General features: G+C 39.9%; 2 protein-coding genes and 1 long non-coding RNA gene across 3 annotated transcripts; 1 reads left to right on the top strand and 2 right to left on the bottom strand.

Annotated features, from left to right (window-relative positions):
- Nucleotides 1-4,188: 4,188 nt before the first annotated feature.
- On the bottom strand, nucleotides 4,189-54,798 carry USP36 (ubiquitin specific peptidase 36). The gene is made up of 21 exons (XM_044005290.1): nucleotides 54,683-54,798; nucleotides 51,891-52,034; nucleotides 50,508-50,769; nucleotides 49,834-50,055; nucleotides 47,770-47,880; nucleotides 46,604-46,706; nucleotides 43,352-43,419; nucleotides 42,580-42,650; nucleotides 40,838-40,920; nucleotides 34,699-34,810; nucleotides 32,802-32,942; nucleotides 29,238-29,338; nucleotides 27,756-27,897; nucleotides 26,477-27,163; nucleotides 25,527-25,657; nucleotides 22,927-23,553; nucleotides 22,180-22,430; nucleotides 18,798-18,899; nucleotides 14,887-15,002; nucleotides 10,885-11,037; nucleotides 4,189-6,667 (listed from the first exon to the last, which is right to left on the bottom strand). The coding sequence occupies exons 3-20, from the start codon at nucleotides 50,758-50,760 to the stop codon at nucleotides 10,906-10,908; spliced, it is 3,453 nt and encodes a 1,150-aa protein (XP_043861225.1). The 5' UTR covers nucleotides 50,761-50,769; nucleotides 51,891-52,034; nucleotides 54,683-54,798; the 3' UTR covers nucleotides 4,189-6,667; nucleotides 10,885-10,905.
- Nucleotides 54,799-55,698: 900 nt separating this feature from the next.
- Nucleotides 55,699-63,357, top strand: LOC122725464. Its single transcript, XR_006352737.1, has 3 exons — nucleotides 55,699-55,750; nucleotides 57,928-58,255; nucleotides 63,214-63,357. It is a non-coding gene; the product is annotated as an uncharacterized LOC122725464 (long non-coding RNA).
- Nucleotides 63,358-63,971: 614 nt separating this feature from the next.
- On the bottom strand, nucleotides 63,972-158,378 carry TIMP2 (TIMP metallopeptidase inhibitor 2). The gene is made up of 5 exons (XM_043962583.1): nucleotides 157,513-158,378; nucleotides 96,924-97,024; nucleotides 86,427-86,535; nucleotides 70,105-70,229; nucleotides 63,972-66,809 (listed from the first exon to the last, which is right to left on the bottom strand). The coding sequence occupies exons 1-5, from the start codon at nucleotides 157,640-157,642 to the stop codon at nucleotides 66,612-66,614; spliced, it is 663 nt and encodes a 220-aa protein (XP_043818518.1). The 5' UTR covers nucleotides 157,643-158,378; the 3' UTR covers nucleotides 63,972-66,611.
- Nucleotides 158,379-246,678: the final 88,300 nt, after the last annotated feature.

Here is a 246,678-nt window from a genome sequence, read left to right as displayed (position 1 = left end):
GAAGTTTTATGTGACTCAGGGTCATATGGCTGAGCTGGAACTACAACACAGGTCCCTTAATTTCTGGTCTAATGCCTTTTCTAATCTCAGTTATGATGGGGAAAACACCACTACCTTCTAAATAAGACATCATGCAGAAGTATATCTTCAGACCAGCGATGTGTAATAAAGTTCTAGATTTGGAATCAAAGGACCTGGATTGATATTCCAGTTTTCTCGTCTGTGGAATAAAAAGGACTGGACTGGGTGAGCTCTGAGGTCCTTTCCAGCTCTTCATTTATGCTAACTCACTGGATACAAACAATAAGACTAAGTGATTGTTCAGTACTAGTATAGTTAGGGAGAAGAACCAGAAACTCCGGTTAGTATCCCCTTTAACAACCCAATAAAGAGAAGCTAGATAAGGCAGAACAGAATACAATCATGGATTTGAAAGGTAGAAGAAAATTTGGAAGTTGTTTATAGTCCAAAGTCATATATAGAAAAACAAATTCTCCTTAAAATATTCCTGGAAAATGGTCATCTACCCATTTCACCTTACCTTACGACCTGTCATTTTTGTTGTCTGTTAAAGCTGCTTTGCTATTTAATTCTCCACATAGTCGTGCTATCTCCCCAATCAAATTTTAAGCTCCTTGTAATATCTTATACTTCTTTGTATCTACCGTAGGGCCTGGGGGTCTATAGTGGGTGCTCAATAAGGAATTATAGATTGATGTTGACAGTTAATCAACATTTCTTCTAGGCTATGACACAAAGGAAATGCCATATGATCAGAGGAGCAAAAGCCAGCTCAAGTTTAGGCTATATGCTTACAAGGTAGGCCAGGATATTTAAACCTTGGTTAATAAAAGTATGATGATAAAAATGGAGAAGGAAAAGGTTAAGACTATCTGTTCCCATCTTTACCCGACTCTAATCAGGGGTATTGTTTACTAACAGTCCTCTGACCTCCCTCTGACTACAAAATGAACACCTGTGTGGGCCGAGAGCAACCTGTGCTATTAGAAAGTAGTGCTATGGGGCAGCTAGGTGGCGCAGTGGATGGAGCACCAGCCCTGGAGTCAGGAGTACTTGAGTTCAAATCCGGCCTCAGACACTTGACACTTACTAGCTATGTGACCCTGGGCAAGTCACTTAACCCCAATTGCCTCACCAAAAAAAAAAAAAAAAAAAGAAAGAAAGTAGTGCTATTCCTTTGACTCACTTGGATTCTGTACCATCTATCTCCTTGACTCACTGACTTCCTTGGACTAGACTTCTTGCCTATTGTAGGAAAGATTTAATAGATTAGATCTAGAGAATCTGCCTAATGTTTTTGTTTTTTCCACAATTGTGACTCTCCTGGATAACTAGATTCCCTGGTAGCCTAAATTTCATGATATCAACAATTCCTTCACGTGGGCCAGAAGTAACTTCAGCAAATGTTTAGGAGGGAATTTTTTTCACAACTTTCTAACTTCCAAAATGTTTGTGAGTGCAATATGATGTACACTCTTAATGTAGTTGGTAGTAAAAATACTGTTAATGCAACATGGCTTAAGTAGTCTTCAAAAAGGAGGATGTGACCTGACCCTGAAGTTTTTGTGACTGACTCTTCTCACAAAAACCAAACATGGGACTTGTCTTCAACACTACCAGTACCCATCCTTCTCTCCAAACGTTATTTCCCCATTCTGCTCCCATCTTCCACAATGCAAGCTTCTAACCACCCCTTCTGAGACCAATCTCCCAGAAGCAGCTTTCCAGGTACTACTGGGAAAATCTCCCTCCTCCTTTCCTCCAGTATAGCCAGCCCCTTCCTTCAAGGTCAGTCCATGGTTATAAGCAGGCACCCCTCAGGGGAGGGCTCTGGACTCCTGGGTAGTGACTAGAAAGAGCCCCACCTCCCCTTGTTTATTTTGAGTGGGACAAAGTAAATCAAACAAGTTGAATAGGCAAGAGTGGTTGTGAGAGATTGTCTACCTCATCTTTTCTGGAAAAACTCATTCCTTTTCTAAAGTTCCCCATTACTGCTCCAAGTCATTCAGGTTAACAATCTTGACTCCTCACTCTCCCCCAACTCACACATTCAATCATTGGCCAAATCTCGTTTCTGCCTAAACATCTCTCATATCTATTCCCTTCTTTCTCTACACTCACATAGCTAACTACCCCTCTATTTCAAAAGTTCATTACCTTTCACCTGGACTTCTGAATAGCCTAATTGGACATCCTGCTTCAGTTCTCTCTCTTCTTCAATACCTCCAACAAAAGTGACAAAGTGATTTCCTAACGCATAAGTCTGACCATAGCACTCTCCTACTCAATAAATCCTAGCAGTTTCCTATTGACTCTAGGATCAAGTATTTTTTATCTTTATCTCATCTTTTCAACATTTCTATTTTTATGTGTTTTTTTTAAAATAAATAATGGACTTAAGATTTTTTTTATTGATTGGGGTGTTTGGTCAAAAATGTTTGGAAACCATTTGCTCAGTGGACAGGGAGGCAACCTGATAAGGAAGGTCTAAGTTCTAGTCTGGCCTCTAAAACATATTGGTTGTATAACCAAGGAGAAGCACTTAAAATCTCATTGCCTTAGGTGGCTCCAATCTGCATTGGTAGAATAAAAGTTTCCTCTTCTAGAGAACCCTTAAAGTGATAAAATCACAGGCCTGGTAAGTAGGAAAAAACCAAGACCCTTTTCCTCTTTACCTTGATGAATTAATTTACTCTGACAGCTTCAATCTCCACCTCTACCAAATCTTTAATTGCCAGCCCCAATTCCTCTGGGAATTCTAGTTCTACATTTCTGACTACTTGATTTTAACCTGCAAGTGCTCAAAATCAACAAGTCTAAAATGGAATAAAATAATCCCTAAATCTGTGCTTCCCCTAACTTCTCTATTTCTGTCCATGGCACTACCATTTCAGGCCTCTGACTTTTTCCTCTCCACATCTAATCAGCTGTCTCTGTAATCAACTATAAGTGATTTGTTCTGCCTCAAATTTCTAGGACTTCGCTAAAAATCTTCTTTTTCTCTATACTTGTTTACAAATTATTTGGATTATAGTTATTTATGTATCTGTCTTCCCTCACTGAATTTCATCTTGGAATGGAGGTGACCCTATGTCAATTTAAGTTCTGATATGTCCTACACCAAGCTGGAAAAACTTTTGATTATATAACTTAAGAATAGACCTAAGGACCCTCCTATCTGAATTTGCAAAACCTCATAATCACATTGGACAACAAATGATAATAAGTGCTATTATTATTAATATTGCTACAAGATGGGGGGGCGGCTAGGTGGCGCAGTGGATAAAGCACTGGCTCTGGATTCAGGAGTACCTGAGTTCAAATCTGGCCTCAGACACTTGACACTTACTAGCTGTGTGACCCTGGGCAAGTCACTTAATCCCCATTGCCCCACAAGAAAAAAAATATATTGCTACAAGATACTATAACATGGAAGGATTCTAACCTGCTTTCATGGCAGTAGTACACACAAAGATGAAATCATGAATCTTTTCCAATTTTGTGTGTCGTATCTCCCCCATTATAGATTTATTGGGAGAAGATATTATGTTTTAATGTCTTATTCCTTTGTTTCACCAGAACATTGTAGACCCTTAATGTTTGCTGAACTGAATACTCTTGACATTTTAGTACATGCATATTAGTTTTGAAAAGTTTGAAAAATTATTGTAACTAATTCATTCTGTAGAGAAAAGTAATCATTTAGTATAACATACTATTTCTTACTCATCTGTCTCTATACTAATTCTATTTTTCCAATATTAGGTTTTAATAACTTTTATTTTCAAATTGTTTAATATAGTACTCATTTTAAAATCTAACATTATATAAAGTTTTTCTTCCCAAGATATCAAGTTTCTATTTACCTCTCTCTCTCTCTCTTTTTTTTTAGTGAGGCAATTGGGATTAAGTGACTTGCCCAGGGTCACACTGCTAGTAAGTGTTAAGTGTCTGAGGCCAGATTTGAACTCATTACCTCTCATTTTTAAAGAGGTATATCACCTTGAGCTCTGTTTTGAATTATTCTAGCCATAGATTTCTGAAATCATCAGTTAAAAAAAATTAACCATCCTATTGGCCAATGAATGAACTGCTACTGGAACTTTTTACCCTAATTGGTGAAAAAAGGCTAGTCTTCAAAATAATTCACCAAGACACTAAGAAAACTCACAAAAATTCATTTTTTATTGCACCATGATCTTGGCAATATCTGAGGCTACTGAGCACCCTTCAGCAGAAGGTGCAAAAATACATGGGGATGACATATCTATTCATACACACATACATTAGAGCAATTATACAACCATTAAACATGAGACTTTAAAAATTGTCAAAACAAAGTCCAGGTTAATAAAACAAGATAATCAATGGTAGTTCATTTGTGAGTGATATTATATCTTATCACTCAAAGGGGCAGAGTGTTTATAGTACAGATCATACTCTATCTACCCCAACTCACCTCCTAAATGAAAAGTTAAATAAAATTCATATTCTAAGTCAATTGAATGACTGCTATTATAAAAAGCTTTATATATATTTATCTATGTTTTTATGTATATTTATATGTATTTTTGTATATATATATATATATATATATATATATATATGTATATATCTACATGTCACCCTAGAGTGTGTATGAAATTATTACTATCCCATTCCTCTCCCAATTTGGTTAATCATCTTTTATAAAAGGAAATGGCTATTCTATGTTTGGACAATGATAAAATGCTTTGGAAAGTTATATATATATATTTTTTTTTTCAAAGACTGTATGGGGAAAGGATGTCATAATTGTAGTATGGAAGGGATATATATATATATATATATATGAGGGGTTTAGGAATTAGGGAATGGGTTGATTAGAGGAGGAAAAAAAAAGGATATGCGAGTAGAAGACTGAAATTTTCTTTTTCAACTATAGGGCATTACAGAGAAATGGCTTGGGAGATATTGTATAGAGGAGTAAATTTCAACATAAGGAAGAAGTGATTACTAAAAAAAAGCAGCTGCTTCTCCTCCATCTTGGCAATAGATAATTAAGCCACAGGAACACTGATGACTGCATCTTCTTTTCATAAGAATTGTATATTCTAGTAAATCAACATTCAGAAATCTGTACTCTGAGAGGAGAGCAAAAAAATCCCCTAATTAGCATTAGCAAACCCTACAATTCTGTTTTTGCAAGATTTGAAGTAACTAATGGGGACAGACCACATGTATTATTATTCTCAAAATAGTACTCTGCAAATAGTAGCTGCTTAATAAATGATTGTTGAATGAATGAGCCCATTTAAAAATAAAGGTCTAGACAATGCTGATATTTCTCCCAAAGCAGGCTGTCTACATTGTCAACATTAAAACCCCAACTAAGGTGATGGCAGATAATAAGGCAAAGTTAAATTACAAAGAAAGCAGCACAAACATAAGTAACAGTAGGTCCTGTGCAAAATAATCACTTGTTGGAATGAATCTAAGTCACATATAGATTCTCTATTGGATACCAAATGTGAAATTTCTATCACCATTTGTCTTCCTACCTATAGTGGAAGTGATATTTTCTTAAAATAACAAACTGAGTTTTCCATACTTCTCAAATTGCTAATGTTGAAGGCACAGTAAATAATATTGGGTATTATCTAAACCAAGGATTTCTATGAACAGTATCAAAATGGGTATGCGCTATAGAAGAAGGGCAAAGGGAACATATATTACCACTGGCCTGGTAATACATTTTCTTATACTGAATATCAAGGTAAAACAGAAGAGTTTCACCCTCCCAAACCACCACCTCCATGGGTCATTGCAGCTGTAAGGTAAACTACATCACAGTCACACTGGAGCAAGAAAAACAGCATACTTAGAAGCAAAAGACAGACAATTCCAGCTCATTGCAAGCTCAGACTGCAGAAAATCAGCTTTTTACTCTATTAAGATATCAATAGCAGCAATTTTTGAGGAAAAGGAGAAATATTAACTAAAGCCTCCATTCCAAAGGAGAAATGCTGTAGTATTCCTGATTAACAAAGCAAATACAGGCAGGAGAGGCACAGACAAATGACTCAGGTTCAGAGAAATGCCAGCTCCACACCCAAAAATAAAGATAGTGAACAGAAGCATAGAAAATGCCAGCAGCTGTAGTGCAGATGACTTTTCACCAGGAAGGTTACTAAATTTCAGATGTGTCTTCCTTTAAGTTCCTGACTCTAAGTTTCCTTTAGGATACAACAGAAGGAGGTACTAGTTTTCATCACATTACCTAATCTGTCCCTTCATCTTGCATTTTTTATACACACCAGCACCTAGATTTCCTTTGGCTGGATGTATCTGCTGTGGAAGAATCTGTCTTACATTCACTTAGTAAATTAGATTCATTCAGTCCACTCCCTGAGCCCACTAAACTGCCATCTCTGCAGTACTATCAGACTCTGCCTTAAAATCTTTCCTTTTTGTAAAATAATGGTCCATAAGACTCTATTTCAGGATGATCTGTAACAGTAGTGGAGGGAGACTTCTCCTGCCAAGGTAGATTCACAGTGTAAATACCCTTGAGTAGCAGGGTTATTTAAGGTCCACAACATCTGTTCTTTAGATCCAATAGACAGGCAGCTACAGCTCACAGAGTGATACTTTTTTTTCCTGGAAGCTGTGGAAGAAAGAATTAGTTGATGAATTGATAGGAATTTATTAAGATCCTACTATTAGGCATTATTCTAAGTACTAGGCATGCAAAGATAAAAATGAGGCAGTCAAGGAGTTTAAAATCTACTCAGTGCATACAACATGTTCATGGATAAGTGAATATACTTGCTATCAATACAAGATGTATACAAAACAAGTACATAGAGTAAGGAAAAGTACTGACATTAGACTTAGAAAAGGTTTCTTAAAAGGGTTCCAAAAAGGGAGAGGAGGTATGGTGGTCAATCTGTGAAAAGACATGGAAGTAGGGAATGGAATGTCATACAAAGGGAGTAGCAAGTGGGCCACTTAGGTTGAATGGTTGAATGCATGAGTAAGTGCCTTATCAACCTGGAAAGAGAATGGAGCTATATTGTGAAGAGCTTTAGGTAAGATGGACAATTTCGATTACACAAAATTAAGGTTTTTGTGCCAACAAAACCAATGCAGATAAAATTAGGAGAGAAGCAGGTAAATAGGAAAAATCTTTGCAACAACTTTCTATGCAGTCTTATTTCTAAGATATACAGGAAACTTTTAAATTTATAAAAGAGCTACTTCCCAATTGATAAATGGTCAAAAGAGACGAACAGGCAGTTTTCAGAGGAAAAGATCCAAAATGCTCTAAACCAGTTGTTAAACATGGAGCCCACTGGCTACAATGTAATTATGCAATTTTCTAAGTCAATATGCAGCCCGTAGGGGTCCTTAAATAGTTTTCTTCCTATTTCTCTTTGAGTTTGGCATCACTGCTCTAATTCATTAAAAATTAGAAAAATGCAGATTAAAACAACTCCAGGATTTCAATTTACATCCAGCAGATTGGCAAACTTGACAAAAAAGGAAAATGACAAATGCTGGAGGGGCTTTGGGAAAACAGGCATATTAATGTCTTGTTGATGGAGCTGTGAACTGGCCTAAGCCATTGTGGAAAGCAATTTGGAACTATATTTAAAAAGCTATTATAGTGTGCATACCCTTTGACTCTTTGACTGCTGCTGTAAGTTCTATACCCAAAGAAATTAAATAAAAAGGGAAAGGATGTATATGTAAAAAAAAAATTATAATAGTTTGGGATTTTTTAGGAGGTAGCAAAGAAATGGAAACTGACAGGGTGTCTGTCAACTTGAGAATAGCTGAACAAGTCATGGTACATGTATGTGATGGAATTCTACTCTCCTCTAAGAAATGATGACTGGGGATGGTATCAGAGAAACGGAAGACTTATATGAACTGATGCAGGGTGAAGTAAGTAGAAACAGGAGAACAATTTATACGATAACAGTAATATTGTAAAGACAAATAACTTTGAAAGACTTAGGGAATGAGCAACTTAATGACGAACCGCAATTTCAGAAGACTTAAGATGAAACATGCTACCTACCTCCTGACAGAGAGGTAATGGACTCATAGTACAGACTGAGACATAATTTTTGGACATGGCCAATGCGGGAATTTGTTTTGCTTCACTATACATGTATATAACAAGGGTTTTATTTTTCTTGGAGGAGGAGGAAGGCAGGATGGAGAGAATGTGGATCTGAAAATAAAGTAAAATTGAATTTTTTAAAAGCCAGAAAAAAGTTTGTATGTTATCTTCAAGGGGAGTCACTGAATGTTCAGACCTGAACTTCAGGCATACCAGTTTAATAGTTTGGAGAAAGGAGGGATTAGATGATGCAGGGAGACCAATTAAACGTTTACTCTAACAGTTCTGGTTTGAGGTGATGAGGGCCTATATCAAAGTGGCTGTATGTAGATTAGAAAAAAAGATGAAAGAGAGGACAAGAAATATGCAGAACTTGGCAACTGATTGGATATTAGAGGGGGGAAAGGGTAAATGTTGGTAAAGAGTCAAGTATGACTCCCTAGATGTGATTTGGCTCCTTCTTACACCAATCAGATGGACAAAGATGATAAAGGCAATTGTTAAAGGTGTTAAATTGTTATAGGAACACTAATGCTATGTTGGTGGAACTTTAAATTCCTCCAACTATTTTGAAGTGCAATGTGGACGTATAGCCCCCAAACCACTAAATCATGCATGCTTTTGACTCAACGATAACACTACTAGGCACATATTTAAAAGAAGCCGAAGATAGAGGAAAAGACCCATAAAGTATTAATAATAACAGCTAACATTTAGGCAGTGCTTTAAAGCTACAAAGTGTTTTATGAATATCAGGTACAAAAATATTTATGGAAACTTTTCTTACTGTAGCAAAGAGTACCCATCATTTTGTGATATATCCACAATTTAATAGACTATCATTGCAACATGAGAAATGATAAACTGAGTAGTTTTGAAAAACCTGGTAAAATATATATGAACTGATGCAGAGGGAAACATGTAGAATTAAAAGACCAGTTTGCACAATGGTCACATGAAATGCTACAGAACTCTGATGGATACAGGGACCAATTATGACTTCAGAAGACTGACTTCATCTCTAGTCAATAGTGAAACATTACACCAATCTCTTGACAGAGAAGTGATAGGCTAGAGGTTCAGAATGATACACATCTTCAGATATAGCCAATATGTTGATTTGTATTGCCTATGTTGCCAATATGTATTGCTCATTTGCTATAAGAAAGGACTTCTACATGGTATGAGTGAGTAGTGATAGAGGTGCAAAACACAAAGAGAAGAACATTAATAAAACATTTAAGAATATGCAGAACAAAAAACATTCAGAAAGTGACATAAAATAAGATCATTCTGGTACTACTGTTAAATTTAATATATACTTTTTTTTTGGGGGGGGTGAGGCAGTTGGGATTAAGTGACTTGCTCAGGGTCACACAGCTAGTAAGTGTTTAAGTGTTTGAGAGCAGACTTGAACTCAGGTCCTCCTGACTCCAGGGCCAGTGCTTTATCTACTGCACCACCTAGCTGCCCCTTAATATATACTTAAAAAAAAAAAAAAAGACCTAAACTGTACCTAACAGAAGTTTCATATGTAAATCTATTTTTTGTTCATTGATCAACTGAAATGTTATGTTTACAACTGTTAAGTTCATAGTAAGAAAAAAAAATCTTTAGGGTAGTGGAGTAGGTCCTACTTTGGGTCTACAGAGAGATGTCCAGCAGGTAGTTAAGGGAAATGGGACTGGAATTCAGTAGAGAAATGATGCCTAGATATGTAAATCTGTGAGTTATTGCATAGATATAACTGAACCTATGGGAAATTACAAGTTCACAGAGAAGGGGGACCAGGAGAGCACCCTTAGGTGGGATACATGAATGTGATGGGATATGAATAATGATCTTGCCATGACAGAGTAACATTATGAAAACCTGGGAAGGAGAAGCTACTCAAAAAGGGGGTAGTCAGTGTTTAATGTTGCAGAAAGAGAGGTTGAGAAAGATGAAAACTGATAAATGAACATAGGATTCAGAAATACAGAGATCATAAGTGACCTTGGAGAGTGAAGTTTCATCAAGTGATAAAGACAAAAGCTGTATTTCAAGGATTTGAGAAGTGAGTGAATGATGAGAAAGAGCAAGGAATGAGTATAGGTGGTTTTCTCTATGAGTTTGACTATGAAAGGTAGGAGAGATATAGACTGATACTTTGAGGGGATGTTCCAGGGAAGGTTTTATTTGGATGGGGAGATCTGGGCATGTTTGAAAGTAGCAGGGAAGGAGCCACTGGATTAGGAAAGGTTAAGAATTAGGGAGAGAGAAAGATCAACCAAGAGGCAAGGTGCTACAGACAAGGAGAAGGGAGGTAAGTCTCTCCTAAGACTAGAGGTGGGGAGGGATGTTACTGAAGTGATTTGACGTGTGGAACTGGGAAAGAGAAGGATGCCCTCAGTGTTTTCATTGAAGTATAAAGAGGTTCCACAGTTAGTAACAGCACACATTAAAGCTATTAAATTTCAACACTTCATCTTTCTTCTACTGTCCCTGCATCACATTCTACCAACAAACGGAATATGTGTTTCAACTGTGAAGAAGTGAGATACCATCCTTTCTTCAAGTTACTTGTAATAACTCAAAAACAAGCTCAATTTCTTTTTTTTCCAATTATATATGTCATTTTAATGCAATGAGTTGTATTGTTACATAAGAACAAAAGAACATACAACCCAAATCCAAACATTACATTTAATGGAATAAAAAAAACCAGTAAGTGATAAACAACAAGCTTAATTTCTAAGATATTTCAAATTCACCTTTCTTAGTAGCAGCAGGGTTCAGCGGCGGTAGCTAAGGCTTGTAACCTTAGCTGGATGGGTCACAGACCAAAAGTTCCGCCTACTTTGAAGTTTCTGGAAGGCATTGAAATTTCTCCTCTTCTCTCTCTTGAACTTCTTTGTTTTCTTTTCCTAAAAGAGAAAGACAAGACAAAAGTCAATCTCACAAAACAGTCACAAAATCCCATGACAGTTTTTCATTAAGTTCATTTCAAGTTTCCCTTATGTACCAGGTCTGAACCTAGCTTCATTGTACTCACCAAAAATCATTAAAGGTTTTCTAAGCACTTTGAATATATTTTAAAAAATGCGTCAGATTGGGACAGCTAGGTGGTGCAGTGGATAGAGCACTGGCCCTAGAGTCAGGAGGACCTGAGTTCAAATACAGCCTCAGACACTTGATAACTTATTAGCAATGTGACCCTGGGCAAGTCACTTCACCCCAATTGCCTCACCACATACAAATAAACTAACAATAAAGTAAATTTTTTAAAAAAGCATCAGATTATGTTTAGGGGGCAGAGCCAAGATGGTGGAGGAAAGGCAGTGAGCTCTCGAACTCACAAAAGGATCACTCCAAAAAACCTCCAAATAATGCCATGGGACAATTCCTGGAGCAGCAAAACCCACAGAAGAATGTGCTGAAATCATCTCTCAACCAAGGACGGCTTGGAAGGTTGGAAGGTTGGAAGGAGAGAACTGCTGTGCTGAGACAGGAGTGGAGCCCAACCCCCACAGTCATTCTGATATAGATCCAGTCCCAGGAAGGCCTTGACAGAGAAAGAAACCCCCAGAGCCTCTGAATCAGCTGCAGCGCCAGTGTCATTTGGAACCAAACTCACAATCTGGTGAGAGGGCTGAGCCCTTGGCAGAGGGGAGATCACAGGGGTCTCTGGGTTTTTCGCCCCTGCTGGGAACCAGGAGGTAGGCTTGAATAGCAGTGGCCCAGGTAGGGGAAGGCCACAAGCTCGTCAGAGCTGACAACCACAGCACACAAAGCTGGTTGATTAGCAAGTTGGCCTGGGGTCATCTACAGACCAGGGAACAGTCCAGGCAAGTGAAGAATGTGCCCCTCCTTAAATCATACCACCTGGGACCCCCTGAAACTTGGGACAGTGCAACCAGGAAAAGTAGTTTAAGGAGCTGAAAGTCAAGTAAAAGAAAGGCAAGATGAGCAGACAGAGAAAGGTGAGGACCATAGAAAGTTTCTTCAGGGACAAGGAAGATCGAGTGCACCCTCAGAGGAGGATGGCAACATCAGGGCCCCTTTATCTAAAGCTTCCAGGAAAAATATGAATTGGTCTCAGGCCACAGAGGTGCTCAAAAAGGACTTTGAAGATAATGTTAGAAATTTAGAAGAAAAAAGTGGAATGAGAAATGAGGGTGATGCGGGAAAGACATGAGAAAAAAGTCAACAGCTTGAAAAGCCAAATGGAAAAGAAGATACAAAAGCTCTCTGAAGAAAAGAATTGCCTAAGAATTAGGATTGAACAAATGGAAGCCAGTGACTTTATGAGAAACCAAGACACAATAAAGCAAATCCAAATGAATAAAAAGATAGAGGGCAATGTGAAATATCTTCTTAGAAAAACTGCTGACCTGGAAAATAGATCCAGGAGATATAATCTGAAAATTATTGGACTATCTGAAAACCATGATCAAGGAAAGAGCTTAGACTTCATCTTCCAAGAAATTGTCAAGAAAAATTGCCCTGATATTTTAGAAGCAGAAGGTAAAATAGAAATAGAAAGAATCCACAGATAACATCCTGAAAGAGATCCCAAAAGGAAAACTCCCAGGAATATTATAGCCAAATTCCAGAGCTCTCAGGTAAAGGAGAAAATATTGCAAGATGCCAAAAAGAAAGAATTCTAACTGTGGAGCCCCAGTTAGGATAGCACAAGATCTAGCAGTTTCTACATTAAAGGATCAGAGGATATGGAATATGATATTCCAGAGGACAAAGGAATTGGGATTACAACCAAGAATCACGTATCTAGCAAAATTGAGTATAATCTTTCAGAGGGAAAAAATGGGACTTCAATCAAAGAGAGGACTTTCAGGTATGGAAAATTTGACTTTCAAATACAAGACCCTAGAGAACCATAAAAAGTTGGAGTTAGGTGACATGTCTAGGGTTGTGAAGTGAAGTGGGTGGGTGTCTTGTGTCTGAGACCAGAATGGGGCTGGGTCCAGGGTGGATGAATTGAGGGGTGAGAGGAAGGCACTGGGGGAGGGGCAAGGAGAGAGGAAGCATGGGATGAAATCTCACGTGAAAGAAACAAAAAAGGGTTTATGGAGTGGGGGAAGAGATGGGGGAGGAGCAGGGCAGTAAATGAACTTTATACTCATCAGAATAGGCTCAAAGACCTTAATCTCATCAGAGTTGGCTCAAGGAAGGATTAACACACACCCAATTGGGTGGAGTAATCTATTTAAACTGGGCAGCAAATGAGCCTAACACTCATCAGAATTGGCTCAAAGACCTTAACCACATCAGAACTGGCTCAAGGAGGGAATAGCATACACACTCAACTGGGTAGAATAATCTCTTTAAGCCTGAAGGAAAATTAGAGGGGAAGGGGATAAAGAGGGAGAGGCAAAAGAAGGGAGGGCAGATTGGGGATGGGGACAGTCAGAAGCAAATCCCTTTTGAAGAGGGATAGGGTGAAAGAAGATAGATAATAGATTAAATATCATGGGGGAGGGGCAGCTAGGTGGCTCAGTAGATAGAGCACCGGCCCTGGAGTCAGGAGGACCTGAGTTCAAATCAGGCCTCAGACACTTAACACTTATTAGTTGTGTGACCCTGGGCAAGTCACTTAACCCCAATTGCCTCACTAAAAAAAAAAAAAATTAAATATCATAGGGGAAGGGAATAGGATGGAGGGAAACAGTTAACAATAGTAATTGTGAAAAAGAAAAGGGGGAAAAATTGTTCAAAAATATTTATAGCAACTCTTTGTAGTGGCTAAGAATTGGAAATCAAAGGAGTATCCATCAATTGGGGAATGACTGAAGAAGCTGTGGTATATGATTGTAATGGAGTGTTATTGTGCTATGAGAAGTGATGGGCAGAATGATTTCAGAGAAACCTGGAGAGACTCATATGAACTGATGTGAAGTGAGCAGAACTGGAAGGACACTCTGCACAGTGACAGCAGTATTGTTCTATGAGCAATTGTGAATGACTTAACTACTCTCAGCAATGCAACGATCCAAGACAATCCCAAGGGACTAATGATGAAGCATGTTTTCCACTCTGTAATGATTGGAGTGATGCTACCTACTGTAGGAAAGCTCCACCATGAGAAGGCGTCTGAGGGCAAGCCATATGGTCAGTTCCTTGGCGTCAGGAAGTAAAGTTTGCTTGTGGGCACTGTCTATCAAAGCTACCAGCCAATAAACTCAAGGAGCCTTCCATTTCTGGGAGGAGGACACAAAGTAGGAAGTGGACGCTGGTGGAGAGGTTCTTCCTCTTTTTGTTTCTGACCTCACCATGGTGGGTCGGATGATAGGGTCTCTTAGAAATAGTTAGATTTTTACCTTTCTCTCTGATCCTAATGCTCTTTAATAAACACTTAAACACTTAAATACTCTTGCTAAAGCTTATAATTTATTGGCGACCACTCATTAGATTTTAGATAGTATAGCTAGAATTTTAGCTCCTTACAACTCCCACAGAAAAAACTGATATTGACTGAACACTAACTCTAAAAAAAAAGTGGACTTGGTGGATTGTGTGTGTGTGTGTGTGTATATATATATATATATATATATATATATAAATAAAACCTATGTCAGCTTGGTTGCTGTCTTGTGGAGGGGGGAGGAAAGGGAGGGAGGGAGAAAAATTTGGAACTCTAAATCTTATTAAAATGAATTTTGAAAACTACCTTTCCATGTAATTGGAAAAAATAAAATAAATGGAAGATTAAAAAAAGATACATCATAAGATCCACATCCCCAGCCATGTCTTACCTTCCCAGAGTCAAATTCTTTGTCCCAGTCATCAATCACTGTTTCATTCTGGGCCAGTCTACTATAATGAATGGCATCCTGACTGATGGCTGACACTTCACCATCCCATGTCAAAACTACAAGAGAGACATAATTGTCAATACTGGTAGACTTAGGTAACTCAGAAACCCAAGTTTCTAATTCACAAAGTGGCATAATGCATTCTTTTCATCACCTACTACTATTAAAAGTGATTCTTTCAGGGCAGCTAGGTGGCGCAGTGGATAAAGCACTGGCCCTGGATTCAGGAAGACCTGAGTTCAAATCTAGCCTCAGACACTTGACACTTACTAGCTGTGTGACTCTGGGCAAGTCACTTAACCCTCATTGCCCAAACCGCCCCCCCCCCCCTTGCAAAAAGTGATATTTTCAACATTAATTGCCTCACTTAATTCTTTGGAGAAGTCCTTTTAGTTAGTAACAGCAACAGACCCTAGCAGAAGAGATGACAGAAGAAGCCAGATTCTGCCTCCACGGGGTAGGTAATACTGAATGGAGAAGCTCTTTTACAGATTCCTAAATAAGTTTTCAAACTGGGGAAAGAACTAAATGTTAACTTTAGAATGTTCTTTGAAACAGGTAAGATTAGCACAAAAGGGAACCAACCAATAGTTTTAAGGTTATCCAAGGGAGAAGAAATTAGGCTCCTGCAGTCTGGTGAAACAGAAAGATGATGACTTAGGCCCTCTGGTAAATTGTACATCTGATGCCCCAGCTGGCTAAATTGTCTAAGATAAATAATGCTGCTATGGAAGCCTCTGCTGTATCAAGGTCAAGTAGTCATTACTGTTCCCATTTTGTTTTTCCCTTCCTTTCTTGAAGGATAAGTGTCTGAGTACTGTTAATTAATACTGCTTTGATCTTGACCTCATATACTAATATGAACTAGCACTTACCTCCTCTTAAAAAAAAAAGAAAACTATAGGCAGGCTGTTTTTGTTGTTGTTTTTTTGGTGAGGCAATTTGGGTTAAGTGACTTGCCTAGGGTCACACAGCTAGTAAGTGTTAAGTGTCTGAGGCCGGATTTGAACTCAGGTCCTCCTGACTCCAGGGCCAGTGCTCTATCCACTGCACCACCTAGCTGCCCCTAGGCAGGCCATTTTAATGAGCATTCATGAATGACAGACCCATAGTTGAATACTGAACTGATCTTCAGGTAAAGTTAATCTCATTTAGCGTCTCAGTGCTCTAGGCAATGTTTTCTAAGATTCTAAATTACAGAAAAGGTGCTGTTCTCAATTGGCAGAGAAATTTTCCCTACCTGGGAGTTCCCTATATGAATAAACTCATACGTCCAGGCATTTCTAAAACTAAGTTGCAGAGAAGGTGTTAATTGAATTGGTAGAGGGAGTCTCCTCACCTGGGAGTTCCCTATAGCAATGAAATCATAGGTCCAGTCACTATCCTTGTGCACAGGTAAAATATACTGGAACAGTAGAACTAGATAAATAACTCAATAAAGGGAAGTAAAGTCCCTTTTATAGTACCATTCACTAATGCAGGGAAGTGATGGAAACTAGAAGTGGGAGAGATACAGAACTGTTACTCAGCCAATAAGCATTAAGCATCTACTGTATGTTAGACACTGTACTAAGTGCTAGGGATACAAAGAAAGGCAAAGACAAAAACAAAAACAAAAACCCAAACCAACCAGTCCCTCTTTTTAAGGAGCTAACAATGTAATGGGAGAGACAACATGCAAACAACTATACACACATATATATAGAGGGGGAAAAAAACAAACCGAGATATATGCAGGATAAATTGGAAATAATCAATAGAGGGAAGGGACTAGCATTAAGATGGACCAGGAAAAGTTTCTTTTAGAAGGAAGAATCTAAGTTGAAAGCTAGGGAAGTCAGGAGGGAGAAGAAGTTGTAGAGCATTCCAAGCATAAGGGATAGCCAGAGAAAAGGTACAGGAGATGGAGCACTGAATTCAAGGAATAGTAAAAAGGCCAGTGTTTTTGTATCATAGAGCATATGGAAGGGAATAAAAAGACTGGAAAAGTAAGAAGAGGCTAGGTTTTAAAAAGGTTTAAATGCCAAAGAAGACTTATCTGATCCTGGAGATTAACAAGGAGCTACTAGAATTTAAAGAAAAGGGGACTGACATAGTCAAACCTGAATCTTGTGGAGGAACGAAAACGAGACTGGAATCAGACACTGTGTCAATCACTCAGGACACAAACAGAAGCAAAAACACCAGTCCCTGCTCTCAAGAAGGTCACAATCCAATAGGGGAGACAACATGCAAACAAGTATCTATCTGTCTATCTATCTATCTGATTGATATATACAGAATATACTGGGGTTAGTCATAGAGAAAAGGAATTAGCATTAAGGGCACTGGGAAAGGCTTCTTGAAAAAGGTGGAACTTTAAGTCAGGAAAGCCAAGGGATGGAGATGGAGATGGAGATGAAGATGAAGAGGGAGAGAATTAAATGAATGGAATTTTCTCGTTTTAATTTTTTCTTCTACCTCGTCATTATGCCTCAGGCAACCAATGAAGGAAAATGGGTTATATACTCTTAGTCTCATTATCCCAGAAAAAAATGACTGAATGAAAAGAATGCTTTCTGAATATGGGATTTGCTTCTGTATTGTTAAGTTTAACCCTGCAGGGTCAGTATGCCTAGTTTTGTACCTTTTTCTTATCTTTGACATGTTGGTAAAGAGAGGCTGCATGTCGAATTGTTTCCCGTTATTTTTTATTTTTCCTCGTTGCCTTAGGGAAGTTAACCTACTGAAGGACAGATTGTGGGTAGTCAAGTTTTGGGCTTAGTTTTAATTTGTCTAATAGGCTGGCTATGGTCTACTTATGATCCACTCTTCCTGTCCCTTCTACAGAATCTCCCCCAAGCTAGAAACTGTCACGTTTCCTTTCTGGAAGTGAATTCAGAGGTTACACACCAATCTGATTCATTTGAGCATATTTCTATCCTTTGAGGTGTCCAGACCCTGCAACTGGCTTTATGCAAAAAGACCCAGCAGTCCTTGAAAAAGTCTGGCGCGTAAAGATGTGGTAAGTTGTGGGAACAGCCTCTCTCTCTCTCTTGCATGGGTACACTGGATAGAGTTCTGGGCCTGGAGTCAAAAAGCCCTGAGTTTAAATCCTTCCTAAAACAGTTCCTAGTTGTATAACCCTGGGCAAGTCATTTAACTACTACCTGCCTGTTATCCTCAAATGGGGATAACAGCACCTACTTCCCCGGAGTGTTGTGAGGATCAAAAGATCTATTTGTAAAGCACTTAACACAGTGTCTGTCACAAAGTTATGTACTGTTCCCTCATTTCTCCGAGATTACCTGGCAAAATACTAATTTGTATCCCACCCTTCTCCTTTCTTGTTCTACCCTGACCTGATGACCACCATCACCTTCATTTATTTCCCTCATTAGTAGACTCCCTAGTACCTTTTTCTTGTCATCCCTACTTAAGCTCTGCCAAGTCAAATAAAAGGCCTATTACTTTAAAAAAAAAAAAGTGAATCCTCCTCAATAAAAATTGCCATGAGAGGATAAAAGATCATTTGACTAAGTATCCCATATACCTAAATTAACCTTTTTTTATAAAAATCCAACAAGTTTGAATATTAAAAAATAAAATCAAATTTTAAATTATCTGTATCATTACACTTATACCCCAGTTTTTGTCTTCACTTATAAGCAGTACAGGAAATTTGCTGCTAAGAATCAATTTTGTAGACATACTTTTAATTTTTATAACTAAATTTAATCTAATGATTTATAGCCTTTCACAACATTCTAGGACACCCTCACCCCCTTACAGATCTGCATCTCAAGTACTTTTGAGAATTTGGGAAATCCTAGCCAAAGGAACAAAAATGGGCTTGGTCTCAAAGGCAGTACCTTTTTTCCCATAAGCTTTATCAGATGAATACTTGAGCAATTCCTGGACTACATCAGATTCTCTCTCTTTATTCCAAAGCTGAAGAGGAGCCTGTTTCTTCTCTGCAATCAGAATAAAAGAGTTATATTTATGGACATCTTATTGTTAAACCATTAAGGACACAGTCACTATTATGTTTAAAATATAGTTCATTGATACTTTTTTCTTTATCTCACAGTCATTCATGGAAAAATATCCCCCCTTCCCCAACAATGGAACTCTCCCTTGTAACAAATACAATTAAGCAAAAACATCCAATAAGGTGACCCAAACTGACAATGTATACAAAAGTCTATCCTAGTAGACCCTCCCTCTCCCCCTTTGCTGTGAGGAGTGAGGTATGTCTCATTATCTGTTATCCAGGACCACCAGTGGCTTTTCAGTTACCCAGAGTTTGGCTTCCCTTTAGTGATCTTTTTATTTATACTTGTATTAACTATATATTCTTCCTTTGGTTCTGCTTCTTTTTCATTGAATTAATTCATAAAAACCTTCCTATATTACTCCAAATTCTTCATCTGAGAGGCTGGCATTTCAAAATGAATAAAGCACTGGGTTTGGGAGTCAGGAAGATCCATGTTCAAATTCTACCTCTGATACTTACTAGCTATATAACCTGTTTCTTCATCTGTAAAATGGGGATAATAGGGTTGTTGTAAGATCAAATAAATATGTAAAGAACTTTTGAAATATTAAAGTGCTATATAAACATTAAACATTATCTTCTATTTTTTCTTACTGCACAATTCTATTGAACTATATTCATATATCAAAGCTTTTTCAGCTATTTCCTCAATTAATGAGCACTTTTCATCTTTTTACTTTTGAGAGAATTATTTTAAACCATAGATGATCCTGTTTCTTCCTGTCACAGACAAGAATAGCGAAGAAAATTAACTCACTTAAAGCAGAAATCAGGAGAACAATTTCATGATGACCACAACACTATAATGGAAAAACACACTGGAGGAGCTCAGAATTTTGGTCAATTTAGTGACCAAGAGTGACTTCAGAGAACAGCCAGTGAAGCAGACTCCAAGAAGTGTAGAATGAGGCATTGAACTGCAGGTACAGACCACGTAATGATTTGTTTCGTTTAACTGTACTTACTTGTTACAAGGGACAGTTCTATTGGCGGTGGTATGATTTGTCATTGGCAAGAAATAATAATTAAAAAAAGAAAAAAAGCATCACTAAAACAATTTAAAAGAAAAAAGATACCATTTATAGCTAACAGAAAAGGCAATTAGCTGAAACTCCATCTAAGACTGAAAGTGAAGTCATTAATGTGAACCATATACTTGATGTGAAAAGAAACAGAATAAACTTCAAATCCTAATATGCACCCTCAAAATAGTCAGAATAGAAAGGATATATTCCTCAAAAAGGAATTGTAGAATTTGGGGTCAAAGTTTAAAAAACAAACACGTTTTTACAAATGGTTAATAACCATAGGGGAAAATGAGCCAAATCACTAATGCACAAAATATAAATCAAAACAACCCTGAGGTTTGCCCTTGCACCTAGTAAGTTGGCAAAGATGGAATAGTCAAAATTAATGGAGTTATGGTTGGTGGAGCTCTGAATTGGTCCATCCATTCTGGAAAGCAATATGGAATTCTAAAAATAAAGTGAATACAATGTCCACACCCTTTGACCCAGAGATGGTATGCCTATAGCCCACAGAGGTCACTGATTAAAAAGAAAATCTCCATATATACCAACATTTATAGTAGCACTTTTTGTGGTTGCAAAGAATTAAAAACAAAGTAAACTCCCATTGACTGGGGAATGATTAAATAAATTGTACAAAATGTAATGGGATATTATTGTGCAATAAGAAAAACTGAGTATGATGAATACAGAGAAACATGGAAAGACTTACATAAATTAATGCAAAGTGAAGTAAGCAGAACCAGGAAAACAACATATACAATGACTATAAATGTAAATGAATAGATGAATAACCATAAAACAATCAAAACTGGATGTTGTGAAGTTATTTTTTTAAAAAATTGATTCTACAGAAGAGATCTGAGAATCTCTCCTCACCCCTTTGCAGTGGTTCTAATCCACTAGTGTATATATTGTCAGATTTTGGGGAAGGGATTGGTTCTCTGGGAGGAGGAAGGAAAAGGGTAAAGTGGGAGTAAACTATAGGTGATGTAAAAAATTTAAAATAAATAGCATTTTACTAAACAGATTTTAGTATCACCAAATCTCAAGGGTACTAAAATTTAAGATAAGCTATAAAGTTTAGTTAACTGCAACATATTTAAAGTAATGCTATCTTAAGGGTAGTAATCAGAGGTATCAGACATGTGGCCTGAACCAGATTAAAACGTGTATGTGTCTACATTTGACATCACTGATTTACATGAAATCTAGAAGGAATGTCAAAGAGTAATAAGAATCTGTCAATAAGTTTCCAACACTTTCAAGAGGAGAGGATACCCTTTCTAGCTAACATGAAGATTTCAGTTTGTTTAGCAAAGATATCTCAATGCAGAGATGAGGTCATTAAAATTTTGTAGATGTTGTCAGATTGGGTCTAATACCCTTAAAGTAACAACTTATAGAGTCAAACTCTTTTATTTACTGAGCAACCATGTGATATTGATTTCCCAAATAGACTTTGAAGAGATTTAACGGATTGGTTGACATGATTATTTTGGTTATCTTGGCAGTTAATATTTTCTGAGTATAAATGGTACAATGTTGGTGTCGTATTATGAATTAGGTTAGTATGAATCAATTCCCCAGATTCTAATCATCTATACCTTATACTTGAGGTGATTTCTCCAAAGGTATGGAAGGATAGGTCCTACTAGAGTATTAAGGCCCTACTTAAGGCCCTACTAGAGTATTAGATGGTATCTCTTTATCACCTTTTAACTCTTAACCTAAAATAATCTGAAAATGCTAAATCTATCATGTTTGGCATTCAACCTATTCTTTCAGTAGTGAAGCCCAGGTGGCAGGTAGTTGGAAATTACAATGAAGTGGGAATTTTCTGTGTTACTATTAATTACATGTATTATTTTGTACAACTCACTTCTCCCTGAGTCTATTTCTTCTTGAATAAAATAGGGAATTCTCTAAATACCTCATCTCCCCATTTCTTATCTCATTTCAAGTGTTATTGGATAAATTATGCTAGAAGGCCAAAAATCATTCCAAAACAGAAGTATTAGTTTTCAAATAACAGACTTTCAGAACATCTGAATGCCTGAAAACTAGAAAGCAGAACAAGAAACAGGCACCGCATATTTTCATCTACCATCGATCGTATAAGACAATATTCTCTCAAACGGCCCACCTCCTAATCACCCCTCATCTCACCCAAAAACAAATAGGGAGCAATATTTCCAGGATGCTGGCCATTCACAGCTTGAGACTGACTGCTGTCCTTGCAACCAGTGTTTTCCTTAGGGATGACCTTGTGGTCATTTTGGCAGTCCTTTCTCGGATGTTTTTGGTGCTCGTTCTCTTCTACTTCCTGTTCTGAATTTTGCTTTCTTTTCTTTTTTTTCTTTTTCCTTGGGGACTCTGTAATGGATTCTGGCTCATCCTTGTCACAAATAGAGCAGCTGCTGTAGAATTATGGGAAGTAGTTAAATCTCTTACTCAAAACAAAGAATGAAAAGAAATTCATTTTAAAGAAGCCTCATTTCAAATAAAAAGCCAAAATGCACTTTTCTTCTATCTACCTATAATTTGGCAAGAGGTAGTCCCCACAAACTAATACCCAAATTCTTGCACTCTAGTAGGGACTTCAAGGAAGGACTTTAAAAAAAAGTATGCTGCCTAAATAAGCTCAAACTAACACACATAGTTAAAATAAGTAATAAATATATGGAAGGCTGCCATCAATTACACTATCACTTAAAGGCTTTAGAACTACCAGACTGAGACACCCAGGAGACAATGTATTGTATCCAATTAACTCAACCACAGCTTGAAGATATGTCTGGTATATTCTACTCCCACTTTACATAAAGATTATGGTCAAACATATCATATCTAGAATGTAAGATTATATCTCATAAAAGTACATTATGTCTAATGTCCTTTTATCCCTATCCTCACCTGTCCAAAGATGATTTTTGATTGTGACAATGTTCCTCATTACATTCCTCCACTCTCTTTCTTTTTTTTTCCTTTTTCTTTTTGCTAAGGTAGTGGGCATCAGTCACATCTCCTATGTGACTGCCATTCATCTCTTGGTTTTTGCTTTCTTCCTCCAGCCCATCAACAGTCACATCTAACCCATGCTTCCCTCCTATCCTTCTATTCCAACTCGGGCTCTGTGTTTGTTCCTCTTGAGTAAGAGATGCAGCAACTTCTGTCCAGGATGTATGTCCTTCTTCTGTATGCTTCCTCTTCTTCTTTTTCTTTACATGAGAAAGGTCAGCTGCCTCTCCATTTTCCTGTGAGATTTCTTCTTCTGGACTTCTGTATGACCTGTCTTCTCCTTTATGCTTTTTTCTTCTTTTTTTGGAGAAGCTTTGAGGGGCATTGCTGGCCCCCTGCTGATGGTGAGAAGGGGATATGACGTCCCCATTTACCTGAGGCAGGGGATTGGAGGCAACAGAGCAGCTATGTGGTTCAGTCGTCCCTGAAGGCCTGAAGCTGGAGGGGAGTGGTGAAGCTTTGACTGAGTAGGAGTTGAAGGCAGACTTCAAAGGATTTGATGATTTGGGAGGTGAAACAGTCCTAAAAACAGAAAGGCAGGCATATGAAAAGTTAGCTCCAAAAGACCCGAATTGACCTTATCCTTCCTAAAATTCAATCTCGAACAACTTTAGCCATAAATCTTAAATATTATTTCCCAATAACTATCTTAATGCTTTGAGATGTATGAATAAATTTAAAGAAACATGCCAACGTAACAGCTGGAATTTAAGTGTTTTCATAAAATAAAATTTAATATAAACTATTTTGTTTTACTTAGTTTATTGCCTTCAAAAAGTTCAAAGTACTTCTGAAAATTCTGAAATGTTTTTCAATTTAAATGCTATCAGAATTTGAAAATGAATTGAGACCTCCCCCAATCAAGAGATCTTACAAATAGCTGAGGCTCCATTTCCCAGTCCTAAAACTATCAGGTTGTATAAATGAAATAAAGGAAGTATATAAGAAAGCTAAGTAAAAAATCCATATATCTCTTATTGTCTTATTTTACTTTAGCTTAGAATAGTCCTAATAAAAGACTTATGCAGGGTAGGTAGAATTACTAAAAGAAACCCAATCCAAAACAAAACCATGAAAGTTTCTAGTCATATTTCCAAAGTATTTTCTTTTTTGTGGAAAAAGAACTGGGAAGAAAAAGTAGAAAGTAAATGCCTACTCAACATTCCAAACCTCTGTCCTGAAGTGTAAGGCTTAGTGTTCCTACACATTTCAAGCACTGGAACTAAGACAGATAGAAGAAAAAGGAACCAACAACGTTTAACAGAAAATTTTGTTGAATTAGGTGTTCTAACCATATCCTTTTTTCCTACCTAAGTCAAATGTTTTGAGGTCTCTAGCTAGCCTTCAGGGACTTTTTCTTTACTTTTTTATCCTTTCATATTATATTATATATAATCCTATTATATTACAATTCTAATTTATTTTTTCTTTTCTTAGTGTACAAATCCTAAGTCCTACACTAAAAAAATATAAAAATAGAGAGAGAGCATGCAAACGAGCGCAAGCACCAGCCCTGGATTCAGAAGGACCTGAGTTCAAATACGACTTCAGACACTTGACACTTATTAGCTGTATCACCTTGGGCAAGTCATTTAACCTTCATTGCCCTGCAAAAAAAAAAAAAAAATGTTTGGGGCAGCTAGGTGGCACAGTAGATAAAGCACCAGCCTTGGATTCAGGAGCACTTGAGTTCAAACCAGCCTTAGATAACTGACACTTACTAGCTGTATGACCCTGGGCATGTCACTTAACCCTTAATGCCCCACAAAAAAAAGAAAGGAAGAAGGAAGCAAAGAAAGCAAGCAAAAAAGAAAGAAAAACTACAAAAGAAGCACAATGATTTCAGAATTCAAAGCATCAAATACCTTAAGACAAATGGAAAAAGCAAACTGCATAGAGATCATACTCCCAGGAAGTTTTCTGGTTTGGGCTCTGATATCCATTAAATCAACGTACCTTTCCAATTAGTGGTGAAGGGACACCAATTTCAATATTTTTCTTGAAATGTTCTGGAATTACATTGATTGGCTAGGAAGGGTGGAAACAGTTTTTGAAATGAGGCCCTCAATCTTACTGCTATCTTTTGTTTTTACATCACCTTTATTTCCGATCTTCTCTTCCTTTTTCAAGGTGTAACAAGATTACTCAGGGAAGTCTTAGTATATAGTTCATAGAACATATATTTATGTCTACTATCAAATATGCATATGGAACAGTCTCAGAAAAATAAGAACGATGAAAACAAGCTGTGGAAACTCAGCTTTTCTTTTACCAAGGAAGGATCCTCTCTCAAATTTCTAATAGGTAAAAAGAAGAAACAATGAGGAACATGTATTACTGTCACTTTTACCATCCCTTGTTTGGTCATCAATTATTTTCACTTCAATATCTAATAATACAATATCCTTCATAGGGCTAAGTTTAGCTCCTTCTGCTAGCCCCAAATTAGAATAGATGGGCCTCCCTATGACCAGAGTTCTATGTGTAAAACTCACCTGATTTTACTGACAGGCCAAGAAGAGGTGGAGACAGGGTGGGTGATTTTCGTGGGGTAGGTGTGGTCAACGAATGATGAATGGGGAGGTGAATGGAGGTCATTGCCGTTCGCCCTCTGTAGGGTGCTGGCCTGTAGTTATCGACATAAATAAAAACTTGGTGGTCTAAAAAAGGTTTCCGTGAGTGAAGAGGGAAAAAAAATTAAAATGAGGGGAAAGAAGAGCCCAGAAAGAGAGAAGGTTGGGATGGGCAGGAAGAGAAAACAAAAAACAAACAGAGAAGGTAAGGGGTGGGGAATGATAGAAGAAGAATCAGAAGTGTTTTTGGTTAGAAACAAAAAGGAAAAAAAGAAGGAAATTTCAACAGAAATCTCAGCACAACATTTCCTATCTTCTTGTCACTTCCTTATACTCCATGAAGGAGATGGCTGCCATTTTCCATGCTGATGGTTCCCTGCCAGACTCCACCATACCCAGTCCTCATGTGGATTCATTCAGAGGAAAGGAGACTGAACAAAAGACCCTAACCCATTTCTATTGATGTTTACCCTAAGTTTTAGGAGTAAGAAATTGGGGTTTAGCTTATGCATCCATCTATTATCCAATAAGGGGACAATTAGCTAGAGCTAAAAGACAACTTCCTAGAAGTGCCAAAGTAAATTTTACCTCCATTAACAATAACTATCTATGAACTAATACAAGAGCGAAGCCAAAGGCTTCCTTAAAACCTCTGATCCCTACCTTTCCTAATCCCTGCTACCACTATCATAACTCAAGAAGTTACTAAGGAGACCTAAAATAAATTTCATTTTTTCTGAATTGAGGCCCAAATCCTTACAGTTTCTCTTCTCATACTCAGTCATTCTATAATTCTAAGATCACAAAGCAAGTCAAACCTGCCTCTCTAGCCCCATGGATCACATGCAGGGAATGAGACCTCACATACCCACCTTCTTGGAAGAAAGGGCCAGTTTTTTGGCTGGTGGGGGGGACATGATGCTTGTAGGCTCAGTGGCAGTATTGGTCAGGACAGGGGACTTTAACTTCACCATCTTAGAATCCTCTCCACCAGGTGTCTCTTTGGTACGCTCACCAGCAGAATAGTCTGTTTCCTGAGAAGTATAGAAACAGCCAACTCCATTCTTCGGGGTCTCGGGCCCCCTGGCTGTCTCACTACTGGAAGAATACTCAGGGCTGGAACTGATGGAATCCTTCCTCTTGGGATCCGAACACTCACCATTACCCTTTGGCCCATGTCCATTGACAGTCACTTCAGGCAGGAGCTTAGGTGAGGTAGCTAGTGTAGGATTTTTGTTCTCCCATGAGCCTTGCCTACGGCTCTCAAGTTTAGTGCTACTTAAGCTGCTGATGCCATTTAATCCCTGAGATACTTTTAGTGATGGAGAAAGGTGTTGCAGGGAGAGGGGCTTCTTTACTTTTTTCCCCAGTTTATCCAGTATGACGGGGGGTCCATGAATAGGCTTTGCAGAAAGTTTTGGGGACAGGGAGCCCAGGGGCAGCTTTAGTTGGACACTTCCATTCTGTGATTTAGGGCCTACCACAAAGTTATTCCTGGAAACTGGGACACCATTTTCTTCTGCTGTCTGCTGTTTTTTCACTGATACCAAGTCCAGTTTCTAAAGGAAGTCCAAGAAGAAAGCAGAGTTTAAGGACGTTGAAGTAAACAAAAGGACAAATAAGCAAGGCACTATGTAAGTAAGGCAAAACTAATTCTCACAACTACAAAAAGAAATTTCACTCACTGTGGAAAATCTAAGGAAGAAACATTTCTATACACAACCAATAGTAAGGAAGATTCATTCCATTTCATTTTACTGTCTTTGTACCTCCTAAGGAGATGACCTAATACATTTTTCAAACTTGTGGACAGATCTTCTCTAGAGACAGAAGAAACAAAGCCTACTATTCAGTTTTTAATTAAGTCAGCTTACTCAACATTTACTCTTTATGATTTATCCCATCTGCTTCCCTTATTCAACTTATGTTGCCATTCTGTACAAGAACAGAGGTAAAAATCACACAAATTACTTGAAAGTTATTTCACTTTCCACTAACTTCCCTGGCACAGATATGGCCAGGTCAGAATCACATGTACTATATTTCTTTTTCCCAAATGATAACTACTTGACAGTTAACTGCATAAGCACTGATATAAGATTACACTTGTTCCCTGCAAAGAGGTACTGTGATGCTTTACAAGTTACTTACCTTTCCAATTAGTGGTGAGGGAACAACACCATTACTAATATTTTTCTTGATGTGTTCAGGAACTACATTGTTTGCTCGGTTAGGAAGGGCAGAGATAGTTTTTGCAATGGGGCCCTCAGGACTTTTCTTAGAGCCTGGAATTCTGAGAAGAGAAGGAAGTTAGTCAGTAATAAAGCTGAAAAGACAGTAAACAAAATAGGTGACAACTAAGCAAAAAAAAAAACCATGGCAAGAAATAGAACGACAACAGAGGGGACCTTGAGGTTGCTAAATGCCCTATATAGATAGAAGAATCACTAGATAACTCTTACCATGCCCTATAAACCAATGTGACTTCGTACATTCTCAGATATATAAATCTAATTGAATACAGAGCATACCAAACTGTAAAAACTCTTTTTCAAGTGATAACTTTCTGGGAGGTTAAGTTCTAAGGCAGTTAATATAATTCTAAAATGCCTCATTTTAACTCAATAGCAACTGATTGCTGATCTTGTGTTCCAGGGACATGGTAACAAGGTATGGGGAAGAAAACCCACATGATAGCTACCTCTGTTGCATTCTAAATTTAGATGCTAAGGATTTCAATTCACCGCCATTTTATCAACTATGTCCTTCTCTGGCAAAGTACATAAGAGTTGGCTAATATCATCTGTTTTAGAATAATGGTATGAATGGAAGCCACCAAAAACCTTAGACAGGAAGTATAAAGGAAGCTAGATTATTTCAGAATTCAAGGCCTTAAATGCAACAGAATAAACACTCTTACATTCCCTCAGTGATGTTTTGGTTTTAGTTCAGCAAAGTTACCTTATTTTTGAAAGGGTACATTCTGACACAGCCTTACTCTTCAGTGGATACTCCTAGGATTATAGGGAAGTTCTAAGATAAATCCATTTGGGAATCGCCAAACTAAAACTCTAGTGATCCACCACCCTTAGTCTACCCCAGTAGCAGGTGTTATGGGCATATGCAGCCATATCTAGCTAAAACAAAGGTGGTAAAGAAATATTATGGAGTTAGGTACACCTAAGCCAGAAACTCGGAAGAAGAGAATAGTTCCATAGAATCTACAAGTGAAACAAACAAAATAAAAATATTTGCCACAATCTATTAAAATTCTTGGAATAAAAAGTTTTTAAAAAGTAGAGTAGGGGCAGCTAGGTGGCGCAGTGGATAGAGCACTGGCCCTGGAGTCAGGAGGACCTGAGTTCAAATACGGCCTCAGACACTTGACACTTAACACTTACTAGCTGTGTGACCCTGGGCAAGTCACTTAATCCCAATTGCCTCACCAAAAACACAAAAAAACCCACAAAAAAAACCCTCCAAAGGTCAGTTTGAAATTGTATGTTTTTGAGATTACAAATGAATTTTTTTGTTAAAACATGCCCTACCTTGGGGAATTTCCAATTAATTTCCATTGAAAAGACCCAGACAGACCTAAAGGAAAGTTCTAAAGGGAGACATCAAAGGACTTACCTGAGATAGAACAGAACATAGGCCTGTTGGTTCAGGACCACTTTGATATTACTAGAATGGACCAAAGAATCATTCATCTGGTACCACTGCCCATTACTAGCCTAAAATGATAAATAAAAAAGGGAGAAAGATCACTCAAAGTGTTAGATTCCCTTCTCTCTTCTGAGTAATAAAAAACTACTATTTGTAATTTCTAATATGCTATATATAACCAGGTGCTCAGAAAATATTAACAAATGGTAGCCCCTAAATGGCTTGACAATAATTTCTAATTCACATCTTGCTCACCCCTCTAGTTCCTCATTCCATACCCTGAACCACAATCAAATACAATCCCTTAGCTAAGATTCTTCTGAATATTTATCAAGCAAAGACTTTAATAGCTCAAGCAATTGGAGCAACTACCTTCCCGATTCTTCTACATGTCTGATAATAATATAGATTCTAATAGATTTTTTAAAAAAAGTTACTTGCTGGGAGCAGCTAGGTGGCACAATGGATAAAGCACTGGCCCTGGACTCAGGAGGACCTGAGTTCAAATCCGGTATCATACACTTGACACTTACTAGCTGTGTGACCCTGGGCAAGTCACTTAACCCTCATTGTCCCAACCCCCCAAAAAATTACTTGCTTCTTCTATGTTCTAAGTGGAGCTATGTATTTGCTAGAAATACTTCCTATTCTTCCTAAAGGTATTACAAAGGTTAAAGCAGGACTTACATAATTCTAAGCACTGGTGCCCTTGCACCAAAAGTCAATGTTTATTTATCAATAATCTATTACCAACAATGGCTTGGAAGGTCAGAAGGAGGGAGCTGCTGTGCTGATACAGGAATGGAGCCCAACCCCACAGTCACCCTGACACAGATCCAGTCCTAGGAAGGGTTCACCAGAGAAGGAGACCCCCAGGGCCTCTGAATCAGCTGAAGCACTAGTGTTGTCTGGAACTAAGCTCACAGTCTGGTGAGAGGGCTGAGTCCTGGGCAGGGGGGAGACTACAGGGGTCTATGCTGGTGCTGAGGCAGAACTTGGATTTTACACCCCTGCTGAGAACCAGGAGGTAGGCTTGAGTAGCAGTGGCCCAGGTGGGGGAGGGGCACAGGCTTGTCCTTGTCGGAGCTGAAAACCACAACATACAAAGCTAGTTGATTAGCAAGTTGGTCTGGGGTCATCTAAAGACCAGGGAACAAGCAGGCGAGTGAAGAACCTGATTCTCCTTAAATCATACCACCTGGGACTTCTTAAGCTTGGGATACTGCAGCCTGGAAACAGTGCCCCACTTTAAGGAGCTAAAAGTCAAATAAAAGAAAGGCAAGATGAGCAGACAGAGAAAGGTGAGGACCATAGAAAGTTTTTTCAATAACAAGGAAGACCAAGGTGCACCCTCAGAGGAAGATGTCAACACCAGGGCCCCTATATCTAAAGCTTCCAAGAAAAATATGAATTGGTCTCAGGCCATAGAGGTGCTCAAAAAGGACTTTGAAGATAAAGTTAGAGAGGTAGAGGAATAAATGGGAAGAGAAATGAGGGGGATGCAGGAAAGACATGAGAAAAAAGTCAACAGCTTGAAAAGTCAAATTGGCCAAATGGAAAAGGAGGTACAAAAGCTCTCTGATGAAAATAATTGCCTAAGAATGAGGATTGAACAAATGGAAGCCAGTGACTTTATGAGAAACCAAGACACAATAAAGCAAACCCAAATGAATAAAAAAATAGAGGGCAATGTGAAATATCTTCTGGGAAAAACTGCTGACCTGGAAAAGAGGTCCAGGAGAGAGAATTTGAAAATTATTGGTCTACCTGAAAACCATGATCAAGGAAAGAGCTTAGACACCATCTTCCAAGATATTCTCAGAGAAAACTGTCTTGAAATTCTAGAAGAAGCAGCTAAAATAGAAACTGAAAGAATCCACTGATCACCTCCAGAAAGAGATCCCAAAAGGAAAACTCCTAGGAATATTATAGCCAAATTCCAGAGCTCTCAGGTCAAGGAGAAAGTATTGCAAGCTGCCTGCCAAAAAGAAAGAATTCAAGTACTGTGGAGCCCCAGTCAGGATAGCACAAGATCTAGCAGCTTCTACATTAAAGGACTGGAGGGCATGGAATATGATATTCCAGAGGGCAAAGGAAATGGGATTACAACCAAGAATCACCTACCCAGCAAAACTGAGCATAATCTTTCAGAGGAAAAAATGGGACTTTAATGAAAAAAGAAGACTTTCAGATATTTGTGATGAAAAGACCTGAAGTGAATGGCAAATTTGACTTTCAAATACAAGACCATAGAGAACCATAAAAAATTGGAGCTGTGGGACATACCTGGGGTCATACAGTGGGCGACTGTCTTGTGTCTGAGGCCAGGTTTTAGCTGGGATCCCCCTGGGTCCAGGGGTGATGCTTTGTCCACTGTGTCACATAGCTAGGTGATGACACCCTTAGGGTTATATTGAGGGGTGAAGGGAATTCACTGGGGGAAGGGCAGAAGTGAAATCCTACATGAAAGAGACAGGAAAAGGCTTATGGAGTGGGGAAAGAGATGGGAGAGGAGGACAGTAAATGAATTTTACACTCATCAGAAAAGGCTCAAAGACATTAAACTCATCAGAGCTGCCTCAAGGAGGGACTAACAAACACACCCAACTGGGTGGAGTAATCTGTTTAATCTGGGCAGTAAATGAGCCTAACACTCATCAGAATTGGCTCAAAGACCTCAATCTCATTAGAATTGGCTCAAGGAGGGAATAATGTACACACTCAATTGGGTGGAGTAATCTCTCTAACCCTGCAGGAAAATAGGGGGGGAAGGGGATAAGGATAAAGAGAGAGGGGCAAAAGAAGGAAAGGCAGAGTGGGAGAGGGGACAGACAGAAGCAAATCCCTTTTGAAGAGGGATAGGATGAAAGAAGATGGATAATAGAATAAATATCATGGGGAAGGGAGTAGGATGGAAGGAAAACAGCTAACAATAGTAATCATGAAAAAAAAAAAGGGGGAAAAATTGTACAAAAAATATTTATAGCAACTCTTGGTGGAGGCTAAGAATTGAGAATTAAGGGAATGTCCATCAATTGAGGAATGATGGAAAAGGCTGTGCTATATGATTGTAGTGAAATGGTCTTGTGCTACAGGAAATGACAAACAGGATGATCCCTGAAAAACCTGGAAAGACTAATGAACATCGATGTATAGTGAAGTGAGCAGAACTGAGAGGACATTGTGCATAGTGACAGCAGTATTGTTCAATGAGCAATTGTGAATGACTTAACTACTCTCAGCAATGCAATGATCCAAGATGATCCCAAGGAACTAATGAGGAAGCTTACTATGTACCCCCATAGAATGAACTGATAAAAAGAACACTTGTGGATTGTACATATATAACCTGGTTGCGATTTTGTAGAGGGGGGAGGAAGAAAAATTCAGAACTCTAAATCATGTGAAAATGAATGTTGAAAACTACCCTTACATATAACTGGAAAAAATAAAATAAATGTTTGTTGCTTAAAAAAAAAACAAAACAATCTATTACCAACTACACTGGCTGTACCTAAAAGACAGACTTACCTTCACATAACAGTAATAATGTCCAGCATGGCAGCTATAGCCTGAATGGACAAGTACAGCATATAATCCATACATGACAGGGTCACCATTACTTTGTGACATATATGGGCGTATATTAAGAAATTCTGGATATCCCACATCCTGTTATAAAAGAAAACATAAATTAGAATTCATATCAAGAGAAAAAGGTTGGGGCAGCTAGGTGGCGCAGTGGATAGAGCACCAGCCCTGGAGTCAGGGGGACCTGAGTTCAAATCCAAACTCAGACACTTCACACTTACTAGCTGTGTGAAATTGGGCAAGTCACTTAACCCCAACTGCCTCATGACTCCCCGCCTAACCCCCCAAAAAAGAGAAAAGGTCACTTTCTCTTTCATCCATATCATGACAAAGCAAAAGTATTACATGGATAACAATTCAATAGTTCAAATCCAATTGGGCATGCAGGAATTTATGGCAGAAGTTTAAAAGGAATTAATTTGTCCTTCATTTAAGATGTGATTATGTACCTATATCAGATTTCAGCTTTATGCCTGGTCCTGTTATAAAGCAACAGTTGTGACCACTTCTTTTTCAAAAGTAAAATGGTTATAAGCCTTGCTCTTCTCTACTATCCCACAGACAGATTGTGAAGACAAATCAGATAATACCTACCCTGAGCTATTCAAAATAAAATTTATGGTTTAATATACTTCCTTTTTCTAGTAAATGCTATAGAATGGATCAGAATTAAGGTCATTCCACAAAAAATGTTTTTTGCGGAATGAGGTGAAAAATGGAGACATCAATAAAAATTGGCAATTTAGCCAAGTAATAAAGTATTCTCTGGACAATGACTGGAAATAAAGCATACCAACATTTTCCCTAAATTTTACTCAATTTTGAAACACAAAAATAAAAAATAAGTACTTATGTAAAAGTCAAATAAAAATAACTAAAACTTCAGTCACTTTCATTTTGGAAACCAGGTACTTTGTTGTTGTTGATTCATGGCCAACTCTTCATAACCCCATCTGGAGTTTTCTTGGCAAAGATACTGGAATGATTTGCCATTTCCATCTCATTTTACAGATTTTTACTCATTACTCATTTTATATTTTATAGATGAGGAACTGACGCAGACAGGTTAAGTGACTTGCAACATGGCTAGCATCTAAGGCCAGATTTGAACTTGGGAAGATGAATCTTCCTGACTCCAGGTCCAGCACTCTCTCCATTGCACCAGCTAGCTACCCAGCCAAGTACTTAAGAGTTAGATAAAAGTAATTTTACTACATATTTGTCTAAAATTATATATGTCATTAATATCTGCTTTTCAAAAGGAGAGGCAGATGGTTGGTATATAGTAAAGCTTCTAAAATTCTAGTGTTTCAGTATCATCAACATTGAGTGTTGATCTACTGTGATGGACTATATTCTTCTCACCAATGCAATGGTACAGAAGAGTTCCAGGGAACTCATGACAGAAGAGGATCTCCAAATCCAGGGGGAAAAAAAAAAAAAAGAACTGTGGAGTATAGATGCTGAATGAACCATACTATTTCTTTTGTTTTTGGTGCTGTTGTTTTTTCTATTTTGAGGTTTTTCATCATTGCTATTTGTCTTATAACATGACTAATGCAGAAATAGGATTAATGTTATTATGTGTATGTGTGTGTGTGTATGTGTGTGTGTGTGTGTATATATTTTATATATATTTATATTTATATATAACCTGTATCAGATTACCTGCTGTCTAGGGGAGGGGGGAGGGAGGGAGAAAAATCTGAAATTGGAAAGCTTGTATAAACAAAAGTTGAGAACTATCTTTACATGTAACAGGAAAAAAAATAAAATACTTTATTAATTAAAAAAAAAATTCTAGTGTTTACTGAATAATTCTTGAAAGGAAACTCACCTTGGTGATCTTACCCCCACTGAAGTTTGCAAACCGCTTCAAGGAGAGAGTTAAGACATTGGATGTCCTATGAATTGTAAAGCGCTTACTGGCTGGCACTTTTTTTTTGCATCTATAGGGAAAATATTTAAAACTATATTAGCTTATAGTCTAGAAAGAACTATTCTCTCATCTATATGATTTGGTAGTGATGGACAAGTAGTGATGGACAAAGGGCAAATCACCACAAAGCCATCTCTTACTTTTGGACAGTTTATCATGACATAAGGAAATGGAGGTTATTTATTAAACATAGTGCAAACCATGGAGTTAAAATAAAATCCTTACCCACCACACTTAAAAGATTTTATTGACGCTACTTATATATCACTGTCATTTCCAGATATATAGCTCCTCCCCTAAGCCCTATTTTATTCTTTTTTTCCCCTCATTTTGTTCTTAGTAACAAAGAAAAAGTCAAGCAAAACCAATAAACATCTGACAGCATTTTTGCAACATTTTCCCTACCTTGCTACCAAAGAATTAAAGTGAGTTTGGCAAAAGTATGGGAAGGGAAGTAATATATATATAAAATGTGTAACAAGGCAGGAAAGATGGGTTCAGACCAGGTTGGGTTTTTTTGTTTGTTTGTTTTTGTTGTTGTTTTTTTAGTGAGGCAATTGGGGTTAAGCGACTTGCCCAGGGCCACAGCCAGTAAGTGTTAAGAGTCTGAGGCCGGATTTGAACTCAGGTACTCCTGACTCCAGGGCCTTGCTCTACCCACTGTGCCATCTAGCTGCCCCCAGACCAGGTTGTAAAGAGCTTTAAAAGCCAAATGGTGGGATTTATATTTTTGGCTAAGGGCAACAGGGAGTCAATTAAGTTTGTTCTTGTTCAGTCATTTTTTAGTCATGTCTGACTCTTTGTGACCTCATTTGAGGTTTTCTTGGCAGCGATACTAGAGTAGTTTGTGATTTCCTTCTTCTGCTCATTTTACAGATGAGGAAACCAAAGCAAACAGGATTAAGTGACTTGCCCAGGGTCACACAGCTAGTAAATGTCTGAGGCCAGATTTGAACTCGGGAAAAGTAGTGTTCCTGATTACAGGCCAGGCACTCTATCCACTGTACCACCTAGTTGCCCCTCTTCCATTTAAGTTTACTAAATAAGAAAGTGACAAGATCTGGTGTATGCTTAAGGAAAATTACTTCAGCAGCAGAATGAGGTAGACTAAAGTGAAGAAAAGACTTAAGGCAAGGAAACCAACTAAAATACCATTGCAAGTGCCTTGGCAAGAGATAATGCCTCAATTGAGGTGGTAGCCATTTGAGTAGAGTTGGATACAAAAGATGTAGCAGAGGTAGAAAAAGTGAGATTTGTTCATTGATGACTGAGGATGAAAAGCAGAGAGCAACTCCAAAGTTATGAATTTGGGAGACTGGAAGAATGATAGAGTAGGGAAGTTTTGAAGAGGGGTGAATTTGGGTGGATAAGGAACTTAGTTTTGGACATGTTAAGTTTGAGATGTAATATCCAGTTTGAAATGTCCAGTAAGCAGCTGGTGATGCATTACTGGAGCAGAGGGGAGAGAATGGGGCTCAATATATAAATCTGTGAGTTATCTACATATCGATGATAATTAAACCCATGGCAACTAATGAGGTTATCTTGAACAAGGCTTCTGAAACTTTTTCGACTCACAACCCCATTTCACCTGAGAAATTTTAATGAATGAATGAATATAAATAAAAACTTTTATTGTAGCCAAATTTTTTGCGACCCCCACATTCAGTTACTCAACCTCATATGGGGTCATGACCCACAGTTTAAGAAGCTTTGATCTAGAATAGAACATCCAGAACAGGATAGTGAATATCACCAAATACACAAACAAGCCAAGATAAAGACTAAATTAACAGACTCTGAAGGGTTCCCTGCAACCCCCTCTACTCCACTCCGATCCACCGCACCCCCATGGGGGGGGGGGTCACTTGAGTATGTTTGAAGGCAGTAGGGAAGGAAAGAGTAGACAGGGAGAAGTGATGATTGGGGAGGCAATCTGCTGGAGAAGACAGGATGGAATTTAAGCAAGGGCATAGACAGACTGGTCTTAGTAAGAAGACTAGAGATAAAGAGGAAGGATGGGTGATATTAAAGGAAGTGTAGATGAAGAGAACAAGAGAGCTTATGGATAATAGGGGTTAGGGCTTTACCTGAGAGGGTGAGGTGGGGGTTGGGAGGAGTATTATTCAGTGAGGGAGGCTTAAGAAGAGGTTTAGAGGGGCGGCTAGGTGGCGCAGTGGATAAAGAACCGGCCTTGGATTCAGGAGTACCTGAGTTCAAATCCGGCCTCAGACACTTGACTTACTAGCTGTGTGACCCTGGGCAAGTCACTTAACCCCCATTGCCCAGCCAAAAAAAAAAAAAAAAAAAAAAAGAAGAGGTTTAGAGTGGGCATGAGCTAGGGAATCAATTGCATAGGAATATAAAATTGCCCTGTTGCAGTAAAGGCTCAGTTAATATAAATGAAGTTAGTTAATATAAACATAGTAAGTATACTTTAGCACAGGTATATGACTTCTTTCAGCTTCAGACAGGAGTGCAGGAGTAGATTAATACAGGGCTGGGGTCCTGGCAAGGGGAAAAACTAGTGGACAAGTGATTTTAGTAGAGGATTGTTTGGAGTCCAACTGGTTAACTATAGAGTAGAGATTGGAAAGGGAAAGTGTACTAAGGAGTAGAGGGCTCTGAGTTTAGCAGGGGTAAGGTGCAGGGAAAGATGTAATGATAGATTATGATCAGATACCAGAAAAAGCTTTTAATCAAAAAAATTACCTACTAGACTAAGTTATGTAATGAGAAGTTTAAAGATGTAGTTCAGGAGGGATTTTAAGGGAACAACAACATAAATGTTGAAGTCTCTTCATATAAATGTAGGCGTTAAGGAGGAAAACAAGACAGTAAACCTGATAACTGAATTCCTTGAGAAAAGAGGAATAATGATCTAGAAGCTGGGATACCGTACCTACCATGATCTGTATAAGGTTAGTCAATTGACAAGTATTTATTACATATAAAAGTTGTTGCGGTAAGCACTGGGAACACAACGAAGGGCAAAAATACAGTCCTTGCTCTCAAGTGTAACGATTGGAATGACGCCACCTGCTGGAGACTTACTGTAGAAGAGTTCTGCCCATGAAGCGAAGGTCTTTGAGGGCAAGACCAGGAGTCTTTTCTTTGGCGTCAGGAAGTGACGTGGGCTAGTGGGAGGAGGAAGGAAGAGACTGGCGCTCGGGCTCACTCTCTTTCCTGGGGACTCTGGTGGAGAGCGGGGCTAGAAATGTGCTCTCCCTTTAATAGATGGGAATCTGGGCCTTTCTCTCTCTCTTTACCAAATTCTTATTCTCCTTAAGAAACGCTTAAAAGTCTAACTCTTGCTAAAGCTTATAATTTATTGGCGACCACTCATTGGATATTTTAGACAGACTAGATAGAATTTTCGCCCTTATCAGAAGGGACATACAATCTGCCTGATGGAGACAATATGTAAACAATTAGGCATATATGAGATAAATACAGAGCAGATGAATGTAACTTGAAATGGGAAGTTGCTATTTGTTGGTGGAGGAAGCCTCCTGAAAAAGGTGAGATTTGAGTGAGGGGCAACTAGATGGCGCAGTGAATAAAGCACTGGCCCTGGATTCAGGAGGACCTGAGTTCAAATCTGGCCGTAGACATTTGACACTTACTAGCTGTGTGACCCTGGACAGGTCACTTAACCCTCATTGCCCACAAAAAAAACCCCAAAACAGACTATTAAAAAAAATTTTTTTTAAATAAATGAATGAATAAATAAAAAGGTGAGATTTGAGTGAGGGGCGGCTAGGTGGCATAGTGGATAAAGCACCAGCCCTGGATTCAGGAGGACCTGAGTTCAACTCTGGCCTCAGACACTTTACACTACTAGCTGTGTGACTTTAGGCAAGTCACTTAGCACTCATTGCTCTGTAAAAAGAAAAAAAAAGTGGGATTTGAAAGAAACCAGGGAAGAACTATAGAGGGGCAAAGCCAAGATGGCAGAGCAAAGGCAGTAAATGCCCAGAGCTTCTGATACAGTTACTCCAAAAAACTCCAAACACAGCCATAAGACAACTCTTAGAGCAGCAGAACCCACAAAAAGATGGGCTGAGATTATTTTCCAGCCAAAGACAGCTTAGAAGTTCGGCAGGAGGGAGCTGCTATGTTGGGCTGGAAGTAGAATCCAACCCTGTGGTCACGCTGACACAGATCCAGCCTCAGGCAGGCTGCGCCAGAGAAATTTACCCCTGAGCCTCAGAATTAGCTTCAGTTCCAGGGTCTTCTGGAACTAAGCTCATGGTCTGGTGAGAGGGCTGAACTGGCCAGGGGGGAAGACTATAGGGATGCTGCAGGAGCTGAGGGGGAATTCGGTTGCCCTACCCCAGCAGGGAATCAGGAAGAAATCTTGAATGGCAGTGGCTCAGGTAGGGGAGGGGCACAGGCTCATCTAAGCTAACAAGTAAACAAAATTTTGTTATCTGTTTAATTAGCAAGTTGGCCTGGGGTTATTTATTTAAATCATACCACCTGGGACCCCCTGAAGCTTGGGACAGTACAGCCTGGAAACAGTGCCCCACTTTAAAAAGGAGTTAAAAGTCAAGTAAAAGAAGGAAAGATGAGCAGGCAGAGGAAGTTGTGAACCATAGAAAGCTTCTTTAGTGACAAGGAAGATCGAGGTACACCCACAGAAGAGCATAGCAATGTCAGGGGTCCTACATCCAAAGCTTCCAAAAAAATATGAATTGGTCTCAGGCCATAGAGGCACTCAAAAAGAACTTTGAAGATAAAGTAAGAGAGGTAGAGGAAAAAATGGAAAGAAAAATGAGAGTGATGCAGGAAAGTCATGAGAAAAAAGTCAACAGCTTGAAAAGCCAAATGGACAAGGAGATAACAAAAGCTCTGTGAAGAAAATAATTGCCTAAGATTTAGGATTGAACAAATGGAAGCTAGTGACTTTATGAGAAACCAAGACACAATAAAGCAATGAATTTTTTTTAAAAAGAGGGCAATGTGAAATATCTTCTTGGAAAAACTGTTGACCTGGAAAATAGATCTAGGAGAGATAATTTGAAAATTATTGGACTACCTGAAAACCATGATCAAAGTAAGAGCTAAGACATCATCTTTCAAAAGATTGTCAGGAAAACAAACAAACAAAAAAACAAAAAAACTCCAAAAGATTGTCAGGGAAAATTGCCCTGATATTCTAGAAGCATCAGGTAAAATAAAAGTCAGAAGTGAGGGGGCATAGCATGCCAGCAATGTAAGATAGATATGGGAGATGGGAGTGCTTAATGAACTACAAGCAGGCCATAGAATGTACAGGGGAGTAATATATAAGACTGGAAAATAGGAAGGGACCCAAGTAACAAACAGTTTGAAATACCCAACATTGGAGTTTATATATGTCTTAGGGTGCTCCCCACAAGGGGCTTAGCCTTCCATTGAGTGTGAATTCAGCCCAGAGGTAAGGAAGCCAAAAATTAAGCCCAGGGGATAGTAACCTCAATCAACTGCCTATATTTTTCCTCCACCTGTTTTTCAGACATCATGCCCAGTTGACCTGGCACCCTAAATCAACTGATTCTTCCCTCTCCTTCTACCTCCCCTAACAATCCAGAGCTAATGAACTCCCACTCTCCTGTTCCCCTTATCCTTTGGACTGAAAGGTAAAATTCTTATTCCCCTCTCCCTACCCCTTCCCTTTCCTGTAGCCTGACATAATGGAGAGAAAGTGCAAGTCACAAAGCTAGTAAGCTCTGAGCAAGTCACTTAACCTCTCAATCTTACTGGCTGTTTTTTCTTTTTCCTTTTTTGAGGTTTTTCCCTTGTGTTCTGATTCTTCTTTCACAATGATTAACGCAGAAATATGTCTAATGTGACTGTACATATATAACTTATATCAGATTGCTTTCTGTCTTGGGGAGAAAAATTTGGAACTAAAAATCTTATGAAAACAAATGTTGAAAACTGTCTTTACATATAACTGGAAAATATGTTTATGATTTTTTTAAAAAGGAAATATCCAGACGAGATGACAAACTCTAAAAATACCCAGAGAAAGAACCAAAAGCTTATTTACTTAGCACACATGTATGCATTCTCTCCACTCAAGACATCTGGTTTTACAAACAGCTCCAGGGCACGTACAATATTTGCAGCTTGCTGTAAGAGAGAAGTGCAAGATAAGAGAATAGAAGCTTTTATATATATATATTTTTATATATTTTATATATATATATATATACATATATACACAGTAGAATACTAAAATTAAACCTTTTAGTTTGAGTTAAGCAAACATTCATGTTATATTATGAGTTATATTATATGAGAATGAGTTTTGAAATTCCAGTCTAGGGGCAGCTAGGTGGCGCAGTGGATAGAGCACCGGCCCTGGAGTCAGGAAGACCTGAGTTTAAATCTGGCCTCAGACACTTAACACTTACTAGCTGTGTGACCCTGGGCAAGTCACTTAACCCCAATTGCCTCACCAAAAAAAAAAAGTTAAAAAAAAAAAAAAGAAATTCCAGTCTAACAAGGTCAAATGGCAAGCACTAGGAAAGACAGTAGATCCATAATGTTACCTTTTTTGTGAACTGAGGGAATTTCTGGGAATAGAGAGAATTATACTGATTTCATCTTGTTGCTCAATTCCGGATCTAGCTCAGTTCCCTTTCTATTCAAATATGGGTCTAGCTCTATTTCTGTCTTGTGAGAAAACTTTATTCAATTATGGGAATTGTGAGAAAACATTATTGCACTTTTTGAACCTAGTCCTGCGGGCTGGGAAGACGGACCATATCTACCAGTTGCTTAGAAATGCTTAACTAAAGACCTAGGTTATGTTGACCAGAAACCCAATCAGATCTGAAGACTGATGCAAGGAGTTGTGATGAAATAATGGGATTTAGCAGATACTCAGGGACCCACCTGGAGATTAATCTAGATTGACTGAATCAAGTGAGAGTGACTGACTGCTGATTAGAATACCAGTATGCTTTAATAAATGTTTAATGCCCAAAGACTGGTGCTGAAGTTTCTAATTTAAGGCGATCACACAATAAAAATTTTAAACATCACAGTTTTCTCACATCTCAAGCACCTATATGTCCCATCTGAAAACTGCCTCTGTACTGGTCAATTAGTTATTGTTTCCATGTTCCTTTCATTGAATAGTATTGCTTGAGGGGGAAGTGGGTCAGCTCTTTTTCTGATTTCAGGCAACTGTACCTGTTTGCTCTCTCTCTCTCTCCCAATCCTGTTGTTTTCTTTTAATTAATTGGTCTTTTTGATTGTTTTTAATATATTAAAAAATCTGTCTCCCCCTATATTTGTGGTCCAATGCCAAGCTGAGGAAGACCTGGTCCCAATTTGTTACGCAATTGGCATGCATTGCTTAATAAACTGGTATGCTCAGAAGCTTGAATCTTTGTTTCCTTGGTTATTTCAGATTCCACCTTCAAAGATCTCAAATAATGATTTTAAATACACATACACATATTCCTGAGTCAATTAACAGAATCGTCAAGAGTACTGTCAAGTATTTTTCCTCTTAAAGGTTTCAGATTTTTATTATAAAGGTTATAGATTATGACTGAAGAAATTAGACAACAGCTTCTCTATCACAACACAAAAGTTGTAATACAGCAAAAAATGTCCTTCTATAAAGGAAAACTTACATCTCCAAAATATTTGTGAAAAACTATCCAAAAACCTCACTGAAGCAACACATTTCTCACTTCTCATCTATCCCTTTTAAAAAAGTTAAAATTCCCACTTTCCTAACCCAGACATGTAAGTGACAATATTATAATTCTGTACCCTGATCTCCAATGCAACATCCAAATAGGGGTCGTAGGTATCAGAGACGCTCTTACATACTGAACACTTAACTGTAATAAAAGAGAGAGCAAGAGAGCAATTAGTCAAGCAGCAATGTAGCTAATTGTAACTGCTGCAGATTCTCATTTTCCCCAAAACTTACTATGCTTCAAGCTTTTATCTTTCAAAACTCTATGACAGGGGGCAGCTAGGTGGCGCAGTGGATAGAGCACCGGCCCTGGAATCAGGAGTACCTGAGTTCAAATCCAGCCTCAGACACTTAACACTTACTAGCTGTGTGACCTTGGGCAAGTCACTTAACCCCAATTGCCTCACTAAAAAAAAAAACTCTATGACATTAGCAAGAGATTATGATAAAACTAGCTTTGCAAATGTCATTATATTTGGTAAGGGGTCTCATTCGGAACTTATATCATTCAAGGACAGAAAGACAGGGAACCAACCAGAAGGAGCCCAGAGCAAGGCACTCAGGTGCCTTAGTAGTGTAATGGAATCTTTTTCTCCAATAACCAATAGATTTCTATACTGTACAAGATATCCTGGAGGTCCACTGTCCTTCACCTAAAGTTCCATGATTTATGTCCTTTTAAGAAACAGAAGGTGTGTGACCCTGGGCAAGTCACTTAACCCTCATTGCCATGCCAAAAAAAAAAAAAAAAAAAGGAAAGAAACAGTAGGGATTCTTTGGATTTCTTTTGTTACTACTGCAACTTCCAGCAAAGAAAGACAGGAATAAAAAGTCTCTACTCACCACGAGATCTGAGGTAACCTCCAAAAATCTGATGGACCAAAGTAGTTGCCTGTGTCTGGCGATCCAATCTGCAAAACAGATTTCAACAGCATGTGACATGATCCACAGATGGGAAACTTCAAGATCAGTATATAACTGAAAAACTCCTACAAAACAGCTAAGGGGGAGAGTGTATGACAAACCAGGTCATCTTACTCCACTAAGGCAAAACACTCTAACCCCCAAGACATTTCCTTTCATGCAGGAGGAAACAATGTCCAGATACCAGGATTTTCCCACACTTAAATGCATCATTGCTCAGATTACCTTCATAAATAGCAATTAGATTTTGTTGCCACAAATATTTAAGGTATTTAGGGGCTTTTTCAAAGAACTGGACTTATGATTTTTTTTTTTGATACAGAGAACTCCCAGAGAGGAAAACTATCAATGCAGATCAGGAACTACTCTGCAGCCTTAAAAATGAGAATTGCCCAGGGCACTGAGAGGTTACATGATGTGAAAGGTAGGACTTGACTCCATGTCTTTTTGACTCAAAGGTCAGCTCTCTATCTAATATGCCATACTGTCTCTTACATATGAACATAGGAGCTTTCCAGCTTCCTTTTGCTTGCTGTCTCCCCATTAGATTGTAATCTCCTTGAGGCAAAAACTATCTTTATTCACATTTTCATATTTATTCACAGGGCTCAGCATAGTGCCTGACACATATATATGCTTAATAAATGTCTAATGATTGACTTATTGAACACAATGTACATGGCTACTATTAGTCAGGGGATAAGATACTCTGAAGGTGGGGGGGCAGCTAGGTGGCGCAGTGGATAAAGCACCGGCCCTGGATTCAGGAGTACCTGAGTTCAAATCCAGTCTCAGACACTTGACACTTACTAGCTGTGTGACCCTGGGCAAGTCACTTAACCCCCATTGCCCTGCAAAAAAAAAAAAGATACTCTGAAGGTCTTTTCTTAACTTATCCCCTCTCTAAACTTACCCTAGAAAAGATGGCTAGTTTATTAAAAATACCTAAATATCCAAGAATATGCTTTTAAACAGCATTTTTTTCCTGCCTTGCACAGATGACCTATACGGCACAGAATTCATAATTATTCATTTTATGTTGCCAAATCTGAGAGTATTTAAACAAAAAAGGAATAGAGTCAAAGAACAAAATTATATCACTTGAATGTCAGACTTTTGACCCCAATTTTCTGTAGACAAGAAGTTCTTTCACATAAACCTCTTTATAGTTTTTCCCCTTACAAGAAGTATAGCAGGAACTCAAGAGTCTTATTAATCATAAAACATAATTAAAAGGGGCTCAAAACAATGAATCACTGGTGTCAAACAATGGAGGAAAAAAAATTGACAAACAGATCTAGATTTCAAAACAGTATATGTGTGCTAAAGCTTTCTCACTAAATCGGGCTACAGAGATAACTTTCCTTCACCTTGGAAACTCCATGAATAATATCCCTAATTCTTTGGCTCTACAAGGTGAGTACTGAACAATGGTTGCCCAAGCAGAGGCTATAGATGTGTCTTTCTTTGGAGTATATTACAGATCCTTTGGATTCAAGCTTCAAACAGTTTGAGAAATATAAAATGAAGTCTATATAATAATAAAGGTACTGACTACAAAAACATTTTTTTTGAATGCCACAAATTTATGTTCCCTTCAAAGTAAACAATCAACAAGCACCTACTTGTTAAATACCTACTACTCTGTGCTTGACACTGTGCTAGGCTCTGAGTATACAAATATGATAAGTGAAATTATCCCGATTCCCAAGGGAATTTACAATATGATGGAGAAAAAAAAAGATATGAGTATTTGAAGAATAAATATAAAGGCATGTACCTCAGGCACAGTAAAAAGGCACAGTCAGGAAGAAACTGGAGTGTTATATATAAGGAATAAAGAGAAGGGAAATATGACTGGATCACAGAGCACAAGAGAGGAAGTGAGGTATAATGAGCCTGGAAAGACAGAGTGGGGTCTGGCTGTTAACAGCTTTAAAAACCATAAATAGAAGAGCTTATATTTGATTCTGGAGGCAAAAGAAAGCCACCAGAGTTTACTAATAGGTAAGTGATGTAGTTAGATCTGGCATGTTACAGAAGGAGAATCAGAGAGCAGAGAAACTTCAGACAGGAAGTTATTATTATTATTGCAACTATTGCAATAATCCAGGGGGTGATCAAAGGTAGCTAAGTGAATAAAGAGAAAGTGTTGAGTTAAAAATAGTATAGAAATAGGGGGCAGCTAGGTGGCACAGTGGATAAAGCTCCAGGCCTGGATTCAGAAGGACCTGAGTTCAAATACGGTCTCAGACACTTGACACTTACTAGCTGTGTGACCCTGGGCAAGTCACATAACCCTCACTGCCCTGTCCAAAAAAAAAAAAAAAAAGAGTATATATAGAGGAGTTGACCTCAGTAATGAGAAGGGTCACCATACTGTCAAAAACTGAAAGAGAGAATAGAAAATGATGATATCAAGGGATTTTGAGTTGAAAAGAAAGGGAAAAAGAGGGAGCTCATGTTGAATGGCTTCAATTTTCTCAACAAATAAAAGGCTAGTTCCTCAACTGTGACTGCAGGGTTAGGGAGAAGTGTGGGAGGTTTGAAGAGAGGTTAGAAAAGCTTTTGTGGGGAGTAAGTTAGGGAATCAATTAAAGAAAAAATATGAAGGCCTTGCTGCAATGAGGACCCAGTTGAAACAGAACATGAATTTATAAATACTAGTCAGCACAATTGGGTAACTTCTTCCAGTTCCATGCAGCAACATATAAGTAGAAGCAAAGGAGTTCAGTGGTGGGTAGCCTAGAGCTAAGGTTCAGCAAGAGATAAGCAGCAATAGGATAAGGGACAAGGGATTGGAAAGCAGAAAACAGTGTGGAGTTGAAGTGGCTAACTACTGGGTTAAGACTGGAGAGAGGGAAGTGGAGTCAAACCAAAGGTAATGGCCCAAGAAAGAACTATGGGATAGAGGAAAGCAAAAGAGGACTAGAAGGGGGTGGGAACAGAGTGGGGGTAGAGAAGAACATTTTTAGGGAGGATGAGGCCTAGGGAGAAATAGAATGCTAGGCAGTTATGGTTGGAGAGAGGAATGTCAGAGACTTTAATTCAGGAAATGGAACATTTCTAGATGATGGTGAAATCCAGTGTGTAACCATCTATTTGTGGCTGAAGTAGAGTAAAATCAGCTTCCAAATTCTCAACCAGAAAGTAAAGAAAACAGGTCCATACTTTGTATAGCCATTCAAGCAGGCCTTCTGCATGGCATCAATAATGTACCGAAGAAATTCATGTGCATCCTCCTGGTTTCCAAAACGGAAGTGCCGAGCAATTTCTATGATGGGAGAGAGAAGGAAGGGAAAAAAAATTCAATCTAGTGAGTAAAAGTTTCAAATGTTACCTTTCAAACAGCTACTTTATTCCCTGTTTTCCTCAACATTCTTTAAAGACAAATTCTTAATATTTCAGAGAAAAGCAGAGATACCCCACAAAACTAAACAGGAACTAAGAACATTTAGTCCACTGACTTGCTTAATATTGTTCTTTTGTTTTGGGGGCAGGGCAATGAGGGTTAAGTGACTTGCCCAGGGTCACACAGCTAGTTAAGTGTCAAATGTCTGAGGTCACATTTGAACTCAGGTCTTCCTGAATTCAGGGCTGTTGCTTTATCCACTGTGCCATCTAGCTGCCCCAACTTACTTAATCTTTAAGAGTCAGTACAAAGCAAAAAAAATAACTTTTCTATGGCACTATTGTGCCATAGAAATTGCAGCTATTGTGCAATTTGTTCTAAAAACCAACCTGCCCATTGCTTATGACAGAGGTAGAGGATCACTTAGTATCCAGCAATGATAAATGGCCATAGCTCATGATTGGAAGTGGGTTTACATATATAGGCATGCCCCATGTCCCTCTTAAAAAAGAAGGCAGCATGGTATAATAGAAAGAACACTGGACTAGAGTGATGTCAGGAGATCTGAGTTCTAGATACAGCTCTGCTACTTATCTAGCTCTAGAACCTTGAGAAAATAATTTTGCCCCTCTGGGTCTCAGTTTCTTCATCTGTAAAATAAAGAAGCTAGACTAGTTCAAAAACTTTCTAGTTCAAATATTATATGACTCCTTAAGTCTTCCCTAATGACTCTAAACTCTAATAGCCTCTTCCATCTCTGTAACCTTTGCAATTTATTGTGTCACAAAATTTAGCCCTTTATATGTGGTTGTACATTTGTTTTCTAATTTTTTGATATGAACAAGTCTTGTTTCCCCAACAAGAACATGAGTTTCCTAAGGATAGTTCATATTTCTTATATATCTTGCATATTCCCCATAGTACCCAGAATAGTTCTAGACAATTAGATCTAAATAAATATTTGTTCATATTACTTGATTCTTACTTTTCAGGTCTCGGATAAAGGAGACTGGCTTGATAGCATTGCCACTATTGGCAAAGGCCTGAATCATGTGATTCTGCATAACACATAGCATACAAAAACCTCCTTGATGACCTGTAGATAAAGAGAAAAAGAAATTGCTAACTAGTCTCCACAGAATCTATGATAAACGACAAAAGACTGAGGTAGATAGCAACTGGAATCTCAAAGAGAATACTGAGAACTAAGACAATTATAATATGGTTAGAATCAATGATCAGTAGGGAAAGACTATTTTCTGCTTAGGGCTAATGAAAACCTTGATTCAGTACACTGTAGCATGTTTTTTGTTTGTTTAGCAAGTTTATTTGTTTGTTTAGCAAGATTATCATTTGTATCAGGTCCTTATTCTTTTAATCTAATGAGTTTCTAAAGTCATTTTCAAAATTAAGCTTAGAAAAATATTTGTTCTCTGCTGGAAGGCACGATTAGTGAAGTTGTGAACTGGTCCAACCATTATAGAGAACAATTTGGAACTACACCCAAAGGACTATAAAACTGTGCATACTCTTTGTTTGGTTGGTTTTTTATGGGTCAGTGGGGGTTAAGTGACTTGCCCAGGGTCACACAGCTAGCAAGTGTCAAGTGTCTGAGGTCGAATTTGAACTCAGGTACTCCTGAATCCAGGGCTGGTGCTCTATCCACTGTGCCACCTAGCTGCCTCCTGTGCATACTCCTTGATCCAGCAATACCATTACTAGTTCTGTATTCCAAAGAGAGGAAAGGAAAAGGAAAAAGACCTATATGTACAAAAACATTCATAGTAGCTCTTTTTGTGGTGGCAAAGAGTCGGAAACTGAGGGGATACTCATCAACTGGAGAATGGCTAAAAAGCTATTGTGCTATATGATCAGAATACTATTGTTATTTAAGAAATAACTGGGAGGATGGTTTAAAAAAAACCTGGGAAGACTTATATGAACTCACGCAAATAAAGTAAGCAGAACCAAGAAAACATTGTACACAAGAACAGCAATACTGTAAGGATGATCAACTATGAAAGACTTAGCTACTTTAATCAATACAATGATCCAAGACAATTCTAAAAAACACATGATGAAAAATGCTATCCACATTCAGAGAGAGAACTAATGAATTCAGAGTACAGATTGAAGCACAATGTTTTTCGTTTTATTTTTCTTGCCTTTAGTTGGCAATATGGCTAATATAGAAATATGTTCTGTATTATTTGACATGTATAATGGGTACCATATTACTTGCCTTCTCAATAGGCGGGGGAGGGGCTGGAGGGAGAGAATTTGGAACTCAAAATTTAAAAAAAGTTAAAATATTTGTTCTCCATCTCTTAATTTCACTTTATCTAATTAATGAGTTATAACACATCAGGACTTAATGATTACCATTCACACTGAGAGAACTTCATGTACGATCTTGCCTGATACTTTCAGTAAACTTCATTAATAGGGGGTAGCTACAGGTATACTGAGGTCTTAAAACTTCACATGGAACACAGCATTCTATTTATCCTTTCAACTAACTCTAGACCATAAAACATAGAACATGAGCTTTTCAACAAAGAATTCAAAGTTGGCCCTCAACACTTTTAACCTACTTAGATTAGTATCTCAAAACCCTATAAACAACACAAACCTAAACTAAAGAGGTCAACTTAAAAAAAAATTTTCTCAATTACTGAGCTCCAGGTAAAAAAAAAAAAAAGCAACACACCTCAATCTGCCACTGTATGAACTGTATGAGTTAATCCTCTAAGCATCTTCCTAATGCCACTGACTGATTTTCAGATGAAGTCTTTCTCATGTAGAACAAATAACAGTTTATGCAAAGAAAGTATAAACAAAAAGATAGAGTTTTAATTTGCTTTACTAAATATTTTCTGAATTTCACAAAATAAAAATACTCATGTTTAAGGATAAATTCTGTTAATCTACTGATTCTGAACAGATGGATCACTGCCACATTGCAAAAAAAATCAACACATAATTGCAGAGCGATGACTTCGATGTAGCTACATTATCAAATTCAAAAAAAGTTCAAAATTATACTCACAGTTCCGAGTGTGTTCCTTGGAGAGCAAGTAGTTGGCTAGAGGGGGTGTGTAGGTCAAACACTGTATGGTGGAGTTCAAGAAGCAAGTGTTGCCTAGATTATGGAGACCTGCTCCAACTCGGTAAATACGCTCCCACTTCAAAGACAGTCGATCCATAGGGAAGAGAACTTTCTGTGGGACTGGAATGCCATCACTAGAGCTTTCAAACCCATGATCACTGCCTGAAAAAGCAATGGTAAGAAGGGAAAATTATACATATGTATACAGTCACAAGAAAATTCTCTTAGGAAATGTTTTGCATAACTACACATGTATAATTTATATTGAATTGCTGGAATTCTTAAGGGGGGGTGGGGAGGGAGGGAGGAAGAGAATGTTAAAATTTGTTTTTACATGTAATTTGGGAAAATAAAATTCTAAATGAAAATTAAAAAAAAAAAAGAAAAGAAAATCCTCTCAAATGCAGCATCTTATCTGGACTACCAAAAAAAACCCCCCAAACCTGACAAAAACCACCTACCTACAAATGTAAGGGTTTTGAGAAACCTAAACTTCTATCTCTTCATTTTCTCTTGAGACAAATACTATATAATTATTTCTACTGAACAGGGGTAGAGACCTTATTCAAATCCAGCATTATCTGACCTATATTTGTTTCCAAATGACTACTTACCCTGTCTCCTGATCTGTGCCTCATCACAACTCTTGTGTCGACTAGCACCCTCCGTTTTAGGGTTCAGCAGCACATATTTGCTCTTTAAGGTCTCCAACTGGTAAGAGAAGCTCTTGCTCGCAGGCTCAAACTCTATCTTCTGTAGGAGGACCTTTTTGGCAGAAGAAGCCAGAAGCTTCCCCAGATCACCATCATCAGTTGAATCCTTTCGACCAGGTTTCAGAGCTTCCTTTAGTTTATCAACAATTGGCATGGTGCATCACTGAAAGTGAAAGGGTAGAGACAAAATAATAAATAAATAATTCCTAGATAATAAGAAGTCATTTCCCTTAAACTCTCCTCAATGCTCATTCCATAATGATTACTAAGGAACTAAGATCATCAATTACAATCCTCACAAAAGAAAGGTAAACCAGAGCAACAAATTAATCAGGAGTCTCAATTAAAGTAAGGAAGAAAAATAACCCAATGAGAATCGATTTCAAAATGGACATTATACAATCTTGCAATATTTTCAGAAATATAGAGAAACTAAACTGTAAGGAGTACAAGAAGATTAGCGATCTCTGGGCAGGAATCGGTCAATTTGAAATACAAAGTTACAAGTCTGTTTATAAAGTTATTTACCACTACCCCACCAAAAAAAAAAAGAGTGGGAATAAGGAAGGAGGTTCAATGGGATTGGCAAGTGGGGTATAAGAACAAAATGGCTACATTTAAACAAATCTATCAAAAAATCTCCTTGTCAAATAGTAATTTATAAAACAAATTTGGATACCCATGACTCTAAAGATGTTACACTCATGGCACTATTTTTCACTCCTCTTTCTCTTTTCTTTACCCTGGTCAGGAGAACAACTAATTTACCAACTATCAACTATGTTACTTATACTGGACCATACGAGTTGGGATTCAAGAATTCCTTGAATTACACTTAGAAAAAATTAATGAGGAAAATCTATACCAGGAAACTCCTTTGAGGTCAGGAATGTAGCTTGATATTATAAACACCAACTAAACACCATCCATTTCAAGGTCAAGCTAGAATATAGCAATATGGGATGATCTACTTTTTTATGGATTTCCTTTCCCACTTTGTGTTAAAAGAATGTGGCATAGTAGTTCACTTAAAACCACGCTATAACTTTTGAAACGCCCTGTATAGACATGATAATCTCTGTGTGTACAGATATATAGGTATGCATCCATAGGTCTGTATATAGGTATGCATCCATATATTTAAAACTTAAGTCTGATTTCTCTGAATTTGCTAAAAACAAGATACCTGCTCTAGGGGAAAATCTTCAAAAGCATTCCACAGTGCAGGTTCACAAAAAAAAGTTGAAGCAATAACAGAATATGCAGAAACTTTCGAAGGCTCACCTGGGATGTCAGAATTTAGACCAGCTGCTGCAGCAGCATCTGATCAGGTTATGAAGGAGGCAAACTATTCCAGCGAGTCCAATGCTGTTCTCTGCCCTTGAATTAGGAAATTCCTCTCTTCCTTTTCCTTTTAAGTCAGCAAAACTGTAAGGTGGACAGAATATTATCAACTCTCAGAATCAATAGTATAAGAACCAAGACACACTCAGAAAATTATTAATGGTATTTCCATTACTCTTATGGCCTTCTAGCAGTAACTTCCATCACCGACCACTAGAAGTGCCCATCATTCGCTATGTATATGAAAGCTAGAGAGCAATCCAGAGATTAATTGAGGGGGAAAATGAAATGTGCCATGGTTATCTCAACCTTTGTCCAAGAAGGCCGCCTCAAATGAAGAGGTACTAAAAGTAATGGCAAAGTCATTAGCTAGAATCTCTTATGTTCCATGAATTTTACTTGAAAAGACTGAGGGGTTAACAGATATATTAACAAATTTGTCCTTTCAATTAATGAATAACTGGAAAACACAAGGAATATCAGAGTATACTATCTGCTGACATTTACTGTGGTTGCTTTAAAATTTGTAAAGCATTTTACATTATCAAGCCACACAATTCAGGGAGTGAGTCAGACAAGTTCTAGACAAAAAGTAGTAAATAAACCAACATAACCCATTAACATGAGGATGAAGAGCTAGGTTTTTCCTTTACAAACAGGATTCAGAGTATTAACTGAGATGATTATCCAACTTCAAAATTTATTTCACAAACCATAGCAAAAGTTTTAGGAACTGACCAACAAATGACCACCCTCTGAAGACTGCAAAGCTAAATCAGGACAGCTTTTTAAAAAAAATTACACTTTAATTTTATGTTTAATAACTTATGAAAATGTCCTACACAATTAAGAGTTCTGTTTTAAATAAAGTTATATTATTATCCTTTACTGGATGTCACTTTATAGCTTAAGCACAAAATTTTAAAGAGGAAAAAAACTCAGTGATCCTGAGTAACCATTGGTAAATTGCTTAGCTCAGCATACTCAAAATGTCCACCATGTTAACACACAATTCTCTTTTCAAGCCCATATTACTCTCCAGGATATGCAGAGATGTGCACTATATCCTCAAAGATAACACTTCTTGGTCCTTCCCAAATGCCATGTGTCAAATACTCCCACCTGCTACATGCAGTCAAGGGGAGGATTAACAATATGGAAAAAGTACAAACCCTATCCAGGGCTAGCTTTAAGACATGAAACTGCTGCTTTCCAAGAGAGGACCAATCACTGTACAGGGAGAAAGGCAAGTCAAGACGCCCCTTTCTTGAAGACCTTCCCATATCGTTGCTTGGATTTTAATTTTATATTGGTCTGTTACCTGGCACTGTCCAGGAAGCTCCTCTGGCAAGCAGAAGAAATCTACCTCATCCTAAAAATAGCTGAGTACTGCCCCTTATAAGCAATCCCACTATGTACTAGGGGAAAAAAATCAGAAATAAATGTTTACTATGAGTTATTTTCGGGAAAATAACTCTCGTAAATCAAATGAGATATTTGTAACAGGACTTAGCAGGCACTTAACACTTATTCCCTCCCTCCCTCAAAATACCTCAGTTTTTAAAAGAAAGGAACTATTTCCTCTTCCATATGCAGAGTGCTGTGTCGCGTCCCCTCCCTCCCCCAAGCACATTTAAACTGACACCTTTATTCCCTTTAACGGCTCAAAGTCACTTTCCAGAAACAAACCAAATCAAATAACCCCTGGACGTTGCTCCCATAAATGTTGTTCATGTAGGCATGCATCTTGCTAAGCACCAAAAACAGGCTTTCTCCCTGCTGTCTCTCTCAGACTTAAAGGAAAGTGAGATCTCTACTATTTCAGATCCCTAGAATCGATTTTAGCATTTGTATCGATTCGAGGATGGAGGGAATGTGGGCAGCAAGAGAAGTTTCAGGGCCGAGTCCCTAGATAACAGTACTAAAAGCAACCCTTGCAGCAAAACCCTGTCTTCTAGAAAGCGGACCTGCAGAACGAGGAGGGAGGTGGGCATTAAGAACCTAGGCATCCCACCTGCCAGAAATATGGGCGCTCCAGAAGGCTTCCTGATGGGCAGGAATGGCACCCCACCAGGGTATCTAGCAGAGCCTTGTACTGAACCCCAAGTACTGAACGAAGAAAAACTCCCCTCCCCCATCACGGAAGCACGCGGGCAATTTGGCCCATCCAGGCATCCTCTCCGCACGGATAGGGCCGGAGGGGGGAAAGGGGGAGGGGAACAGACACGGGACGCAGCCCATAGTCATGTCCCCGGTCCCCTGGCGTAGACTCTAGCCGAGACCCGTACGCACCCCAGCACACGCTGTGGAGCCCCCGTGGATGAGTGTGCGCCACGTACCCCAGAACCTGCGAGGGCGGCCTGTTCCCCCTCCCTCCTCCACCCCCGGTCAGCCTTCACGGGGACGGAGCGCAGCATCCTCGCCGCCCACCTCAGCCTCGGCCCTGGCCCCGGCCCTGGCGCCGGTTCCCCCAGCCTGGGAAAAAAGCGAGGGCCCAGGCGCTCGTAGCCGAAGTCACCCTCTCTCTCTCTCTCCGCTGCCACTCGCCCGCAGACCAGTGACTGACCCGACCCCCAGCCCCAACCTCTGGAGGCAAGAGACCACAGCCACGGCCCCACACCACAGTACTGCCAGTGACCTCTCCAGCCGCTGCGGACCCCCAACTGTCCTCCGTTGCCGCCGCCAACCGTTGTCCTCGTTCCAACCCCCAACTGCCCGCGCCCCCAACTTACCCAGGGGGCTTTAGGGCAAAGAAGTCTGTCAGTCTGTCAGAAGCCGCGCGGCGCGTTCCACTAGCTCGCGGACCCTCACACGCACCATCCGGGGCTCCGCCGGCGCTTCAAACACGTGTCAGCGGCGGGCCTTAAAGGCGCCGTGCTTTCCAAGCGCTTCTCGTACAACATCGAGGGCACATTTTCCTTTAAGAGGCGGAGCCTTCCACTTTCCGGTCGGCGGCTCGAGTCAGCACACGCTTCCGTTCTCCGAGTTTGTCACAGGAGTCCTCGTCCTCCTCCTCCTCCTTCTTCCCCTCAGCTCCCCCCCACCCCCCGCCCCTTCCTGCTTCTTGCCGCAGAGCACGTGATTTTTACGCCAGTGTCCTCCCTGGTCGTCTACCCTTCCTAGGAACTACCTTTCCAGTCTTCTTTAACCTTACTCCTCGCTACATATTCTACGGTATAGGGGCACTGGCCTCCTTGATATTCCTCAAACAAGTCACTCCAGCTCCAACTTTGGACAGTTTCACTGGCTATCCATCATGCCTAAACTGTTTGCCTTCCCCGTCTTTACTTCATGGCTTCTATCAAGTCTTATCCCACCTTCTACAAGAAGCCTTTCCTTTTTTTTTAATTAACATTTTTTAAAAAAAATTATTTATTTTAATTATGTTTCCAATTACATGTAAAGTTTTTTTTGAGTTCCAGATGTTTCTCCCATCCTCCCTTTCCACCCCCGCTCCCGCGGCCAGGAAGCAATTTGATCTAGGTTATACGTTACAATCATGTTAAAAATATTTTCACAGTAATCATTTTGTAAGAGAAGAATCAGAACAAAAGGGGAAAATGCAAGAAAGAAGAAACAATAACAGTAACAACAAAGGTGAAAATAGTATGTTTCAATCTGCATTCAGACTCCATAGTTCTTTTTCTGAATGTGGAGAGCATTTTCTTTTGGTATTGTCTTGGATTATTGCATTGCTGAGAAAAGTTGTCTTTCACAGTTGCTCATCACACAGTATTGTTGATGCTGTGTACAATGTTTTCTTGGTTCTGCTCATTTCAGTTCATGTAAGTTCAATTCAGGTAAGTCCAGATTTTTCTGAAATCCATGTGCTTATCATTTCTTACAGCACAATAGTATTCCATTATATTCATATATCACGACTTGTTTAGCCATTCCCCATTTGATGGGCATCCCCTCCATTTCCAATGCTTTGCCACCACAGAAAGACCAGCTACAAATATTTTTGTACATATGGGTCCTTTCCCCTTTTTATATGATCTCTTTGGGATATAGACCTAGTAATGGTATTGCTGGGTCAAAGGGTATGCACAGTTTTATAGCCCTTTGGGCATGGTTTCAAATTGCTTCCCAGGGGGCAGCTAGGTGGTGAAGTGGATAAAGCACCAGCCCTGGATTCAGGAGGACCTGAGTTCAAATCTGGCCTCAGACACTTGACACTTATTAGCTGTGTGACCCTGGGCAAGTCACTTAACGTTCATTGCCCCACCAAAAAAAAATTACCCTCAAATTGCTTCCTTCCTTCACAGCTCCACCAGCAGTGCATTAGTGTTCTAATTTTCCCACATCTCCAACATTTATCATTTCCTTTTTTTTTTGTCATATTAACCAACTGGATAAGTGCAAAGTGGTACCTCAGAGTAGTTTTAATTTACATTTCTCTAATTAGTAGTGATTGAAAACATTTTTTCACATGGCTATAGATAACTCATTTCTTCATCTGAAAACTGCCTGTTCATATCCTTCCACCATTTCTCAACTGGGGAATGACTTGTTTTCTATTATATATTTGATTCAGTTCTCATATACTTTAGATATGAGGTCTTTATCATAACATGGCTGTAAAAATTGTTTCCCATATTTCTGCTTTCCTTCTAATCTTGTTTGCATTGGTTTTGTTTGTGCATTTTGTAATGTTCTCTATCTCATCTTTGAGATAAATTCTTTCTCTCTCCAAGGATCTGACAAGTAACTATTCCTTCCTTTTCTAATTTGCCTGTGGTATCAACCTTTATGTCTAGATCTTGTACCCATTTTGACTTTACTTTGGTGTATGGTGAAGAAGCCTTTCCCAACCCTGTTCAATGCTAGTGCCACCCCTCTGCTAATTATCTCCACTGGATCTTGTATATATCCTTTTACATATTTCCATGTTGTTTCCCAAATTAGACTGTGAGCAAGTACTGTCTTTTGTCCTTCTTTGTATCCCCAGCATTTAGCACATTGCTTGGCACATAGTAGATGCTTAATATTAACTGACTGACTTTGTGGATCAGTCTCCACAACTAGATTATGAACTCTTTGAAAGCAAGGGCCTTATTTTCAAATTGTTCAGTATCTTTCCCACTGCAGTCGGCCAAACAATCATGACTTAATCATGATAGTCAATCTGCAATGGGTAGAAGTTACAGAGAGGCAGATTTTGGTTTGATGTCAGGAAAATACATGGTTCCATGTCAGTAATTATAGCTATCCAAAAGTGGAATTTACTGCCATGGTAACTAATAGGTTTGCCTTTCCTAATGGTCTTCAAGAAAAGGGTGAATGAAGAGGATAGTCTTCTTTTTGTATGAGTTGGACAAGATGTCTCTAGCGTTTCCTTTAACTATAAATTTCTCTATGTCAGAGCTGACATGTCCCACTCTCTCTTCTCAAATGTCAGTCCCCAAACCCATCCAACCCATGGCATCTTTTCACTTAAGACAAGTGGAAAAAAAAAATTGGGAACCTTAGTAGTATATCATTTACTTCTGAGATTAGCATATGAGTATGCCAGAAATACACTATTGTGTATTGTACATCTGGACTCAACTCCTTACTAGATCTCTGATCCTCAGCAAGTTATCTGTACCTTTCTGAGCCTCAGTTTCCTCATTGGTAAGTGGTAATAATAATGCTAATGTTAATCATCACCTACTTCACAGTGTTGTTGTGAAGTTAAATCAGATAATATATGTAAGGCACTTTGCAAAACTTAGAGTAAATTATCTTTTTTTTTAACAAGGTTTGTGAGTTAGCTGTGTGAACCTGGGCAAGTCACTTACCCCCCATTGCCTGCAAAAAAAAACAAAAAACAAAACAAAAAACCCCAAGGCTTGTGATTTCATCAATATTAAAAGTTCCTCATGAGAAACATCTTCTGCCTATAGTCTCAGAGATTAATGATTACTAATTATTATTATTGCTATGCAGTGAGGCAAATTGTATATATCACTATTTACATTTTTGTATTATTTAGGTGCATCCTGTGGACTTTGGCAAGCTACCAGCACAACCTGCTTATTTTGGCCAAGTCAGTGTCACCAGATCCTGTTGAAATGCTTGCTGTAGCAACATCTCAGCTTTAACCAGGAAGGAAATTGGAAGAAAAATCATTGACTTGACCTTCTTCCACTGTGGTTTAATTTCATAGATGCTAGGCTGGTGACTATGTCACATGGTCCATTCCAAATAAAGCATTTAAGCCATTAGAAGAATGTGCTTCTTCTACAGTCACTTGGTATCAGGCTGACAGGCTGTAAGGATGCTTAGCAGATTAAGGCTCACCTAGCACCCCTGGATACAAGGTCAGTGTTTCATGTGGTGTGACTGGGCCTTGTAAGGAAAACTACAGCAGCAGTTTAGGGAGAAATTCACAGATGTTTTAGAAGGAAGGAATGACAGTGCATATTTCAATTCCAATTCCTGATCATTCAGATTCTGGGCAGGTCTTAAAGGAGACAGGAGGGCAGCACTGCCTCTTCCAGTGTAGCGATGAGCAATTAAGCCTTGGTTAAGATTTTTAAAAATAATGTTTTAAAAGTGCACTTAGAAAAATACAGCTTATTACATCACAATTATTTCATATATTATTAATAAGTCAAACCCAGAAAGAGCTTTAGAGAACAACACTGTCCTTTCCCAATATACGCTCACACTTTGTGTTTTACAGATGAAGTCAGGAATCCAGCTTCTCACACTCCTGAGCCATGTGGCACAGGACAAGTCAGTTAACCTGTCTCTCATTTTCATTATCGGTAGAATGGTCACAATAATATTTGTAGTACCCACTTTGTTGAGTTGTTGTAAGGTTTGAATGAGATAAATATTTTAAATAAGGCACTCATATACATCATCCTTTATAAGGTACTTAGAAGTACCATATCATTTTTATTATTCAATAACTTTCCAAAGACCAAACAATTAGTGCAGGAGTCCATCCTAGAGCCCAGGTGCTTTCCACAGCACCATACTGTTTTTCTAAGAATGAAATGAGGACTCTAAATCATCCATCACTGTTCTCAGAGGTTCCTTTAGAGTCAGATAAGACCTTAAGTCCATCATTTTGCAGACTGGAGCCAAGAAGGGCGAATTCACTGACTGAAGTTCACATGATTCTTCTAATTTCAAGCTCCCTGCTATCTTTCCAGTACTTTGTTTCTTATGATTTGCTTTTTATCCCAGAAGGTGGGTTTGAGGAACACCACCTTATCTTTTTTTTTTCTTTTTCTGGGCAATGAGGGTTAAGTGACTTGCCCAGGGTCACACAATTAGTGTCAAGTGTCTGAGGCTGGATTTGAACTCAGGTCCTCCTGAATCTAGGACTGGTGCTTTATCCACTGTGATATCTAGCTGCTCCCAACATTGCCTTATCTTAAAGTGCCTTATCTTATCTCTTGGGGCAGCTAGGTGGTGAAATGGATAAAGCACTTGCCCTGGATTCAGGAGGACCTGAGTTCAAATCTGGCCTCAGACACTTGACACATACTAGCTGTGTGATCCTGGACAAGTCACTTAACCCTCATTGCCCCACAAAATAAACAAAGTGTATCTCTTCAATCTATTTAATAAATCAAGAACAGGTATGTATATATTTCATTGAAGAACTATAATAACGAAGAGACTCATTCTGATGGGCTTCCAATGTGGCCTAAATTGTGTGGCAAAAGCCCACACTCCATGATGAAGTTTATGATTTGTGTGGGTAATGTTTTCTGACATCAGAGAATGCTTGAATTGGTTGACAAAGAGGTTTTGCGGTCCTCTTTGGGGAGAAAGTGGGAGGAACAGGGGCAACTTTAGAAATAAGAGTTTCTGGGCAGTGGCTAAAGCACTGGACCTGGATTCAGGAGGACCTGAGTTCAAATCCAGCCTCAGACACTTGTGTGACCCTGGGCAAGTCACTTAACCCTCATCGGCCTACCAAAATAAAAATAAGGCAGTTTCTCAACCATCCAATTCAGTTAATGTGTGATACTAAGTTGGTTAAAGTGAAGACTAGCAGATATATCTATATAACATTCTCCATCCCTTCAATTAAGTATCATAGAGAGGAAAGAAGTTGAGAGCCTGTGGTAGGAGGAGGGAAGGAAGCCACAATAGAGCAAGAATGCTCCTGGGAAAATACTCAAGATTATGGCTATCTCTGCTTAGAATAGCAATGAGGAAACAACCCAACCCTCAATTCTTGAAAAATCTTTTCTTTCTGTATTTTCCATATGTTCTCATAAAAGAAATGCTTTCTCTAAGATAGTGCCCTCTAGGTAGATGTTCTGATGCTGGGATTCTTCCCTAACTGGGGGTTCCAGTTGAATGAAAGAAATAGATAGAAATGATGAATAATATTTTAGCTTCCCCAAAGCAGAGGAGATCAAGGGATAGGGATCATAACTAGACACAAAAATAAGCCTAATAGTGTTCTGTTTTTTTTGTTTTTGTTTTTGTTTTTTTTAGTGAGGCAATTGGGGTTAAGTGACTTGCCCAGGGTCACACAGCTAGTAAGTGTTAAGTGTCTGAGGCCAGATTTGAACTCAGGTACTCCTGACTCCAGGGTCAGTGCTCTATCCACTGCGCCATCTAGCTGCCCCTAATAGTGTTCTGGTGGGAGAAGGTTTGGTATATAGAAATAAGTGAAGGCAGTGACCTCAGTGAAGTTTCTATAATTTAGTCTTCTAACAGGTTAAATGAACCTCTCCCTGCCTCCCCTGGGGTAGTTTAGAGAAGTGACTAAAGGAAAAGTCAGGCTTTATTAGATGTCCAGAGTGGGGTCTCAGAAAGAGTGGCTCTGACCACCAGGGGAAGGAGGCCAAAGAGATGCTAGTGCTTTTCCTCAGCCAAACATCTCTCCTGCCCCCACCACATGTAGATCTACCATACAAGAGAAGTTAGTTCTCTTAGTACTTAACCTAGCAAGACAACGAGCAGAGAAAAAGAAAAAGGTAGGGTAATATCTCTTTAATCAGGAATCATATTCCGCACAATTGAATTTTTAGGATAATTGACTCTTACTCCTTTAGCCATTGCAAAATTTTATTTCAACCTTCTTAGATATAAAAATATACTTGTTTTTTTAAAAAAGAGGTTCATGAATGCTATTTAACTTCTTCCTTAATGACTCAGTTTCATTTTTTTTAGTTTTATTGATGTTTTGTTTTTATGTTACATTTACATATTACCCCAACTTTGTAAGAGGTCCCTTGTAATAAAGTAAAATTAAAAAGTAACATTAATAAAGTCAAATCATCAGAAAGATTATACAACATTTTCCATCTATAGTACTACCTACCTCTATTTTTTTAATTAACAGAAATCTATTTCTCTTTTTTTTGCATGGCAAAGAGGATTGTGACTTGCCCAAGGTCACACAGCTAGTGAGTGTCAAGTGTCTGAGGCTGGATTTGAACTCAGGTCTTCCTGAATCCAGGGTTGGTACTTTATCCACTGCACCACCTAGCTGCTCCCTGAAATCTATTTCTCTTTTACCCTACCCACGTCACTGAAAAGAAAAAAAGAAAATTTCTTATAACAGATATGCATAGTCAAGCAAAACAAATTCCCTCAATGGCCGTACACAAAAATATGTCTCATTTGGAACCCTAAATCCATTACTTCTGCTACTGTAGCTAGTTGCTGTAATATAGTAATACCTTAAGGAACACTTGGGGCATATGAGGAACTGCTAAGATTCTTGAATTCTCATGTGTGCTTTGTATAGTTTTTTCTTGTCCCTTGCTATCAGCTGACACTTTTTGCTGCTTATAATAAGTGGCTTGTTTTAAGCCTAGGGGCAATATAATGGCTTCCTAATGTTCACAATGGTTTCCTCCTCTTTGGCTCTGGGGAATTTATTTTGGATTAAAAGTTATGAGGAACAGCTAGGTGGCACAGTGGACAGAGCACTGGCCTTGAAGTAAGGAGGATCCACATTAAAATGCAGCTTCAGATACTTACTAGCTGTGTGACCCTGGGCAAGTCACTTAACCTTGATTGCCTTTAAAAAAAACCCAACAAAATAAAAGTTAGGAGTTCAGTAATAGCCTCTGTTTCTCTGAACTCCCAGTTTAATAAGTTTCCAACATTAAGGCAGAGTTTGAAAGTTCCTTTAGTTAACACCATACCTTCCCTCAATCACAAAATTCAGCTTACTGGAATCATCTGGATAACAAAACAGCAGAGTATATTGTTATAGTGTCTGTGGATAGATAGGCTGTAGGAAGGGAAAAAGAAAAAAGCAGACCTTTTTTTTTAAATTTCCCTTAATTCGTTTTTGTTTTTTTGTTTTTTTGCGGGGCAGTGGGGGTTAAGTGACTTGCCCAGGGTCACACAGCTAGTAAGTGTCAAGTGTCTGAGGCCGGATTTGAACTCAGGTACTCCTTAATCCAGGGCCGGTGCTTTATCCACTGCGCCACCTAGCTGCCCCAATTTCCCTTAATTCTTGAGAAGGTAGGCATTCTAGTGGGGTAGACCAAATCTTCAGCTGATGGCTTTCCTCAGTATCTCTGCCAGTTCAGTCTTACCTTTCTTTTCTGGTTGTCCCTTGGCTGCTGGTTCTTTTCCAATCAATTTTTCTTGACCCCACTCCTACTCCACTTCTAGACCTTATGAATATATATAGTTTGCTGATAGCTCCTCCCTTTTATTCAAGTTCCTTAGGGTATGACTGAGTTTCTCAGACAATAGTTTTGATTGATTCAAAGGAGGTATACAGGCCTTGTTCACACTTATTTCTGATTGATTCAACCAATACATGTTATTACCTAACAAATGTAATCATTCTTAAGCAATGTAGGATAATCAATGGAACCTTACCCTTACACTCCATCTCTCTTAACTTCCCTTCTAATTTGCTACTTCTTGTTTTGTTTTGTTTTTTTGTTTGTTTTTGCAGGGCAATGAGGGTTAAGTGACTTGCCCAGGGTCACACAGCTAGTAAGTGTCAAGTGTCTGAGACTGGATTTGAACTCAGGTATTCCTGAATCCAGGGCTGGTGCTTTATCCACTACACCACCTACCTAGCTGCCCCCTAATTTGCTACTTCGAATCTGCTGTGGATTGGAAAGCCAGCTTTGTTGTAATTGTGTCTAAAGTAGAGGTTCTCAAACTTTTTTTTTTGCTCATGGCAGAAAGGGAATCACTGCATCCTAAATGTTCATGTTGGTAAGAAAGAAAAGTTCCCAGGTGGTGTGGTCTCCAGACCCCATTACCTGAGCCTTGGGATTCCTTCACCTTTCCCATCCTTCTTTCTTTTCTTTCTTTACTTCTCTAGGGCTTGGAGCCATGAATAGAGTTGTTAATGTGACCTTTTTAAGGTAGCCAACTACAACTAGGGTTGGAGATGAAGAAATCTCTGAGTGTGGTGAGGAGTTTCAGAGTACATCATCTAAACTACAGCCTACCCTTGTTCACCAGTGATCTAAAGTGAGTAAATAAGTGCTAAGTAAGGGCCTGAATGAAAGACCTGTTGATTTTGCAAAGCACATGACTTAATACTTTGCCTCTGTGGCACCTGATTTGGCTATTCAGGGGCTCTTTTCACTTATTTTTATGGCCTTGGCTACATTTCAAAAAATTAAGTTCGCCAAATAAAAGAACTCTAGATAAGTGGGGCATTACTGTGGTTTGGTCTACCATATACATATTATGTTTTTGGTGCAGATCATTGTGATTGCTATTGATTTGTTTCTTGTTTAGTAAAACCTTATTAATTCTACTACATATGTTCCCATTACTGGTACAACACCAAGTAAATTTAGTGCAAGTGTTCCTTTAGTGAAGCTTCCATTGAGACAGAAAAATTTTCTAACATTTAGAGCTATCCAAAAGGGAAATGGGTTTCCTTGGAAAAGAGTGTATTAATCATAAGTTGAGGTATTTGATCAAAGCCTGGAAGACCATTTGTCAGGTGTATTTTACAGCATTCTTTTTGGGATATGGGTTAGACATAAGGTCTATTCTGAGATTCTGTGATTATCTTAAAGATCAAATGGCTGTGTGACAGGTACCTTGAATACAATGGAGACAAAATTTTATTTGATAATACTGTTTATTGTCCAATGACTGAATGTTCACTTAAGAATGATACAAAGCGTCAGAGACATGCACAGACTGCTTGTCATTTTTCAACAACTTTCATGTGTTCCCAGCACAAGAAGGTTTCAGACTTCATATTCCAGCAAAAACATATTGCCCCAAAAAGATCCAAACAAAACAAAACAAAAACCCCCAAAGCTTTAAATTATGGCAGCCATTTAGATATTTCTTAATACTTATAAGCAAAGATTTGAAAATAACTATAATGTAAACTTTCTTTAAAAATATTTTGAGTTGCTTGCACAAAGAAGAGCATGGAGGAAGGGCAGAAAGAACAGTGCTTAGATTGTGTAACATATAAATTAAAGCGATGCCAAATGAAAATCCTTCATAAACAATATATACATACATATGTATGTATGTATGTATATATGTGGTAATTATTTATTGTAAAGCTACTGGAAGGGCTCCTTATCTCACCTGCAACTGGAGTTTTTTCTTTCCTATTAAGAAAGGAAAGAAGACTAACTAGCAAGGAATAAAAAATATATATATTTATTTATATATAGCCTGTCCCCCCAAGACAACTTTCTCAAAGACCTGTTGACTTTGCAGGCATTTGAACAAGAAGGTATAAAAAGAGGGGAAAGGAAAGAAGCAAAGGCAATTAAACAGCTAAAGAAAAGGTCCAGAGGAATCTATCTTCATAGGCTAACTTGACACTCTTTCCACTCTGTGTCAAATGCTTCCATTATAGAAATCTTTTAAAAGAAAGTGCAATTCTAACACCTAACAACGGGGTTGGAGGTGGTTAGGAGGTGGAAACACAGCACAGTAATGATATCACCGATGCCCAAAACAATCAGAAACATTAAAAGAAAAAAAAAAAGGGAAATCAGAGAAAGAAGTAAATGTCACATGTCTTGATTTAACCACAAAGTAAGCAAATGGGAAATGTTCTATTGGTTTGACTAGAGTGAAATCACTTCCATTGGTCCAATATGACATTTTTAAAACCTTCTACTGACATAGAGCATGAAAAATTCCCCAAAGCAGGTCTGCAAGGGATTATTTCTGGATGTTCTCTTAATTATCAAGGCCTGTGCTGACTGGATCCCAGGCAAAAGAGGCTCCATGTACTCAGGGGTCATAAATTGTTTTGGGGTCACTGCAACATAGGCTCAAATGATGACAGTTTAGTGAAGCAGTTTCACAGAAGAAAGATCACTCATAGGCTGCCAGATTTTAGTTTAATTACTTTGTGTGTATGTGTGCATGTGTGTGTGTGTGTTTGAATGTCTGTCTTCTGGAAGTGGGTTACTTTTACAACAGAGGCAAAAGGGAGGGGACTGACTTCCTTTTGCCATCAGTAAAGGTATTTGCCTGTCTTAATTCTAATTACTAGGGACAATGAACTATCTTTAGGAAACAGCAAGTAGTATTCTACCCTGGGGACATCTGAATTTTTTCACTATGTTGTGTTTCTGACATGGAAAATATAAGCAGATGGTGGCATACCTGGCATTTGGATTGATGAATTAAATCTTGAGATGAGATGCCTCTAAAGCAGGCCACAATGTCCTAGAGGAGCCCAGGTAGAAATAAGAGCTTCACTTAACTGTCTTACCTCCAAAATCCCTTTCCTCCCTATATAAGAATCCATAGTACTATATTGCTAGCCAATTAGCATTTGCAGAAACCTGAGAGCAAAATGGCAACTGTCAATCTCTTTGGGAGTCTAAAGGAAGTCAAGGAACTTTAATATTAATACTAGATATATCCATGTCATCTGCACAACTGCAGATGCCTTTTTCAAAGGCTTGCCATGGAACTCTCAGGATACAAAGCTGAGCATCATTCATTATGCTTCTCTCCTAAGTCTCTGATGTTCAGAGTGGAATCCAACAGATTCCCACTGTGGGAGACAGACTAAAGCTGAAAACTGTATTCAGCTGGAAATTTTGTTGCCTCTGCATATTTCCAGGGTCCCTGGGGCTCCATCTGGTATTCTGTTGAGTGATAAGCTTTAGGTGCCTTCAAAACTAAGAAGTCTGGGTGCTGGTTGTACAAATGGCATTCCATGGACACTCACTAAGACATGAGATTCTGAGAACCTTGTGAAAGGCACAAGACATAGGGAAATAGGGATTGGGAGGAAGAATAGGAAGGGTTTTGGGGAAAGGTAGGGACTGACAGTGAGAACAGAGGGGAAGGAAGCTTTATGAAATGAGGGACATGCCACTCAAGATGAGAGATACCTGGTAGGCCTGCTACACAGAATCTTGCAATGAACCTCATTGGTTTCTGCTAAATGCAACATTCCAAAATAAGGGTGCTGGTGGGGTAGATTTCCAGGGAATTTCCTGGTGGTTATCATTCTGAGGAATGAAAACTGAAAAATACAGCACTTAGCCTGAGTCTAGATAGGATGGGAACTTTGTGCCCTCCTTCTCCCTTTCCCTAGAGATGTAGTATCATATTTGGGGGAAAAAAAAGGAAAATAAAAATCACACCTAATTTTGACACAATTGGATGATTATATTTTCATGCTGTTTCTTGGAAGTAATGTCAGAGTTGGACCTGTCTAAACTCTTGGAGGCTTTTCTGTTGGCTGTTAGGATTCTGCCAGTCCAGTTATGGGTCCTCAATATCAAGAAACTCCTGCTTGGGTGGTGCTGCCCCACGGTACCATGCACAGGAGCCATCACTCCTCTTGATACAGGCAAAATACTTTGCCTGATGCCCATAAATGATCTTCTCTGTGACCCAGTCCATCCACAGGCACTCATCTGGTGAAGACACATAACATGGGATCATAGGGCATCGAGAAATCTAGGGAGAAAATAAAAACAGGGTCATAAGACAGACTTTGGGGCAAAGACCAAATTAAGTGAAGAGTATTCTAGGATTTAAAGCTGTACAAAACTATCAAAAATTAAATTAAATTTAAAAAAAAAAAAACTGAGAAGAGGGGCAGCTAGGTGGCGCAGTAGATAGAGCACCGGCCCTGGAGTCAGGAGTACCTGAGTTCAAATCCGGCCTCAGACACTTAACACTTACTAGCTGTGTGACTCTGGGCAAGTCACTTAACCCCAACTGCCTCACTAAAAAACAAAACAAAACAAAACAAAAAACTGAGAAGAGTAAGTGATGCCTACTGTCACACAGGGAGTAGGTCCCAGAACTGGGATTTTAACCTATGTACTAGGACTAGATACATTTGCTATTCTTATCACACTGTTTTAGATGGGCTAATTCTTTTCAATCCATTTTGCAACCTAAAAGGAGACAGTCTAGCCCAGTGGAGAAAGCCTGGAGCTAAGTGTCCATTATACCATTGCCTTGAAGTATGACAAATACCTTGGCTTTCTAAGCTTCATTCCCCTATTAGTGTGCTTGGAGCACTTGAATATGGCCTGTCTCCCTTTACAAATTCTCTGTTCCAGGTTGGTCATACTGGAAGAGTGAAAAAGGAAAAAAAAATGTATTGAGCTTTGTGGAGACTGGCATTATACAAATGAAAAGATTGTTATTATGATCTAGTTTTGAGCCTAGGTGCTTGAAATTAGATGATAGTCATCCTATTTATAGAGCAACTTGAGGCTATGCAAGTAGTGAATACTCTCACCACATCCAAAATCCAATAAATCATGAAAGACTGAATTTTAATTGTATACCAGGTCATAAATAATATTCTTAACTGTTGTTAAGAGTTAAAGGCTTAAATTAGGGACATTAGTACTTTGCCTTTTTAAATTTGGTATGTGGGGAGATAGGAAAAGACCTTAAGATCTCCTGAGCAAGAAAAAAAAATGGCTTGGGAAGGTACATCTCATAAGTTTCGTGCTAGCTCCCACTGTATTTGACTTACTGTGTGGCTATGGTAGTTACCATTACTTTTTGTGACTTGTTTTTGCCCTCAGTGGCATAGTGCCACTATGCCACGTACAGAAAAGGAAACCACAGGTCCAAGGCTGTGAGAGGCTCTTAGGACTCAAAGGATTCCTTTTAGGGACCCTCCATCCCTGCTAAATAGCTGGGCAGCTAATACATTTACAGGAGGATGCTGCAAAAGTCCAGTCTGGTGTTCTCAAGTGGAAAAAACTTTGGATTTAGAGACCATAAGTCTGGGTTTGGATGTCTCCCTCCCTCCCTCCCTCCCTCCCTCCCTCCCCCCTTCCCTCCTTTCTTCCTTCCTTCCTTCCTTCCTTCCTTCCTTCCTTCCTTCCTTCCTTTCTTTCTGGTCAGAACTATACCAAATGATTAGCTATCAAGGTAAAAACATCTCTTGGATGATTTCAAGGAAGTCTTTTCCTCATGACACTGTTTCAAACAGGCAGAGACACCCTAGAGCTACACATGTCTACACGTGGAGGGGTTTGAATGTTGGCAAGGGTCTAAAACATATGGCTCTGTTAGAAAAGCTGTATGTGCTTATCTTTATCCAAGGTGCAAAAACATCCACAGGATTCCCATTCTTCCTACCGAATTTTCTTCCAGGTTTCTTCCTTATCAGCTGCAGATCATATGGCCAAATCTGTCCACATTTGCCTATCCAAAGTTACCCCAATCCCTTAAAAGATGAAGCCTTGGAACCCTGCAGCCATGTTGTATTCCTTATGGCCATCATTTTTCACTACCCCACCATTTCTACCCCATGAAGTCCATTCCTTCCATAAAACCCTGGCCTTAAGAGCAGATTTGCTGCATCTTGATGAGGGATGACGCTATATAGCATAGGTGTACACAGCACATTTCAAAAGGGTATACACCCAGGGTATTATTTTTTTAAAAGGTGAACATTTACTGAGTAATCATTGGGGGCAGAGCCAAGATGGTGGAGGAAAGCCATTAAATGCACAGAGCTCCTGATACAATTACTCCAAAAACAGCAATAAAAGAACCTGTGGTGCAGAAAACCCCACAAAAATACGGGCTGTGATTATTTTCCAGCCATAGACAGATTAAAGGGGGCCATGCTGGGCTGCAAGTAAAGAGTAATCATAAAAAAAAGTATATTACTTTTATTCATCAAGCTAAAAAAAAAAGCTTAAACAATTTAAAAAATTAACATCTAAACTTTACTTAAGATATACAAATATCACAAATTGCTGTTTTTTAAATAAAATTCTTATTTTTGGAGACTGGTTCTCCCTATCTCATCCAGGTAAGAAATGTAATGGCCACTCATGGGCCTAATCCTACCTATGATTGGCACAGAAACTTACTTTGTTTACCTGACCTGGGCTGAATTAACCCTTTTAGCCCCTGGGTTAGCCAGGTTTCTTTCCTCCTCCCCCTCCGAGGCGCCTCACCAACTTTAGTTCAGATTAGTGCCCAACTTTAGTTCAGACATCTAATTGGCCTACTGAAGCTCAGAACTCCTAATTGAGTGATCTACCAGCCTCAGTCTTCCTGATAGCAGGGACTACAGGTGTGTCCTACAATGACCAGCAAGTGGTTCCTTTTAATCAAGCCCTTTCCCCTGTCCTAAAATACAGAATGACCTTGTCAGCTTTATCTTCTTGGCTAAAAATGCATCTTTCCAACTGCATCTTGGACCCCAGCCTAACACTGCCATCAAAAGGTAGTGGTGGAATTTAAGGACTAGTTACCAGAAGTTCAACCTTTAAAATTTAAAATCTAACTTTTATGCCCTTCTTGCAATACCAATCAGATCCCTAGGGTCACATATGATGGGCAGAGCCGTGGAAAATTAGGAAGGCAAAAAGCCTGCCTGAAATTAGAATGGAACTGGTTGCCATCAAGAAGAATCGGCTCTAGAGCAAATAAGGCAATGCCATAGAACAGGTCTGGGCATAGAAGGGCCCTAGATTTCAAAGTAATAAAATCACCATCTTTGAATCCTTCCCTGCATCAGAGCCTCATGGAAGCTATGTAGGGGAATCAAGTGGGAACTAGAGGAAGGAAGTCGGCAGCTTCACCAAACTGATGGAGCCTTGGCACATTAGGATGTACAAGTGCACATTTGGCATACCTTTACCATCCAGTAAGCCTGAGTTCCTCAGAACCATGGTAAACTGAAGGTTACCATGGAACCTCTGCTCTAATACTAAGAACTGGCTAGTCAGCAGCCCCTGAACGACAGCAGAAATTATGTGCTCACCTTGCATTCGCAACCCATTTGGTAGCGCTGATTTAGACTCTTCTTCTGCGTGGTACTCAAGGTATCCCACGGCTCGATGAAGTCACAGAGAGTAACATGCATTTTTCCGTTTCCTTCTGACTTTCCTGAAAAGACCCAAGAAAAAAGTGAACTTGTCTTCTCTCCCCCCCCCCACCCCCCATCATTCATTTGGCCTTTTGGCTCATTTAAGAGAGTTTAGTTTCACAGCTAGGTTCTCTAGGGCAAACAACAACACTTGATTGCAAACTTTAATTTAATCCAACAAATATTTAATGCACCTCTACTCTGGGCAAGGCTCCTAGTAAGCACCAATCAATGTTGGTCTACCTAAATTGAAATGTAAAGGTGAATAAAAATGATCCCTGCCCTCATGGAATGTATAATAAATCTAGGAGGAAAGACAAGTGATTTACACAAATATCCAGAAAGCAAAGTAGAAAAGAAAAGCAACAATCTCTTATTAAGCTTCTAGTATCAGATAAGACAAGATGAGACGTATTGATGATACAAAACCAGAGTCCCCATCTTCAAGACATTTACCTTCTACTTGGGGGGAGAGAATGCAGTAAGAGCGAAGAGGAGGGAGAGGTCACAAAGACATTTAAGTTAATAGATAGTAGATTATTGGATAAAAAAATCTACTGTGATTTCCCTCTCTAACCAGACATAGGTGAGTCCTGATAGTTTGTTGCAGTGGCTTCCTGACTCAGCTCCCTTCTCTCTACTAAAGACATCAAAGATGTGACATCCGTTTTGGACAAGCAGGAGACAAAACAACTATATTCAGTGAACAACAGAATCTGACTTAAGGCAGGGTGGTCATTTTAAAAACTACTGTATTCCCTCTTGTTAAAATGATATCCTGTCAAAATGTTCAAATGCCGAGCAGCCAGAGTCTCTGACGGGCAGAAGCTTTTCTAGGAATGGAGGGACGGAAGTTTTCATGGTTGCATTTCCCCCTTAGATTGTTATCCAAGTACAGCTTGCTTGATGGAATTTTAACAGACCAAACTTCAATTATCTTAGGAGCAAATTTCATCTGGCAAAGGCATGAATTGAAATATAGTATAGCAAAGCAGTACTGTGGCTGGTCGAGAGTATGCTGACATCACAAACATATGAGAGAAACCTTGGGTGTCTAAATTAAATCAAACCCTTTATGAGTGAAAAATCACTGTTTCAAGCAGTGTTTTCCTGGCATTTGGACTTCTACTTTGGTTTCTATTTTAATTGCTTGGCTTTCCAGGAACATTTTTATTTCTTCTGGTTCCCCACAGTAGTGTTGGGCCCTAAGTGAAGACGTTATTATCACTATGCGTTTTTTCTTGCATGTGTGAATATTTGCTGGAGTGGGATGAAAGGAAAAAACCTTTAGTGCTTTAAAACACACACATATGTGCATGAGCACACACACACACACACACACACACACACACACACACACACGGCACAGTGAATAAGAGCCCTGGATTTGGAGTTAGGAAGACATGAGTTCAAATATCACCTCCAGCATTCCTTACTAGATATGTGACCTTAGGAAAGCCACTTAACCTCTCTAAACCTTAGCCTCATACTCTATAAAATAGGATTAGTAATAGCACATAGTAGGGTTATTGTGAGGATCAAATAAGCTAACAGGTATACAGTGTTTTGCAAATTTTAAAGGGCTATTTAAAAAGTAGCTATTCTATGTTAAAGGATAAAAGATATTTTGAGCCCTCTACCTGACTCAGTGAGTTCTTAAAAAGAGGATCAAAAAAGGCAAATTTTGTCATTTCTGCCAGTCCATCTCTCACATCTTTCCTCTTCTATCTATTCACAAAGCTACTATCCCAGTTTTGGCCCCCATACAATAGGCTCTTAGTGGGCTTTTCTTCATTGTCTTTTCCCTCCCCAAACCATTCTCCACACCGCTGCCAAAGCAGTTTTCCTAAAGCCTAAGTCTGAATCTCTCTCGCACGCGCTCTCTCTCTCTCTCTCTCTCTCTCTCTCTCTCTCTCTCTCTCTCTCTCTCTCTCTCTCTCTCTCTCTCACACACACACACACACACACAACACCACTGAAGTTTCAGTGGCTTTCTATTGACCCTAGGGCCAACTATTATTTAATATTTATCAGCACAATAAAGTAAATATAATTAAAAATATGTGTGTGAACTCTCTTTCTCTCCATATATAGAGATAGAGATACATACATTTTAGGGGTATATGCTGAATATTTTTTTTCCTGATAGAGTAGTGTGACCAAGAACACCTGAGGCAAATGGCAACTAGGCAGCAAGGTACTGAAGAAAGGGGGGGAGTGGAAGGAATTTCTTTTAGCTGTCCATGATCTCAGTAAAGTAGGAAGCTAAGGCATATGCTGAAAGTATGGGAGACAGGAATGGAAATGGAGGCTTGAAGAGAGAAAAGATTTGGAATCGGGCCTACAGAGGGATTCTCTTTCCTTCAGCTTTCTTTTTGGATACTTCCCTGCTAAGCAGTAAATCCTTACTCCCTTCACCCTCACCCTACATATCAAAGCAGAGGCCAAGTTTTTCTGTTTCTATCTTTACAATATCTGTAGCATCTGACCCCTTTCCTCCACCTTAGTTTAGGGCCCCATTGTCTCTCACCTAGATTATTGCAGTGGCCTCCTTTCCTCAAGTCTCTCTTTACTCCCAGTTCATCTTACTGCTATGAAACTAATTTTTCTTAAAAGTAGATCTGACTGTGTTATTTCTTACTCAACTTCAGTGGTTCCCCAGTGCCTCCAAGATTAAATATTAATGCATCTGTTTGGTTTTCATAGCCCTATATGACTGGCCCCATACAACAGCTTGGTTGTATATTGGTCTTACTCATACACTCTCCAATTCAGCCAAACTGGCCTTCTCTGTTTTCCTTACACAAAATACCCTTACCTCCAGTTGATAGCAGCTGTCCCTCATGCCTGGAATGCACTCCCCTTCTTACCTCTGCCTCAGAGAATCCTCTTCCTTCAAGATTCAGGTCAAGTACCACCTTCTACATGAAGCTTCTTTGTGATCTTTCTTGATATCCACAATTACTAAGGCCTTCTCTCCCAAACTACCTTGGATTCCTTGTATTTATTCTGTATATACTTTTATATGTACTTGATGCTCTAGTTAGAAGGTTTGTTTTCTTATAAAGTTTTTTCATCTATTCTATTTGTATCCTACCTATCTAGCACACAGAAGCTATTTAATAAATGCTTTTTGGCTGACCGATGCCAGAAATTCTTTTTCCTTATTTTCCCATTCATAAATGAATGGGATAAGGAGTGGAATACAGAAATGATAATACTATAGAGACATTGAATCTGAATATCTTCTACAGTGCCCAAACCAAACATGTGAAGCTGAGTCACTCAAACCAAGAGGAGATACCCTCTACAGAGTAATAGTCATCCACGGAGGTACAGCTAGTTCTGGCCAAGTGGTTTAGTTGTTCCCTATGATTTCTGGTTAATCTTTGGCTAAGGGGGTGTCCCAATGCCACCAGCACAGAGACTGTGTCTCCCAAGACTTACTTAGGAAGTAAACAACAAATTCTATTTGGAGTCATCTGACTGAACCTGGGAAGGAAGGTTAGATCAGTTATTGTGGATGGGGGGGAATAGAATTTGCAACAGAATAAGTAAGACTTGTCTTTTCTATGATGTTTACTAACTCAACTACAAATGATATAATGCTTCCTGATTGGTAGAAATGCTGGCTTGATGGTTCTCTGGCCAATTGGCAGGCAGAAATATAGCTAGAAGCTGCTGTATCAGGAATTGTTCATCTTTTTTGGCAGTCTAGTGAAGCCTATGGACCCCCTCCCAGAATAATGTTTTTAAATAAATAAAATACATAGGATTAATAAGGAAACCAATTATATTGAAATGTTGCTCAAACGTTTCAGACTCTTCTTGACCCCATTTGGGATTTTCTTGACAGAGATACTAGTTTGCCATTTCTTTTTCCAGTTTATTTTACAGATGAGCAACTGAGACAACAGGGTTAAATGACTTGTCCAGGGTCACACAGCTATTAAGTGGCTGAGGCCAAATTTGAATTCAGGAAGATGGACAAGCACTCTAGCCTGTATGCTACCTAGCTGCCCTTTGTTGAAGTAGAGATGCATTTTTTTTTCCTTTATCCAACTTCATGGATCCTCTAAAATCTACCCAGACATCTGTGCATCCCAGTTGAAAATCCCTGATATGGGTAAGACACTAGAAGATGATGACAGGGTACTGGCTTCTCCCATGGGTTTTTTGTTTGTTTGTTTACAAAAAATCAAATCAAATCACAGAATGTTGGAGATAAAAGGAAACTTACAGATTATTAAGTGCAATTCATTTTTAGAAATCCAGTCCATAAGTGCTTATTTATTAAGGGTCTACAAGGTGAAAGTCACTGTGGTACAATACAATGTGGGAATACAATGACAAAACAAAATACAGGCCCTGATCTCAAAGAGATCACATTCTACTGGAGGAAAAAACATATAAACAGAGAAGTATATGCATGAGAATTTGAGGATGAAGGAGAGAACATTAATAAATAAGGGGATCGGGAAAGGGTTCCCACAGGATGTCACAAGAGCTAAATCTTGAAGAAAGCCAGGGATTCTTAGAGATGGAGGGGAGGAGGGAATACAGGGTATTTCAGACCCATTCAAGGGTGGCCTATTCAAGTAGGCTCATTTGGCCAGATGGCCTTCTAGCTAAAGGTTTCTTCAAGACCAACTCAAGCAGTGCCTTCTACACGGTGGCTTTGCTGGTCCTCACAATTTCAAATCCCCTTCCTCTTAGCCTACCATGTATATGACTCCTTTCTATTTCTTCTCTTTGTTTTTGTGTGGTACAGAGAGGCATGTGGTCTAGATAGAATGTAAGCTTCTTGTGAGTAGGGATCATTTTATTCATTGTATTTGTATTCATGGCTCCTCACATAATATCTGGAACATAGCAGATGCTTGATAAATACTCATCAAGTGACTGAGTGAAAGTAAGTAATGTGCAATAAGCTTGGAAAGGCAGACAGCAGCCAGACTATGAAAGGGCTTTAAATGTCAAGTTGAGGAATTTTAATTTTATTTTAGTCGCATTAGGACTCTCAATTAGGGGAATGATGGGTTAGAAGTATGTTTTAGGGACAGCTAGGTGGTGCAGATGAACATGTGGAGTGGAAATGGCTCTAAATTTGAACGTGTCATGTTTCTTTTGAGCCACAGTAATTTTGCTTTGCTCACAGAGCTCAGTGCCTTCTTTGATGCAGGCAAGCCAAGCTGATCAATTGAACTAAGGTGGTGGCTGAAGAAAACAAGACCCAGGGGCAGCGAGATGGCACAGTAGATAAATCACTGGCCCCGATTCAGGAGGACCTGAGTTCAAATCTGACCTCAGACACTTGAGGCCTACTAGCTGTGTGACCCTGGGCAAGTCACTTAACCCTCATTGCCCCACCCCAAAAATAAATGAATGAATGAATGAATAAATAAATAAATAAATAAAAGATTTACAAAGAAAAGAAGACCCAAAGAGGTAAAACCAAGTTGTCTAGAATCACATAGCAAGTAAAGAACACAGGTGAGACTCAAACCCACATTTTCTGACACTAAGCTCAAGCTCTTTAGAACTACAGGGAATCTCAGAGTTATATTAAAGTAAAAGCCAGTGAGGAAAATAGGATACCTTGTGAACTCTGGGAATGATCAGGTTGAATTAATCTTTTAACTGAGTAACAAGACAAAAATTACAGCAAACATTACATCTTTTGAATTATTTACCTTTCTGCTTCTTGAACATGGGGTGTTACAGTAGTATATAATCTTTTTGGGAAGTGATTAATTAGGAAATAATGGATGGAATGCTAAAAGTCTGTTGCTTCCTGATTTTGGGGAGGAAGGATGATCTCAGTCCAAGGATTCCAAGAAGCTAAATCCAAATTCAACACGAGGGTGTTCTGGTATGTAAGAGGATGCCATTTTGGAGTAGACCAAAATGGCAATAGCATGCTATACATGGATTTCATTTATGTGACTACTCTTTCCAATCTATCCAAAACTTCCCATCCTATGTGAATCTTGTCCATGTCTTCTCACAGAGTACTCAATGTGCTAAAGACATTCCTCAAACAATTGATCAGCTAGTATTTATTAAGACAGGTGCCAGGCACCATGCTAGGTGCTAGGGAGACCCATACAAAGAATGAAACAATCCCAACCTAAAATGAGCTTACATTCTAATGACAGGGATGTGTCATATGAAAATGTATACAGTACCCCCCCCCCGCCATTCCTTGTTTTATCTAGTAGTTTGCAGCATATGAATAACCATAGGCATTTCCCTAAGAATTAGATAGGAAATAGTTTGTGACTTTCACTGAGTGTTAATCTGTCCCAGCTCTAGTTAGTTGTACATTATTGTTGTCATCCCCAGGTCTTCCTCTATTTCTCAAATCAGACTTCTAAATTATGTTTTCCTTCAGTCCTTTGAAGTGGCCACTTTTTCCATGAGAGAAGTATATAGGAAACTTGTATATTTTTCATATAACTGTGGGTCCAAAGGGTTGCTTTGGAAATAGCTACTGTTATTCATCAGTTACTCTTTGAAAATACATTAAGATTCTTTCTGTCAGGTCATGTGATCTAAAGAGGGGATTATATGTATAGACAAAATAGTTACACTGGAGAGTTTGGGACAAAGCTGAGATCTCAGCACCATGTTACTCATTGCTCTTAGATGATCTCATTGCTGGTCTATTTGTTGCATATAACATAACCAAACTCATCACATAAAGGGCAAATGAGATGTGCTGGAGTAGAATCCAGTTTTCTTAATATCTATTCCTCTATGTTTTTTATGGAAGAAACAGCTTGTCCTTTGTATGTATTGCTATAGCAGGGAGATCAGCTGTCAGTGTATCAAGTATCATCAATACTTTTGCTGAGACTTCCCTGGTTATAACTCAGGAATTCTGGGGTTCCTTCTTTCTACTTTAGCATCGAACCCCTATATAACCCACAAGCTTCTGCCTTAAGCCAGGAATGCCTTGCTTGTCTATTTGTTTAAACTGGGATTCTCCCTTGCTGTGATATGTTGACTAAAATGTTGATGGTTGTTAAATACAAGGCTTCATGCAGAAAATGATACCCGAGTTTCACTGTAAAGGAAGAGAGACTCTACAGAGTAGAGGTAAGGAAGGAATCACATCCCAGGCATGGGGACAGCCAATGCAAAGGCATGGAGATGGAACATGGAAGGTCATGGGTAAGGAACAGAAAGAAGGCTAGTTTGGCTGGATCATGGATTATGATCTCTTGATGTTTCATGGCCCATAGCAGGCACTTAATAAATATCTGTTTCCTTATTTCTTTTCTACTCAAGTACACCATCCATCTCTACATTGCTCTTTGCATGACCTATAACTTTAATTCTTTGGAGATTGTGGTATTCCAAGCTTTACAGTTAAAGAGCATTACTAGAAGAATGTTGATCTTAAAAATATGGGTCTTTATTTAAATGTGTAGTTTGGGTCTTTTTTCAGAGAATGTTAGCAAGAGAATAATGATAGCTAACATTTCTGTAGCTCAAGGCTGATTAATCATTTTACATATGCAGGGGGTCCCAAAAGGTTTATTATCTTAAAACTGCACTAAAACATTTGGGACCCCCTGTATTATGCCATTTGATGCTTATAACAATATTATGGAGTAGAGACTTCAAGTACCCTTATCCCTATACTACAGGAAATGGAAGCTCATAGAGATTAAATACCTTGGCCACAGTCACATAAGCTAATAAGTATCAAGGGTGACACCAGAACCCAGATCTTTCCAGATGCCAAATGCCGGCTCCTTCCACTATCTTAAATTATCACTCTTAGGAATTTCAGATACTGTTTAGACTATACTGCATTAAGATAATTTATATGAACTCTGAATCATCTATAACACAATTCTTGATGTTACAGAATATTGTTCCTTGCCCTGTGAATAAATCATAGAAAACACACACACACACACACACACACACACACACACATGTCTGGATTATATGGCTACAGAAGGAGATAAAAGGAAGCATGTGCTATATATAAAACTACTGACAGTTTACTGAAGGCAGGAGCAAAAGGGACAAGAGGGCAAGAGGAGATCAAATCTCTGAATCATCCAAAGAGCCAAGTAGGTTCAAGGACCAAGGGTCATGGGGAAAGTTCAGGGCTTTAAGAGTTAGGGGATTAGCAAAGTTTAGAAACATTAGAATAAAATAAAAAGGAAAGCTACTAGGCTGAAGGCAAAGGTCCCCAGGAACAGTTCTAAGAAAGAGCATGATCCATATCTTAAAGACATTCTACAGAGGTGAATGAGCTTAATCTGAGGCCAGTTCTCACTAGCAACCTGTAACAACACAAGGAAAAGATACATCTCACTTGTACCAGTGTCTAGGCTCTGACCCATGAGGAGGTGTACAAATTCAAACACAGGGCCAGCTGATAAAGAAAAAACCATTTCCCAAACACTGTAGGGAAAGCATTTCTGGAAGAACATTATGACTACTTTACATTATCTTAGCATTCAAAAGGATAGCGGTTTGAGAGATTTAGATTTGAGAATCATGGTAGACTGTGCTGGAAGGGGCCTCAGAGGCAGCTAGTCCAATCCCCTCATTTTACAGATGAGGAGAATGAGGTGGGAGTAGGGGAAAGGGTAAGTCCAAGTCCAAGTACATACAGGTACTACTGAATTGAAGGCAGCTTGTCTCTGACTTCAGAGTGCTCTCTGCACTGTTCCACGTAGATAAGAAATGAGATTACTCAGGAAGAAAGCACAGACAGTGAAGAGAACAGGGTTAAATGAGAAAAATGTATGTGAAATACTTCAAAAATCGTAAAGGCCACTCTATAAGATATAGTTATAATTATTTTCAAAGAAGGATGAGGGGAAAAAAGAGCCACTTCTCCCACCTCCAAATCCTCAATGACTAACACTTATGCCACATGCAGCTTTTTTCCTAATTAGTCTCATTTTCTGAGCTGTTAACACTAGCAGTTTCTGCTGCTTAAGATTTTTTTTTTTTTAATCTTCACAGGGGCAGCTAGATGGCGCAGTGGATAGAGCACCGGCCCTGGAGCTGATTTCAAATCCGGCCTCAGACACTTAACACTTACTAGCTGTGTGACCCTGGGCAAGTCACTTAACCCCAATTGCCTCACTAAAAAAAAAAAAAAATCTTCACAGACTTCAGAAGCCTAAACGTTTGCCCATATTTAATGTGTTTCTCCTCTTTTATGTTAACTTACTTTTTTAATTTGGTTGTGTTTTCAGACAGACTAATTTCTTTCACATATCTTTGTTAATCATGGAACAATGAGTGTAGGGGTAGGAGAATCCAGCTGGGCACTGAATCCTGGAAATAAATTCTTAGAGCTCCCACCTGGGCTTATATAATATGGAGACTAGGCACAGATTGTGTTGAGAAGCTGTGTTGAGCCTATAAGATTTGGGTATCTTCAGAGATAAAATAGCTTAATCCTAAAAAATTAGTGGGTCAAAGAACAAATAGAAACAATAGATAATTTCATCAAAGAAAATGACAATGATAAGACAACATGCCAACCCTTTTCAGAAACAAAGAAAACCTCCCACAACCTTGCACCAGCATAACCCTGATATTCCCACCAGACTATATAATGATCAAGAAACACAAAGAGAAAATACAGCAAGTGATGTTTTCTTCCCCAGAACCACACAAATTATCCAGAAGCCCCAGGAGCAATAGGAAAGGGGACTTCAGCAAAGCCAGTACCAGCACAACCACTGATGAACTATGTATATGTAATCTGAAATCCATTAAGAGCAGAGGGCTCCAAAGAAAGAACTGATGGCATCTGAATATAGATGGAAGTATATATTTTTTGGTTGTTGCTGTTGTTAGTTCCTTTTTCTCATTTTTTTGTCTGATATGTTTTGCACAACTGCACATGTATGATTTATATTGAATTGCTTGAGTTCTTAAGGGAGGGGGTAGGGAAGAGGAAGAGAATTTGGAACACAAAGTTTTAAAAATTGATGTTACAATGTGTTTTTACATGTAAGGTGGGGGAAAGTCTAAATAAGTAAATAAATAAGAGCAGAGGGCTCCCATGAGAAAGTGCCAGGGTAGGTAACTTGGAAGCTGCAGGGAGGGGCAGAAAAGGGCTGGCCCACTTGGTGTCATAGTACCAAGACCAGTATAGCCTAGGTTCAGAGGCTTAACATCCTGTCCTGAGACACCAGAGATCCGGCACTGTGAAACTGAGGGTGGGGAGAGCCAAACTCCACAAGGTAGAGATAAGTACAAGAATCCAGGGGTACAGGGTGAGGAAAAACAGGGCTGACCACCCCATTTAAAAGTGCAGAAGGTGTAGAACCTGAACTTGTGGCACAAGGTCTCACTGTAGGAACTGTCAAGATGAATGAATCAAAGAAAACACTAAACAAGATTAAAAAATTTTTTCTTTTGTGTATATAGAAATATCTTTCTTTGGTGTTTAAATTTAGAAATTAAAAATTTTTTTTACAAAAAAATAGGGAAAACTTTAGTGGAAACAGCTTTGGCAGAAAGACAAAAATTCAATGTGATGTGTTCAATATGCCTGTTAAATGTTCAATAAATACTTCTGAAATTAAAAAAAAAACCCTAAAATTAAACAGTTAATAATTTCTGGAAATAGTATAAAATAAGTTCATAAAATCATTAGCCTTTCCATATATTAACAACAAAAATCAGCAAGAAGAGATATAAAAAGCAATTCCTTGCAAATAACTATAATGTATAAAATATTTTCAAGTTCAACTAAAATATATATATATATATATATATATATATATATATATATATATATATATATATATATACACACACAGAAATCACAAGATTATAAATACACTTTGCAAAAATAGAGACCTAAATAATTGCTTATGGTTGGGCATGCCAATATAATAAAAATGAAAATACTACCTAAATTAATTTGCAAATTAAGTTCCATTCCAATAACTACCAAATAGCTATTTTATAGGACTAGAAAAAATACTAATGAAATTCATTTGGAAGAACATTTGGATTATGAAGAGGTGGTTCTCCAAAGAAGGAAGGCAAGTTATCAATAACCTTGTGAAAAGATTCTCTGTAGAACTAAGGATAACTAAGAATAATAAGATAAATGTAGATTTAAAAAGCTCTGAGATTCTACCTCACATATATCAGATTGGCAAAGATGACCAAAAAACCCCCAGACTTTTGAAGGGTAGGGGTTGTGGTGGTGGTGGGCTTAATGTGGTACAGGTACCACAAATGCGCTGATATGGCTGTGCAGTGGCCCCACCATTCCAGAAAGCAATAGGAAACTATGTCCCCAAAGTTACTTGTCTGTGCATACCCTTTGACCCAGCATTATCAATCCTAGGTTCACAGCACAAAAAAGATCAAAAAGAGAGAGAAAGGATCCATATATACAAAAATATTTCTATTTTCAATACTTTGTGATATATCAAATAGCTATTTGTTTCTATCTTTTGACCACTTATGTGTTCAGGAATGGCTTTTGGCCAAAAATAGTGACATAGAGATATATAGGCCATTAGTCAGCCATAAACACTATTTCACTTGCTTTTTATTTCTTTAACTGTGCAAATACAGGTATTGAGTGTATTTTGTAAGATTGACCCTAAGGCATTTTGTGCATTTCTAGTTATTTTAAATGAGACTTCCCTTACTTTTATTGCCTTCTGAATTTTGCTTTATTATATAGAAATCCTGTTGATTTTTATGGGTTTATTTTGCGGCTTACAATTTTGCTCAAGCTGTGAAGTGTCTCAATTTGTTTCTTTGCCAATTCCTTCAGATTTTCTAAGTAAAGACCAGTAAATAGGGATGATTTTTTTCTCTTTTGCTAGCTTAAAATTTTTAATTTCTTTCTTATTTTATAGCTATGGCTAGCATTTCTAGAACTACATCAAATAATAGCAAGGAAGGGGAACATTCCTGCTTCGTTCTTGCATTTACTGGGAAAGATCCTAATGTATCCCCCTTGCATAGAATGCTTGCCTTTGTTCTTGGATGGATACTTTTTGTCACACAATATGGTCTCACTATCCAGGGGTTAACTTTTTTTTTTAAATCATGGATCCCTTTAGCAGTTTGTTAAAATACACAGATTCCTTCTCAAAATAATGTTTGTAAATAAAATACATGATAAACCAAAATATTACAAAGGAAATCAATTATATTGAAATATAGTTATCAAATTATTTTTTAAAAAAGTTCTTGGACTCAAGTTAGAGACCCTTTTTCCATGCTTATACTTTGTAGGAATTTTAGCATAATTGAGCCTTATGCTTTGTCAACAGTCTTTTCTGTATCTATTGAGATAATTAATAGTTGAGAGTAGTCATGGTAATATTAAAAATTGAAAGAAAATGGCATCAATGATCATTAAAAATCATTGAAATCATAAAAAATTAAAATTAAAATTAAAATCATTTTTTAAAAAGTAAACAGGGGAGAACAGTAGAAATTTCAGTAGGAGTATATGGGGGCAGCTAGGTGACGCAGTGGATAGAGTACCGGCCCTGGATTCAGGAGGACCTGAGTTCAAATCCGACCTCAGACACTTAACACTTACTAGCTGTGTGACCCTGGGCAAGTCACTTAACCCCAATTGCCTCACCCAAAAAAAAAAAAAAAAAGGAGTATATGGAAATGTTAATGTTTGTTGATAACTGCAAGGTTCATAATAAAATAAAAAGGAAAAAATTTTAAAAGAAAAGAAGAAACTGAGCGACACAGGTGTTTAGTGACTTCATACACGGTAAGTTAGTGAAGTCAACCAGTTTTCCTGATTGTCCTTTTAAAGCTGTATCTAACTTAAGAAACTCAACACATTTGCAAAAAAAAAAAAGAAAAGAAAAGAAAAGAAAGAAAAAAAGGGGGCAGCCGGGTGGCGCAGTGGATAAAGCATCAGCCTTGGATTCAGGAGTACCTGAGTTCAAATCCAGCCTCAGACACTTGACACTTACTAGCTGTGTGACCCTGGGCAAGTCACTTAACCCCTATTGCCCCGCAAAAAAAAAAAAAAAAGAAAGAAAGAAACTCAACACATTTCCTGAATCAACTGTCTTTAGTTATTTTATATATATTTGTATATAATATTTATATAATTTATATATATATATATTTAAATATATAATAACTAAAGAAATTTGGCAATAACAAGGAAGATTAGATAGATAGGTATCTATCTCTCTATCTTATCTTCTTTGTTATTACTTTTTCAGACTCCTTCCTCCAGGGAAGCAAACACAGAGATATTCAGATGCCCTGAAAGGTAGGAAGACCCTGGGATGTATTTCTGAGAAAAATCATATCATCTGAGTTGGAATGGTCCTCCAGTGGCCATCTATTCCATCTTACATCTGAAAATAAATTCCCTTTATGTTATATCCTACTAGTAGTCATCCATGTTCATTCAACCTGGCCATCTGATCTGCTGCTGTTGCTGAATCCTCCTCCTCAGATTCTAGAAACCAAAGAGCTAGAGGAGCTTGGGAACTTTCACCCCAAGGTTAGACTGCTGGGATTGGTGAGGCCTCACTAAATCTGGCCTGCTCAACCTGATCAAGTTCTTTCACAAAGGACATTTTTCTAACCTGCTGCCACCATTTCCCCACCTCTTTGAAATTGTAATCAAGTCAACACTGCACCATTGCTTCTGAGAAGGGTGTATCACTGACAGTCCTATTGTTCCTGGGTGTTTAAATCTGTGCTAGGGCTCTGTTCACACATGGGAATGAATAACTGGTAGGTGAATACTGTGGCAGAGGCTTTTGGGGACTATTTCAATTAAATTCAGTAAATGAATGATATTTGCTGTGCTTCTGCTCAATGCCAGGGGAAACACAAAGATAAATAAACACTTTCTTTCCAGCAACTCTAAAAGAGGTGAAGTGCCTTGCTCAAGGTTAAGAGGCAGAGCAGGGAACTATCCCAGGACTCCAGGCCCTTTCTCTTCTGCCCTATTATCTCTGGATGGGTTCTCCCTGCCCATAAAGGAATTAACAAGATAGTGGGGGAGGTAAGGCTTGCATGCAAACAACCATTACGTAAAAGGAACCATGATAAGCATGTGAGAGGTACAAAGTTCTAAGCATGAGGTTTATAGACCTGGCAGCTGTTTAAAAAATCACTCTTGGGAGTTTGTGTTTTTGAAATGAATTGTGACTGATAAAGGTCTCCCATTAAAAATGGAATGGGCCCTTAAAAAGTGAGATGGACTTTCTACTTATAGGGGATCTGACCAAATGTCACCAATAATATCCTTTTAGGCTCTGGGATTCCAACTTAAGAGTCAGTAAGGAATCAGAAAGACAAAGTTCTGCCACTTACTAGCTATACATTCCTTGAAGCAAGGAACTTTCTCTGTTTGTCCTGGCAACCCCACCACCTCTCATGTTGCCTTGCACATCACAGACTCCTATTGTTTGTTGCACTGTAGTGAAATTCATCTGTCAGCATGTTTCATCATATATCAAATAGAAACATCACACTGGGTTGTTGTGAAGACGAAATGAGAAAACCAAAGTGAAAGTTATTAAGCTATAAAATGCTGTATAAACATAACGATTATGCAATATAAACTAAACTACATTTATTATTGCCAATGACTAGATTTATTTTGATTCCCACATCGTTCTGCCCAATTTTTACTGCAAAGCATTATCTTCCAGCAAGCAGTAGAGGGCAGTACAACAAGATGTAAAAATGACAAAAGTTCTCAAGTTTTATTCTGGTGCAGTCCTTTCCCAGAGCTCTCTCTGGATTTTCCCAGAATGGGACAGTAAGCGAAAGAGATCCTCGAGCCAACTTACTAGAAACATGGAAGGATGTGATAGAAAACCTTAGGGAAGCAAAGGTAAAATGACTCCAAGGGCAGAGAAATTAGAAGAAAGACTTCTTCTCATACTTATTCTACATTTACATTTTGATACATGCAATTTCCTTCATCTGGAAGTGCCTGCCTCCCTCTTCCATGAGAGACAGTTTTTGCTTTTTTTGGTATCCCCAGAGCTTAGCATAGTGTTTGACACATGGTAAATCTTATTGACTTGACTTCCCAAATTACATGTAAATACAAATTTTGACATCAAATATTTTTAAAAATCTTTGTGTTCCAAATTCTCTTCCTCTCTCCTTCTATTCCCCCCCCCCAAGAACTAATGAGTAGTTGCTATTATTACCCCTACACTTTGTAGTTTGAAGAAAATGCCTTGCCCAAGGTCACACAAGTATCTGAGGCAAGATTTGAACTCAGGTCCTTCCTGATTCCAGACCCAGTACTTTATGTACTGTGTAATTTAAAATTCTAAAACTGACTAAAATCACTGATGAACAAATTTAGGTTTTTTTAAGCATTTATTAAAAGATAGTAAAAGAAAGAGAAAGATTGAGAACAGGTTTCTTATAGCCTGGAAATCTTCGCCTTCCTAATCTTCCCACTTCTGAAGTCCCCTGCCACTCTCTCTCCAGCTTCCAATTCCTCCTTCATGTTCCCCTCCCAGAAATGGGAGGTTCTTCAAGCTGATTGGCTAGTGTCATTCAAATTCATTGGTTCAATGGACCCGAAGGTGGTCTCAATGAAAAGTTCAAAGTTTTTAGCTTCTGAGAACAATACCTTAAGTACCCTCTTAAGTACCAGCCAGATGTGTTTACAATCTAGTTAACCGGAAGTAAGCCATTCGCTCTCACCCAATTCAATCAGTTTTGATCAATCTCCAGGTGGGCCTCAGAGTATCTGCTAAATCTCCTCATCTACCACATTCTATTATCTTGACAGTACTGAACCACCTAGCTGAAGGCTCCAAATATTTAAGTAAATTAAGCCTTTTTAAAGCACCATATAAATAATAATAAAATAAATAACAACAATAATAAATTATTAAAAACCTTATTATTTTGATATTTGACAACTCATTGCTTTGTATTTTTCTCTATTTATTTCAAATATGGGCAAAGAACATTGGCTCTGAGGACCTGGGTTTAAATGCCATCCCTGTTGCTTCCTCCTGTGTGACCTTGGGCAAGTCACTAAACCTTCTATAGCCTATAACCTCTACTGTGAAATGAGGTTACAATTCTGAGGTGGCCTCAGAATTGAGCTAGATAACCTTCTAGTTCTAGATCTGTTATCCTTTGAAGTATAAAGCCTTAGAGCTGAGTTATCCCAAAGTCTCTTCTGTGCTCTGTACCAGTCTCCAACTAATGGCCCCACATACCTGCAATTAGATATTCCTTTTTTCCTCCAGTGTCCAATGAAACTCCACATACTGCAGAGGATGGAGCAGTATAAATAAACTCAATATCCTTATCAGGTCCTTTAAACATCTGAAGGAAACAAACAAGAATGAGAAAAAGTGAAGCTTTGAGAGGAATTGCCCAGTCCTCTTAAACTAATCAGAGACTCCTTTATCATCATTTGGGGGGGGGGGGGGGGAGAGGAGCATTCCTTCCAATTTTCCCTTTCATCACAATTGTTATTTTACCTTAAGAAAATTAAATTTAAAAGAATTACAATTTACAAAATAGGGTTACAAAATTAAGGGATGAACATTACCAAGAGATACAATGGGTTTATTCACAGGTTTTAAGATTTTTCTAGTAGGTTTGAAGTATAAACTTATGCACTACTAATTAGCTGGTAATTGGGAACTTAACAAGGGGTAGGACAGATAAACCTAAAAAAGAGAGAGAGAATGTATAGATGACTGAATAAAGTTAGAAACAAAAATATCTCTGAAATGATTATTTAACCAAAGTGAAAAGAATGATAACAGCTAGCATTTACACAGTGTTTTACGATTTGCAAAGAACTTTACATATGTATCTCATTTAATTCTCACAACAACCATGTGAGTTAAGTGGTATTATTATTTCCATTTTAAAGATGAGGAAACAAATTAAGAGAAGTCAAAGAAATTCACATGATAATTTTGCTATATGTTTCAAAAGAATAGCAAGTTGTGCATAGTAGATTTGTGATTTCATGTACAATCTTTTTTATTGTAATATGTAATGGAAATGTTTGTTTTGTTCCATAAATATGTATTAATGTAATTTTAAAAAGTCAAAGATGAGGAAACTGAGATTAATCCTGCTCAGGGTCACAAAGCTAATAAATGATCCTGTCTGATGTGGGATTCAAACTCAGGTGTTGTTTCTGACCACAAATCCATACAGATGCTTCAAATAGGATTTGATGTATACAACTTTTAAGCAGAGGAATAACCAGGAATGTTGGGTCTGGGCAAGGGCCCTTACCTGAGGGATGTGGCCACCAGGGGGAGAAAGAGTACCTCACAAGGTTCTTGTGCTTCGTAAGAACTGGGTGGGTAACACTGAGAAGATAGCAGGGAGAGAGAGGGAAGGCCTAGGAGGAGCTGGTGAGGAGGAAGCACACTCAGAGGCAATGTCCTCAGCGCCCTCTGAATTTAGGTGTCCCTGAGAAATGGTCACACGATCCTAGTTACAGCTTTGATTTATGCCACATTTCCAGGATACAGCTACAGTGGAAGGTGCACAAAGATCTTTCCATTGAATTCATGGTCCAAAGTTACGGATTCTTCTGCAAAGACACACATGTTGCCCCAAACTGAGACATAACAAAAGGAAAGGATGTAAATTCTGCTCAAGCAGTGCCATGGCACAGGGATGTTGGAGGCAGAAAGAATCAGAGAGACTGTACTGGAGTTGTCCAAGAGATGAACTCTATGTGAAGCATCTAAAACCTTCATGGACTATTAGAGCTGTTTTGTACAGGTACCCCATTGTGGCGATCCATGTCATGGAAACCTTCTATCAGCTAAAACTGCTATGATTTCTTTCTCATATGATTAGGCAGATGAGAGCTCAGCCTGGAGTCAGGAAGACATGAGTTTAAATCTAGCCTCAAACACTGGCTATGTGATGCTTTGCCTCTGTTTGCCTCAGTTTCCTCATCTGTAAAATGGGGATAATAGCACCCACATCCCAGGATTATTGTGGGGATCAAATGAAACAACAATTGTAAAGCACTTAGCACAGTGTCTGACACACAGTTAAGCCTTATAGCTTCTTTGTTGTTCAGTTGTTTTCAGTCATATTTGATTCTTTGTGACCCCATATGTGGTTTTCTTAGCAAAGATACTGGACTGGTTTGCCATTTCCTTTTCCAGCTCATTTTACAGATGAGGAAACTGAGGTCCAAGGCCACACAGCTAGTAAGGTCTGAGGCCAGATTTGAACTCAGGAAGATGTATCTTCCTGACTCCAGACCTGGCACTCTATCCACTGCATCACAAGGTTCTAACCATGTCAGCACTAATTCTAAATTCACAATCGATTGCAATTATAGAATTAGAATCACAGTATCTCAGAGGCCACTCAGTTTCATCCACATCTGAACAATATGCCTGAAAAGTAACCAGTCTTTGCTTGAAGGCCTCCAGTGAGTGGAGACTCTACTGCCTCTCAAGGAAGCACATAGCACTTGACAGCTCAGAGTTGCAGGTGATAGAATGTTGGACTTAGAGCCAGGAGGATCTTACTAGCAGTGTGGCCCCAAGTAAGTTAGTCAACCTAAACCTTACCTAGCCTCAGTTTCCTTATCTTTAAAAGGGGAATAATAATAATAGACTCCACCTCAGGATTGTTGTAAGGATCAAATGAGATAACACATTTAAACGGCTTTATAAACTTTAAAGTGATATATAATACTGGCTGTTAGCTATTTTAGACTTAATTGTTAGGAAGTTTCCCTGAAATTAAACCTAAATCTGCTTGTTTGCAGTTTCATTCTTAGTTCTACCCTTTGGGGCTGAGCAGAGGAAGTTGATATAGCAAATCTTTAAATATAATGCTAATATCATGTTGTTGATGACAACAATATATTTACATAATGTCTCTCTCAAGAGCCAAAGGTGTTTTACAAACATTATTACCTTCATTAGAAGAATACCTCAGTGGGGGCGGCTAGGTGGCGCAGTGGATAAATCACCGGCCCTGGATTCAGGAGTTCCTGAATTCAAATCTGGCCTCAGACACTTGACACTTACTGGCTGTGTGACCCTGGGCAATTCACTTAACCCCCATTGCCCCACCAAAAAAAAAAAAAAAAAAAGAATACCTCAGCGAGGTCAGGAAGAAGAGATTCTCCTTACTTTATGAATGAAAGGACCATATTGTTTTAATGTTATATAAGCTTATGTTAATGTTATTTAATTTATTGTGATTATCAATTTCTCTTCCATTTTCTGTAGGCTCTTAATGTTATATCTCCCTCCCTTCTTTAATTTTTTTTTTTGGGGGGGGGGGAGGGAAGCAATTGGGGTTAAGTGACTTGCCCAGGGTCACAAAGCTGGCAAATGTCTGAGGCCAGATTAGAACTCAGGTCCTCCCGACTCCAGGGCCCATGCTCTATCCACTGTACCACCTGGGTGACCCTCTCCTCCCCTTTAAAAAAAATAAATGCAATGTCACAACCATCTCATAATTTTGTCTTTTCACCAACAGCACCGGTCTTTCATCTCTAATTGCCAACTGGGCATTCCCACTTTGATATCTTGCAAGACTTCAAACAGAATATGTCCAAAACGAAAGTCACCTGCCTTCCCCACCTCCACAAAATAATCCTCCCAAATTTCCTATTAGCATGATCATCTTTCTGTCATCCAGTTAACCTCTGTCGGCCTCAGTTTTCAAAAACATCCTATGGGGATTAAAATAACACCTGCCTCACAGTGTAGAGGATCAAAGGAGATAATGGTAAACTGTTTAGCACTGTGCCTTACACAGAGCAGGCATTATATAAATGCTAGCTATCATCATCACCACCACCACCACCACCATCATCATCACCCTAGTCCAGTCTCTTATCACATTATTCCTGGATTTCAACAACCGCCTAGCTGGCTTCTCTGATTCTAGACTATTCTTGCATAAAACCATCCTGTGTAGCTCTACCCGACTTCCTTCAATATTACTGACAGTACCATGTCACTTCCTTGCTCCAAAACTGTCAGTGACTCCCTATATCTCTTAGAACAAGTCCCAATTCATCTGATTAGCTTTCAAGGCTCTCCATCATCCGACCCAACTTTTTTCTTAGCTAACCTTACTTCCATCTGTTTCTCTTAACACACGTTCTTCTCTAAATAGGTCAGTCTCTTGCTAGTTCTTACCTCCCTGCCTTCCTCATGTCATTATCCCCACTTGGAATACCTGCCCCCTGCCCTCCTATATCCTACTCCTCTGAGTTTCAGCTTGGATTTCTTGGAGTTCTTCCACAAAGCCTTCCTGGACTCAATACTCCAGCACTCAATGACAAAAGTCAATTCATTAAGCATTTACTATTTTGTACCAGTGTTTCATTGAGCAAACTCATTCGTTTTTCAAATGAAACAAAGGGGAAAATGTGGTAAAAATTTATTTGTGGTAAAGATTAATATCGGAAGTTTTAGCTGAATCATTTGAGAGATTGCGCATGCTACTGAAGCAGCTTTTGAAGGACTGCCCCTTTTGGGAGGAAAACTCAAACTTGAGGAACTTTTGGGACAGGAACTTAAAAGTAAGGGCGGGATGGAAGTTGGCATTCTCTGACTGCTAAACTTAGCCATGGTGGTGCGCACAGGTGAGAGGAATTGAGAAACATGTGGTTGGTGTTCAGCTGTGGGTGTGCTGGTTCTCGGCCTGGCGGGCATTTTGGGATTCATTGAGGTTTTTTTTTTGGGGGGGGGGGTTTGTAATTCTTTTTTTTTTTTAATTTTGGTGAGGCAATTGGGGTTAAGTGACTTGCCCAGGGTCACAAGTGTTAAGTGTCTGAGGCCGGATTTGAACTCAGATCCTCCTGACTCCAGGGCCAATGCTCTATCCATTGCACCATCTAGCTGCCCCCTCATTGAGTTTTATAAAGGAAAACAGACTAAGTTTAGATCTAAGGTCATTCATCTGTATTTCTACTTCCCTATTTCCCTAATTGGTATCACCTTTTGTTGTCTAATTAATTCCCAAGCAATAAAAACTAATCCCTCACAGATTAAAGCTCAGAGGCTTCTTTTTCTTAGTGGTCTGGGAGATATATATATAAAAGGGAAAAGTTTTAAAAGGGGGATTTTAATGCTCCGTATATTATCCAATTTTGAATCTCACACCAGGAATAGGCAAATAAACAAAACCAGTGCTTGTTTTGCCCTGCTAAGGAGCTGGGATAGAGGTGGGGAGATAGTGTGTACTCAGTAAATTGATGCAAAATAGATACAAAGTAATTTTAGGGATGGGGAAACAGTAACTCCTGGGGAAAGCTAAGGATGGTACTGCAGCTGAGTCTTAAAGGGACCTCGGGATTCCAAGAGGCAGAGTGAAGTGCAGGTATGTACAGCCATGGAGGGGACCAGCTGGTAGGGCAGTTTGTGTGACATATGTAGGTATAGGCATAGGAGATTCATGGACTGCTATATCTGGAAGAAACTTGGAGATCATCTAATTTAGGGATTTGGCAAATTATGGCCAAGGGTCAAATTTTCTGTGCCAAGGCACCCATGCAAAGTGCTAGGGTGTCACTACACAAATGAAACAGCCAGTCCTCAAGGGGCATATGTTCTCCAGGGTAAGGACCACAACGTACACCGATGAATAACACAAAGGATGTACAAAAATCGAAATTTGTTATATTTATATTTAACATGTTATTATATAGGGATTCCAAGAGGTGGAATTGAGGAGAGAAGATATTCCAGACATGGAGCACATCCTGTACCAAGGCAGAGAAGTGGGAAATGGAGTGTCATGCAAATAGCAAATATGTTAGTTGACAGAAACATAGAGTAAGGGGGAATTATGTGAAATAACTCCAGAAAGAGAGGTGGGGGTCTGAACTGTGAAGGCATTTAAATGGCCAGAAGAGGGTATGTGTTTTATTATACAGGAAATGTTCAGTCTTTCAGTTGTGTCTGACTCCATTTGGAGTTCATTTTGCAGATGAGGAAACTGAGGCAAACAGGCTTAAGTGACTTTCCCAGGGTCACACAGCCAGTAAGTGTCTGAGGCCACATTTGAACTTAGGAACATAAATCTCCCTGACTCCAGGCCTGGCACTGTATCCAGTGTGCCACCTAGCTGCCCTTATAGAGGAATTATGGAACTACTTAAGGTTCTTAACCAGGATGATGAAATAGTCAGACCTGTGCTTTAGGAATATCTTTTAATCTGTTTCTCAAAAGTTGCTACTGATATGCAAAGTTGCCATCACTAGCAATATTAGAGCCCATGTACAGAATCCACCTGTGACTCTGCTGTAATCAATGCTTTTGAATTCCCCTTGACTGAGCTCCCAAAACCAATCTGCAGATTCCTTCTAGATTAGCCTCTTTATTCTGGATTTCTTTTGTACCAGTTCCTGATATATACTCCCCAGTTACTCTTTTATCAGATTTAGGCCTACCATTCTTCCCATTTTGGCTTCCCTGAATAATGGAAGCTAGGATGACATGGCCCCCTATTTTGAACTTTCCTATTTTCAAAGTCTGCATCAATACAATTTATCACTGCCATACTAAGTGTGGCTCCAGATGTGCTAAATCACCATTTCTCAATGAGACTTCCATATAAAAGTGAAGAGATGCTCCTTTTTAAGAAAAAAAAAACAACTGGGGCAGCTAGGTGGCGCAGTGGATAGAGCACCAGCCCTGGAGTCAGGAGGACCTGAGTTCAAATCCAGCCTCAAACACTTAACATTTACTAGCTGTGTGACCCTGGGCAAGTCACTTAACCCCAACTGCCTCACACACAAAAAGAAAGAAAGAAAAAAAAAACCCTGAAAAGTGGATTTAATTGAGAAGAGTCTTCCTTAAACAAAAGGATTCATAGTGGAAAATTCCTTGAATAGATACTCTCCTGAGTACTTCCCAATTTCTAGGGGCACCATCAACCTTGTAGTTGCTCAGGTCACAACTTCAGTATCATCCTTGATTCCTCCCTCTCACCCCACAGTAAATCAGTGGCCAGGTCTTTTTGCCCCCCTACCCACACTGCACCTTTTGTGTCTGTACCTTTCTTCCCACTTACACAGCCTCTTACACCTTTTTTGCAAAGAAAATCAACAGCACCCTAATCGATCTTCTTGCCTCAACTGTCTTCTCATTCCAAGTCATCCTCTACCCGGCTGCCAAAATGATTTCCCTAAAAGTTCAGGTGTAATCTACTCAATAAACTATCATCTCTAGAATCAAATATCAACTTCTCTATTCACAACCTAGTCTACATTTGCCTTTCCAGTGTTCTCACACATAACTTCCCTTCATGAGTAATATAATCCAGCCAAATTAGTCTTTTTATTGTATCTCATGCATGACATGTACAATATATTCCAATCCCATGTCTTTGCATTGTCTGTCCCCAGTATCCTCAAGGAAATCCCTCTTCATCTTTCACCCCTTAGAATCCATATTTTTCCCCCCATGGTTAATCCCAAGTGGAACCTTCTACCACTAATCTTCTTCCAATATTACTTTGTGGGGGCAGCTAGGTGGCACAGTGGATAAAGCACTGGCCCTGGAGTCAAGAAGAGCTGAGTTCAAATCTGGCCTCAGACACTTGACACTTATTAGCTGTGTGACCCTGGGCGAGTCACTTAACCCTCATTGCCACACAAAAAACAAACCAAAACCAAAAAACAATATTACTTTGTATGTATTTTTATATTTGCCTATATATCTTTTAAATATAGCTAATATTTATACAGCACTCCAAAGTTTTCAAAATGCTTTATAAATATCTCATTTTACAAATGTATTATCTCATTATAGATATATACTCTATCTGCCCCCAGCTGGTGATGATAACAGATCACCTGACAGAGACGAAAAAGAGCTTCAGTGTCCCTTCATATCAAACATCATTTCTGTTTCTGGGGTGGAAGTTTGTATTTTATCCTACAGATAAGTTTTTTGAGAGCAGGAACAAATTCACTTTTGTTTTTATGTCCTTAGCACCAGTCCAGGAACCCTGTTGTTGTTTAGTCATGTCTGACTCTTTGTGACTCTGGGGACCATAACACCCAAAGCTGTCCATATAATTTTCTTGGCAAAGATACTGGAGTGGATTAAAGCAAACAGAGCTAAGTAACTTGCCCAGGGTCATACAGCTACTAAGTAGCTGAGGCTGGATTTGAATTCAGGTCTTACTGACTCTAGGCCCAGCACTCTATCCACTGCACACAAATGGCACTTTACTGATTGGTTGCATTGATTTATAATGATGAAGATAATGATGATAGCTGGAATTGATACAACACTCTGATACCTGCAAAGTACATTATATATGTATTTGATCCTTATAACAACCCTGTGAGGTTATCATCTCCATTTACAGATGAGGAAACTGAGGCTGAGAATGGTTTAATGTCTTGCTCAAGGTTTCTTAATTAGTAAGTGTCTGGGGAAAGATTTGAATTCAGGTGTTCCTGACATCTCTGCTCTGGATCTTACCCTTTCCCAGCTTCTCACTGAGAGACTGTGCTCCTTCACATTTATCCCTTGCCTTTAATCTCTCTTGCTAATAGTTTCTTCCTTCCTGAATTCAAATATGCCTGTTTTCTCAATGTGATTAAAAAAATAAACAGTTATTCAATCCTGCTAATAACCATATGAACTACTATCCTATTTTCTCCCACTTCTCATAGTCAATATCTATTCTTGTGATCTCTCCATTTCTTTGCCATTCATAGTTAATCCACCTTTTAGAAATTTCCCCTGACCACTTTGAACCCCAATAATCTTTTTCTTCTAGATACTTCTAAGGCTCTTAGCAGCAATGCCACAAACGTCAAGCAGCATTGATATAACTCTACAGTATTCTTCGTTTGTCCCATGCACGCTCTGTCTTCTGAAAGAATGGTAAATACCCCAAGGGTAGGAGATTATCCCATAATTCCATAATTATTCCATTATTCCATATTGTACTTTCCTATCGTAGAATTAGGGTGCTAGACTTAAAATTGAAGAAGACCAGAATTTGAATTTGATCTTGATATTTATTGATTGTGTAATTGTAGGCAAGTCATTTAACTTCTCTGAAGCTCAGCTTTTTCATGTAGAAAATGAGAGTATCTGTAGTATTTACTCCCATGAGATTGTTGGGAGGCTTGAATGAGATGATGTGTATGTAAAACACTTTGCTAAACTTAAAACACTGTATGTACAACAGCTCTGATGATTATTATTTTAATGACACTTCTCAGAGTAACAGGTCTAGTGCTTGGCACACTCTAAGTATTTAGATAACCATTCTCAATTTGGGGACTTAAAGCTAAAAGAAGATACAGGCCAACTGACAAGCTTTCAAAAATGAGGGGAAAAGCATCCATGAAAATATGCATATAAGTCATGGAAGAATAACATTTGCTATACGAAAACTTGTTTATATACAACTTTTTGAGAATTCATCTACATGCAGTTAGGTGTGTCCACATTTTACATAACCTACTCCCTCCACTAAATTCTTTCTCTGATTCCTCGTTGTAGAATGAGAGGTTCTTAAAGTGTTTGACTCAGGCTTCTTAAAGGCTATCTAAAGAAAAAAATTAGTTCTGTGGGTATCGTGATATTTTGTTGTTGTTGTTGGGTTTTTTTTGTTTTGTTTTGTTTTTGGTGGTGCAATGAGGGTTGCCCAGGGTCACACAGCTAGTAAATGTCAAGTGTCTGATGTCAGATTTGAAACTCAGGTCCTCCTGAATCCAGGGCTGGTGCTTTATCCATGGCACCACCTAGCTGCCCCCAAAAGTTCATCATAAACTATCAGAGCGACTGTGGAAAGTACTATGGAAAAATTATGTTCAATCATTTAATCCTCTCCTAGGCTCAGAAAGATTTAGCATGGTCCTTTTTTTGGGGGGGGGGGGGGGTGGGGAAGGGCAATGAGGGTTAAGTGACTTGCCCAGGGTCACACAGCTAGTAAGGGTCAAGTGTCTGAGGTGGGATTTGAACTCAGGTCCTCCTGAATCCAGAACCGGTGCTTTATCCCCTGCATTACCTAGCTACCCTTTGTTGTTGTTGTTGAGGACAAACCTAGCTCAGGGCAAAAAGATTCACCATAATGATGACAACAACAATGACAATAGCAGCTGATATTTATATAGCATTTCAAGGTTTTCAAAGCACTTTATGTTTTTTATATTTTCCCCAGTTCCATGTGAAAACAATTTTTTAACATTTGGGGTTGTTTTTGAGTTCCAAATTCTATCCCTCTCCCCCTTCTCCCCCCTTTACATACATTACATAAATGAAGACCCACAACTGCCTATGAGGCTAAGAACCAACTGATAAATTTTGTTCATGCTAATTGTGAAAAGAGACATTAACATGATCTGCATTGGTAGTAGCTGGGTAAATAAAACAATAACAACAACATTTCTACAGCATTTTAATGTTTTTTAAATCTCCCAACTTCAACTACAAGGCCCTACCCACTATGCAAGAAAGCACAGGTCTTTCAAAATATCAAAATAACATATTCCCTACAATCCAATTGCATACCTACCTGTGGAGGCTTGAGTTTCATCACATGAGAAGTGTTCTGGACTTCATAAAAAGCTAAATAGCACTATATTGAGCCACCTTGTTTCTGGAGAGCCCTCTAATTCCATTTCACAAGACCTAAGAATAACCTTCTTTTAGCAACTACCCTAGAAACAAGACTAGAAGCACAGTCTGAAGAAAATAATATAATGTGAAGTCATTGGTTACCTTTATTTGTTTGATCTCATATTGAATCCTTTTGATAGGATTTCCATAAATATCATTTCCAGAGTCTACTTCTTTCCCACTGACAGCTTTGGCTCTGATCACTGCAAGAAAAAGACAAAAGAGATAGTTAGGAAATCTGAAAATATGAGCAAGGTGGATGGCTGTACAAGCAATGCAGGCCTTATTTTGGCAGTCAAATAGCGGATGGAGGGGGGAATAAGGAGCAGTGTATTTAGTTTACCTCTCCTTTCCCCCATCAGAGACACACACACAAAAAAGCCTTAATGTCAAACAACATCTATGTTTCTGTGGTGGAAGTTTGTATTTTATCTTAGAAATAACAGCAAAACACCAAAGCTGGACTGAAACAAGGTCAGACCTGTGCTTTGGGAAAACTATGGTAGCACCTTTGTTAGGCAGAGGTGTCAATCAAATGAGCCTGCCACACTGGGTTCCAAAATACTCCAGCAGCAACACTATTACTGCTTCTAGAACCAGGTTAAAAGTAACTGAGGAGGGGCAGCTAGGTGGCGCAGGGGATAAAGCACCAGCCTTGGATTCAGGAGGACCTGAGTTCAAATCCGGCCTCAGACACTTGACACTTACTAGCTCTGTGATCTTGGGCAAGTCACTTAAACCCAATTGCCTCACTTTAAAAAAAAAAAAAGTAACTGAGGAGGGGGCAGCTAGGTAGTGCAGTGGATAAAGCACCAGCCCTAGATTCAGGAGGACCTGAGTTCAGATCCTACCTCAGACAATCAACACTTACTGGCTGTGTGACCCTGGGCAAGTCACTTAACCCCAATTGCCTCTCAGACACACACACACACACACACACACACACGTAACTAAGGAAAAAAAAGAGAAAAAAAGGTAACAGACATATTTAACAAAATAAATAAAAACACAATAGGACATGGATAATGTTAACATGTGGTTTTCTAAGTCAATATACAGCCAGCAGGGATCCTTATATCTGGTTTGGTGACCCTATTTCTATTTGAGTTTGACATCACTGGTATAGAGCCTAGCTTTTTAAACTGTGAGCCATGAGCCCATATGGGGTCACATAACTGAATTTGGGGGTTATGAAAAATTTGACAACAGTAAAAGGTTATATATATATACCTATTTTATATGCCTACATACCTGCAGTTGAGTAAAAATTTCTTGGGTAAAAAGGGGTTGTGAGTGGAAAAAGTTTAAGCCCTCGTATAGAGAATAGATTGAAGAGAAATGAACTAGAACATAGGAATCCAATTAGGAAGCTGTTGCCAAGGCACAGGCAAGATATCCGACTCTGAACCAGGTTTGTGGCTTTGTGAGTGGGAAGGAAACATACATGAGATATGGAAGTAGAATCACCAATCACCAGATTTGGCAATCAATGGGGGTGAAGAAAAGGGACTAATCAAGGATGTCCCGAAAGTTGGGACCTTGCCTATCCAAAAGGATTGCAGTGCTCTCCAAAGAAGTTGAGTTTAAAGGAGAGGAAGGTTTGGGAGAAGATAATGATAATGTTGCATACAAAACCTCGGCCATATCTGCAGTCACTTATTACTAAAGGCTTTCGTTCATTCAACCTATTAACAAATACTTCATGGTATACTTGGTGGTAAAAGAAAAAACACTAATTTCCAAATATGTAAAATAATAACAATTTGTTGTTGTGTGGGTAATGTCATTTTTAAAAGCCCAGAGTATGAAGTATAATTATAAGGTGATAAAAATGATTGCACTAAGGTACTTTCCGACTTGAGCATTACATGAGTAACAGGCAAAAATCACCCTCGTTAAATTTAAAGTCATGTGTCATGCCATCTGATACCCGGTAGCTGACAATGAAACCCAGGTCTTTCCTGATTCCTAGTTTAGCAGTCTTTATAAGATACCACACAAATCTTCAAGCAGCTTTGGAGCAGGATTTAAGGATTTAAGTCTAAGAAAATCAGAGAGTTTTATCATCATTAGTTCAGGAGGCTGAAAGATTAGCAGTAACAGAGGTAAAAAGGTAAGAAACTATAGCTTAAGTTGAATTTCTGGAACCAACTTAGCTGCTCTAAGAACTCCTTCCTCATGTTGCTTGACTGAGCTCTGAGGACTCATCAGATCTGAGTCTGAGTCCCTGCTCTGTCACTAACAACCTTAGTCCCTTCCCCGTTCTGGGCTTCAAATATATCCTCTGAGAAGTAGGACTAATTTTGAGGGCATTTCAAGTTCTAATCATCTGTGACTCTTCAGTCCCAGCCCTAGACCCCACAAAGCCAGAAGATTTATACCTCAAAAGCTAGAGTGGGAACACTTTAGCTGGCCTGTCAGCAGGACAGTTTCGGAGTCACCAAATAATGTTCTGGAGTCACTAAAATCCAGCAGGACTGGCCATCTATAAAAGTGAAGTTTATCTGTGGGCCCTTCCCTTTCCTTTACCATCTATGCCTAATCTGTGTGCTACATGGTAATTAAGTAAAGTGTCAGACTCTTGACATTTTATTTAATTTCAATACTAAACTGTCTAATCAATCAGTCTTCATGATGTGTTATTCATGTAGCATGGTCATTGGTTCCTGTACCATTGCTTATCAGATAATTAGCATGGAATTACAAGCATAATGCGGGCTGTAGAGCAACACCTTGCCTCTCAGGAACTCAGCTTTTGCCAATCCCAGCTGATTTAGCAAGAATCAAGAAGAAAGCTGAAAAGCTTCTGGGCAGCCAAAAGAGATGACACATCCATGCACTAAGAAGGTTCAGTCACTTTGCTCAAGGAAGAAGCTTACAGGTCGTCTTCACTCAGTGCCGGTTTATTCCAACGTTACACACAATGCAAGTAAGTTTACTTCTGAGGTTTCCATGCCCATAGTTTATTAGAAGTAGTAAATTTAAAGGGTTGGGAAGGAAGAAGGCCTGCTATGGCAGCTGTGTTGATGATAGGAAGAAGTGACATCTGACAGCAAGGGAAAAGACAGGAAAAACTGTAAACCATAGACTTAAGAACTCAAAAAGCACAGTGAGAAAGGGCCATTCAGAGAAGGCACTAATGACCCCTTCATACTTCAATAGGACATGAAGGCATAAGCATATGCCAGATAAGTACAAAAAAAAAAAGGTTCTTATTAACATTTCTTTCTTTCTTTCTTTTTTTAGGCAATTGGGGTTAAGTGACTTGCCCAGGGTCACACAGCTAGTAAGTATTAAGTGTCTGAGGCCTGATTTGAACTCAGGTCCTCCTGAATCCAGGGCCGGTGCTCTATCCTCTGCACCACCTAGCTGCCCCCTTATTAACATTTCTGAGTCACCGAGAAAAGTTTAAATTTTGTTCAGCATATTCTATTTGAGAAGGAAAGGAATCATATAGCAAGGTGGGCAGGACATGATACATTTCAGATTTTCTTCCATATTGGTTAAAAATATAAAAAAAAGTTTTAGTGCTTAAAGGAGTAAAGCTCTAGCTATAAGGAGAACTCCCTCATTCTCTAAAAGTTCCATATGGCTTAAGTTTTACTGCATAAAATCAGGTCTGTCAAGGAGTACTGAGCCAGAGTCCACAAGCTTAAGGACAAGGAAAGTAAAGTGTTCCCTTTTAACTTGGGGTTGTATTACATTTTCTTTTAGATTACCATGATAATTTAATAATAGACAATGGTAAGGCAGCGGGGAGCTAGGTGGTGCAGTGGATAAAGCACCAATCCTGGATTCAGAAGGACCTGAGTTCAAATCCAGCTTCAGACACTTGACACTAGTCACTTAACCCTCATTGCCCTGTTTAAAAAAAAGAAAAAATAGACAATGGTAAGACAGCATCCTGAATGAATGGACATTCTTTGTTTTATATGTTCTTTCTTATAATGATGTTGGAGAAACAGAGAAAAAAATTGAAATTAGTCAATCCACTAATAGGTCCTGTGATAAGTCAGGACTGAAATATAGTTAGAGCTAAGGGTAGCCAGACACCCCCTTATTGGCTGGCTAGACTTGGTCTAACAGGAATCTCACATTGGTCTTGGGTAGCTAATGAGCATTGCCTGGGCTTTACTAGGAGACCTGGAGTTCAAATGTTGTGATACTCACTGGTAATATTCTGGGTTTGTCTCTTAGCGGGAGGAGTCTCTTGCTCTAATCTACAAAAAATCGTGTCAAAGAAGAAAAAGAAACAGGAGGAAAAACTAACATCTAAATTTTCACCCAACAAGTAGAACTTGGATACTGTTGGTATGTACTAGCCAGGGCCCAAGCTGGTTGAATGACCACCTGGGGAAGAGGTATCTGGCTAGTGTTAGCTATGGAAGCATTTTTAGTTTTAAAAGTAAACCCACTGTGTGTCCTAATGAATTACTGTTTTTATCCAGGATATCATTTGGACAGCTTTGGAGAATATGAAATCCCTGCTAAAATAGGGCTTTTGGTTCATGAGTGAGAACTGAAGAGTTAAAAGAAGGGAAAGGGGGGCAGCTAGGTGGCACAGTGGATAAAGCACCAGTCCTGGATTCAGGAGTACCTGACTTCAAATCCGGCCTCAGACACTTGACACTTACTAGCTGTGTGACCCTGGGCACACAGGGAAAGGACTACCCTGGCCTGATCATCATCCTTACCCATTATCCATGCATGACCCCATGCTGCATTGGTGCCAGCTCCTACATTAGGAATTATTATTTATCTGTGTATGTGTTGTATCCTCTAGTAGAATAAAAATTCCTCAAGGGAACCAATTTGTTTGTCTTTGAATCCTCATCATTTTTCACAATGTGTATATAGTAGCTGCTTAGTTAATGTTTGTTAAATCAAACTGTACGGAATTCAACTGTACAGTATTAGAGCTGGTAGTTCAAGCACTTTCTGTGTAAGCAAAAAGTCTGCAGAGCACCCCATAGGGTCAGTTTTTCAGTTGCATCTCACTCTTTGTGACCCTATGTGGGGTTTTTGGGAAAAGATACTGGAGTAGTTTGCCATTTCTTTCTCCAGTGGATTAAGGCAAACAGAGGTTAAGTGACTTGCCCAGCATCACACAGCTAGTGAGTATCTGAGGGTGGATCTGAACTTGGGTCTTCCTGACTGCAGATCCAACATTCCACTGAGCCACCTACCTCCATAGCCCATAGGGGTAGGCTCCCCTAAGTCAATGTGCCTTGCATTACATGGTGCCTCTCTCATTTGTGAAGTTATTACCCAAGTAGATACGAAAAGAGAAATAGGGATTTGTGTGCATTGCATGTTAGGGTAGAGAAGAGGCAGTACTGAATTAGGAGGTGGTGAGGGAATAGGAGCAAAGGAAAGAACAAATAAGTGTGGGCGTATGTGTGAAAGAGATATCCACTTGAAAAACTGACTATGAAATATATTAATATGGAGTTGAATTTACAGACTGACTTTTGAGGTTGCTTTCAGAAAGCAATGAGAAAGTCAAGTTTCGTAACCTTATGCTAAGCATATTCTCCTCTCTGGGCCTCAGTTTCTTGTTCTGTAGACTTAAGGAGCTGGACTAGGTCATCTCTAAGGTCCCTTTCAGTTCTAAAATGTCTTTCTATGATTCCCAGAGATACAAAGAACAGAAGAAAAGAAAGACAGATGTAGGCAGACTCAGAGGCAAGAAAATCTTGGCGCATGCAAAGGCTCTCACAAGGTGAAGCCCCATCAATCAACAAGCATTTATAAACCCAGAATAGCAGGCTGACAAGAACAGAGAGAAGACAGTCATGCCACAATGTAAAGCTTCCTCTATATGTCTTGCAGAGGAGTGGGACTGGGTTGATAAAATAACCACCAGCACCTAGGGAGAAATCAATGTTCAAGAACTCCTTTCATAAAAGAAACTTCTGAACTGTGTAGACAGTGTGCCAGACCAAGAATGCCTCTTTATCTTCTGAGCTGCCCAGAGTTAAAGCAGGAAAAGCAGGGAAAGTCTCTTTATATACAGGGCTCTTAACCTGGGGTCTGTTGACTTGTTTTTTAAAAAACATTTTGACAACTTATTTCAGTGAAATTGGTTTCCTTTATAATTCTGTGCTTTTATTTCATACATTTAAAAACATTTTGAGAAAGGAACTATAACATCATCAGAGGGGTCCATGACACAAAATTTAAGAACCTTTGCTGTATATGATTTTAGAAACCAGAGGTAAGAAGGAAGAGGGGCATTCCTAACCCATCTATTCTTACAGCTGCACCAGGCCAGAAAAACACGGCCTTTCCCTTAGTTGGTTGAGATTTTATTTTTGCCATTAACACAATATCTGGGTTTGAAATCGAGTGATACACTGGTTGGCAAATCCACTGCCAGATGTTTGCTCTTGGAATGCCAAGCGCCAACTGAATTAAAAGCACGAGTTACCGAAACCCATTCCCCTCCACCACTCTGGGTTGGCAGAGCTGAAGAGAGACCACATGATGTCACTTCCCTCCTCAAGAAGCCTGTAAAAACAATTTCTACAAAGCCAACAGGACTTGAATTGGAAAAAAAAAAAACAACTAGAAAAGGGAAAACTCAGAAGTCCAGGGAAGATGAACCACAAAACCCCAGAATCTTAGAGCAGGAAGGACCTCAGTGGATGTCTGAGCCAACCCAACAACAAGCATTTGTTAACCTACTATGTGCTAGCCACTGTACTAAGGCAACCCATACCCAAAAGGAACTCCTACTACATTTAACACAGCCTCTACTTCAGGACCTCTAATAAAGGGCAGCCCACTGCCTTGCAGAGGCAGACCATTCCTCTTTTGGGGCAGTTTCAATTGTTGGGAACCTTTTACTGCTTCTAGAAAACATGTCTAAAAGTGTCTGTAGGCAACTTCCAACCTTTACTCCTGGTTTTGACCTCTAGGGCAAAGAAGAGTTTTTTCCCACATAAAAGCCCTTCAAATTCTTGAACAGAGCTATCATGTCTCCCTTAAGTCTCCACTTCTCCAGGTTCTTCAACATTCCACATGACTGGCCAAGGTCATTCACCAACCTAGCTGCCTTCCCTGGGTGTAATTTATCAGTCATTAAGCACTAATTGCCTACTAAGTTTTAGGCACTGTGCTAGACCACATGAGATATGAACATAAAAGTAAGTACCTGCCCTCAAGAAGCTAAACATTCTAATGAGATACTCTGCATTCACTCATCTGTGAGCATGTTTATCTGTTTAGTCATTTCAGTCATGTTGGACCCAATTCGGGGCTTTCTTGGCAAAGATACCAAAAGTGGTTTGCTAATTTCCTTCTGCAGCTCATGTTACAGATGAGGACACTGAAGCAAACAGGGTTAAGTGACTTGCCATGGGTCACAGAAATTAAGTGTCTGAGGCTGGATTTGAACTCAGGTCTTCCTGACTCCCAGCCTGGCATTCTATCCACTGTGCCACCTTGCTGCCCTAAATACAGTATATAAATATCCCTCCTACCCCCCCCAATATACAGGAATTGGAGGCATTAACATCTTTGAGAAAATGAGGAAAGGCTTGTTGAAAAAGGTTTACCTCAATTGAGCTCACCACTGAAAGAAGTTAGGGGTTCTAGAAGGTTGAACCTTGAAGGCATGGTAGACAGCCTATACAAAGGCTTGGAGGCAGAATATGGGGAACACGAAGTTGGCCAGTTTAACTAGAATAGAAGTGGGGAGCAGCTAGGTGGCACAGAGGTTAGAGCACCGGCCCTAGATTCAGGAGGACCTGAGTTCAAATCTAGCCGCAGGCAATTGACATTTGCTAGCTGTGTGACCCTGGGCAAGTCACTTAACCCTCATTACCATGCAAAAAACCAAAAACCAAAATAAGTAAATGCCTCCCAACTCAAACTATACTTATTTGGGCCAGGATTCATCATGCTTTCTTTATTAGACAAAATTGTCCCCCCACCCCCCAAGGGCTCTTGCCAATTCTAAGATTTCTGTTATTTCCAAGGTGGATGTGAAAGGCAATGTAATAATCCTGAGGACATTGAGCAAGAGTGTGAACATCATGGGAGAGAGGCCAAGAAGATCAAAGCTAAAAGATACTTAAGACCACTATGAATGCACATCAGAGACCAGATGCATGGTGTAGAGAGTCAAGGAAAACTGACACATAATAGCTGTGTGATTTTGGGCAAGTCCCTTGATCACTCTATGTCCTAGTAAACTCTTAGATTATATGTTAAAGACAAATTGCCATCTGTATTAGTAGAAGAAATTTCTATATCAGGAATCACCTGCATCAATGAAATCACAGGTCCAAACCTCCCTCCTGTTCCCTCACAAAAATTCACAAGGGAGAAAGAACCTTGATGGACCAGTCTTGCTAGCTCACAAAAAGAGGCAAAGGGTTGGACTAGGTAACTTCTCAAATCTAAATTCATTCCAAGATGAGGAAAATTCTACCCTCCTCTTTTTATGGTATTCCCTTTGGAAACTGCAGGGCTGGGTTTAAGATCTAAGTAAGATTTGGTGACTGTCCAAATGCTAGATAGAAAGGATCCCAGGGCTAGGATATTCTTGGGATAAACTCAAGGGATTCATTTCCAATTGGGTTTCTTCATTGACTTTAACTCCATTACATTTTATAATTTCCCCACCTCTGTTCTGGAAGGAAAAGTGAAAGTGGCCAAAAGATCTGCATTTGCCATTCATTGTTGCTAATATGCACTTGATATCCTGTTCATCACCAGAGAAAATGTAAGGGAAAATGTGAGCCAACTCTCTTCCCTCAGTGAAAGCTATGGAAGCATTTCTTCCCAAGACTTTTATACCAGTGCCATCATACTGAGACCTGAATTCTGCAGCATTAGCTAAGGACTATGCTAGCCAAAATGAACCAAGGAGTGATTGCACTATTCCCATTAGAATGAAGTTAGGTATTCCATTAAGACTAACAATATGGGGCAGCTAGGTGGTGCAGTAGATAGAGCACTGGCCCTGGAGTCAGGAGTACCTGAGTTCAAATCCGGCCTCAGACACTTAACACTTACTAGCTGTGTGACTCTGGGCAAATCACTTAACCCTAACTGCCTCACTAAAAAAAAAAACAAAAAACAAAAAAATAAAAACAAAAACAAAGACTAACAATAGTTTTAAATTTTAGGCAGGTATGGCTTATTATAGGTGCAATTGATAAAGTACCTCAATCCTTTCTTCTCCTTCATTCTGGAAAGGGTGGGGAATGAATATTGTTTATCTCCTATCTCTGGTTTAAAGTATGACCTTTTTTTAGGTCACCATCTTTCTTCCCTAGCTCTCCCACCTCAGCCAACTACAGTTACAACAATTAGTACACTTTTATCCCAGGGGTAGGTCCACTGGTCCCATTCTCTTCTATTTTATGTAATTTATATTAGATAAAAAGTTATTGGGGGGGCAGCTAAGTGGCGCAGTGGATAGAGCACCAGCCCTGGAGTCAGGAGTACCTGAGTTCAAATCCGGCCTCAGACATTTAACACTTACTAGCTGTGTGAGCCTGGGCAAGTCACTTAACCCCAATTGCGGTCACTTAAAAAAAAAGTTATTAACAGAAATTACAATTGGTGGTAATTAATAGTTAACAATAACTCAAATCCCCACCCTCAGGCAAATCCCCACCCTCAGGCAAATCCCCACCCACAGGCAAATCCTTAATATTCACAGAGAGTTCAGGGATTCTGCCCTAATTTAAATTTTGTATATTTACTGCTAACCCCTACAATCTACATATTTGAGGCAAAATCAGGATAAGGGAAATGATTAGGCAGAAGAAGTGAGAAGAGTATATAATAGAGGGAAACTGGGGGTGAGGGGTGGACCATTTGGAACTTTAGTTCTTGAAGACATGTATACACCTAGTAGCTTCTCTCGGAGTCTTATGATCTGAGATGAGACCTGAAGGCTAACCTCAATCTCTCCTTTCTCAGTCATAGTTCAGCCCCTTTTTCACTTTTTCATTTTGCCTCTTGCCCCTGTGACTTTGCTAAATTCCAATTGGGACAGAGATGCTAGCTTCCCCAGCACTGCTCATGTAATCCTAATTCTTTCCACTAAGTCCTGGGACAGACAGTGAATTCCTTTAAAAACTTCAGCATGTGACAATTCTACCTTCCAGCTCAGAGATAGTGATAACCAAATTACTCAGGTTTCAAACCCCTATTATCCAGGAAATAAATACACAAATGTATATATGTGCACATATGTATATACATGTATTGTATGTACACATCTGTGTTTATATAGGCATACAAAAATATGCACATATACAGGTATAAATTAAGAAGAAATAAGAGCTGGAACAGCCCTCCTTCCCTAAATCTGAGTGGGCATTTCATATGTCATAAGAAATGAGTATATGAGGATTTCAGAGAAAGGGAAAACTCATATGAAATGATGCATGCAGAGTAAAATGAGCAGGAAAAACAATATACAGAATGACTACAGTAATGTAAATGAAAGTAGTGATAAAACAAAATTCAAATGCTACGCAATTATGACTATGAATGAATGAATGAAAATAGCAACAGAACACAAGTCAAATGCTGTGTGATTCCTTACCAGAGGAAGAAGGCTATGGGTGTGGAACATTGTACACTCTGTTAGATGTCAATGTGACATTGAGATGATGTAAAAATGAAAGTCATCATTTTTTTTGAAGCCAACATTTCAGAAAGTATCAACAAATTTACTTGCCTGAAGGCAGAGGGTGATACTAGCTGACTTCTTAAGGTCCCTTTTGGCTCTTAGATATAGAGTCTATTCTGCTTTTCCTTAAAAACATCCAAGAGACATTACACTCTCAGGTTCTTACAGCACTTACATCAGAAGTTCTCATGTCTAACCCTAATCTCTCAGTTGTGGTAAAATAATGGAATTTGGCATACGCTCAGGGGTCGACTTGATTGATCTAGTAGTGTTTGAGTTGTGTGTGAATGAGAAACTACTAAGTACCCACTTAAAGATGATTAGATTTTAGCCACACCTAGCTGGCCCAGTTAAAACTAGTCTAACTTGGCCAACCCTGAGAAGGAGTGTCCTCAGAGGCTGTGGACTGCATCATCAACAAGCAACCAGTCTCAGCCACACAACTTGAAGGACATCCCCTTTGGGGGAGGGAGAAAAAAGTAGAAAAAGGGACCCTAACAGGAAGTAAAAAACTCTCTCACTCTCTCTAGCCTTGGAGGGCCTGTCAGAGCAAGATTGGAGACTGGCTGCCATAGAAATTACAGACCACTGGTGGTGAGTTAATAAAATCCAGCTCTTTGAATTTGCTGAGCTGAAAGAGTTTGGGTTTTGAGACAGCCTTTGCTAGAGTCAGGGAGATTATCCATTTTCTTCTTTCTCTATTCCCTTGTCCTTGACTTTTAATAAAAGTCCGATTTGTTTGTGGAAAAGAGGCTGTTAAGCTCTTTTCTTATTGGCCTGGGAGAAATAACTAAAAAAGGCAGTTCGGAGGGGAGGAAGCTTTGGACCTAGAGGTCCCTCATTATTTTCTGAACCCCAATATTATGGCGAGCTACCCAATTAACTCTTCACGTATTAAATTTGGCCCCTATACAGTGCACTTAAAGTACATTCCCTCTTGTCCTGTCCCTGATGGGCACAGAGAGCAAATTAGGTTAAAATTAAGTCTAGGCAGTTGGATAGACTTTAGGCTTTGCTTAGCTGGGACAAGAAGCACAGAATGAGAAATAAACAATGTCAGCAACATCTCAGGGATTTAATAATACTTGCAGTCAGGAAGGCTTTGCCCCCCCCTCTCTACCACCCCTATATACCCAGCTTCCCAACTTCCAAGTCATTTAGAACTCCAAAAATGGGCCAGATGTCCAGAAAGCCAGTTTGTAGTTTGAACCCATAAAAGCTATAAAGATCCAAGTCTCTTCAGCAGCCCAAAACACAGCTTAAATACAGTTCAGGGATTACTGCTGAACTTCCAACTGCTTGAAATTAAATAATTAATTTAATTTAAGCTGTTCTTTATTATGTCCTTAAAAGCCTAAATCTTGATTTAGGGAGTCTATTAATGCCTTCAAACAGGACATACTGACCTCACTACCCACCCTTAGGTGATGTGGCAGCCCCTGCCACTTCTAAGAGACTGCCAAATATTCCCTAGGATCCACAATAGTGGTCACCACTAGGTTCAGGAAGCCAGTGATTCCTCAGCGCTAATTTCCAGATTCATCATCTAGGGTACAAGGAGATGGTGAGACTATAGAGAGACAGAGAAAGGAAGGAAGAAAGGAAAATCTCAACTATATTAGTGCTGTCTCTAGGTCCAGAAATCTGTGGGTGTGTCCCACTACTGCCTCTCTCTAAAGGCTGCTTCTTCCTAACTTTCTGCTTAGTTCTTTCCCCGAGTTAGCACTTGTGGAATCTGGGGGTGAGGGGAGGAATGGGAATTTTTTCCTGAGCACTTAGTTCTGCCCTTTATTGTTCTCTGTAGCCTGATCCGGCTTTTGCCAGCGGGTGGAGCAGACCTATGGGCTCTCCCAATTCACTCCACTTTTAGAGAAAGAAAAAGGGTCTGTGGGGGCAGGGCTGTAATTTAGCAATGAAAAACAACTCTTTGGTATATTAAGGAGAAACTCTTTCCTCTTTGTTGGTATCTGTAAGAGAAACCATGGCACTAGATCCTTTCCATATTCCACATGGTGAGGCTGAGTACTAAGAAGGGGTAGTACATTATTTTGGAAGAGAACAAAGAGAGAAACTGAAGGAGGTGAGGTCAGTGGGTTTGTGTTTGTAGGGAGCTAAGAAAAGTCAGTCAGCCTGCACAAATGCCAATATTTATAAATGCCAGAGATAATGATTGCTCAAAGCTGAGAATATATAGCAGGGAGGTGCTTAAAAGGTGCATGGGAATCAGGAGATCCTCTCTTCTGTCACAGAATAATTTGGTGCCCCTAAGTGAAGTGGCTTCCTTCCTCAGTTTCTTCCTTTGTAATATGAATAAATTAGACTAGCTGTTCTCCAAAGATCCTTTCAGCTTGATAATTCTCTCTCCACCCCCACAGATTCAATGTCAAGGGCCCTCCAAAGGGTAATGGGAACTTTTCTGAGAGAAATGAAAAAGGGAGGGGCTATGACCAGGTTTCCTGGATACTCCATTCAGTAGCCTAAAATTGATATTTTCCCAGTTTCATGGAAGTTATTCCATCTTGGATTTTTACCATGTACATGGAGGCTGTTTGCCCACTGGGCTCCCTGGTTGCCATGGAGAACAGTTGCCACATCTCTTTTTTCCCTACAGAGAGTGACATTTCCCTGATCCCTGAGTACCCCCAAACTATAATGATAATAATGATATACTGTTTCTACTTTTTTTGGTTTTGTTTTTCCTTTTTGAGGTTTTTCCCTTTTGTTCTGATTCTTCTTTAACATGACTAATGCAAAAATGTTTAATGTGAATGTACATATATAACCTATATCAGATTGCTTGCTGTCTTGGGGAGGGGGGAGGGAAGGAGAAAAATTTGGAACTAGAAATCTTATAAAAACAAACATTGAAAAGTATCTCTACATGTAACTAGAAAATAATAAAATAAGTTTATGATTTAAAAAATAATATGATAGAATAAGATAAGAATGCTCTTTAGTTTCTTGGCTACCTGAAGTTCCAGGGACACTGGTGATTCCAATACCCAGCTAGCCCAAGATGCTTAAGGCCCTCCTCTCTGTGACACAGGTAGCAATTACATTGCCAGAGACCTTGGCCGTGGTTCCTGAAGCAGCAGGCTCTAGCCTTTTCCATTCACGTGCTACTGACTCATTTTTTAAAAATGCATCCCAGTCCTGGGAGGATTTGTTCTGAACATTGCAGCTTTGTGGAGGGAAGTGCTGCTCTGCACTTTCTCCGCCAAGACCCCAGTGGTGTAGCCAAGTTTGACTCTGCAAAACCCAGAACCCCAGAGGAGGAAGGAGGAGGGTGGAGAAGGACTCGGAGTAGAAGGGAGGGGAGGAGGGAATAAGTAAACAAGAAGGAGAAAGACAACTGAACTGAGGCGGTTATAATGCCTGTTCATTAAGAGAAGTGTGGGAGTTGAAAAGGCGACTGAAGATGTGAAGAAATCCTTCTTAAACTTATCAGCTTGGGCTGATGTAGCATTTTTGATGTAAGGGTTAAGGAGCTCGGTATGCATGAGGGGCAGCTAGGTGGCACAGTGGATAGAGTAACAGGCCTGAAGTCAGGAAGACTCATGTTCCTGAGTTCAAATCCGACCTCAGACATTTACTAGCTGTATGACCTTGGGTGAGTCACTAAACCCTGTTTGCCTCAGTTTCCTCATCTGCAAAATGAGCCAGAGAAGAAAATGGAAAACCACTCTAGTATCTTTGCCAAGAAAACCCCAAATGGACTCACGAAGAGTCAGACTCAACTGAAAAATGATCCAACAACAACAATGCAAAGAGACCCAGTGAAGGAAAGTAGAGTCAGAAAAACCTGGGTTCCAATCCCTCTGCTCATACTGGCTGTGTGACAAGGAGACAAATTATTTAAATTCTCTTACTTAGCCTCAGTTTCCTCATAGATGCTCAAGTAGGTCTATGATCTCCTTGTTTTGGGACTTCCCTCAAGTGAAAAAGCTAGCAACCCCTCCATGCTGGCCCATCTTGTATGATTCTCACCCATGCCTTCCTGAAAATTTACCATAGGGGTCTACCCAACATACTGGAGGCCTTCTGCACTTTCCTCTGCCATTTCAAGGTACTGGAGGAATATTGGGGCCACCTCCCTGTAATTCCCTGTGGTACTGACCAGCATATCTTCTCTTGCTCTCAATAAAACTCCTTGTTGACATTCTTTACTGTGTTTCTGAGTTTCCTCATTCATGTTATACTGCAGTCTGTACGCACCCATCACGTGTCCTTCCTTTGCCCTCTGAGTGATACTAATTTTTTAGTTTTTTGAGGGGCAGTAGTATTTCAGATCTCACTACCATATAGCAACACCAACAAAATGTTTTTATTAAAAAGGTCACTTTAGGGGGCAGCTAGGTGGTGCAGTGGATAAAGTACCAGCCCTGGATTCAGGAGGACCTGAGTTCAAATTCGGCTTCAGACACTTGACATTTACTAGCTGTGTGACCCTGAGCAAGTCACTTACCCCTCACTGCCCCCCCCAAAATCACTTTTATGGGAAGCTTGGGGTCAGTAAAAGTACTTTGTAATTTCCTTGAATGTAATCCAGCTCACTCTCATCCTTTTCAACTCTGGAATTGCCTATCCCAGATATAAATGCTACAGGAAAAGCACCAGTGAGTGTCCATTCAGATGCATTTTGAAATCTGAGACATTCTCTATTCATTTAGTCTTTCCTTTGTGGATGGATAGGCTATACTCCTTTGATTGATTACAGATCTCTTCCAAGGAGCTCTGAAACATCTTGATACAGAAAACACAGCGTCATCAGCAAAAAAGAAAGTTCTGCAGGACAGCACCATTCATATCTACATCCACCTCAACTTGGACTCTACTACTGGATCTCCACCAGCACAGTGGCAAATACTTTTGGTGACCATAACATCTCCCTGTTTCTTGCTTTGCCTGATGGTCAAAGGGGATCACTGAATAGGATTCTTTGTTACATCTTCCAAGAAATCTTGAATTATTTTGATATATCAAATGGAAACATGTAAAAAGAGTGTCAGACTATTCATGTATAACTTATATTGAATTGCCTGAGTTCTTGATGGTGGGGGGTGGGAAGGGAGGGAGGAAGAGAAGTTGGAACACAAAGTTTTAAAAAACTGATGTCAAAATTTGTTTTTACATGTATTTTGGAAAATAAAATTCTAAACTATCAAAAATAAATAGATTGATTGATGAAAAGAGTCTGTCAGATAGCAACAATAAGCACAACAGAACCTTCTATTCACTACATCTTTAAGTCAATTGTGAGATGGCCATTGTTGAAAACTGCTTCTGAAAACCTGCTTGTTCCTTAATAATGTTTTCATGAAGAATGGCCTAATTCATGTATTGATAGTCCTTAAAGATTTTGTATAAATGGGAGAGTAAGCATATAAGTTTGTAATTATTGATGTTTTTTCATTCACTTTTTCCCTGGGCAAGTGGCAGACATTAGTAAGGTTCAAAATTTTTTTCCAAGTCTCTGAAATCTTTCCTTACTTGATAGGCCCCTCAATGCCATCAGAATTGTGTTATCCTGAGCATGGATCTGCTTTACATATACTTGATTCAATCCTGATACTTTCCCCATCCTTGTTCTCCATAGTGCTATTCCTACCTCAAGGACTGTGACATTAGGTTCCAAGGATGGTGATATCACTAGATGAAAAAAAATCAGTTTGTTGAGATAGAAGGAAAATAGAAAAGATTTGGAAATTTTTTTTTTTTTTAGTGAGGCAATTGGGGTTAAGTGACTTGCCCAGGGTCACACAGCTAGTAAGTGTTAAGTGTCTGAGGTCAGATTTGAACTCAGGTACTCCTGACTCCAGGGCCGGTGCTCTATCCACTGCGCCACCTAGCTGCCCCCTTTCCTTCTATTTCTAATCTTTCCATTTTCATCTTTGAACACCCTTGGGATTATATGATTTATTTAGATACCTTGCTAAGCTTTCTTTAAATTGATTTTACCCTCCATTGCTTTTCTCTGCATTGTAAGATGATGCTGCTCATAATTGTCTATCATCCTTTGTAAAATTTTATAGACAAGTTAATATTCTAACTTTGCATTGTCCTTGGTAGACATCTCTCCCCAATTTGGCAAACCAATCAAATGTTTCCTAAAGTGATTTCTGGGCTCTTTTGGTCTCCTTGTTATGCTAATTAACTTAATTTGGATGAGTTTCCAAACAAAATTATAACTGAAGCCAATGTCAAACCTATTGTCCATTTCCCATTTCTTTTTTCAATAACTTATAATTTGTTACATCTTCCAAGAAACTAAATTACTTCATGTTAAATTCTTTTAATTCTATGCCATCTTTTTCTCATTATTAATATTTCTTCATTTTTGTTATAAATTTTCATCTTGGAGCTTACAAGTCAATGGTCTGATTGCATAGATAGCTGAATCAAGGATAACTTCCATGTCAATGAATGTCTCTGTCAGTAAAATGTAGTCTATATTATTCTTTGTGATGTTCTGTGATGCTCATGTCCAATGCAGACCTTATTTATTTTTGGAAGCAAGGGTTCATGATTTAGAGGTATAAGGCTTTTAGGTCATCTTTTGATCTTTCTTCTGAATCATCTATACAATGCAAATAATAATGTCTGTGATAGATATTTCCCCTTTCAGATTTGCTGTGAAGTGAATTTTAGAATTTTAGAAAGTTGTGTTCCAACTTCTCTTCCTCCCTCCCTTCCCACCCCCCACCATCAAGAACTCAGGCAATTCAATATAAGTTATACATGAATAGTCTGACACTCTTTTTACATGTTTCCATTTGATATATCAAAATAATTCAAGATTTCTTGGAAGATGTAACAAAGAATCCTATTCAGTGATCCCCTTTGACCATCAGGAAAAGCGAGAAACACTATATGTGTTAGTTATTATGATTTGTTAATATTAATATTGCTCTCATTATATGATTTTCCCAGAGAGTAACAGGACTTGTGCTTCCTAGCCTGTGAGATAAACAGAGTTTTAAAGAAATGTATTGTAAATGGGGCAAGCTAGGTGACACAGTGGATGAAACACCGGCCCTAGATTCAGGAGGACCTGAATCCAGCTTCAGACACTTGACACTTACTAGCTGTGTGACCCTGGGCAAGTCACTTAACTCTCATTTCCCTGCCCAAGGGGAAAAAAAAGTATTGTAAAGGAGAAAGAGTAACAATGGGTTGAATATCTAGTAGACCAGAACCCTGAGGTTTATTATTTGATTGACTTGTTTGGAGAAAGTTATTTTATGCCTCTAGTTCTATGATGGACTAATTAATGAAAGCCTGGCGCTTGCAGCGTGCAGAATATGCTCTATCTGGTATTGACACACATAAAAGCTTAGGAAAGCTTTCCCCTAATTCAGAGCATGCACAGGCATCCTTTCTCTTGTTGGCCTATAGCTTGGTGACAAAAAGCTTTTTCAATTGGATACTGAGCTGAAACTGATTGTGCGTACAAAAGCCACAATCTGTCCTCTCTCTGTCTCTCAAATGAGGAGAAACAAAAATGCTGCAGGCCTCTGGGTGGGAGGCACTACTTCAGCTGCCTAATTAAGCCACTGTGTGGCCACAAACACACGAAGCCTATGTTTCTTCTTTTTTGGTGGGGCAACGGGGGTTAAGCGACTTGCCCAGGGTCACACAGCTAGTAAGTGTCAAGTGTCTTAGATCAAATTTGAACTCAGGTCCTCCTGAATCCAGAGCTGGTGCTACATCTACTGTGCTACCTAGCTGCCCCCGCCTGTGCTTCTTCTATCCCTGTTGTGTTTATTCTTTCCCAATCTCAGGTGAATGAATACTGGAGATGTACCTGGTGAAAAGCAAACTACTTGACTTAGTGCAATAATGAAGTGATCAAAAGTCCTGAGACTCTGTAAAGAAGAGAACAACTCACCCATTAGCTATGCCAATCCCAGAAGCAAACATGGTTGGCTGGGGGTGGGGTGGGGGTAATAGAGTTTGCTGTTAGTAACCACTTTAAGTTTGAATCCACTCTCCCCACAGACTGCAGGGACTGGTGCCATAGAGGGGAGTTCTTTTTCCTTACTTTATCAGTAAATATTCTTATTAATCTAACTGTAATAGTATGATATAATTATATAGAATAGCTTTTTATCCAATTAATAATCCAATTAATGTAGAAGATATCAAGTGGTCAGTTAGTTACTTGACAATGGAGAAATATTACTTGGATAAATGATAAAGACAGAACACGAACTTGTGAGTGATAGCATTAGAGAAAGATACCCCCAACATCTCAGGGACAGCTGTAGTAGCCTTGTTGTGGAGACCCAAACTGCTGGTCTGAACTGATTAGGAGAGTGACCAGAACCCATATGAATTCTATCTCCAAAAGGCAAACAATACTCTCTATGCAGAAAAACTCTTGTTAAAAGAGCTAGACTAGGGGCAGCTAGGTGGCGCAGTGGATAGAGCACCGGCCCTGGATTCAGGAGTACCTGAGTTCTAATCCGGCCTCAGACACTTAACAATTACTAGCTGTGTGACCCTGGGCAAGTCACTTAACCCCAATTGCCTCACCCCCCCCCCAAAAAAAAGAGCTAGACTGAGGGGCAGCTAAGTGGTGCTGTGGATAGAACACTGGCCCTGGAGTCAGGAGGACCTGAGTTCAAATCTGGTCTCAGACACTTGATACTTACTGTGTGACTCTGGACAAGTCACTTAACCCCAATTGCTTCACCCCCCAAAAAAAATTTTTTAAAAAAAGGTTATGTATACTTATTTTATATACCCATATACACCCAAGATCGTGTAAAAATTTCTCTGGCCAAAAGGGGTCATGAGTGCAAAGTTTAAGCAGCCCTGCACTATACCACCTCAGGGACCCACTATTACTCTCTTTACAACAATTTGATTGTAAAGAATGAGTCACTGGATCTGGAAATAGCATAGTGGTTTGCCACAGAGGGCCCAGGAACTGGGTGGCAGGTAAGTAGTGAAAAAAAACAAACAGCAGGGGGGCTTCCAGGGAAGAACATAGCTCAGAGAAATATACCCAGGAAGGCTTGAAGAGCTATAACTAGGAGCTCAGTAAAGTTTGCTTGGAGAACCTAGTTGCTCAGCACCTCCCTTAAGTGAGAAGCAAAGAGCAGGGGGCATCTCATGCAAAAAGATACATGAGGGGCAGCTAAGTGGCGCAGTGGATAGAGCACCGGCCCTGGATTCAGGAGTACCTGAGTTCAAATCCAGCCTCAGACACTTGAAACTTACTAGCTGTGTGACCCTGGGCAAGTCACTTAACCCCCATTGCCCTGCCCCCCCCCAAAAAAGATACATGAGAGAGAGGAGAGGAAGAAGAGGGAAAGAGGGAAGAGAGGTCAGCAGTATGCTGGAGGGGTAGGGAGCCCCTAAAGTGTGTGGCTGCTGGATTCAAAGAAAGAGAAATTGTTTCTAAGATGAGGGCATAACTGCTTACCCTACATGTCCTCAACCCTCTTCAGCTAGAAAGAAACAGAAGGCTAAAGAATGGGAGAAAATAGGAGGTTGTATCATGGATAGATAGAGTGGCTTAAGTTTGAAGTCACGAAGGCTTGAGTTCAAATACAGCCTCAGATAGTTACTAGCTATGTGACCCTAGGCAAGTCCCTTCAGGTGTCTTCCTAAGTTTCCTCCACAGTAAAGTGGGGATAATAACAGCACCTACTTCCCAGGGTTGTTGGGACAATAAAATGAGCAATTTGTAAAGCACTTGGCGCAATGCCTGACACACAGTAAGCACTATGGAAATGCTTGTTCCCCTTCTTCCCTTACCTCTCTCCCTCCCAGGAGGAACGTGTATTTGTTCCAAAGTTTATCTTTTTCTTTAAAGTTGATATATATATATATATATAAAATTATTATTATTATGATTATTGGTCATCTAATCTTTCAAAGATTGGTGTTAACCCAAGATGTTATTAGTCTGCATTTATTTCATTTGCTCAAAGGCAACCGAGAGCAAGAGCTAGTTTTTCTTTCCAATTTGGGAGTTTGGCGAAACAATTTTACTGAAAAGCTATTATTCACCTCCCTACAAACAGTTTAAAAATGAATCCAGACTGTTTGTAGATTTCCCTGGGCAAAGAATGAGCCAACGTTCATGTCAGGGGAAAAAATAGGGAGGTGGAATCAGTCTCTTGGAGGCAATTCTACTTTCCTGGTCTCCAGCATATCTATCTTCCCTGTGGTCCCATTCCAAAGACCAGATTCAAAGAAACACCTCCTCCACAGGGCATAACCCAAGTCAGTGACTAGAAATTACCTTGACCTAAGGGAACAGTTGGGAAAGAAGTAGGAAGCCACAAAAGAGTGAAAGAAAGAAGAAAACGAGCATCTATTAAATACCTCATATATGTCAGGCACTTTGTGGAAGGGAAGAACTTATTTGAGCCTCACAAAAACCTGGGGGCGGGGGAGAGAGGGGGAGGTTCTATTATTATCCCCATTTTAACAGAGGAGGAAACTGAAGCAGACTGAGGCTAAATAACATGCCCAGGGTCACATAGTTAATAGTACCTGAGGCTATATTTGAACTCCAGGGCTTCTGACTCCAGTCCCAGTACACCATTCACTACACCATCTAGCCAGAGTGAAGTAAATAGTTTTCCCACTAAGCCAAATACTTCCAACCCCAGCCAACCTGATAGAGACAAGAAGGTCATCTAGCCCAAGGACCTTAAGGGTCATCTAGTCCAACCCCCTCGTTTTAATGTATATGGGAGTAGGAGAGGATTGATCAGGGAATCAATTGGTCCCCAGGCTAACAGAAGCAATGAATGAGTGGTTGCCTTCACAGCTTGTAAAGGTGAGTGGTTCATACCCCAAGTGATCTATTCACACATTATAAAGTATCCAACTGGGAATGACTCATTCATAGCATTTACAGGAAGTATAAAATGTTTGTACTTTTTTGCTCCTTTAAGAAGTTTAAAGAAATTCCTCAAACCTGATGGTTTGAGTTGTCTCTGAAAGCTGAGAGTCAGCTATGAAGGAGGAGCCCAGTTCCTATGAGGGAATCTCTCTTTACCTTTTCCTTTAGGCTACCAGAGCTTCTCTTGTTGTTATTTATCCTTCTTGAAGAGGACCATGACATTGGGAGGTGATGTCATGACTTGGACTGAATTGGATGGCAAGTGAGGGAAGACTTTGAAAGGTCACTCTCTCCTCAGAGCCGTCAGGGTCCAGTGGCAAGATATACATCAGGATGACTGGAGATGGCCCCAGAAGTTTAAGGCAATTTGGGTTAAGTGACTTGCCCAGGGTCACACAGCTAGTAAGTGTGTGAGATCAGATTTGAAAGGTTACCAGAGCTGGAGGGTAAGTGAAAGGGGAAGGGAATCCTCTCTTCCCTACCCGCACTGACAAGGGTATCTTGAAGTGGAGCAATTGCTACCTAGTAGGAGACACAAGGCCCAGGGAGTACAATTGTGAGGAAGGCAGCCCCATGGAACCTAATAGAGACAATGCACCTAGGCTAGCACCATAAAACGAGGAAGGTAACGAGGGCCTTGTAGTGCTAAAAGTGCTAAGTCTGCATCCTCTCTGTTTGTGTACCCATTCTGTCCACTGACACCATGTATATTTATGGGAGAGGGTGCCCCAGGTTTATGAGAGTTAATAGATGTCTTGACTATTATTGATGTTATGCCATTTTAGTAAATGCCTTTGTTTGCAATAATAGAGTCAAGTGGCTGACTAATAAAGGTTAATAAGACACTGGTGGAAGCTCACATAATCTTAGAATTGTGGACCATAAGGTATTCAAATACTCTGAAACTGGAGTAGTAGTGCCTTGTGGGAGCCAACCTGTAAGTGAGATATGAGGAGGTAAATATACTAAGATAAGGAAACTGAAACCTAGAAATCAAGTGACTTGTCCAAAATCACACAGATAGTAAGTGGCAGAGTCAGGATTCAGAGTCAAGGTTCTCTGATCCCAAATCCTTAATTCTTACAGTGCAGCTTTTAACATGAAGTATATGCCTAGTAGGTCAACGGCTGAGGACCTCAATGACTGCAGAAAGAAACCTGGCATTGGAAAATCTAAGCCAACTTCTCCCTTTTTACATAACACCTTCTATCTGGAGTGATGTTAATATTAACTCCTCCATGCAGATAAAAATTCTTGATTTACCAGTCTTACCTTCCTCCACAGATTAGCTAACTTCTCTACAGAATGTAAAGTGACTGTCTTTTATTACTAAGTCTAACAGAGAAAAGCATATGGATGGGGCTGCTCTGGTGACTTTGACATGAATAAAACCTCTAGGCAAAAACTATACTCCTTTTCAAGGAGTGGCAGGTTGCAATAACTTTTGGAAAGAAGACCTGAAATCATCTTTCTTACTTCTTTTTTTTTTCTTATGCTAAAGGTTCTCTCTCTCCCCTCTGTCTCTGTCACACACACACACACACACACACACACACACACACACACACACACACACACTTTGTTTTGCAACATTTCCTTTGTTTAAAAAATCTACTTTTCTTACCCTATCAAGTCCACAAGTTCTTAGATTTTATTGTTCTACCCACTATGTTAATTCATTTGTGCAACACAAGGGGATTTTTGTCTATGGCGAGATAGGGTTATATCCAAAATGACTCCCACTTATGAAATGTGGGAACCAGAAAGTGCTGATGTAACTATGTGACCACATAACAACTTTACCACACTTCCTTGTTTCTCCTACCACAGTATAGTCTAGTATAGTGGACTATTTTTGACTTAGTTAGCAATCTGAACTCCCTCCCCCACAAGGCCACATAGGTTCCTGGACCAACACCTAACTTAACAGGTCCCACACATAACTTCCTTTAGATCCACCTCTTCTGGTAAATGCTTTGCCACAGCAGTAGGCAAATCCTATAGGACTCCATAGTGAAAACCCCTTCACTTCAAAAAAAGAAAATAACTGTAGATTTGGGATTCTGTCTACATTGGAGCCATGGGAATTAAGTAACTGAGTTGAAGATGTGCAAACGTTCAGAAATCAGGTTTTATGAATGCAGTTCTCTAATAATAGTTATAGTGATTGATCTTTGATGGGGGAGAGGAGAAAAAAGGAGAGAATTATGAAAAATCCCAGGGATAGTAAGAGGTTCTCTAATTTCAGAAGGAGAGAGAAGAGAAAGAATGTGGTGAGACAAAAGTAAAACAGAAAAAGAGGAGGAAAGTATTCATCTTGGAAAGAACCCATGACATGACTACCAAGGTGGGAGATCCACCTCCAAAACACTAAATAAGATAATCAATAAAAAGTCTGGTCAAAGAATTTCTATGGGTGAAATACTTCAGGTAGGTCTGAAGAAAACAGTTTCAACCTGGAGTCACGAGAATAAAACCTGAGCCCAGACCAAAAAATTAAAAAAAGAGAAGAAAAAGAAAAGAATGCTTTTTTCAGGGACCTACAGAGCTGAAAGGGCAACTAGGTGGAACAGTGGATAGACTGCTTGGCCTGAAGTCAAGAATTATGTTCCTGAGTTCAAATCTAGCCTTAAACACTTATTATTAGCTGTGTGACCCTGGTCAAATCACTTAACCCTTTTCACCTCAGTTTCCTCATCTGTAAAATGAACTGGAGAAGGAAATGGCAAAGTACTCTAGTATCTTTGCCAAGAAAACCCCAAATGGGGTCAGGAGCAACAGGACAGAACAACAAGCCCAAAGATAGGAAGAAGGGACTATCAAGAACAAAAGAAAAAATGAACAAAAGGACAGTCACCCTAAGGCTCAAAGCTAGGAGAAACCAACAAATGAAGGGTGCTGAAAGTCTAGAAGTTACTGCTTAATGCTTTAAAATTGTGTTAAGGTGAATGAGACACTGACCTCATCAAATATAGGTTGTACCACTGGAATCCCTTAATGCATTTGTAAAATACAAACTTCTGGTAAACCAGAAGAAAGTCTGTATTCCCAGTGCTTAGCACTTAGTAGGTGCTTAATAAATGTTTATTGACTGACTTCTAGAGAAGGGTACACAGTGGCTACATCAGGGGAAGGTGCTGGCAGAGAAAAGTAAAATGATCCCTGTGATCCCTCCTAGCAATAGACTGGGGAGAAGAAATCCAGTCTCTTTTTTTAAAAGTTGGGGTTTTTTTGTCTTCACAGCAAAAAGTTACCCATAATACCTGGCAGCAATAGTTAACAGGAGAGGTGGAGAAGCTAAAACCTTTTAATTTGGGACTTTAATTTGAGGTAATGATGTAAGAGACAAAAAAAGGGGTTAAGAGAAAAACCAAAGACCCAAGCTCTAATTCAGATATGAGCTCTAAGAGGGATTCAGACCCCAGTTAATGGATAACTTCATTAATATAAATCAAGGCCTAGGTTTTTGTGTACCCACATAAATCAGCACCTATAACAAAAACATAAAGAGGCAGGTCAAAAAGACCATAACAATAACAATGATATACGGACAGGCTACAGAAAAGCAAACTAAAAATAAATGAAAAATGAAGATATTTTGAAACTAGCCATGGGAATCAGAAAGAGACACGCGCAGAAAAGGTCAAATTTGTCCCTAGATTCACCGTATGACGGGTAAACCCCCAAAACACACTTCCATAGAAAAAGGTACCCACCTCGGGGGTTGGCTTAGGACCCTGGGAATTCCAAATTAGGATAGGCCCTCCCCTGAACCTCCCTAAGGTGGAGATTATAATGAGACTGATAATCAATTTATCCATACTATACACTATACATATCTTTCCTTTCCCTATATGAGAGATAACCTTTCCACTTTTCTGGTTCTCTCCCTGTGTTCACTCACAGTATTGTAATAAAACTTGGGAAACTGAGTCACTGAGTCTTGTAATTCTTTTGGGATGACACTTGAGCAATTTGACCCTAATTCCATCCTTCATCAGTACCACTGAACCTTGAGTAGTAGCTGGGGGTTAAAGCAGGGTAACATAGCTTCCATTTTGTTTCATGAATATAGTGCGTGCATATATATGTGAGAGATGTATGAAGGGATAGTGGTAATTTATTCAAGAGATGCAATAATGCCAGTATGTGTTTTGTGGGGAGGGGGTGGGGTGGGGGGGGTGTCTCCCCCAGTTCCACAAACCCACATTTAGTCAAAGTGTCCAGCTGTGAACGAGAAATTCCCAACCTAGAACATATCAACCACAACTACTACCTTGGAAAATAGCAATGAAAACAGAAGAGCCTGGTGGCCTTTTCACTAATTAGACTTTGGTTTGCAAGCTAAGTTAAGCAAGACCAAGTCACCAGATGTGAGGTTTTTGCTCCACCCCTGGTCAGAGCTATGAGTCAATGCCTGGCTATAAGATTAGATAAACTCAGGAATGGTCAGAACAACCTTTCATTAGAATAAGTGAATTCTAATTGAGGGTGGAAAACTATAGGAATTTAGAGCCAGCAGGAAATTTAAATCTAATTTCTTCACTTCACAGAACTGAAGGGAAGTGACCCACCCAAGGTCATATACTTAGCAAGGAGCAGAGCTATTATTCAAATCAAAGTCTTCAGAAGGAGAGAGTGAAGTTAGGGAAAGCCAATAATCTAATCCACATTTACTTTATCCTCTAATTAGTGTGATCAGTAATTCCCAAACTATGGACCCCTGTGGGTCTAAGAAGTAATTTCAGGGGAGCTCAGGATTCATTTGTGGAACTGGAAGGGGGTGGGGGGGAAGGGGAAGAGGGGGCAGGGTCCAGACCTGTCATTTCATTAGAGGGAATTCCCTTCATCAGTGTAGATCAGCAATAGCAGCATCCTTCACTTGGAGAGTGGCCTAAGGCACTGAGAGAAGAAGTAAATACTGGCCTAAGGTCATATAGTAGTATATGTGAGAGGCAGGACATAGCATCTAAAACACCTACAAGCAAAATAACTGGGGAAAAGCAAAATAATTAAATTGACCAACTTACATTAATAAACCTCACAATTTTTGAATCTTTAAAAAATTTTCAAAATGAAATATAGTCGGGGACAGCTAGGTGGCACAGTAGATAAAGCACCGGCCCTGGATTCAGGAAGACCTGAGTTCAAATACAGCCTCAGACACTTGACACACTTACTAGCTGTGTGACCCTGGGCAAGTCACTTAACCCTAATTGCCCTGCAAAAACAAAACAAAAAGAAATATAGTCCTATCTAAATGAAATGGATGAATATTTACAAAGATACAAACTGCCCAGGTTAACTGAAGAGGAAATAAAATCCTTAAATAAACCCATATTAGAAAAAGAAATTGAACAAGCTATTAATGAACTCCCTAAGAAAAAATCCCCAGGGCCAGATGGGTTTACGGGTGAATTTTACCAAACATTTAAAGAACAATTAATTCCAATATTATGCAAATTATTTGGAAAAATAGGGGAAGAAGGAGTTCTACCAAATTCGTTTTATGACACAAATATGGTGGTGATACCAAAACCAGGCAAAGCAAAAACAGAGAAAGAAAATTATAGACCAATCTCCCTAATGAATATTGATGCTAAAATCTTAAATAAGATATTAGCAAGGAGATTACAGCAAGTGATCACCAGGATAATACACTATGACCAGGTGGGATTTATACCAGGAATGCAGGGCTGGTTCAACATTAGGAAAACTATTAACATAATCAACCACATCAATAAGAAAACCAACCAAAATCATATGATTATCTCAATAGATGCAGAGAAAGCTTTTGACAAAGTACAGCACCCATTCCTAATAAAAACACTAGAGAGTTTAGGAATAGGGGGAGCTTTCCTTAGAATAATAAACAGTATCTACCTAAAGCCATCAGCAAGTATTATATGCAATGGAGATAAATTAGAGGCCTTCCCAATAAGATCAGGGGTGAAACAGGGATGTCCATTATCACCCCTATTATTTAATATTGTTCTAGAAATGTTAGCTTTAGCAATCAGAGAAGAGAAGGGAATTAAAGGAATTAGAATAGGCAAGGAGGAAACAAAACTCTTTGCAGATGATATGATGGTATACTTAAGGAATCCTCGAGAATCAAGTCAAAAATTACTTGAAACAATTAACAACTTTAGCAAAGTAGCAGGATATAAAATAAATCCACATAAATCATCAGCATTTCTATACATGACCAACAAAGTCCAGCAGCAAGAGATAGAAAGAGAAATTCCATTTAAAGTAACAGTAGATAATATAAAATACTTGGGAGTCTACTTGCCAAGACAAACCCAGGAACTCTATGAACACAACTACCAAACACTCTTCACACAAATCAAATCAGATCTAAATAATTGGAAAGATATCAATTGCTCATGGATAGGCAGAGCTAATATAGTAAAAATGACAATACTGCCTAAATTAATTTACTTATTCAGTGCCATACCAATCAGACTACCTAAAAATTATTTTATACAGCTAGAAAAAATAATAACAAAATTCATCTGGAAAAACAAAAAATCAAGAATATCCAGGGAAATAATGAAAAAAAATTCACAGGAAGGTGGGTTAGCGGTACCAAACCTGGAGCTTTACTATAAAGCGGCAGTCATCAAAACTATCTGGTACTGGCTCAAAAATAGAGTGGTAGATCAATGGAATAGGCTAGGCTCAGGAAATGCAGTAGTAAATGACACTAGTAATGTAGTGTTTGATAAACCCAAAGACTCCAGCTTCTGGGATAGGAACTCAGTATTTGACAAAAACTGCTGGGAAAACTGGAAGATAGTATGGCAGAAATTAGGCACAGACCAACATCTTACACCTTATACTAAAATAAGGTCAAAATGGATACATGATTTAGACATAAGAGGTGATACCATAGGTAAATTAGGAGAGAAAGGAATAGTGTACCTATCAGATCTTTGGAAAGGAAAACAGTTTTTGACCAAACAAGAGATAGAGTATATTATAGAATGCAAAATGGATGATTTTGATTATATTAAATTAAAAAATTTTTGTACAAACAGAAGCAATGCATCCAAAATTGGAAGGGAGGCAGAAAGCTGGGAAACAATTTTTGAGGCCAGTGCTTCTGATAAAGGCCTCATCTCTAAAATATATAGGGAATTAAATCAAATTTATAAGAATCCAAGTCATTCCCCAATTGAGAAATGGTCAAAGGATATGAACAGGCAGTTTTCTGATGAAGAAACCAAAGCTATCTATTCCCATATGAAAAAATGCTCTAAATCTCTAATGATTAGAGAGATGCAAATTAAAACAACTCTGAGGTACCACCTGACACCTATCAGATTGGCTAAAATGACAAAAAAGGAAGACAATAAATGTTGGAGAGGCTGTGGGAAAATTGGAACACTAATGCATTGTTGGTGGAGCTGTGAGCTGATCCAACCATTCTGGAGAACAATTTGGAATTATGCCCAAAGGGCAATAAAGCTGTACATACCCTTTGACCCAGCAATTCCACTTTTAGGTCTTTTGCCCAAAGAAATCATGGAAGGGGGAAAGGGACCCACATGTACAAAAATATTTATAGCTGCTCTTTACGTGGTAGCAAGGAATTGGAAGTTGAGGGGGTGCCCATCAATTGGGGAATGGCTGGACAAGTTGTGGTATATGAATACAATGGAATACTATTGTGCTGTAAGAAATGATGAGCAGGAAGAGTTCAGAGAAACCTGGAGGGTCTTACGTGAGCTGATGATGAGTGAGATGAGCAGAACCAGAAGAACATTGTACACAGTATCATCAACATTGAGTGTTGACCTACTGTGATGGACTATATTCTTCTCACCAATGCAATGGCACAGAAGAGTTCCAGGGAACTCATGATAGAAGAGGATCTCCAAATCCAAGAAAAAAAAAAAAAAGAACTGTGGAGTATAGATGCTGATTGAACCATATTATTTCTTTTGTTTTGGGTGCTGTTGTTTTTTTTTTCTTTCTATTTTGAGGTTTTGCATCACTGCTCTGATTCTTTCTCTTGTAACAGGATTAATGCAGAAATAGGATTAATGTTATTATGTGTATATATATGTGTGTGTATATATATATATCTATATGTATAGAGATATATAGATATAACCTATATCAGATTACCTGCTGTCTAGGGGAGGGGGGAGGGAGGGGTGGGAGGGAGAAAAATCTGAAATTGTAAAGCATGTATAAACAAAAGTTGAGAACTATCTTTACATGTAATGGAAAAAATAAAATACCTCATACATTAAAAAAAAATAAAAAAGAAATATAGTCCTTTTGCTGTAACCACTTGTTTTCCGTAGTTTGACATTGAGTTAACAAGATTTTGACACAAATTCTTTAGTTCTTCGTCATGAAGCCATATATTTATTAACATCAGACACTAAATATTCCTTTGACAGGCAGTGCCTTTTCCCCAATCAAGCCTTGAATACAGCCCATAAATTTTGAATGAATGGGATTTAAATCCGGCAAATTCCCAGGCCAGTAAAGCACGTTTAGCACCATTTCTTTAATTTATCTCTTAATCTCTCATGATATGTACACCATTGGGCCTGGTATTTTCTGCAGGAAAGGTGGTCAAATACTGGTGACGTATAGAAATGCTTAAGCAAATGTTCCTGACTTTGTATCCTTCCCTTCCCTTAGAGGAGCCTGAAAATGGCAGGCTATAATATATGGGCAGATTTGAAATACTATGTAGGAGGGCAAGACACCAATCTGAACCCCTTTTAAAATGCAAAGATTTGGTTTTCAGCCTTCCAGCCTGTTCTGCTTATCCCGTCCCAAAAATTTAGCCCAAATTTAGAATACTCAAAATGCTAGGTCTCCCTTAAGGAGCCCTTCCAGACACAGTATAATCTCTATGCTTTGTACAAGTACAGTGAAAGTGTTTTGAAAATGACATATAGGGGCAGCTAGGTGGCACAGTGGATAAAGTACTGGCCCTGCATTCAGGAGGACCTGAGTTCAAATCTGACCTCAGACATTTGACACTTCCTAGCTGTGTAACCCTGGGCAAGTCACTTAACCCTCATTGCCCTGCAAAAACAAAAAGAAGAAGAAAAGGCCATATAAACCTCTTGAAATCCTTATCTTTCTTCAAGGCACTCAGGGATCCTTCTGGTTCTCCCTGGTTTTTTTTAGTGTTCACTTTCTACACAAATTACTTTTTTTTTTACTTCCATGTAGTTTCCTCACCCCTCCTTTAAGGCATGGATCTTTGTATCTCCAGCATTCTAGCACCTAATTATTATTTGTGGTATTCTTTAAAGTTTCCTGATCTCAAATGACACTATTAGTGCTAAAGACAAAAAAAAAAAAAAAAAACCCAAACCACGACATCTCCTATTTCAATCTGTCTCATAGTGCTTCATCCTCACTTCTCACATAGTAATCAAATTCTAATTTGTAGTTATTTATGTCCTTTTCTTAACTGGCTTATTTTGTTGGCTTATCTTCCACATCACCTACCTAAGAAGCTTGTTGAGAGAAAAATGCTAGGTAAACCTTAAAGCACCATATAAAAGACTTATTATTATAAACTCCTTGAGGGCAAGGACCCTGACCATTTCTTTTTTTTTTTAACTTTTGTATCCCTAACACAGAGTTCTGCATGCAGGAGATTGAAAAATATTTGGTCACTACAGTTATAGTCTCAAAAAACCCTCCACTGGTCCTGCATACATGGGTAAGACTCTAGACTTAGAGTCAGAAAGACCTGTGTCCAAATCCCACTTTAGAAACTTACCAGCTATGTCCCTGTGCCTTAGTTTTTTCATCTTTAAAAAAAGTGGAGGGGCAGCTAGGTGGCGCAGTGGATAGAGCACTGGCCCTGGAGTCAGGAGTACCTGAGTTCAAATCTGGCCTCAGACACTTAACATGTACTAGCTGTGTGACCCTGGGCAAGTCACTTAACCCCAACTGCCTCACTAAAAAAAAAAAAGGTGGGGGGGGGGAGGACTCAATGGTTTCTCAAGGTGTTTTCTAACAGTTATTTGACTTGCCCAAGAGCAAAAAGCTATGTATATTGGGCTAATGTTTGGGTAAGTGCACCCAAAAGTACACAGAAATGAGAGGTATGTTGGGTATTACTTTGTGGGAAATGGAGGAGGACATCTGCCCCTCTACTAGTATACCTATTTATAAGTGTGAGGAGGAGGAGAAATAGAGCCGAGCAGGTGTGTGTATCTTTGTCTGTTTCAGTACAAAATAACCATAGGGAGAGCAAGTTAATGCCACTCAAACAATTTTTTGGTGTCTTCTGACCTGTGTAGGGGGCGTGTTTTGGTGGTGATAAGGAGAGTCACCAGTCAATTTGAGAAGCCCATGCAACCAGTGAGATTATAGGATGCAGGCCAGTACAGACAACTGAAGGACATGGAATGAAAAGTCTCATTTAGCAATCTACTAATTGGGTTTTAGAGACTGGAACCGCTTCCAAATATCTTTCCCAAACTTTAAAATCCAGTCTTTAACTTTAAATACTAGTCTTTAAAATCAAGCTGGTCAGTTTTTCATTATCTTCGGAACTTTCTCTTTGCCTTTTCCCACTGTGCCACACCATGAGGGGAACAAGAAATCTAAATCTTGCCAAATTTCCCTACTATTGCTGAGACTTGTTCAGATAGTTCAGGTTGGATAGGAAGGTGATTGCTAGTTCAGTAGCCCTCCTAAGTATGTTGACTTTCTCAGGGAAGTCCAGGTTATTTTAATGTTTTATGTCTTTCTATTTCTTTTTGGTCTGCTCTGAGGCCTTTTTATTTCATGCATTTCATGGGTAGGAAACATAGAGACTGCCCTATACTTTATATGCATTTAGTACTTTGAATGCTAGTATAGGTACCTATTTTTAGGAAAAGCTAGACTCCAGCTGGAGTCTAGAAACTGGTCATCAGCTCCCCAGGACTATCTGTGTGAGCACAGAGCCTTGGGGCACCCTGGACCATGGTTTAAATGTATGCTGTGAGAAATTCAATTCACTAAACATGTACTGCCTACCATGCAAGGAATAGCAAGGAGACCAGGGTAATTACTGAACCTTAGATTACATAGAGGTAAGATATAAGAAGGCTAGAAATGTAGGAGGGGGCCAGGTTATTAAGGGTTATTGAGGACTTTGAATTTAGGGGAGAAATAATTAGTTCATATTTGGACATGCCAAGTTTAAAGATGGGATACCCATCATTAGTGGGAGTGAAAATGGATGATGATCCGGCAAAGGAGACTGAAGAGAGGCCAAGACAGGTAGTAGGACAATCAGGATAGAGTAGTAACATGAAAACCTGGACAGAAGACAATGTCAAGGAGAAGAGCATGGTTGAGTGTCAAAGCCTGCAGAAAGATCAAAAAGGATAAGGATTAAAAAATGTCGATTAAATTTGGCAATTCACAGATAACTGGTAACTTGTTCAAGAATTTTGTTTGAATGAATATAGAGAGCCAGAATATAAAGAGTTTAAGGGGCAGCTAGGTGGCACAGTGGATAAAACCCTGGCCCTGGATTCAGGAAGACCTGAGTTCAAATCCAGCCTCAGACATTTGAGACTTACTAGCTGTGTGACCCTGGGCAAGTCACTTAACCCTCATTGCCCCGCAAAAAAAAAAAGTTTAGAGGATAGTGAAAAGAAAGGAAGTGGAAGCCTCAACTGTAGCTTGCCTTCTCATGGAATTTGGCCACAAAAGGGAGAAAAGATGTGGGGTTTTAGAGGGGATGAATACATTCAGGTTTTTTTGAGGATAGAGAAATGGGCATGTTTATAGGCAGTAGGGAATCAAGTAGCTAAAGAATGGGGAGAGATTAAAGATAAGCAAGAGAATGGGCATATAGGGGGGCAATCTGCTGAAAATAGGATGGAATGGGGTCACTTGAACCTGTAGAGAGATTTGCTTTGGCAAGGAAAAGAGCCACCTTTTCCTATGAGACGGGGATGAAGGAAGAGAAGTGGGTAGACAGTACTTAAGTGATGTGAAATGAGGAGGGGGGGAGAGAAGAGGGAGCATTATTTCAGCAAACTATCAATCAGTTATCACTTATTAAGTGCCTATTATGTTCCAGGCACTGTGCTAAAAGCTACAATACTAAGTGCCACTGTGCTAAAGAGATTAAAAAAAAAAAGGGGGGAGGGCAGCTAGGTGGTGCAGTGGATAGAACACTGGCCCTGGAGTCAGGAGTACCTGAGTTCAAATCCAGCCTCAGACATTTGACACTTACTAGCTGTGTGACCCTGGGCAAATCACTTAACCCCAATTGCCTCACCAAAAAAACAAACAAACAAAAAAAAGCTGAGGAGAATCTTTTGTAGGGAACAATTTTTAATTGGGGAGTGTTAGCTAGGTGGCTCACCGCAATATTGCAGCAAGGAAGGAGACAGACAGCCTCCCTCAAAACAGAGCAGGATTTATTTAACAAGAATGAACTTTTAAAAAAAACACAAACACAGAGCAGCTAGGTGGCACAGTGGATAGAGCACCAGCCCTGGAGTCAGGAGTACCTGAGTTCAAATTCAGCCTCAGACACTTAACACTTACTAGCTGTGTGACCCTGGGCAAGTCACTTAACCCCAATTGCCTCACTTAAAAAAACAAAAAACAAAAACACACAAACAGGATCAGTAGGATTAAGGGAAAGGAAATAAAATGGGGAAGGGGAAATTATACAACCTGAACAACCAGGAATCAGCTGAGAACACACAGCAGCATCCTGTCACCTTCCAGCTTCAAGCTAGAATGGTGAAAAACCTCCCTTCTTCCCAGCAGACCCCAGGCTGACCACACACAGCCCCCAGCCAATTCGTTGGCCGCTCTGACAGTCACATGACTGCCCTCATTGGGCTTCCAATCATTATAATTTTGCCAGCCCCATGTAGGTGTCAGCGAGTGGTGATGACGTGAGGTGCCAATGCCACGGCAATGGGTACAACCAGTGGGTAGAGCACCATGCAGTTTGCAGAGCCCCAGAGGCCAGTGCGTGGGCCAAGGTTTTTTTTTTTTTTAATTCTAGCCAAAAGATGGAGTCATAAAAACCTCAAATAACAACTAATTCTTTACACTTTGCCCCCAAAGAGCTCAGTCTAATGGGAGAGACAACAAACAAATATATATATATATATATATATATATATATATATATATATATATATATATATATATATATATATATATATATATATATATATATATAAAAAAGCTATAAATAGGATAAATAGGAAATAACAGAAGGAAGGCACTAGAATTAAGAGGCATTGGGAGAGGCTTTCTATAGAAGATGGGATTTTAGTTGGAACTTAAAGGGAGTCAGCAGGCAGAGATGAGGAGGCAGATCACTCCAGGCTTGGGGGAAAGTCAAAGAAAATTTCCAGAGCAAAGCGATATAGTAGAATGTAGAATATATAGTAGAATATAGACTATATATAGAATATCAAGGAATTCAGTGTACATGGAGGGAAGTAAGGTATAAGAAGACTAGAAAGGTAGGAGTGGATTGTGAAGTGCCAAGAGAAGATTCTGTCCTAGAGGCAACTGCACTAGAAGCTACTAGAATCTATTGAGTAGAGGGGTGATGTGGTCACTGCTTTAGGAAAGTCATTTTGGTAGCTCAATGGAAGATAGACTGGAAAGGGAAGAGACTTCAGGCAGGCAGATCCACCAGCAAAATACTGTAATAGATCAGGTGATGAGGTCTGCACCAGAGGGGTAGCAGTACCAGACGAGAGAACTGGGCCTATCTGAAGGGTTTTGCAAAGGTAAAATTGATAGACCTTGGCAACGGATTGGATATGGGAGGTGAGGATGACAACTAGGTCGAGAGCCTGATGTACTGGGAAGAAAGTGTTGCCCTCAATAATAATAGGAAGTTAGGAGTGGGGAGGGTTTTGCGGGGGAAGATAATTAGTTCTGTTTTGAGCATGCTGAGTTTAAGATGTCTATTAAACATCCAGTTCGAGATATCTAAGAGGCAATGGAAGATGCAAGATTGGAAGGTCAGCAGAGAGGTTGGGGCAGGATAGGTATATTTGAGAATCATCAGTATAGAGATACTAATTAAATCCAGGGGAGCTGATGAGTTCACCGAGTGAAGCAGTATAGACGGAGTGATCTGGGTGAAGATCCAATAAAGGAGACAGAGAAGGAGCGGTTAGATAAGGAGGAGGAAAACCAGTAGAGTGGTTTCCTGAAAACCTAGAGAGGAGAGAGTATCAAAGAGCAGAGTGTGATCTCAGTGTTTACATGAAATATGAGGCAAATTCCTTTTCTGAGAGAGTAAGGGAAGAGGAAACTTTGGGAGATTTGATGAGGGGTGAAAAGGTATGGAAAAGCTGTGGTATTGAGTGGCACGGTGAATTGGTGAGGAAGATGGAAAAGAATTGCCTTGCCACAGTGAGGGCCTAGTTGAAATTATGTAACATGAATTTGTAGTGGGCCTTCTTAGCACAATTCATGAGTTTTTCCAACATTGTTTGACTGTAGATGGTGGTTACAATATAAAGATGAAGGGGCTAGGGGCAGCTAGATGGCGCAGTGGATGGAGCACCGGCCCTGGAGTCGGGAGTACCTGAGTTCAGGTCCAGCCTCAGACACTTAATACTTAACTGGCTGTGTGACCCTGGGCAAGTCACTTAACCCCAATTGCCTCACTAAAAAAAAAAAAAAAAAAAGATGAAGGGGCTAGGCAAAATAGCAGAAAGGCTAAGGAAGGAGGGGACTCTGGAGAAAAGAAGAGGGTGGGGTTTAACTGGTTCACCAAGGGGTCAAAGTGGGGAAAGGAGGAAAATATAGGCAGTGCAGGGGTGATGGCTTGAGGAAAAATGAAGTACTTAGGGATTGTTAGTCACAGTAAGAATGGAATAGGCAAAACAGACAGAGAGGTATAATGACAACAAATTGTCCTCAGATAAGGGAATTTCAGGGTTCATTAACATGGAACTGGTTCATTTGTAGGTGATGGCAAGATCAAGTTTAGTAACATTTCTTGTGTTAGCTGAGATGAGGTGGGGGAGAAGGTCATGAGAAATAACTTAAGTTGAAGAAATGGAAAAGTTAGGGTGTTGGATAGAGTATCAAAATATATGTGAAGTCCTCTAGTTTGAGGGCAGGACATGGAGAGAAGACAAAGTCTGTAAACTAGACACTGAACTCATTGAAAAAAAGAAAGTAGGGGGGAGTACCCTGGAGGTTGGGAGACAACAGCTACCAGAATTTGTGGTGAATTTATGGATAAGAACTGAACAAGATGGGAAAAGTGGTGATTCATACCCAACGCCTAATGCTATCCAATAATCCAAGAGCTACTAATAATTTTTTACAAATACTATCCAACTAAAAGGTGGGGACAGGGGGGAAGAAGAGAAAGGACTTGAAAATATGACCATGATTTTGGTTGGGGTGGTTCAGAGCTACAAAGGGACCTTAAAGGTCAGCAATTCCAACTCTTTCATTTTATAGATGAATCATTAAACAAATACATACAGTGACCCATTTAAAATGGGCCTCCATTAAAATCACACTACAAAAAATGAGACCTATTTAAAAGTGGATAATCCTACTGCTCTTCCTGCTGAGTCTGTTGTGCTATCCATTTCTAGCCACCTAAAGCTGATAATGATAATAATAGCAATAAGACTTAGCTTGATATAGCATTTTAAGGTTTGCAAAGTGCTTTACAAATATCATATCATTTTATCTTCATAATAACCTTGGTAGGTAGATGCTATTGTTATATCCCCATTTTAGAAATGAAGAAACTGGGGCAGCTAGGTGGCGCAGTGGATAAAGTACTGGCCCTGGAGTCAGGAAGACCCGAGTTCAAATATGACCTCAGACACTTGACACTTACTAGCTGTGTGACCTTGGGCAAGTCACTTAACCCCAATTGCCTCACCAAAAAAGAAAAAGAAAAAGAAATGAGGAAACTGAGGCAGACAAGTTAAATGACTTGCCGAGGGATTTGAACTCAGGACTTCCTGATTCAGGTCCAGCACTCCACCACTAAGCCCCTTAGCTTCCCTTATTTAAAGTAGAGTCTCCATTTCCTTTAAGTTTACCTCCCTAGCCTTCTGTCCCTGTGCTTCTCTTAAACATGATGCCCCTTATTCCACCTGGCAGCCTCTCTACACCAGCCACTTTCTTTTGAAAAAGATATTTTTTTCTTAATATTTTTTGTTATTACAACATCTACATTTCCCAGTGTGTTCCTCCTACTCATCTCCAGGGGGCCATCCCTTTTAACAAAGAAGAAAAGGGGGTTGGGGGTGGGGGAACAGTTCAGAATACTAAGCCAACATGTCAAAATCTGATACTGTATGATGCAGTGTTTCCACACTTATAGCCTCCCACCTCCGAAAAGTTAGGGAAAGAGGAAGCAGGAGAGGTGGGGACGAGGTACCCCCGTCTCATCTTTGAGGCTAGGCAGTCATCATAACTTCACAGCATTTGGTTTCAACTTCCAGTTACATTGTCGTAGTCATTGTTTTCCTGGTTGTGCTTTTACTTTACTTTGTATCAGTTCATATCTTCCCATGCTATGCTATCTTCATCATATTCATTGTTTCTTAAAACCACAGCAATATTTCATTGAATTCTCAAAGCACAACTTATTTAACTCAATTCATGGGCATCTCCTTTGTTTTCAATTCTTTCCTACTACAAAAGTGTTGTTATAACTCTTCTGATGCTTTGGGTATATATGGCTAGCAGTGGAACCTGTGTGCATAATTCCAAACTGATTTTCAGAATAGTCAGACCAATTTATAGATCCATGAGTGCAATAGGCTTGCCACAATCACTCCCCATATGAGATGTAATTGCAGATTTGTTTGGATATGCCTTTTTCTTATGAGTGATTTGAAGCATTCTTTAGCTAAATAATTTGCAATTCTTCTAAGAACTATTTATTCAGATCTTTTCAACACTTAGGAAATGGCCTTTGGTCTTAGTATTTTCTGTTAGTTGCTGATTTCTCTTGACTATAAAGACCTTTATCAGAAATATTTGATGCAAGTATTTTTTCTCAACTTTCTAATCCTCATTACATTTTGTTCATGCAAAAGCCTTTCAATTTTATGTAATCAAAATTATTTTCTATTTTATAAGCACCTCTATCCTTGTTTGGTTAAGAACCCAGCTACTTTCCATTTTCCCCTAGATGTCCAGAGATGGACTTGGGAGTATTTTGACTGTGTCTGGGAATTGCAGAGTAACTCAGACATAGGCAAATGAAGTGAAGTAACCAAAGGCTTAAAGATGAGCTCTAAATTCCCTTAAAGGACCATAATTCTACTATTTCATTTTATCCTTATAACCAATCTGAGAAAAGAAGGGGTGATAATAGTCTCATTTTGCAGATGTAGAAACTGAGGGTCAAAGCAGCAAAGGTCACTAGGTCACATACCAAGGCAGTTCCAGAATTGTGAATACAAATCTGATAGTAAGACTCTAAAAGCCAGTGGTCTTCAGACCATCCTGATAAAAAGTTATGATGTTTTTGCTAGATACTATGTAAAAGAGTTACACAGGTCAAAGATAGCCTCCACATGCATTTATTTTTTTTTTTTTTTTAAGTGAGGCAATTGGGATTAAGTGACTTGCCCAGGGTCACACAGCTAGTAAGTGTTAAGTGTCTGAGGCCGGATTTGAACTCAGGTACTCCTGACTCCAGGGCCGGTGCTCTATCCACTGCGCCATCTAGCTGTCCCTCCCACATGCATTTATTAGGGGCAACTAGGTGGCCCAGTGGATAGACTGATGGGCCTGAAATCAGGAAGACTCATCTTCCCAATTTCAAAACTGATTTCAGACACTTACTAGTTGTATGACCCTGCGCAAGTCACTTAATCCTGTTTACTTCAGTTTCCTCATCTGTAAAATGAGCTGGAAAAGGAAATAGCAAACCACTTCAGTATCTCTGCCAAGAAAATCCCAAATGGGATTATGGATACTCAGACACAACTGAAATGACCATCCAACAACAAAGGCAATTATTATTTTAGTCAAACATTCTGACGTGAAAAAACATATTAGAAGGATCCAGGGAGAAAAAGATACAAACCAGCACAAAGTTAGTTGAGCAAACACATGATATGAATATTAAATCATATTTAATTTAAAGTAGGAATGGTAAAGATACATGCAAACAAAGAAGTTGTTTTAGGAAATTGATCTTGGATCACTGGTTGGCAAAACCAGAAACTTGAAAGAGGTATAAATAGGCAAATTTAGGCTTGATTTAAGGGAAAGGGGACAGGATTAAAAACTGAAAATACTTTCTAAAAATTATAGCAGTCTAAAAATAGAATGGGCTGCCTCAGGAGGCCTGGTTTCCTCCTCACTGGATACCCCTAAGCAAACATTCAATGACTGATTTCTAGGTCATTTGTATGGCTTGGACAAAATGAAGTACCCCTTAAGACCTTTTCTACTCTGAGATTCTATGAAAGCAGAAGGAACTCCATAAAAACTTAAAGTTCACACAGAGAAAGTCCAGGAAGAGGTCCACATCAATCCTTTGACCAATTATAGGAAAACTGCATCAAGACTCCAAGACTCAGGGGCAGCTAGGTGGTGCAGTGGAAAGAGCACCGACCCTGGATTCAGGAGGACCTCAGTTCAAATCTGGCCTCAGACACTTAACACTTACTAGCTGTGTGACCCTGGGCAAGTCACTTAACCCCAACTGCCTCACACACAAAAAAAAGAAAGAAAGAAAAAAAAAGAAAGACTCCATGACTCCAAAGTAATCACTGACATAATCAGTTGATCTTCTGTCTCTAGGGGTCAAAGACAGGAATGGAAAAGAAAAGGAAAATATTTGAGGGTGAAGAATCTGCCAGATGATCATATTTTGAAATATTAAGAGTTAAGAGCGGGGCAGCTAGATGGCGCAGTGGATAGAGCACCGGCCCTGGAGTCAGGAGTACCTGAGTTCAAATCTGGCCTCAGACACTTAATACTTAACTAGCTGTGTGACCCTGGGCAAGTCACTTAACCCCAATTGCCTCACTAAAAAAAAAAAAAAAAAAAAAAAAAGAGCTATGCTTTTTTATGACCAGATCTTACACATGTGGTTGATGTAAAGGTTTCATCCATTCTCATGTTTGTTCATAAAGCCAGCACCCAGGTGGTATGGATACTCCCCAACATAAGAGTTCTACATTTACAAAGCATTTTTACAAGATTATCCATCTTACAAAGGCAGAAACTGAGGTGCCTATAGATGCACAGCTAACAAATAGGTAGACTCAAATACAGGCCCTTCCAACTCTAAACCTGTGTGTGCTCTTTCAATAGACTTCCTAATGACTCTGTCTCAGTATATACTCTCTATCTGGGATGGGTATGATATAGCATTCCTCTTTACAACTTGATAACAAAGACAGGAACTGTGAGAGGACAAATTTAAATTCATTTATTAAGATCTTTATTAGTAGCTCTGGCAGAAGGAGCTGAGTCTCCTGGCTGAGTCCTAGGTAATGGGGTAATCTGTGGGTTTTGGTCATCTATGCCTCTACTGTGCCCTATGACCACAGATATTAAGAAGCCAGAAATGAATAAAGGGGTTTGGTCTGGTGTGGTATATTTTTCACATTCTGAAAACTCTGACTGAGACTAAATTATGCCCTAGCCACTAATAACCTACCTTTCCTGGTTTTGGGGGAGGGGGATGGATAGATAAGAGGAGACATTTCTATGAGCTAGCAAGGTATGTTGCTCTGAGGTCAGGCAGCTTACCAGAAAAAAGAGAGAGCAGTTTTTGCCTTAGGTATTTTATTCACACTGACTGCCCTTCCCCAGGAGGAACTCAGGTCTCCCTCTCTACTGGCTGGCACTCCAGGTCGGTAGCCCTAAAGCATTTTTGTACTATTCGGTTTCTTCCTTTGGCTTTCAAGACAACAGCATCTGGCCCAAAGACAACATTTTCATAGCTTTCCAGGAGGTTTTCCTCTTCCTTCTCTCCCTTCCCAGTCCACCATGCCTTTAAGCTGAAAAGTTTTGCTTGCTGCCTTTATAATCATGCAAGAAAACCACAGACCTCCCTTCTATACAGTAGCTACACTCAAAACAGCAACACAGGAAGGAGAGATCACAGCCTAGTTTGGCCTCTAAATGACATCTAGAGACTTGTGGAGCAGTTAAGACAGTATGGCCATTCATCACTCAGAGCTTTCCATGCCCTTTGCTCCAGGTGATAGAGACCAACCAACTGGTGGACAGTCACCAGTAGTCACACAGAGTTTTGTCAAAAGAGGCAATAAATACTCTTATGCACCCAAAGGAATACCTCCCTTTCCATGTGTAAATTTCTATAGCTCAAATTAGCTGGCTTGGCATCTGAAATGTATAGCTGGTAAAGCTATAGCTGGCTATTAGCTGCCTAAGCCAGTCTGTAAGGGCTGTTTAAAAAATATCCCCCAACTGCTTCTCCCAGACTGATAAGCAAAAGTCTTTTTTTCAATTAAACACAAAACACGGTTTATTGAGGTGAATAAACTTAGAGATAAAGTAAAATATATGATCTGACTGCGTTTTAACTTTCTCCCTGCCGCTGTGAAATCTCCTCCCACGTCCCTCACCTGTGGTTTGTTGGCTGCTGCCGCCACCACCACCTGTGCTTATACCCCTGAGCCGCATCTCCTTCTCCGGTCACACCCCCCTTTCTCCATAGGTCTCCCTGAGTCTCCCTGCGTCTCCTTTTTCAGTCCTTCTACCACCCACCACTTCCCTTCACTACCTCACAACTGCCACTCTTTCCTTCTCTGCTGCCTTTCTCAGTCTTCCCTTTCACTGTCACCTATCCCCCACTAACTCTCAGTCCTCAGTCCTCTGCAATTGTCATCCATGCCCACTAACTTCTTCACTACTTCCTTTCACTCTCCCTGCTCCTGAATATAAAACCCTTATCTCTCAGGAACCATGGACTGGCTGACGCCCACACCCCCAAGCTAATTCGTTGGCAGTGCCCAAGGCTGGCTGGGGCACAAAGCCCCCATACCAGGCATGCCTGCTGGGTAGAAGGAGCCTGGCAGGGCGTGAGGTTTTCTGTGCTTATATCCCATCTGGGCAGAGGAACCTGGGGTGTATCCCCACTGAGCAGGGCGTGGCTTACAAGGCTTGTGGGGGGGGGGGGCCCGGCAGGGAGCCATTCAGGGCGAGTGCCCAAGGCTTTCCAACTTCAGCCAAAGAAGGGGTCCCCAAATCAATTCTTACACATGTCAAGATAAAGTAACCACAAAGTAGGCTGGGAAAATCCTCCAAATGTCAGGTAATCTAGTAGAGCAACAAAGGCAAATATTTCTTGTTGCAACCCTAAATTGGATGCCATAGAGGTTTTGTGGCAGTAAGGCCCTAAAGGGAACTGAAATGGGTTGTACCTCCTCTTTAAAAACAGTATTTATGTATAATACATGATATTAATATGTTACCTTTAAAGTAATGCCTGAAGAAGGTATCAAGTCCAGGAGAAGCCCAAGCAGGAAGCCAAGACAGGAATGGTGGATTTATCTCTGTGGATCATCATGGTGATCAGCAGTACATTTTCTGTATATTTTTTTTTGGCTGGGCAATGGGGGTCAAGTGACTTGCCCAGGGTCACACAGCTAGTAAGTGTCAAGTGTCTGAAGCCAGATTTGAACTCAGGTCCTCCTGAATCCAGGGCTGGTGCTTTATCCACTGCGCCACCTAGCTGCCCCAGCAATGCATTTTCATGGTATTATTGGTGGGGCTCATGCCACTGTCTTAGTCACTTGCTACTGTGTCTGAGGGAGGGGTCTAGTAATGGATCCAGCTTCTTTTCCTGGCATTTAAAAAAGCCTTCAAGCCTGGAAGCCCTGATGTACTTTTGTCTCACTCAGTACCTTCCTTTGGCTTTCAAGACACAAGCATCTGGACCAAAAAACAAAAGCTCTGATTGCTCAGGGTGATTTCCCTTCTCTCCTTTCCAAGTCTTTACTTTCCAATTAGTTTTGCTAAGCCAGAAGTGCTTCAAGTATGTCTCTCATTTAAGAACGAGCCCACCTAAATCAGAGATGCTCATCCTCTAGGGTAGTTGCAGGTCTGTGAACTTGCAAACCACAGACACTGCAGGGCCAGGGTTTTTAAACCCTGTGGTCTTTAAATATATCTAAATGTATCTGTATGTATGTATATGTATAATTATATTATGCTACAAATGTTTTATTTTATATATAATCTTCCTGAATTTTAGTTTATAGCAATTAAAAACATTCTGGGAAGAGGTCCCTATCATCAGACTACCAAAGGGTCTAGGACACAAAAAAGGTTACACTGTGTCAATGGAGGGAGTCCCAACAACAAAAAATTCCAGATCCTTGAAGTACAGGATTAAGTCTCTCCCTTTTCCAAGCAATTTATTACATAGCTGCCAAACTGATTTTCTGAAAGTCCAGGTTTGACCACATAACTCTCCTCAGTAAATTCCAGTGGCTCCTTGGATCTCTTTAGGATTCAATATTATTAACTTCTCTGTCTGGCACTGAAAGCCCTTCACAGTCTGACCCTAATTTACTTTCCAGCCTCATTGAGCATCAGTTTTCTTCACAAATTGTAGACCAGCCAAACTGAACTCCTTGCTGTTCTTCATATGCAGAAGCCCATCTCTGCACTGCCTGTCCTCCCTCCTTGCCCCTTTAGTGTCTTGCAAGGCCTAGACACTCAGCTGCCACCTCCTATGAAGGAGGCCTTTCCCCGAGTCCCCATGTGGAGGCAGCTGGGGAACTCATGATGAGGCACTCTGGGCAGGAATCAGTCCCTGCTATAGGTACACAAGTATATGCTGCCCCCAAACAAACTACAAACTCCTTGAAGGCAGAGACTGTTGTCACTTTTGTCTTTTTATGCCTAGCATAGTGAGTAGGTACTTAAGAAATGCTTGTTGGGGCGGCTAGGTGGCGCAGTGGATAAAGCACCAGCCCTGGATTCAGGAGTATCTGACTTCAAATCCGGCCTCAGACACTTAACACTTACTAGCTGTGTGACCCTGGGCAAGTCACTTAACCCCCATTGCCCGGCAAAAAAAAAAAAAAAAAAATCCTTGTTGACTGGCAACATTTTAATATGAAAATAGACAAATTTCCTCTACTGTGCTTCACAATATCTCTCACCTTAATTCTGGGGTTATCCAGGCCAGGCCAGTATTTAAAAAAAAAAATTATCAATGTTTAAACTCTAGGCACTGGGGCTTCCAAGACAAAAAGATTAAACAATCCCTGCTCTTGAGTTTATATCCTGTGAGAAATATGTAACTGTATAAATCAATTTAAAATATATACAACTTAGGGGGCAGCTAGGTGGGGGCAGCTAGGTGGCGCCAGGAGGACCTGAGTTCAAATCCAGCCTCAGACACTTGACACTTAACTAGCTGTGTGACCCTGGGCAAGTCACTTAACCCTCATTGCCCTGCCCTAAATAAATAAATAAACAAACAAACAAATAAATAAATAAATAACAACTTAAATACAAAATGATTTGAGGAAAGAGACCAAATAATGTGAAATCAGTCTGGAAAAATAGGTAGCAGCCAGATTGTGAAAGGCTTTCAATGCTAACCAGAACAGGCAGGAAATGAGATAAGAGGTGACTATTTCTACAGTATCATCTGGCCCAGGTAATTTAGAAAATGCCAGCACCCTGCCTTGCACCTGGGGTAAGTGCTTAATAAATTCTTGTTGAATTGGATAGTCTCTCAGGTAGCTTCCAGACTGAAAATTCCTTGACTTTATAGTTCTTCATGAGAGCCAGGATCATACAGATAGCTAGTGAAGCAAGGATTAGAGCCTAGGTTTCTAGCTCCCTATGTTCACAATGAGTCTAAAGCATGAGAAGAAAACAGCTGTACCTTCTGAATCTTCACAGATAAAATAACATTCATAATATTTTAGAATTGAGCGCATTTTGTAGAATTCAGGCACTGAATGTAGTAACTCAGATAACCAAGATATTTGGTTAATCAAAACTGAATTCAAGGGCAGCTAGATGGCACAGTGGATAGAGCACCAGCCCTGGAGTCAGGAGTACCTGAGTTCAAATCCGGCCTCAGACACTTAACACGTACTAGCTGTGTGACCCTGGGCAAGTCACTTAACCCCAATTGCCTCACTAAAAAAAAAACAAACTGAATTCAAAATGTTTAGAGATTGGAAATGATAACAGTTAGCCTGACCTTTTTCCAAGGTCAATCTTTAGCATCCAAAGCTTCTCCCTCAAGCTATAGCTCTGCTCACTTGGCTAGGAGGAGGAGGTGGTGGTTGGTATTAATATTACTGTCCTTATCTGGTAGCTTAGACTTCAGAAAGATTTCACCTATACCACAATGTAAGGTGTTGTTGCCAGCATGTCCTGTGTGAATGGATACTACCTAATAAAGGTGAAATTTGAGGCAGAAACAATTTCAGACACAAAGAGAAATTGCCCCTTTTGTACATTTCAATAGATCATTTCACTCATCTTATCTAGAATGAATGACCTATATTGTGTGTGTGTGTGTGAGAGAGAGAGAGAGAGAGAGAGAGAGAGAGAGAGAGAGAGAGAGAGAGAAAGACAAACCAACAGACTGAGAGAAAGAAAGATAGACAGAGACAGAGAAGGAAAGGCTACAGAATTTCTTCCAAGGCATACTTCCTACTTGACTACCTACATGACTTTCAGATATACCAAATAAGTTTTCCCTAACTAGAACTTCATTCTTTTAGGATCCTGGCAACCACAGTAAAAGAGGCAGAGACTTATTAGCCACCATCAGCTTCACATTCAGGAGAGGCTCCCAGGTTTCCCAAGGAAAGCACTTGAGGGCAAGAGACTATTTCAGTTATCTTTTCTTTTCTTTTCTTTTTTGCTCAGGACAATGAGGGTTAAATGACTTGCCCAGGGTCACAACAGCTAGTAAGTGCCAAGTGTCTGAGTCCAGATTTGAACTCAGGACCTCCTGAATCCAGGGCCAGTGCTTTATCCACTCCACCACCTAGCTGCCCCCATCTTTTTTTTTTTTTTTTTTAATTTTTGCATGTTCCCATGTGTGGTGTGGTGTATGTATATGTATGCAGGTTAATGAGAGTTCAGATACTTCTCTGTTAATGAGTTTAAATAATTCTATCAAAGAGTAAATGATCACTCCACAAGCCTTTCTGGAACCATTCTCTTTTCCTGATCTCACACTCAGCTCATTTAAACTAAAATCCATCCTTCCCCTCTGAAGCTAGCTGTCTTTTCTAAAGAGAAATCATTTCAGGCAAGGGCTCCACTTTCTGCCAGAATTGAAGGAACAGGGGGGCAGCTAGATGGCTCGGTGGATAAAGCACTGGCCCTGGATTCAGGGGGACCCTCATGAGTTCAAATCCGACCTCAAACACTTGACCCTGGGTAAATCACTTAATCCTCACTGCCTGGCCAAAAACAAACAAACAAACAAACAAATAGAATTGAAGGAACAAATTCTTAGGAACAAAGGATTTAGAGTGGAGCATTTCAGTCATCAATGAGTCCATACCAAAGATAGTAACTAGCAAAGTCAGAATTTGAATCATAGTCTTTTGACCAAGACACATCCAGTGTTGTTCTCCTTGTACTATGTCTCCTTTCTTGAAGCCACCAAATTTTAAAGTACCATTTTTACTGGAAATTTTTTTTAAATAGTTTACATACTTCCTGCCTTTTTAAAGGGTAGATACTGAACATAATTTAACCTTTTCCTGATGACTCAGGCTCATCATCATGAAAATATAATTACAAAAATTATACTGTACTGTAATCAAATGATGTTCCCACAGGCTATTGCAGTAGTTGGGACGGTCTGCTCTTCAACTGACTTCCCACTTAGACTTGGGTGTGTGTGTGTGTGTGTGTGTGTGTGTGTGTGTGTGTGTGTGTGTGTGTGTTTTTAGGCTGTCAGCAAGCACTTCTTGCTGCTTGTCAGTCTGACTGCCTCTTGCAGACTTCCCCCCATTCTTTCTAATTTATGGTCTCAAATCTTCTGCAGACTGAAAAACCAGTTAAGCAGGCTAGTTAAAACTATATTTAAAAGCAAGAGCAAATGGGGTCTGAAAGGAGTTCTCCTTAAGATGAAATAAAATGCAATGAGCCTTAATATACAGACTTTGTGGCATGTTTTGATTTTGCTCAAGAGTCTTTTTTGCTTAGAGTTCTTTTCTGAGTTCTAGATATTTAAGATCACTGGGGGGGAGCTAGGTGGCACAGTGAATAAAGCACCAGCCCTGGATTCAGGAGGACCTGAGTTCAAGTCTGGCTTCAGACACTTGACACTTACTAGCTGTGTGACCCTGGGCAAGTCACTTAACCCTCGTTGCCCCCAAAAAAAAAGATTACTGGAAAACTACTTCCAGATAAGTGATATTACTTCAAAATTTTGTCATTTTCTAATTGTTTCATATATGTGAGGCTTGTTTCTCCAACATTATAAGCTCCTCCAAGGTCAGAACCAACTATGTTGCATTTTTTTTAAACAACCATTTTGCAAAATAAATACTCAATAAATCACTGCTACACTGAGATAATAGATTAAATGGACTGATGCAAATGAGCTACCTTAAACTATGACAAGCATTAAGTGTTTTTGAAGATGATTTGCATCACCTCATTTTCTTCCAAACTGACATTTTCTGCTGACCAATCTTTCCAAATAACTCTAGATCAGCTATAGCCATGATCACCTTATGAATAAGTGGGAATTTTTGCCAACACTCCTCTCATCATTGTTCTTGTAACTCAGGTCTGCTTTTATTCCGTAAGTCTTATAGACCTAGTTGGCATTAAAAAGAGACTACTGAGATATGGAGCCTCTAGAGCCTTGTGGGGACCTCTGCCAGCTGACTTATATCCCACCTCCCCAAACAGAATGCCTCATCACCTCACCACAATAAAAGCTCCCTAAACAGATGGTGACCAAATAGTGATGCCCTCACAATGGGAAAACAAAACAAAACAAAACAAAAACCTGGAAAAGAATTGTGCCAATGAGGAATAAACCACAAAGGGAAAATAGGTAGGGGTTTCTCTTGCCAAATGACCAAAGGTAGTGGAAATAAATGCTCTCATTTTCAGCGGCAGCTCCACATTCTTCTCTGGCCTGCTATGTCAGCCTGTTGCCATAGGAACAACAGTGTTCTGATGCTATGACAGCAGGGCAGGGGGTGAAATCAGGGGCACAGACATGCTGGCCAAGGGGAAAACGTCCAATCAGAATGCTCATGGACCTCCAATAAGAAAAGAGCTAAATTTTTAGCAGATGAGCAGAGAGAGAAAATGGATCACAAGATTCTTAAAAAGACCAAAAAAAACCCGATCCTAGCCAACATATAGATCCTTACAAAGGCAACCACAGTGCTAGAGGTTTCCCTAACCTAACACCATCATGATTAATTACATCACTGGCACAAAGGGTGTGCAGGAGCCAGATTTTTTCAGTATAAGCATTTACACCTCAGAAGGCTACAAACGACAGCTTGACTTATTGTTTAGTTGCTTATTTAGATTTATAAAGGATTAATAATGCAAATTCAATTTAAAAGTGTATTGTGAATACACATCTATCCCTCATAGCCATGGTTGTAGAACATTTGGTATCTTGACTTCACAGGACTGTCATTTTGCTAAAGAGCCAGGTATGATGGTCACTGACTTCTTTCTCTTCCATTATAAAAATGAAAATCTATTCCTATTTTTAAACATCTTCCTACATAAAAAGTTTTTAAAAACCCTAAATATTTGGTGTGAAAGGGGTCAAATGATGACCAGGGTAATGGTACACCAACATGCTTTTGTGGCTATTTTAGAAATTTGTGTTGTTTTCCTGATTAAAACATCTCCTCTCATCACCAGCCTTCACATCATAGAAATCTCTCACAAGTCTTAAGTCTGGGTGTGATTGATTCTCTTCAACCAATCCCAACATACTTGTTATGTGGTATCATATCATTTTATTTAATCCAATGGTTAGAAGTATCTTACTCTTTCTTGTTTGGTTAATTAGGTTTGACTTAGTTTAGTGGCCTTTCATTGATTAACTTTTTAGATGTTCTCATTTGATAAAGGTATCAGGGTGCTATTAATTACTTCATTTGGGCTAATGGTGATTGATTGGATCCACTCTTCCCCCCCCCCCCCCAACAATCTTTACACAAACTATCCTTAACTTCAGTGAAGTTATATTCAGGATAGGATACATAACAAAATAAGTAAATATTCCTATTCCCTTTTGTAAAAGGGAGATTAGAAATCCTGGCCTTTTGAAATGACAGCTACTCAATTTTATACAGCTTAAGAGATTTCCTTAGCGCACTTCTGATTCTGAGACTGAAGGGCTTTGGGGGAAGTCCTTAAATTGGTCTAAATCTGAGCCCTGATACTTCAGTGACCATGACTAAGCCACTTAATTTTAGCCTCAGTCTCTTTATCTGTAAAATAGGGCTAACACATTACTTTATAAAACTGGACTATTTGAGAAAAGTATTTTGTAAACTACAAAGCACTATAAAAATGTGAACTATTATTAAAATAGGAAGGGCATCACATTAATTACATCAAATAGAGAACTGTTTGAGAAAAGTGCTTTGTAAACCATAAAATCCTATAAAAATGTGAGCTATTGTTAAAATAGGAAAGGCATCCCATTCATTACTTCCTCTCACTTTCAGCCAAAGGCAGCTCTAGACATAATAAAACTTCTAAGAGTGATAGAAATGCCCATTATTATTAGAGAAAGGCCCAGAAGAAATGACAGCTTGGCTTTATTTAGTGGGTTGGACTCTCAGTGAGAAGACATTCTTTATACACATTATATATTCCATGACACTGTTCAGATTTCTCATGCCTAAGTCCAAAACTCATTTCAGATTTTAAGACCATTAGTCATCAACAATCTTTCTTTGTGGTTAAAAATTCAACTTTTAATCATTTAAAACCTAAAATCTCTAACTCTGTCTTCTGTACCTAAATACAGGATGATCACTCAATTATGGTCATAATTTTGGATGAAAGGTATACAACTCTTCCTTTGATTTTCTATATTCCTCTAAAGTGATAAGGCAAGGGGGCAGCTAGATGGCGCAGTGGATAAAGCACTGGCCCTGGATTCAGGAGGACCTGAATTCAAATCCGGCCTCAGACATTTGACACTAGCTGTGTGACCCTGGGCAAGTCACTTAACCCTCACAGCCCCACCAAAAAAAAAAAAAAAGTGATAAGGCCAAGAGAAAGGCAGAGTGCTCCACTATTTAATATAACACTGTCAATTGTCCTTTGTTCCCCCTAATAGAATGGAGGGGCATGGATAATCCAGTAGAGCAGACCATCAAAATAAAGTTCATTTAGCTTTGAAACCTTTTTAACATCCCCACCCCACCCCATCTCGAGCAGATACCTTTTTAAGTGTGTGTAGCTTAGGGGCAGCTAGATGGCGCACTGGCCCTAGAGTCAGGAGTACCTGAGTTCAAATCAGGCCTCAGACAGACACTTAACACTTACTAGCTGTGTGACCCTGGGCAAGTCACTTAACCCCAATTGCCTCACTAAAAAAAAAGTGTGTGTGTAGCTTAGGTTGTTTGTTTGTTTTTTGCTGGGCAATGGGGGTTAAATGACTTGCCCGGGGTCACACAGCTAGTAAGTGTCTAGTGTCTGAGGCCAGATTTGAACTCAGGTACTCCTGAATCCAGGGCCAGTGCTTTATCCACTTCGCCACCTAGCTGCCCCTAGGTTGTTAACATAATGCTGCATTCCCTGAGGATATACACACTGTAATGGAGGAAAGACATTTTAGAAGTATGTACAATGGTAGGGCAAAGTAAAACCTAGTAATGAACATTATCCAAGGATAACATGGCTAACTGAAAGTTTTGGTCTAGATCTGTTATTCCACTGGTGTGTGGAATAACAACAAAAAACAACAAAACTCTGTTACTGGGGAAATGGGGTACAGGGTTGGGTTAGGGGTTGGGGTTCTTAGGAATTCCTCTTTAAAGAATTACACCCTTTTGTACACAAAAGCAGTTAGAATAAGATGGTAGTTTATTTAGAGGCAAAGGAAGGGAAGGGAGGAGGGAAGGAAAACCATGAAAGAAATCCTTGGACTTCTCATGGGGAGATAGTTATGGAACAAAGCACATGGCTCTGAGGTACCTATCTCCTTAAGCAGGAGACCGGCGGGTACCTTTATTGGGGACTGATGGGGGTGTGACCACCTGCCTGGGAAAATTCCTTTAGTGAGGGAGGACCATCCCCAACTGGTGGTAGCTTGAGGAATTGAGTGAGGGGTGGCTATGAATCTCTCAAACCATCTCTCTCTCTTCAGGATACAAAGGCAGCAGCCACACCCAAAGTTATCTCCCCAGGGGTAAGGGAGACCAGAATGAAGGGTGGAGGTCCCAAAGCTAGCTCAGTCCAAACTGGTTCCGCTTATCTCTCTAGGCTTATGTGTCCTCTGCTTTAGCTTCTCAAGGAGAAGATTCCTTGATGTGCCCCAGAGAATTTCTGGGGTGCTCTGTACCCCATGACAACTCCCTCCACTGATATATATATATATATATATATAGTTTCCCCCAACACAAAGTAAACTCTTTGAGAGTGGGTTATCCCCACACAGGGCCTAAGTAGACACTTTTAAAACGTTTGCACTTTGATTTTGAGGCAGACCAGCAACTCTAAAAAATTATAGGGGCAGCTAGGCGGCACAGTGGATAAAGCACTGGCCCTGGATTCAGGAGGACCTGAGTTCAAATCAGGCCTCAGACACTTAACACTTACTAGCTGTGGTGACCCTGGGCAAGTCACTTAACCCCCACTGCCCCACCCCCCAAAAAAATTATAACCTGGGGCAGCTAGGTAGTACAGTGGATAGAGCACTGGCCCTGGATTCAGGAGGACCTGAGTTCAAATCAGGCCTCAGACACTTAACATTTAGTAGCTGTGGTGACCCTGGGCAAGTCATTTAACCCCAACTGCCTCACAAAAACAAAACAAAACAAAACAAAATTACAACCTTAGAGAATTTCCTGGGACACTGAAATGTGAAGTTACTTCTTTTCTTAGTCACAACAGCCAGTATGTGAATGAATGAATGAATAAATAGCAGTTAAGTACTATTTGCCAAGCACCATAGTAAGTCCTAAGAGTACAAACATAAAATGAGGTATTCCTTATCCTTAAAAGCTTATATTTAAAAATGGGGGAGGCATGACCGGTAGACAAGGAAAGGTGTTCTGGGCTGGAAAGTCACAAAAATTGAAATCAGAAGGCAAGTTTGCCATGTCCTTTCCAGAAACAATGGTTGTATTGATTGGATAAACAGTTTTCAGAGCAAAATGTGGGAAGTACGGGAGAGATGACCCTTGCAGTGAAGAAAGGCAGAAAATGGCTGGGCAAAGATGAGGGTTCATGTACCAGGCAATGTAGGGCAGAGTAACTTAGCTTTCTGGCCTCTGGTGGTCAAGTCCAGAGGGTAGAACTAGAAAAGCAACAGTAAAAAAAAAGCAACAGCAACAGTGATTGGCAGGATAGAAAATGGTTAAGATGGAAAAGTTCATCATATAGAGTATAAATAATAATAGCTGGAATTTTATAGCACTTCAAAGACATTATTTCATTTAATTTTCACAAAGGTCTTATGAATTGTAGAAAAGGGAACACACATTTATGAAGCACAACGCCATGTGTCAGGCACTGTGTAAGAGTTTTACAAATTATCTCGCTTGAGCAAGGTAATGCATTTTAGATGAGGAAACTGAGGCTCAGAGACTTACCCGAACCCCTCCCCTCTGAGGGTGGAGGAGAACAGTAAAATGACTAAAGAATTACTCCTGAAAGGAAGGAGTTGAGAAAGTATGACTTCACCCATAGGAGGGTGGGAGGCATAAAGAGGGAGTAGCCAGTTCCACTAAATTCTAATCCTGACCATGTCATGTCTATGTCCCTCATTTCTCAGGCCTTAGCTATTCACCAGCCTACAGGCTCTAGAGCAAGATTAGATGACGTCTTGAGGTTCCAATTCCACTCATTCATTATTCAACCAGAATTCATAAGGTTGCAGAGGTATAACTGGTCAAGATTCTTTCCTTTCCACTTTTTCCCCCAGTCACATTGGCAAGTTACTGTTAAGTATGAGACAGACAATCCAGTAAGAAAAGCAAGCCTCTGTCGTAAACATAGAGATGTAAACTTTCCTTCCATACTTCTGCCCCTTTACAATATAACACTGTAAACTCCTTAAGGACAAGGACTATCTTGTCTTTGTCATCATATTCCAGGATGTAGCACAGTACTTGGAGCAGAGGTGGTGACTGTTGACCTGGGTACCACGATCACTTGACTCACTGTGGTCCTCTCAAGGGAAAAAGAAAACTGGTGAGTAGAAACCTTGTCTCAAAATGACTTTCCTTCCAGGTTCTCTGAACAATCCTCTCTCCAAAGTTCCTTCCCTAGCTTCCAGTCACCAAAACCATCAAGCACTGGAATAAAGCCAAGAACTTGAAGAATAGGCCAGTCCAGTCTTGCAAATAACTGCTTTCCCGGAGTATGTCTATTTATACCAAGCAAGTACTACCTGTAAACTGGGGATGGGTGGGGAGTGGAGAATAGCTGTATTTTGGGGGGCACTAAAAGCCATCTTTTTATTTCCTATCTTCTACTTTACCTCCCCCTACCCTCCTATAATAATATCTTGGTAATATATAATAGTCTTTAAATTTTTTAAGTACTTTCATCATAAAAGGAGCATAATAGAATAGCAAGACCACTGGATTTGGAGTCAAAGGGACTTTCCTGCTTACCACTTGAATGACCTTGACTCTAAACCCAATGCTCCTAAACTGACCACTGCAATAAGCAATTGTCCCCAGAGTTAAGTAAATCTCACAGGGTACAACTTAAGGAATCTTGCCATTGAGAAGTGGATCTTAGACCCAAATTACCTTCAGTTCATCCCCAGCAACCCCTCCCCCATGTCTCCATACTCTGCCCTCATTTTTAAACAGAGGGTGATCACCCATCCTTTCTCTTATTTTTAGAGGAAAGGTTCAGTTTCCATCTGCCCTCTGTCCATCCATGACCCTCTCAGCTGCAAAGCATTCTAAATTACAGTGTGAAGAAAGCTTCTCTCATATGTTCAGAAGCCCTCACCAAGCCCAGCCATAAAGGAGAAGCAAGTCACCTGTGTGGGATGGCTTTGCTAACATTTAATTCCATACCAGGCCCCTGTAATAGATCTCTGAACCACTCTATCTTTGAGTCACACAGGCTACCTGGAACAAGTGTTTATGACCTGAGGATGATAAATTGGAACTTTCTGGACAGGGAAAAAGTAAAATTGCTCAGCCTTGCTCTTGCTTCCAGACCCAATCAAATGATCAAATAAAACATAAAATGTAACTAAATGCTGCTTCTTAGAACTTCCTGGTTGGAATTCTCATGAAGCACACCACTGGAATCCAAGAAAAGCCCCTATCTGACACAGCCCAACAAAACAGGCAGTACAGTCCAGGGAATAAGTATGGAAGTCCTCCATATGCATCAGGCTTGGTACCATTAACTGACTCTCCCCAGAAGCCTCACTTTTCACATTTGTAAAACAGAAATTTTTTCCAATGCTAATTAACTGGGTAGTACATGGTATTGCTGTGATCATGGTTATGATCAAGCCAGATAGCTTCATTCTGTTGCATGCATGCCCACTCTTCCTTTAATTCCACTCAGCTGTTTGAAAAATATATGCTTTTGCTTAGAAAAGGGAACTAAGAAAGAGGCTATAAACAGACTGGTGTCCACACCTTATCCCTATTTAAAAATATTTCACAGTACATGCCCTAATGATAGTGGGGTTTTACTCCATGAAGAATGGCAGGGTTTTCCCTCATGAATGTTCCAAGAGATGAAGAAGATCCATGCAGTCACTTCCACTTAGCTGTATGGAAGAAAGGCACTTGGAAAAAAAATCCTTTTTAAGGTAAAGACTGACAGATTGTCAGAGAACTGTACTATCTCCAGAGTTCTTACACCAATTCCCTGGATGACTTCCTGACGCTGTACCACCTATATTCTCTTTCTCCTCTAATGCTTCTTCTTTTCCTGCCAGTGCCACTCAGGACTGAAACTCTTTCCTCTGTATCCTCATTACATTTTACTTGTACCTCAAATGTACTTTCATGTTCTACTTTGCATTATATTACTTATAGATTTGTCCTTAAGCTCCGCTAGGGCCAAGGACCTCATCACTTGGCTTTCAGCACTTAGCAATATCACCTTGCATACAGTATGTGCTTAATAAATGTGGGGGTCTTTTTATACCTCCCTAAACTTTATGTCCAATCCTACATGGTACTTCACTAGCTCTAAATAAATAACAATGCACTTGTCCCCAAAGGAAGCTCTTCGATCTTATATGCCTTTCATTCCAAATGAAATTCAATATCCAGAGCTCACAACTTAAATATATCCAAATGATGTTTATTTGGTTAAAATCGGGCCTCAGACACTTACTAGCAGAGTGACCCTTGGCAAGTCACAACCCCCATTCCCTCCCAAAATCAAAACCAAAACCAAACAAAAAAACCCAAATAATTTTGGTTGCAATGCTCATCTATCATCAATGAGATCTGCCTAGCAACACCTGAAATTCAAAAGGGAGAGAATGGGCATACAGGTATACATACAAACATCCTCCAATACAGGGGTTCTTATTCTGGGGTTTGTGAACTTGTTTAATGTTTTGCTAACTATACTTCAATATAATTGGATTCCTTTGCAATCCCATTTTATGCGTTTGAAAATGTTATTCTGAGAAGTGGTTCTAGGCTTCACACTGCCAAAGAAGTCAATGACACAAAAATGGGTTAAGAATCTTGATAAGGACATCTCTAGTTAGCAGAAAAGCCCAAAGTATATTGGATCCTTACCATAAAAAGAAGTGGCTGAGTTATTGTAACTCTAAGTAAGTTACACATAGCTTGGGAAACGCAGAGCCAGAATTCAAACTTCAGGTGTTCTGACTCCAAATCCAGGTGCCTTCACAATATAGCAGACTGCCTTTGTTTACAACTATGTAAAAACTTATACATGCCCATTAACAAAGATCACAAGGGAATTTGGGCCAATGTTGAACAGAATTTAATATTCATTAGGTTTTCAGGGCAGCTAGGTGGCGCAGTGGATAGAGCGCTGGACCTGGAGTCAGGAGAACCTGAATTCAAATTCGGCCTCAGACACTTAACCCTCACTGCCCAAACAAACAAATCAAAACAAAACAAAAAGAAGTAGTAAAAAAAATATATATTCATTTGGTTTTCAACTTTGGATACTTTAAAAAATTATAAAAATAAATGCACGCTACACTGATATTTAAAATATGATTCCACTTTTAAAAAAATAAGACAAGATCCTTGCCCTCATGGAGCTCATGGGAGGCAATATAGCATAATGGAAAGAGTATAGTCAGAAGACTCAGGTTCAAATCCTGCCTCTGACACTCCCTAGCTCTGTGACTGTCAACAAGTCATGATTTCTCAAAACCACAATTTCTTCATCTGTCAAATGGGAATAATAATAATTCTATTGCCTAATATTCAAGTTATTGTGAAGAAAATGCTTTGCAAACCTTAAAGTGATGTACTAATGTCAAATGAACAAGTATTTATTAAACATCTACTATGTACTAGACATTGTGCCGAGATATAGTTGGAAAGGAGGCAGCTAGATGGCTCAGTGGATAGAGCACTGGGCCTAGAGTCAGGAAGGCTTAAGTTCAAATCCAGCCTGAGACATTTACTAGCTGTGTGACCCTGGGCATGTCACTTAATCCTGTTTGTCTCATGTTTGTCATCTGTAAAATGAGCTGGAGAAGAAAATAGCAAACCAGTCCAGAATCTTTGCCAAAAAAACCCTAAATGGGGGGACAGCTAGGTGGCACAGTGGATAAAGCACTGGCCCTGGATTCAGGAGGACCTGAGCTCAAATCCAGCCTCAGACACTTGACACTTACTAGCTGTGTGACCTTGGGCAAGTCACTTAAACCTCATTACCAAAACAAACAAAAAAAAGAAAACCCCAAATAGGGTCACAAAGAGTTCGACATGACTGAAAGGACTCAACAACAAAACAAAATAATTGGAAAGGCAAAATGTGAGTCATTATTGCTAAACTGAAGAGGATTTAATGACCAATTTGTTGTCGTTATTGGTCATTATTATTGTCATTACTGTATCAACACTTCGGACCTCCCAATTTAATCCAATCTCTCATCAGCCTCATTCCTGAAAGGAAGCTTTAGAGAAGACAGTGTTGGAGACTTGGCCAACTCATGTTTCTGATGACCTAGGCTGAGACACTGAGGAAGAATGAAAGTAGAGAGGGCTGAACTATATGAACTATAAAAGGGCCTACTTTAAAAGGGTGCCTCCTCCTTTCAACAAATAAGGCGCACTCTTCCCCTACCATACCTAGAATTGAACGTCTTGGCATGCAATTGTATCACTGGCCTGGCAATTCAACAATCAAAGAGGAAAAGGCTTGAGGATTAGGGAGGAGAAAGAGATCAAAGAAGTAACTGGATTCTCCAGTTCATTCCCAAAGCAGATGAGATATGTGGAGGTACCTTCCCTGAGCTCAGTCCCTTCCTTACCAGCACTGAGTAAACAGGAACCTGTGTCTTAAGATCCATGTGTTTCTCCCAAGTGTCTGGATCTGATTCAGTCCCATGGGATATGATTCACTGGCTCAGTAAATCTTGCTTCTACTTCTTTGGTGGTGGTGGTATAAACTAGAAAGGGCTATGGTTTTGGAATTAGAAGATATGGCTTTGAATCCTGCCTCTGTCATTTAATAACCTGTGTGACTTTGGGTAGATCACTCTCTGAACCTCAGCTGTCTCATCTGTAAAATGAAGAAGTTGGACTAGATAACCTTTCCAGTCTCCTTCAGCTTTAAATCTATAATCCTGTTCCCAGTAAAACTCAGTGGGAAATGGGTATAAGGGAAGGCAGTCCCCTGGACCTCTCCCTTCAAACTCAATACCTCAAGACCTTTCATCCTCTCTAAAAAAATCCTGTTTGGGAAGAATCACCTGCTCTCCTTCAGCTTTAAATCCAAGGGTTCCTAAATTGAGTCATCCACATAATTGTGTCCACATAAACCTGCATTCATCTTGGTCAAACCAAAATTCTGACAAACCTTTGGTCTGACTCACTTTTCCCTTGGGGATGAAGGGTTTTACAAACCTATATGTGTTTGGATATTATTATTACAAAATGAAAACCATGAAACAAAGCAAAACCTGAATTTATTCGTGAGTCCTTCCCACAGGTAGTATTGCACTATAAGCCTAGTAGGAGAGCCAGCTATAATCCAAAGAAGTCAAGTCAGGTGTTTTTATTGTTGTTGTGGGGGATGGGGAGGGGGAAAAGCAGGAGATGTAAGAAAGCATCAACTAAAGTAGGTGTGGAGCAGAGAGGGAGAGAACCCCCAATTTCAGGCCAGGGCAGTTGATAGATACTTCACCTTATGTCTCCTGATCTGACTTAACAAGGAAAAAAAGACTGTGGGAGCAGGAAGGAGGTTAGGAACAGGAGCTTGGGTTGCAGAGTCCTTGGGGGGGGGGGGGGGAGGAAGAAATAAACCCTAGCACAAGCCTAGTGGGCTGGAGAAGCTGACCTTGCTATCTTCTGTTTTGGTTAAACTAAAAAAACCAAGGCTGGGACAGCTAGGTGGTGCAGTGAATAGAGCACCAGTCCTGGATTCAGGAGGACCTGAGTTCAAATCCGACCTCAGACACTTGACACTAGCTGTGTGACCCTAGGCAAGTCACTTAACCCCAATTGCCTCACAAAAAAACAAACCAAACCAAAACAAAACAAAACAAAAAGCCCATGGCTAATCATGACCAAGGGCTTAACGGCCTGTGAAGCTATTTATACATGGTAAGTAGATTGAAATCTACCCTGCTCAGCTTTTTCCTTTCTTTTCTGGCTGCCCCCTGTGTGCCGGCCCCACCATGGATCAGTCCAGCTATCTAAGCTTTTTTCCTCCACTCTTCTTTTTTCCTGACTCCTACCATCTTCTCCTAGGACTCCAGTGAAAGTAAGATAGTCAAAATTATCTCTGAAATCCAAACAGTGCCAGGGTCAAGGGCAGAATTTTCTCCATCCCTCCACTTTCAGTCACCAGAAACTTCAAGAACATTTGTTCAAGTCCCAATGCACACATACAGAAATCGCAGACAAAATGAAGCCCGTTCCACTCCACACAAGCAGAGTCCCACATCTGCTTTGTGGGAGCACTCTGTGCAAGAGTGGCAAAGACTCAGGCCCGTCTTTTCGACCGTGGCTTTCGCTAAGACAACTCCAAGTCTTCGAAATTTAGTCTAAGAGTGCCTCGCATCCTTCAAGAGGAGAGAGCTTTTTCTTTAATTGTGGGGGGGGAAGGGAAGAAAAGAAAAAAGGGGGGGAAAGGAGGGGTGCGGGTAATGAAGGGGGAGGGGAGACCGACTCGGTCAACCCCAAGCGTGGAACCTTCCCACCTGCAAAAGTTTCTTCCTGAGGGAGGCCCTCACCTTCACCTCCTCGGCTCGATTTGGGAGGGGAGGGAAAGAAAACGGGGTGGGGGGGGGGGAGGAAAGCCCTGCTTTGCCTCTTCTCTGTTGTGTCTCCCATTCCCTCCCCCACCCCTACTAGCATCCTAGAGCCCGCCGCCTGCCAAAATCAAATCCATTCCCTGGCTCCTTTTCTGGGGTTGGAGCTGCAGTGGAATTTCGGCGGAATTCTGAGGTTGAGAAGCATCAGAGAAAGGAAAGGGGGAGGGAAGGAGAGAAAGAAAGAGAAGAAGAGATAGAGGGGACCAATCGTACGTCAAACTTACAACCGAGTCTAATGAAACTAACGCTTCTTTGCTCTGGACAGAGGGGTGGGGGGGAGAGGGGGAGTTAAGGGTGGATGCTAGTTTAAACAAGTGGTTTTTATTTGGCCACCACGTGAGATTCCTTCACACCACCCCCCCAAGGGGATTTCATCCGAGTGAGGGGGGGGGTTGAGGGTGGCTTCCAAGTGTTGAATCCAATAGGCGATAAAGAACCGGGGGAAGAAGGGGGGAAGAAGGGAGGTGGCCGAGGAGCCCCGCCGAGAACACTACAGATAGGGAGAGGAGCCGCCTTTTCTTACCTACATCTGCATTGCAAAACGCCTGTTGCGGATGCACCGGGGAGCAGCTACAGGCTTCGCTGAACCGATCCAGCTTCCAGAGGAGCAGGATGGAGAGGGAGAGCAGGAGACTTCTCGCAGTGGCGTTCATGTCTGGGAGTCCTGGGGGGAGGGGGGCGGGGTTGAGGGGGGCGGCGGCGGCGTTGTTAGAGGGAGCTGCCCGGGAGCGCTTCTGCCTCAGCCTCCTCCCGAGGCGCTGCTGTTGTTGCTGCTGTCGCTGCTGCTGCTGCTGCTGCTGCTGCTGCCGCCGCTGCCGCCGCCGCCGCCGCCGCCGCCGCCGCTGCTGCCGCTGCTGCCTCCTCCTTCTCCCAACCTCACTCCCTTTCTCTCCAGCAGAGAGGAAATGGGAGGGGGGCGCTCGGTTTAAGCCCGGCTGCGATGTCCACACGGAGCTCCCAAGGATTGGGGGCTGGGGTTGGGAGAATTGGGGGGGAGGGCGAAGAAAGGAAACCGAATGGAGCCCTGGTGCACACACACCCTCCTTCTCACCTGGCAAACCTCAAGCAGGAGAAAGTTTCTCTCTTCTTTGTTTCTTGGAGAGGTGGGGAGGAGGGAGAAGGGAAAAAAAGTATTTGAAGCAATTCACCAGGAAGTGGAGAAAGAAGAAAAGACGAGGGAAAAAACTGCAGGGCTGTCTTCTCTCAAGCTCCTTCTATGGATGTGTTTGCTTCTGGCTTGTGCTAAGCCTGGCTTTTTTAATGTGCTCAAAGGATTCTCTGCTCCTCCTCTTGGTGGCTCAGGGCCAGTGCAGGCTGCTGGGCTGCTCCCATCAGCCCCTCTCTCTCCTTCCCTCTCCTTCCTTTACCTCCAGCCTCGACTCCTGTTCTCATTTACTCCGGCCACACTCAGGCCTTCCCATAATCAGGGTTTTTTGTGCTCTTTTGTGGTCAGCCTGACGGGGGCTAACTGCCTCTCCAAGAGTCACTGACCACAGCCCTTGAATCCTGATAGAATGGCTGTTTCACACACTACTCATAGCTGTCCAGACTCCTCCAAAGAGCCTCCCTTGACATCCCTCCCCCGATCCTCCCCCCACCCTCCCAACTCTTCTGGAGATAATTCTCCCTAAATGTGATTTGGGAAGCTCCTTTGGGCGGCCTATAGTATGGAGCCCAACAGGCTGACTCAGCAGACAGTTAATCAGATGGCTTATGAGGGTTATTAGGAATGTCCAGAGAGAAACCCTTTTAAGATATAAACAGCATTGGGGCAGCTAGGTGGCGCAGTGGATAAAGCACCGGCCATGGAGTCAGGAGTACCTGAGTTCAAATTTGGCCTCAGACACTTAACACTTACTAGCTGGGTGACCCTGGGCAAGTCACTTAACCCCAACTGCCTCACTAAAAAAAAAATAAAAAATAAAAAAATAAAAAGATATAAACAGCATTGCATATCGACCCTACTCTGTTAGAATGAACAATCAAACAATAAACAGGCATTGAATGTTTGTCGTACACTGGGGATATAAACAGAATAAGGGACTGTCCCCAGCCCCCCAACTTCAGTACAAGAAATCAACCAGTATTAAGCACTTACTGTTTTCCAGGTACTAAGACTGGAGAGACAATGAAGGCCAAAACAGTGCCTGTCCTCAAGGAGCTCACAGTCAAATGGGGGACGACAACGTGTAAACAACTGTACAAACTACAGAATAAATTGGAGACAGTCTCAAAGGGAAAAGGTAATCCCTTAAGGAGAACTGAGAAAGGTTTCTGGCAAAAAAATGTGTTTGAGCTGACTGAGGGAGCTAGGTTAGCAAGGAGGTAGAGAATTCTAGTCCTGGGAAACAGTGAAAATGCTCAGGGGATTGAGTGCTTTACTTAAAATAGAGTTCTTGGAGGGAAATAAGTTATAAGAAGACTAGAGAGGTAGGAAAAGGTCAAGTCGTGAGGTTTTTTAAATGCCAGAGGGGTTTTATGTTTAATCCTGGAGACAATAGAGAGCCATGGGAGTTTATTGAATAGGGGAGTGAGGGTTATACCTGCCCTTCTATACCTTAACCTCATTAACAGGTATGAACCTCTCTCTAATTGGGTCGAAAAGGGAACAATGTGATTAATGGAAAGAATCAGTTATGCCTCTCCTGTCTAAGTATAAAAACAAGCTGGGCTGGGAGTTAGCCAGTCTATTTGGAAGATCTTAGATCAAAAGGCAGCTAGGAGGGGAGGAGAGAGCCTAAAGGAAGTATTTATCCTTCCCTCTCCTAGCTCCCCTACCCCCTTACCCTATTACTTTATTGGAGAGTGCACCAATAGGAAACAATAGATTTAGCTTTGAGTAGAGAGACTTGTGGATGCCAAAGACAGGCACCAGAGTGAGGCAGCTCCAGAGAGTAAGATTCTTCTCAACATAGAGCAGTGCCCACAGTGACTCAAGGAAGTAGACAGTGCTAAGCAGCACGCCTAGTATAGACTGTATATAGCTGGCATTCTTAATTTGGTATTCATTTTTCATGAGGTCTGTAAACATGGGTGGGAAACAAATGGCATCCTTATTTTGACTAACTTCTAACTGAAATTTAGTCATTTCCTTCAGTTATTTACAAACATTCTGAGAAGGGATCCGTAGACTTCACATGGAACAGAAAAGGTTAAGAACCCCTGGTCTAAGGGGAGCCAAATGAGAACTTTACAAAGGGAGACTGTAGACAATATAAAATATTTGAGAGTCTACTTGCCAAGACAAACCCGGGAACTATGTGAACACAAAGCACTTTTCACACAAATAAAGTCAAACAACTGGAAAAATAAAATTACACAAAATCTAAATAACTGGAAACAATAATAATTGCTCATGGGTAGGATACGTTAATGTAATAAAAATGACAATGCAAAGGTAGAAAGAACTTCCAGTCCCAGGAATGGTGAGTTATACTGCTTGACTGAAAGTCTTTCCTCATTAATGTGTACCTCATTAATATTATTACTATATAGTATTGTGTAAGAAGAGTGAAAGGCCAGGAAGAGAACAGATTGTAAAAAGATTTAAATGTCAAACAAAGGAATTTATTTGATCCTAGAGGTAAAGAGCACTAAAATTTATAGAGTTAAGGGGTGACATGGTCAGACCTGTACCTTAGGAAAATAGTTTTGCCAGCTATGTAGAGGACAGATTGTAGTGGGGAGATACTTGAGGCAGGAAGTCCAATTAATAAGCTAATGCAATTGTACTGGAGAGAAGAAATGAGGACCTAAAATAGGGTTGTGTCTATGAAAAGAGAAAAGACAACAGTTACCAGCTAACTTGATTGGATATATAGAATCAATGAGAATAAGGGGTCAAAATGACACTGAAGTTATAAATTTGGGTGATTTGGAGGATAATGATGCCCTTGACAGGGATAGGAAAGTACAGAAGGGTTTTTTGGAGAAAAGTTGAGTTTTATTTTGGACATATTTAGTTTGCTATTTTTATAGGACATCCAGTTCTAAATGATAAATAGGCAATTGGTGTTGGACTTCAGGAGAGAGATTGGATATATAGAGATATATCTGGTGTTGAGATAAGTATAGAGAAAAAGAACACAGGACAGAGTCTTGGTGGACATCCACAGTTAGCGAGTGTGACATGAAGGTCTGGCAAAGAGAGCTAGAAAAAGAGTAGACAAGTGGGATAACTAAGAGAAAAGCATTATCAAAAACAAGCCAACAACAACAAAAAAAAAACCCAATAAGAATAACCAGGAGAAAGTGGTCAGCAGTGTCAGTTGCTGAAGAGAGGTCAAGAAGAATGAGAATTTAGGAAATATCATTATATCTGACAATTAATCACTGGCAACTTTGGAGAGAGCAGTTTCAGTTGAATGATGAGAGAGGAGACCAGATTGCAGAGTGTTTCTAAGAGAGTGGCTTGGAATATCTAACTTTAGTTTTTTATATGGAAAATAGGGGCATTGCTCTGTGAAGCAGGGAGCCTGTCTTCATTTCTGTAGGACTGTGGTTACCCTCCTTTCCTAGAAGGGTAAGTTACTTCTGGGGAAAAAAATCATCATGAGTATTCTTTTCAATAGTTTTGATATCTAAGTTTCAAGTAAGTTTATCAACTTATCTTAGTTTGAGGTAGAATGCTCAAGGAACAGTCTTGGGGAAAAAAAAAGATGATTTTATTTAAAATATCTATTTGGGGGGCAGCTAGGTGGCGCAGTGGATAGAGCACCAGCCCTGGAGTCAGAAGGACCTGAGTTCAAATCTGGCCTCAGACACTTACCACTTACTAGCTGTGTGATCCTAGGCAAGTCACTTAACCCCAATTGCCTCACCAAAAAATAAAATAAAATAAAATATCTATTTGGCTATGTGTATATATACACATATACAATGTGGGTACACACATATGTAGACATGGACATAGACATAGACATATGCAATTAGTATGGGACTAACAGGTCAAGTTGGTTGAGAAAAGATAAGACTTTTACTTCTTTTTTTTTGCATCCCCTAAATTAAGTTCATCATTTACTGGACTATCCAGGACTACATTTTGCAGGTAGAAGGTGTTTTCTTTTTAAGAATGTTTTGCTGAGCACTTTGGGTTACCTCTCCACCCCCCCAACCCCACCCCCAAAAACATAGAAGTAAAAAACATATATATACATAAACTTATACATATAAAAAAACTATGCTTTCAGAACTTCCAACATTTTAAATCAATCCTACATAGTTTATTATATGATTTTTCTTGAATTTTTCCTATATTTGTTTTTCATGCCTTATTTTAAAAAAATTGTCATTCCCATGAATGCTACCTTCCTTTTTCCACTGAGCCATCACTTATAAGAAAAAATATTTAAAAAGAAAGAAATCAATTCAGTGTCATATTTGACTCCTCACTGTCTCCTCATATATCCAAACAAGTTAGTTGCTAAAAAGTTCCTTTCTATTGCTATAAAATCTCTCACATATTTTCCCCTTTCTCTACTCACACAGCTACTAGTCTGGTTTATCTTAAAACAAACAAACATCTTGATTCTATCCAACAGTCAGTAAACAAACATTTATTAAGTGCCTACCATGTTCAGGACATTGTGCTAACATGATAGCATGTTATTCTATACCACTACTCTAAGGAGAGGGCAGGTGTACTTTATCACTTATCTGTGTTCTCCATCTTTATTTTTAGATCTTATTTTTATTTACTTACATTTGGGGGGTTTTTTGGTTTGTTTTTGGTGAGGCATTTGGGGTTAAGTGACTTGCCCAGGGTCACACAGCTAGTAAGTGACAAGTGTCTGAGACCAGATTTGAACTCAGATCCTCTTGACTCCAGGGCTGGTGCTCTATCCACTATATCACCTAGCTGCTTCAGATCTTATTCATGATTGAATCTTTTCCTTTCCTTCCCAATGATCTATGCCTTGAGAAAGGAAGGAAGGAAGGAAGGAAGGAAGGAAGGAAGGAAGGAAGGAAGGAAGGAAGGAAGGAAGGAAGGAAGGAAGGAAGGAAGGAAGGAAGGAAGGAAGGAAGGAAGGAAGGAAGGAAAAGAAAAAAAGAAAAAATCAGTTCAGCATAATGAACACATCAACTGAGTCTTAAGATAGTCACAACCCCCACCTCCAATGTCTGCAAAGATGAGAGGGGGATGTATTTGTTCAACTCTTCTCCAGAGCCAAATATGATCATTTTAACTGTCAAATATTGTTTCATTTTGTTGTTGTTATATATTTTTCCCATCTATGTTATTGTATTCATTTTGTAAATTATTTTTCTGGTCCCGTTTACTTCACTCTTTCAATTAACATGTTTCCCCATTTATGGTACCATGCAGATTAGGCTAATTTTACCTTGAAACATAGGTTCTTAACCTGGGATGGCCTGAAATTGTTTAAAAAAATTTTCCTAACTATTTAAACATGATTGGTTTCCTTTGTAATCATATATATTTAAAAATTTTGTTCTGAGAAGGGGTTCATAGGATTCCCCAGACTTCCAAAGGGGCCTATGACATGCACAAAAATGGTTAATAGCTCCTGCCTTAAAAGGTATTAAAATTATCCTTGAGTTTGTTTTTGTTTTTGTTTTGGGCAGAGCAATGAAGGTTAAGTGACTTGACCAGGGTCACACAGCTAGTGTCAAGTATCTGAGGTTGGATTTGAACTCAGGTCTTCCTGAATCTAGAGCTGGTGTTTTATCCACTTCACCACCTAGCTGCCCCCTATTCTTGAGTTTTAATTGGCTCAGGAGATTAAGACTCAGGCCATTGAAATAGCTTTCCAGTAGCCCAAGTGCAAAAGCCAGCCCTGGAGAATGTAGGAATTGCTTTTCCTTCTTGCTTTTGACCAGCACCCCAGCACAGCCAACACAGAGGGACAGAAGCTGCATTAAATGGAAATGTTTTTATATTCTTAATGAATATTCTTTCCTTTCTGTAGCTAATTAAACCTCCTTTTGTTAACTGTTAAAATGATCTACAAGTATATAATTTCATTCCAACCCTAAAACTGAAGCACCAGCCTAACTTGATAATATCCTTCTCAAATTCTCCTTAGGATCATAGATTTAGAGCTAGAAGGACTGTGACGGTCATTTAGCCCAAGTCCCCAATTTTACAGAAGAGGATACTGAGACCTAGAAAGATTAAGTGACTTGACCAAGTTCAGACAGGTAGTAAGCATCAGAGGAAATCTAGTTCATTTTACTCAAAACTCAGTACTCCTTTTAACTTTACCAAGATACTCTTCATATGCATTTTGTCTTTTGGTACTATTCCGTTACATTTCATTATAATTTATTTAGTTGTTCCCCAGTTTATGGTACCAACTTTGTTTCTAGTTTTTTGCTACCTCAAAAAGTACTGCTGTAAATATTTTGGTATTTGTGGTATTTTTTAAAATAAGTTTTTATTAATATCTTCTGTTATAACATCAACTAAATTTCAAAATCCAACCTTTCTTCCCCTAGCCATCCTTCACCACCACCACCACCACCACCACAACAGCAACAACAAAACCGGTTCAGAAAATTGATCAACACATGAAAAGTCGGACACTGAAAACAGTAGTCTATACTGTAAAGAATTAATTGTGATTTGAAGTTTTTATGACCCCATCTTTTGGCTAGAATTAAAAAAGCTCCCGCACATGCACTGGCTGGGGCTCAGGTGCTACACTTCCACACCTGCATGGTGCTCTACCCACTGGCTGTAGCCGTCGCCATGGCGCTGGTAGCTCATGTCATCATCTGGCACTGATGCCTACATGGGCCTGGCAAAATTATAATGACTGGAAGCCCAGTGAGGGCAGTCATGTGACTGTCAATCAGGGCTGCCAGCCAATTAGCTTGGGGCTGTGTGTGGACAGCCCAGGGTTTGCTGGGAAGGAGAAGGGAGGAGATTTGCCATTCTGGCGTATGAGCTGGATAGAGATGGGACGCAGCTGTGTGTTCTGCTGAGCCCCGGGTGGTGGTATGATAGTAGGTCATATAATTTTCCTTTCCCCATTCCCTTTTTGCCCTTGTCCTTAATTCTACTAATCTTACTTGTGTTTTAAATTTGTTCTTGTTAAGAAACCCTGTTCTGTTTTTGAAAGAGGCTGTTAATCTCCTTCCTTGCCCCAATATTGTGGCGAGCCATCTAATTAACACTCCCCAATTAAAATTTGGCCCCTACAATACTCATAGTCTCCCACCTCTGCAAAGGAAACAGGGAGGTGCCTTTTCACAAAGTCTACTTTTGTAATATTCAATTTCAATTTGTTGTTGTTGCTGTTCTCATTATTGTTGCTGCTGCTCTTCTTTTCCTTCGTTTTCTTCTTTCCATTTCCATTGTCGTAGACATTACATATAATGTTTTCCTGTTTATGCTTATGTAACCAAGTTTCAAAACCCAGAAGAATTTTGCAAGTTGCAGTTTATGAGACTCTGCTCATTGATGGAAAGAATGATCACTTGATTCTGCATGAGGTGTGGAGTTGTCATGAAATCTTGAGAATCATAGAAAATGCCTTGCTTCCTGTTTCAAGACAGAAAGCAGGTAGTTCCAGGCCCTCTCTGGGGTGAAAACTGGATTGAGAGAGAAAAGACTCTGGGAATCTAGAGACATGTAAAGGGGATGGCACCTCAACATGTCATTGATTTCTACCTTGCCTCTCTAGAGAATTATGGAAATTTCCCCTTGAGTGAGATGAGAGACTGTTAAGCTGAGCTTTCTCACTCCCATTGCGAAATCTCATTCACCCTATGTATTGTCTGGCATATTTTAATCTGTATAACTTCTCTGATTTCTTTTTACTATCTGCTCATGTAAAATGATTTATTTACTATTCACTATTTGTGAGGGCCTTTTATATAACTAGTATTTGGTGGGAAGGAACCAAACTTTCAAATATAAACTCCATTCTTTTTTTTTAAAAATTAATTTTTTTCAAGTAACAAAAATCTTTTTTCTCTCTCCAGAAAAACCTGGAAAGACTTACAATGAATTGATGCTGAGTGAAATGAGAAGAACCAAAAGAATACTGTACACAGTAAAACCATTGTGTGATGATCAACTATGATAGACTTAGCTCTCCTCAGCAATACAATGACCCAAGACAATGCAAAAAGACTTATGATGGAAAATGCTCTCCACATCCAGAACTATGGAGTCTGAATGCAGATTGAAGTATCTTATTTTCACTTTTGTTGTTGTTGATTTGAGAAACAAAAGAAATTTTTCTTTTGTTTTTCCTTTTGTTCTGATTCTTCTCTTACAACATGACTAATGTGGAAATATGTTTAACGTGATTGTAATGTATAACCTATATCTGAAAAAAAAAGTGGATAAAGCACCAGCCCTGGATTCAGGAGGACCTGAGTTCAAATCTGGCCTCAGACACGTGATACTTACTAGCTGTGTGGCCCTGGGCAAGTCATTTAACCCCCATTGCCCTGCAAAAAAAAATAATAATAACCTATATCTGGTTTCAGGAGGGAGAACAGAAGGGAGGAAGGGAGGGAGACAAAAATGAATGTTGAAAACTATCTTTACATGTAATTGGAAAAAAATAAAATAGAATATTATTTTTAAAAAGAAAGCTGTGTTCAAATCCTGCCTCAGCTACTTACTAGCTATATGATTCTGGATAACTCACTTAACATCTCTGTGCCTCGATTTCCTCATTTATAAAATGGAGATAAAAATAGCACCTACTTCACAGTATTATTATGAGGATCAAATGAACTTTAACATATGAAAATACTTTGCAAAACTTAAAGCATTATATAAAAACTAGCTACTATTATTCTTGTCATAAATTTGAATTAAACTCCCTATATTTATCAGAAATGAGGCATTTATCTGAGAAAATTTCTGTTTTGTTTGTGTAAAAACTTTTAAATTTAATATAACCAAAATGATTCATTTTATCTTCTGTGATCCTCTCTAACTTTTTGGGGGGGTTATTACTTCATCCCTTATCTGTACATCTGAAAGGTAATTTCCTTGCTTTCCTAATTTGTTTATGATATTACACTTTATGTCTAAAATATGTACCTATTTGGAATATATCTTGGTATGTGATATCTATCACTAGTTGTACCCCAAAATGTTTTCCAGTTTTTCCAGAAGCTTTTTAATAGTGAGTTCTTACCCAGTAGTTAGAGTGATTGGGTTTATCAAACCTAGGCTGTATTTCTTAACTAATGCTAGATCATTATGGTGATTACTGTTTTGTGGTATATTTTGAGCAATTACTATTAGGCCCCTTTCCTTCCTACCTTTTTTCATCATTTCCCTTGATTATTGAACTTGTGTTTCTTCGAATACATTTTTTTTCTCCAGCTATAGAAAGTAGTCCTTTGGTAGTTTGACTGGTATGAAACTAAGTAAATTAATTTAGGTACTATTATCATTTTTATTATGTCTTGACTTACCCATGAGCAACTGACATTTCTCCAAATATTTAGATCATTGTAGTTGGGTTCATAAGCTGTGTGTGCCTTAGCAGCTAAACTCCCAAGTATTTCTAAATTCTCTAATCATTTTAAATAGAATTCCTCTTTCTATCTCCTTGTAATAGGTTTTTGTTTGTTTGTTTGTCTTTTGGCATGCACTCCTTAATTTTTAAGGAATAGTGACCAGGAAAGTAGGTTGAACCTAAGAAAAAATAATTTCCTATACACTATCAATATTTCAGGGAACAGATATGATTCAATACCCTCTTTCTCTGAGTAGACCTAATGGACTCTTCTTCATCTCACTTTGTAGCAGTAATCAAAGTCTCCCAGAGATCTATTTATGGGTCCCTGAGAACCACAATTAAATGAACCCATGTGAGCATAAACAAAACTTACATGGGCAACACATACTTTCTACCCTTACTTTATTTTGCATCATTTCATATATCTTCCCATGCTTCTCTGTCTTCATCATCTTCATTATTTCTTACAGCAAAGTAATATTCCAAGGGGCAGCTAGGTGGCACAGTGGATAGAGCTAGGAGTCAGGAGGACCATAGTTCAAATCCAGCCTCAGATACTTGACACTTACTAGCTGTGTGACCCTGGGCAAATCACTTAACCCCAATTGCCCCCCCAATAATATTCCATTAAATTCATATGTTAAAATGTATTTAACCATTCCCCAATCGATGACATCTACTTTATGCTACTCCAAAATGTCTGATATAATAATTGCCAGAATTCATATGGCACTTTTAATTTTCCAAAGTGCTTTATAAATATTATCTAATTTTATCCTTATACTGTCCCTCAGATATAGGTGCTATTATTATTCCCAATTTATAGATGAAAAAAAAAACAAGACAAATAGCAGACTTACCCAGAGTCATAAAACTAATATGTGTCTGAGGCTGGATTTAAAGTCTTCCTGAACTCAAGTCTAGCTCTCTATCCACTTGTATAAGCTTATATAAGAACTCTGAGGCATATGTGGCCTTTCTTTTTTGTCATCAACTTCTTTGTGGTAATTATCTAACAGTATAATCTGCTGATTGAAGAATAAGGACATTTTAGTCACTTGCTTTGCATAATTCCAAATTAATTTCCAGAATGCTTAGACAAATTTATGGCACCACACACAACACAATAACCTTTCGATAATCCCTTCATCACTGACTTTTCCCATCTTTTTTCATATTTGCCAGTTTTCCACATGAGAGGTGAAATGTCAAAATTGTTTGGATTTGTCCATGCTCATATTATTAGGCATCCAGGTAATGTAGGTATAGCCCTGGACTCAGAAGCAGGAAAACCTAAATTCAAATCTTTCTTTTAGAAATCTACCTTCACATTTGTAACATCTCTCACATATGACTTGCCTGCTGGTTAATCTGCCTGACATAAATCTTTCCCCATTTTTATCCTCTATTCACCTGTCAAAGTGCTCATCCTAAAGCACAGGTCTAATCATGATAACTCCTACTCAATAAACTCCAGTGGCTCTCTATGACTTCCAGGATCCATATAAAATCCTCAGTTTTGTATTCCTACACCATATATTTTGCTATCCAATTTGCATGTTATCTCCCTCATTAGACTGTAAGCTCCCTGACAGTGGGGACTGTCTTTTACCTTTCTTTGTAGCCCCAGTGTTTAGTACAGTGCCTGGAATATAGTAGGCACTTAATAAATGTTTATTGATGGATACTTCCTAAGTCTCAGTTTTTTCATCTGTAAAGTGGGGATAATAATAGCACCTCCTTTACAAGCACATCCTTATATGTAAGGATCATATAAGATCACTGATGTAAAGTGTTTTACAAGCCTTAAGGCACTATATAAATGTTAGCTAGTGGTAGTAGTAGTAGTAGTAACAGTAGTAATAGTAATTTGGAGCATTCTTTTATATGGTTATTAATAGTTTGTATTTCTTCTAAGAACTGATCACTTCTTTACTGAGAAATGACTTTTGTTTTTATATATTTTTTTGTTTTATATATTTCTTTTATCTGTATCTCTTGAAAACCTTTATCATAGATATTGGTACAAGAATTTCTCTCTGTCCCCCCCCAAGTGATTGCTTTCTTCTCATCCTATTCACATTAATTTTATATAAGCAAAAGCTTTTCAATTCTATATCATCAAAATAATGGTGTTTTTTAAAAAAATTATAATAATCTCCAATGCTTTGTTGAATTTACCCTTAACCATGGCTGTGAAAGGTATCTGATTTGGTTCTCTTCTCATTTTCAATTGGAATGATATTTTATTTTATTTTATTTTGTTGTTGTTGTTGTTGTTGTTGTTGAGGCAATTGGGGTTAAGTGACTTGCCCAGGGTCACACAACTAGTAAGTGTTAAGTGTCTGAGGCCAGATTTGAACTCAGGTTTTCTTGACTGCAGGGCTGGTGCTCTATCCACTAGCTGTCCCTGAAATGATATTTAATATTCAGATCATAAATACAGTATTGAGTATATTGTGGTAAGTTATAGAAAATATTGGCCTGAGGACTTCCTGTTAAGATGTCTACCTAAACAGAGGCAGACCACCCAGCTCTCATATACCTACTCTAGCAAAAACTTGAAAATAATACCATACTTAATAATGATTAAACCACAGTAAAGTTCCTTCCTCTACCCTAGAACTGCACAAAATGTCAGCTAGAAGCCCATGGGCAATAGGAAAAGGTACAATGAGCAAAGTTACCAAGTATCACAGCTAAACAAGCTGGGTAGTCTCCCAGCATACTAAGAAAGAGGTATAGGCAAAAAGCACCTGTGTCCAGCGGCAGCAAGGAAGTGTGCTCCCCCAATCCCTATGGGCAGTCATAAACCTAGAGTAGAAAACGAAGCCACCATTATATTGGCCCATGTTGTAGGTCTGTCAGACCTGTGTGGTAAAAATTATTTGTGGTAAAGATTAATATTCTCCTTTTTAGCTAACTCATTTGGGAGGGGCCACACCTGGCCCACCCCAAGGTTATGAAGGCAGCTTTTGAAGGGCCTCCCCTTTTGGGGCAGGGGAGATTGAATGCTCCCGGAAGGGAGGCAGGCTACTTCCGGAATGCAAGCTCACTCTCGGCTCTCTCTGTCTAGTGACTCCCCTTGCAGTGGCACGTGTTCGCTCTGTCTCGGTGGTTGGTGCGTTTAGGTGGTTGGTGAGTTTAATTACGGAAAACCCTATATTCCTTTGAACTAGCTAAATTTGAAAGGGATGGGGTTAAGCTTAGAGTTAAGAATATTTATCTGTATTTCTATTTTCCTATTTCCTTATCTTTGATTTTTATTAGTTTCACTTTGGTTGTTTAATTAATTCCCAAGTAATAAAATCTGATCCTTTTGTGAACTAAAGCTTAAAGGCTCCTTTCTTATTGGCCTGGGAGAAATATCTAAAAAGGGCAGTTCAGAGGGGAGGTTAAACCTAAAAGTGTTCCTCATATTTCCAGGACCCTAATATTAAGGCGAGTCACTATTAAATTTTGGCCCTCACACTTTTAAGGGTCTTCATGTAGCCCCAGTAACTAACTCCTTTCATAAACCTACAGTGGGATATTGGAACCCATCAGAAGTAATAATGACAACTGTGGCATGGCAGCACTCACACCAGTATAACCCTAGTGCCCAGGGGCTTTAATATCCCTAGCACTGTGTCTTGAGATGCCATAGAGGACCCTAAAGATCCAGCATGCTAAACTAAAAGATATAGATGGGATATGGAGGTCAACAGAGGAACCCAGATCAAGACCATGAAGATCCAAAAATGCTACACAAAAGCACAACAGGAAGAAGAACCCTGCCCTGGCACAAAGCATTGAGGTAAAGCTGGAAAAAAAGAGTAAACTGGAGAAGACAGTGATCAGGAAAAGAAAAATTACTCTAGGCCTTAGTATACCTAAAAGTCCAGCTTAGAAGGAAAGAGGATAGGGGGCAGCTAGTTGGCAAGTGGATAGAGCACCGGCTCTGGATTCAGGAAGACCTGAGTTCAAATCTGACTTCAGACACTTGACATTAGCTGTGTGACCCTGGGCAAGTCACTTATTACCTCACCAAAAAAAAAAAAAAAAGAAGGAAAGAGGATAGACTTCTGGGGTAGAGCCAAGATGGCAGAGGAAAGGCAGTGAGCTCTTGAACTCATGACAATTGCTCAAAAAAACATCCAAATAATGCCATAGGACAATTCCTGGAGCAGCAAAACCCACAGAAGAATGTGCTGAAATCATCTTTTAACCAAGGATGGTTTGGAAGGTCAGAAGGAGGGAGCTGCTAGATTGAGACAGAAGTGGAGCCCAACTCCACAGTCACCCTGACACAGATCCAGTCCCAGGAAAGCCTCGCCAGAGAAAGAGACCCCCCCCCCCACCCTAGCCTCTGAATCAGGTGCAGCACCAGTGTTGTGTGGAACCAAGCTCACAGTCTGGTGAGAGGGCTGAGCCCTTGGCAGGGGGGAGACCATAGGAGTCTATTCTGGTGCTGAGGCAGAAGTTGGGTTTTTCACCCCTGCTGAGAACCAGGAGGTAGGCTTGAGTAGCAGTGGCCCAGGTGGGGGAGGGGCACAGGCTCATTGGAGCTAACAACCACAACACACAAAGCTGGTTGATTAGCAAGTTGGTCTGGGGTCATCTATGGACCAGGGAACAGGCCAGGTGAGTGAAGAACCTGATCCTCCTTAAATCATACCACCTGGGACCTTCTGAAGCTTGGGATACTGCAGCCTGGAAACAGTGCCCCACTTTAAGGAGCTAAAAGTCAAGTAAAAGAAAGGCAAGATGAGCAGACAGAGAAAGGTCAGGACCATAGAAAGTTTCTTTAGTGACAAGGAAGGTCAAGGTGCACCCTCAGAGGAGTATGGCAACATCAGGGCCCCTATATCTAAAGCTTCCAAGAAAAATATGAATTGGTCTTAGGCCATAGAGGTGCTCAAAAAGGACTTTGAAGATAAAGTTGGAGAGGTAGAGGAAAAAATGGGAAGAAAAATGAGGGAGATGCAGGAAAGACATGAGAAAAAAGTCAACAGCTTGAAAAGTCAAATTGGCCAAATGGAAAAGGAGGTACAAAAGCTCTCTGAAAAGAAGCCTACTATCTTAAGTTTAAGAGTTCTGTTTCTCTAGAAATTACTTTTAATTGAAGGAATCCTGTTATCTCCATACCACTGGCTGTCCTTGGACAATTAGTGGTTCAAAGTTTAGTTTTCCTGTGAATCGTTCTGTCAAACAAGTCTGTCATCTCTGTTCTACTAACAACCAGTTGGATTCTCTCAATCTTTCCTGACAGCAAGATGGAAGGAGGGGTGGTCCCTACTCCCAAATGTCTAATCATATTGTTTTTGTTGCTTGTGATGTTTCTGCTTTTGTAACCAATCAAATTTCCCCCCCCATCTATGATGCTGCCTTCTAATATTTGGAGAGTCCTACTTTTGTCTATAAAAATGATGTCAGCCAAGGCAGCTAGGTGGTGCAGTGGATAAAGCACCAGCCCTGGATTCAGAAGGACCTGAGTTCAAATCTGGCCTCAGACTCTTGACACTAGCTGTGTGACCATGGGCAAGTCACTTGACCCTCATTGACCTGCAAAAAAAAAAATTATATCAGCCATCACTTGAGGTCTTTTAGCTTGCTGAGGAGCTGAGAGGTCCCATTTATTGATCATTGCTAGCCTTGCCAATAAATTGTGCTTGGAGCTTTGTTCCTCAATCATAATAGACTGTCATGATAATAAATTATGATAGACTGAAAACATAGAAGCTACCTGATATAAAAAACAACTGACCTGGAAAATTAGTCATTGAGAGAGAATTTAAGAATCACTGGACTCCCCGAAAGTCATGAATTTAAAAAGTTTAAACATACTATTTCAAGAAATTGTAGATGATATATATAACCTATATCAGATTGCTTGTTGTCTTGGGGAGGGGAAAGGAAGGGAAGGAGGAGAGAGAAGGAGAAAATTTGTAACTAGAAATCTTATAAAAATAAATGTTGAAAACTATCTCTGCATGTAACTAGAAAATAATAAAATACTTTTATGAAGAAATTGCCGATGAAAACTGTTATGTGGTTTAAAAATCTTAGTGTGGGTTCTAATGTGTCCCCAATTTTGGGGGGAAACTGGCTAAAATCACTGATAAATGAGTTTAGGTTTTTAAGGGTTTATTAAAAGATATAAGATAGTAAAGAAAGAGAAAGTTCGAGAACAGATTTCTTATAGCATAGAAATCCTAACCTTCCTAAACCTCCCACTTCTGAAGTCCTTTGTCACCATGCTGATGTCTAGCACCAAAAGAGTGAGAACTCTTCCGCCAGTGTTCACTTCCTCCTTCATGTTCCCGTCCCAGAAATGGGAGGTTCTTCAAGCTGATTGCCTAGCGTCATTCAAATTCATTGGTTCACTGGACCCGAAGGGGGTCTCAATGTAAAGTTCAAAGTTTTTAGCTTCTGAGAACAATACCCTCTTAAGTATCAACCAGTTGTGCTTATAATCAAGTCAGCAGTCAGTCACTCTCACTCAATTCAATCATTTTAGATCAATCTCCAGGTGGGCTCCTGAGTATCTGCTAAATCCCCTCATCTACCACATTCCATTATCTTGACACACTGTCTAACTCTATTAGAACTGGAGAGCAGGGGGCGGCTAGGTGGCGCAGTGGATAAAGCACCGGCCCTGGATTCAGGAGTTCCTGAGTTCAAATCTGGCCTCAGACACTTGATACTTACTGGCTGTGTGACCTGGGCAAGTCACTTAACCCCCATTGTCCCACCAAAAAAAAAAAAAAAAAGAACTGGAGAGCAAAAATAAAGAAACTCTAAAAAAAGTCATAAGAATGTCATGGACAAAATCTTACATCAAAGGAAAAGTACCATAAGCATACCAAAAGTAGTTCAATTACCAAGAAACTATAGACTATATTACACATAACCTGCTATTTTCTACTATAAACAAGAGACATAACTGGAATACAAAATTCCAAAAGGCAAAAGACTTGTAACCAAAAATAACTTAGCCTGCAATATAGAGGAAGGGATGGGCAATGAATCTTTAATGGATTAGACTTTCAAGCATTTCTTTTTTTTTTTTTAGTGAGGCAATTGGGGTAAAGTGACTTGCCCAGGGTCACACAGCTAGTAAGTGTTAGGTGTCTGAGGTCGGATTTGAACTCAGGTACTCTTGACTCCAGAGCTGGTGCTCTATCCACTGTGCCATCTAGCTGCCCCTCAAGCATTTCTAATGAAAAGACCAAAGCTGATTAGGAACTTTGGAATACAAATACAAGAGTCCCAAAAAACCCAGGCAGGTAAATGTTTTAGAGTAATTAGCAAAAGCTCTATAATGATGTCGTATTGACATTTTAATAATGTTATCTTGTTTAAGAAACAAGTGTTTCTTTAGAAAGTTAATGTTTTCAAAGAACATTGAAAAACAGAGGTCCTGGAGGTAGACTCCCTCTGTTTGGGAATTTGAGGAGGGGAAAGAGAAGGGAGGGCAAAGGGAGGAATATGCTACGTAGAAAGGAGGAAGAAGGAAGTGCCAATTTTCTATTTCTTATAAGTGAAGAAAAATTAGAAATATTGAGGAAAGGGGAGGGGAGTAAGCATCTGGTTAACATCAATGTTATCTGAAAAAAAAAGAGGAAAAAAAAAAAGAGTTGACCAATACAAATACACACAATTCAAACAGGAAATCAATGTGGATGGAGTCAGGGGAAGGGGTTAAAAGGGAAGAAAATATGCAAGTACAACAAACTTCCTGATACTGAAATGGGAATTAAAGAGAAGGAAAAAAAGAACTAGAATCTAAGAGGTGGGATACTCATCAGTTGGGGAATAACTGAACACACTGTGGTATATGAATATAATGGAATATTATTTTACCAGAAATAATAATGAAAAAGAAATTTGCAAAAAATCCTGGGTAGTTTGAACTGATATAGGGTATAATGAAAAGAAGAAATAGAACAATTTATACACTGACATACTTCAATATTGTATAGAAAAAACCTTTGAAAGAATTAAGAATTTTGATCAATCTAAAGGAACTATGATTCATTTTACTTTGTTATGCTTATTTGGTACCAAGAGTTTTTTCTTTTCAATTTTTAATTGGGAAGAGGGATTAGGAAAGAAGGGCAGTAAGCAATAGTGATGCCCAAAATAAGGGCCATTGAAACATTTTTTTAATATACAGAAAAGAACAATAGGAAGTTCAGAAGGAAGCATAAACAGAAAAGTTTTAAAAGTAAAACATGGGAATGAGTAGCCAAGATGTCAGAGAAGGAAGAAGTACAGCAAGGTTCCTGCTTCCCAACTTTTTCCCCCAAGTCAAAATGGTTTATTGCAATGACTTTCTTTTAAAAATAAATAAATAAATAAATAAATGGGGGCAGCTAGGTGGTACAATAGATAAAGCACCATCCCTGCATTCAGGAGGACCTGAGTTCAAATCCAGCCTCAGTCACTTGACACTTACTACCTGTGTGACCCTGGGCAAGTCACTTAACCCTCATTGTCTTGCCAAAAAAAAAAAAAAGACTTTTTTTTGAAGTTTTGAGTTCCAAAGTCTATCCCTCCTTCCCTCTCTCCTCTGCCTCCTCCCTGAGGTGGTAAGCAATCAGATATAGGTTATACATGTGCAATTATGTAAAACATTTTGTATAAAAAATGTTAAAATGAAGGAAATAAAGTGAACAATAGCATGCTTTAGTCTGTGTTCAATCAATATTAGTTTTTTTCTTTGGAGGCAGATAGTATGCTTCATCATTAGTCCTTTGGGATTGTCTTGGATCATTGTATTGCTGAGAATAGTTAAGTCATTCACAGTTCTTCATCAAACAATATTGACATCTCTGTACACAATGTTCTCCTGATTCTGCTCACTTCACTATACATCAGTTCATATAAGTCTTTCCAGGCCTTTCTGAAATCATCCTGCTTGTCATTTCACAATAATATTCTATTACAATCATCAACCACAGGGCAGCTAGGTGGTGCAGTGGATAAAGCAATGGCCTTGAATTCTGGAGGACCAGAGTTCAAATCCAGTCTCAGACACTTGACAATTATTAGCTCTGTGACCCTGGGCAAGTCACTTAGCCTTCATTGCCCTGTCAAAAAACAAACAAACAAACAAAACAATCGTCAACCACAGCCTGTTTAGCCATTCCTTAACTGATGGGCATTCCTTTAATGTCCAATTCTTCGCCACCACAAAAAGAGCTGCTGGAAATATTTTTGTACATGCCCCCTAACTTTTTTTTTTTTTAGTGAGGTTTTCCCCTTGTGCTCTGATTCTTCTTTCACGAGATGACTAATGTAGAAATATGTTTAATGTGATTGTACATATACAACCTATATAAGATTGCTTTCTGTCTTGGGGAGAAGGGAGCGAATGGAGGGTAGGAGAAAAAATTGGAACTAAAAATCCTGTGAAAACAAATGTTGAAAACTATCCTTATATGTAATTGGAAAATAATAAAATACTTTAAAAAATAACTATAGAATGTACAAAGTATTCAGGAATCTGCCTATGAAGACACACATTGGAACTATATAAATACATATATAAATTACTGTTTACAGAAATATACACCTAAATAATTGAAAATGTATTAATTATTCATGGTTGGGCCATGTCAACAAAATAAAAATGATAACACTACCCAAATTAATTTATAGTTTCAGTGTCATATATATTAAACTACCAAAGGGTTACTTTATGGAAATGGAAAAAATAATTTTCATCTGGATGAAATCTTGAGAGAAATAATGGAAAAAAGTGAGAAGGGGACCTATAAATACCAAATTTCAAAGAATAGTGCAAAGCAGGAATCATTAAAACTATTTGGTTATAGTTAAAAATAAAAAAAAAGTTGATCAGTGAAACAAATAAGTAACATTGTCAGTCAATAAGCATTTCTTAGGTGCTTAGCATGTACCTGTTGTTGTTCACTTGTTTTCAGTAGTGTCTTTTTTTTTTTTTGTTAAGTACTGGTTGGGGCAGCTAGGTGGCCCAGTGGATAGAGCACCAGCCCTGGAGTCAGGAGGACCTGAGTTCAAATCCGGCCTCAGACACTTAATACTTAACTAGCTGTGTAACCCTGGGCAAGTCACTTAACCCCAATTGCCTCACCAAAAATAAAATAAAATAAAAAGTTAACCAGTACTTAACTTTTTTTTTAAGTGATATTATTATATTACAATATTACAATCCCTGACCTCATTGTATAATTTTTGACTCAGTAATCCCACTACTAATATCAAAGACCAAAGAGATTAAGGAAGGAGAAAATGGACCTTCATGTACAAAAATATTCATAATCGCATTTTTATTTGAAGTAAAGTACTGGAAAGTAAGGGTCTCTCCACTTGGAGACTTTTGAAATAAATTATGGTATATGAAAGTAATGGAATTTTTTTTACAATAAGAAATAACAGAAAGCATGTATTCAGAGAAACTTGGAAAGACTTGTTTAAACTTATAGTGAAGTGACCAGAACCAGGAGATCAATTTATACAATGACCACTATATTATAAAGGAAATCAACCATGAAAGATTTAAGCACTCTGATCCATGTAATGACCAACCACTGCTTCAAAAGGGCTGCTGCTGAAAGAAGCACCCTATCCATTTCTTGATGAGAGGTGATAGACAAGAGGGGCTTAATGAGACATACATTTTAATTTCTTTCTCTTTCTTTCTTTTTTCTTTCTTTATTCCTTCCTTCCTTTATTTTGTTCTCTCTCTTTTTCCTTCCTTCTTTCTTTCTTTCTTTCATTCTGAGGCATTTGGGATTAAGTGACTTGCCCAGGGTCACACAGCTAGTAAATATCAAGTGTCTGAGGCCACATTTGAACTCAGGTCCTCCTGAATCCAGGGCCAGCTGCCCCACATACATTTTCATTTCATTTGTTTTGCTTGACTATCAAGCTGACTTTTTACATTGGAAGGTTAATTTTTTTCTGAGGGGGAGAGAAATACTAGTGATAGCGATGCCAAAAATATAAAGAAGAAACAAAAGGAAAGATCATAAATAAAGCATTTACAAAAGATATAGACTAGAACTGAAGGAAGTTCTGAGGGAAACAGACAATGGGACAATTTAGGAACTAATATATTGAATATCATATGCCTTTTAAAATGTAAACTATAAATAATAGAAACTTGTTATTTCAGATGCCTCTTTTTCTGTTCTTTTCATATGTAAATGTTCATGTTTGTTATTATTGGTTAAGTTCAGAATATCAAAAAATAAAAGTTGGGGCTGTTTGTCCCAGGAATGCTCAGGGCACCAAAATTTGTGTTTAGCATTCTGTCTAGATTCCAAGAAATGATTGCTTAGGTCAGACTTTCTGTGTTTAGTAGAGTTGATGTTTACCTTGCTACTTTTATATTGGTACTGCCATTCCTGCTGTGTGGGGAGGGAAGCCTCCAACCATGACTCAAAAGGGGACAGCATGAGAAGAACTACATCATATTAACACCCATTTACACTCACCAAGAGATCTGCGATCCAGGGCCCTTGGGTGGTCCTGGGATGCAGTGTAGAAAATCTCTTGATGGGATGCCATGTTACCAGGTGATACTATGCAGAGGCCCTTTACTGAAAAAGCTGGGAATGGAAGCAACAAAGTCCCTTAGACTGATGGCATCATGAGATTACCAAAACAAGGCCCATTCACAATGCCGATCACCTTTTTTCTTAGCTGTCTTAGCCAAGATGACTTACCTATACCATGCCTTACATATCCTCATTTCCTTTTGTTGCTTCCAAGTTCTCAAGTTTCTTACGGATCATGTCCCTGATGCTCAAATTCCCTTGAAAGCCAAGCCAAGGAGGAGAAGAAAGTAGAGGCTATAATCTGGATTTGTTTTAAACCAGCTGCCTGACTTCCTTCAGACTTCCAGGCATGCTGGCTTGTGCTTATTTTCATGAGCGGGTCAGGGCAAGAGCTCACAATCAGAGATGAGAGTTGAATGTCACTCCTTAGACAACTCTCTCCAGCAGGGGTATATGTTCATTCAGGCTAGTTTCTGGGTAGCAGAGGGTTCACAGTGTGGCAGCCCAAGAGGGAAGCACATCAATGCAAAACTCAGCAGGTATTTTTAGAGGTTAATTGTTTTCATGGTTTCATGTTCCTCTCTCCTGGAAACCAAGCCTGGAGAGGCTCAGGTTTCCTGCCCCACATCTTCCTCTCTCTTTGCTATTGGGGGAGTGATAGGCCCATGGCCATGATGTCATTGCTTAATGGAAACATAAAGAAGGCTCATTCATGGAGTTGGCTGGTGGCCCATGCTGAGTGTGGCAGTAAGTTTCATTTAAAGACTATGATTATGCCTGTGCCTAAGAATTTCCTTTCTCTCTTTCCCTCCCCCAATTCTATTTTTCTCCTCATTCCTCCTTCCTTTTACCCCCTCCTTCCCTTCTATCATTTCCTGAACTTCATGCTTCATCTCTCCCTTTGTTTCCTCTTTTATAATTTTGTTCCAACTCCAGGTAACATCAGCATAAAAGCTGACAGTTCTGTTTTGTTGGCCCTTCAGCTATACAATCTGAACTTATAATGCCCATAGATTCAACCCAAACCTTCCTTCTTCAACCCCTTTGGTGTCCTGGGAAGCAGAATAGGACAGGGCACTGAACTGAAGGGAATGAGTTAAAATATGTAGATATCAGCCAGAGAAAACACAGGGGGGAAGAATCCCTCATTGCCCTAAACTCAGGATTATAAGCTTTAGATCATCTAGACAAGGGTTCTTAACCTGGGTTACAAGGACCCCACAGAGGTTTCTTACAGAAGTGGGTTGATACATGTTTAACATCCAACTTTCTAGAGGGAAATGTACACACAACACACTTATTTTGGTTTTGGTTTTTTTATTTTATTATTATTATTATTTTTTTTTGGTGAGGCAATTGGGGTTAAGTGACTTACCCAGGGTCACATAGCTAGTAAGTGTTAAGTGTCTGAGGTCAAATTTGAACTCAGGTCCTCCTGACTCCAGGGCTGGTGCTCTATTCACTACGCCCACAACATACTTTTAAATTTAATATGTATTATTAAAATTTTCTCCTTTATTTTTTTTTTTTGGTGAAGCAATTGGGGTTAAGTGACTTGCCTAGGGTCACACAGCTCTTAAGTATTAAGTGTCTGAAGCCGGATTTGAACTCAGGTCCTCCTGACTCCAGGGTTGGTGCTCTATCCACTGTGCCACCTAGCTGCCCCCCTTCACTTTCTTAAACCTAGAAATCAACAAAACAATAAATCAACCCCCAATTTGTAGCATTTTCTCATTTCTAAAGCATAATGCTTACACTGAAAATAACAATTTCCTCTCCTAAGTCTATTCAAGCTGATTATAGTACATCCCTGAGTTTGTGAATAAATTTCAGAAGGCTTCATGAATATAAAATGTTTAAATATTTTGAAAAAAAACTGTATTTCAATTGATTTTCTTTGTAATGCATTATTTATGACTTACACATTATTTTTAGAAAGAAACCATAGGCTTCACTAGACTGATAAAGGGGTCCATGACAAAAAAAATTTAAGAATCACAGATGTAGACTGACCTTATCTTTTTACAGGGAGGGGAATTGATTTGTTTAATAGATAGACTAGGTATTCAAACCCAAGGGCCCTTGACTCCATATCCAGTGCTCTGTCAGCTATGTCTCAGATTAAAACTGGAAGCATCAGACAGGTCTATAACTAGGGCAGAGATGTGGGACAGTATAGGAAGAGTAGGGGAGAAGGCATGCTGGTACAAGCATGATCCCATGCTTCAATCAATCAATTAAAAAAACATTTATCTAGTGTTTACTATGTGCCAGACACTGTGCTGGGTAGCTAGGGAATACAAAAGACAAAAATAAAACAAGTCTCTTTAAATTCTATCTGAGAAGACAGAATAGTGCAGGGTGTCCCAAAAGTCTTGGTGCTATTCTAAGCTATTAAAGTTTAAAACAGCTCCCTGTATACAAAATAAAATTTTGGTTTTTGTTTTGTTGTGGGCCCAAAGTACCCCAGAAGTTCTCTGGGGCACATCAAGCAATCTTCTCCTTGAGAAACTAAAGCAGGGGACAGATAAGCCTAGAGAGATAAGCAGAACCAGATCAGACTGAGCTAGCTTGTGGACCTCCACCCTTCATTCTGATCTCCCTTAACCCTGGGAAGATAAATTTGGGTGTGGCTGCGGCCTTTGTGTCCTGAAGAGAGAGATGGCTTGAGAGATTCATAGCTACCCCTCACCCAATTCCCCCAGCTACCACCAGTGGGGGCTGGTCCTCCCTCACTAAAGGAACTTTCCACAGGCAGATGGTCCACTCCCATCAGTCCCCTATAAAAATACCTACCAGCCTCCTGCTCGAGGAGATTGGTACCTCAGAGCCATGTACTTTGTTCCATACCTCTCTCCCCATGAGAAGAAGTCCAAGGATTTCTTTCATGGTTTCCCTCCTCCCCCCCTTCCCTTCCCTTGCCCTTAAATAAACTACCATCTTATTCTAACTGCTTTTGTGTGCAAGAGGGTGTAATTCTTTAAAGAGGAATTCCTAAGAACCCCTAACCCAAACCCTGTACCCCATTTCGCCCCCCTAACAGTTTTTAGTCTGGATCTGTGACTTTGATGGTATAGAGAACTCTGTGGGAAAACTCTCTGGACCAATAGAAATTGGCAACTGCTCTGTAACTTTTAGTCTTACAGTTTCTTGAGGCACTGAAAGTTTAAATGATTTGCCCAGGGGTCACATCACTCAAATATCTCAGAGGAAAGTTTTGTTTTTTGTTTTTTGTTTTTTAGCAACAAACATTAATTTTATGTTTTCCAGTTACATGTAAGGGTAGTTTTCAACATTTTCTTTTTTTTTAAATTAAATTTAATTTAATATACAAGGTATTTTTTTTCCGTTACATGTAAAGATAGTTCTCAACTTTTGTTTATATAAGCTTTACAATTTCAGATTTTTCTCCCTCCCTCCCTCCTTCCCTAGACAGCAGGTAATCTGATATAGGTTATATCTATATAGATATAGATATCAATACACACATATATATACACATAATAACATTAATCCTATTTCTGCATTAGTCATGTTATAAGAGAAAAAATCAGAGCAATGATGAAAAACCTCAAAATAGAAAAAAACCCAACAGCACCAAAAACAAAAGAAATAGTATGGTTCATTCAGCATCTATACTCCACAGTTTTTTTTTTTCTTGGATTTGGAGATCCTCTTCTATCATGAGTTTCCTGGAACTCTTCTGTACCATTGCATTGGTGAGAAGAATATAGTCCATCACAGTAGATCAACACTCAATGTTGATGATACTGTGTACAATGTTCTTCTGGTTCTGTTCATCTCACTCATCATCAGCCCACGCAAGACCCTCCAGGTTTCTCTGAACTCCTCCTGCTCATCATTTCTTACAGCACAATAGTATTCCATTGTATTCATATACCACAACTTGTCCAGCCATTCCCCAATTGATGGGTACCCCCTCAACTTCCAATTCCTTGCCACCACATAAAGAGCAGCTATAAATATTTTTGTACATGTGGGTCCCTTTCCCCTTTCCATGATTTCTTTGGGCAAAAGACCTAAAAGTGGTATTGCTGGGTCAAAGGGTATGCACAGCTTTATCGCCCTTTGGGCATAATTCCAAATTGCTCTCCAGAATGGTTGGATCATCAACATTCATTTTCATAAGATTTAGAGTTCCAAATTTTTCTCCCTCCCTTTCCTTCTCCCTCCACAAGATCGCAACCAGGTTATATATGTACAATCCACAAGTGTTCTTTTTATCAGTTCTTTCTATGGGGGTGAATAGTAAGCTTCCTCAGAGGAAAGATTTTATCCCAGCCTTGCCTGGGCTGACATAATTGATGAAACCACTCTTGTGAAGAAGGGGGCCAGCAATCACCACCGTCACCTAACTGCCACCCACAGGGCAGGCAAGCCAGTCTAGCTGGCCAGGTACCCTGATAGGAAATGGCATATCCTGGGGGTGTCAAATCATCATTACCTTGAGCACAATCTCCCAGGACCCTGAACCCAAGTGCCTTGAGGGTACCAGCTCTTCCAGCCTAGTGTCTCCGGCCATCATCTTGGGAAGCAGCCCCTGTGGAAATGCAGCCTGGCAATTACTCCCAGCAGCCACCACTCCTGAAGACCCAGAAAGGAAAGTTTATAATAATAAAGTTCTTGACATTGCCGAATAGTTCAACATCAGAAACTGATAAGATTGTATTAGTTCAAATGACATTAAAGAAGAAACAGGAACATCTACTTTGCCACTATACCCTAAGGACCATGGGACTTTTCTACCAGACTTGCAGATGAAAACTTCTGTGAGAAAATAATTGATTTCCAGGTGATATGGGGGGGAATGGGGTACGGGGTAGGGTTAGGGGTTCTTAGGAATTCCTCTTTAAAGAATTACACCCTCTTGTACACAAAAGTAGTTAGAATAAGGGGATAGTTTATTTAGGAGCAAAGGAAGGGAAGGGTGGGGGGAGGGAAACCATGAAAGAAATCCTTGGACTTTTCATGGGGAGATAGGCACAAAGCACATGGCTCAGAGGTACCAAATCTCCTCGGACAGGAGACTGGAAGGTACTTTTATAGAGGACTGATAGGGGTGGACCATCTGCCCGTGAAAAGTTCCTTTAGTGAGAAAGGACCATCCCCCACTGGTAGTGACAAGAGGAACTGGGTGAGGGGTGGCTACAGATCCCTCTTCAGAACACAAAGGCCGCAGCCACATCCAAATTTATCTCCCCAGGGTAAGGGAGGCCAGAATGAAGGGTAGGAATCCAAAGCTAGCTCAGTCTGATTTGGTTAAGCTTATCTCTCTAGGCGTTATCTGTCCTCTGGTTTAGTTTCTCAAGGAGAAGGTTCCTTGATGTGCCCCCAGAGAACTTCTGGGGTGCTCTGCACCCCATGACATAGGGGGGACCGAGAGATCAGTTTCAGTCCTTTTTCCCTACCACTCCAGAAAGTTCAACTCTTGTCTGGGACAAGTCCAAGGGAACAAAAGAAGTGGAGATAGACTCTTTTGTCTAGCTCAGTGAAGAACCATACCTACTGGACTTACCTTTGCCCTTCATAGAGGGTCTTTTGCATACTCTTTCCTGAGGTCATCTGAAGAGTTCATTTTAATTTAAATGACCCTCAAGAGACAGCATGGATCTGGGGCTTTTCCCCAACTTGTGATAACTGCCACATAGTCAATTCTTTACTGGCATATAATAAATACTTACCACCAAAATTGATGCCATAGCAATTTAATTCATAAAACTCAGTAGTAGCCATAATAATTTTTTTAAAAACACTTCCAAATGTGATCTCTTTTAGGACAGGGACTTTTCCTTTTCTATTTGTATCCCCAGTCCTTAGTATAGTGCTTTGCATATAGTAAGAACTTAATAAATGCTTTCATTCATTCAATCACCCATTCCTTCCTGATTGAGAAGAGGACTTTAGCCCAATGGGGCCTGCAACACGTGTACATGTGGCTCAACTTAGATTGACATGTAATTGGGAAATATTTAACAAACTAAATACAACGTAGATACATTATAATATAAATACAATGAAACATAGATAACATTACATTTTAAAATATTTTAAAACAAAGTCAACAATGAGAACTACAAAATTTACTGAGAACTGATTCCCCACCCAGTCCCCTCTTCCCCAGGCAGGTGAATTGCCTGGGGTTGACTGTCTTTGTCATTTCCAGACTCTTGATGGACTTATGGACCTTCCCTCAAGCAATTTATCCCCTCCCAATGCTCCCCACCTTACTCCCCAGACTTTATGTTATTAAGTAAAAAGGGTCCATCTACATTAAGTAGTTTCTATTCAGAGTCTGTAACGCCTATACTTAACTTAGGAGCAGTTCTATTATTTCTTTTGTCAAAGGTTCATTACATTAATTAGCTATATGTCACTCTGGACCAATCTTTTGGTTTCCTTTTGGTTCTGCTACCTCATTAAAAACTGTTCTCTGTTCCCATCTTTGGGTATTCCTAGCTTCTGATTAAAGACCTTATTTCTCCTATATTGATTGTTTCCTTAATTTCCAGGTTAACAACATGCACAAGCTGGGATCCTTCTGTAGGATTTGTTTCTGTTTGAGGTTGATACCACTGCACCCTGACTCTCTCAATACATTATATATATGAAGAAAATACAATGTATGTTGTTGGGGGTTTTTTGGGGGGGCAGCAGCTGGGTGGCACATCAGGAAAGGTTTCATGTAGAAAGTGTCATTTGTCTTGAGCTCTGAAGGAAATTCTGTATTCAAAAGGGCAGAGATGAGGAGGGAACTCCTTTCAGGAATGAGCAATGTTCAAAGATCAATAAAAGGCAAGGACTTTGGACTCAGTGGAGTGAAGAGTAGGTGCCAGTACCCGCTTCTGCCCTTTCTATATACTGAAACCAGAGCAAGGAAACTGTTATGGGCCTGGGGTACCTCAGAAGTTTTCTGGGGGAAATCAAGGAAACTTCACCTTGAGAAACTAAACCAAAGGACAGACATACCTCAAGAGATAAGGGACAGGAGATCTGGACTGAGTTAGTACCAAGACCACCACCCTTCATTCCAGTCTCCCCCACCCCTCAGGGAGATAAGATTAGCTGTGGCTGCTGCCTTCCTGGCAGGAGGGAAACAGAGATGGCTTGAGAGATTGGAGCTGCCCCTCACCCAACTTCCCCCAGGCACCACCAGTGGGGGATGGTCCTCCCCCAACAAAGGAACTTTCCACAGTCAGATGATCACCCCATCAGACTGCCATGGTCCTCTATAAAAGGATTTGCCTGTCTCCTGCTAGGGGAGATAGGTATCTCAGAGAACCATATCTCTGTGCCATGCCTTCTCCCCAGGAGAAGTCCAAGGACTTCTCTCTTGGTTCCCTTTCCCTAGTGCCTAAATAAACTATTATTTTATTCTATTGGATTTGTGTGCAAGGGGGTGTAATTCTTTAAAGAACCCCTACCCCAAACCCCCACAATTTTCCCCATAGCAGAAAGTATAGTCTCTTACTAAAATATGCCCCAAGATCATTCTTTTATATCAGTTAAACATTTATTAAGCATCTACTGTGATACATATCAGGCATTGGTGCTAGGTGCTGAAGACAGAAAAAAATGAAAAGGTTTTTCATGTGTTTAAGGATGGGGGAAAGTTGGACATATTTGAAGGCAGTAGGGAAAGAACTAGTAAATAGGGAGAGATTGAAATTTAGGGAGAAAGGTGGGGAGGATTAAGTTGCCGATCTGCTGGATACAATAGGAGGGGATGGGATGAAGGAGTTGAAAAGGAACTTGGTAAGAAGTGCCACTTCATTATCAGGGACTGGAATAAAGGAAGAAAGAGTGGGAGGAGTAAAAGAATTCTCAAGTAAAGATAAGAGAAGAGGGAACTCAGTAAAATAGACAAGTTCCTTAGCTGAGAAGGTAGAGGGTTAGGAAGAGACATGGGCTTTTTAAAGAGAAAAGAGAAGGTTTAAGACAACCTCTGTAGGGAGCAAGAGAATTAAGGAGGGGTAAAAGGATGGCTTTGATTTAGTGTGAACCTACTTAAGGTTGTGTAAACACAAAGTTATAGGTGATCCAGTCAACTCAGTTTCAAAATTTCCTACAGCTTTTTTTTTTTTTGGCTAATTGAGTATAAATGGAAGAGGAAGTTGGAGAGTTTAATACATAGTTGGGAATTGGTAAAGCATCTGATAATATAAGAGAGTTGAGAGATTCGAGGACCATGTAGAGTTGAATTGGTTAACTGTTATGGGCCTGGGGTACCTCAGAAGTTTTCTGGGGAAAACCTCCTTGTGAAACTAAACCAAAGGATAGACACACCTCCAGAGATAAGGGACTTCAGATCTGGACTGAGTTAGCTCCAGGACCATCACCCTTCATTCCAGTCTCCCCCACCCCTCTGGGGGATAAGATTAGGTGTGGCTGCTGCCTTCCTAATGTCATGGGGTGCAGAGCACCCCAGAAGTTCTCTGGGGGCACATCAAGGAACCTTCTCCTTGAGAAACTAAACCAGAGGACAGATAACGCCTAGAGAGATAAACTGAACCAAATCAGACTGAGCTAGCTTGGGATTCCTACCCTTCATTCTGGTCTCCCTTACCCTGGGGAGATAAATTTGGGTGTGACTGCGGCCTTTGTGTTCTGAAGAGGGATCTGTAGCCACCCCTCACCCAATTCCCCCAGCTACCACCAGTGGGGGATGGTCCTCTCTCACTAAAGGAACTTTTCACGGGCAGATGGTCCACCCCCATCAGTCCTCTATAAAAGTACCTTCCAGTCTCCTGTCCGAGGAGATTTGGTACCTCTGAGCCATGTGCATTATGCTATGGTCTCAGGCCATAGAGGTGCTCAAAAAGGACTTTGAAAATAAAGTTGGAGAGGTAGAGGAAAAAATGGGAAGAGAAATGAGGGGCATGCAGGAAAGACATGAGAAAAAAGTCAATAGCTTGAAAAGTCAAATTGGCCAAATGGAAAAGGAGGTACAAAAGCTCTCTGATGAAACTAATTTCCTAAGAATGAGGATTGAAAAAATGAAAGCTAGTGACTTTATGAGAAACCAAGACACAATAAAGCAAATCCAAATGAATAAAAAAAATAGAGGGCAATGTGAAATATCTTCTGGGAAAAACTGCTGACCTGGAAAAGAGGTCCAGGAGAGAGAATTTGAAAATTATTGGTCTACTTGAAAACCATGATAAAGGAAAGAGCTTAGACACCATCTTCCAAGATATCCTCAGGGAAAATTGCCCTGAAATTCTAGAAGAAGCTAAAATAGAAATTGAAACCACTGATCACCTCCAGAAAGAGATCCCAAAAGGAAAACTCCTAGGAATATTATAGCCAAATTCCAGAGCTCTTAGGTCAAGGAGAAAATATTGCAAGCTGCCAAAAAGAAAGAACTCAATAGCTTGGTCCTCTCTCACTAAAGGAACTTTTCACGGGCAGATGGTCCACCCCCATCAGTTCTCTATAAAAGTACCTTCCAGTCTCCTGTCCGAGGAGATTTGGTAGCTCTGAGCCATGTGCTTTATGCCATGGTCTCAGGCCATAGAGGTGCTCAAAAAGGACAATACGTGGAGACCCAGTCAGGATAGCACAAGATCTAGCAGCTTCTACATTAAAGGACTGGAGGGCATGGAATATTATATTCCAGAGGGCAAAGGAAATGGGATTACAACCAAGAATCACCTACCCAGCAAAACTCAGCATAATCTTTCAGAAGAAAAATGGGACTTTAATGAAAAAGAAGACTTTTAGATATTTGTGATGAAAAGACCTGAACTGAATGGCAAATTTGACTTTCAAATACAAGACCCTAGAGAACCATAAAAATTTGGAGCTGGGGGCCATACCTGGGGTCGTACAGTGGGTGACTGTCTTGTGTCTGAGGCTGAGTTTTGGCTGGGATCTCCCTGGGTCCAGGGGTGATGGTTTGTCTACTATGTCACCTAGCTAGGTGATGACACCCTTAGGGTTACATTGAGGGGTGAAGGGAATTCACTGGGGGAGGGGGAAAGGCAGAGGTGAAATCCTACATGAAAGAGACAGGAAAAGGCTTATGGAGTGGGGGAAGAGATGGGAGAGGAGCAGGGCAGTAAATGAATTTTACACTCATCAGAAAAGGCTCAAAGACATTAAACTCATCAGAGCTGCCTCAAGGAGGGACTAACAGACACACCCAACTGGGTGGAGTAATCTGTTTAATCTGGGCAGTAAATGAGCCTAACACTCATCAGAATTGGCTCAAAGACCTCAATCTCATTAGAATTGGCTCAAGGAGGGAATAATGTACACATTCAATTGGGTGGAGTAATCTCTCTAACCCTGGCAGGAAAATAGGAGGGGAAGGGGATAAAGAGAGAGGGGCAAAGGAAGGAAGGGCAGAGTGGGGGAGGGGACAGACAGAAGCAAATCCCTTTTGAAGAGGGATAGGATGAAAGAAGATGGATAATAGAATAAATATCATGGGGAAGGGAGTAGGATGGAAGGAAAACAGTTAACAATAGTAATCATGAAAAAGAGAAAAGGGGGGAAAATTGTACAAAAAATATTTATAGCAACTCTTGGTGGAGGCTAAGAATTGAGAATCAAAGGAATGTCCATCAATTGAGGAATGATGGAAAAAGCTGTGTTATATGATTGTAGGGGAATGGACTTGTGCTACAGGAAATGACAAACAGGATGATCCCCTAAAAACCTTGAAAGACTAATGAACATCGATGTATAGTGAAGTGAGCAGAGGTAGGAGGACATTGTGCATAGTGACAGCAGTATTGTTCAGTGAGCAATTGTGAAAGACTTAACTACTCTCAGCAATGCAATGATCCAAGATGATCCCAAGGAACTAATGAGGAAGCTTATTATGCACCCCCATAGAAAGAACTGATAAAAAGAACACTTGTGGATTGTACATATATAACCTGGTTGCGATCTTTGGAGGGAGAAGGAAAGGGAGGGAGGGAGGGAGAAAAATTTGGAACTCCAAATCTTATGAAAATGAATGTTGAAAAGTACCCTTACATGTAACTGGAAAAAATAAAATAAATGTTGTTTAAAAAAAAAAAGACTTGGATTTTGAGAGGTAAAGATAATGAGGTTTCAAAGTTTTATGAGAACGCAAGTTAGACCTGTGCCTTAAGATGATTATGGAACTTTTGTTGTTATCTATAATGAAGAATAATTTTTTCATAATTAAAAAATTAATAGAGCAAATTTCAGAGTTCAATTATGGCAGCAGGGAGAGACTGGAAGGTACAATGGAAAGCAAGGAATAAATATAACTCCTCCTATTGGACCAATGTCACAGCAGGTATGAGATAAGGCAAAGCCAATATTTGACAGGATGGCCAGGGATGAAATGTCATCTGGAAATGCTGGATTTCTGTGAGTGGTAAAAGGTGAAAACAGCTATCCTGTCCAGATTGAAGGAGATTTTGTTAGTTAAGGAATAAGAATTATTCTTAGCTGAAATTATAGGCATTTGCCTGGTCCCTGAGGCACCGAGACTGCCATCCTTTGAGATGGAGCAAGTTTTGAGAATGGTTTTTCTTTTCCCTTTTTGTCTCAGGCACCGATAATACTCAAAACAAAACAAACTGAGTTGAAAGTAATATTGCTTGATCCTTGACCAAATGTATCGACCAGATTCGAGGTGGGGAAATTCTCCCAGAGACAGGTGGCAGGGGCCTAGAAGACCAAATGAAAGATATCCAAAGAGCAAATTCACAAAGAGCACTGGCTGCATTGGGAGAATCCAGAGTCATTGGAGTGGGTGGGGGAACTATGATACTTATCAGGGAGAACAGTGACCTGAAGTGGGGAGGAGGGAAGGATATCTCTGCAAGATCCAGGGTTCACAGTGTTGTTGATCTGATTATGATGAGGAGATGGAGGAAACCAGCAGCTGTCAGTGGTGACTCACTGCTGAGCAGGCTAAGCGGAAACACATGTCTACTGCTGGCTGGTGGAGTTTATAGTTCCAACTCCAGGTTCCTGCACTTTTAGTCACTATGGGAGTGGCTGGGGAGACAGTAGGGAAGAGGAGGGGTTGTTGGTCTCCCTGTGAAAATGTATTTGTCAGTACTTATTATCTCCTACACCTTGAACATCTGCAGCAGGGGCCTCTCCCCAAATCTGGCCATATTCCTGTTTTAAAAGAAATCTTTCTTTGTCCCAATGAGGGTTTATCCTAGGACAGGGCTTCCCCCTCCCCCCCTTTTTAGGACAAAACCAGCCTTCAAGGACTCTTCTTTCTGATCCCTCCTCCTCTACAGATACACACCCAACCATGAAAATATACCGCAGCTTATTTTCTCTGAGCCTCTAAGAAGTCAAGCAGTTGGATGGAACTCTGCTCCCTGTTTATACTATCAAGGCCCTCTGTTGGTTTCTTGTGGGATTGTGGCCCTGAGAGATTGCTGAGGTTGTGTGTCTCATGGACAGACTGTCTTTTTTTCCATCCAGAGCAGAAGTAGAAGTAAATTGGAATGGGGAGGCATAGACATAAGGACCAGAACTGGGGAAAAGAGTCTGGGCAGTACAAATGTTTCTTTACCTTATGCCCTCATATGCTACAGTATAGTATTCCTCACTCCTTTGTAACTTTTATCCAGGAAGTTTCTAGAATTTGAAATTAGAATTTGCCATTTTGGAAAGTGTATGAATTTGGTTTTGTATGGAGGGCTAAGAACAGGTCTACTATTTAATTCCCTCTTGTTATTTACATTACTTTGTCTTAAATGCTTTTACTATTGAGGGTGGGGGGGAAATGATTTTTCAGGTTGCCTTGCCCTGAGCAACAAGAGTGTGAAGGGTCTATAGGAAATATTGCTGGCTCGAAAAGTCAAGGATAAACTCGGAGAAATCAGTTCTGCACTGTTGACCCAATTCTGGGCTCTTGATCTAGAAAATGTCACGGGTAGGGGAAAACATCATATCGCAAGAAAAGAGTCTCTTCAGTACAATACATTTCTTAGAAAACTTTAGCAAAAGAAACATTTCAGCTTATGGTCAGAGGAAGAGAAAAGGGGAACCAAAGAGTCTTTTTGTAGGAGACAAATGACCATGGTTTTTGATTGGGAACAAATACTCTGCTAAGTTGGGGCTTTTTTTTGTTTTTATTTTTGTTTTTTAGTGAGGCAATTGGGGTTAAGTGACTTGCCCAGGGTCACACAGCTAGTAAGTGTTAAGTGTCTGAGGCCGGATTTGAACTCAGGTACTCCTGACTCCAGGGCCAGTGCTCTATCCACTGTGCCACCTAGCTGCCCCAAAGTTGGGGCTTTTTAAGGGAAGAGGCTAACCTAACATTTAAGGTCCATTCTTTTCTCTCCACTTCTCCTTCAACCTTGGCAATCCCATAAGGTAGTAACCCATAAGGTAACCCATAAGGTAGGCATTGCCATCAGGGAGTGACACACAAAACCCAATGGAGCATTAGCTTGGTGATTATCTATTACCAATTCAATTCACTACAAGTCATGACATCACATCCTGATGTCATGGTCCTCTGAGAACAAAGGACAAACAACTAACATTCTGTAAGAACTACCCCACTGGGAACCCAACTAGCAAGGTCCAGTTGGGCAATGCAGCTCCCTCTCCTTCTCCGTTTCCCTCCTACCTTCTTCTCCCTCTCCTTCTTCTTCCTCTGTCCATAAAGAGAATCATACCCTTACCAGCAGGTGCTCTGACCAAAGGAATATGTTTTGATTGCTTAAACAAGATGACTTGGGGTTTGTAGGATGGATTTTTTTAGGGACCCCACCTTAATCACTGACTTTCATAGATTGGCCAACAATAGGTCCCAGCCCAAGCCTTATTGGCCATTGTTTAGCCTTTAATGACTCAGAGTGAGTCAAATAGCAATTACTTTGGTTATGACCAAAAACCCTAAGGGCCTCCTCCTCCCAGACTGCCTTCCTTCTTACCTTCCTTCCTCCCTCCATTTATTTATTTATTTATTTATTTAATCATTTATTTGTTTATTACTGAGACCTGGGAAAGAGCTTAAAAAGGCCCAGGTCTCCCACTGCATATCTAGGTATCTGGGGACTATTAAAGTTTAGATTGACCCAACTAGATATCAGGACAGACAGGACTAACAAGTAAGGGGAGATAAAATTCTATAGCAGGGAAGTCAATTAGGCATGGCTACTACCTGACTGGAGCTAGGAGACAGAGATGACTCCAGAGGTCGGGACCATCATTTTAAAAAAATCCCCCTTGATTCTCAGGAATATGACAAGTGTCACAGGGTACATAGGTGGTAGGGATCCTTAGGTATTCCTCTTTAAAGAATTACACCCCCAGGGGCAGCTAAGTGGCGCAGTGGATAGAGCACCGACCCTGGATTCAGGAGTACCTGAGTTCAAATCCGACCTCAGACACTTAACACTTACTAACTGTGTGACCCTGGGCAAGTCACTTAACCCCAATTGCCTCACTAAAAAAAAAAAAAATTACACCCTTTAGCACACAGTAATTTAAGCACTTAGAGAAAGTGACCAAGACAGAAGTCAGACTTCTCTTGAGGGGAGGAGATATGTTAGAAACATCTTGATTGTACAACAGAAGAAAGGCAAAAGCATTTATAGACTGCAGATGGGTTGACCATCACCTGACAATGAAAAGTTCCCTTTGGGAGTGGGGAAATCTTGAGTGAGGGGTGGTGGTCCTGACTTCTGGAGTTATATCTGTCCCCTGGCACCAATCAGGCAGCAGTCACACTTAATGGGCTTATTTGTAACTTCTCTAGGTGTGTCCTTCCTTTAGCTAGTAGACCAGTTTAAACTTTAATTGTCCCAACTCCCATGTCAACTAGCATCCAAGCTTTCCCCACCCCAAAAGGGAACTTTCTCCCTGAGGGGTGAAGTCTTTGACTTCTCACCCAGTCACTTTCTCTTAGTGCCAAATAAAAGACCACTTTAATTCTAATTGGACCATGTGCAAGAGTGTAATTCTTTATTGAGGAATACCTAAGAACTACCACATCTCCCCTGTGACACCCCTTATTAAGAAGGTGAACAATTTGACATAGTTTATACATGTATAGTCATTCAAAACATATTTCCATGTAAGTCCTGCTGTAAAAGAAAACACAGACAAAAAAAACACCCAATAAAAATAAAGAAAAAGTATCTTTGATCTGCAATCAGGTTCTACCAGTTCTTTCTCTGGAGATAAACAGCATCTTTCATCATAAGTCATGGAAACTTTCAAGGTAGAAATTTTGAGGGATATCTCTTTTAGGGTTAGTCTCTCTGATCTTTTCCCAGAACCATATTAGATGGTAGGAGATTCAAAAAAAATTCAAGGCTTGGTTCTTATCTCAAGGTGCTTAAAATTAAGTTGAATAGACAGAAGAGAGAAAGGAAGTCCTGACTCTGGGCCTGCACTCTACCACTGTGCCACCTAGCTGCCTCATATATTGTTTTCTTTTTTATTTTGCTATATATCAGCTCAAAGTGAATCTCAATTTTTTTTCCCCTGTAAAACATGAGGCAAAGTTCTCAACTGAAAAGGTGGAGAGAGGAGAGTTTGGGATACCTGAGGAGGGATAAAAAGGTTTGGAAGAGCTTCTATGAAGAGTGGGATAGTGAACTAAAAAGGCAAATATAGAAGGATTGCCTATCATCAGGAAGGGCCCAATTGAGGTTGTATAACATAAATTTTTAGTGGACCCAGTCAGAATGGGTGCATGATTTTCCCCACCTTCATTTAACAGTACATATGTAGAAATCAAGGCAATGAATGGTCGGAGTGATTTAAGACTGAGACTTGGCAGGGCATAATAGGAGAAATAATAAGGGTTTCAAGAGATGAGAACAGTATAGACTTGAATTGTTTCATTAAGGAGTCAAGATAGGGAAAAAAGGAGAGAATAACAGGAGAGATGGCCTGGGAAAAATTAAAGAGTCAAAGGGGTTGGATGTTGCAGTGAAGATGGAGATTAGGATTTTATAAAGAAAGGGAGAAAGAAAAGTGAAAAAAAAATGGGTTATGGTTAGATAAGGGAATTTTCGAACACTTGAAGGTGGTACATTCTTGGATGATGTCAGGATCAAGTGTATGAATATCTTTGTGTATGGATCCTTGTAGCTCATGGGAAGTGAGTAGGTTGAACCAAGTGGTTTGGGTGTTTGAGGGAGAGTTAACAGATATATTGAAGTGCCCTAGTATGAGGGCAGGAGTTGGAAATGAGAGAAAAATTGTGAGCCAGGTACCAAATTCATTGAGAAAGGAAGGGGAGTGACTTGGAAGCTTGTAGACAATAGCTACTGGGATTTTGATTGGTTGGTATATATGTTTTGGTTTGGTTTGTTTGGTATTGGTATATATGAATAGCATGAACCTCAAGAGAGGAGAGGTTACAGAGTGATAGAGGTAAGGGGAAAATATGGAATTGGCAGTGGGGAGGAGGTATTACATTTCCCCTGCTTCAATTAGTCAGCCAAGGAGAATGAGGGAAGGTGTAGCTAGTACTGGAAAGGGTGTATCAGGAGGCTGTCAGCTTCGGGAGCCAGGTTTCAATAATAGTAGATGGAAGGTGTGGTAGAGGAAAAGACTTAAGATGAAGGAACATCTGTTGCATATGAAACAGGCGTTCCAGAGGGCACAGTGAAAGGGCTGGATGGTATTTGGTCAAAACTTGGGGATGGGAAGGTTGAAAAGGATGCTAATAAAAAAAAAAAAAACAGGTAGTGGATGGTTCCTTCAAGAGATGGGTGCAGCAGGAAATATAAGGCCTGAATGAAAATGGAAAGTTGTTTCTTTTTGGTTCACATCCTGGTTGAGAGATCAAGCTGGCAGTAGGAGGCAGAAGTTGCTTCATGCTGGCAAAGATGGTTGCTGTTCCTAGGCCATATCCTCAGGGAACATGGGCATTTGATGGAAGGGTGTAGTCAGAGACAAGTCTTGTTCTTCATCTCACTTAAGGTTGTAGATCAGGCAGGTGCAGCAGAAAGTGGAATTCTCTCAGCACAAGGGGAAATAATTTTGGGGTAGATGGAAATCACCCAGCCACTTCTCTTTCAGCCTTTCCTCAGAGGCAGCCACAGTCGGAGATGGGAGCTAATTGTTCAGAGGAAAGTCTCCATCTTCTCTTCTTTGACATTTCCAGGAATGCCAAAGCTAAAATCTTTAACTTCTAGAACAAAGAAAAATATGACAAACAGCCCAAAAGAAAGAGTTCAAGTATCAAGAAATAACAGTCAGGATCACAAAGGACTTGGCAAGTAATATTAAAAGCAGAGAAAAATCTTAGAATATGATATCCCCAAAGGAAAAAGATAAAGGCTTACAACCAAGAATAGCTTAACCGGGGAGGCTAGGTGGCACACTGGTTAAAGCACCGGCCCTGGATTCAGGAGTACCTGAGTTCAAATCCGGCCTCAGACACTTGACACTTACTTGGCTGTGTGACCCTGGGCAAGTCACTTAACCCCCATAGCCCCGCAAAAAAAAAAAAAGAATAGCTTAACCTGCAAGACTAAGGATACATTCTACAAGGGGACAATTTACCTTTAATAGAACTAAGGATTGTCAGATTTTCCTGATAAAAAGGCCATTTGCTATGAACTTCTTCTTCATCTCATATCAATCATTCTATCATTATCTCTTCCCTCATATGTCTCACATGATGAGTTGGCTTTATTCCTTATAAAGGTTAACTACTCTACCTGTTCAAGTAATCCCATTCCATTCTGTCTCCTTCAGCAGATTGCTGCTTCTGTCATCCTCACTCATTATTCCATTCAAACTGTTCTCTCCAAAGTTATCAGTGATCTCTTATTTGCCAAATCCAATGACCTTTTCTCAATCATCATTCTCCTTGACCTCTCTTCAGCTTTTGACACTATTGATCACCCCTTTTGATACTCATTTTTCTCTAGGTTTTTGGGACACTACTCTCTCCTGGTTTTCCTTCTACCTATCTTACCACTCCTCAGTCTACTTTGCTGTATCCTCATGCATACCAAGCCCTCTAACCTTGGGTGTCCCTCAGGATTCTATCCTGGGTCCTCTGCCATAGGTGGACTTGAGTCAGTTCAGATTCTGAGGATGGGGTCTGGACAGTACCCAGCCCCCAGTCCCTGTTATAGTCAGATCATTTTGTTCATGTTTTATTCCATAGATTATAATAGAAATCATGTATCTTGCCTTACTGAACCTGATGTACCCTGGTACCCCTTTCCCCCAACTTGCCTATATTCCAAACTCCCAGTCCTTGTTATGGGTTAGTTATGCTGTTGCTACGACACACCCCTTACCCTCCCCCCTTGTTCTATGACCAGACAGGAAAGATGTCTCCTGTTAGTACAGATACACTCAGATATTATTACCTCTCCTTTTTTGCATTCCTAAGTCCTAATTCCCCCTGGTACCAGATCCTGGTACCATCACTCCCTTCTTCCCCCTTGCCCCTCCTTACACAGGTAGAATGGGTGAGTTTCACCCTTTCCCCCTCCACTTTTCCCCCAGCTCTCAGACATAGCTGAGCGTGCATCCATACCCTGATCACAAGCTGAACATGCATACTGGGTGAGACAGGATTGGATGTTAGATTGTGAGCTCACCCTGTACTCGAGGGGACCCCCCCCAACTTCCATAAAAACCCAACTCATGAGCCCATTACTGCACTCCTCACTTCTTGAATGGGGCCACCCATTCTCATGAGAATGTAATAAATCTGCCTCTGCTTGACTTGGTGGTCTCCTCGAGTTATATGGGTAAACTGAGGCAATTTTGTCCCAAACACCTCTATAGAACTTTACTTGGTAGTCTTATCTGCTTCTATGGACTTAATTACCATCTCTATGTTGATGATTCTCAAATCTACCTATCTAGTCCCAACCTCTCTACTGACCTCTTATATCTCCTGCCTTTCAAACATCTCAGACTGTATATCCAGTAGATGCTTTAAACTCAGCTTGCTTCAAACTGAACTCATTATCTTTCCCCCTAAACCCTTCCCATCCCCTATCTTTCCTATTACTGTAGAGTGCAACACCATCCTCTCAGTCCCTCAGGCTTGCAACATAGGAGTCATCCTCAGCTCCTCACTAACTCTCCCTCCTCCATATCTAATCTGTTGCTTAGGTCTGTTGATTTCATCTTTGAAATATTTTTCAAATAATGGCGCTCTCTCTGACACAGTCACCACCCTAGCCCAGGCCCTTATCACCTCATGTCTATACTGTGGCAATAGCCTGCTGCTGGTTCTGCCTACCTCAAGTCTCTCTCTGCTCCATACATCCTCTATTCAACCATCAGAGTGATTTCTCTAAAGTGAAAGTCTGATCATGTCACTCCCAAATAAAATCCCATCTTCTACAAGAAGCCTATCCCAGCCCTTCTTAATTCCAGTGCCCGTCTCTCAGTTAATTATATCCTATTTATCTTTTTTTTTTTTTTTTTGGTGAGGCAATTGGGGTTAAGTGACTTGCCCAGGGCCACACAGCTAGTAATTGTTAAGTGTCTGAGGTCGGATTTGAACTCAGGTCCTCCTGAATCCAGGGCTCTATCTACTGCACCACCTATTTATCTTGCATATAGCTTGTTAGTATAAATTTGTTTGTTTATTGTGCCCTCCATCAAATTGTAAAATTGTTTAGGACAGGAGCTGTCTCTTTTTTTTTTTTCCTTTGGGGAGGGGAGTGGAGTATCCCCAGTGTTTAGCACAGTGCCTGGCACATAGAAGCCACTTGTAACGATTGTAATGATGCCACGTGCTGGAGACTTACCGTAGAAAAGTTCTGCCATGAAAGGAAGGTCTTTGAGGGCAAGAACATGCGTCTTTTCTTTGGCATCAGGAAGTGACGTTTGCTAGTGGGAGGAAGAAGGAAGAGACTGGCGCTCTGTCTTGCACTCCTTCCTGAGGACTCCTGCGGAGAAGGGAACTAGAAATGTGCTCTCCCTTTAATAGATAAGAATCTAGGCTTTTCTTCTCTCTTTACCAAATTCTTATTCTCCTTAATAAATGCTTAAAAGCCTAACTCTTGCTAAAGCTTATGATTTATTGGCGACCACTCATAGATATTCTAGACAGTTTAGCTAGAATTTAAGCCTTAACACACTTAATAAATATTTGTTGATTGATTGACTGGGGTTTCTGTCAGGAGGTAACTAGTGGATTCTATTTTCACTCTGCAATTAGGTAGTTTTCATTTATGATTTCCAAAAGTATGTTATCTAGGGGGTTTTTTGGTCATATTTTCAGGGAAGCTAATAATTCTTAAATTCTTTCTTCTTGGCCTTTTCCCCCTTATGCTTAGTCATTTTTGATTTAAGATCATAAATTTAAAACATTAAAACAAATTTCAGCTTTTTGATTTTGATCTTGTGCTAAACATTTTTTATTTTATGTAATCATTCAATTTTATTTATTCTTTGACATCTCTTGACCCAATGTGTTTCTTCATAGTGTTTGGTGTTCTCTTCTATTTTACTAGTTCTCCAACCTCAATTTCTATTTTGGGCCTTCAAGTCAAGGCCAGGTTTTGCCTTCTGTTGGGGAGTCAGGTCCTATTTGGTCCTGACTTGGATTTCATGGGCTCTTTCCATTGACTTCTATCTCCACTGTTGTGTCTGTTCTAGGGGGTGACAGCTTTCAAGCCCACTGGGTTTATTGTAGGTCAGATCTTTCTGATCTTTGGGCCCTCTAGAACATATCCAATTAGAGTGTTAGAGACCTCTGGTTCCCCTGGGCTGAAATGATATAGGTTTCTAATCACCCTGAAACTACTTTTCTGAGTGTTCTGGTCTTCCTGAGCCCAGGTATAGTTTGCTGATTACTTCAGGTGTCCTTGGAGCATTTCTGATTATAGTGCTGGTAGGCTTCTAGCTTCTTTATCTGAGCTTACATAGGTTTCTCTAGTGGGAAGCCCTCATCAGACTTCTGATTCTGTGCATGTGTGCTTATTATTTTGTCTGTTTCTATTAAGTACCCCCTCACTAATTTGATTGGCATAACAAAATCTGTAATTGATTTTTATAGCATGGAGGTTTTTGGTTTTATTATTATTATTACATTCATAAGGTATGAATAGTGAATATCTCTGTGATTATACAAATCTCACTTTATTTCTATGGCAATCATTTTGTAATTGTATTTATAGAAATCTTGGGTGTACCTTGGAAGTTCAGCTCCCAATTATTCTAGCACTTTGTAGCATCTTCTGCTCCTCTTGGTTTCAACTTCATGGAGCAAGATGCCCCTCCCAAGTTAAGTTTATTACTTTTAATCTCACAGAGCTGCTAACTCAAGCCTAGATTGATACTACCTCCCTCAACCACCTCATCCCTCAGATTGGAGAGCTGGAGGGTGGAGTACCAAACTCCTCCTGATGCTTTCCTTTATAGAAAGTAGAGACTAGGCTCTCATTTTACCATGGTTTGCATCTGCCATTCTCCCTGGTTTTAACTCCAAGGAACAAGATCCCTCTGTGGCTTGTACTCCCTGGTGTCCCTTTCACCCTGATTTCCTGTCTCCTTTTATGTGTCTTCCCCCATTAGATTGTAAATTCCTTAAGGGCAGGAATTGATTCTATCCCCAGTGCTTAGCACAATGCCTGGTACATAGTAAATACTTATTAAATGTCTGGTGGATTGGATTGTTATAATTTCTTCCTGGTTTTTATTAGTACTGTATAGAATTGCTGATTTTTTTTTTTGAGGCAATCTGGGGTTAAGTGGCTTGCCCAGGGTCACAGAGCATGTGTCTGAAGCCAAAATTAAACTCAGGTGATTCCAGGGCTGGTACTCTATCCACTGTGACACCTACCTGTCCTCTGCTTTTTAAGGTTTTTTTTTTTTTTAAGTGAGGCAATTGGGGTTAAGTGACTTGCCCAGGGTCACACAGCTAGTGTTAAGTGTCTGAGGTTGGATTTGAACTCAGGTCCTCCTGACTCCAGGGCCAATGCTCTATCCACTGTGCCACCTAGTTGCCCCCCTTTTTTTGTTGTTGTTTTTTGGGGGGGGTTTTTGGTGAGGCAATTGGGGTTAAGTGACTTGCCCAGGGTCACACAGCTAGTAAGTGTTAAGTGTCTGAGGTCAAATTTGAACTCAGGTCCTCCTGACTCCAGGGCCGGTGCTCTATCTACTGCGCCATCTAGCTGCCCCCGCCCCTTAAGGTTTTAACTAAAACACATACTGTGTTTTGGCAAAGGGTGGTTTTTTTTTTGGATCTATTGAAATAATCATATGGTTTTGGTTATTTTTGTTGTTTATATTATTAATTATGCCAATTATTTCCCCAGTGTTGTACCATCCTTGCAGACATGGTATGAATACAACTTAGTTACAGGGAAGTATTTTCTAGATATATTGTTTGATATAAATATTTTAGGAAATCTAACTATGGTATGGAATATGGATTTGGTGGGGGATGGGTCAAGAACAGAAAGTAGGAAGAACTAGATTAGTTCTGAAAAGAACAGCTGTTTCTCTGAGAAGATATCCTCAATTCAGAGCTATATAACTAGGAATTTTTTGTTGCAGAGGCCAGGGAAGTTTGAGGGGAGGCCCATGGCTACCACTGCTGAAGAGAGAACATCAATGAAGGTAGGCCTGGGGGAGGGGGAGGGGGTAGGTATGTGAAGGGTGGGTGAGTAGGAAACCTGTCTCAAGATGGTGTTGTTAATGCCCTTTAAATTTCAGTAGTTCAAGGTTCACCTAGCTGCAGGTGGCGCAGTAGATAAAGCACTGGCCCTGGATTCAGGAGTACCTGAGTTCAAATCTGGCCTCAGACACTTGACACTTACTAGCTGTGTGACCCTGGTCAAATCACTTAACCCCCATGGCCCCACACACAAAAAAAAATTTCAATAGCCCTAATTATAGCTATGCCTCATATAAGTGAGGTCTAAGGTTCACAGAAACACAAAACAATAAACTAGTCCACCAGCTGTCATACAGAAAGGAACTGAGCTTGGGGTTACTATAGGGGTAACCCTTTTTCATTCTGGTGAATACTTCTTTCCCAGAGTCCTATGCACTTTCCCCATGAATTATAGTATCATCTTGTGGTTTAAGTTCTCCCTGGAAGGTTGTTTTTGTTGTTTTTTGTCCTTGGTGCTTGAGAAAGACCAATGACGTCCAGGGAGTGATATCTTGACTTACAAGTGAATTAGGTTTAAGTGAGGCAGAGCAGGGCAAAGTCACCAGCCTTGTGGGCTGAAATTTGGGGTCAAATTGATCGTGAGTCATCTCAAAAGAATTACAAGACTCAGTGACTTAGTTTCCCAAGTTTTATTGCAATACTGTAACTCTCAAATAGTGAAAGAAAAGACAATTATATTTTTAGTGTAGATAAATTGATTATCAGTCTCATTATAATAATCTCCACTTTAGGGAGGTACAGGGAAGGGCCCATCCTAATTTGGAGTTCCTGGGGTTCTAAGCCAACCCCCAAGGTGGGTACCTTTTTCAGTGGAGGTGTGTTTTGGGGGTTTACACATCATAAAGTGAATCTGGGGACAAATTTGGCTTTTTCTGTGCATGTCTCTTTCTGATTCCCATGCTTAGTTTCAAAACATCTTCATTTTTCATTAGAATTCCTATACCCTGTCTTGTGTCTTATTGTTATATGACCTGACCCATTATGGTCCTGTTATGGGTACTGATCACTGTGGGTAAGAGAACCTAGCATCCTGACTTGTAAATTATCCATTAACAAGGGTCTGAATCCCTTTTAGAGCTAATATCTGAATTAGAACTTGGGTCTTAGGTTTTTCTGTTAACCCCCTTTTTGCCTCCTACATCAGCCTCACTCTTTCCTCTGAAGCCAGCTGGGTTCAGTGGCAAGATATAGGTCAAGACAACTAGAGATAGCCCCAGATGGAGTAGGAAACCTTGGCTTTTTTAAGCTAAGGTCTTTCCTAGGTGTCAGTTTGTCTGAGGCAACACCCATTCAGTAATTAAAGGTTAGATAAAAACTGAGGCAAAAGATGGCCTAATTTCCTTCATAAGAGAATCAATCTGGGAGGGGAAGACCCTCAAGAGTTTCTGGATAGAAATGAAACAATTGCTATTTACATTCACTCTGAGCCATCAAAACCCAAACAATGAGCAAGTGAGGCTTGGGCTGGGACCTATTATTGGCCAATCAGTGAAAGCCAGAGTGATTTAGGTAAATATACTTTGGTGGTTGTTGAAAAATTATATCCCACCTCCCTTCCTCCTCCTCCCAAGGAAAAAAAAGTATATCACATCTGTACTGGATAACTTAGGTTTTGCTCTCCAAGTTGGATGCTGGTCAGGATCTATGTATGGGATCATCTTCTTTCTTTCTTTCTTTCTTTTTTTGCGGGGCAATGAGGGTTAAGTGACTTGCCCAGGGTCACACAGCTGGTAAGTGTCAAGTGTCTGAGGTTGGATTTGAACTCAGGTCCTCCTGAATCCAGGGCCAGTGCTTTATCCATTGTACCACCTAGCTGCCCCATGAAATCATCTTTCTACAAGGAGCACAATTCATGAGGAAATCTCCCTAGAAGTTGGAGAGCACATGTCCATGAGCTACCTTCTTAGAGAAGTGTGAGCACATGTCTAGTACTGTCATGTGAGTTACCATTTTGCTGCGAGTTGCCTTTGCCACTTCTGGGGAAAAGGGGATGGAGAAATTCCTTTTGCCTAGAGAAAAGGAGAGAAGAGAATGTGAAATAAAATGGATACTACCTCCTATTTCCTTGAGTTTTCCTAGGGTATGCCTAGGTTTGTTTTATTCCTACTTGCATTTGGGCTGACACTTGAAATCTTTTCTATTCTGGTTCACCAAAGCACTAAACATCTTAAGTATATGATCAAGAAGTTGCTTTATTTAAGCAGTACTGCAAAGATATGTCATGGGGCGCAGAGCACCCCAGAATTTCTCTGGGGCACACTGAGGAATCTTCTCCTTGAGAAACTAAACCAGAGGACAGATAACGCCTAGAGAGATAAACTGAACCAAATCAGACTGGGCTAGCTTGGGATTCCTACCCTTCATTCTGGTCTCCCTTACCCTGGGGAGATAAATTTGGGTGTGGCTGCGGCCTTTGCATTCTGAAGAGAGATCTGTAGCCACCCCTCACCCAATTCCTTTAGTCACTACCAGTGGGGGATGGTCCTCTCTCACTAAAGGAACTTTTCACGGGCAGATGGTCCACCCCCATCAGTCCTCTATAAAAGTACCTTCCAGTCTCCTGTTCGAGGAGATTTGGTACCTCTGAGCCATGTGCTTTATGCCAAATCTCCCCATGAAAAGTCCAAGGATTTCTTTCATGGTTTACCTCCCCCCACCCTTCCCTTCCCTTAGCCCTAAATAAACTATCACCTTATTCTAACTAAGTTTTGTGTGCAAGAGGGTGTAATTCTTTAAAGAGGAATTCCTAAGAACCCCAACCCCGTACCCCATTTTCCCACCATATCAGATATGATGATTATATCTAGCATTATATAGTACCTACTATGTCCCGGGCACTATGTTAAGTGCTTTTCAATTGTCTTCTTTTATCATTACAACAACCCTAGGAGGTAGGTACTATTATTTTCTCCATTATAGTTGAGGAAAGACAGGTTAACTTGCGCAGTGTAACTCGGCTATTATCTGAGGTCAGATTTGAACTTTCTTCCTCACTTTGCCACCTAGCTGCCCTTCAGTTATCTGCAAAGGCATGTTTAGGAATCTCTGGTATAGGCAACTTGAAAGGAAGCAGATGATTGTTCTGTCAAGTCTGAGGAACTCCCAAGGGGCAGGTGAGGCAGCCCTTATATGCTCTTCTGAGGGGCCCCAACTCTCCCAATGGCCAACCAACCATCTGAGCCCTACTCTTTTGCCCTCCATCATCTACTCAGGGTGAGTTCTTTATTAACTATTAACCGCCACACCGTCTATAAGTCATTTCCTCTCCTACTGCAATTCATTCTTTCCCTCCCCACCCCACTCCTGCTCCTCCAAAAGGCAACAAAGATCAACAATTGCCTGGAAAGAAAGTGAGCTGTAGGGATCTGACACCCTTAATTTAAATAAAAAATGTCAATCCCATAGCAAAGCAACTCCTATGTCCTTGGCCTCCAGTTTCATCAAGGTGGATGGATATTAACCTGGAAACCCTTTCCCTTCCTCTCATCCTTGGAACCCTCATTTCTGGGCTAGAGAGGATAATTACAGGGTAAACCACAGGACACTGTACTGGCAACAGAGTGGAGGAGCCTTATTAGTTCCAGATTACAAACAAAAACTGTAAGCAAAGGGCCACTGTAGGCCTGCTGCTGAAGCTGTGTGCATGTGGATGCTGCCCAGAAGCCAGGGCCTAACTTTTCTCCTTCCTCCCACCCTTTCTGAACTGTGAGGCCTTTCTGTCAGACGCTGCTCAACTATACCGGTTCTTCTGAGTGGAAGAATCAAAATCTGTTCTATTCTAATAGTAAAAAAAAAGTACTTGAGAGACCTTATACAATATTCAAGGGATCCTTTATTTAAGTAATGGACAAATTACATAATAAGTGACTATGGATTTCCATTTTTTCTTTTTTTCTCTTTTTGCAAAGGCCGCAGTAAACCTCTAGAGTTCAGTCCTACAGAAAGTTGGAGAAGTTCTTGGGGGAGATTCATGGGGGCCAGTGCTAATTATGCTCCTGAGAAAAAAATTTAAAAAGGACCCATCTGCCCAGATAGCCACCTATTCTAAGGCCTTTGGCCCAGATCAACCATGGTGAGGACTGGGAGGGTGGGGGTGGTCTGGGTGGAGTGGTGGAAAGAAATGGGAAAAATTCTTTATCACCTGTTGCCAGTAGATTCCTAGCCTACAATATTGCCCTATACTTGGAAAATATTTTCTTCTTACCTCCTCTTAGAATTCTTTTGCTGTTTGTCACAGGGGAAAGAGGTGGTGGAGATCCTTAGGTATTAAAGAATTACAATTATTTTTTCCCCCCTGCAGGGCAATAAGGGTTAAGTGACTTGCCCAGGGTCACACAGCTAGTAAGTGTCAAGTGTCTGAGGCTGGATTTGAACTCAGGTACTCCTGAATCCAGGGCCGGTGCTCTATCCACTGCACCACCTAGCTGCCCCCCACACAATACAATTGGAATAAAAAAGTCTTTTATTTGGGCACTGGAGAAAGTGACCAAGAGGGAAGTCAGACTTCACCTCAAGGGGAGAAAATGGTTTAGAGACAAGATTCTCTGAGACACATTTCTCCTTGACCTGGAAGGAGGCCAAAGCCTTTGCAGAGAATGGATGGTGGGGGGGGGACCGATGGGGTGACCACCTGACTATGGAGAGTTCCCTTTGGGGGTAGGGGAAGCTTGAATGAAGGGTGGGATGGGAAAGGCTTGAAAGACTTCTGGAGCTATCTTTGTCCAGGATACCACTTCTCTCCCCCTGCTTCTTAGGTGTGTCCATTGTTTGAGTCATTTGTGTCTTAGACTTCATGACTCCCTTTGGGGTTTTTTGGCAAAGATACTGGAGTGATTTGCCTTTTCCTTCTCCAGCTCATTTTACAGATGAGGAAACTGAGGCAAACAGGGTTAAGTGACTTGTCCAGGGTCACACAACTAATAAGTATCTGAGGCCGGATTTTAATTCAAGTCTGTCTGACTCTAGGCCTGGTGCTCTACCCATTGCTCCAACTAACTGCCCCTAGAATTTGTAATTCTCTCTAAAGCTTAGCTCAAATACCATCTCCTTCATGAGGCTTTTCCTTAGTCCCCTCTGCTCTTACTGTTTCCTTTTTCCTCTAAATTATTTTGCATTTACTTAGTCTTGGTTTTCTGAGAGTACTTTTGATCTTATTAAACATCTCCCAGCGGGGAACTCCTTTTACCTAAGTAGATCAACTTTTCTGCAATTTATGTTCCTAGAGAGTTGCCTGGAGGGAGGGGGCACAGCTAAGTGACACAGCAGAAATAACACCAGGCTTGGGGTCAGGAAGATCTGAGTTCAAAGCTGGCTTCAGACACTAGCTATGTGACCCTGGGCAAGTCACTTAACTCCTATTAACCTCAGTTTCTCATCTGTAAAATGGGGACACACTGGAGAAGGAAATGGCAAGCCACTCTAGTATCTTTGCCAAGAAAACCCCATGGACAAAGTCACATAGAGTTGGACCCAATTAACAATAGTAGAGAGTTGTGTCAGGTACTGAGACTTCAAGTGACTTGGCTAAGGGTTACATAGCCAGTATGTGTTGGAGGCAGGACTTCAACCCAGGTCTTTCTCACTCTTGAGTCCATCCTCTATCCATTACACTACAATGCTTCTTCTTTTTTTTTTTTTTTTTTGGTGAGGCAACTGGGGGTGAGTGACTTGCCCAGGGTCACACAGCTAGTAAGTGTCAAGTGTCCGAGGCCAGATTTGAATTCAGGTACTCCTGAATCCAGGGCCGTTGCTTCATCCACTGTGCCACCTAGCCGCCCCTTTTTACATGTTTGTTTTTTGTTTTTTTTTAGTGAGGCAATTGGGGTTAAGTGACTTGCCTAGGATCACACAACTAGTAACTGTAAAGTGTCTGAGGCTGGATTTGAACTCAGGTCCTCCTGACTCTAGGGCCAGTGCTCTATCCACTGCACCACCTAGCTTCCCCATACTACAATGCTTCTAATACCATTTGTGGTATATAGTGGTACATGTTGTTTCCTTTGATAGAATGTAAGCTTCTCAAGTGCAGGAAAATAGTAGGTGTGTAATAAATGTTTGTTCATTGGTTGGTTGATGATATGTCTTTGTGATATGTCTTACTATGTTAGGCATTTCTATCTCCATTACCAGGGTTAGTGACTTGCCTTATGGGTAGACGGTACCTAAGAATAGGTTTCTTTATTGAATGGCTCTTGAGTAGAGTTTGTATTTGTGAAGTCTTCACTTGTGAAAAAATAGTTTTTCTCTGCAAGAAGTAAATTGGCCTAACCTACATGGGGATAGAAATTCACACCTTGAACTGCTTAGAGTTCCAACAAATAGTGAGTAACATGGGATGCTCACTGGATTATTGAACTGGAGCTTTGGAAAGATCATAAGATTTATACCTTGAAGGTTGTTGAAAGATCTATTTATAGTTCAATTCCGTTATAGAATATTTTTGTGTGTATAGTGAGTGCCCCCATGGGCTACTGCCCCAACTTACACTGGTGGCTGTGGTTCCTCAGGCCCATGACTATGTCATGGTCAAGATACTCTGTGGGTTTACACTCCTAAAACTATAGTTGGTGAGTCTCCACTCATGGGGCAGCTAGGTGGCGCAGTGGATAGAGCACCGGCCCTGGATTCAGGAGGATCTGAGTTCAAATCTGGCCTCAGACACTTGACACTTACTAGCTGTGTGACCATGGGCAAGTCACTTCACCCCCATTGCCCTGTTCCCCTCAAAAATTAATTAAAAAAAAAGTATTTCATGAGTCCCCACTCATTCACTTACTTTTGTTTTTTTTGTTTTGTTTTTTTAGTGAGGCAATGGGGGTTAAGTGACTTGCCCAGAGTCACACAGCTAGTAAGTGTTAAGTGTCTGAGGCCGGATTTAAACTCAGGTACTCCTGACTCCAGGGCCGGTGCTCAATCCACTGCGCCATCTAGCTGCCCCCTCATTCACTTACTTTTTTTTGTTTGTTTGTGGTTTTTCTTGTTTTGTTTTTTGCGGGGCAATGGGGGTTAAGTGACTTGCCCAGGGTCACACAGCTAGTAAGTGTTAAATGTCTGAGGCCGGATTTGAACTCAGGTACTCCTGAATCCAGGGCCAGTGCTTTATCCACTGCGCCACCTAGCCGCCCCTCATTCACTTACTTTTAATGGTCAATCAATTGAACCAATAAGCTCAAAGAAAAGGCATTTACTGAAATGGCATAGCATGAAAAGAAGTAACAAATCATTCCCCCAATATACCTGTGGTGAATGCCCCTACAAATACAAAGTGTCATTGGGATGAGTGGGCACCCACATAGAGTATGTTATTAGGGAAGCACACACATAGGGACACACATGGCCAAGGCAACTCACACTTCAAGGCCCTGATGTATTTTCTTTTCTCATGGTGTCCTCAATCTGTTTTCTCCCTGGGCATAGCATATCTTTTGGACATGTTGCTTCACTAGAAATCATGGGTCTGTTCTTCTCCACAGTTCATCTTGATTATAGTACAACTGGACTCTCTTCTCATTCTGAAAAGAGAGATTGAAACTTTCCCAGTCTAGTAGTTTTAAAGATGGCACCCATTCTGACTGTGCAGCCAATGGAAAGAGACCGCTCCTACATGCATTATAAGGGAATACAAAATGTCTTCTCTCAGAAGGAGGTCCCTGCTGTCTTTCACATGGGTGCCTCCATCTTGGGTGATCTGAGCATGCACCAAAGCAAAATACAGTCTCTGTTCTCAAGGAGCTCACAGTCTAATGGAGCAGGCAAGATGCAAACAACCCTGAACAAACAAGATATATAAAAGATAAATTGGGGATAATCTCAGAGGAAAGGTGTTGTTACAGCTGGAATGATGTCACCTGCTGGAGACTTACTGTAGGAAAGCTCCGCCATGATGAGAAGGCATCTGAGGGCAAGCCATGCGGCTTTTCTTTGGCGTCAGGAAGTGACATTTGCTTGTGGGAGGAAGAAGGGACAAGGCTGGCTCTCTCGCACTCTTTTGCAAGGACTTCAGAGGGGAGCAGAGCAAGAAGCACGGGCTCCCCAAGATAGCGGAATCTAGGCCTTTCTCTCTCTCTTCACTAAATTCTTATTCTCCTTATTAAATGCTTAAAAGTCTAAACTCTTGCTAAAGCTTATAATTTATTGGTGACTACTCATTAGATATTTTAGACAGACTAGCTAGAATTTTAGCCCTTACAGTGCTAAGATTAAGTAGCATTAGAAAAGGTTTCTTGCAGAAGATAGCTCTTGATGTAAGCCAGCAAAATTAGGAAAGATATGGAGGAGAAGGAGGGAGAAAATTCCAGGCTTGGGGGATAGCTTGTGAAAATGTTGGGAGTTGCTTTGTTCAAGGAACAGGAAGGAAGCCAATGTCAGTGGATTTTACAGAGAATAAGAAGGGGAGTAAGGTATAAGAAAACCAGAAAAGTAGGAAGGCACCAGGTTGTGAAGAACAGAGGGGGCAGCTAGGTGGCGCAGTGGATAGAACTGGCTCTGGATTCAGTAGGACCTGAGTTCAAATATGACCTCAGACACTTGACATTTACTAGCTGTGTGACCCTGGGCAAGTCACTTAACCCCAATTGCCTTGCAAAAAAAAAAAAAGGTGTTGTGGGCCCAAAGTACCCCAAAAGTTCTCTGGGGCACATCAAAGAATCTTGTCCTTGAGAAACTAAACCAGAGGACTGATACACCTAGAGAGATAAGCAGAACCAGATCAGACTGAGCTAGCTTGTGGACCTCCACCCTTCATTTTGATCTCCCTTACCCCTGGGGAGATAAGTTTGGGTGTGGCTGCGGCCTTTGTGTCCTGAAGAGTAAGATGGCTTGAGAGATCTGTAGCCACCCCTCACCCAATTCCCCCAGCTACCACCAGTGGGGGCTGGTCCTCCCTCACTAAAGGAACTTTCCACAGTCAAATGGTCATCCCCTCCCCCACATCAGTCCTCTATAAAAGTACCTGCCAGTCTCCTGCTCGAGGAGATTGGTACCTCAGAGCCACGTGCTTTGTTCCATACCCCTCTCCCCATGTGAAGTCCAAGGATTTCTTTCATGGTTTCCCTCCCCCCCCCCACTTCCCTTCCCTTGCCCCTAAATAAACTACCATCTTATTCTAACTACTTTTGTGTGCAAGAGGGTATATATATTTTGGGATTATCGGTCTTTGTTTCAGTTTGAGCTATTGATGTGGGATGGAATTAGGGTCAAATGGATTGTGAATTGTCCCAAAAGAATTACAAGACTCAGTGACTCAGTTTCCCGAGTTTTATTGCAATACTGTGAGTGACCACAGGGAGAGAACCAGAATAGTGGAAAGGTATCTCTTGAATAGGGAAAGAAAAGACTGTTATATTTATAGTATGGATAAATTGATTATCAGTCTCATTAAAATATTCTCCACCTTTGGGAGGTACAGGGGAGGGCTTATCCTAATTTGGAGTTCCTGGTGTCCTAAGCCAACCCCCGAGGTGGGTACCTGTTTCTGTGGAGGTGTGTTTTGGGGGTTTATCTGTCATAAGGTGAATCTGGGGACAAATTTGGCTTTTTCTGCACATATCTCTTTCTGGTTCTCATGCTTAGTTTCAAAACATCTTCATTTATCATTTATTCCTACTCTAAATTACTATAGTCTGTCATTTTTTTCATTGTTATAGTCTAAGGTCTTCATAGCCTCTCTCCCTCTGTTCCTCTTATGGTTACTGATTACTGTGGGTAAGAGAACCTAGCATCCTGACTTGTAAGTTATCCATTAACTGGGGTCTGAATCCCTCTTAGAGCTCATATCTGAATTGGAGCTTGGGTCTTAGGTTTTTCTGTTAACCCCTTTTTGCTTCCTATATCACTATGATTTCATTGATGTGGGGGATTCCCAGAGTAGAAAACCCCTCTACTCTTTTTGTCAAAAGCTTTTTCTGCATCTATTGAGAACATTATATGATTTCCTTTGGTTTTCTTATTAATATGGTTAGTCATGCTGATAGTTTTCCTAAGATTGAACCAGCCCTGCATTCCTGGTATAAACCTTGCCTGTTCATATTATATGATCTTTGTGATATATTGCTGTAATCTCTTTGCTAGTATTTTATTAAAATTTTTGCATCAATATTCATTAGGGAAATTGGTCTATAGTTTTTGTTTCCCTTCTAGTTTTGCTCTTTCTGGTTTAGGCATCAGCACCATATTGTGTCACAAAAAGAATTTGGAAGGACTACTTCTTTGCCTATTTTTCCAAATAGTTTATATAGCACTGGTATTAATTGTTCTTTAAATGTTTGGTAAAATTCGTTTGTGAATCCATCTGGTCCTGGGGAGTTTTTCTTTAAAAATTTTTTTTTGATAATTTATTGAATAAAACAAGTATTCCCATAACCTATAGTATAAAAAGGCAGTTAGGTGGCACAGTGGATAAAGCACCAGCCCTGGATTCAGGAGGACCTGAGTTCAAATCTGGCCTCAGACACTTGACACTTACTAGCTGTGTGACCCTGGGCAAATCACTTAACCTTCATTACCCTGAAAAAAGGGAAAAAAAATATTGCACATGAAACTGCAAATCTATTACATACAACTTGCTATTCCTTTTAAATATATAAAATAAAGTTATCATATACATTTCTTTTTTTTTCTTCCTTTATCTCATCGATAGTTCGTTCAATTTCTTTTTCTAAAATAGGGTTATTTAAGTATTCTATTTCCTCTTCTGTTAATCTGGGCAATTTATGTTTTTGTAAATATTCATCCATTTATGGAGTAATCATGGTAGACTTGATGTAGAAATTGGAATTTAATCTGGGCCTTAAAGAATAAGGAGGGTAAGAATCTCAGACGTAATGGCACAAGCAAAGGAAATAACTTGGGAAGGTCCAAGCAGCGTTTATGAAAGAACTACTAGGATCAAAGATTTAGAGCTTTAAGGAACTTTAGATGTCATGTAGAACAACTACCTCAATTTACAGATAGATAAAACTTAGGGCCAGAGAAGGGAAGTGCTTTGCCCAAGATCACACAGGTAATAACCCATGTCTCCTCCATCCAAATCCTATTCTTTTCCAATGGACCATAGCTCAATTTGATAGGAATTCAGTGTTAGGTCTAGGGAAGAATGGAAGACAAGGAACTACTACAATTAGAATAAAAATGTATTAGGTTCCTACTGTATGCAAAATACTCTACTAGGCCAAGAACCTTATAATCTAACAGCACTGTAACTTGTTAATTTTGTGCTTCGAGAAGAACAGAAATTGTGTCTATCTCCTGTCTCCCACCCCTAACTCCCATCCTAAGGGTGGCGTATTATTAGGATAATAGGTGGGTTTTTTGTATGTTTTTCATCACCCCTCAGCTCAGGCCTGAAGCAGTTTTCACTTGTCCTGACCTCATAAGAGAGTAGACACTATCACAGATAATGGTAATAGATAATATCCCAACATAAGTATATTATAAAACATTTACTATGCGAGGTCTGAGGGTGAAGATCATTGTCCAGCTAGAAGGATCAGGGAAGGCTTTCTGGAGGAAGTGGTATTTGAGATGGGCTTTGGAGGGTGGGTAGGGATTCAATAGACACAAGTGGGGAGGAAGGTCATAACTAGCATAGAAAACCTCCTGAGCAACAGCGCACACATTTATAAATAATTAATCATTAAGGTCCTTCACCCTTCGTTAGGATTTTTGCCTATTGGAAATATATTCCAGGGGGGTTGAAATCAAGATGGTGGAGTATCAGGAAGCAGTACAGTAAGCTGTACTACACCAACAGATTTAGAAAATGTCCCACACCAAATCCTGATGGGGAAATCCAACAAATCATAGTAAGTTATTTTTCCAGCTAAGATCAGCACAGAGAGACAAAGAGTTCTGTGGATATTGGGAATGGGGTCTGGCCAGGAATTTGACAGTAGAGCACTCTAGTACCCAAGGAGAACTGTGCCGGAGGAGATCCCAGAACCATATTAGGGCACCCTGATGGGATTGGGTGTCAACTGGCAATTTTATCATCTATTACCTAGTTCTGGTTCACAGACCCAGGGCTGACAGAGGATACCTGCATGCAGGGGTTTCTGAGTAGGGAGTGGTAGTAGGAAGAGCAAGCTCAGGAGCAAGCATCAGCAATGTGACTCAGATCCCAGGAGCGGAGCAGGATCCAGCTTTTAGCATAGTCTGAAGTTGGCAGAAGAATAATGAGCTTTGGGGGCAGCTAGGTGGCGCAGTGGATAGAGCACTGGCCCTGAATTCAGGAGGACCTGAGTTCAAATTTGACCTCAGACACTTGACACTTACTAGCTCTGTGACCCTGGGTAAGTCACTTAACCCTCATTGCCCTGCCAAAAAAAAAAAAAAAAAAAGAAGAATGAGGACAGAAATCCCAGACCAAAGGGGAGCCTGCAGTTCTGTCATCCCAAACCAATTGAACTTCCCAGCTGGCCAGATTCAGTGGCTGAATCCAGAAGCTGTGTACTGTTGTTCAGACCTAAGCCTTGGTTAGAAATTTGCAGAGCTCAGAACAGGTGGGCAGAAATCAGACTTTTTCCTTGATCAGATCATTTAAGCCTTGAAGATCCCCACCCTGATATACTAGAATACTTAATATACCAAGAAAGCAACAACAGGGCCAGTCCAGACCTTCCCTCTAGAAATAACCCAAATCCAGCCCTAACATCAAGCTCAAAGTCAAGATGTAGGCTGAAGAATGAGTAAACAAACAAACAAAAAATCCCACCATAAAAAAGCTACTATGGGGGCAGCTAGGTGGCGCAATGGATAAAGCACCGGCCCTGGATTCAGGAAACCCGAGTTCAAATCTGGTTTTAGACACTTGACACTTTCTAGCTGTGTGACCCTGGGCAAGTCACTTAACCCTCATTGCCCCGCAAAAATAAAAGAAAATTTTTTTTAAAAGCTACTATGATGACAGGGATGCTAAAGACACAAACTCGGAAATGAATGACTCTCACATATCTACAAGGAAAGCCTCAAAGAAAAATCCATTTGGGGCATAGATTCAATTAGAATTCATGGAAGAGTTGAAGCAAGAATTTTTAAAAGAGTTAAAAATGTTTTAAAAAATGAAATAAAAGGGCTAGAGTGGAAAAAATGGAAAAGAAATAAGAGCTGTGGAAGAAATAATTGGAAAGAGAATTAATAGCTTGGCACAAGAGGTACAAAACCTTGTCCAAACAATAAATATTTTGAATACTAGAATGGACCAAATAAAAGCTAATGATTCCATGTGATAACAAGAAGTGTGTGTGTGTGTGTGTGTGTGTGTGTGTGTGTGAGAGAGAGAGAGAGAGAGAGAGAGAGAGAGAGTGAGAGTAAGAGAGAGACTTGCAAGCATTCCTGATGAAAAGACTAGAGCTACATAGAAATTTGGAGGTACAAACACAGGAATCAAGAGAAACATACAAAGGTAAACATGAACAATCATAAGGGACTAAACAAGGATTGCTGTTTACATTTTTATATTGAAGATGGTATATGTCTCCCTTCTGAACTGTGTCAGGGGTCATAGAGGAATTCCAATTAGACAAGGCCTGGCACCGGTTTTGTTACCTTGATGATCTTAAGAGAAGAATGAAAAGAGAAGGGAAGAGGTATGGGAAGTGGGAAGGGAAAGGAAGGTTAGGAAAAAGTATCTCATGTAATCAGGAAGCAAAAGTAGACATCTATACAAATGAAGAGGAATTGGGATGAGTGGCAGAAACTTGAACCTCAATTTCATCTGAACTGGTCAAAGGACAGAAATACATTTCACTCAATGGAAAAATAAGAGAAAGAAGAGTGTGGAGAAGGGGGACTTGCAGGGAAGATAGATTAAGGGAGGAATTGGTCAAATAAAACAAACTAGGATATACAAAAATATTTATGGTTCTTTTTGAGGTGGGAAAAATGGGAATCTAAGGCAGTGCCCATCAACTGGGGAATAGATGAGCATTTATGGCATGTAAAGGTGATGGGATATTATTGTGTGAAAGAAATGAAGAAGAGGATATTTTCAGAAAAAAAATCTGGAAAAACTAATAAAATAAGATAGAATGAAGTCAACAAAACTAAGAGAATAATTTCTACAATGAAAACAATATGGTAAAGACAAACAACTTTGAAAGAATTAGGGACTCTGATCAACATAATGACCATCCACAATTCCAGAGGAATGATGAAATGTGCTTTACACCTCTTGATAGGTAAAAGGGTCAGAATGCGGAATGACACCTTTGGGGGGGCATATTGCCAATGGAGAAATTTTTGTTTGTAATAATACGTTTTGTTCTTAATTAGTGAATGGAAAGAAGAAAAGGAGGATTTTTGCTGATTGAAAAAAATATAAAGTTTTTAAAAAAAAAAAAAAACGATTATTCCCTCTTCCCTGCCAAGATCTGAGTTAGCATTTTGTATGTAGAATTCTAAGGGGAAAAGCCAATAAGCACCTCCACTTGAAAGTTTTTCACTTGAAAGAACAATCCAGAACCATCCTCCTGATCCTGGTTAGACAATTAGGCACAGAAAAGCTTTTGGAAGACTCGTGAGCATATTAATTGGCCAGTTTCCTGTATACTCATATAATTTTAATTGCTTTTTGCTTTTATCTCTGAAACCAGCTGACAAAGTAGATTTCCCCAATTTCTCCATTTCTCTAATTATAACTGTCCACCTCGGCCCAAATATCCCCATAGCAACTGAGATAATAGATAAAACACTCCATATTGTGCCTATTAGCTTACTTTGAGTAAATTGGGAAACATTATGATCTTCTATTCTTCCCCCCTTTCAATCACTGCACTCAAAGATCTGAAATCACAGATCTGGAAGTAATACCTTTTTCCCTCCTGGAATCTCTACCTTGACCCCTCATCCGAACCTCAAATGAGAAAACATCTTTAATACATGTCAGAGATGGAACTTTTCCCGTACAAAAAAGGGGAAGCTGGGAAACCATCCTTCCAGTCTTCATGTAGATTTGGAGGACCAAAGTATTTCACTCCCTTCTTTAGTGAGTTTAATGCATGGCTTTTGAATATGCACTTTTGTGCAGGGGTCTCCTCTTTTTTCCCTTTCCTTTTTTTTTTTTTTTGTTTGTTTTTTTGTGTGTGAGGCAATTGGGGTTAAGTGACTTGCCCAGGGTCACACAGCTAGTGTTAAGTGTCTGAGGCTGGATTTGAACTCAAGTCCTCCTGAATCCAGGGCCAGTGTTCTATCCACTGTGCCACCTAGCTGCCCCTTCCCTTTCCTTTTGTGGAGATTGAGTTGCCATATAATTAATTGCTCTTTTGGAGAAGCCTTTGCTGTTAAATGAAGAAACTTCACAGGGACCACTCAGTTACAGCTGATGGCCCTAATTCATTGCCTCTCTACCTCACCCACTCCTGCTCCTACCCATAGACCTGAAGCAGGTCTCTCTCTCTCTTTATCTTTGGTTTATTGTTGTTGCTATAGTGACAGGAGAGGTTTTTTTGTTTTGTTTTGTTTTGTTTTTTTTCTTCTAGGACTTAAACTTATTTCTGAGTTGTAACACCCTCCTCCTATCTCTTAATGAGCAGGCCTCTGAAGCCCTCTTGCCCATTTTCTTTATTTATTTACTCATTCATTCATTCATTCATCCATCCATCCATCTATCTATCTATCTATCTACTTGTTTATTTTTGTGGGGCAATGAGGGTTAAGTGACTTGCCCAGGGTCACACAACTAGTAAATGTGTAAGGCCAGATTTGAACTCAGGTCCTCTTGAATCCAGGGCCAGCAATTTATCCACTGCGCCACCTAGCTGCCCTCTTGCCCATTTTCTAGAGGAAACCTGTAGGTATCTAAAGAAAGGAATCCCATAACCTAAGTTACACAATGTAGAGCCAGAATTTGAAACAATTTTTTAAACAGCTTTGTAAAACTAGAGAAAATATTTTTTTAAAAAAGAATTAAAGTTTTAAATATATTTTTTATAAAGATTTTTTTTTTAAGTGAGGCAATTGGGGTTAAGTGACTTGCCCAGGGTCAACACAGCTAGTACATGTTAAGTGTCTGAGGCCGGATTTGAACTCAGGTACTCCTGACTCCAGGGCCGGTGCTCTATCCACTGCGCCACCTAACTGCCCTTAAATATATTTTTAAAGAACCTAACTGAGCTCCGGCTGAGGATTATAAATACCTAATGAGGAAAGGGTTTTTAAATTTCTAACAGCCCTCTAGCTTCCAACCAACCTGTCAGTTTTGGGAGGACTCAGTGGCCATGCAAGCCAAGTTTGAGGGTCTAAGGCCAGAGAGTTGGAGGATATCCCAGGTTCCAAGATCCCTGGGGAACATGTCACTATTGAATAGGCTCGCCACCATCTTTTCCCCTCATCTCTCACAGGAAAAGACACCAGCCTCATTCTGGAGCATGGTCTCTGGTCCTCATTCCCTTTCCCTGCCACCACACATCTGGTAGTTATTATTTCAAGTGCTCAGATGTTTACTAAAATCCTTTTTGCATTCTCTGTGTTGGCAAAGAAGATTTTTAAAGGGACAGGGCTTGTTTTCCCTCCTTGGCCACGAGAGAACCCATCTGTTTGTCATACTCTTCCTCCAGAGTCTCCTAGAGTATTTGTTCTGCTTCTTGTCCTCCCTTGGGAACCAATCACTTCTGGTAGGAGCCTTGCTGCTCAGGGGTAAGATACAGGTACCAGTATATTCCAACTAAAGTGAGGGTTGGTTATCTGCCACAAGACAGACTGGGTAGATCCCCAAGATGCCAAGCCACCAGGCAGTTTTCAGAGACTTTGTCACTGATGCTTCTTCCCTATTATCCAAAGAAATATGCAAATAGTGCTAGTTACCCAATAGGACCTCCCTCCCCCATGTACATGCCCCTTTAATCTCTGGGGGAGTCCTATCCATTCATTAATAAACAACCATTTATCAAATGCCCACTATGTGCCAGGCACCGTGCTAAAAAATGAAGATACAAAAACAGGCAAAAGATGATCCTGCTCCCAAGGGACTTAAAATATAATAACTATTCCTCTCTGATTCCTTTTGTTCCCTACTTGATAGGGCATTTGCTTGAATGAGATAGGGGCATATCCTCTATGACATTTCATGATTCCTGCTTTTCCCCTAATTCCGAATTACACCAGTGAAAACATTCTTGATGTGCAACGAGGATGGTGATGATGATGTGTTATAGGAGAAAAAGCACTAGATTTGGGTCCGGAAGACCTAAGTTAAAGTCCCAGTTTCAATATTTGCTAGTCATGTGTGACCAAGGGCAAATCACCTCACTTTTCTGAGCTTCAGTTTTGGCTTATGAAGTTCCTACTATGTGTAAGGCAGTATGCTAGACCCTGGGGATCCAGGAAGGAAAATACATTCTACGTCATCACAGAGCCTACTACTTGAAGTGATTGTGAAGAAAGAATGCTGTAAACCACAAAATGTTCCATCAACACACATGTTTGTTTTCATTAGTAATAATATAATTTTAGCACTGTTGGACCATGTGTTTGCAGCACGTCACAAGTGAGGCACATGGTCCCCTCATGTAGCAAGTTGGTTTAAGGTAAATATGTATGAGTAAAGCTTGTTTAAAGGAGGTATAGGGACAGCTAGGTGGCTCAGTGGATAAAGCCCCGACCCTGGATTCAGGAGTACCTAAATTCAAATCCGGCCTCAGACACTTGACACTTACTAGCTGTGTGACCCTGGACAAGTCACTTAACCCCCATTGCCCCGCAAAATAAATAAATAAATAAATAAAGGAGGTATAAAACTGAGCTATCTATGTGGGTGCTGGAAGAACTCTCAGCTAGTAAACAGGTGAAGAAAAGGCAGCAAGGTGGCACAGGGGATGGAGTGCTGGGCTTGGAGTCAGGAAGATCTGAGCTCAGATACTTACTAACCATAGGAGCCTGGGCGAATCACAGTTTTCTCATCTGTAAAATGGGGATAATAATAGCTCCTACCTCCCAGGGTGGTTGTGAGGATCACATGAGATAATACTTGGAAAGCAGCACAGTGCCTAGCACAAAGTACTATATAAATGTTAGCTGTTATCATCATTAATTATTGTTATAAGAAAATTAGGCAAATTGCTTTAAGACTTTTGGTCTAAGGCCAAAACAGCAGCAGAAAACCCTAGCACCTGGCAAAACTGAATTTTGACCCTAGTCTTAGCAGCTTCAGTGCTATATTTCCTAGTTTTCACCCTGACTGAGGCTTTTTTTTTTTTCCTTTTTGAGGGTGGTGGTGGTTCATGTTACCTTCAGGGCTTCATGTATAAGGGTAGGGATTCCTATCTCCATCCCAATTCAAGTAGACACAGAAGGCTTCTTCTCTATTGATTCAATTAATCAAAATCAATTTGGGAGGAATAAGTATCTTGAGCATTGCATAAAGACGGATGACCACACAGGAAATCTCTTGTGATTAGCTGAAAGAATCAGACAAAACTTTGGGCCTATCTATAATACAACAGTTTGGAATGAGAATTCCATCAGCAGGCCAATGGAGTCAAGTTGTGAAGGATCCCTTCAGTGAAAGACTTCTGAGAAGGAATTGCCCTTTGGGAAGAGGATCAGACCTCTTGCCTACCCCTTCATTCTCCATTGATTAGGTTACAACCTTGTAAATTCCCAAAAGTCAGAGGGATCAGGTATTTCTATGGCTTTGCAGTGCCTCTGGAGCAGCAGTGGCTGATGACACTGTTTGCATTGGGGACTGAAAGACAAATTGAGGATAAACTAGACATACTAAAAGAAGGCAGATTTAGGACTCTATAAGGATGCTGACCCTTGGAGTCCAGCAGAGAGCTATATCTAAAGGAACTTATATGAAAAGGGCTATGTGAAGGGACAAAAGCACTTCCAGTAACAGGAGCTATGTTTACCCTTTGGTCACATGTGTTCTTTAAATTTGAGCCTACTCTCCCAAGAGTTTGTTTGTAAGGGACAAGTATGGCCCCAGTTGAGGAGATGTTTCTGTAACAACTGTCTATGTTACTTGCTTAGAAATATACTCTAAAAGCTAATTAACCTTGGCCAGTAATCAATCAATAGGGAGCACACCAGTGGAGGCTCATGAACTATAGTACTAAAAAATTCTTAAGGTTACTTTTAGAAACCTGAAGGATAAATAGTAGTAATTGCCCTTCTGTAGACCTCGCCCACCATTTCAAGTGGGAGTTGGAGAAGTACACCTTGGTTTTGTTTTTATAATTCAAATTTAACATGGTAGTTTAATACTGCCCTACTTTTCTGTTTTCCCTTCTGAATCCTTTTGTTCTGTTTTTTTAAAAAATGCTTCATCGACCTACACATCCATCCATCCTTCCTTCCTTCCTTTCTTTCCTTCTTTCCTCTCTCCCTCCTTATTTGCCTCCTCCTTTTCCTCCTCCTCCTCCTTTCTCTCATCACTACTACTATCCTTTCCCCCAAATCCCTCCTCCAAAAAAGAAAAATAAAAGCCCTTTCTTAAAAAAAACCCCAACAAGGGGCAGCTAGGTGGCGGCAGTGGATAGAGCACCGGCCCTGGAGTCAAGAGGACCTGAGTTCAAATCTGACCTCAGACACTTAACACTTACTAGCTGTGTGACCCTGGGCAAGTCACTTAACCCTAATTGCCTCACCAAAAAAACAAAAACAAAAAAACCCAAACAAACAAACAAAAAAAACCCCAACAGTATAGTTAAATAAAAACATTCCTACATTGGCTCTGTCTAAATTATGTCTCATTTTGCACTTGTAGTTCATCATCTCTCTGCTATCAAGTGGGAGACATAATTCATCATTAGTCTTCTAGAGTCATGATTTGCTATTATACTGATCAAATTGTTCTTCTGGTTTTCACTCTACTATGGATAATTTCTTACAAGTTGTCTTAGCTTTCCTTGAGTCTGTCTCTTTCATCTTTTCATGATGCTATAAATTTCTTTGGTACATATGGGTCATTAAAAAAATTTTATTTGGGGATATTCCTGGTAGTATAAGCCCTGAGTAGTAACAATTTGGTTACATTTTGGGGTGTTATTTCAAATTACTTTTCCAAAATGGTTGTAACATTTCACAGCTTAATTAATATTGCCTAGGTATGCTTGTCTTCCAATAATTTTTATTGTCTCTTTTTGTCATCTTTAACATACTGACATGTATAAGTCAAAATCTCCAAGATCTTTTAATTTGCACTGTTATTTGTAGCATTTCTATATGGTTGTTGATATCTTGCTTTCTTTTTTTTGAAAACTGTCTATCTTTTGACCATTTATCTATTGGTGAATGGCTATTATTCTTATATATTTGGATCAGTTCCCTATGTATCTTGGATATCAGACCTTAATCAAAGAAACTTATTTCAAAGGTTCCCCCCCCCCAGTTAATTGTTTCTCTTCTAATTGTATTGATTTTTTAAAACATGTTTCAAATTCTTATTCTGATATTGGGTTACATAAATCCCCTTTTTCCTTTTCTGTTAATCTGGACATTTTCTATTTTTGTAAATATTTATGCATTTCATTGAACTAATCAGTTTTATTGACATAACTGGACAAATAATTATTAATAGTTTCCTGTATTTTATCTTCATTTGTTGTGAATTCTTTTTGAATTTTTTATATTGACAACTTTATTTTCCTCTTTTATGATATTTAAATGATTTATCTATTTTAATTATTTTTTAAAAAATAAGCTCCTAGTTTTATTTTTCAATGTGTATTTTATTTTCAATTTTTTTCTTTCTTTTTTGATTTTCAGAATTTCTATTTTTGCATTTAGTGTGGGATTTTGATTTATTGCTTATCTAATTTTTTTTAGTTAAATGCCTGTAACGATTGGAATGACGCCACCTGCTGGAGACCTACTGTAGAAGAGTTCCACCCATGAAGCGAAGGTTTTTGAGGGCAAGACCAGGAGTCTTTTCTTTGGCGTCAGGAAGTGACGCGGGCGAGTGGGAGGAGGAAGGAAGAGACTGGCGCTTGGTCTCAGGCTCTTTCCTCTGGACTCCGGTGGAGAGCGGAGCTAGAAATGTGCTCTCCCTTTAATAGATAGGAATCTAGGCCTTTCTCTCTCTTTACCAAATTCTTATTCTCCTTAATAAATGCTTAAAAGTCTAACTCTTGCTAAAGCTTATAATTTATTGGCGACCACTCATTAGATATTTTAGACAGTTTAGCTAGAATTTTAGCCCTTAACATGCCAAATCTATTGATCTTGTCCTTCTCTTGTTTTTTTTAATTGATGAGAGTGTTTAGAGACATGGATTTTCTCCTAGGGACTGTTTTGGCTTTTTCCTAAAAGTTTTTATGTGCTATTATTCAGTTATCATCATGATCTATCATATCTAACTTTTCTAAAATTCTATTCAGGTCCTTAAGTTCTTTGTTATTTGTTTGTTTGTTTTGCCAGATGTGTCTAGGTCTGCTGAATGGGGTCCATAAAGTTCCTATTTATTATAATTTGTTATCTATTTCTCCTTATAATTAGATTTATTTTTCCTTCAAGTACTTAGATGCTATGACATTAAGTACATATATATTAGGTATTGAAATTATTTCATTATTAGTAGTGTCTTAAAACACAATGTGTTTTCCTTAATTATCATCTTTAAATCATGGCTATTTTTCTGTCTAATTAGATTCCCTTTTATGAACCTTGATGATGATAGACTTCTAATGTGGGGGAGACATATATCATCTTCTATATTAGAATGTAAATAGTTTATCATTGTTTTGTCCCTTTATTCCCTTGCTTGCTATTTGTTTTTTTTATGCTTCTTTTGACTCCACTTTTGACTTCTAAATGTGCTCTCCACATTCAGAAAAAGAACCGTGGGATCCAAATGCAGATTGAACCAAACTATTTTCACTTTTTTTTTCTTTCTTGAAGTTTTCCCTTTTTGTTATGATTCTTCCTTCACAATATGACTAATGTGGAAATATGTTTAACATGATTGTACATAGATAACTTAATTTTTTTTTAAATCTACTTCCCACTCTAGGATTATATTCTATTTTTCTAGTTGTAACCGAGTTATTCTTGGTTATATAATTCCTTTAGAAAACTCTATTCCCAGATTTTGTCTTCTTTTTTAAAGTAGTTACTGTTAAGTCTTGTCTGATCCTGAATCTTGTTCCTTAGTACTTGTACTCTTTCCTTTTGGTTGCTTGAAGCATTTTTTTCCTTGTATTTGGAAGTTATGAATTTTGGCTATGTCATGGGTATGTTTATTCTGGGGTTTCTTTTGGGAGGTGTACAACGGATTCTATTTTCACTTTGTCTCCTTAATTCTAATACATTAGTGCTGTTTTGTTTTCTTTACTTTACTTTTCTTTCTTTTTAAATATGGTGCCCAGGATTTTATTTGAATGGGATAATCAGGGAGAGCAGTAATTCTTAAGTTATCTTTCTTTAAGTTTTTCCCCTAGTAAGCAATTTTTTGATATTAACTACTTTAGCTTTTCTTCTATATTTGAAAAAAAAATTATTCTAGAATCTCATTGTGTCAGAATCATTGAATTTCCCATCTATTTCCTCCATACTAATTTTTAGGGCATCTACAAGTTGGGTATATTTTTCCACCTTCTAAGCTCTTCATTCTCCTTCCAACTCTTTCTCCTGGAGTTCTTATTTCACTTATAACTTATCTCTTGCTTTACTTCTTCTTACTATTCTCGTTGTGATGCCACTTTATTCTGAAACTGTAGTTATGGAGCTACTCTTTTCATGTGTGCTTAACCCTTGGGCTCCTCTTGATCCATATTCTTTCTTTCTTTTTTTTTTTTTAAAGTGAGGCAATTGGGGTTAAGTGCCTTGCCCAGGGTCACACAGCTAGTAAGTGTTAAGTGTCTGAGGCTGGATTTGAACTCAGGTACTCCTGACTCCAGGACCGGTGCTCTATCCACTGTGCCACGATCCATATTCTTTCAATGTAGTTTTTTTTTGGTTTTTCTTTTTTGGTGAGGCAATTGGGGTTAAGTGACTTGCCCAGGGTCACATAGCCAGTAAGTGATACGTATCTGAGGCCAGATTTGAACTCAGGTCCTCCTGACTCCAGGGCCAGTGCTCTATCCACTGTGCCACCTAGCTGCCCCCTCACATTCTTTCTTTATTGTGTTTGTTATCTTCCTTATACTCCTATCTCTGGCTTCAGCTTCTAGTTTGGGATTTTACACTAGGATCATGTTCTACCCTCTCTTATCTTCTTGGATGGTGATCAGGTTCTGTTTAGGCCTGTTTCTTATTTTCCAGGCTTCTCCTGGTGGCTTCCATCCCCCCTGGTCTATGTGTGCTCAAAGTACAGCAAGCTTCAGTTTCCTCAGACAGAGTTTCTGGACTTCTGGCCTCCCTGAGGTACCCCAGTTTAGGGTACCACAATCTTCCAGCCCTCCAGGGAGGTTACCTCTTTAGAATGGTGTAGCATTTTGACTCTCCTGAGTTGGCCCTGGTCAAATAGCTTTAATCTTTGCTCCCCTGAGGCATCCCTGGCCAGAGTGTTGTGAGTTTTAGGTCTCTTTATCTGAGTTTGTTTTGGTTCCCCTGATGCAACCTTTCTTCCAGTGCCTCTCTTCTTATTTTTGTGCAGTCCCAGAATGGATGAGGGCACTATTGTTTCTCTTTGTATGTATTGATAACATTATTCAATCTGATATACTGGGGGGGGGCAGGGCAATGAGGGTTAAGTGACTTTCCCAGGGTCATACCCCTAGTAAGTATCAAGTGTCTGAGGCCAGATTTGAACTCAAGTCCTCCTGAATCCAGGGCTGGTACTTTATCCTCTGTGCCACCTGGCTGCCCCATATACTTTTTAGATTTTTGTGGGGAAAATAGGGTTCTCTATAACCTTTTGAACTGTCAATTTAACCAGAAGAAAGTAAATCCCTAAAGGGATTAAAGCTTAAGTATTTTAAGAACAAGCCTGAATCCAAATAGACAAGTTGAATACATAACCTTTAATGGGTACAAGGGTGTGTGTGTGTGTGTGTGTGTGTGTGTGTATGTACATGGCGAGTGTTTGCTTCCAATAAATCATACTTTCTAGCTCAGATGGAACTGGTTGGCAGAGGTTCTCGTTCATTCCCTGTGTAGCAGAAATCTGGCAAAACATTCTATGTATCATCTTCTTTGTGCTTTAAAAATGTCACTCCCCCCTGAATGTACAAAACCCCAGCCAGTCTCTTGTGTTTTGCTGGAATTATGATTCTCAATTCAGAGGTGAGACTTTGACTATCCTGGTAGGACCTAGGAGTTGGGGCTGCTAAGACCTAAGGCTGAGCTCTGTTTGGCTAGTTAATAATTTTTACTTCTTTCTTTCTCTGTTCCCCAGTAAAAGAGATTGCCAGGTAGTGGATTTCATTTAAAGTCTAAGAGTAATTCAGCACTAACAACACCATGACCATGATTCAAAGGGGAAGGAGTTTATCTCTAGGGATGGATAGTAGCATAATTTGATATCAAATTCACCTTTACAGACTATAAGTTCTCCAAGGAAAAGAATCACAGTTGTATATAATGTGGTGCTCATGGACACTCAATAAATATTTGTTGATTGACTTCAATTTCCTCTTCTGTAAAATGAGGTTGGACAAAATTATCTCACAGCCTCATTCTAGCTTTCAAATTCCATGGTTCACATGAGAATTACATTAGTTTCTCCGAGATGCAAGAGGATTGTTCAGAGAACATAGTCGTTGTGGCCACAGAATAAGAACAGAGGAAACAGGGTATTATTAACCTTGGGTACAGGAGACTTAAAAACACTCAGAGATTTCTTCTGAACTCTCTGTCTCTTCATAGTTTTAAATATCATTCATCCCCTGGAAATTTATTGGAGATGGGTTTGGGAACGAATAACTCAAGCCAGTAGTCCTGCCGCAGCCTCAGGAATGACTAGATACCACCTTTGTGAAAGAGCAAGAGGATGGGGGAGCTTACAAGCCAATATGAGGGTCCTGGGCAGACACTGTTGCAACCGACTCAGACTTGATTGCATTGCCATGGTAACAGGCACTTCAGTGCTACCCATACCTGCATGAGGTCTACTCTGACTAAAGCAAGGAGCTGGTCACATGAGGCTCCTTAAAAAAAAAAAAAAAGGTTTGAGATGGAATAATGGGGAACAGCTGTCTGCAAATTACAAACATAAGGAAAAATGAGAACCCATTTCTTAGTTGTTATATTTCCCTTTGGTTGTTTGTTAGTAGATTTCTGCTAGGTAGAAAAAGACCAGATTCTTTCTAGGAAGCCATACCTCTCCATCTACCCTGAGTGCTAACAGGAGAGATGAAGGCCTTTGGGGAGGAGAGGGGAGAAGCAAAAGAATCCAAATGCTAAAATCTCCAGGGTTCCTCTGGGTGGGGACTACATACATGCAGGAACTACAGCTTTTTTTGTTTATTTTGAGAGACTCCCCCCAAATTGTACCTGGGTTTGGCATGTTAGAAGCCAGGGCCTGAATGGCACAAAGTTAGTGATAGAAATGGGATTACAATTTATAATTCCTAACTCCGACCTTTTTAGTAGGGCTAAGAAGCAAAACAAACAACTCAACATACTGAGGTTATCACTTATTTTAGCCTTTAATTTTAGCCAATCAACAAGTACTATATACCAAGGACTGTGCAAGGTACTAAGATTACAGTCATTTACCAGTCCCTGACCTCAAGAAGCTGACAGTCTACTAGGGAAGCAACATGGTTGTTAATGAAGATGGGGATAGGTCATATGATTTCACTGGTATAGGGAACTCCAGGGTGAGTCTGTCTACCACTGTAGGTCAGCATCTTGTCTGTATTTGATATAATTTTACTAAATTGTCTACCACCCTGGTTCATAGAGATAGTATGTGTAAGAAGAGATAGGATTTGAATACCACTCTTCCTGCCTTTAAGCCTAGCTCTATTTATTGTTCCATGCTGTCTTCTTGAACACATATAAGGATATAAAAGGGAACAGATAGATGGTGAAGTGGATAGAGTGCAAGGCCTGCAGTCAGGAAAATTCAGCTTCCTGAGGTCAAATCTAGCTTAAGACAGGACTAGTTGTATGACCCTGGGCAAGTTACTTAGCTGTTTGCTTCAGTTTCCTTATCGGTAAACTGAGTTGGAGAAGGAAATGGCAAACCACTTCAGTATCTTTGCCAGGAAAACCCCAAATGGGGTCACAAAGTGTCAGATACAACTAAAAAATATTGAACAATAGTGTGAGAACTGGGTAATTGTCTCCTCTCAATGTGGATATGACAGTCAGTCATACTCCCCTGACCTGTTTGTAGGACAAAGGTCTCAGATCCCTTCCTCCCCCTCAGGTTAGCAAGGTCACATGGTTCAAGGAGCCCTGGTCTCAATTAGGTCCTCTCCAGAGTTCTGTCCATATAAGGAAGTATAAGGTCCACTCCTGAGTTATGCCCATACAAGGAAGAGGGGTGGGAATATTGCGTTCCGATTAGCTAGTTTTTGCGCGTAGATTGTAACCCTGACCAGTGATGAAAAAGGGGAAGGTCCATTCGCGTTAGGGACTAGGGTATAAAACAGGGCCTGCGAGCCCCCTTTCGGGGTACCCACTAGCTGCACACTAGGGTGCCTCCTCATGAGAAGAAAATAAAGCCTTTGTCACCTCGCTGCTGAGTTCCTGAGAATTATTGAGAAGAGGATGAATTTTTCCCTTACAAATAGCACAGTATATACAAAAACATATACAACATCAATTGAAGGCAATTTGGAAGGGGAGCCTTAGCTCCAGTCAGGTTTTCAGGTTTTATTGATGCGGGGAGGGCAAACCTTAGTGTAGTAGAGCAGTGTATAGAGAAGCCAGGAGACTTCATTTCTAATCTTAGGAATGTCACTAACTAGTTGTGAATCATTTCCTCTCTCCAACCCTCCATCTCATTCTTCTGCTGTAATAGAACATTCTTCTCTTGGGATAACTAGCTGCAAACATCTGGAGACTTCTTTGTAAACAGAGGGGGAGTAGAGCTTTATGGGGTGGGGGAAGAAGAAAAGGAGAAAGAAATAAAAGGGAGGCATTGGAGAAGAGGAATAAATTCAGAGCATGAGATATACTTGAGATGTCACACTTGGATTGAATTGTGGAATGGCTATCTCAAGGCAGCAAGGGGATAGTAGGTATGTGGGAGTGCCCCCAGAGTATCCCCAGGGGATAAAATGTCACCCAACACATTTCATCTGTTTTACAGTTTTGGGACTAAATGATCTCTAAGGTAGAGTCATAGTCATTCTGTTGTGCAGGACAAAAGCACCATAGCATGCACCCTAGGGGTGGGTGGTGGGTAGAGAGACATCATGGGGAGAGAAGTTGGACACAAGGCCCTGAGTGGGAAGACACCTCCTCCCTCCCTCCCTCCAGGCACTCCTCCATGGGTGGATGAGGAAGGCAGGGACTAAGACCAGGGAACTGGTAGATCCCATGGATCCTAAGATTCCGCTAAGCTGTTCCAGGGGAGACCTTGACCAGGGGGAGAGAGCAGAGTTGGGCCAGGCTGAGGAAGACTCCAACTGGGGGTTAGACACTGAATGTCTGACAGTTTCCTATTTTAACCAATTGTTTTTGCTAACTGAATGCTAAACTCCAATAATTTTACCTGCTAGATTGCAAATACTGTCAGTACCTTCTTTCTCAAGTACAGCATCAAAAGGCAAGGTCTGCCCTGGATACCTACATCTGCTCTAGGCCTTTTCCTATTCTGAATTTGTATGAGTCTATGGCAGTCCTTCTATTCACTCTTTCTTGGGCTCATTCTCTGTCCTCAACTAACTTCATCTGTCTCCTTAAAGCATTCCCTTCTCACCTCACTGCACGTGACAACCATAATGAGTTTAGAGGGAGTTGATTTTTTTTTCAGGGCAATGAGGGTTAAGTGACTTGCCCAGGGTCACACAACTAGTAAGTGTGCCTGAGGTTGGATTTGAACTCAGGTCTTCCTGAATCCAGGGCTGGTGCTTTATCCACTGTGCCACCTAGCTGCCCTCTGAGGGAGCTGATTTAAAATCTCTTTCCAGGAATGCTTTATGCCCTCACACATCTGCTAAATTTGATCTCATTAAATTGTACTGGTAAAAGTTTATTTTAAATCCTCTTTAAATCTTTTCAATCCTAACCTATCAAGGACCCTTCCCAGCTCCTAGGTAACTCAACAAGCATTTAATGAAGTACATACTATGTGCCAGGCACTGTATTAAGCACCTGGGAGACAAAGAAAGGCAAAAAAAAAAAAGTCCCTGCTCTCAAGGTCTAATGGATAAAACAACTTGCATAATTTCTGTACAAACACAATATAGACATGATAAGTTGGAGATGGTCTTAGAGGGAAGGCACTAGCATTAAGGAAGATCAGAAAAGGCTCCTTCTAGAGCCTTAAGAGTGCTTACACTGTGCCTGGCACTGTGTCCCCAAATCTAAAACCCATGCCTAGAGAGATCCCATCCTGAGCAAATTTGCAAGCTTTGCTAATTCCTTTGGAAACAAGCAGTGAAACTTGTGGGTTGAATGTGAATTCCATAGCCAGGCAGGACAGATTTATGATCCGAAGAGCTTCTGATTTATGATCAGAAGAGAAAGCTGCCAGGGTCCACTGCTGCAGCTAAGGACATTGGTGCAGCACCCAAGGAAGAGTGCTGTTTTCTCTACTGCTTTGTCAACCTCAGCCTCAAGTTCATCTCCTCCTCTGGCAGGGCCTTAGTGTACTTATCTATACTATGGTTTGGAGCCCAGAGAACTCCCACTGCTGATGAATCCTTACATACAGGAGGAGTCCTATCTCTACCCAGAAGTCAACTCTAGAGGATGGCACTGTGGCTCCCATTACCTGAAGCATAGAGAAACATCTGAGGATCTAAAAGGGGCCCTTCTCTCTGTTTTGAAGGGTGAGGAGGTGAGAGAAATGATTATTAATGTTATGGGGAAAGCATGTGGGTCCTTAGGATTCCTCTGTAAAGAATTACACTCTCGTGCAAGTCCTAGTTAGGAATAAAGGGACAGGTTTATTGGATAGAAGAGAAACTAGCCAGGAGGAAGGTTTAAAACACCTTCCTCCTCAACTAGACTGGGGAGTGCCCTTTTATAGGGCTAATATGGCGTGGGTGAAATGTTTCTTATTGGGTGATGGGTTGGAGGTAGTCTGGTAGTGGGTTGGGGGTAGTCTGGTGATGGTCCTGGTGGGTTGCAAGCTGTCTCCTGCTGGGCTGTTGCTGTCTCCTCCTGGTGCAGCCATGCCTAACAGGATTACCTCATCGAGGGGGTGAGGAGGACTGGAATGAAGGGTGGTGGTCCTGGAGCTAGCTCAGTCCAATCTGGCGCTGCTTATCTCTCTGAGTGTGTCTGTCCTTTGGTTTAGTTTCAAGGAGAAGGTTCCTTGATCTCAAGGGAAAACTCCTGGGGTTTCAAGGAAAGAATTCCTTGACCTCCCCAGACAACTTCTGGGGTAACCAGGGCCCATACTACTCCTATAACATTAATAACCAATTAATATGGGGGGGAGGAATCTAGGAGTTTTTTTTCCTTTTCTATTTCCTCATTCAAAGCAAAGTAATTGGGAAGGACAGAGCTGACAATGAGACATTCTCCTAAATTTTAGGTGGGACTCCATCCAGCTGGGAGAGCTTAGTTCTGATTAAAGGGTAAAGACCACCTTAACTAGATGGAATTATCTGGCCATTCTTCATTGTGGAACCCATGTAGATCAATGTGTAGATCAATGGAGGCACAATGATCTAAGAGTACTGACACATCCCCCAGCCCCTCATTATAATGACCTCACCTCTCATTATAATATTCATTATCTTGTTAATTGTTAACCAATCAGAGTTGATTTTTGTTTGTCAGGAACACCCACTTTTCCAAGGATATTTAAGCATTGAATGTTCTCTAGGGAGGTGTCTTTGGTTTCTGAGAGGGCCACTGATCTCAATTTATTGATTATTTACTAGTCATAATTAATACATTGATTATCAATTACTCAGAAACAATGTCTCATACTTTTCATTTGCCACAGAAAAAGTGGTAGTGATGCAGAAATGGAAGTGTTAGAAGTGCTTTTATCTTGCACTAGGCACCAGGTTATCCAGGTCTGCTGTATTGGCTGTTATCTGAATTAGTAACTATAGCTCCGTAGAATTTAATGTAAGGGTCTAACGATTTTAATCAGAGGAGGGTAGCCACTGCTGATGGGGAATAAAATAGTAGGGCCAAAGTAGTGGAATGGACTGCTTGTGTTTGGGCTAGTATTCTGGGCTTCCTTTGTCCTTCCCTCCTTAAGTGAATTAGAGACAGTATAGCTCTAAAAAGGAAGGGGGTGATAATTTAACTGTATTCTCTCCTAACTCCTCTTAATTTCAGTGCTTTCCTTCTGTCAATTATTTCCTGTTTATTCTACATATAACTACATATATTTGTTTGCATGTTATCTCCCTTATTAGATTGTATGCCCCCTGAGGTCAGGGACTTATCTTTTGCTTCTTTTTTTTTATCCCCAGTGCTTAGCACAGTGCCTGGCACATAGTGGGTGTTATGTTGGTAAAGGGCTTTGAAAAGCGTACAATAAGAGAATGTGTTGAAGGAACTGGGATAGTCTAGAGAGGACTCATGTAGATGAAATTAAATTTCCTTCAAGTATATAAAGAGCTATCATATGGAGAAAGGATTAGATTTTTTTTTTTTGCTCAGAACCAGAGGGCAGGTATAGGAGCAAAGGACTGTTATCCTCTTGAAAAATTTCATAAAAATTAAAGTGATGCAAAAGTAGAATGAACTGCTTTGAGAAGCACTGGGTGATTCTTCAGCAGAGGTCTTCACAGATTGGAGGAGCACTTATCAGATATAATGTAGAGAGGATTCTTGTTTAGACCTGAGTTCAACTATAAGATCCTTTCCAGTTCTTTGGTTCTGTGATCACATATATCCAATACTCATAGACGATAGCTGTATAGCTCATTGATGAAAATAAATAAATAAAGGTATACCACTCCTGTCATAAACCTGGACTATTTTCCTGAAGGCCAGACATATTTGGTACATACGTAAGGGGAGATGTAACTCCTGATTGGCAGAGAGACCACCACATTGCATACTTGCCTAAATTGAGAAAATACTCCATGAGATTCTATACTGGGGGAGGCAGAGAGAGAATTTGAGGAAGAAAGTAAATTTCTGACTGGTAGGAGATCTACATGGAGCCAAAGACCTGAGGAGGAGCCAATTCCCAACATGTGTCTTAACTTCCAGTGCCTGTAACTCTAAAACAGTCTGTTCTTGTCCCTCTGCTCTTGGTTGAGTTCAGCTCCTCACTGTTGGATAGCTCATGTATTCTTTTGTATTCATTCATCTACTCTTTTAAAAAATTATTTATTTTATTTTGAATTTAAGAAATAAAACAAGCATTTCCACAACATAGGCAATTGGGGTTAAGTGACTTGCTCAGGGTCACACAGCTAGTAAGTGTTAAGTGTCTGAGGCCAGATTTGAACTCAGGTACCCCTGACTCCAGGGCTGGTGCTCTATCCACTGCGCCACCTAGCTGCCCCCTCTCATCTACTCTTTTTTTTTTTTTTAGTGAGGCAATTGGGGTTAAGTGACTTGCCCAGGGTCACACAGCTAGTAAATGTTAAGTGTCTGAGACCGGATTTGAACTCAGGTACTCCTGACTCCAGGGCCGGTGCTTTATCCACTGCGCCACCTAGCCGCCCCCTCATCTACTCTTAATCTGCGTAATTTCTTAATCTGTTTAGTGTTTATACAGATTTACTAGCTATCCCCAGTTCTCTTGTGTAAGCAGCCTTACACATATGTAATAGAGCTAAGTTTAGTGTTATCCCCCCCTTTAGAGCAATCAGAAAAAGTGTCTTTAAAAAAAAAGTGTCCTTTATTCAAAGCCCCTGAAAGAGAGCATTTTGCCTAAGAATGTGTTGAAGCTAGCTCAACAGAGCTCACTAGTATTAGCATTTATGTCTTGGAGATCATAAATGAGGATTTAATTTATTGTCTTGTTGATTTTCCACATTTAAGAAATTGATGGAGAAAATGCAGATTAAATTTAAAAGTACACCTTGTGTTTTGGAGAGCTGGTTGTTAAACATTTACCAGCACACTCCAGATCTTACCCCTTAATTACAAATATTTGTGGTGTGGTACATATAATTCTAGCCTTCTAGCCTTCTAGCCCTCTCGAAGGCAGGGAAATGAAATAGCTGGGATGGATCCTGCCTGCCCCTCCCCCACTAGGCTACTGACAGTGCAGCTTTGGGGGATGGGATATTCTCCACAAAGGTAGAAATAAAAATTTCCCTTTGGAGATGTAGAATCTATCCATGCCACATAGAAGCCAGCCCTTTTATACTAGACATAGCCACATGTGGTACAGTGTCCAGAATCTAGATATGCATTCATGTATGTACACACATTCAAGCACACATGTGTGCATACACACATGCACATGCACATGCACATGTGTGGTTAAGTCACTTGCCCAGTGTCACAGAGGCATTATGTGTCAGTGGTGGAACCTGAACCCACACTGCCTCTTGAACTCAAATATATAAATGATTTCTATACATAATTTATACACAATGCACACAAGCAGGCACTTTCACAAGTATACATGTATATTATGTATATATGTAAAACATCTTGAAAAATAATGCAAGAAATAGAGAACTAAAAAAATGTGGTAAGTTTATTCCAAGAAGTTTTGCAACTCTCACTCCCTTGGCTCTGTGCTCTCGGCCTCACCCGCAAAGACATTCCTTCGGAGCAAAAGCTACAAGCCACATACAAGCCTTTCTTTCCAGCTCTCACTGAGGCACAACAGCTGAGCCCTTCTTACAGTACACATCCATATAGTGATTCATAAGAAAGTTTCTGATACCATCTCTGCTTCCCTTATCCCAATACTCCATGTGCAACCATGATCAATAGGATCAGAGAATTTGCAGATGGAAGAGACTACAGAGATTATCTGGTTCAAATGAGCAAAACAGAGGCCCACGTGGGTCAATCGCTTTCCCCAAGGTTACCCAGGCATTAAATACCACACTTGGGACTAGAACCAGGGTCCTTTTACTCCAACTCCACTATGTAGTTTCTCCATCTGAAGACAGTGGGTGAGGGACAAGAGGAAATAGGCTTAAATGTAACTCAAATTGACAAGTATTTATTAAGCACCCACTTAGGTACTATATTAAGCACCTGTGTAACAGGTACTGTGATGGGGATACAAAGACAAAAATAGTTACCTTTAAGCTTCCATTTAGTTCTTCCCCCCCAACCCCCCTTTTTTTTTTTGAGCTTCCATCCTGTCGAGAGAAATAATTGTTAAATAACCAATTGTTAATATTGGGGAGATCCAGGATTTTCCCCCTTTCTATTTCCTCATTCTCTATTAGGGCAAATCAGTCTCTGAAGAATAGGGCTGATGATGAGATTGGATTTTAACAATCTCTTCAGTGTGGTTCAGATACCACCCAACTGAGGAAGCTTGGTTCTAATTAAAGAGTAAAAAGAATTTAATCCAGGTGAATTCTTCACCATTGTGTTCTACTCCGGTTTGGGTGGGGGGGGGGGGTCTAGATTGCTCAGGCTCGGGAGTGGTCTGGAAGTAAGAGTGACATCATCAAAGTCACCTCCCCCAACCCCTCATTAGAATAGGTCCACCTCACTATTATATTTCTTCTCTCGTTAAATTTTTTTTTTTGGTGAGGCAATTGGGGTTAAGTGACTTGCCCAAGGTCACACAGCTAGTTAAGTGTCAAGTGTCTGAGGTTGGATTTGAACTCGGGTCCTCCTGAATCCAGGGCCAGTGCTTTATCTAGTGCGCCACCTAGCTGCCCTCTTGTTAATTGTTAACCAATTAGAGTTGATTGCTGCCTGTTGAAACCCCCACTCTTTCCATGGCATATAAGCATCAAGACATGATCTGACTTTTGACTTATAAGAGACAGCCAAATTACCATTCTTTTATTAATTATTTGATAACCCTAATTAATAAAATTATGGATTACCCAGAAACTAAGTCTCTCAAGCTTTTCATTCCTCACACTACTTGGGGAGAATCACATACACACAGATAAGTAAACACAAAACTGTATTCTGTATTTAACTGTAGGATCAGGGATTTATGAGCAATAGCTTAATATAATGGATGGAAAAATGGCTTCACAGTCTGGAAGGGGTGGGTTTGTTCTGTCTCTGATACATAGTGGTTGTGGGACCCAAAACTAGTCTGAATTTTTCAATGTCCCAGATAATTCTCCAAGAGTATTGCAGAAGTGTTTTAATCTGCAATAAGAGAAGAATTTTTTCTCCCTGGGAGTTCTGTAAACCAATGAAATCACAGATCTGGATCAAAGAGAGATTTAGTTTAGAGGAACTTATAGAAGCAGTGTGGCATAGTATGTGGTGTGGACTTCAAATTAGAAAGACTTGGGTTCAAATCCTCAAATGCTTACTGATTGTGTAACCCTGATCAAATCACTTTCTTTATCAATTTCTCCATCTGTAAAATGATTGCAATTGATGACAGTTGTGAAAACAATCCAGAGCAGGGCCTTTTGACTCTACAGCTGGTTAGCAGACTCCTTTGAAGAAGCAATTTAGCGAGAATATCTAGCTTCAACTCAGAAGACCTGGTTTTGTGTCCCAGCTTTAATATTCACTAGCTGTAGCCCTGGGCAAGTCAGTTCTCATCTCATCTCAGCCTCAGCTTCCATACCTTTCTTGTGAGGAAAGTGGGTTTTTTAATAGGCGTGCACTAGTTCCAAATGACTACTTGATATATTGTTTTGTTGATTACTAGAGTCTACACAATCTTGTCTTAAGTCTAGACTTAAGAAAGTGAATGAGAAAATAATAATGCAAATTAAACTTAAAAGCATGTCCTGTGTAAATTATTTTTGGAGAGCCAGTTGTTGAACATTGACTTGCATACCCTTTTATGATCTGTGTGAACATGGACAAATCACTCTATCTCTCTGAGATTGTCTTCTTATTGATGAAATGAAAGGATTGGACTAGATGATCTCTAAGGTCCCTTCTAGCTCCAAGTCTATGATACTATGACCTACCACCAATGAGCTAATTGGCTCCAAGAAGTTATAGCATGAACAGTGGCCACAAGCCAGTAAAACTGTCTGGGCAAGGGGCGGCTAGGTGACACAGTGGATAAAGCACTGGCCCTGGATTCAGGAGTTCCTGAGTTCAAATCTGGCCTCAGACACTTGACACTTACTAGCTGTGTGACCCTGGGCAAGTCACTTAACCCCCATTGCCCCGTTAAAAAAAAAATGTAAAAAAACCAAAAAACTGTCTGGGCAGATGGCTAAAGCAGGTTTAGGGCAATTGACAGGCCTCAAACCCATCATTGAGTTACATGTGAAAACTTCCCCTAGCAGAATGGGTGGATGTTCCAATGGCCATGAAGACGGCTGAAGCAGGTGCTGTGGACCACTTAGCTCTTGGTCAGGCATTGAAGATGCCAAGGTCATGCTGGGCCATCACTCAGGACTTTTCTTTTGTCACTGTGCTATTTTGACTCCGGAAGAGAGAGTGAGGCTAACAAGTTTGTGCAACTCTGTTTCACTTAAATCCAATTCACCCACCAAGATAACACCATGATGCCATTGGTCCTCTTTGAAAAAGAAGGATAGGGGCAGCTAGGTGTCGAAGTGGATAGAGCACTGGCCCTGGATTCAGGAGGACCTGAGTTCAAATCCGGCCTCAGACTTAATACTTACTAGCTGTGTGACCCTGGGCAAGTCACTTAACCCCAATTGCCTCACAAAAAAAAAAGAAAAAGAAGGATGGACAATTACAATTAATGCATAGCTTCTTTTCTAGTGCAAGAAATGGGCAATATGATTACCTTCACCCACAATTCAGTGGATGTAGTCATAATGGAATGATAGGGTATAAATGAGGTGTTTAACAGTAAAAGATGGGGCAGCTAGGTGGCGCAGTGGATAGAGCACTGGCCCTGGAGTCAGGAGGACCTCAGTTCAAATCTGACCTCAGACACTTAACACTTACTAGCTGCCTGACCCTAGGTTAGTCACTTAATCCCAATTGCCTCACCAAAAAACAAAAAACAAACAAACAAAAAAACCAGTAAAAGATGCATCTATATCCTGATCCCTTTAGGATATGCAAACACTTCAGTCAAGAAGAAAACAATGCAATTGGCAAATAAATTAGCCATTTATCTGGGGGCTTTAAGTAGCTGAACCCTGGATGAATTTCAAGAGTTAGAGACACGACAAGCTTGGAGTTGCTTATTGTGGAGACCCCTGCAGTGGAAGGAGGAGAGAATCTCTTTCCCTTCCCCTCCCACCTCCATTATAGGTCATGGAGCTTTGATGGGGATCTATCGGACCAGTAGGAGACATTGCATCCAGCAGTGAACAGAGAAACAAACTCCAGACAGACAAAGGTTCATAGAGTCAGTCAACTGAAGGAGGACACTGCTTCAAAGAGCTAGACCTGGTCAACTGGGGCACTGTGAAGAGGAGCAAACTCTGGAAACCCGATTTTGTCCAGCAAAGATTCTGCATCCAATGGGGCATTACATGAGGACTCTACGAAGTCCTCATGCAGAGGGAAAAGGTTTGCCACATGTATGCCTTACATGAATGCCTCATCAGCACCATATTTGATGAATCAAAGAAAGTGAGATAAAGAGTAGTAAAATGAGATAATTCAAGTGTCTGAGGCTGGATTTGAACTCAGGGAGTCCTGAATTAAGGGCTGGTGCCCTATCCACTGTGCCACCTAGCTGCCCCCAGATCTACTCATTTTAGATGACCTTTCGGATCCCTTTCAACTCTGATATTCTTTGAATCCGAGTCTAATTTGCTGATTACTGATGGATAGTAGTTGATCTGTGTTTCTCTCCCCACCCTCCTTCCCCCCCCACGCTGTTTGCCAACTAAGGGAACTTTTACTGGCCCTTTTTGCTGAACTCATCAAAAAAAAAAAGTTGAAAGGGAACTAGACCTAAAACTACAAAGTCAGCACCCCTCAATTTAGTTCATGAATATTAGCCAGGGCCTCTACTATCTCCTTATTAAGTAGTTGACTTAGTTTCAGTTGTCTTTGCATCCCCAGTGAAAACTGCTTGACTCTCCAAACTTCATTTGTTATTTACTGATGTTTGCAGACAGATTACAGTTTCAGAGGCCAACCTAAAAAGAGAGGTAAGAAAGATTTCAGAGGGGGAGCTAGGTGGCACAGTGGATAGAGCACTGGCCCTAGATTCAGGAGGACCTGAGTTCAAATCTGGCCTCAGATACTTAACACTTACTAGCTGTGTGACCCTGGGCAAGTCACTTAACCCCGATTGCCCTGAAAAAAAAAAAAAAGAATTCAGCCCCAATAAAGTTCAGATTTCACAGTCCCCTCTCCTTGATCTCACCTTTACAAATAAGAGAGTTGATTGAAGAGAGGTTATACCTAGAAGAGCTTGAGTTTTCCTCAATTGTTTTGTTTTTGTTTTTGTTTTTCGGGGCAATGGGGGTTAAGTGACTTACCCAGGGTCACACAGCTAGTAAGTGTCAAGTGTCTGAGGCTGGATTTGAACTCAGGTACTCCTGAATCCAGGGCCGGTGCTTTATCCACTGAGCCACCTAGCTGCCCCCTTCCTCAGTTTCTTAACCTGGAATCTGGGAACTTGTTTTGTTTTTTGGGTTGTTTTGTTTTTTGGGTCCTCTTCCTTCTTCTCTTTCTTCTCCCCTTCCTTGATTCCCCTCCCCTCTGTGTTTCAATATAATTAATTTCCTTTGTAACCCTATATATTTTCTCTTTTGTTTTATGCATTTAAAGACATTATTCTGAGGGGTCCATAGGTTATCCCCACATTGTTAAAAGGGGTCCATGACCATCTCCCATCCTCCACAAAGAGTTAAGAATCCCTGAATTAGAAGGCACAGCCCCAGAGCACGGGGTCTAAGACATACAGAAGCAGCTTTGCCACAATCACGTGGGGCTGACATCACACATGAATGTTTATGCTCTACATTGTTGAGGAAAGTTAGTTTTTGGCTGAATTCTTTAAACCAAGCAGCAGTCGACTCATTGGAAGCAAGAGGAGACATCTGGTGGCAAGTTTTGGAGGTGGCTCTGGCCAGAGCAGTGGGAGACTTGAGAACTCCTGAAGCCTCTGGCCTCAGGAGTGGGTCCAACTCTGCCAGGATTGGTCTCTAGAGTTTCCACTGATATTACTAACTCTTCCATATTGGCATTCCCCAACTCCTGCAACCTAAGTTTCCTTAATTATGAAGAGTTAGACCTGGGGAAAGGGCAAGCGACTACTTGTGAAGCGATTATGAAGAAAGATGAGCTGGTAGAAAACTTTTGGTAGTTAGAATCCTCACCTCCCTAAAATCAGCTACATCCATAACATAGGTATCTTTTTTTCTTAGTAGTATTTTATTTTGTTTTCCAATTACATGTAAAGATTGTTTTCAACATTCATTTCTGTAAGATCTTGAATTTCAAATTTTTCTCCATCACTCCCTTTCCCACCCCCCTCCCCAAGATGGCAAGCAATCAGATATATGTCGTTTGTATGTACTGTGTATGTATGTGTGTATGCATACAATAATGTTATACACATATCCATATTAGTCATGTAACATAGGAGTCTTGACTATACCCAAAGGGCAATCCAACCGTGCATACCCTTTGATCCAGCAATACCACTATTAGGTCTGTATCCCAAAGAGATCATAAAAAAGAGAAAAGGATCCACACATACAAAAATATTTAGAGCAGCTCTTTTTATTGAGGGGATGCCCATCACTTGGGGAATGGCTGAACAAGTTGTGGTATATGAATGTAATAGAATACTATTGCGCTATAATAAATGATGAGCCAGGGGGCAGCTAGGTGGCACAGTGAATAAAGCACTGGCCCTGGATTCAGGAGGATCTGAGTTCAAATCCAGCCTCAGACACTTGACACTTACTAGTTGTGTGACCCTGGGCAGGTCACTTAACCCTCATTGCTCTGTCAAAAAAAAGAAAAAGAAAAAGAAAAGAAATGATGAGCCAGCTGACTTCAGAAAAACCTGGAAAGACTTAAATGAATTGATGCTGAGTGAAGTGAGCAGAACCAGGAGAACATTATACAAAGTAACATGAGCATTGTGTGATGATCAACTTTGATAGACTTAGCTCTTCTCAGTAATACAATGATCCAAGACAATTCCAAAAGACTCATGATAGAAAGAACTATGGAATCTGAATGCAGATTGAAGCATACTATTGTAACGATTGGAGTGATGCCACCTGCTGGAGAGTTACTGTAGGAAAGCTCCACCATGAGAAGAAGGCATCTGAGAGCAAGCCATGTGGCTTTTCTTTGGTGTCAGGAAGTGACGTTTGCTTGTGGGTACTGTCCTATCAAAGCTACCAGCCAATTAGCTTGGAGCTGTGTGGAGGGGGGGATGTTCGCAGTTTCACAGGAGGCTTCTGGGAGGAAGGAGGAAGCGTTGGGTCCTTTTTGGTTCCTGACCTCACCATGGCAGGTCAGATGATGGGGTCTCTTAGAAATAGTTATATTTTTACCTTTCTCTCTGATCCTAATGCTCTTTAATAAATACTTAAACACTTAAATTCTCTTGCTAAAGCTTATAACTTATTGGCAACCACTCATTAGTTATTTTAGACAGACTAGCTAGAATTTTAGCCCCTTAAACTATTTTCACTTTTTTTTTCCCCCATGGCTTTTCCCTTTTGTTCTGTTTCTTTTTTCATAATATGACTAATGTAGAAATGTGTTTCATGATCGTACATGTATAACCTATATCAGATTGCTTTTCATCTTGGGGAAGAAGGATGGAAGGGAGGAAGAAAAATTTGGAACTCAAAATTTTATAAAAAAATTAATGTTGAAAACTATCTTTACAATGTAAGTGGAAAAAAGACTATTTACTTAAAAAAAAAAAACCCCAAAACATCAACAACAAAAACCCCATCAGTATCCTGACAAAGAATGGAAGGGAATCTGGGATAGACCTCTGAGTGGGGATCCCCTCAGCAGTACATGAAAAACCATAATTCCAGTACTTCTGCAATGTAGGGAGTTCCAGGAGATCAACTGAGACTTAAAGGAGTCAGAGTATCTTCAGGTTTGGAAGTTCTGATATGGGTTAGATACAGATCAGAGACAGACAGGAAAAACATAGTACCAGCTTATTTGTCCCGAGAACAAACAAGCATGAATTATGCAGAGATCTCTTCCAAAAAAGGAGCCTCAAGATTCCCTCTTTCTGAGGGCATATAAGGTTTCTTTGTTCACTGGTTACAGGGTATTATCAGTTTCATTAGCATGATACAAATCAACCTAAAAGCAAATATTATAACAAGAATGGATGTAATGCAAATCAGTTTAACAATTTCATCATAACAAGAATGTAGGAAATACAGAAACACTATGATAAAATGATATGATTCCCCAAAAAAGGGTTTAGCAAGGAGGAGGATGCCCAGATGTTTTTACAAGATGGGGATTTAGTATCCTGGGGGAAAAAAGTCAGCAGATAGGGCTTATCTGCTAGTTATCTGGGTTCATTCTGATAAGGCAACTCCATTATATCCAGGTGGTCCATACATTCATCATAACAATATTTAACCATATTTTGTCATAGGATTAATTTCATAAGAATGCCTACCATATTTTCTCAAATCTGCTCTGCAGCTCTTTAGATAATCCACATGTTAATGTACATTGTTGTGGTTCAGTCATTTCTATTGTTTCTGATTCTTTGTGACCCTATTTTGGCATTTTCTTGGCAAAGATATTGGAGTGGTTTGCCATTTTTCTCCAGCTAATTTTATAGGTGAGGAACTGAGGCAAACAGGGTTAAGTAATTTGTCTAGGGTCACACAGTAAAGTGTGTGGGGCCAGAGTTGAACTCATGAAGAGGAGTCTTCTTGATTCTAATCCCAGTGCTCTATCCACTGTGCCATCTAGCAGATGAACAATCCACATGTTAATGTATCTAGAATGATAAATAATTATCATTCGTGAATTTCATATGACTATAGCAGGTGAGGACTTGAATGGATAGTGGGTGGAACTCTGGGGAATCTCACTCTGAAAGAGCATCTTAGAGGCCTTATAGAGGTCCAGATCAATCAGAAACTCAAATAAATGCATAGGCCACACAACCTAACTCCTTGATCAGGTCTTTGTTCTCCACATAGGAGAGGCTCTTGTTCTAACTCTAGCCAATCATAGCTTCCAGCAAGGAAAGCTCCCTGGAGATGATAAGGCTGAAAGCAGGGCCTTGAAGTAGGGTTATGTGTTTTCTAAAATTATTATTACTACTACATTTTATAAATTAATTGCTATTTATATATTGATTACTATTACTCCAGTTTTGGTAGTAAGCATTTATTAATGAATATTGTATATCAGTAAAGTACTGACCAAATGTCTCCCTAACTTTTCATGGTCTCAGGCCCTCAGACCTACATTGTCCTAAGAGGAAGAACATGCATGTTCAGAGCCAAGAGAGCAGGTAAAGAGAGGGCCAAGAGAGCAACCCTTGTGTGGTCAAGGGTTTTCTACTCTTTTGATCACTGAGCTAGACAAAAGAATCAATCTTCATTTCTTTTGTTTCCTTGGGCTTGTTCCAGACAAGATTTGCCAAAGTTCCTCCAGAACTGGACTCTCTGAAGTGGGGGGAGAAAGGACTGAAATGATCTTTGTCCCTTTTCCTGGGTTATATGAAAAGGCGGGGAATGATGGAGGAGGCTAAAAGGGTTGACAGATAACCTATCAATAGTACCTAAAAGGGGGGACGGCTAGGTGGCGCAGTGGATAAAGCACCGGCTCTGGAGTCAGGAGTACCTGAGTTCAAATCCAGCCTCAGACACTTAACACTTACTAGCTGTGTGACCCTGGGCAAGTCACTTTACCCCAATTGCTTCACTTAAAAAAAAAAATAGTACCTAAAAGGGGTTAACAGACAAACAATACCCAAGCTCTAATTTAGATCTGAGCTCCAAGAGGGGTTATAACTTACAGTCCCCAGTTCTGAAAGGGATTAATGGGTAATTTAAGACTTGGGCCTTCATTAATACAAGTCAGGGCCTAGGCTCTTGTTACCCACATTAATCACCACTCATAACAAGAACATAAAGACCCTAACTACAACAAAAACATAGAGAAAGGTTATAGAAATCCTAATTGATAAATGTTAATACCCAGAAAATAGGCCTGGGAATGAAAAACACAGGACACTCTGACCATGGCAAGTTGAGGTAACATACTCAGAAAAGGCCAAATGTGTCCCCAGCTCACCCTATGACATGTAAACCCCAAAAACACATCTCCACGGAAAAAGGTACCCACTTCTGGGGTTGACTTAGGACCCTAGGAACTCCAAATTAGGATAAGCCCTCCATTGTACCTCCCTAAGGTGTAGATTATTATAATGAGACTGATAATCAATTTATCCATATTATAAATATAACTGTCTCTTCTCCCCCTATTTGAGAGATACCTCCATGGTGCTCTCCTTATGGTCACTCACAGTATTGCAATGAAACTTGGGAAACTGAGCCACTGAGTCTTGTAATTCTTCTGGGATGACACTGAATCATGATCAATTTGATCACCCTAATTCCATCCCACATCAGGAGGAAGGGCAGAAAGAATTATACCCCTGAGGAATTGGGGAAATATTTGTATTTTATTATAATAAAATACATAAGATTCCATAAGATGGAGGGAATACAATTGGTAGGTACTCAAGAAGAAAATAGACTCTCCCACCCCTCTCTGGTACCAGAGAAGTGCTATGAGGTGGAGCAAGGGGAAGAAAAATATTGACAGGGTTAATCCTCTGGCAATTGGACCCAGAAGAAATCCATGTTACATAAAACCTTTGCTTCATTAGTTCAGATAGACCCTGTTTAGGTATTCATTAGGGATGTTAGTCAATGTTTTTCTTTATGTGTCCTTTTTATATTGTTTTACAAATTCATCCATTTCATTGAACTTTTCTGCTTTGTAGGCATACAATTGGGAAAAACTAGTTTCTAAGAATTTCCTTTATTTTGTTGCCATTTGTTGTGAATTCTATTTCATTTTTGAAACTGATAATTTGGTATTCGGTTTCTTTTCTTTTTTTTTGGTAAGGCAATTGGGGTTAAGTGACTTGCCCAGGGTCACACAGCTAGTAAGTGTCACGTGTCTGAGGCCGGATTTGAACTCAGATCCTCCTGAATCCAGGGCCAGTGCTCTATCCACTGCGCTACCTAGCTGTCCCTTTCTCTTTCTTTAAAAAAATAAAATAAAATTAGCTAATGGTTTATCTATTTTGGATCTTTTTGAAATTAGTTCCTAGTTTCATTTATTAATTTAATGGAATTGGTTTGCTTTCAATTTTGCTAATCTCTTATTTTTAGACTCTCTATTTTGGTGTTTGTTTTTTCTGGAAATTTCTTGGTTTTTCTAGGGTTTTTTTTCTTGTATGGCCAATTTATAATACATATTTATAATATATTTATAATTTATACACACATACATAGATACATAGATAGATATACACATATATATGTGCATGTATATATGTGTGTGAAAATGTTCAAGGGATATATAATTTCCCCTACATCCCTAACATTTTACTGAGTTTTCTCATTACTGTCATTTTCTTTTTTTGTTTTTTGTTTTTTTTTGCAGGGCAATGGGGGTTAAGTGACTTGCCCAGGGTCACACAGCTAGTAAGTGTCAAGTGTCTGAGGCCGGATTTGAACTCAGGTACTGCTGAATCCAGGGCCAGTGCTTTATCCACTGTGCCACCTAGCTGCCCCCTGTCATTTTCTTTGATAAAAGATTTGTTTTTTGATCCACTAATTCTTTTGTTTTAGGTTTTTTTTAGTCCTTTTTGGTTCCCATTTACAAAATACTTTAAATACATTATCTCACCAGAGCATCACAACAACCCAGTGAGGTAAATAGTAAAGATATTACCTTCATTTTAAAGACTAAGAAAGTGAGATTAAGAGCAGTTAAATGAGATAATTCAAATGGATTCATGATAAAAAAAATTCCATCCACCTCCAGAGATAGAGCTGATGAACTCTGAGTACAGATTGAAGCATATTTTCCCCCTTTATTTATTTTTGTTTTGTTTTAATTTTTTTGGCAACATGGCTAATATGAAAGTATATTTTACATAACTTCACATGTATGAAGAGTATCATACTGCTTGGCTTTTCAATGGGTGGGGGAAGGACTAGAGAGAGGGGAAGAATCTGGAACTCAAAATTTTTTTCTTTTTTTGTGGGGCAATGAGGGTTAAGTGACTTGCCCAGGGTCACACAGCTAGTAAGTGTCAAGTGTCTGAGGCCGGATTTAAAAATTTTTTTAAAGAGAATGTTAAAAAAAATAAAAATTAAAATCAAATGCTTTGCTGAATGTCCTAAGACCACATGGCTATCAAATGGAAGAGCTGGGCCTGAAATTCAGGTCTTTTGTCTCCTATCTACACTCTACTTGTGATCTCTTTTCGCCCAAGAAACTTTTATAGGACCCTGTGTATATAGGTATATAAAATTGTTACACAAATCGAACATTTACTGCCAAATTTTGCTCAACACCCACATTCAGTTACACTATCCCATATTCAGTCTCTACCCACAGTTTAAGAAGGTTTGCACTATACCATGCTGCCTTTCCACATTTTTCCTGTGATAGTTTATGTATTTTTCTTTCCTGGAGATAATAAAGTAGACATCATTAATCATTCATTTGTTCATTCAATGATTATTTATTAAATTTCTACACTATGCTAAGCATTGGGAGATATGAAATGACAAATAAGCTCTAGCCAGGGAGATAACAGGTAGACAACCTCAAAATAGTGTGATGAAAAAATAAATGAATTGTGGGGAGTTGGTGGTGTGTTAGGACCTAGAGGAATCCAGATCCCTCATAAGGACCCCAGTAAAACTCTAAAAATTCACCAGATTAAAAAAAGAAAGAGAGAGAGAGAGAAATTAGATATAAACTCTACCACTCAGTCCAGAGCTACACAAAAAGGTTGTCATAAACCTTTAGAAACCCTGAAAGTAAAAAAAGCCAGAGTAGGTGGAAGGTGGGGGGCAAAGCAGCCCTGAAGCAATTTTGAAAAATAGCTAACACTTAATATA

This window comes from Dromiciops gliroides, chromosome 4 (assembly GCF_019393635.1).
Source record: "Dromiciops gliroides isolate mDroGli1 chromosome 4, mDroGli1.pri, whole genome shotgun sequence".
NCBI classification, from domain to species: Eukaryota; Metazoa; Chordata; class Mammalia; order Microbiotheria; family Microbiotheriidae; genus Dromiciops; species Dromiciops gliroides.
Note: the sequence above shows the minus strand (reverse complement) of the source record. Positions and strands in the feature narration are given on the sequence as shown.

What these genes read in the sequence shown, in the direction of transcription:
- USP36 (XM_044005290.1), bottom strand. Translation starts at nt 50,760, where the DNA reads ATGCCAATTGTTGATAAACTAAAGGAAGCTCTGAAACCTGGTCGAAAG. An exon ending in CTTTATCCGAGACCTGAAAA is followed by an intron (nt 46,707 to 47,769) that starts GTAAGAATCAAG and finishes CTCCCATCATAG; the next exon opens with AAATTGCTCGGCACTTCCGT. An exon ending in ATTATTACTGTTATGTGAAG is followed by an intron (nt 29,339 to 32,801) that starts GTAAGTCTGTCT and finishes TTATCATTTTAG; the next exon opens with GCTAGTAATGGGCAGTGGTA.
- TIMP2 (XM_043962583.1), bottom strand. Translation starts at nt 157,642, where the DNA reads ATGAACGCCACTGCGAGAAGTCTCCTGCTCTCCCTCTCCATCCTGCTC. An exon ending in AAAGGAATATCTAATTGCAG is followed by an intron (nt 70,230 to 86,426) that starts GTATGTGGGGCC and finishes GGGTCTTTTCAG; the next exon opens with GAAAGTCAGAAGGAAACGGA. An exon ending in AAATGGGTTGCGAATGCAAG is followed by an intron (nt 66,810 to 70,104) that starts GTGAGCACATAA and finishes TTTTCTCCCTAG; the next exon opens with ATTTCTCGATGCCCTATGAT.